At 37.8% G+C, this 261,757-nt stretch overlaps 6 protein-coding genes and 1 non-coding gene across 11 annotated transcripts; 2 read left to right on the forward strand and 5 right to left on the reverse strand.

Moving 5' to 3' along the window:
* Positions 1–750: 750 nt before the first annotated feature.
* Positions 751–15,849, reverse strand: LOC145771993 (uncharacterized). 3 transcript variants are annotated; one of them, XM_082583792.1, is made up of 19 exons: positions 15,748–15,849; positions 12,189–12,320; positions 11,294–11,419; positions 10,368–10,509; positions 9,896–9,939; positions 9,743–9,794; positions 9,319–9,449; positions 9,117–9,197; positions 8,222–8,349; positions 7,727–7,804; positions 6,946–7,334; positions 6,353–6,494; positions 6,177–6,265; positions 6,051–6,095; positions 5,517–5,558; positions 5,187–5,322; positions 3,852–3,956; positions 3,475–3,643; positions 751–2,717 (listed from the first exon to the last, which is right to left on the reverse strand). In XM_082583792.1, the coding sequence occupies exons 1-19, from the start codon at positions 15,757–15,759 to the stop codon at positions 2,589–2,591; spliced, it is 2,172 nt and encodes a 723-aa protein (XP_082439918.1). In that variant the 5' UTR covers positions 15,760–15,849; the 3' UTR covers positions 751–2,588. The 3 variants fall into 3 exon arrangements, with proteins under 3 accessions (XP_082439918.1, XP_082439917.1, XP_082439919.1); XM_082583791.1 differs by having other exon boundaries at positions 5,187–5,337; XM_082583793.1 differs by lacking the exon at positions 6,051–6,095 and having other exon boundaries at positions 5,187–5,337.
* A 38,747-nt stretch (positions 15,850–54,596) lies between these two features.
* Positions 54,597–67,069, reverse strand: LOC145772296 (migration and invasion-inhibitory protein-like). Its single transcript, XM_082584163.1, has 9 exons — positions 66,940–67,069; positions 66,485–66,662; positions 62,469–62,505; positions 60,681–60,836; positions 57,800–57,934; positions 56,453–56,663; positions 56,158–56,339; positions 55,720–55,834; positions 54,597–55,467 (listed from the first exon to the last, which is right to left on the reverse strand). The coding sequence occupies exons 1-9, from the start codon at positions 67,003–67,005 to the stop codon at positions 55,291–55,293; spliced, it is 1,257 nt and encodes a 418-aa protein (XP_082440289.1). The 5' UTR covers positions 67,006–67,069; the 3' UTR covers positions 54,597–55,290.
* Positions 67,070–73,632: 6,563 nt separating this feature from the next.
* LOC145772309 (uncharacterized) lies at positions 73,633–80,751 on the reverse strand. The gene is made up of 6 exons (XM_082584183.1): positions 80,600–80,751; positions 80,266–80,401; positions 78,217–78,777; positions 77,520–77,579; positions 75,534–75,627; positions 73,633–75,135 (listed from the first exon to the last, which is right to left on the reverse strand). Exons 2-6 carry the CDS (start codon positions 80,381–80,383, stop codon positions 74,901–74,903), a joined length of 1,068 nt encoding a protein of 355 aa, XP_082440309.1. The 5' UTR covers positions 80,384–80,401; positions 80,600–80,751; the 3' UTR covers positions 73,633–74,900.
* Positions 80,752–110,291: 29,540 nt separating this feature from the next.
* LOC145772254 (uncharacterized) lies at positions 110,292–131,245 on the forward strand. The gene is made up of 20 exons (XM_082584112.1): positions 110,292–110,361; positions 111,117–111,250; positions 118,822–118,910; positions 121,516–121,715; positions 122,620–122,775; positions 123,438–123,591; positions 123,994–124,067; positions 124,432–124,525; positions 124,824–125,188; positions 125,510–125,725; positions 125,910–126,018; positions 126,105–126,157; positions 126,668–126,727; positions 126,942–127,067; positions 127,483–127,610; positions 128,219–128,390; positions 128,743–128,913; positions 129,432–129,569; positions 130,074–130,139; positions 130,452–131,245. Exons 1-20 carry the CDS (start codon positions 110,305–110,307, stop codon positions 130,533–130,535), a joined length of 2,646 nt encoding a protein of 881 aa, XP_082440238.1. The 5' UTR covers positions 110,292–110,304; the 3' UTR covers positions 130,536–131,245.
* Positions 131,246–131,914: 669 nt separating this feature from the next.
* LOC145772660 (adenylate cyclase type 10-like) lies at positions 131,915–214,138 on the reverse strand. 3 transcript variants are annotated; one of them, XM_082584530.1, is made up of 32 exons: positions 213,080–214,138; positions 211,625–211,716; positions 208,810–208,929; positions 207,657–207,932; positions 193,554–193,634; positions 191,279–191,512; positions 183,390–183,623; positions 182,549–182,696; positions 182,163–182,243; positions 181,639–181,712; positions 181,175–181,259; positions 176,507–176,663; positions 173,252–173,465; positions 172,692–172,786; positions 171,042–171,165; positions 170,553–170,690; positions 165,710–165,841; positions 163,710–163,844; positions 163,435–163,510; positions 160,456–160,510; positions 155,186–155,307; positions 154,440–154,571; positions 153,964–154,112; positions 153,435–153,539; positions 152,656–152,762; positions 151,870–152,011; positions 149,588–149,713; positions 149,185–149,296; positions 146,763–146,981; positions 133,636–133,724; positions 132,541–132,678; positions 131,915–132,440 (listed from the first exon to the last, which is right to left on the reverse strand). In XM_082584530.1, the coding sequence occupies exons 1-32, from the start codon at positions 214,125–214,127 to the stop codon at positions 132,096–132,098; spliced, it is 5,385 nt and encodes a 1,794-aa protein (XP_082440656.1). In that variant the 5' UTR covers positions 214,128–214,138; the 3' UTR covers positions 131,915–132,095. The 3 variants fall into 3 exon arrangements, with proteins under 3 accessions (XP_082440656.1, XP_082440655.1, XP_082440657.1); XM_082584529.1 differs by having other exon boundaries at positions 149,588–149,782; XM_082584531.1 differs by lacking the exons at positions 131,915–132,440; positions 132,541–132,678; positions 133,636–133,724 and adding an exon at positions 145,577–146,275 and having other exon boundaries at positions 149,588–149,782.
* On the forward strand, positions 142,658–142,759 carry LOC145773085 (U6 spliceosomal RNA). Its single transcript, XR_014289496.1, has one exon. It is a non-coding gene; the product is annotated as a U6 spliceosomal RNA (small nuclear RNA).
* Positions 214,139–217,009: 2,871 nt separating the features above from the next.
* LOC145771614 (tyrosine-protein kinase CSK-like) lies at positions 217,010–241,793 on the reverse strand. Its single transcript, XM_082583328.1, has 13 exons — positions 241,651–241,793; positions 239,159–239,239; positions 234,904–235,005; positions 233,885–233,967; positions 233,632–233,653; positions 233,049–233,083; positions 230,715–230,934; positions 229,663–229,765; positions 227,809–227,977; positions 224,462–224,635; positions 223,791–223,986; positions 223,107–223,193; positions 217,010–221,090 (listed from the first exon to the last, which is right to left on the reverse strand). Exons 1-13 carry the CDS (start codon positions 241,660–241,662, stop codon positions 220,920–220,922), a joined length of 1,455 nt encoding a protein of 484 aa, XP_082439454.1. The 5' UTR covers positions 241,663–241,793; the 3' UTR covers positions 217,010–220,919.
* Positions 241,794–261,757: the final 19,964 nt, after the last annotated feature.

Consider the following 261,757-nt stretch of genomic DNA (forward strand, 5'->3'; position numbering starts at 1 on the left):
TCGGAAACTTCATTCTGTCAATCTCGGTAACCGGCCACCCGTCAAAAGCCTCTACAAGTATGCGAAACTACCAGGAATAACCTATCAAGGCTTTGTCAGTCCGAGGATAAAGATTTAAAACCAACCAAGGTAGCCTATATCATCCATGCCATCCTCAAAAAAGGAACCATATTGCATGCATGGTAGGCTACCGTACCTTTGAAAGAATTAACAAAAGCTTTATCATCATCTTTACCAGAGCTTTTACTATATAGCAGTTATAGGCCTACCGGTAGCCTACGGTAAAACAAGATGGTTGTTTTTTGGTTATGGATCCAACATATTGAACATAGGCTACTATTTTTAAACTTTTTACTGGTACAAGCAAACATTTGTTATGTTTTGGCATGTAGGCTATCTTTGCTGTTAGCTCGTAAATGCATGAATGGTAAATAAAATGGAAGATTTCTAAGATGGAATAGAAATGAAATGGAAGAAAATCTCAGGATCGAAGATGGAAAAAACGTCTCCCATTTCATTTCATACCCTGGTGGCAAGAAACAGAATGTCTGATTTCAAGCTGGATGCAAATGTTACCTACCCTCCTACAATCCTAAACTTACATGCATAAATCTGGATACATAAAAATAAAATCAACATCTTTGCAAATTCTCTGTGAAGCTTTCTGCTCATTCCACTCTTTGATACTAACCTGCTACGGCGCTATGGCAACTGCACGGTCTTTACAGACAAAGTCATTTTACTGTTGGTGAATAATTTATTCACCAAAATAAGATGCAAAGTAACAAAGTAACACAATTCTTTCGGAGGCAATTTTTAAGATCTTTTTCCTTTTCAGAAAAAAATCTTGAAAATGTCAAAAAACACATCCTCAAAGTATGAAGGGAGTAAAAATTATCCCACTCACTTCCTGGAGCAGTCACACTTTGTTGCAAGCCTGTTCCACAAGCGACGGATGTTTACGGCACCAGATGATTCCTAATACAGTGAAACTACCCGGTTAACAAAATTGGTAATTTTTATATCGATTTAACGTCGGCAGACGTTGGATCAATGTGAAGAAGCAATTTTGCAAGTTGGGGGTTTCCGATATTATAAACAAAAATAAAGCAACTGAGTGAAACTGTTCACGTTGAACACAAAAATTGCATAAACAAAATATTTTCTTCCGTTGGCTGTTTTTCAACGCGTGACACGATTGATAAGACAACTTGCATTCAAAATAGCTATAACTTTACTGTACAAAACAATTATATGTTCTGCTGGTAGCCTACATACCAAGATTTAAGCTCTTGTTTACTTAAAGACTTTTTAAAACCATATAAAAGTCCTGCTAGAGACAACGATTTGTAAATTTACTAAATTCATTGTTCAAGTAAAGTTACAAAAACGGCAAAAAAAATTCAAATCTAAATTCGACACTCCGTTGAAAAAGATTCTATATGACTCGCAACGCAATATATTTCAAACAAAACGTAACTTTAGCTCGCAAAATAATACTACAAAAATGACGTCAAACGATGACGCGAATGTTGCGAAGCGTCAGATCTAACGGAAAGTGTGCAGCTGTTTCACACGTTAAGTCTGAAATCAAAAGACGCGACTTGAGCTCTTTACGCTTTGCCACGATTTTTACGTTTATAAAAGAAACACGAAACAAAAAGGGAGTGGTTATTTTATATTCATGGCAAAGAAAACGAGATTACTATTCCAGCGATAAAAATGTGCTTGTGTTTTTTTGCCTGGAGAAACCAAACAATGTTGGCTTTATGTTTCTAGCAAAAAGCATATTGTTTAGACAAAAACCCCGTTGAAAACGTCGATAACGTACGAAAACATTGTCCGTCGTGTGAAAACGCTTTTCACTCATGGCGGGCCTAAGGAAGTTTATTAGCTAAGGTTTAAAGAAACGATACACAGCACAAAGTCGAGAAAAATATAATAATCAGTTGTTTAAAAGTAAAATATTGGCGCACCACTCATCAAAACTGTAGTAAGGATAAAACGATTCCAACAAATTCATTATTTGTTTTTATCATTCATTATTCAAATTCATTCTAACAAATCTAATCTCAAGCGGATAATAAGACACACGTGGTGCGGTCTATTTCATAGACCTGTTTCATACGGGATAAAGAGTTGCACATTTTGGCAAAGGCAATCTATTGTAGCAATCTGTTGTAGAATACCCATCTAGCAAAAGTTGCTTTTAAGCAGGGCCAGCATTGCCAAACTAATCAAGGTGAGAAAAAAATTTCTGTAAATTCATTGAAGCGTGAAAGAGAAACCAATGACAAATGAGTGCAATCGAAAAAATATATAACCGAATTGTAACACTGATAATTCCAAGGCTTCAAAAGCAGGAGTCACAGATGCTGGTGTAAAAGTTCCCATGTTGAACTTTTAAGTCGTCGGAGAATGCAACTCATGAAAGCATTCGATGCCAAGCATAAATAAAGGTAATGGCTCAAACAAGTTGACTGTCTGCGTTCCTGTACGTAGGAAACCTCCTTGGTCTGACAGCAATAGAGCGAGAGCACCTGCATCTGCAGCGTTGGACGTGAAGCAAGGTTGGCGATAAACTTCTATCATCTGGTGATGGCGATCAAGTGTTTCTTCAGCTTTCGAATCGTTTTTTTGTTGAGAGAGCACAGGTCAAAGTTCATGACGTCACCATCCATGTCGTAGCTGCCTGACTTTCGAACGATCGAAACAATCTGAGTGAAAAACGCTGATTTAGCAAAATGTAAAGAAATTTATTTTCACACGAGTCAGTTCAATCATAAATAGATAAAAATCGATTTCGATCAGCTAGCAGCTACATCATCTTCAGTTAAGCATATTCAAATAGAATCCATTCTGTTTGAATTCTATCTATTTGAATAAGCTTAACTGAAGATGAGCTAGCTGCTAGTTGATTGAAATCGATTTTTAGCTATTTATGATTGAAGTGACTCGTGTGAATCTTTTTGTGAGTGAGATATCGTGAGATATCTTCAATATAATAGATTGAGTTTCGCTTTTAGCAGCATGAGCGTTGCTTACTCAACAATGCAGATATTAACGACCTGTTTTAGCCTGATGGTACGAGTTCGCTGTGGTAACAGCGAATTGCACTAGCTAGAACACAGTTCCCTAATCATGTGCTATGATGTATCTACATCGAAACTATATTAAATCATATTTTTTAAATATGGTCAGTTTTCTTTTTTTTTGCAAAACGCGACAAATGTGCATCGTTTGACCACCCAGGGATCACCAAGCCAAATGAGAAAGGTACCCCCCGGGTAGCAAAATCCGTCCTTTTTACAATGATTCAACGTTTTCCAAACGTCAACTCAATGTAAAAAGGACAGATTTTGATACCTGGGTTACATCAATAAGAAAAACCTGTGATTAAAGTAAGAACATTTTTCAATAGTTCCCGGTCACGATAATGATGAAGACAGCGACACAACAAAGTAATCGTCATACCTTTTTCGTCGCATCGAAATCCGTAATGGTGGCCAGCATCATCTGAAGCTCTTGGAGCTCCTCGAATATTTCTTCGTTTACTTCCGGGTAGACATTTAGTGTTGTGCCTGTGCCCACCTCAACTAGAAGGGGGTGATCAACCTGTTCGTTATCAATAGCTTCATCTTGTCTGTAGAAAAATAGTAAATGGAGGTTTTTTCAACGAACGTTTTGGCAATATTTAGCCGACGATAACCTTTCAAAGTAAAACAAAATTAACTCTCGATGAACGAATATTGGTTTCGAAATGTTACATCTAATGCTTTAAAGAAAATTTTACACCAAAGCGCATCAGCGGGTACATATAGCAATTTAGGTGTTTCATGCAATCTTCTTACTCTGAATGCATCATGTGTTTGTTGTTGTCAATATTAGATTCTGCTGAAGTGTCAAGCTGGCCTTCGGAATGGTTCGGGCTTTCAAAAACCTTCGATTCGCCATCGCTGAACAAAAGGCCAAAATAATTGAATAGTTTGCTACAGCATGTGAGAAAACATCCGGAAAAAAATTTTCAGACTTGATCTACCACCTTAAACGGTTTGAATAACTGTTTTAAAATATTTTTTATAAACTGTTGCTTTTAATCGCCGCGTATTTCTTGATGCTTGTAGTCAGTTAGCCAGTTACCTTCGAAAAGGTGAAATTTATTGCAATTTTATAAATATTTTCAGATTCCTGATGAGGGCCTAAGTTAAGCCGAAAACGTTCGACTGTTAAAGGGCGGGGAAACCCAAATTAACTTTGCGAGTTTTTTGTTTCAGCGTGATGTCATTGTGTACAACATGCGTTTTAGCAATAAAAAAAATCCAAATTTTATTGCCCTCGTCTCGCTAAGGCCGCTTTTGTTTGATACCCGTTTGCGAGGTCTCGAGCGCATCAAGCTGTGATGCTGTTCGCTGTGACGTCACAAGGTACATATAGTTGTGGCCAAAAGTTTAAGACCACACTTGATTTATGACCATTTTTGCATTACTTTAAAATACTGCATCAGATATAAGATGATGCAACTGAAACAATATATGATGCAGTACTTTGAAGTAATGCAAAAATGGTCATAAATCAAGTCTGGTCTTAAACTTTTGGCCACAACTATATGTACCTTGTGACGTCACAGCGAAAAGCATCACAGCTTGATGCGCTCGAGACCTCGCAAACGGGTATCAAACAAAAGCGGTCTTAGCGAGACGAGGGCAACAAAATTTGGATTTTTTTTTGCTAAAACGCATGTTGTACACAATGACATCACGCTGAAACAAAAAAACTCGCAAAAAGTTAATTTGGGTTTCCCCGCCCTTTAAAACTAATTTGTACATATGCAAAATATAGTATTATAATGCTCAACCCTCTGTTGTGTCTTGACTGCCTTCAGTATGTTCTATATTGCGATAGCCTTGGAGTGGACGAAGTAGGCTGCCGTTTAGATAAGCAAAGTGTGTATTATATTACTTTGTCATGCGTGCTGCAGGGTTATTGCAGTACGTTTAAACTGAATAATTTTAACAGATATTAGACAAACAGCCTTGTTTTGTTGTCATACGGAAAGAAAAGTGGAGATTTGTATCCAACTGGCTTCTTGCTGTGCTGCGCAAAGCATGGCATCTGTGGCAAAAGCTATTGCTCCAACAGACAACAAAAACCTTCAGATAATGAATCAACACGGCGAAGTCTCTTACCTGTCATCAGCAGCAAAGTGGCCGGGTGACATGGGAAGGTCGTAATTCGCATGGTCGGCCTGCTCCTCGTCATCATGAGCGTTATCGAATTGGGGAACTTCCCTTATTGATGATGACGATGATGATCGACTGGAAACTGACATGGGAGAAACTGAAAAATTATTTGGAACATGTCACTGGTAAACTTCACTTTCACGTTTGAGTTTGACCAAAGGTCATGTTGTTATAAGAACAATGCAGCAATGCAGAAATAATCAATATTGAAGCATGAAGTATGCAACTGGTAGTCAGGCATAAATCTTATAACCATTCATGAGACGAAGAAATTACCTGGATTTTTGAACACGTCTTTTCGAGGTGAATGTTCTTCAACTGCAAAAGAACAAAAAAAAAATTCAAGTCACAGACGAACCTACAAAAAATGCAATCAAGAAAATGAAATATCTTCTGACAGGTGTCAAACCAACAACACTGCTTGATATGAACGACTCAGTTATAAACGAATTTATTTTCACACGTGTCAGTTCAATCAACAAAAAGTTCATGTTCTATTTGAATAAGTTTAACTGAACATGATCTAGCTGCCAGCTGATCGAAGTTGATTTTTAGCTGTTTATGATTGAACTGACTCGTGTGACAATAAATTCGTTTGTATTACAAAAAATGCAGCATTTTATAACCACGTTCACTCTGGACGTTTGGCAACTACTTGCTAGATCTGCAGCGAATGCAACATATTCAGCCTTGAAACGACACACATATTGCCTTCTATAACTTCATGCTCATTACCTTCATTTTACAGCAAAATATACTACAAGTAGTCATTTTGTTGATTGTGTTATTTAGAAACAAAAAATAACTTACTATCACTTTCATCACTGCTACCAGAGGAATCCATCATTTTCATATCTAAATATTAAAAGAAAAAATATCACGAATATATTGCTGCGGCTTAGCACAAATGAACAGTGCTAACTGTCTGTCACTTACCTTTTCTACCAGGCAACTGTTGCTGTAGTGGCTTAACAGCTTTCTTTTCAGAGCTAGGACCTCTTCCTTTGCTTGAGGGGGTTCCAGAGCTGCAAAATGTGAAAAAAAGTCAAGCCCACGTCACTTTATGAACCACAGTGTGATGAGCAAAAGCAAACCAAGGTTAATTCAAGTACCGGTAAGTGTCTCCCCCTCTCTCGTTCTTTGTTGGATGAAGAGGAGGAGGAGTCTCTTTCTTCACGTCCTTGATGTGAATTTTGATCCCAGATGGTGTCACTCTTGTTTTTTCACTCGGAGGTTTGGATTTTGATTTTTTGTCTGTCGAAATATATTCATTTTATTTATTATTTATTCATTATATTTATTTATTATTATTTATACTTATTTATTATATTATATATATTTTTTTTAAATGTTTTGTCTGTCGAAATAAAAAGTTATCACAGTTCATACAGCACGACAAGAACATAGTTTGAAGATAAAAACAAATAAGACTACAAAAAATAAGAGGTGTTGTTTAAGACGTTTTTTCAACGAAAGCGAAACGTTAGAAAACCAAACAAATAAAGATCTTCTAAAAGCGCCAATATTTTTCATTGCACAATTTATTTATCAGTAGAAGCCTATAATAATCAAAATTGCTGATCAAATTGTTAGGATACGGTTTAAAATAATCTCCAACAGCCAAATCAGGACCGTCAGTTTTGGAATTCAACCACCTCCGATTAAAATTAAATAATAATACTACTGAAAACCATAAGGCACTGACCCTTTGAAGACACTTCTAGAGAATTGTTGTGTTTTCCTTTCGCAGTTTGATTGATAGAGTGATCACCGGGTGAGGTATGGGTGGCATCCACGGCCGTTACCATTGAACGGTGGTCGCGAGAAGGCACGTCCGGTGCAGATCGTTTTTCGGGCTTTTTAGGTTGCTTTTTTTCTTTTTTTACCCACTTTTGTGATTTGATTCGTTCAAATTTTTCAAGTTTTCTTTTCTTCTTTGCCTGCTCAACGTCTGAATCGCTGTCAGAGAGGATGGCAGGCTGCCTCTTGGTGATGACGTCACTGCCGCTGTCGGAAGATGACGACACAGGACGGGGTCGCCTTTTAGGTTTGGATTCTTCAACTGTTTTTTGCTTCGGCAAATCCGGAGATTTCCTAGAAACAAAACTGTGATAAAAATATTTTTAATTATAAAGAGTTATTCAAGTCGAGGTATTTCTAGTGTCAACATTGTTTTCCGTCATATGTTAATATCGATCGGTTTGATATCAGCCTTTTGAGCAGAACAATCGTGTTTAGAAGAAAACAGCCTACCAAGCAAAACCATCATTTTAGCATCAATTTAAAACTAAAAACATCATTTTAAGAATTGTGATTCTTTGAGAGAAGTGAATTATATGATCTGCAAAAAATTTTAAAAAAATGTCGGGGATTTCCCTTCCTTTCACGATTAACTAGTAATTGCAAAAAGATGTGACAGAACATAAATATCATTGAAATACAGTAGGCTACTTGTAAACACGGAAATAGAGAACACGTAGACAGACCTTTCTTTTTTCTTTCTATCGGGTTTTTCTGACTTCACTGCTTCAGGTTTCTCTTGTTTAGGAAGTTTTACTTCAGACCTGAAATTTGCTGTGACGTTAAAAAACAGCAATTTTTCACAAAGTCTCACAACAGGCGTAGAGATGGAGCCGGCCTGACGCATTACAGCTTCGAAGTAAACTTGTAACTTGTCATGGGTTTAGTTCGAAGTAAACTTGTCATGGGTTTATCAAAGAACAATAGCTGAGTGAATGAGACTCTCACTGAGAATATTCGAGAAAAGAGAGTTGTACATGTACTTTAAAGCAACTTGCTATACATATGCTAATTGCTAATGCCATACAATCAACCCATATTATCGTGTGGTAAATCGATTTAAAAGAAAATCAAAACGTTGAAATGTTGAAAAATCCAAGATTGTTTTCGCTGGATGTTCCCCTTCAGTGTATATAAGTTTTTAACCTTAAAATGCTCAATGCGCAAAGCAATGAAAATACCTTCTTTCTTTTCCTTTTCTCTGATCATCTTTCTTGGACGAGGGAACTTCTTTTTTCTTCATCTTTTTAATGTCTATGCTATCCTCACGGGGGAACAGGCTCGCTGCAACGGAATCGTCCATTTTGATCTGGGGAAGCAAGAGAATTCATTCTACGAAGAACCTCCATCAACTGACCAGTTTATCTAACGTACAAGTAAACTCACTCGTCTAGTGTAGATTAATTATTATTAAATCAATCGTTAATGTGAATTACACATCACTACAGCGTTGTTGAATTGCTAAAAGAAAAAACGTGCTGGGTTTACACGAATTAATACAAACCTGAAAACCAATGCTTTTTCTTGCCCCTTACATTAACTCAGCACTCCACTAAGCAGCTACATGCGATGTCGGCGAATAAAACAATAAAAGGTGTAGCTTGTGAACCGAGAATAGATTATTTCTTTATAAAGATATGTCATACTTAACGCAGCGGTATATGACTTGAAATAAGAGAATAACGGAAGCAGCAAGCTGTTGAGGATGAATTAAAAAGCATTGTTCTCGCACAACCCCAGCAAGTTGCTATTGTGCGAGTACCAGATACAGATATTATCAAACAATCTGCACCGATGTTTTCCAAATAACAAGAATTTTGAAAACCAGGCTCCACTGTAAACGATTTGAATGCTGTTAGTGATCTCGGGTATGAAGATGACACCCTTGTAGCGAGGTTTAAACTCAAGACATACGAAGGTTGAAAAGCAGAAGTTTAAAATTGCAGATTTCTTGACCACCAGATTTCCTTAAGTTAATTCTGAATCTATTTGCCTAATCGTTGAAGAAAGGCCTCAGTCATGATCAGGATAGTAGATTTATAGAACGGGAAAAGAGCTGCTTTGCATATAACTTACCTTCAGCTTATTCGCTTTTTCTTTTTCCTTTACTTTCGAGTCTGCACTATTTGAGGGGTTTGACTGCCCAACAGATTTTTCCTGCACAAACATTAAACATATTTAGATATCAGTGACCAAAATGTGGAATCGTGCACATGCAATCCTCAGACTCCCAAGTTGGGTGCTACACTTCAACCAGTCTTCATATTATATTTCTTACCTCATTTTTCTTCCTTTTGGCAATTTCTCCATCCCCGACACTATTCCGTCTCTTCTCCTCACTCCTCCCGTGATGCTTGGAAGGTTTCACATCCGCACGATGAGGTTTCGATCTCGGTTTGTCGTGATCATCTGCAGAGATCACGGATTTTTAAGTTGGCAACTCTGATCATGTGTATCAGACCATGACGCCATCAATCTTAAGGTCACGACCTCTTTATGCTCAAAACTGTGAACGTTACAGTCAGACAACAAACAGGTTTTCAAATATGATAGTTAAATTATTGTATAGGCTATTCTTCAAGGCAAAAATATATACATAAAGTTGTCTGTTAATCAAACACAAACATTTTCTATTTAAAAGACTATTGTCAACTGCAAATTTTTTCTCATAAAGAAATAGACAGAAAATTTTGAGTACTTACTTTTTTCTTTGCTTGAACGACTTTGCTTGCTGATTTCCTTGCGATGCGATTTCTAAATATTTAAAATACATCGTCACTTGTCAATACAGAAAAGATTGGTAGCCTACTCACAACAGAAAATGATTTTTTGTTAAAAGAGCAATAAAAAGTTACCTTTGAAGGCTTCTTTTCCTTAACATCCACAGCTTTCAATTCACCTGTAAAGTAAAAAAAACGTGTAAAAGCGTTGCATATTCTTTCATATTCAAGCTAAATCACAATAATTAGGTAGTATTAAAGCAAGGCTGTCCAAATAACTAAAACCTTCTAAGTGGCCAGCCGAGGTTTAAAACTAGTTACACTTTATCCTCCTGCAAAGGTACCATGTCGAGCAATTGGCTTTTAAAACTTTATTTTTGCATTTACGTCTGTTTTTGGTTGGTTGGAATTTGGATGGGAATAGAAACATGTTTGTCTACTGGCAAGTTCTATTGATCTGAGTTGCTATACTGCATAACAGGTCAAAACGAATGAAATTTGCAGCCGCAGTCCTGGACTTGGTAACACTGAGTGAGAATACATCCAGTCGTTTCATAAATCTTGTCTAACTAGTTGATATTTTAATATAAAAACTTATCAACATTACCTCCTGCTTTTAAAAGTCTTCTTTTGAACTCCTCCACTGGGTTGTTAAAAGTTAACATTTCCACTCTTGTGTGGTTCACGGGAGGCATGTTTTCATTGTTCAAAAACAGGTCGTAATGAAATCGTACATACTTGGGATCAGACTGATGAAAAAACAGAAAACGTTTAGACACATGGAAACAGTTAATCACAATGCGCGTCTTTGCTCTGGATATACAGTATTGGCAACAATACAAGTCAATATTAAGATCAATAGTTATTGGTAGTAATGGAAGAACTTCCAGCTCCGTCCCAGAGGTGTGTGTGCCAACTGTGTGTGTGGCTGTGGTCAGCTCATGACCTTGAATTAGTCTAATTTTATGTATCATTGAGGTATTGTAATGATGCATAAATATATGCAGTATATACAGAATTACACAGGTTGGTTGTAACATTGGTCTTAAACGACATACGTAAGCATGAAAATGGGTTCAAGGAAGTGAATCAAAAATTTCCAATAGCCTATAATTCCTGAATGAACCATTTTAAAGGACCGTAAGCATTACCATAAAGCACCGCCAAAACGTTGCCTCCGGTGCATCACTCACTAGGCCTAGTTATGGGATCAATTAGTTTGAGAATAGTTTTGTAAAAGAGCTCGTTACCGATAGTAAAAATATGGATGCAAGAATAAATACAACGACATTTACGGCATACGACAACACACTTCTGCAAATAAAATTTGTAGACCTTCTTCTGAAAACAAGTACAGTTTAAACCGCAGAAAATCATACCACAACTTAAGTCACTCCACAAAGAGACTATAATTTAGCACTGCGTATGACTATGATACTCACACTCCTGAATAAATGTTTATACAAATACTCTTTAGTGTCAGTCATCAGACAACAAATATTATTGTATTGAACACAAAAAAATAAAACAAACCGTGATTTTGAAGTGAATGTCAATGAGGAGGTTAAATCCGGCGTAACCAGTCTGTCTCACTTGGTATGGGGGATACCTTGCAACAAACTTGGGAGGGTCATATGAATCATGTAACCAAAACACAACCTAAACAATGGAAGAAAAGTTTTACAGAAGTCAAAAACCAAAATTCATGAACAGCAAGTCAGCAACAACATTCAAAAGTTGCATGAATTATCCTGCAAAAGAAAATTGCAAACATCAAGGAAAACACCGATGATCTTTTCCAATGCTGCTTTTATATGAAATGAAAAGGAACAGCCTACACAACACATTGTAAAAAATACAATCAACGGCACTATTTTTCTTACCTAGCTTAGGCTTGGTAAAGTGAAGGACATTATAAATATGTCAAAGATGCTGAATTTGGAAATACAGTAGTGCAAGATGTATTAATAATTTCTGTCTTAGTGCTGCATAACGTAGTTCTACTTATTCTCGATGGCAATTCCAATTATTTCAAGAAATTCATGGTTATTTGTTTTCTATCAATGCACATTTATATCCAAACTTTTACTTCAGCTTTGGCGTGATTATGAATTAATCTGCAGTGAGAAATCAGTACTTTCACTGAACTGCTGTCAATCCAATCGCTGTTTTGGTATGCTTACAATAAAGGAAATATATATTCATGTTTCGCGTTTAATACTTTTACTCATTCAATTTCAAGTCTGATATTAAATGAGTGGCCAACTGATACTGTGTTTTGGCTATGACATCAAAAGAAACTGAAAACATATGTGTAATAAAAGTTAAACAAAACTTGTACACACAATCATCCGAAAAAAGATTGCAAGAAATAGTGTTTCACAAATCAACAATTGAATAAACATAATAAAAAAATCAAATACTGTACCTTATCAACAAAATGTTCAATATTCATTCCATCTGCTCCTTTAACAAATACCATCCAATCATGAGTATGTCCAGAAGGCAGGGGCACATCTTTTATTTGAGCAATGTGACCCAATTCCAACTTGATAACAATCTATCAAATCATCTTGTTTAAAATACAGGTCAAAATGGATTTTTTTTAAACCACTACTGGTACTAAAAATGGTAATTTATTACATCATGTATATTAGGGTGGCTCTTAAAATTGAGTTTTTGAATTTTGCTTGGGACACCCTTTCAAATGGTGAGGTTGCCAGAAAAAATAACTTTTGCAAAATTTTTTTTAATTTGAAGTTGATTTAGAGGTGGCCCTCCCCCCCTAAAGTTCTGTGCTCTCCCTCGAAATACCAAATCTGCGTATCTCGAAAACCACTTGAGCTAGAGATACAGTTATTGTGTTAAAAGATGCAGAAAACATGGTTTTCTATCTGCTTTCTGAACATTGAATGCATCTATCTTGAGTAGAAAAGCAGTTATTTAGAAAAAACGCATTTGACCAAATCTTGATTTTACAACCTTTTTTGTGACCACGAAACCGTCTACAAAATTTGTTTTTTTTGTCTTAATTTTTGCACCTTAGAGGGAACACTGGTAACGATATTCATTTCAAAATGTAATTCTGGTCAGTACTGGAAGAAGCAATATTATCGACAATATTTTACATATTGCCTTGCGTATCGTGACAGGATGTCTGCGACCTACACCATCGGACAATTTCCCTGTCCTTGCAGGCAACCAACCAGCTGAGTTTCGTCGCAAAGAACCATCCTGTCTCTTTCTCGTCGCACTACGAACCCCAACCACTTGCTCCACTCAAGTCTCTACGAGTCTGTGAGTGAGCAATCGAGCATCCTCGGCAACTGAAATCGAGACACCCATTTGTATGTAACGCACAACTCCTGATGAAAACCGCTGAAGACCAATCTATCAGCGCGGCTACCTGGGAGGACAACAAATGGAGCTCAGAGTAGAAGAAGAACTCCTCAAGACTCTAAGGTTGTATCTCCGACACCAGCCCCCATCCAACCGGAATGTATAATTTGCCAAGGAAGGCCTGGGTGCATCTCAACCGCCTACGTACTGGAGTCAGACTATTCCGCTCCAACATGCACAAATGGGGGATGGCTCCATCCGCATTCCGCAATCTGTGAGTGTGGCAAAGAGGAACAAACCACAGATCACACCATCTGTAACTGCGCCAAATGGTGTGTGACTGTGCGTGGTCTGCTTGAACTGGACGACGAATCAAAGGATTGCTGCTCGACACCTGCTCAAGCATCTAAACGGCATCACCACTGCCCAAGAGTGGTAAAAGACAGAGCCCTTGACCCCTGGAGTAACAAAGAAGGTTTAAATGAAGAAGAATCGACATTCGACAATATTGTTCTTGTTGGAATTTGGAAACAGTTTCCTGTGTTCAGTAACAACTTGCAAAAGAAACTGAAGTTGGTACTCATCTTCAGTTAAGATTTTGTTAAAATCCTGGATTAGACTTAGAGCAACTCCTCTCTCTGCTCTGTCATTCACTACTGAAAGTCTCTTCGCCATGTGTAAAGCTTGAATAAATGCACCATCTTCAGTCCAATGAGCAGGATGACAGGATCCTTTGAAAGTATAATTATTACTTCATCTTCACCCAACAGCCGAAGAAGCCATTTTGAATTAGAGGTGCAATACTGTTCTAGACCCTTATTGCTAAGAAACGCAGCTACTTTGATGCTTGGTCTCCTTGGTGGACGTTCTCCTGTTTCATCTAACATGGTTGCCACCATTAGCTTTTTACTTTCCACAGACAATCGAGAATCAAACAAGGCTAGTCCAACTATTTCTTCGGACAGATACCATAAATGCAGACCAAGCTTTTTGCATAAATCGCCTTCGCCATCCAACAAGTGCGATGCATAGCACCTGAAGCTTGAAAGCGGATTCCACGCTCAGGAGTTTCTCCAAGGAATGTGATAAAAAACGGGCATTTTAGCTATTCATGAATGCATAAAAGTTTAGGAATACTTATTTTGTTTATTGATTTACCAGTTTTACAGGTTAGTTTATGAACTTTGTTTATTAAATAGCTTGGGCCACAATACTTGTTTAGCACTGTTTTGTGCTAGAATACCGAAAACAGGTTTTTTCTAAATAACTGCTTTTCTACTCAAGATAGACGCAATCACTGTTCAGAAAGCAGATAGGAAATCATGCTTTCTGCATCTTTTGACACAAAAACCGTATCTCTAGCTCAAGCAGTTTTTGAGATATGCAGATTTGGTATTTTCGAGGAGGGCGCATCACTTTAGGGGGGGAGGGCCACCTCTAAATCAATTTCAAATTCAAAAATTTTTTGCAGGAGTTATTTTTTCTGACAATCTCACCTTTTAAAAGGGTGTCCCACACAAAATTCAAATTTTTTTCATTTTTTGCCAAATAAGAGCCACCCTAATGTATATATATTAGGTAGTGCAGTATATATATAATTATTGTTTCAAAGTTTGTGAAGGAGCTGAAGAATAAAAGGAACATTTTGAGGAGTATGATCTGTTTTTTTTTTCGCTGAGGGTTTTCGGTCATTTGTCCAAAATGACTTGAAAAAAATCGGCCATTTTTTATTTATTTCGGTCATTTTTAGTCGATTGACTATTTTTTTTTTTTGGACATTTTGACCAAATTGACTATATTTTTTTCGGACATTTTGCTAAAAAATCGGTCAATGACCGATAAATGACCAAAAAAAAAACAGAGTATGATAGGCATCTTCAGCAAACACTTAGAGTTTAACATGTTAAGTTTGCAATAGGAGAATGAGAAAGGACTGAAAAGAATTTGCAGAGATAGTGAAAACGAAAAGAAACTTGAGGATGACGAAAATAGGAAGCAGGGAAGTTGACTGCAGCTTCTTTGTTCAAAGCAAAATGAAGATAAAGAAACAGAGTTTGTGAAGTATCCAATATAAACATCTTAAGGTGGTTAAATTTAAGTTAATCAAAGGCATCATTAGTATTAAGGAACTGGGTATATATTCACTCTTTGATAGAGCCACTGCTAATAATTAAACAAAGTGAAAGTCTAACTCTAGCAGCACAGCGATATTTCCAGTTTATGACAAAGTCAATGTTTGTTGGCTGCGTGGCCGAATGGTGAGAACACCTGTGTGAAAGGACGTGGCTTCAACACCATTCCAAAGCACATGGCTGTGTGTCGACAAAGACACTGAATGGCATGCCAAAATATTGGGAGCAGCTGACTCAAAGACCATTATGTCACTTTGCTGCTTCCTGTTGTATTGCATCTGTGATTGCAGCGTACTGTATGTTGTCACAATGGGTGCAAAATTAAACATGATTATTATCATATTATTATGTTTGGAACAGAACTAGTTCAAAACTGATTTATGGAGGCAGATGAAAGTTTGCTTCAAGCGGAGATGGTAACTAAATATATAATACCCGGGTATATCATATGTTTGGAATAACACACATATACTAGAAAATTTACAGAAATAAATACAATAATAAAATAATACTCACCGCAGTTGCCATGCTTTTACTTTACAATGCGTATGGAGGCAAACAGTTTTTCAAACCACAGTTTCAAATTGATATATCACGCAAAGACAAAGGTTTCAGTCTAAACATATAACAGCACAAGGAATAATTTTGCTCAGGGGTGTGCAACGTGCGGCCCGCGAAGATGTGCCAATTTTGAATTGTGTGCGGCCCGCGAAACATGTTTATACGGTAATTTAGTTTAGTCTGGTATGTTTGAACAATTCATTGTGGAGTGGAGTATTGTAGATTTCGCACCTTCTGTTAACCATTTTAGAAGTCTCCCACCGGCCACCGCCAATCCATTGTATTTAATTTTCTATTCTGATGTCTCTGGATTTATTTATATTCAATTGAACACTGAGATTGTGTCCTTATAATGTATTGTATTGAGTTTAAAGTTAACCGTTGTTATTGCGTTCATGAACGTAGTTGCACTGATGAGAATTTAATACTCGAAAACGCGTTCTGCAACACTGTTTTTTGGACTCTGTAATGCCAGATGCAGATTTATCTGTAGCTTTCCATCACGCGTTGATCTGATCATGAAATTTTCTACGGTTTGAGAAAAAGTTTTCTCTGCCTATAAAACGTTGAATGGTAGTTTAATCAATTATTTCTAAAAATGTATGGTCACATAAAAGGCATTATGAACAAAGTACGACTTTGGAAAGCTCACATACAGACAGGACATCTTTTCCACTTTCCAACTTTGAGAGACTATGGAATGCATCCGGAGAAGAAAACTAAATTTGAAAAATTGTTGTATGAATTTTTGGCTCGTTTCAAGGACTTCAAATCTCATGAACATTTGTTTGATATATTCTCTTCGCCATTCAACACGGACATTGACAAAGCACCAGCTGATATCCAACTTGAACTGATTGATCTTCAAGAGAAAAAGGATTTGAAAGCAAAAAGTATTTAAAAATGAATCTTGGCGATTTTTACCGAAAACATTTCAACTAAGATGACTTTCCACATTTCAAAAATGGCACTTTTTGGCTCAACGTATTTGTGCGATCATTTTTTTCTAAAACGGGCGTCATGAAATCTCCCTATTGATCGGTTCTGACAGACGGCCGTCTTTAAATGTAGCAAACCTAGCAAACCTCGCAAACCTAGCAAACCTCGCAAACGTCGCAAACCTAGCAAACGTAGCAAACCTCGCAAACCACAAGGTTGCCAGATGGTATTTTTTATTGTATTCTTTTAAATTTCTTGGCTTTTTATTTATCGGGTGCATGTTTTTTAAAACCCTTTTGAACAAGTTACTTGTTTAGTGTTGATGTTGCAGAAGTTCTATTCTCATCTATAAAAAGATATAAAAATCTCTGCTTTGTTGGATATGGTTAGTTTTGATATAAATACATTTAAAGCAATGCCTTTGCGATCAACATTTGTGAGATAGCCTATTGCAAGTTAATATTAACGCAATATTTGGTAGTCAGACATTCGGGAATCAGTACTCCATCCCTTAGTTAGACCATGGTTGGGTGAGTTCACTAATTACTGGTTTTCTAAAAACCGGGCTGCAGACGATAAATAAAACTTAACTTTTGCAGACGACCGTACTTCCAGCCCTGGGCTACGCAGTGTGACACAAAACGAATAAGTGCCTAATGACAAGTTTTTGTGTGTGTTTAGAAAGTAAAGGATATTTTGTGAACGAAACCGGTTTTTCCAAGGTTTGGTCATTTGAAGTGTGTTTAAAATACCTATATGCTTTGGCTCTTTTTTGGGCTACTTGCAAAAAAATGGTTTGTTTTTGGGATTGGTTTGAAACGTGTTTTGGTTGGGTAATTTTGTGGAATCTGGCAACTCTGCAAGGTTTGCTTCTTTAATCACTATCAATCACTGGTTTATTTTTTTCTCAAATTATCACGACAAATACATTGGTACATTACATAGAAGTGAGAGAGGAAGGAAGCGAAAGACCTTATGAGGTCACCAAGTCAGCTTCCACCCCGGCGGCAGTACCGTATTTTACAAAAAAATACTACCAATGAAAATTATACTGAAAACACTTAGAGAAAATAATGAAACGTTGAATAAGGTTACAATCGCAATGTGGGGGTTAGTAAATGCAAGCCAAAACATGAGAAGATTGTATATGAACATAACATAAAAAAACAAAAACAGAGAAATCAAACAAAACACAAATTAGATCCCAAAAGTTGTCAGACATGTCAGATCAATTTCACTGAAAAATACACAACCTTTTAAATGTAGCAAACCTAGCAAACCTCACAAGGTTTGTACATTTGTACAATTACGGGAAAATATTTTTTGTGTTATGAGGTTTTCTCAGCGGGCGTCTTTAAATGTCGCGAACTCCGAATTCCTCGCAAAGCTTGAGAAGGTTTCTGCATTTGAAAGCCTACCGCAATAGGTTTTCATAGTCTCCCTAAAGATGATAGATTTAGACTAGCAGCAAGTAATGATAAGGTTGTCTGTAGTCTAGGCCTATCTATTTGGTGCAAACTATGAACAGTTGAAAACCTCATCGGCCATCAATTGTAGAAACCTTTCTCAAGATTTGCGAGGTTTGCTAGGTTTGCTATATTTAAAGAAGCAAACTTTGTAAAGTTGCCAGATTCCACAAAATTACCCAGCTAAAAACACGTTTCAAACCAATTTTTTTTGCAAGTATCGTAGCCCAAAAAGGAGCCAAAGCATATAGGCATTTTAAACACACTTCAAATGACCAAAACTTTTGGAAAAACCGGTTTCGTTTACAAAATATTCCTTACATTCTAAACACACACAAAAACTTGTCATTAGGAACTTCTTCCTTTTGTGTCACACGGCGTAGCCCAGGAACTACGGTCACCTGCAAAAGTTAAGTTTTATTTATCGTCTGCAGCCCGGTTTTTAGAGAACCACTGATTAGTGAACTCACCCAACCATGGTCTAAGGGATTAAGTACTGATTCTCGAAGTTGACGTGTATTGTTTTGATATGATGGTTAGAAATAAAAACAACTGAACTGAAAAAACTGAAAAATATAAATTGCGTTAATATTACCTTTCAAGTTTCAACATCTCACAAATGTTGATCGCAAAGGCATTGCTTTAAACGTATTTATATCAAAACTAACCATAACCAACAAAGCAGAGATTTTGATATCTTTTTACTGATAAAAATAAGACATCAACACTAAACAAATAACATAATCAAAAGGGTTTTAAAAAAAATGCACTCGATAAATAAAACGCCAAGAAATAAAAAAAATACAATTAAAAAAAATACCATCTGGCAACCTTGTGATTTGCGAGGTTTGCTACGTTTGCTAGGTTTGCGAGGTTTGCTAGGTTTGCTACATTTAAAGATAGCCTGACAGGCCAACACTTGAAAAATGGACTTCGAATTGCGATCACTTCCATTAAAGTAAATTTGAAAAAAGCCGTCAGGAAAAGAAGCCAGCTGCAAACTTCTCACTGAGCTCGTTTGAAGACAGTGTGACAATAAATTTGAATAGCAGTTTTCTTCAGAAATTTATGCGTCCTAACTTATTATTTCTGGAAGGAGATAACCCCTAATATAAGAATAACATGAATAACAAAAAAAACTACTCTTTTGTGCCTGCAACTACTAGAAATAATATGTTAATTAAACATGCGGCCCGCGGTTTCACCCAATTATTTATATCTGGCCCTCCTGTAACAAAGGTTGCACACCCCTGATTTTGCTAATTAAAGCCACCTAAGATTTATCTAAACAACAGAAGATAGAGATGTTTGAGTGGGGCTTGTAGGTTTTAAGACATCTCTAGTTGCATTGATGATAATAATAATAAAAAATGAAATGTTGCAAAGCAGAGTGCTTATTCATCTTTTAATTACAGGTATGCCACAGTAAATAAACCAATAAAGATAATAAGTACATTGAAGTTAACATTACCAATTGGGAGCTGGTATACATGCTCCCGCCCTGGTTAAACGGGCGATGACGTCACGGAGGAGGAATCCCTCAAAAAAATAGTGGAAAAGTAGGGTGAAATCAGTCAACCATGAAAATAAAAAGCATGCAAGTGTCCGCCTTTACTAAATTAGTGGTGATTTGCTTGTTTCTGTTTAGCTCCCTGAATGAGAACGCACTCGCAAAAATCAAAAGCACTTTGCGTGACAGCTAAAAACCTCGCTTAAACTATTTAACAGATGCTTAAACCATTGTTACGGCCAATCTCTGTACAAATCAAACGTCATATAAAACCGTTCAAGTCTACTGAATATTACGTCATGGAAGTTGCTAGAAAATGTGCCAAAATTGCACCATCGTTCATAGACTTGTGTCAAACTTGTTTGGACTTGTTTGGGCCTGTTTAAACAGGAAATATTACATCAGCTTTAAACACCTGTTGGAATGACTTCATAATTGTCTTTCATTTATTGCGTCACAGTTACTTTCTACGTGAATTTGAGATATTGATATCTATTCTGGTCATTCGTAAAATGATTGTTTGAAAGTTGGCCGCACATTTAACTGTTGGCTTAGTGCTTGCTAGCTGGACAAAGGTTCCGTCTTTTAACCAAGTAATTTGTATTGTAGTGACAGTTTTTAGGTGTACGGCGTTGCACCAGTCATTTCGATAGCCTCGGGCTAATTTTACTGGAATACACTTTTGAATAGACGTTTCGAAAGTGTGTTTATTTTTGGGTCATTGCATGCAGACGAACGGATTTGGGAATCTTACGTTACAATTTTCCCACGAAGAGATTATGGTTTACCGCTGTGACCATAAAAAATAAAAGACGATTCTCTGTCTAGTGTTTGGCACAGAAGCACTTAGAAGCAAAAAATAAAAGACGAAGTTAGTTAGTTGGTAGGCCAAGAAGCACTTAGAAGCAAAGAAATAATAAAAGAAGATCTTGTTGGTTGGTAGTCTAAAGAAGCAAAGAAAATTAAAGACATTTCTTCTCAGTTTGGTACAGAAAAAAAATAACTTTGACATTCATTGGCAAGAAAGAAGATTAAAGGCAATCCATCTGTGCTTGAAGATTCAAGTGGAAGAATCCAAGCAAGTTTTGTGGACGTTTGGACTTCACATACTCGTACAGCTACGGTATCGTGCATTTAAATTCTTTTTTGTATTTTTACGGTCTTTGCAGTTAAGTTTTTTATAACTACTGTAATTTTGTGTGTTTGTGTAACTTAATTTTTTAATTGTTAAATTTAGCCCTAACATTTAATATGTCTACACTCGGTGGTGACAGGGACTCGACCGCCGTCGACTCGACTGAGTTTAAGCCTGATGATGTTCTTTGCGGTCGGGCAGGCCATTCTGGGGAGGGACCCATTAACGATGAGGCTAAGTCAGTTCGAGAGGCCCGGCATCTTAGACGGGATATTTTGACTCAAATTGGGAAACTTTCTGTAGCCCTAGGTTCTTTGAGTGATAAGCAGGAACTGTTAATTTTTAGATCTAAGTTATTTACTTTAGAAGAGGAATTACGGCATTTCCATGCTCTTTTGAGTAAAATTGTTAACTCTGCAATCTTGGCAGAACTTCGTGATAGGGTAGATCCCGAATTTAACTCGTTAAAAAATAACTTCGAACAAAAAGAAAGTGAGTTCTCAGATAGGTTGGATGCTGACATACATCCTGAGGATAGCGCCTCAAATGTAAGCACTAGGATGTCTGAGAGCTCGTCACGGATAGTTGCACAAATTAACCTACAGTTAAGACGAGAGGAGCTCCAGATCCAAGCTGAGGCCGAAGCAAGAGCTGCTGAGGCCATCGCAAGAGCTGAAGCCATACGAGCTGAGGCTGCCGCGAGAGCTGAGGCCGACGCGAGAGCTGCTGAGGCCGCACGAGCAGAGGCTGCCGCGAGAGCTGAGGCCGAAGCGAGAGCTGCTGAGGCCGCACGAGCAGAGGCTGCCGCGAGAGCTGAGGCCGAAGCGAGAGCTGCTGAGGCCGCCGCGAGAGCCGAAGCTAGAGCTGCTGAGTTCGCACTCAAAGACGCTCAGTTGAGGGCCGAACAACGTAAAGAGGTAGTTTTAGCTGAATATCGTTCTGAGTTGGGCTCCCGGCGTAGCTCTAGGAAGGGCTTTTCTAGGCATTCCAGAAGTGAACATCAATCACAGTTTAATTTACCTAACCTTTTCCAGACGCCTGTTCAATCCGTAAGTGGACCTGTACAATCCACATGTTTTCCAGCTGTTTCAGGAGGTCTCGGGGCCGCGGCTAAGGGTCTTCCGAAGGCTGTAGAGCCAAGGTCTGCAAATTACAACCGAACTCCTCCCCCAGAGCGTACAGGTCACGGGGCCGCCATTAGCAGTAATGCTTTGCCCCCTTCACAGTTTTCAGCTCCGCTAGTTTTTGATCGCCCAGCTACACGTAATTTGGGTGGTTGTGAGAGGCGTATCGCGTCTCCTGATTTTAACGTGTGTGAGGATCGTGATCGGGCTGTGCATGTGACTGAGCCCACTCAGCCCCTTAAGGGATATAGCTTGTCTTCTCCCGCTAAATCGAGTTCTCAACAGCAGGATTGCTTTTTTGAATACCAAAATAGTAGGACGTTTTTCGATAAGGCGGCCTTGATTGGTTACGATGGTAATAATATGCCATTTGTCTTCTTTAAAAATCGTGTTATGGCCTTGATGGCAGCTTCGCCCTTTAAGGGAACTCGTTTGACTTTGTTGCAAGCAGCTTGTGTTAGAACAGCTGCACAAACGATTGCTAATTTGGTTTCTGACACTCCTGGCTTGTCAGAGGAAGACAGGATAGAAATGTCGTTAGCTCGCTTGTCCCAACGTTTTGGAGTTCGTGGAGGTCTTTTCGCAGAACCAGAAATTAGAAAGTATCGCTATGGTAGCAAATTGACTTCTATCTCTTCCAGTGATTTGAAAGAGTTTAAAGATGAATTGTCGCAGTGTTTGCTTTACGCGAAAGCTTATGGTCAGCGTGATAAATTAGAAGGACGTTTTGTTTTGGATTTGGCTAAGCGACTCCCGTTTGACGCTAAGCAGCGTTATCTTGACTTTTTAGGTGATCAGTATGGTAGCACTGAGGAACCTACCTTTCAGAGTTTGTTTGAATTTGTAGTACGAGAGGAAACGCGCAAGTCGACTGATTTTAGCATTATGCTAATGGGCGATTCTGGTGAGTCGCAGCATTTTAAAAAGTTTGGCAAAGGAAAATTGCCTTCATGTCCGGTTAGGCAGACGTCTGTAAAACCCCATGATAATGTCATGTCAGGAAGTTCGCAGTACTCGACTGCTGTTGGCGCACCGCGCGGTGGTGAGGCTAGACGAAAAGACCTGCCGGCATGTTTTTGTTGTTCATCACGTGGTCAAGTTGAATATCATTTTTTGTCTAATTGTAAAGAATTTTTGCGCTTGACACCTAAAGGTCGGAGAGATGTCATTGTGAAAGCTGGCAAATGCTTGAATTGTTTGCGCCAGCATATGGTTAGAGACTGTAATCATGCAAATAACTGTCGTAAGTGTGGACCTACCAACGATAGGAAACACTATTTTCTTCTGCATGATTTTTATGTGACGTCACGTGATTCTCTGGATTCGGTCGGTAAAGATGATGCTGGTGCCAGAGTTCCTGTGCGTAATGTTAAGATTGGAAATGTTAAAGCAGCCTTTAACCGCATTACTGCTGCTCGTGTTTTGAATCCAATGACTGGCAAATCGAAGTTGGTGTATTGTCAGCATGATCCTGGTTCGCAGTTGACCTTTGTTTCGAGTGACTTGGTGTGCGAACTTGGTCTTAAACCGTATGATAAAGCGTCGTTTAAAATGGATACTCTGGCTGGTCAGAAACCTACTTGTGCTGACCTTGTTAAACTCAACATCCAATCGTTAGAGACTGATGAACTGTTTTGTGATATAACCTCGGTGGTTAACCCAGCTTGGGCTGACGATGTTAAGACTTTACCACATAAGCAGGATTTAAGTAGTTTCCGTCATTTTCATGACGTGAATATGTTTCATTTGAATGATTGTAGTACTGTAGATGTACTGATTGGCAATGACAACGCTTATTTGATGTGGGCAAAAGAAGAACGTGTTGGTGAAAATCGCAGTGAACCGCATGCTTTACTCACTCCTCTCGGTTGGTTGGCTTGTGGTGGTAAGTCACCCTTAGTTGAAAGCGTTGCTAAAGTGTGCAGAGTGCAGACGTCTTCAGAGTCGGATGTCATCTCTGGCTTTCAGCGTAAAATTGAGTCTCGCGATATGGAAATAGCAGACCTGAATAAAGTCATTCAGGATTTGACTTTGCAAAATGAAACCTGTGAATTGTCTCGCAATGATAATTTGGCTAGAGAACTTGTCGAACCGAATATTGAGTTGAAAGATGGTCGATTTGAGATACCTGTTCCGTTGAAGGAAGATATTGATCTACCTAACAATTTTGTGTTGGCGTCAGATAGAGCTGCTGCTTTAAGGAACAAGGCTTTAAAACAATCTGAATTTCGAGGAACTTGTGTTAATGATGTAATGTTTTCGGGTCCTGATTTGTTAAACTCTCTGGCAGATCTCTTGGCTAGATTGCGGCTTGGCAGATTTGGTTTCGTGGCCGATATGACCAAGTACTTTTTTCACATTTTGGACTCTTCAATTCGTAAGCCCAATTTTATTGAACTGCTTACGTACACAGGCAGTGCCGTTCGGATCGTGAACGAACGCCCTTTGGTACCTTTGAGTGACGACCCTAGGGATTTTACTGTCATCACCCCTGCCTCACTTTTGACCCCATACTTAGACCCATACTGTGCTGTTGGGCAACCACATGATCGTGACCAATTAAGAAGGGATTATCGGTTCAATTTGTCACTTTCTCATCAGTTTTGGAGTAAATGGATCGATTTTTACTTGCCAGGTCTTCAAGGCCGGAAAAAATGGCTAAAAATGGCCGAGAATTTGGAGCCTGGTCAACTTGTAGTGGTAGGTTCTCTCCAAGACATTGGTAAACGTGGGAAGTATCAACTTGGGAGGGTGCATGAGGTAGTTCCACAAATTAGGAAAGGGAAGCCTGTGGTTCGTAGAGCCAAAGTTGCCGTCTGCAACTATGATGAGAGTACGGGGAAAGTGAAAGTAGACTACGTGTTGAGGGATATTTCGTGCCTCGCCCCCGTAAAGAACACCTAAGTGTTAGGGTTTGAGCCTGGTTTTGTCTGCGGTGGCCGATACTTGTCTGAGCCCGGAACAGTCGGTTATTATCGCAACTATTGTATATAGCGTCATTTAGCGTGTACCTATGGTACCAATTTCATGTATCGTCGTGTTTATTCTTATTGCTGTTCATTCTTTGCATGCCCTTTGTATTTGCGTATTAACTTAAACGTGAGTGATTCAAAAAATTTGTGTATCGTGTGTTTTATTCATTGGCTCACGATTGTCCTTCAATTCTTTTTTAGTTATGCCATGTTAGACTGTCATAACTAGGGGCCGCTATGTTACGGCCAATCTCTGTACAAATCAAACGTCATATAAAACCGTTCAAGTCTACTGAATATTACGTCATGGAAGTTGCTAGAAAATGTGCCAAAATTGCACCATCGTTCATAGACTTGTGTCAAACTTGTTTGGACTTGTTTGGGCCTGTTTAAACAGGAAATATTACATCAGCTTTAAACACCTGTTGGAATGACTTCATAATTGTCTTTCATTTATTGCGTCACAGTTACTTTCTACGTGAATTTGAGATATTGATATCTATTCTGGTCATTCGTAAAATGATTGTTTGAAAGTTGGCCGCACATTTAACTGTTGGCTTAGTGCTTGCTAGCTGGACAAAGGTTCCGTTTTTTAACCAAGTAATTTGTATTGTAGTGACAGTTTTTAGGTGTACGGCGTTGCACCAGTCATTTCGATAGCCTCGGGCTAATTTTACTGGAATACACTTTTGAATAGACGTTTCGAAAGTGTGTTTATTTTTGGGTCATTGCATGCAGACGAACGGATTTGGGAATCTTACGTTACAATTTTCCCACGAAGAGATTATGGTTTACCGCTGTGACCAACCATCCGCCTCCAGTTTTCGTCTGAATGCGCGCAGTGTCATCCTGGCTGGCCTGTTACAAGATCGTCTTGGCTGATATTAAGAATTGTCTTGCCGGCCGGCACCGGCAAGGCCGGCACCGCTAAATGTTTATTATCAGGTGTAGCTTCTGCGGCTTTTTCTTTGCGGCATTATTGTTTCCTTGTGTCGTAGCCTATTGATGTCGTGAAAACCTGAAAGCCTCTTCCCCTGCAGTCTCGTAAGTCAAGTGCAATGCTGCCACTCTCTTGTTATGGAAAAAATGTCCTTGAAAGTAAGAGCACTGAAGTGGATACAAATTTCAGATGTGTGACATGTCTGTAATAGCTAATAGAGTCAGTGTGGAGAGGTTGCAGTGAGCAAAATAAAATAAACTGGTGCCTCGTCTTCTACCATTATAATCCACAGCTGAAATGTGAGCGACTAAGCGTAGCCTACCGTAAGGTGGGACTAATTTGAATACTTTTCACAGTTATTTGCGTGTAGGCTATTTTTTAAAGTATTTATGGTAAATAGTGTCAGTGATTCAAAGCCTCTACAAGTATGCGAAACTGCCAGGATTAAGCTCTGCAAGAAGCTTTCCCAGTCCGAGGATAAAGATTCAATCAATCAATCAATATCTCAAATTTGGTCATCATTGGGTGTAACCGGACAAAAACCTTGCTGTAAACTTTGAAAAGCACTACAAACACATTGATGCAGCCAAGCAAAACAATAGGTCGGCCTACTTTGAACCAGTGCCGGTCTTTGGGGTGTGCAAACCGTGCAATCGCACAGGGCCCGCAATTAGCTCAGAAAATGCAGTAATTTTGTCATTTCCAATGGAAAAATTCAACAAAGAAATTAGCAACAAGAAAACATAGAGACTCAACGGGTGCAACCTATTTTGTCTCCTGAACATTTCTTACCTTGAAAAGATCGAGAAAAAAAAACAGAGCCGAAGTCGCCGATCGGAGTTTCCGCAAACATTTTAAAATTTCTCTCGATCTTTTCAGGGGTCGAAATTTGATTTTGTTACTCCGATTTCAGGGTTTGAATTTTTCAAGGGACAAAATAGGTTGCATCCAGACTCAACATAGAGACATAGCTTTATTTCCGAAAAATGCTGAAGAAAGCATATGATCTTATCCTTTTGTTATGCCACCGGACAGCACCATTTTACAGTGATATTCATACCCAAAGTTTTGTTCAACATGCTCTCAGAATGCCCCAAATTCAAAGGAATTTTTCAAAAACTTCTGGGGGAGCGCCCCCACACCCCCCGCCGCTTTGCCCTCCGACCGTCAAACCACTCCCCTCCCCTTTCAAAATCCCTAGCTACGCTACTGAATTGGTTCATTGTCATTGGGGCCCGCAAAGCATATTCCGCACAGGGCCCGAAATACCCTAAGACCGGCATTGCTTTGAACACTGCCTACTGGTGCCTAGACTAAAGTTATGCACACCAACATAGCGATAAATCGTTAAAAAACACTAGTATCAAAGAAAAACACTAGAACACTAGATGCAATCCAAAAACACTACTTAGATCTAGTGGAAAAACACTAGTAGTGGCATCATTGGTTAACTGTGTCATGATTAGGAATTTGAAACGCTAGCTCGGTATTTTAGGCGAGTAAGAAGTGACATTGGACCCGGACATTTTTGATAACAACCATTTTTTGGTTGCAGCCTGCAGGAGGCTTGTATGGTAGTCAGACCGACGATTCCCAAATTCGGCAAATATCGGACCTGGGTTAGGCCCTGCCCCACAATCGCATTTTAAATTTATATGGCGCGCGTTCTAGCGGTTGTAAATAATTTCTCTAAGTAAAATGCAACTTACGACGCACATAGCCTACACGTGATTAACACTCACAAAAAAATAAGTGTATTAAAACTATTTAAAAAGGTTGTGATTATGGTTTCGGCGGTGAAGGGGCACTTACTCCCCCTCCTCTGGATTATGATTTTACATGTAATTGACTCGTGAGGGTGCAATTTTCAAAAGTTGGATTAGCGTTTCACGCAAACACTTTCTCATCAGCTTCAGTTTTTTGATTTCTTTAAATATTTTTGCGCTCTGGGCGCAACATTAACCACTTAGCCTACATCAGACGTTAATAGTGATTTTTTTCACAATTTCCGCACCTTTTACCACTCAAATGTTACCGTAGTTTAAATTTAGAACTTTTCTTACCTAACTTATGTTGCAGCTTACAAAATGAATTTGGCTTCAAAAATTTTGCCCTCCCAGTGACGTATTAGATCATTTATTACAGTTTAATGATTTTCACACAATTATAATCGCCTACGAGTGTAATTCAATGTAGACTATAGGCTATGACACTTTAACAACATTAGCAACTGGAACAAATTGTGATACAACGTTGGCAGATGTAGAATCAACGTAGGCTATAATAAAATCATTATTTAAAATCATCATTATTTGACAGCGTTTTCTATTGATTTAAGCTGAAATTACCCTTAGAATGCGTAATTTCAAGGCTCTTTTTCAAATTTCTTAGGTTTCCCTCTAGACCCCCCTTACGGCTACTCATTTTCTCTTCCCAGGATTCTGTGCTGCTTACGCTGTACATTGCCAGTCAAAAAAAAAGCCTTCTAAAGTTAAGCTTTTAACGTCCATTAAAATTTAACCTCGAGCTCAATTTTAAAGCAATTTATATCACCTTAGTTTATGACGTCATTGAAAATACTGCCCCTCCTGGAAAAAGCCTTGCCCCTTCTTTGTCTCTCTAGCAAAAATAACTGGTTACGTCAATGTGAGTGATATCTACTGACTCAAAAGACAAGTGTTTAAGAGGTGCTCCTAATAAAATCCGCTGTTCAGTTTTAAAGTTGTAAAAACTAGAGATGTGTAGGAGGGGGCTACTATCTCTCAGTTGGTTCAATTTGCAAATTCTTTTCAAAACTCGCCTTCTGATTCTTTACGAGAGAACTTGCGATGAGTTGTGAAAAACATGGTCTGCTGATTGAAGACTGAAAACAGTGTTTTCATTATCTTGATTGAAGATGAAGATTATTTCTGATTTTATTTCTTCACCGCAAATCAAACAATGGGTTTTATAGTCGTAGCTTATACGTAGTTCTCCTTAATCGCGAAGCCGTTGATTGCGGTTTGTGCGCATCTGCTTGTGCTTGAGCGAATTTCTGTAGCAAATATTATGCACTGCAATTTCCTGTTGGCCGCCAATATTGTCATTTATTTGATTACAGACAACTGGGTTCTAGTGATAATACTGCTTTTGAACCTAGCGTCCCGCCATCATTTCCGCAGACAACCACTTTCTGAAAAAATTCGCAGATTCTACTTACATTGCTTTCCATATTGGCTCAAAAACTCAACATTTTATACTACTTGCTTTCACGCGTATTAGAACTGAAGAATTGGTAACCTACTGTCCCATAGCTCCGGCCACCTGTCAAAATGAGAGCAAGTTGGCAACCTGCTGAGAAAAATGCTCCATTTTACCTAAATTTAACGTCTGACTACGTTGCATCGACGTAAGAATGGCTACCTATGTAACGACCTAATTCTTCAGATTAGACTTTTGTGTTGCTTTGGTAATGATACAATCGATTTCATGACCTGGCTGGTCTGATGTTATAATTGTTATCCAACTTCTTAATTATGCTTTTTTTGAAATGTTTTTTTTTTGTGAAAGTTCAAGGTATAAATTATTACCAAATTTTATGTGCGCGTAATTTTCATGTTTGTCAGATAGGCTACGTAGGCCTACTTGTAACAGACGAAATTACATTTTTCGAAATCAATTTTAGTTAAATAATTACCGGTAGCATTTTGTAGAGTTGTAAAACCACTGTACTATCATTGGAGCTTAGTTTCTGCTGTGCAATTTTTCCAATGACTTCAGGTTCTATTTGTAATTCTTCCATTAACTCAATCAAAAGCTTATTCAGGTTTCTTCAAGCATTTGATAACATACATCAATAACTGCATTAAGAATAGCCTACCTGGCGTAAAACATCTTCGAAAAGACCAAACATAAACAAAAAAATAAAAAATAGACCAAAAAAAATAAACTAGCCTATGATCATCACCATTATAATTATGTTCCTTCCTCGTATTGAGGGCTGGATGCGATGCGCCATTGTTCTCGACCATGAGCTGTTCGTACTGCACCTTCATAACTTAATTTTGTCCATTTAGTGATGCTTGTTGTCCAAATCATTCTTGGTCTGCCTTTGTTTCTTTTACTATTTCCGTAGGCTATTTCTTTAACTTTTTTCTATAAACCAAAATGAAAAAAAAATTAAACCAAACGGTTTAAAAATTACCTAGATTTGTTTTAAATAGACTAAAATGGTAACATTGATTTTAACTGGTTTTAAGTTAGTTTCATTTATCAATCCATTAAAACTAAAAAATTAAAGTAGCCTCTTAATTCAGATTCCATTTTTTCAAAAACATCAAAAATCCTGATCCGCTCCGGTTTGTGCTCAACTCTAAACTGCAAACACCAATAACGGAGAGAGTATTTGTAATCTGCAGGTCGCTGCAGCAGATTAGATTTATTGACCAATCACAAGACAGGAACAAACCTAGCTGAAAAAAATTGGCGGGAAAAGAATTAGTAGACCACGTTTTTTACAGCTCGCAACATTTTGGCTGAAAACCTTTCAGATTCAGACTTGTCAAAAACAAACTTGGGAAAATTCAACAGGTGAGTTTTGAAAAGAATTTGCAACAAAAGTTTGATTAATAAGATTTGCGTACAATTTTCTAATGCAAACTTTTCAGGAAGCCTAACTGTCAGATTTATCAAAATGGTTGCTGGCATGCTTACGAAAATTGCCTGAAACATGACATTTCATCAAGTAGGCTATTGAGTGAACTAAACTGATGAGTGAAGACCTCAGCTGTTATACTTACAGTGAAAATGTCTCTGTACACAGAATATATCCCTGTTGTCTCAAAACCGGCAGCAATATTTTTGTGGCAAAAAGCATTTTCATAGGCTTGGTTTGTAGTGCCAGCCACATCATATATACCACAAACCTTTCCAGGATTATTTATTTGCCAGGAACTCAATGCTCTGTTGTAGTAGGCCTTAAACGGGCCATACACAGCCTTGTCCAAAGGCTGTAATTAATGAGATGTGTAAGGGTGTAAAACTAAACAGAAAAGTAGGCCTAATGGATAATTTTAATCAAATAATAGCTCATTTTGTCCAAGTAACTGATTTAATAATGCACGTTAAGCAATTCAAATTCAGAAGTAAGATTTCAGCAGCCTGCAACTTGAGGTAGGGTTAGTTGAGTCACTGCCTCAACTAGCCCTGCAGCTATTGACTCAACCAACCCCAATCCTTCCTCGTGACAATTATTGAACATATTATCTATAGGCGGGTCAATATATGAAAAATATGGGGGTAACCCCAAAAAAATTTATACAAAAGGTTTTTTTGTTCCAAGTGTATGATTAGGTTGTACTATACCCCAGAAAAAAAGTCTACAAAAATCTGACCCAGGGAAAGTGGTCAATTTACATAATTTGAAAATGGTGACCCCCAAATTTTTCAATGTACACAAAATTTTTTTTAGTTCAATTAACACACTATAAATGTATTAAACACATATAAACATGTTATCTATGCACCAAATGAACATATCAGAAACCGTCTGTGATGTCATTATGATGTCATGGAAGACATAGGCGTCGATTTTTTAACATTTAAGAAAAAATCTGAGGGGGCAAGATGATAAAAAGTGTAAAATATGTACCCAAATTTCAACAGTTCCATAAAATTACACTGTCAAAGCTACAAAAAAGAACAGAAAAGCAGGGAGGCGCGCCCCCCAAACAATTTCTACTGGGGGGCGCGCCCCCTGCCTCCCGGGAATCGACGCCTATGATGGAAGAGTATATGCACTAAACGTCAGAGAATGTCAGAGATGAAGTACCATTTTTCAAGTTATGATTGTTACATACTAGTAGTCATCACAATTATAATCGGTACTGTCTGTGTCGTCTTGATCCAATGGAAGGACATTGTTTGGGTTTTCACAGGACACAAGTTGGCATTGTCCACAAGGGTCAGGTCTGATGGACATTCTCGAAACTGTTTATGGGGACAATGCAGTAAAGCATATGATGGGCGGCAAAGCTGTGCAGAGAGCTTTGCGGGGCCACCTCTTGATAGAAAAATGCTTGAATGGATGCTGGTCTCTGAAATGATGGATAGTGATCCCGAGTTAGCTGGTTCAGTGAAGTCGTGTGAGGACATGTACACCTTGTTGATAGAAGGAAAGACCACATTGGAAACAGTAGCTACTTTGGAGACAAATGCTAAACTTCGGCAAGCACTTGACAAGAAGAAACTTGGCTTGTTTGATAAATCCAGGACAAGTAAGCTTTGGATTTCTTACATGAACATGGTCAAATGTACACGAATGCTGCTGATGGCAGATCGAATTGGTTCCTGGGATAGACATCTTAGTGCTGTTGCCGAGTGCTTACCAATATTTGCTGCTGCAGGGCACCACAACTACTTGAAATCAGCATACTTGTACTTGCAAAACATGCAAAACCTCAAAATGAAGGACCCTGCTGTCTTTAAGAAATTTCAGGATGGATTCGGCAGCAATGGCGAGTCGGCAGCAATGGCCGAGTGGTTAGCGCGCTGGGCTCACAGTCGAAAGCCTGCATGTTCGACTCCAGCCACCCGCACTTGCTGTTGTTTCTCTGGGCAAGAAACTTTACGATAATTGCCTCTACCCAGTGATCGATTTGGAGTAATGGGTAGTACCAAATTTAAGTCATAATTATAGTAAAGTAGACAACCGGAAACAGACATTGCCGTCGGCTGCAGCGTGGGTCAGGTGTACGTCGGAAGGCGTACACCGATGCATAGCGCTCAAGTCCGCTTTCCCGCAATGCAGGATAAAGATAAACAAACAAACAAACAAAAATGTCATCAGGCGAACCAACCAAGTCTGGGCTGGCCTTGGTTCGGACCTTGTAATTGAACAGACATTGATGAGATCGCTGAAGACAACCGGTGGCTTGACAAGGGGTAGTGGAATGAGCGAGGAGCAGCGAGCCTTGTGGGTGTTATCCTCACCAGCTTGTTCAGAGTACAATCATGCGATGGAGGACTTCAACAAGCGTAGCATTTACAACGAGTGCATAGCATAAGGAAATGAGTGGGGCAAGGATGAAGAGAGATCAGGCCGACCTCGCGAAAATCAAAGAAAAGCTCCAATCATTCAGTCCATTTTGTGCGGATCCAACGCTGAGGAACATCATCACTGGAGTGATTGCGAAAGATAATGTAAATGTTGATGACTATCGAACAGTCGGGAGGAAAATCTTAGAAAAAATGGAAGGTTAGACAGTTTTTACATATGCAAGTAAACGGAAGGACAAAGTGAAAACTTTACGTGATTCATGTTGCATCAAAGTTTTCCAAGATAGATCCATCGATCCCGCCCTACTTTTTCAGAGACTTTTGGTCATATCGAATGCAGGTGACTTTTCTCTAGAGGAGGTTCTAGAATACGAACTGAGCCCATTCCCACCTGTCCTGTTTGAGACAAGCAACATTATGAGGAAGCCAGAGAAAACACAGCTTGCTAAAGCAATCGATGAGTACGCAAGCAGCCTATCTGATGAGGCTGTTACCAACGAAGTACCACAGACCGAGAAGTATGTCCTTGATGGTGGTTCCCTCATGCATCGCGTACAATGGACGAAGGGAAGCACATACGGCGCCATTGCGGATGGCTATGTCGACTTTACCCTACGCAATTACGGGATGGCGACAGTCGTTTTCGACGGTTATCGTGATCAACCATCAGTGAAGGACTGCACCCACCAACGCCGTCAGCAGAAAAATCATCCAAAAGTGAGCTTCACTCCAGCAACAGTCTTCACTGGAAACAAGGAGGAATTCCTGTCACAGGGCTGCAATAAGCAAGGGCTGATCAACATGATAAGCAACAAACGACGAGAGAAAGGCTCCACAGTTATAAACGCTGAAGGAGATGCCGACTATGATATTGTTCAGGCAGCAATTGCAGCTTCTGAATTCCACACTACAACCCTGGTTGGAGAAGACACAGATCTCTTGATCCTTCTCCTCTATCATATGGACAGTCGGAAGAAGACAATGTATTTTCGTTTGGACAAGAGGTCAAAAGATCAGAGGGTGTACAATATTAATACCCTAAAGGAATGTCTCGGACAACAGCTATGTTCTCAGTTACTCTTCATCCATGCGTTTACAGGATGCAATACCACCTCACGAAATCTTCGAAATAGGGAAGAGAACACTCTTTCAGAAAGCCACCAAAGACGACAAAGAGCTAGAATCCTTGGCACTTGCATTTACACAACCTGGCCAGAGGGTGGATGCTATTGAAGAGTATAGCAAACAGTTAATGGTTCTACTCTATGCTGGAAAGCAAAGCGATTCGCTGGCATCTTTGCGACATTCTGTGTTGAAAAAGAAAGTAGTTTCAGTGTCATCCTTCGTTGCGCCAGCCCGACTCCCACCAACTGCATCTTCTACAATATTCCATTTCCTGCGTGCTGATCGATCGATCTGATCTGTCTGATCTGTTTGATCTGATTGATCTGAATCGATCTGATCTGATCGATGCACGATCGCTTGCACAACACGGCGATGTACATGTAGGAGGTACGGATTTCCGTGTACCTCTGCTTGTGGACAATGCCAACTTGTGTCCTGTGAAAACCCAAACAATGTCCTTCCATTGGATCAAGACGACACAGACAGTACCGATTATAATTGTGATGACTACTAGTATGTAACAATCATAACTTGAAAAATGGTACTTCATCTCTGACATTCTCTGACGTTTAGTGCATATACTCTTCCATCATAGGCGTCGATTCCCGGGAGGCAGGGAGGCGCGCCCCCCAGTAGAAATTGTTTGGGGGGGCAGCCACCCTGCTTTTCTGTTCTTTTTTGTAGCCTTGACAGTGTAATTTTATGGAACTGTTCAAATTTGGGTACATCTTGCCCCCTCAGATTTTTTCTTAAATGTTAAAAAATCGACGCCTATGTCTTCCATGACATCATAATGACATCACAGACGGTTTCTGATATGTTCATTTGGTGCATAGATACCATGTTTATATGTGTTTAATACATTTATAGTGTGTTAATTGAACTAAAAAAAATTTTGTGTACATTGAAAAATTTGGGGGTCACCATTTTCAAATTATGTAAATTGACCACTTTTCCTGGGTCAGATTTTTGTAGACTTTTTTTCTGGGGTACAGTACAACCTAATCATACACTTAGAACAAAAAAACCTTTTGTATAAATTTTTTTGGGGTCAAACCTTATATTGACCCGCCTAAAGCTTTATCGGTCTTACACAAATGTACTGTGCTTAAGATAGCTATAAACTATATGAAACTTTGACGCTATCTTCGCTTTCGCCTAACATAGCTTCAGCATCCCAATCAACTTTGAGCTGAAAATATTTACTTTTTAGTCCAAAAAATGGCATTTTGCTGACTGTATAACCTGTATAACTTGCATGGCTGCTAAAGCAAGATGGACACAGTTACCCATAATGCTTATTGTTTCTAGCAATTAATCTTCACGAAGTCATGCTTGGTTAGTCAGAAAACAATGGTGACTCAACTAACCCACTGACTCAACTAACACCACCTTCCCCTACATCATTATTCGACAATGTTTTCTATTGATTTAAGCTGAAATTACCCTTAGAATACGTAATTTCAAGGCACTTTTTTTTTATAAATTTCTTGGGGGTTTTCCCTTCGTCCCCCCTTACGACTGCTCATTTTTTCTTCCCAGGATTCTGTGCTGCTTACGCTGTGCATTGCCAATCAAAAAAGCCTTCTTAAGTTAAGCTTTCAACGTCCATTGAAATTCAACTCAATTTTAAAGCAATTTATATCACCTTAGTTTATGACGTCATTGAAAATATTGACCCTCCTGGAAAAAGCCTTGCCCCTCCTTGTCTCCCCAGCAAAAATAACTGGTTACGTCAATGTGAGTGATATCTACTGACTCAAAAGACAAGTGTTTGAGAGGTGCTCCTAATAAAATCCGCTGTTCAGTTTAGTTCAGGTTTGTTTAGTTGTGATGGTCAGAAATAAAAACAAACTGAGTTGAACTGAAAGTCAAAATTTGATAAAAATAAAGTCAAATTTTTTTTATTTTAGGTCGAAATAAAATGGCCCTACAGATTACAAATAGCCTACGCTGACGACAATACTGTTGTAGTGATTTAGTGACGCAGCGCTTACACATTTCTGACTTAAACTTCTCTTTCAAGTCATTATTTGCTTGCAAGTCCAGCAGTTTCAGTTGTAAATCCTTAGGAGCCGAATAAACTTCTGTAGTGAATGGAGAGCTGAGCATATTAAACTGCGGTTCCAGGTTCTTTAAGTCTTGGAACCTTCTGCCGAATTCGATAGCCAAGCAGGCCCGTAACTAGGAGAGGCGCAGGGGGGGGCGCAGCCCCCCATACAAAAATGTTGGCACCCCCTGGAAAAAAATGATGTTAATTAGCTCTGTTCGCTGACTTTTCAGTTTTATATGCGATTTTCTTGTGTTGTTTAATTGTAAACATTGTGTGTTTAATGATGTGGTCGAATGTTGTGTTAGACAGACTCGAGATTTAATGTTGGTTAGATCCAGAGTAGCCTACACCACTTTCCAACTGAGCAAAGCAGTGTGATAGCCGATAAGTCTCCAGAATACTGTGCAGAAAGTTGACTGCCAACTACACGCCTTACTGATTTGTGATTTCCTGGTGATGGAAGAGTTAGCCTAGCCTACTAGTTGCTGTAGGAATAGAAGAGGAAAGGGATCTGAAAAAGTTACTGATGTATGCTGTGATAGACGACATTGTTTTGGAGATGAAACTCAGATTTGCTGACAATTTATGGTTTTACACATCTGTTCGTGCCCTTTCAAGAAAAAATGAAAACTTCTTGGAGCGTGAATCTCTCATTCCATTAGGCCTATATACGCAACTGAAGATAGATATTCCATCAGAGGCGGAATTGCAAGTCGCAAAACAGTTCCTACATGACCATGTAGAAGTTGCAAAATTCCAATATATTAGCCTACTGAAAGAACTGTACAATCAACGACTGGCATTCCCGAATGTATATAAACTTGCTGCTACTATATGGCATCATTCGGGTCCAGTAGTGCGGTTTGTGAGAGTGGCTTCTCGGTCTTATCTCAGATAGACAAGCCTACGCCCAGGTTTATGTTCCAGACGAGACAGGCGAACTTGGCCCTGTTGGGGTTTCAAACGAAAATGACCGAGAAAATAGAGGTGGACGTTTTTGTTAATAGACTCAGTGAAGTCCACCAACGCCTTCTGTTAAGGTAGGACCTAACCTATCTATGGCGAGGATATATTTCACTGATGGTGTGAAATACATTCTCCATATTATCCTTAAAAGATTGATCTTGACGAGATGATTATTGATTCTGCACTAGGGAAAAAAAGGTGCAATGTAGGTTACACATTGTACAATTATTTACAAAACGATGAGTGACAGGTGCAGCGGCTGCAGCCCTATTTGATCATAGTCGAACGCCTATTTTCTGTGTATATTTTGTGTGATTTATACAGCGCATTAGAGGAAAATGCAACTAAACTAAAACGAACTCGAAGTTCATGAAAGGATTAACTAACAAAAGAGTCAACTACAAAATCATAAATTTTTATTTCACTGCGGTTTCTATGCCTATTTTTAACCATTTTATCGCTAGTTGATGGTCGGATCCGGATCAGATGTTTTAAAAATGATTTTGTTTCTCAATTTCTATACTATCGTCATTATAACTGCTTGCTACAGTATATGTAATTGACTCTATGTTGACTCTAATTGAATAATGCCAGTTTACGCTGCTGTTTCTATGATAATCTATGCTAATGTAAAAGCTGCTATATACGATTAATGTTTTGGCGTAGATATACCACATTGTGTACAAACGTCGTTTTCGTACATGATACGGAAGGTAAAAGTTGGGCCCCCTCTGGAATACTTTTTGCCCCCCCTGGTGCTCCAAGCTAGTTACGGGCCTGTAGCCAAGGTATCCAACTGAACTTTATACTTTGCTGCAAGTTCACCGGAAATGTTTGCTTCTTCCAGCAAAGAAAAGTGACAAAACCTGTTGTTACCAGCTTGTCTGAGGAACAATGACAGCTTTATTTGGAATGATTTAACGTGGACGTAGGCTGCATCTCGTGTGCAAATAAACCATTGCCCTGAAGTTTTACATTCAATTCGTTCAACTTTTCCAGGATATAAATGGCAAACCTAAAGTCCAACCTCCACTCTTCATCAACTATGTTGGTACTAAAATCACATTGAATGCTTTTCATTTCCAGGAACATCACGATTTCTTCTCTTAGCTCCCCACACTGGTAGGCCTATGGTAGCCGCAACCGTAGTTGTATTTTATGATCAAACAATTGAATCAAACAATGCGTGAGAGCATGTTGCAATACATGCGCGACTGATGTGTGTGTGTTTACGCACTGAAAGTGAAGAGAAAAACACACTCGTAAAGGGAATAATATTTTGTCATGTAAGCTGTTTAATTAAAACAATAAGTGATGAGTAGGAGTTTCTGCAAGTGCCGGCAGGCCGCATAAAATGGTCTCGCGGGCCGTAGTTTGCCCACCCCTGATGTAGAGGCTTTCGACACGGTGTCAGTTACCGAGATTGATGGAGTGAAGTTTTCGATTGTTACCGGGAAATTATTCCAGCCATTTGGTGCCGCTGAATGGAAAGCAGCCCTTAGAATGCGTAACTCAAGCGCACACCCCGAGAGTGGAACAAGCGCTGCTTGATCTTGAAGCTTCTTTGTTCACGAAGTCACGCATTAACCAACCGATCTATCGGGGTGGACAATTCAGTCTTTTCTTTCCTTCTGGTTTTTACTCCACACATTTCTCTCACTATTGCCCTTTCCGACTTTCAGTTCTTCTCAGAATTGCAAGTTCACTGTCTCTTAGGGCCCATGTCTCACTTCTTTTATTTGACAACGTTTTGTTCACTGACTTTTACATTGTAGCACAAGGAATGATGAACTCGTTTTGTGTTATTGAGGTCAAACCAGACAATGGAAAACTAGGCGATGCGCCTCGCTTCTTACGCACGTTGATGCGCAAAGCAATTACCGTATGAGCTTATCGCTTACAAGGGCAATAGAACCGATTTCACGCCTTGCCAGAATATGGCTAAAAACTCTGGTCCTTCCCCAACCTTTTTCCAGATCCGCTACTGCATTGTCGGCTTGCCAATCTCTGTGCATATGGTAGACTATGTGTAAACTGTAAATATACTTAATTTTTCTTCGGTTGCGTGAACAAGTGATAAAAGCGCCAGCGGGACGCTGAAAAGCACGTTCGTTCGACAAAGCTCCAGAGCACGCACGCGGCTGTCTCTCGACAAGGTGAAACTACGAAGGAGCCTCTAATCCGAGGATAAACATTCGCATAACCAATCTTTAAATTACACAATACTTTCTCCCAATTTTTTTTTTAAAAAAAAGCCTAAAATTAAAATCTATATGCTGTAGAACTTAATATAAAACAAACGGGGCCGCGCGTCCTTTAGGCGAACCAAACAACCGCATAAGGCGCAGCCTTCCAGGGGGCACAGAAATTACCTTTTAATTTATTAGTTTAGTAACTTTTTTGAAATTATTTTTCTTTAAACAAAAAGTTTTTTTCGAATATTGTCGCACAAACAATCCACTGTTAGAGTCATTGTGTTTCCGGGTTCGACATGACCAAATTGATAACGAAACAAAAGTAAATTTGGTGATAAAAGTGTAAATTTTGACTAGCTTTTTAATTTTGAACTGCTATTCTCCACCGTAAACTAAAGCAATGGGGTTGTGCGATCCACTCGGTGGCGCTACAACTGGGTCCTAGCAACACGCTCGCAGTGATTGCTTCAAGCTTTAGCACGCTTTGCGTAACGCGCGTGCAGCTGATATGGGTTGGATGGGAGTGCAGTGTTGTGTTGATGTGAGGGTAAGAAGGTGCATATTACCAAGTTTGATACATTTTAGGCTTGATTTAACGTTGCTGTGGCTATAAAAGCAAATAAGTAAACAGGTTTTTTGAACACATTGCATGACAAGGTATCGACTTGTGGTGACAGGCAGAGAGGGAAACAAAGCAGTTTTTGTAGCTATAATCCTTTAATAATGCCCTTGAAGTCTATGATTGTGCTGTCTCTTCCTTGTAATAATAAATTGAGATGATTTAACTCCGTAAACATGTCAGTTAAATAAGCAAGATTTTCTTCAAAATTATCAGCATTCATCTCATCAATCAATTTTTTTTCAATCATGCCATTTTGTTTTTGAATTTGTTTGGCAGTTTGCTTCTTTTGCATTTCACTATCAATTTTATTCTGCATAAATGCCTTTACTTCTCTTCTTAGCTGAAATAATCGATTCAAAGCATTGCCTTTTGATTCAAAGCATTTGCCTTTTGATGACATTAAATAAAAACTCTTCTTTAATGTCATCTTTTATTTTGTAATGGACGTAAACTAGCATCTGTACACAAGATCGAACTCCAGTGGACTCATCCACTGCAATGCTGAACAAGCCAGATTCTTTAATTTCCTTCACAACAATCTCCTTAACATTTTCTGCCATTTCAAAAATTTGTCTCTGCACTTTTGTTGGGTAGAGAAACTTGCATACCCTGCCATCACCTTTTATATAGGCTACCAAGTACTTATAGGCTACTTGCATATCATGCCTTAACCATTTATATAGGTTACCAAGTAGCCTACTTGCATGTTTAACTGTATGATGATTGATTAATCAACCATGTTTGATGGGTGTGCGGAGCACACACTCTGAATATACGCCACTGCAATATCCAGGGTTGCCATCGACATGGACCCCAAAATAAGGACAACAGAAAAATTAAATTTTCATACAAAATAAAACAAACGTTTTTGAACAAATCTCAGCATTTATACGAGCCATTATATATCACATGCCATATTGTTTGCCAGAAACAATGTGTTCCAGCAACTCATTGTTCGTAAAAAATACTTTGTGCATCTCACGACAACTCAGGTCTAGGTTTACTTTTACTGTAGTAGGGATTTGGCTGTCATTCTACTAAGTTTATTCACTAATTGTTGAAAATAAGACAAAATTAGGACTCAAATCAAAAAGAAGGACATTTCCTAGCAATAAGGACAGTAATATTTTCTAAGATAGAGTTCTTCAAAATAAGGACAAATCTTAGAAATAAGGACGATATGGCAACCTTTGCAATATCCCTGGAATGGGGTAATTTACCGATTAGGTCCGTGTTGTGCACCGTCTTCCTGGCGTTCAATTAAAAAATGGTTTTCGATTTCGCCATTTACTCGACAAACCTTCTAAGAAACTCGAGTTGCTAAGCGATCTGTTTCCGACGGTCCTCCCTACTGTACACTTAGTTAATTACAAGCACTTTTGCAACTTTATGAGAATTCTGTAACTTTATGAGATGTTTTTCTTATTTTTGTATCATTCTGCGTTCCAACCTTCTAAAAATAAACATGTTTTGATAACTACAATGCATATCCGAATCATATTTTAAGTTATTCTTTCGCCCACGCATAACCAAGCGCTGTACAACGCATCAATCAATCAATGTTTTATTTGTCAGTAACAGGAACATAGGTACATGTTTGAAATATGCAATATACACAGTACAAAAGTTACACAAGTTCCCATACCGACAGGGAGACAACGAAAAGACCATACGGTCTACTAGTCAATTGCCACCCTACGGAAATTACGATTTTGCCATTTAAAATAAGCTTACAAGAGAAAAATAATAATTGAAACGTTCCCGCGCTTCAACAACAGCATACGCACAAAAAAAAACATATTGATGATAACGTAGGCCAAAACACAAAATTCCATGAAGCAAGCAGAGAATAATAAAATTTCCGAAGCAACTGACAAGTTGGTTTCCATAACATATCACTTACGATGCACTGTAGCTTTGTAAAATTAACGTTTTGATCTCTTTTTTGAAACAATGAAATGATAAGTTTTTTAGCCTACTTGGAACCTCTGACCAGAGCATTGGTCCCAATACCTGCATGGACTTCTTGCCAAATTCTGTGTTTGATCTGTTTATAAAATAATTGTTGCCTGTTTGATATCTTGTATTATGCTGATGAATAGATGAAGCATTTGTAAATAAATCACAATACGTAGACGGATACTCATTCATATGAACTTTGTACATATGTTTTTTTATTTCAATGTTATGTATGTCTTTTAGTTTCAAGATGTTCATTTTGAAAAATAAAAAATTAGTGTGAGCATAGTAATTTTGTTTCGTAATTATTCTTATAACCTTTTTTTGTAATTTTATTAATGGATCCAGTGCACTGTCACAGGCCTTTCCCCAGCTTGAAATACAATATTGCAAATGACAGTAAATCAAAGCGTGATACACATCTTAAGTGTCTGTGTTGACATAATTTCTGAGTTTAAGCAACGCCCATGAACCTTTTGCTACTTTTCCGCAAATTTTATCTATGTGATATTTCCATGTTAATTTGTTATCTAGCCTATGTAAACGCCAAGGTATTTTATTTGATCTTTTTGTTGAATGCTTGTGTTACCAATGTTAATGTTAAAATTTTTTATGTGTTTTTTATTTGTTATTAGCATGTATTCAGTTTTTGAGAAATTTAATGATAATCTATTAAGCTTCAACCAGTTGTAAACTTTTTGCATTTTGGCATTCACATTGTTCTGCAAATTTATTTCACATTTGTCGCTCATCGTAAGATTGGTGTCGTCAGCAAATAGTTTAACATTCATGTTTGTTGAATTTGGTAAGTCATTTATATAGAGTAAGAAAAGAAGGGGTCCCAATGTCGATCCTTGGGGCACACCGCAGGTAACCTGTCTTGAGTTTGAAGAGATTCCATTGACGACCGTGTGCTGTAGACGATTGCTGATATAGCTTTTTAACAATTCTAATGGAAGGCCCCGAAAACCGTATGTTTGCAGTTTCTGTATGAGAATAGTGTGATCAACTGTGTCGAAGGCTTTAGCTAAATCAAGAAATACAGAGCAAGTTGTATCTTTATTATTTAGGTTAGTTAAGATGTTATCACAAACGTTTGACACAGCTAACGAAGTGGAATATTGTGGTCTAAATCCATACTGATGTGGTGTGATCAGGTCTTTTTTTGTTAGATAATTGTACATTTGTTCATACAGGCATTTTTCGAATATTTTGGTGAAGGGGGACAATAGTGATATGGGCCTATAGTTGGAACAATTTTTCCTGGAGCCACTTTTGAAGATTGGGGTAACTTGAGCGACCTTTAGTACATCAGGATATACACCTTTATCGATACACTCATTGAATAAGTTGGTGAGGAAAGGGGCGATTATTGGTGAGGATAGTTTGACAAATCTCATAGGTATTCCATCATGTCCTGTACTTTTAGAGACAGAAAGATTATTAAGATGTTTTAATACTTCTTCTTGATTGACAGGTTTTAGGAAAAAGGAGAATGGGACACTTTGCAATTTCAATAATGAGCCAGGAGACGGTAGAGGGATTTTAGATGCCATAGAATGACCAATTTCTGTGAAATAATCATTAAAACAGTTACTTATTTGTGCAGGGTCAGATATTTTTTCATTGTCAGTGCTAATTATTTCTTCTGGTATGTGAGCTGTGTGCTTATGTTTGTACTTGATGATGTCATTTATGGTTTTCCATATTTTTCCAGTGTTGTGCTTGCTTTGCGTAATAAGAAAACTGTAATGCATTTGTTTTGCTTGCTCTTTGGTATGAGTAAGTACATTTCTGTACTTTTTGTATGTTGCTTGTGCAGAAGTGTTTGTTGGGTCTTTTATTTTTAAGTGATATAGTCTGTTTTTAGTTTTGATGGAGTTCAAAATTCCTTTTGTTAGCCATGGTTTGGTCTTGAGTTTTCTTTCTCTTCGAGACAACAATCGTAAAGGTGCATGCTTGTTTAAAGTGTCATTAAAAGTGTCGATGAAATGATTAAATTTGCTATGAACTGAATCATTCCTTTCTGTGTATTGGTTGGTCAAGCTATTTTCCAGATCACAAACGAATTCATCAGCAACAAAGTTTTTCATGTTCCTTACTTTTTGTGTATATTTTTCTTGTTTTGGTTTTACAGAGTTTATCACAACTACAATAGGAAAGTGGTCAGAAACATCGTGAATAAGAACATGGCATTGAATTTTATTTGATTGGTCGTTGCTGTATACATGATCGATTAAAGTTGAACTTGTGGAAGTTACACGGGTTGGGGATTGTACTAATTGATTGCAGCCTAAAGAGAGAAACGCATCACAGTAATTTTTTACAGCAGAATTTTTTGTCTTTGCTAACATATCAATATTAAAATCACCACAAATGTAGTATTGTTTTTTGAAATTATTTAACGAATCAATGCACTCACAGAATTTGGTTTGAAACTCAATTAACTTATTTTTGGGATGCCTGTATACTACACCAACTGTGCACTGTCTATTGTTTGATAAAGTAATATCCACCCAGAGATCTTCACATTCCTGTAAGTTTAGACTTAAATTATTAATTTGATTATACTTTATTGAACTGCTTACGTATAGCCCGACACCACCTGCTTGTATTTTAGCATCAGTTTGTTTGTTATTAAAGTGGACAAAATTATAGCCTTGCAAGCTAACAAAATGCAATCGATTTTCATTCAGCCAGGTTTCTGACACAGCAATAAGGTCCGGTGCTTCTTGCATTTCGACAAGCAGTGATTCTAATTTTTCAAAGTTGCCAACTAGGCTTCTCATGTTTACATGTAAAATCGATAGCTGGTTCCTATTAATATTGTTAGTTAAAGAGAAGGAGTTTTTTGAATAAAAATTTTTACAATCCGCAGACATTGCCACAAACAAAGTATGACCAACAGATGAATACAAAACCAATAACGCAAGACACGAAAGATTACAAAATGACTTTGCAACAAAACAGATTAAAAGCAAAATCACCAACACCTGCATTTATAACTTGTAGTCAGGATAATCAAAGAATTCACTTATGTGTGACGAAATAGGACGGTGACCAACAAGCACCGAAAAAGAACAAATAACAAGTCTGGTTTAAGTGGTGTAAGAAACACTTTAGAAAATAAACAAAACACTATTATTGCGTTATGAAATATTTAATTTAGCAAGGATTTTGGAAATTGACTAAGTAATAATTTTAATTTGAAACTAAATTAAATTACGGTACTTTAGTTGATGAGAGGTAACTCAGGGCAAAATTCCGTCAAGCAGTGATATAGAATCAAATGAAATGTGTTAAAATGACCTGATTAAAATATGCAGCTTAAAAAGAGAATTAAGACTGGCGAGGATAATGGATATACTAACGTACACGTAGCCTAAGTTAGTCGGTTTATGATATCGATCAATGTCGGAATACGAATTGTAAAATACAGTACGAGAAAAAAAAATACGAGTTCGGAAGGTGAAGATTTCAAAAATATTATTATTACGTCACAAAGGATGAAACTTAGGGGAAAAATATTAGTCAGTCTTGACCTAGCTGAATCTGATTACTGTACTTCAAAATTGTGTAGAACTACAAATTAATAGAATAACAAACTAAAATTAAACAAAAAATGGAGTGGTAGCGTACAATAAACTGTCCAGATTTGATCTTTTTTTTCTTCTGAAATTTGATTTGTTTCCAATAGGTTTCTCTCTCTTCCCTCTCTTGTAAGCTTAGTTTAAATGGCAAAATCGTCATTTCCGTAGGGTGGCAATTGACTTGTAGACCGTATGGTCGTTTCGTTGTCTCTCAGTCGGTATGGGAACTTGTGTAACTTTGCATTGTGTACATTAATTGCATATTTCAAACATCTACCTATGTTCCTGTTACTGACAAATAAAACATTGATTGATTGAATAGATTAACCTCTTTGGTGTTGATGGTTGAGCTTGTGCTGAAATTGGTCTTGGTTGGGTTGAAGGTTATTAGTAACGGTTGGGTGAAAAATAATGGCTGGGTTTAGAAAATGTAAGAAAGTCAAAAATGAGTCCTTTTAACTTACTTTGTCTTCTAAACTTGAGGATTTTACTGGCAGCTGTGATTATCTTCGTAAATGCAAAAAAACAAACAAACAATGACTGCTGACTTCTTAGCTAGCCTAACTGAAGGTCTTTTCAAGTTTAATTATCTCTGCAACTTCCTGGTTGATTTTGATAGTTTTGGTGTTGATATGACTACAATCAAATTTTCTTCTTGGTTTTTCTAGAATTAGCTTTTCTCCAGGCCTTAATTATTTTTATGAGTCCATTTTTTGATTTGGGCCTGGAGAGAGAAATTTTTGCTGCTTGCTTTGAAAAGCGCGGGAACTTTTTTCGATCGTTTATATGCTGCGCAAGGCTAGTTCTCGTCTAGAAGGACCCAGTTGTACCGCCGCTAGTGGTTTCGTGGTATCCTGTCGCACAACCCCATTTCATCCACAGCAATTTGAGACACTGAAAGCGGAAAAATTTACATCTTTTATTGTTTACTTATTACCAGGGATTCCTAGACACTAACGGGATGCGAAACTCAAAATCCGTCCGTCCAACTGGAGGGCTAACCATGTTGTCTACAATGAATTGCACAATGCGGTGTTACTACACGAGAAAATGTTTGTTTTGCACTGGCTGTTGGGCTATATTCGTCGTTTCAAAAAAGTTGTATCTGTACATTATTGTCAATCCTATGTTGATGACAAAATTATTATTATTATTTATTTGCGTCAGACAAAGCTGTCCATATCCAAAACAAACCAACGAAATAATACACAAACAGCAAATGCACAAAGGTCACATCAGAGAGCCACTTTGGATGCCGTCGGTTTAAAAGCTCACTAAATGGGCTATCTACTGTAACAAATTTACATACAATGAGCGTTGGAAGAATTAAAAGTATTCAGAACGATAAAAACAATCAGATGACATCAGGTCTGACATAAAGCGATTTGAGGAGTGAATGCAACGGTTGATAAACGAAAACATGTTTTTCCTCAATAAAGCATCAAACGTTGTTAAATTATTCATTACTTGATATTCAAGGGCACTGACATAACGAGGCAAATTGTGCAACATTCTGAAAGAGTCATTGTAAGCAACACGTAATCGTTTTATACTAGAACACCTAAACTTGTTCCACAACTGGGATGAGTAAAACGACATACAAGAAGAACGAAATACAATGTTTTTCACAGTGGGTGAGCATTTAGAAAAATTAAATTTTGCATTATTTGCAGCACAGTACTGAGAGCGTACTTGCCTTGAAATATCATGTTCATCAGAGAGAGAACTCTCAATAAATACACCCAGGTATTTTACAGAGTCTGTGAACACAACTTCAGATTTACCTAGATGTAGCAAAGGAGCACGTGAAATATAAAAGTTTTTTGGGGAGAATAACATACCAAATGACTTTTTAGAAGTGAAAGTAATTGAAAGTAAATGTTCAACAGCATACTTGTGACAAACATCTAACATATTTTGTAAGCCACACAAACTAGGCGAGATGCAGCAAATGTCGTCAGCAAACATATTCATATTGTATAACCAATTCATTAGGCTACATAAAAACGTTAGGCTACATGTAGAATCCACAAAAGAAAAAACGACTAATGGCTTATTATTCATAAACTTGGCTAGTAGGCTATGTACACAAACAAAAATAATACCCATAAATATCACTGGACAATCAGATATCATAATTTCACACTGTAACCACAATCAGGCAATGACACAAATTCAAGTATTTGCAGTCTTGCGTGAACCACCACTCGTAAGCTTGCGTACTGTTCGAGCCATCTTCGCGGGTTCCTTGCGCCTGGGAGCGTTCAAACGTTTTAATTGATTTTTGGCAAAACAATTAAACGAAGTTTTTCCAATCAACTCGAAATTGCAGTGGTCTTTTGAACAAGCCACATCAGCCTGTAAACCGAATGACGTCTCTGCTGCATTTTTAACGGCTCGAATAAAAGCGGAGCGTAAGTTTGGTAGGGTGAGCATTTTCTTTTCAGCAGAAGGATTGCTGAGTACGACATCGTAATACTGAACAGCCATTGTCGTTACAGCGAAGCACAACTCTGTTGGCACTGACAGACCACCGCGATCTGCAATTTCAAACAGTTTAGCATGCTTGGAGGACTCGCATTCAGGCATAGGAGGAGCGTCATCGCACTTAATCAGAAGTGTTTTACAAGACAAACAATGTCGACGGCGAGAAATACTGCGTCCAATGTATCCACTAACATAAAAGGCTACATTAGCATCATTTTCTTCCAGATCGTCAAGAGTAACTTCGGAAAAAAGTTGAATCAGCCATGCAATTTCCGAGATGGCTGATGAAGTACCAGTGTTCACACTGTCAACTGAAACAGAGTCGAGATTGCTTAATTTGGATGCAGCTTGTAAGCCATCTTGTTGCAGTAAGCTGAGCTTTCGAATTTTCTTCTCAGCTTCCAATAGCTGTTTGATGGACACACTTGGCGATACCAGCCAAAGCGACCTTCAATGGGATCGGAGGTGAATTTTCCTGGAAGGATGTACATCAATCCCAAATTGTCATGCAAATCCTGAGCAAGTTCGGGCACTGCTGTCATCGTTTGGATGCATGCCAAGAATGTTTGCTCAGTGAGACCAGCATTTCCAGATTGTTGCCACTTGACAAATATGTCAACTGCAGCTGCAAGGTAGCACATGTTGGCAGGTTGATCCTCTCCTTCTTTAGGAAATGTCATCGGCATGCACATGTCATCCTTTTTTGCTACACCTTTAAAACACACAGTGCAGTGAGTTAAGTGAGCATTTCACAAACAAAAAAGAAAAAAACGTAATCAATAACATTGCATTAATACGTAATCGTTTATAAGAGAGTCTAACGACTGGAAAGCAGTTTTTAACTTCTTCCACTGACTTCTGTTTCGCAGAAAAGCTGTTGTTGTTGGTTTTTACGTAGTCTGTTTATATATATGTAAAATTTGCGATATCAGTATTCAGTACAGTGACATACCCAGGGGCGCCGGAACGATTTTTGACTGGGGGGGCAAGATTACGAAAAAAGGGCACTTTTGTTTACTAAAAGGCCAATTTTTTTTCAAGTTTTAAGATAAGACATAGCGATAATGCTAATCTATCAGCTCACTATGTATTGAGTAATGATAGCCTACAAGTGTGCGGTATACAAAGAAGGGCATCATGCTATTTTATAATGATGTAACCTACTGTCAAGCCTTAAAGCAGCCTGCGGCCATGGCCGCTAAGTAGTGCTTGAATGAACCGCTAGTGCTACCTCCTCAATCGGCCAAGTTTGGCCGCCGGTCTCTCCTAGCCAATTATTTAATTTCGCAATACAATGATCGTGGATTAACTGTCGAAAACCTGCAGTATCAAAGAGTGACGCAAAGTTAGATCAGCGCGTCATGATCGCCGCTGTTGCATTGTGTGGGGATATTTGTTATTGATGGAATATCCATCTGCGATCGCCAGCGCTGTAAGTCTTGTTTGTAATTCCCGACGTTTATTTTAACAAAGTCTTAATCCGAATTGCTAATTTACATCGGCTGGCAATATTGTCGTTTTTATGTCGATTCGATGTTGTCGGACATTGAACCGTTGTTAAAAAGGAGAACAAAGTTAGTTGACATCAATGGGAAAACATTTTTTGATCATATTTTGCAAAAAGTATGCTTCTTTTAGTAATGTCTTTTAGTAATGTACATCATTGAAATAGCTAAAACCTCAATTGCTAAGGCAACAGGATCAGATGTCAGTAGATTTAAAAGAAAAAATATTTCGCACTTGCTAGTGCATCGTCAGTTCTGATAAAGGGCAGTTAAAGCCTACAAGTAATGTTTTAATCATTGAAATACTTATTTTATTACCTTGCCGTCATCGTCAACACATGTCGAACGTTGTTTTTCGTTGCTAAAAAGAATTCTAGGGGAGTTTTATAAAATCAGCCACATTGGAGACACTCGTGCGAGTGTCGTTTGAATAGTACTGGATTACAATCCCGATAAAGCAGTTATTGCGTGGTGCAGCGAATCTATTGTAGGACGTCGCCCAGGCCCAGACTTCAACAACGCTAAGTGATCATTTTAGCATTGTTGCAAGTTTAATTCTATTTACTTGTGCTATCGTTATTTTTATTTTGTATTTTGGCTTCCAAGCACGCAGATTTGGCCGCCGAGAAGGAGCTCCCGTTAGGCCACGATGGCTGTTGAAAAAAAAACGAGTTTTAAGGCCTGTACTGTGTTGCAAAATTTTGTGCCGTAAATATTATCTTGAGGCAAAAATGAAAGAATATAATTAGGCTAAAAGCGAATAGCAGAAATTGTTATTTTGCAAAATGTGCAGTAGCTTACATGACTTTAAAAGGGCACCATTGCCCCCCCTGCCCCTCCATCTGCAGAAAATTTGAGGGCAGGGGGGGCATTCGCCCCCCCTGCCCCCCCGCTTCCGGCGCCCCTGGACATACCCATGGTGATTTAACGGACATGATTTTCCAAATGTTAGATATAAATTTCACAAATCTCGATGTTTCCAGGAACCCAGAATTGCTTTCAGCATACAACTCCAAGGCATGCGCAGTTGATTCACAGAACACACCTGAAATTAGCAAAGGCCATCTTTAGCTGGCAAAAATAGTCTTATTCAGTATTTTTTATTCTATGACTTTACGCATAATAATTTCCTACACAGTTTCCAGTAATAGTGCTAACCTAAATTACCAGCAGGAATAGTAAAGCTGTGGGAAAGTAATGATTCATGTTTACGAATGGAAGTCTTCCTTTTACATCATGTATATGTCTTTGTGATGTCATATCCGACCAATTTCAAATGCTATTTTATATTGTTGTTGCGCTCAATGCTCATATCATCCGAACAAACCCTTTCTGCATACAAGACAGAAACTTCACCAGTTGAGCACGATTTATGTGTATGCATTACAAGGTAGTGAGTTCTTTACTCAATTCACAGATGGGTCTGTGTCATTAATACCATAATTACAACTTTACTTACTTAAAGCGTGTTGGGGTGATGTACGCGCTAAGTTGCTGGGATTTAGCGATGCTTTCCACAGTGCAAATGCAGCCTTCAGAGGCTTGTGTTCCTCAAGAGCATACAAGCGTTTTATATGCTCAAAATGAGCAGTGCATTTTTCACCAAGGATGTGTCTATGATCTTCACCAACAGGAGGAAAGTGTATTCTCTTTCTATTCAGAAAGTTATTAAAAATATTTTTAAAATTGTGGGTGAAGTCAAATAGAAGATATAAGTGCTTTTCTTTTCTTGTAGGATGCACAATGCAACTTGATAATTTGTTGCTCCCGCACATATCCATGAACATTTTTCTAAATAAAAGAGTACATTGTTAGTTAATTGAACTATGTGAAGTATAATATTACCACCAATAAAATTACACCGTTTGTCCAATAAATTTGTACATTCAAACTGCGTAAAAGTACACCCAACTTACAAACGATTAGTGTTTTTTGAATTGTTGAATTAAGTTTGCTTTAGCCTTTCAGAAAGGAACACTTGAAGCATGTTTTGCCAAAAGCATTGAAGTGCATTTTGGTGAAAAAGTGTATTCCTGCCGAAAGTAAAATTTTTGACCATGAAGACTGGAACTATCAGTGCTGTGTTAAGCATAGAGATCATTCCATGTCAAATAAGCCAGAGCTTATACCCCACAGCGAAAGCTAGTACTGAAATTGGGCATCTTTATGTAGAAGTCATCACATTGAGTTTTATTCCAATAATTCCAAAATTACCACAATCATTAAAAATTTCACCGGCTTACTACTTCTAAATGCATAGACATAAGAGAGCAAAAACACTTCAGCGGTGATAAAAAATGTTGGCTTCACAAGTACTTTGATGAATATAACATTTTTACACTTCAAAAAGGTTATGATGTTTTAACTTGCAAGATCAAACCATTACCCTTTACCGGCCCTGGGTCTAGTGACAAATTAAAGCATGTCAAAAATATTATTACCCAGCTCTCATCACAACCAATTCATGCAGACATAAATACCTGTTGCAAACATGATTGTCAACGGAGACAGCAACAACAAAGAAGATTTCATCTAGTGCACTCATCACTTTTTCAAACCAAGATTGAAGGAGTTGAGTATCCAGCTTTTGAACAGGCACAAGGCACACAACATCTTTAAAGCTGTTACAAACAGATTGAACCATAAAGGTTAAAACTGTTTTTGCTGGTGCACCTTCTTCCGTCAAACCGATGAAAGCACCATTGCTATACTCAACCCTTTGTGCTGTATAAACCTCGTCTATGAGTAAAGTGACTGTCCTTTCACCTTCTGATAAATTTGCAGTTCTTTGTTGCAAATATTGCATGTCAATGCAACGACTTTCCACATTGCAATCTGTGGATAACTGCTGAAGTCTTCGTACAGTTGGCAACACAAAAATTTCGCTCAATTTTTTATATAAAGAAGGACTTGTTAGTCTCCACAGAAACGACACTGTCAGCAAATCGGAAGAATAGTGCCGGGCATTTTTATCAACTAGAATCAACTGAAGTTGCTCTATGACAAGCCCAATGTTCGGCAACAAGCATTTTGGTCTGGGTTTGCTACCTGAATAGCAATGCATTGTTGCAACGAAGCAATAGCCAGTTTAATGTAATCGTAAGTGTTTTTATCATTGCCACCATCAAACTCATTTGATAAATTCTTGCAATATGCAAGTATTACAAACCTCCGTCATTGTGAAAATTGAAACATTGCTGATAAGATGCTTGTACAACTCTTTTGGAACTTCTACTGGGGCTACGAAAGCCTTTACTTCCAAATTGTGTTCAACCACTACAGAAGCAATTATCTTTGGAGCCAGGCGCGGATTTATGGGGGGGGCCCGGGCCCCCCCCGAAATTTTGTGAAAAATTGTATGTTTCCGCATCAAATGGTTTGATATGCTTCTAAACAGCTGATATTAGTCCCTCGGCATCACAATTGATGAAAATGGTTGTTTTAATGTCTATTTTCTAGCATATCGTATATGTCGTAGTATCATTGTTCATATCTGTTTAGCTTTTTCTTTCTTTTTAATTGATTTTCAAATTTTCTGGCCCCCCCCGAAAAAAACTCTTAGATTCGCGCCTGTTTGGAGCAAAGTTGCTACCATCATTGTATGAGATGTAATGGAACTCTATTGACCGTTGATTTACTACTGTGGTATACCCAGAAGGTAAACTAGCCTCACCTACTTTAATTTTCAAAGTATTCAAATCATTAAATGAGTCTTGAATTGTAAATTGTTCTGTTAGTTGTTCAAGCAAATCATTTTCCTTTTTCAGTCTTGCAGAGGCTGTCGAGGTTGATCTTTTAGGTGGCTGTTGCTTTGTCAGATAACCAGGAAATATTCTTGGTAGGCTACAGCTTGTTTGTTTGTTTATCTTTATCCTGCATTGCGGGAAAGCGGACTTGAGCGCTATGCATCGGTGTACGCCTTCCGACGTACACCTGACCCACGCTGCAGCCGACGGCAATGTCTGTTTCCGGTTGTCTACTCCACTTATGACTTAAATTTGGTACTACCCATTACTCGAAATCGATCACTAGGTAGAGGCAATTATCGTAAAGTTTCTTGCCTAGAGAAACAACAGCAAGTGCGGGTGGCTGCAGTCGAACATGCAGGCTCTCGACTGCGAGCCCAACGCGCTAACCACTCGGCCACGGCTGCCACAACGCGCTAACCACTCGGCTACAGCTGACGGCTTTAAGCGAAGTTTTTTCAGTTGCAACAATTCTCTTTTTGCAACTCTTCTTTCTCGGACATCGGTAGTACTTGTTATAAAGTCTGAATCATATAGAAATGTTTTGCACAAACTCTACTGGAAGTGACTTCATACTGTTCTCTAGGGATAGCTTTAATCCAAGATTGAATTGCATCTTGATTGCGAGGAAATCGAAAAAGTGATACTTTTGCTCTGTTACCGGTACTTTGAGATAAACGATAACCAGTATTACAATTCGGAACGCAACAGGTAAACCCCATATTGCAAAACAATTTGAATGACCTATAACATTCAAGCACAAGTATTTAGTTTCAGGTATATGCACAATGAGATATGAAAGACTTGGAAGCATTATACATTGGCACGAGTAGAAATGATGTGTAATTGTGTATTGTTAGCCTTAGCCTACCTACCAGTGTTAGCCTACTAATCTCATTGGTTATTATTCCAGCTGATTAGTACTAAACTCAAGTATGTTTTTATTATGAATAAACTTGGACTAGTGTATACTGAAATTAACTCTTTCTCTCCAACATACTGGTACCCTAAGGCCTAGTAATGCACGAGAGACCACTCCAGGCGACAGCAGATTGACACTTCACCCAATTAACAGAATTTTGAAAATTAAAAATCCGCTCGTAGCCTATCTGACACGAATCACAACTTTGTCTTCTATATTCATAACCTACCAGCTTAAACCAAACCAAACTCGAAACGAGCGCACCTCGAGGCATGCCCTTCAGTTGGACGGAATAAATGAAAAAACGGATAAGCTTCGGATCCCCTTAGTCCAATATCCCTACTTATTACACTAAAATGTTGATCAATGGGGCGCCGAAATTGAAACTTGCCTAGGATGCGAAATAACCTTGCGCCGGCCCTGAACACAACACATTACAGTGTTTGTTTGGTGATACATTGAAGTAAATGTCGCACGTGGTGATACACATAAAATGCAATGTAGCCTACCGAATCTGAACCAACGCATGCAAGGTTTTCAAATTGTGAAGATCGCAAAATACACAATCAATTAGTCAGCTCAGTGGTTACGCGCCCGGCTCAAGATCACGCGGCGCAAGTTCGACTCTCGGGATCTGCGTTTGAGCAACGCATTTCACGACTGCTCTCCATTCAGCGGCACCTAGTAAATGGAATAATTCCCCGGCAACAACACTTCAACAATCGGAAAACTTCACTCTGCCAATCTCGGTAACCGGTCTTGCGTCAAGAGTTTCTACAAGTATGCGAAACTACCAGGAATAACCAATTAAGGCTTTGTCAGTCCGAGGATAAAGATTCAAAACCAACCAACTAACAATCAATTAGTTACCGAACGCTTTATAAATGAGCACGTTGTACAATCTGTCACCGAAAGACCGACCACTCACTTGAGTCTTCGTCCCCAGACTATAATATCAAAATATGACCAGGAAGAAACTGACATGTGCTTATTGTGGTAGAAGTAAAGTTCACTACAATTTATTTGTATGGCAAAAACTACACAAATGCAACCAACCATTACCAGACTACTACGTGTTCAATGCTTAGTGATAGCTTCACACGACTGTGACAAAAGATCTCAAAGAATTCTTTCAATGATCGTTTCAGTGATTCACAAGACAGCTGCGTAAACGTAAAACCAAATTGACAAAAGTTTTGCACAACCATTATCTGCGGCTTCTTGACTGTAGAAGTTTATACCGGATAGCATACGACTCGTCGAGTATGCTTTCTTCCAATACATTCTGTTGAACCGGCATCGACAACTGTCCAGACTTCAACTGTAAGCCAACCAAGCTCTCCTTAGGTCTCATGGAAGATCGTAAATCTAAACCCGTGGAATGCTGAAAATAAAACACAAGATTTATTTGAGAACGTGTAGCTGATAATTTATAAAATGAAATTGACGAATTATTGTTCGATGCTCCATGGCAATAATAACATGCGAAAACGTTCAAACCGTAGACCCCATGATACTGACGTGCATGCGTGGGCTACGAAAATCGTAGGCACATACGTCACATAAAACTTGGTAAACATTTTCAGAAAATATAAAGTTTTTAAACTTAACCGAGAGAATAACAACAGCTCCTTACATGGTTTTGTTCTGGTCGCTTGGGAACAGTATTCTGCCATCCCATCATGCAATGATCGGGCAACGACAAGCTTTCGGCGCCCTCTGTGAAGTTTCCTTTGTGAAGAGCCTTATATCTGAAAAATATGTTCGTATTAATTGTACGGTATCAACACCACCTTAGGGATTTCAGAGTGAAATTAGAGCAGAATTCAACAGAACTGCGTAAAGTCTGTGAAGGAAGGTAAAACGGTATTTAAGTGCTTCATGACAGTTGATGCAGCCTACAGATCCTCGACTTATAGTATGTGTCATATATGGTCAATGATCTCAGAAATCAAAACAATGCCTCATAACACAGACCGTGTAGTATCAGTAGTGAGTACCATTACAACAAATATGGGCCTGATTGTATTGGCAAAAAACTGATGTGGTGCTTACTCCTTACAATACTACTTACCTGTATGGGGACAGCAAGGAAGATTTAGGGATGCTGACTCGAATGTATCGTGGTGAAGTGGTGCTTCCAGGACACACTTCCTCATTAGGATCAACCGGGACAGGGAAGAGACGTTTGTTGATGGTATAATTGATGATGCGCGGATCCCTGGTGTCACTGGGATCAGGGCTCTTTTGAGCAGTCTAAGGTAGCACAAAAAAAATTTGACAAGTTGTTTAAAAAAAAACGAAGTGAAAGCGAAAACTGCTCGAAGGGTACAAGGCCAAAGTAAAAATTACTATTTCAATCAGTTCACCTTGATACGGCGATATGGTGACAAGACTTCAATTGGAGTCTTTGGCGTTCTAAGCATCTCATCCCAATATTTCTTGCTGTGACATTCTGAACGATTGAGTTTTCGAAATTCCTTCATTTCTTCAAGGAATGATCTTGAATGCTTTGGAGTAGCCACGTCAGAATTGTCAACCACTCCTGCTATCCAGTCATATCCCAGGAGTGGAGGAGTTCTGAAAAATTAAGATACAAACAAATGTAACACATTGAATCTATCAAACTCTATGAAAAATGGTTCATTATTAGATAGTTCTAAATAAGATGTTTCTTTGTATTATTTTGGCAGTTTTTCTAATTCAAGCTAGTTAGTTCAAGCTGGTCTAGATTGGCCCTAACACAGGTCAACATCAACACATTGTTGAAAATAGGTTATTAATTTGTACCGTACAAGTATCTTGGGAGCAAAAGTTAAAAAATACACACAGGTTCAGTTTGAAAAAGATAAGGCAGTTGTTTTCTAACTTCTTTACACAGTTATCTAAAAAAATCACTAGCCCAGGGTGGTACAAACCCTGGCACGCGTGTAGCATGCGGCCTACGTGCAGCCTTTGTGCGGCCGGTGAACACTTCCTGCATGCTGGATTTTCCAGTGCAAAATCCGCATGGGACACCTACCTGCGTTTTACATAAATGCATTGCATTAGCCACAACCCTAAATAATTCGCACATCATCAAAGTGCAGCTTAATAGGTTTCTTTTTGGTGTTTGTGACGATACAAACTTGCCTTGATTTTGCTTTTTGTGGCTAACACAGACTCTCGAATCCTTGAAAAGAGTTTAATATAAAAGACTTTGCACTGAAGATGTGCTCCATGTTTGGTATCACACACGGTACCGTACATTTGCGAAAGGTTAAAAAGCGACACACCGAACACAATGGCTGATGAAACTCTGGATGCCTTCTAACGTCGGTCGAACACCGAATTTAAAGCAGAGATTGACACAAAAACCAAAAGCAAGAAACCATAAATTGTTTTCGTTTGCTATTTTGTTGATGTGTTATGTAAATTGCATCTTCTTTACTAGCTAAAAATCACTTTTTGAGTCGCACAACAAGCTGAAAACCATTTTTATGCAGCCAACAAAGTTTTCCTCAAACCTTAATAGGGTCTTTCATGCATGCAGTCTTGGACTGTAGTTCAGTCGTGGACCACCCTGACTCCCTGAGTCTGCACTAGCCATATTAGGTAGCTGAGATAAAGCGTCGTGTTTTGTAAATAACGCATTCGAGACAAAATGCACCAGCTAAAATACGTAAAGTGCAGGCACGTCAATAGTTAAATTTGTAATACTGTAGTGTAAAGTATACCTTCTTGCTCCTTCCGCATTGTCACTGTGGTATGTATTGTCCGGAGTTCTAAACGTCACCTGAAGCGGTTTGTCTGGGTTGGGATGAGCAAGCCTGGTCTTCAAAGGAGTTGAATTTCCATTCCTTTTAACAGGCCTTAATACAAAATGCATCACAATTAGAGTGATAAAATATGAACTTAAAACAAGAATCGATGATGAATATTTGCTCTGTGCATTTTTGTGGTACATGTTAAGCTGCCATGACCAACATCAGGATTCATTATTTCTGATACCTTGGCTGTGAAGTGAAGTCATCTGAGCAATGAGCATATACAATATTAGAAGTTTCTTATCTCAATAAAATAGATAAAAAAAAGTTGATTCCTAATTAAAAGGTTTTATCTGAACAGAACATTATGATGATCTTACTGTAGCGAGTAAAAGGCTGTCAAGATTGCTTAAATAATATTGATATTAGGCCATTTGCCACCTCAAATTGTTCTACTCATCTTTTCATTACCGGTACTGAGCAATCTTTTGGTAATTTTTGTTGTATTACATACCGTACTTATATTGAACAGGGATAAACATCATCATCATAATCCATCGTCGGTTTGTTCCCCACTAGTGGGGGTGGCCGATTGTTTCCGCGCAGCAATTGTTTTTAAACCAAAAGTGAAAATCAAATACCGGTATATAAATACATAGGCGTCGAAATAGGGTGGGCCGGGTGGGCGGCTCCCACTCTGCCGTGAAACGAGGGTGGGCAAAATATGTTTCGCCCACCCTGTTTTCATGACACCTATGAAGTGTTCGTTACAATTATTTTCGTTTTTGTTAAACGCTGAATTATCCAACCAACTGCAGCGCAACTATGTCTCTCGCTAGGTATCCGACAGAACAAAGTAATTCCGCAACAACGCTGCGTTGAAAAAAAGGATTTTGGGCACGATTTGATATCAAGCCAATACGCTGTAAAACCGCCGAACTCATCTCTCTCTCTTGGGACGTCGCACGTTGAAAACCTGTCTAGAGCAGAAAGCCAAGACAATTAGAATCCGGGTGGCCTAGCTTTTCGTGGTAATCGAAATTGCGCTGACCAGTGTGTCTGTACTTGAAACGCTAAATCGGATGCGCGCATTTACCACACTCCTCTCTTCTAAAAGAACCTGTCGTACGTTTCCTCTATTTACATATTGAATATCGTCGCGGTTAGAAATAAAAGTCAGCATCTGCAAACCATTTTCGGTACTCACTGCATTGTTGTTGTGTTGTTGCTACGGCAACTGCCACACGCTGGCAATTCCTGGTGAGAGAAAGCCACGTTTGATCTTTTCTCCGAATGGTTTCACTTTCGTTACGTCACAATCAAACTTCAGTTCCGGCCGGGTCAGCGTAAGGGAATATGAATATGACATCATAATGAACATGACAATAAAATAATCGATACAAACTAAAGACGTACTGAAACAATCGCTTTTTACAAATCTTTCCTCACAAACTTGTTGCTGGGTATAAATTGGGGCGCCGCGCGATGTTGTCACTTTATTATTGAAAAGTTAAACATGAAGCAAAGTCAAACATCTATTCGTGCATTCTTAAACCCAGCTTCCAAAAGGCGTCGAGATGATAACGCTGAAGAAGCCACGTCCAACACGAATGAACGTAGAGATGACATTGATGAAGAAAGCAGTGCTATTAAAGCTGAATTGCTGCAGCGACGCTAAACGCAGTCTTTGTGAGAAAGACTAACCATTGCGAATTTGCGAACATAGGCCTACACATTCAATGAAATCTGTTTGAAAACTCTCGCCCACCCAAAATTCCTCTCTTCTAAGAAAAAATCGACGCCTATGTATAAATATATAGCAGTCATGACCTTACTTTGCAATCACTAGCACAGAATACCAAATACAAATATGATGCTGTGACAGCAGCTGGGGGGCGAGGGCTGACACTTTGCGTATAGCAGCCTTAGCCATTGTCTACTCTTCAGCAGAGTACTGCACACCTGTTTGGTGCCGCAGTGCTCACTGCCACAACATCGACACTGCCATAAACAGCGCCCTGCGCATAGTGACTGGATGCCTGCGTCCCACACCATTGGACAATCTCCCCATTCTCGCTGGCATCCAACCCGCTGAGCTTTGTCGCAAAGAAGCCACTCTGTCCCTCGGTCGACAGGCACTGGAGCCTAACCACCTTCTCCACCACAAGATCTCTGCTCTCCCAAACGAGCACCCTCGTCGACTGAAATCAAGACACCCATTTGTGCCAGCCGTTCAACTTCTTATCAACGAAGCTGATGTACAAGACATCTCTGTGGCTACTTGGGCGGACTATAAATGGAGTTCTATATGGAAGTCAAGCGCCACCAGACTCCATTCGTTCATCCCCGACGCCGACACACGCCCCATCGACCTAACACTCCCTAGACAGGCATGGGTGCGCCTCATTCGCCTCAACCATCTTCGTACGGGCGTCAGGTTTTTCCGCTCAACCATGCACCAATGGGGAATGGCCTCTTCCTCCTCCTGTGAATGTGGTGCCAAGGAACAGACCGCAGACCACATCATCAATGACTGTTCCATCTTCAAGTCACCTAACGGAGTGGAAGGTCTGCGTGTCATGGACGATGAAACCAAAGACTGGCTGCTCTCTAGTAGCCTTCCAGTGTTGTCCGAGAACATCATGAATCAGGGGTGGTAAAAGATAGACCCTTGGCCCCAGAGGCTCACACGACGACGACGAGCAGACGTAAACAAATGGTTTGATGTTGGAAGTGAGAAATGGATTTGTTGAATGTGATAAAAGGTTTCAGTAATCACAAAAATTATATTTTTAAATTAAAAAGGTATTGACTTACTTTATAAGCCACTAAGATAGACCTTTTCAATTACCTGCTGTTGCCCTTCGCTGTTAACAAAGGTTGATCATTAGGAATATGTGTAAAAGTTAGATCATGTCCTTCATCATGTTTCTGTTGAAGAAATTTTGAAATAACGTGATAGTTTGATGGGGTCTTTCCAGGCGTTGTGGTTTTAGGAATTGGTAGCCTACAGAAAAATATAATCCATTTGTTTTAAATAATAATAATATGGTACGGTACTTTTCAGTAGGTATTTTTCGATAGATTGTTTTTAACTATTTTGTGTTGCTTTGTATTGAAACCACATTTCAATAAAACAAGTTTTTCCAAGACGAGCTTTTATAGCATTTTTACAGTGGGAAAAACGTTTTAAAATTAAATAATAAACTCAGAGATAACATACAAATTTAAACTAAGCGAATTTAACACATAAAAAACTAACCAAAAATTTAAGACCCTTGCAACTTACACTGAGCCATTTGAATAAGTTTCGAACATGTAACTGTTAAATTTAGTCACCAGTATTAGCGGTTCAGTGTTAGCCACCAGTTATAAATGGTTTGCGGTGCTAACATAATAAGTGGTTAACTGGTTATAAGCAGTTATAAATGGTTCAGAAGTTACAAAGGTTGCAAAATAATTTATTTGCAGATGTACTTTCAACAAACTAAAAGGCCAAATCAAAATTATAACTTGCTTCTACTTAACCTGAAAATGTCTGATGTTTATTCTGAAAATCAAACATAAAGTTCTAAAGCTTTGTTTCTACAGTCTACGATCTGATGCAGTGTTTTTAAAGTGTAATTGCAAATCTGATACTTTTTTGCCGTCATACTTTCTGCCCTTGTTATTAATTTATAAAACAATTAAAAACTCTGGCAACTTCCGGACAGCAGAAACACTTGGACCATTAAAGTTAATTTAGATAACTTTCAAAAACCTCTTTGGTTGTAACATAGGGGATGTGACTTATGTACCAGTGATAACACACCATCATTTAAGATTCATGGCACCTTGCAAAACAGCACCCTGCCTCAATCTAGTTTAGTAAAGCACAAACGAATGCGAATTAAAGTTACTCCAAATCTACCATATGATATAAACATGAAAAATGGAATTTTTAGCAGTCTTTAAGCATGACATGGAATCTGATTAAACTTGAATTAGTGTGGAGTGTGGACTCAAAAAGTCATGAAGTTTTGCTCCCTGTTTGCTGTCAGGTTTTTTGTTTACATTGTAAAATCTCTCCGAAGTAGAATAACTGCTTCTAAATTGGAAGGTGTTATCATTAATGTAGGCAGAGATGACTGCTTCTAACAATTGAACTCGCATAAAAATCAGAAGCACGTTAGCAGTGTTGCCAACTTTGCGGTTTTCCCGCAAGTTTGGGCTTGTTTTTTTCGAGTGCGCGTATTTTTTTTGAGTTTGCGGGTTGCTTGTTTTTGGGCTTGTTTTTTGGCCTGTCAAATTTTTTTAAACTTGTTTTTGACACTGAAATTGAGAGGTTTTTATTGTAGACAACATTGTATCCCTTCTTTTCAAGATAATTATTGCTTGGAATGGCTTAAACAAATGTCATTCTTGAAAGAAACGTGATGTATGGACTTCAAAGTTTGTATTGAAAATTTTAAACTGCTAAACCGCGTGCTTTATGCTAATTTGTATTGGTTGCAAACTATTGGGCTTGTTTTTGTGTTGATTTTCCTGTTTTGGGCTTGTTTTTTTAGATTCACTTGCTTGTTTTCAAAACACAACCTGGCATCCCTGCACGTTAGTTTAAACTATTTTCCTGTATAGGCCTAGTGTTTTCATCACTCACCTAACTTTGGTAGAAGTGGACTTGCGTTTCAGTATGCCTGAACAGTTGCATAGTATATTTAGAATTGAGCATTAGCATGTGCTTAAATTAATTCATATCATATTATATATATAGTTTGTCATTCTAATTGAAACACATAAGAAAGTTGACTCTATTATGTAAGAAAGGCTACTGTATCAAACCAAATAAAATTTTGTCGGTCCACGACATTAAGGCGCGAACAAAACGGCGCGAGACAAAAAGGCGCAGAAAAAACGGCGCAGAGACAAAATGGCGCAGAGGCAAAACGGCGCAGACAAAACGGCGCCAAAGTCAACGTAACAATTTTTTTTTCTTTTGAAAATACTTAACTCAAGCGCTATAGTTGATCAATAATAGTTTTGATTCAAACGCGTTGCTCATTTCAAGTTCATTTGGGAAGCACGAAATAACATTATTGTAAAGAGAAACTACCGTGCAATAGTATCTAATTTGTGATAATTAAATGAGTTCAATAACACTCAATGACATTCTTAATTCAAATGCGTTGCTCCTTATATTCGAAGTCAAGTTCAGTCGAGAAGTAAAGACCACATTTGGTCGGGGAGCAATTTGAAACAGCGTACATTTGTTTGCAATAAGTTCAAAGATTATGTCGCATCATTTTCAAGACAAAATACGGCGCGATTAATATTCCCGCATCACACTTTGCGTTCTGTCTCTCACACTAACAACCGTGACGGCTTATCAACTGCCAAGAAACTATTTATTCTGTAATTATCCAGCTGGCAAAAGTGCGACCTCGGAAACAACTGAGTGCATCAATAATAGTTTTGATTCAAACGCGTTGCTCACTTCAAGTTCATTTGGGAAGCACGAAATAACATTATTGTAAAGAGAAACTACCGTGCAATAATATCTAATTTGTGATAATTAAATGAGTTCAATAACACTCAATGACATTCTTAATTCAAATGCGTTGTTCCTTAAAGAAGTTTAAATGCTTTTGATGTCATCCGTCCGCCACTGGCCTTCCAAGAAATGGACACGGACAAATTATTTCGGCTTGAGAGGGGAGTGTTGGAAAGCATGTCCAAAAGTTTAAACCAGAAAACTTTGGAGAATTTTTTTTAAAATTGCTGAAAAAAAGTAGCCTACTGTTGTGAAATGCAGTGCGTAATTTCATTTGTGCAGTTTCGTTCAGTTGAGGAACATTGCAAATTAATTATTTTACCAGACAGCGCAAAAGATTTGAAAAAAAAAACCTTGGCGATTTCAAAACAAACAATGAGTGGGAACCGTGTTTTTCTACCATACAACTATTTTCGTAGGCCACATTCCATTCTCAAAACTACACAGCTGGTAAGGAGCTAAAAATAGCACGCTTGAATCAAAAACTTCAACAGTCAAAGTTCGCGTTGTGACATCACAGAGGTCGGTGAGATGAAAACAAGTCCGATTGCCCCAGTTTGCAGAAAAATGCTTTGATCGTACCTGCTCTCCCAGTCAACAAAGATGGTCTTTTTTACATTGTTTCAATGTCTGCTGACCATAAATCAATGTGAAAAGGACCAGTTTTGCTGGCTGGAGCATATATACATCATAGTGATAATGTAACACAGAACTAGTAAACTCTGTAAAGTTTAACCAGAATTGTAAACAGTTGTATCTATGAAGTATCAGTTGTACTGTGCGTTGCTGCCTAGTCAGCACAGACACCTTCTCAACAATTACGCCCATTCACAATAACCTTTTTTTAGTAAATTGGTTTAAACCAAGGGTCTCAAACTCAAATTGCTTTGAGGGCCGAAAAGACACTTGTAAATTAAACCGAGGGCCGCAGTATACAACGAGAACGAGAAGTCAATAAACAACATAACACAGTTAAAATGCAATAAAAAAGAGAGTAAGAACGCTCCAAGAAATTGAGATCGCAAGAAAAAGTAGTAAAAATAAAGAGATGGAAAAACACTGTGAGAACACAAGAATGGAAACGCAAAAAAAAAAGAGCGCAAACAAAACGACGGACCTGGAAAGCAAAAATCTTGCAATCTACTTTCAAAAAAAGCGGAAAGAACTAACCCTTGAAGAACTTTTTATCAGCAAATACCAAGGTTACTGTTGCAATGACAACACAATAAGGGAACGTTCAAATATTATGTAACGCTTTTTTTCCGAATTTTTGACCCCCCCTCCCCCATGTAACGCCAACGTAACGCTTTTTTCAATCCCCCCCTCCCCCATGTAACGCTTTTTCACTACAAATTCAGCACAAAAAACTACCATTCCGTACTCGAAAGCGTTACGTAACGTTTTGCTTGAAGCCCCTCCCCCCCGATGTGACGCTAACGTATTGCTTTGCATAACCCCCCCTCCCCCTCGAAGGCGTTACGTAATATTTGAACGTTCCCTAAGGCTCAAGTTGTCAACCTCCACGTGGTGAGCCCTGGATTCGACTAATGACAACAAACCGACAAGTAGCAAAGTCAAACGAGAGAAGAAAAATAAGTGAATAGGCAATGTGATTGTGATTTAACAATACGAGTTTCTCGCACGCAATAAAATGGCGCGACAGTGCTAAAAAGTCATGTGAAGTTTGATGGGCATTTTCAGATTTTTTGAGCAGCTTCAGAGTGCATTTTATTTAATTCTGTAGAACAAATATGTACCGTAATGTAATAGTTAGTTATTTCAAAGATTAAAAGTGCATCGCGGGCCGCACCAAAAGTCCTCGAGGGCCGCATGCGGCCCGCGTGTTTGAGACCCTTGCTTTAAACGAATCAATCGTATCAAAACGTCTGGCAAATAGGTGGTTCGATTAACCGATTTCGTCTGTATAAGGAATGTATTTTGAAAACGAATTCGCATATGTATATGAAGGAATCAACGTTAGACGAATTTGATTTATCATAAAATTGACTGCCTCCAATGATTGCACAAGTGGACATCGTTTGTTGTTACGTTTCAAAAGATAAGTGCTGTTAGAATAGAACATTGTTGTTTTAGCTTTGATTTATTATCATCATGGTTGAATCAATGTAAAATGACGTAACTCGTGAGTATAGACTGCGAAAAGTCTGTAACTATATATTTTTGCACTACGTTTTGTTTTGCATCTGTTTCTGCAGAAACGTGGTAAATAAACAATTCCTGATTTCGCTAATTGAATCGTTCTAAACTTCGGCAAACCGTTGCAATTTGTACCCAGCTCGAAAAGTAAAAATAAAACCCGTCTGGTAAAACAATGGAATTGTTAGCTGTGTAAGAATATATTTTTTGCGGCTTGTAGCCAAATCTGCCTACATCACAAGCAAACAGTTGTTTCCGATCTTCGCACCTTTCAAAACAAACAATTTTTACGTCTAAGCACTGTGGTCGCACTTTTGCCAGCTGGATAATTACAGAATAAATAGTTTCTTGGCAGTTGATAAGCCGTCACGGTTGTTAATGTGAGAGACAGAACGCAAAGTGTGATGCGGGAATATTAATCGCGCCGTATTTTGTCTTGAAAATGATGCGACATAATCTTTGAACTTATTGCAAACAAATGTACGCTGTTTCAAATTGCTCCCCGACCAAATGTGGTCTTTACTTCCCGACTGAACTTGACTTCGAATATAAGGAGCAACGCATTTGAATTAAGAATGTCATTGAGTGTTATTGAACTCATTTAATTATCACAAATTAGATATTATTGCACGGTAGTTTCTCTTTACAATAATGTTATTTCGTGCTTCCCAAATGAACTTGAAATGAGCAACGCGTTTGAATCAAAACTATTATTGATCAACTATAGCGCTTGAGTTAAGTATTTTCAAAAGAAAAAAAAATTGTTACGTTGACTTTGGCGCCGTTTTGCCTCTGCGCCATTTTGTCTCTGCGCCGTTTTTTCTGCGCCTTTTTGTCTCGCGCCGTTTTGTTCGCGCCTTAATGTCCTGCTTCGAAATTTTGTGTATTACACTTTAAACTTTAATTATTTAGTTTTACAACCATAAAAGAAAGGTACACAATTCATGACATAAAGCTTATAATACAACCTGGAGATTTGTGGAGAGACTTTTTTATGTCAAATGTGGCCCGGGCAGATGGACGCAAAGATTGGATTGGGCTTCTGTTGCAAACTGTTGATGTTAGCGGAGGTTTACTCGATGCTTGAAATGAAAGGACACAGGGATCGGAGTGCTTTGCTGCAACAATCAGCTGAGAGATTTCTTCCTAAAAATTGAATTTGTAGATAAGTTACAGGGATTACTAATTTTTGTTACTCACTTACTCTGTTCACTCACTCACAAAGTTCTTCACTAACTGTTAATCTCAGTGGCCGGGCCTGCGTCAGTGATTCAAAGCCTCTGCAAGTATGCAAAACTGCCAGGATTAAGCTCTGCAAGAAGCTTTCCCAGTCCGAGGATAAAAATTCTATCAATCAATCAACACAGTTTAAATACCAAAGAAAAAACAGAAAAATTTCAAGCTCAAAGCAACACTGATATACCTGGGACTTTTTCAATCGTCTTAGCAACATTTTATTGGCATTTCTTAATTCTTCATTGAGAGTCATCTTTGCACTAAAAATCGAGTAAGCTTAAAACGCTTTAGTTTCAAACATTAAAAAACCATAACCTGGTCAAATAAAAAGATGGTGGGTACGGTAATTTTTAGGCTGTTAACTTAAATTTTGTGTTTTTTTTCTCAAAACAAATTCTTCCTCTGTTTTCTCTACTCCAAATAAACACATCAAAAATACTTTTGAATCTTTTCAGTAATTGTAGTTTCAATTTTGAAGGGATACGATCAGTCGATCACTCGCTCACCACTCAAAGCCAAACAACTAAAATTTCACCAAGAAAATTTTGAACAAACCGCTGAAGTGATAATGAGGAATTTTGTCTAGAGTTGCCATTTTTTCTCCCAGTTTGTACCAAATTCTAGCCATATCTAACTACCGTTGTTTGTACAGCCTAGTTTTACATAATTATATTCGCAAGTGATTTATGGTTTATTTAAATTTATGTTAATTAATATGTTTTCAACATGCATTGCATGATTTATAGCTGTCATTTTTTGTTGCTTAAAAAAAGGAATAACTTTTGTGTTTTTTATTGATCGAAAGAGAAAAGTTGTTGCATAGCCTATGCCGCTAATGTTTTGCAAACATGCCAGATGATTTGATTTGAGATTCTCCAGCCCCAAATCAAGACACTTCTAGGAAACAAACGCACTGCATCCAAATAGTATGAGGTGGTTTCCTCACATTACCAAGGCCCCTTGGAAAGGTTACGGAAAGAAAGAAGGTTTCAATGACCAATTCTTGGATGAAGCTTTGAGAAGTGTAGGCTACAATTTGGTCATATTTTTCGTACATTCATGTCAGGGATTGTATGTATATATATGTATTCATATCAGGGATAGTATAGTATATACTATGAATCCCTGATTCATGTGTTTATTAATATTTCAAATTGCCATCCTTTATTAGCCTATTCAGTTGAACTCGCTGGTCGCGCGTGATCAACTAATCTGATAGAGATTTTTGCGAGCGTTCCTTATAAAACTTTTTATTGAAGTAGAAATTGCCTCGTGATCATAGGCGTAGCCAGGAGGAGACGAAAGGGGTCATGGCCCCCCCAAATTTTCAAAGTTTGGATTCCGAAGTTGAACCCTTTGTTAAAAATATAATATAATTTGTACCGGTATAGCTTAAATTTATATCGTTTTTTAAGACATCTGGCTATTAACACCCCCCAGGACTTGTTTTAGACACACAGAAAGACACCAATAAATTTTGCAAATCGTAAATCGCGCAAACTTTAAGCGATTTACGCTTCTTTTAACTAATCTGTGGAAGCAATTTCAGAATCGCTTACTCTGTTGGGTTTTTGTCTAGCTGAGTTTTTTGTGTTCTCTAATTTTAGCCGCAGTTTTTGCCCGTTCGTGTGTAAGAGCTACCTTTAATAAGTTAATAACTGTTTATCTGCTAATAAGTTTCATACAAATATTACCATGAAAGTGTTTCCAGAAAGCGCTATAATCCATTACTTGAGTGTAATTTTGCAAAAATTTTCCGGGGGAGCATGCCCCCGGACCCCCCTAGAATACGCGTGCCTTCGGCACGCTCTAACCCTCCACCAGCTTTATTGTTTCCCTTGCTTAACCTACCAGGATACGCCACTGCACATCAGGTGGCGATTTCTCAAATTAAACACTTTGTCGTTCTCTTCAATTCATCAAATATTTGCCCCCCCTCCAAACTTTTTTTCTGGCTATGCCACTGCTCGTGGTAGCCTATTTTTATTAGCTTACTCAGACTGTTGGGTGTAGGCTACGCTTGTTTTGCCAAGATTATTCGGATGGAAGCGAGCTATAGGCCTACTGAGTGGACGTGTGTCTCGTAGGCTACTGTTATGTTGTGTTTAAACATCATCTTTTGTATTCAGTTCAGTTCCAAATGATTCTTTGAGCAAACGCCTCATATTGTCTGTGTCATACTTTAAATATCATGATCATTTCAACAGGTTCTTTGCAAGTAAACAAATCTCGTGTGATTTATCAATAACTGAGCGAGGTAGGTATTTTACCCCGATAGTCTCTCGCAAAGAAGATACACTTTCCCGAAGAAGTGATTGGGCCGTTGCTGGAGTCTTACAACCAAGTCAGATAGCTTTTCCAACCACTACAGAAGCCTATATCCCATATTAAGGTAGGACCCATTGTCAAAAAGTCAAATTGTGCATTCATTCTTGTTACTAAAAAGATGGATGGAGAACAAATAATAATAATAAAAGAAATTTTCGAGTGCTTTTATTGTTAGCCTACCTAGTGGTAAAACGCTAACATTTTTTAAACACTGATATCTCACCAACGACTCACCTAATTTTATCAGATTGTTTCTAAGCAATTAAAATAAAGTTTCAAGTCAAGATATTTTGATACTGTTACCGTAAAAAAAAGTTTTTGTATTTTAGCCTATACTAATTTTTTCAGAGTTTGGTTGAAAAATGGCTAATAGGCCTACATCTTTGTCTAAAAGTTGAGAAGCTAAAAATTCACGTTTTGTAGGCTAAAAGCTAATAAGCAATCCAAATTGCTATGGGGGCTCCCTTATGTAACACGTTTTTAAACCACTAAAAACGGCTAACCTTTACCCCAAAACTAGGCAGGACTGTTTTAGCATGAGTGAACACGAAATCGCCACAAAAATATTTTTAAATTTTGTTATGTTTTTACATAGGCGTCCTACCTTAATTAGTGGAACGTATCAGTTTAATGAGGACAGTTCTTACAAATATCTTTCCATTTTGTTCACATTATGTTTTTCCTCGTGATCTTATTTGCAAGCATGCTTAAGCCTACACAGGACCAAATTCAGCCTCCTTTCTTTAAATCACAAGTGATTTATGCCATCGATTAGCTTGTAGGCTAATAATTGAGCAAAGCCAACGTAAGAACAACGTTATTTTTTTTATCTGGATCAACTTCCGGCTTCATCAAAAGATCTCATTGAAAGCATATGTTCGTGACTTGACTGATATCGACAAAAATCGATACAAACGTTCTCGGCCACATAACGGAAACCTTTAAAGGCCAGTAAAATATGCGAATATTTTTATCACACCGGATCAGAATGCAATGCGACTAAAAGCCTCTCGATTCAAAAACATGTTCTGAAGACATCGCAATCGAAAATTGTCGACAGGTTTGTTAAATAGCCTACTGACCGCTCAATAGTAACGCCACTTCTGCAAAAATTTTGGATTGATGTGTTTTTATTTAATAGGCAACACCAAATCATGTCACGTTTAAACGGTGGTTAGTCAACAAAGAACCACGAGCTGGTAGGCTATATTCACCAGCCAGGCACAAACCCACAATAGGAGGGAGGAAAACATATCTACTTCAAAAATACCAATCAATTTTCAATATCAAGTCATAGCCTATTATCTGGGGTCGTTAACACTTTATCTAGTCGCTAATTGAAAATTTACAAACAATACACGTCACAATTATGGGAAACCACACTCAAACAAATTTTTATCGGTTGCCTGAACGTCAACAATAAAAAACAAAACGTTTCATAGTTCAGCAACTACGTTTTCAGTTTTCGAGTGCGAAACAACAAAACAACAACAAAAAGATTCCAAGTTATTTCCAGTTTCAAAGCAAACCATAGTGAGTATCGGATGAAAAATAACATGGAAAGCTAAACAAAACTGTTCGCTACTCTGTATCGTCAGCAATCCAGTAGATAGTTTCAAAGGCGCCACGTTCTATATAGATAGCATAAAAAACAGGGCAGAACATTTGGTGTATTATCGGTATGCATCATTCAACACTTCTTAATTGTTGTAATCATTCAAATGTAATAATAATTTCAACTTTTTTCAAGATTAGACATCAGAATGTAGACTAATCAAAATGGTGTTTTTAAAACGATAAACAGAGACACTGCAGGCCACAAAGCAGCAGTTATTCCGAGAAATCTCTGTTTTTATATCATTTCTTTTAGGATTCAACGTTTACATGGCAATTATTAACGCAACTCAAGCAGCCACAATAATTTTTTAAGAGACGGCAAAAAATACGTAGAGAGTGTAGCAATGAAACAATGTGATACATCCGCATCAACACAATATTCATTTCATGCTGAAAAGGTGATCGTAGTTTCAACAATGACTTAATACCCATCTTTTCATTTTACTTCACAATGTATCAAAACAACATCAAGAGAATGTTTGTGAAATTTCAGTCGATGCTGAAGCTGATTCAAAGTAAAAAAAGGACTAATATGTTTAATGAAAGCGGACATGAACATCTTGAACGACAAGGTTGAAAACTGAACACAAATATTTTCATATTTAACCTGAACTTTCCAAATGTTTCAAACTTTTGCACGTTCATTAAAATAGATTCACTTGTGATATTAATGTAAAAAAAAAAATTTTTACATTAAATTGACACAAATTATGATCATTTATAAAGGAATTGTGAATAAAGTATGTTGTAGCTAGGTCTAAAACGGTCTGGATCTATTTGATTAAATACTCAACTCAACAACGGAAAGTCAACACCCAACCAGAAAATCAGCTATTAATTTGCGTACAGACGTTGAATCAATGTAAAAAATGGCTGATGTTTGGCCGAGCCATAACAAAAGCTTGCAACGTATATAAGAATATAAAAACCCGCCAACAGAGGAGCAACGAATGAAAGGCTACCAAACTGAACAGGAAATTGTTTAGCGTTATACATTTACAGGATTTGTAACACAACACAAAATATTTTCAAATCACTATAATTTTGTACCCTTTGCACGACAAAGTGTTCTTTGAGTTAGACTCCACTTCGTTTGTAACAATCAGCTTTCAAACAATTATTTTGAAATAAATAAAAGCGATGTGAATTGAGATGAAATACGTTGTGATCAAGAATATCTGTTTGATACATATCTCAGTAGCAAGGTTTAAAACTGTCATGGAGCAAACAAATGAAAATAGTCTCATGAGGATTCTATCTGATTACAAAAATATAAAGTTACAAGTGAAAAGCAACAACTCAAAACACACACAGATGAAAAACCAGTAAAACCAAAATGAAAAATGAACGGGGTCACCTAACAACAATAACCCAAAAAGTAGTGTGAATATTTTCTGAAGTAACATCCAAGAGATGACCAGACTTGGATCAGCCACTTCAACGTGGTTCACGCATTTCTTACACAAACTTCTATCGATCGTCGCACACATCGAGGCGACTTAAAACATGACAGTCCCACCCAACGTCACAGGATTACAGCAACAAATTGCTCTCTTGCTATAGTTTGTTACTTTGCCCTCGCAGAGTTAAGGCGTATGTGAAATTTATCAAAATTTGCTACTCTGGCCTGCTATGTGGTTGGCAGACACAAACATGGTCCACGAGTAACTTTGCAAATAAAAAAAATGTTGATGTGAAAACGATAAAAAAATCGATAATTATTTTGTAAATGGGAGATTTCCAGAGAAGAAAAAGCACGAGCTTGAAGTGTCATCGTTTTACACACAAAATCTACGTTGACAAAATGTTTTGTCTCCAAAAAAACTTTACTGTCAAGCAGCGAAGGAAAAATTAAAGTGTTTATCCAGCTAACAGAACCTTTTTTTGCATAATAGTTTGCCGGTATGCCGGAAATGACGTAATAATAGTTTGCCGGATACTACTTAACGCAATTTCAGAGAGGAAATTTTTTTATAAAATAACTCAAGGCAAGATCAATTGTGTAGCCTACACAAACAGAAATTTGAAAATTGAACTGTATGCAACAAAACTAATTGTTTCGCTTGGTTTAATCGAAAAATAATTTGATGAGGTAAAATAGAAAACTAATATGGCAGCATAGTACATTTTGTGTAGCGAGTGACATGTGTTTTACAGCACAAGAAAAAAACAATTTATTGACAGCAACTGGACAGTTGCCTTATGCCGTTGCTTCAACATCCACAAGAATCAATTTATTTTGAAAGCTGCACATGAGATGAATTTATTTTGAACGCTATTTATATACACAAATTAATTTACCTAAAACGTATTGACATCAATTTCAAGAATTTTTTACAAATTGTTTAAAAATAGGGGTTCTAAAAAAATATCCCCTGTAAATTTGTCCTTTAAGTGGATATGAGACATGCGATTCGGTCAGTGTAGTTTGTGTCTTACACCATTTTTTTTCCTTTAAAGGAAACAGAACGAATTGCAGTTCTACATACCTAAAGCAATACTGCAACCAACTTGGCTCCATTTTGGCGCGACAGTGTATTATAACAAATAGCTTAGCTCTCCACTGCTTTTAATAAAAAAATATGTTTGTATCGTATCTGATGTGTGGTTGATGGTTGATGTTTCTAATTTGTGAACAAGGTATAAAATTGTAAACAAGGTATAAATCAGTAACGTGACACATTTCAATTAAAAAAGAAAATTCAAAAACTATGCAATGTATCGGCAATTTAAAAATCTTATTGCAAAAGATTCGAAGCTTCGCAGTTGCTGCAATTCTTTTTATTGTTTATACATTTTGTCCTTACAATTTTGTCGTTTTAATTATCTTGAAATGTTTAAAATTCTGACGTGTTCCCATTCCCAGTTTTGAAACCTTTATTGTTGTGAAGCTGAAGTAAAATTTTACGAAGATTGTCCCTATCTCCCCCTCTCCTCCCAGTTGCAGGAATGTGCAACTAATTTTTCAAATCAGATTCCGGGCTGACACGATCAATTCTCGCTGGACATGTAAGCCACAGGATCTCTCCAGCCTGGCGCGATAAATGGTTGTGAATGCTCAACCGGTAGTGAAGTTTGCAAAAACAACAATGATGACAAGTTTGTTATGGTTCGCTTGAACATTACGAATAAACACAGTGGACTTGGATGACAAGCGTCTTCAGATTAGGATCTGAAATCATCTTCACGAACAAAAAAACTCTCGACGGACCAAACCAAAAAGAAAATTGATAAACGTAGTTGGTTGTCCTGCAGCTTAATAAAAAAGTGTAAGTTCCTTGTAACTTTATCTAATTTCTAAAATAAGTCTTATCAGAAAGCGCGTATGTCAAATAATAATTCGGTTTGACTCCTCAGTTTTCACGGGTCCTTAATACTACGGAAATTTTTTTCAAAGTTATTAAAGTTTAATTTCTTTTTAAATTTGTAAGACAAAAGAAAAATGAAATCTTTCACATAGAAGCATGGAATAACCGGTGTCAATGACGTTGACAACGTCATTTTTGTAAAGTACGTTGAGGTATGTTGAAAAACGTTTCTTGTGTAAATGAACAAAATCGAGAAAAAGTTGTGTTAGTAGCTTTTGTTTGTGCCACAGAAAAATTAAGGTAGTAAAAGTTGAATTAAGCGAAAAAGACTGACATCTGCATATTATACAATTTTGGTAAAGAGGTCACTTTCTTCCACCACAGACATATACAACCAAGCAACCACACGGCATTTAACATAATCGATTAAAATTGAACAAAACTATAAGCTACAAACGTTTTCGGCCATACACACGTTAGCCCTTATCAAGTACTTGATAAGCTAACATTAAAATTTATCAATTTAATGGTTAACTATTTGAGTGAGCAATGTGTTTACTTTTGAATAATGCATTGCTTTCTTATTTTTATAGCCTACTGTTGGTCATAAAAATGTTTACTCTTTAAACCCACGTCTGAACCTTATCATGTGGTCAATATTAAATGTTAGCCCTTAACCCTTATCAAGTACTTGATAAGGGCTAACGTGTGTATGGCCGAAAACGTTTGTAGCTTATAGTTTTGTTCAAATTTAATCGATTATGTTAAATGCCGTGTGGTTGCTTGGTTGTATATATCTGCATATTACGTCAAGAAGCGTTTCTAAACAACAAATTTGTGCGTTTTACTGAACTAGGCAGATGAACTTATCAACAAATAAATAGAAAATAATAATTTAAAAGTCGTATGCGGAAGATAGACCACACTTTTCTTCTGTGCAGTTCGAACAATCTTGATCCGTCCGGTTTGAACAGCCTAAATCCAGTTCTTCTTTTTGTAACAACTGCCGCACTTGGCAAGGTCTCTGACAGGTCTCGGGGTCGTTTAGCAGACCTTGGATTGACGAGTCCATCGCGACATAACACACGCAATCATTGACTTGCGCCCTCCTGCGGCAGCGGTTTCTTCGACTGAAAAAGACATTGCACACTAATTTGAGAAAATGGGCGATATGTTGTTTTGGAAATTTTTATGCATGGTTGTGCTATCACACAGGGCACATTATAAAACTTACACCTTTTGTCAAAATGTTCATTCACAAGTTACGCATTTTTTCCGATAGTAATCGTACAATCATGCATCAATAGTGCAGCAATGGATGCAGGTAAAGAGTACAACAGAAATTGTTGTTTCATTAATCCAAACACTCTCAGTATTAGTGGGCTACAAATGCCTTGCATAAAGAATAACATAAAATATCAAATTACAGATGTATGGTAGCTGGAATGAGTTTTTCCAATTATCTTTGCCAAAAATAACCACACAATACCATAGCAAGCTAAACCTTTATTGGTTAATCGGAACTTACCATAACCAGGAGATACGGTTGGTACGCCGTGCCAAAACAAGTCCTATAATCACACAACCAAAAACAAGCACAAGACCGACCAGAATGTAGACAACTGGAAATTCAAAAATAACATGTTAACACAACAAATGACCTTCCCTATTACGCTTCCTATAGCATAGCGACATAGTCCAACCAAGTCACATTTAAAGGTAATTTCACATACTATGACACCTCGATGGGTTAACTATCTCAGGATTTGATTTGCATGGATGAGCTTCAATACCAAAAGCATACTTAACAAAATCCTAAGCAGTTCAAATATGGCGGCTGACATTATTAACAACTGGCGTTAATTTTGAAATTAACTTAAGCTATGTTAATTACTTAATGTTAACTCAACAGTGTTAGATTTCATTAAAAATAAGAAACAAGTGATATCGGTGTGGTAACCGACCAGGTACGGACACAGTGCATGTGTGGCTACCAAACTAACATAAACACTAAACAGGTCTTCTGCTTCTCTACGAACCCAAGGCTCTACAAATCTTAGAACCTACAACCCGAAATCATTGCATGAAAAAATAGTCCGATTTACGTTGAAGTGAGGCTGGGCACAGAGAAAGCGTGATCAAAAACACTTAGATTAATACAAAACTAAATTAGCCATAGCCAGTGTATCCACCATATTTGAAACAAGTGAACGATTTTGCTGACTTGTTTTGTGGGGAATTATTTTTGAAACGCTTTCAAATGAAACCAATTGTATCAAATACTGCGAGATACGACTTTTGAAGCTTTTTCACCATAAATACAAAGACATTCATAAAATAAAACAACAATTATATAGGTAATTAGACATGTACTACTACTAAAGCTGACCAAAAAGTGGTAACTAAAACGTGGATAAATAAAAAAGTCTTATGGTATCAAATACACCTATAAAGCGTAATGAAAGACGTAAACATGTTATCAATCTCTGCTCAGGACCACTACCAAATGGGGTCTGCTACTATTCGGTGAGTCCGATTCGGTGAGTCTGATTCGGTGAGTTCCTAACCTCTAACCCTAACTCCTAACCCCTAACCCTAAAACGGCAATGATAATTAGGCCACGGTACCCGATAATTAAAAAAAAAAAATTGAAAAAATCCCCCGTTAAGGGATCGGACTCACCGAATCGGACTCACCGAATCGGACTCACCGAATCGGGCCATTCCGACCAAATGTGTGATAAAATCGAACCAGGCCTGTAGCTGCTTAATAGGCTACGCCGCATAACTAATTAACTTCCACCGAACGAGGTCGTGTGGCTTCTTAGAACCGTACTCCTATCAATTCTTAGCGAAGAATTCACTTTTGTTACGCTGGTTTAATGTCATCAATCGTTGAAGCAACGTAAAAATCGAAAGTTTTTCTGCTTGAATGGAAGCTAAGGGATGCAGTATTCAAATTTTGTAGACGCGCGCTAGAATGCGTGGGAATTATATTTTCACAACAATCGTTCGACGTTCGTACTACGCAATGACGATTTGTATCGCTAGTGCTTGTGTTATTTCTCCGCGGACAAATATGACCGATCTAGATGGTACTTCTCGCGGACATCACATGCTGTGACGGCTGATTTAAGTTACGGCTGATTTAAGTTACGGCTGATTAGATGGATAAACGTTAAAGTATGACGCAGTTTGCGTTTCAGTATGCTTTCCACTAATATTGCCAACATTGCTGTGACGTAAGAGTTAAGATTTCCTATGCAATGTATACTGTACATTGCAAACATATGAATCCAGCAAGCAATAAGCGCAAGTTTTGTTACAGGTTTGAATTTGAATTATTATTAATTACGTATAAAATCAACTTTTTGTATCAACTTATCAACTTTTTATATCAACGTATAAAATCAACTTAGTATATTATATATAATATATTTATATATAATATACTATTTAACAGACATTACAACGCAGCAAGAAATAAATATGTTGAGAAGTTATTAAAACACCACCTTGCAGAGTATTGTTCTCTTTTATCCTGGATACCAAGTCACTTGGAACACCCACGGTTGCTGAAAAAAAAAACGCTGATTTATTTTATTTCTTGACATACTATGACAGTGAGGCAAAGTGAAAAAAAGAAACAGAATACGCATAACCCCGATTACGAAAGAAAAAAACCAAGGGCCGACAAACAGAAATGCGCAAGCTGCATCAATGTGTCATGGATACGAGATGAAATCTTGTTCTTTGGCATAATAATCATCACAATGTTAAGAAATTTTCTGCTTTTTTTTTTTTAAGCATATTTTTAATCATTGTTGCAAGGTTGCAACAAAACCAGCACATTTTTCACCATTCTTATCTATTAAAATTACGATCAGCGATGATCACAATAACAGCTTGACAAAAATTATTTCATGAGATGCAATATAAATCAGCATGTTTCCGCAATTTTTTGGCACAAAATTAATACTAAAAGACCTACTTCAGGACCTACAACGAGTTTGTAATGCCCAAAAACTAATATATAGATTATTGACAACAGAAATATTCAGACACAAACCAACTAAATAAATTCACTAATACAGCACTACTGCAAGTAATAAGTATCGTAAGACGTATAAATAAATCGTGACACTACCTATTCTTAACTTGATAAAAAACTGAAAAGTTTAGATTATATATATATATGCCCGGACTACTTACTTGTAGCTGAACTTTTGCTGTTGTTTCCACAAAGTTTGCTTTTCATGAAGGTAGTAGTCTGTACTTTGAATGATTCATTCAATTTGATATGATGCACATATAGGTTGTTCAGATGGGTTTTGGCCTGAAGCGTGCGAGTGGTAGCTGTGGTTGTGGACATGGTATTGTTGATTCTCATTGTTTGAGGTGATTTTATTGTTGTTAAAAATAGTTTGAGAGTTGTTGATGGAACTGACTTTAATATTTGTGCCGAGGTTCTGTCTGACAGAGTTGATCGTGTTGTTGAAGTTGTAGCTGTTGTTTGTGTGGACGTTGCTGTTTGCATAGGTACTGCTGTTGGTGTTGATTCTGTTGCTTGTGTAGACGTTTTTGTTTGTGTTGATTTTGTTGAACTTGTTGCTTGTGTAGATGTTGTTTGTGTTGATTTTGTTGAACTTGTTGCTTGTGTAGATGTTGTTTGTGTTGATTTTGCTGCCTTTGTTAAGTCTGTTGTTGTTACAGGTGTAACATTTCTATGAGTCGATACTTCTTGTTCAGTAGTTGGAGAACGATATGGTGTAGCTGAAAAAATACCACCTTTGTAATAAACAGAAATAAATACAGAATAGAATTGTGAAACAGCTGACCTGTCATAGAGACATCTCACTGCAAGAAAAATTGTGATGGGAAGCAGGGTTGAGAAAAACCCGGGTTTTTTTTTGGGTTTTATTGTTTTTTTTTGAAAAAGACGCAAAAAAAGATAGATTCATGCTTATTTCACCTCAAAACTACTTTTTACGAATGAAGTGCCTTTCACTCACAGTGCATGCTTGCATAACTCAATAAAATAATGCACTAGGGTTGTTGTTGCTTGAATATTGCATCATCCATTAATTTCAAGATCAAGTTGGATGTTGCATCATCCACTAATTTCTATACCAAGTTGATGCTACCGTGGTAGAAATTACATTATTGCATCATTTGCTTTAGATATGAAGGCAAGGAGCATTTATGCCATCATGTTTAAATATTATTTATTTATTATATTTATATATATATATAGCAATGGATGAGCAATTGAGTGATTGCGTGGCCAATGGCCATTTAGGCAAATGCTCTGAAACAGCCATGCGTTGGAATCCAGAATCTGTAATTGGTAAATAGCCTCCTAAATTGCATTTCACATCATATATACAGACTACAGTAGAGTAGTACTTTCACCAGTTTAACTATAAGGCCTTCTTGCATAAATGAGTTTTAGTGTAGTATACACAAAGTGGCATTACTTGATTTTTGTGTACTGTACAATATCCACTGCGTTTTCAGTTTATTCTTGGAAATTTACTTCACAATCACATCCTTAAGTCCTAATTTAAAGTTTGTTTTAAGTACCTTGTAGTGTTTTTGTTCATTTTTGTAATTTTTTAATAAAAACTGGACAAATATGATGCTCTGGGTTTTTTTATGGGCTTTTTTGGTTTTTTTTAAGTGGGCTTTTTCAAAAAAACCCACCCGGTTTTTTTGGGTTGCGTAAAATAGCGACAGCCCTGATGGGAAGTCAACATTGGAAAACAAAACTATCTTCACAAGACAAGATTGCTCAATGGATAAAAATTAGCGCCAAATAGTCTGGCAGTGAGATGACCTTGCAACAGGTCAGTAGCAGTCAATTGTCTCTTGCCAGAATGTCTTGCATCCTTTTACTTATTAGGCTACACTTAATAAGTGCACAGCGCCATAGTTTTCATACATTCAAACTTGTGCTAACGTTGTGGTTCTCAATCTTTTCAATATTTCCTTTTATGCATTCCTTTCATCACAAGTCGTCAGAATGTGCAAAATTAGCGCACACTAAAAAAACTACTCTTCTACAACACAAATATTTTCTAACAATATTTTCTAACACAATTTTTCTAACATCACAAATCATCTTTAAGTTATAGCCAAAAAACCTACAAACTATCCAAGCAATAGAAATAAATGTGCATGGGGGACTAAAGAGCAACAACTAAGCAATGAAGCACCATCAAACTATCACATAATTCCAATAAAAAAGACAAGTACCGGTACCTCTTATAGATGTCAATGAGAAACTTAGTCCGTGGGAATGCATTGAACTAGATTGCACACCATGCCTTCTAGATTTTTCAAAGTAGTTTAGTCCTGTTCTGTGCACATGTACTTCCATAACGCTACCATTGTTGTTCTGAAATGCAGAGTTTGTTGTCAAAAAATAAAAGATTTAAAATGAGCCAGAAGGCAACAAGGTCAAGATTTGTAAACACTTTAAAACAGACCATTGCTCAATAGTGTTCACAGAGAGGTCAGTGGCAAAACACAGACATGTATTCGCAACAAAAGCATAAAGTGGTATACTGTATTAACAAAATCATTGAGTACTCACAATTTTTCCATCATGAACACCAGCACAACAGAGCCAACTTATGGGTGAGTATAAAGTTGTTCCATACACATAACAAGTACTGAGTCTGCATGGAGGGCATTCCACTACAAAGTTATCACTTGCATGTTTGCGCAACAAGTCTATCAAGTTGTTTTTACATGTTACCTGAACTGTAAAATATGATTTAAATTTTATGTAACTGATACATTGTACCATAAGCATATACGGTATGTAAAAACGGGTCTGCTACTATTCGGTGAGTCCGATTCGGTGAGTTCCTAACCTCTAACTCTAAACCCCTAACCCTAAAACGGCAATGATAATTAGGCTACGGTACCCAATAATTTAAAAAAAAAAATTGAAAAAATCCCCCGTTAAGGGATCGGACTCACCGAAACAGGCCATTCCAGTAAAAAAACATGGAAAAAAGATATCTATGGTCAGCCCTCGAAATTAGCTGCCATCTACGACGGCAAAAACATTGCCGTCGCCAAATCAACAAACCTTGGATTGCGGCGGCAATTGCCGTATGCTTTAATCAAACGAAATTTTATGCGCTTCTTCTTCATCGTCTGTCACACGGCGGTAGCCAAGAGCATCACGCAAGCTATTTTATGCGCTGACAATGCTCTTGTGAACTGTAAAAAGTTTGCAAGTTCCTTATAAATACTGGCTTAATTGTTACGCAAAAGTTATTCTTTCATCGAAGGGAATGCTTATTTTTGACCGGTGTCGTTGCGAATATAAAAAGTGGTACAAAATTGGATAAATGGTTCTTCGGCAGTAAAGAAAAGTAATGCTTCCGATCATGTGGCATCGCGCGTTTATGAACGGGCAGTTTTACGTCTTCAAGTATTCCAGTGACGACGCGATAACCTCATCCTCCGATGTTTCCGATTCTGACTAGTTTATCAAACAGACTTTGTGTTGCTCGCAGTATCCTAATTGTGCCGAAATTATGTTAGTGTACTGTATACGTAAATCGAGGCAATCTTCTCGCAGGGAGCTATTGATTTGTTATCGGTACCTGATTGAGCAATTAACGTTATTTCATAATAATTTAACGTCGCTAGATGTCGAATTAATGTAAAACAAACGTAAATTTCTTATTGGGCATTGTTGTTGCGCGATATAACTCGCTGGGAAAATTAAATCGATTTGTGCTGACTCGAACGTTGAATCAACCCAAAATTAACTTACTTTTTCCCCCCAATGAGTTATAACGTGAATCACCGTAACAGCGTGCGTATCGCGTTGATCGCTACTTTTGGTATTATTACATCACAACAAATCAAACAGTGCGGTCGTGATAGACTATTCGATTATTTTTTTTCTCTTCTCGTTTTACATGTTTTGGTACAATTTTTTCGTAATAAACGTTCACAGCAATTGCCGAGGCAATTTCAACTTTTGCCGTTTGGCCTCGTCAACGTTTTTGCGAAGTAGAAATATGCTAATTTTGAAGACTGTGTGAGTGTTCACAGCAAGTAAAATAGTCCGAGGTGAGGTCTTGGTGCGATGTTTCTGCTGATTAAACTCACGCTGCGAGTAAATCAAACAGGAAGAAATTTTGAACAATTTTTGTCCGAATTAAATGCTCATTTTGCGACGGCATTTGTATTGCCGTAGCAGAATGGCCATTATGACGTTTGCGACGGCATTTACCACGGCAATTGCCGTGTGCCGCCGCTAATTTCGAGGACTGTATGGTACATTGTAAGAAAACAGTGAAAGTTCTAGTTTCTTATTTTTACATGGCAAATCTATCAATGAAGATTGTCATCATGAAGAACCTGAATCAAGCCAGGTAATAATACTGTCTACGTTTTAACAGTCAATAGATTATAGCAGTGGTTCCCAACAGGGGTGCCGCGGCACAGTAGGGTGCCATTTACAATACTTTGGGGTGCTGCAAACTATTTCTCATATTCACTTTTATCCTTGATTTTTTAGTGTTTCTTTTAAACTATTTTTCTTATAGGCTTGAAAAGGGCTGCATGACTAGCCGAAAATGTTCGCTTATTGTTTTTATATAGTTAAATGTAGTGTTGTTGCTGAGTAAGTGATCTCTCCACCCAAATTGTATCATTTTTATCTGTCTTCAAATGGTTAGCTAGGATCATTGTTGCAAATAACAATTTTCATGCACGATTATTTTTGTTACATCATTAAGAGTAATTTTTTGTCATACCATATGCGTAGCTATACAATGTTTCGTGGTCACAAATTCTTAGTGTGGCACCCTTATAAAGTTATATTGTTGTGGCTTGAGATGTCAATGTCTGTACAAGCTGTGCTGATTGTCGACTGTACTACAAGTGAATGCTCTGCATAAAAAGGGTTTTGCCCATTTTGTCTACTATAGTACTAAGAGGAGCAACATATGAGGAGCAAAATAAGTTTCACATTGACTTTGAAAGGAAAACCTTATTTTACTTTTTATCAAAATGTTGTTTTAAAGTGGTATTCAGGTTTCAAGTAAACTTGAAGTGTTACGATTATTGCATTGATTTCTGAAAGTATTATTATTAGTTGCCTTTACCAGGGCCACAACAAGTGAACTTGCCTACTTTTCTTCACACTGCATTAAAACTGAAAGTCAAGCAGAGAAGCTACAGATACCATTTTTTAAAGTGTTAGGTGTGAAACTGTTCAGGTGTAAGCGAACAACCTGTTGCATTTGAGGTGAAAGATTGTTTGTCTGCCATGGGGTGCCCCAAGATGTTTTTATCTTTTGATGGGTGTTGTAAACCTAAAAAAGGTTGGAAACCACTGTATTACAGTATAAACTATGGAAATAAACAGTATCTCAACAGAGCCAAAATTATTTCCATGTTTGAATAATTATATGAATCATTAGCTCAATCTTATACAAGCAAAATAAACCATAGAAAAAAAGTCTGATTCATTTGCTTACACTTTAAACACTGACATTAATTGTAACATTTAATGATGGATGCATAATGACATCAATTACAATTTAAGCAAATGTTTTCGTCAAAATAAGTATGGTGCTCAAATCTTTTGCAGGATTATTTGCTTCATATACAGTAAGCTACTGCAATAGCACAAGAATATATCCAAACCATTAAACTAAAGTAAAATTGATTACAATGAAGCCACACTATAACCAAAGCATAAAAATTACTTACTAACACGTCTTGCATCAGAAAAAGTCAGTCTACCACATCCATTTTCAATAAGTAAATATAAAAAAGTTAAAATACCAACTTTTGAACCTATTGCCCGCATCATCTAATTCACCTAAAGAAATTATAAATATAGTACCACAATAATGAAATAACATTTCATTTTTGTTTGTTTCATGTGACGTAAATAATTGCACATCCCAATGCATGAAGAGACGACAAGTTTATGGAACATCGGTGCCACCTATTGTAGCCAAGTAACAACATGAAAAAGCACTACTGCGCATGATTTTATTCGAAGTGGCTATTTGTATACATTAGTTGCCATGGTTTTGATCAATAACCATTGTTTTGTAGCAGGGTTAGGATTAAGATTAGAATATGGAGTGGCTATTCTTACCATATATATATTGTGAATATAGCCTCAAAGGCTATATGCATTATGCACCCGCTCACTCAAGCATGAGGTATTTTTTCTCACCTTCTCTTCTCTCGACAAAAAGATGCATTTATAACCTCTAAACCTGACAAATTTTAGCATGAATGTCCGTGGCTCATAGCGACTGCATCGCTCTCAGATTCCAAAGAGCATCAGTTTGACACCGCCCAGGAGCGTTTTTTTTTTTTTTAAGAACTTTATCGATTATAAAGCTTTTTTGCTGCTTTCAGCTATCAAGTTTCTGTTAGAATGTTTTTAATTTTGCTGGAGTTGGAGAATTTCTTTTGGTAAATTTTTGTTTATCAAAAGAGGTTGACCTTGACCACGTTTGCCGAACACACTTGCACATGATCTTTACTGCACAACTGTATGCCCAGGGTCACTGAGTCAAATGTCTTTTCATGTTAATTGCTAGCCAAGTTTACGAAAATGATAAATTCTATGCATTCCATTTTTAATGCCAACTAGTAAGTTTGGTGGCTGCAAAAATTAACAATAGGCCTACTTATTACAAGAAAGTAGTTTTAAACGATATATTATTATTTAAGGATTTTAGTTTGCCATTTGTTTAAGACATAAGACACTGCCATCACTATAGGCCTATAGGAAATAGGTTGCATCCCATTTAAAGCCTCTGCGTATAAAATTACCGTAGATTAATTTGTAATATTCTGTCCAAACATTAGTCAAACCTGGAAACCGTGCTTTCAATAGCCATCTAGCTGTTGCAGATACTGAATGGCGTTGTGGCCTTTCAACCTGCTTATATGGCTACATAAAGGGTCCATATCATCTTGAAACTTGACAAACTCAAAACAGAAGGTTTACACTCACAGTCCTCGAAATTAGCGGCAGCACACGGCAATTGGTAAATGCCGCCGCAAACGTCATAATGGCCATTCTGCTACGGCAATAAAAATGTCGTCGCAAAATGAGCATTTAATTCGGACAAAAATTGTTCAAAATTTCTTCCTGTTTAATTTACTCGCAGCATGAGTTTAATCAGCAGAAACATCGCACCAAGACCTCACCTCGGACTATTTTACTTGCTGTGAACACTCACACAGTCTTCAAAATTAGCATATTTTTACTTCGCAAAAACGTTGACGAGGCCAAACGGCAAAAGTTGAAATTGCCTCGGCAATTGCTGTGAACGTTTATTACGAAAAAATTGTACCAAAACATGTAAAACGAGAAGAAAAAAAAATAATCGAATAGTCTATCACGACCGCACTGTTTGATTTGTTGTGATGTAATAATACCAAAAGTAGCGATAAAGCGATCAACGCAATACGCACGTTGTTATGGTAATTCACGTTATAACTCATTGGGGGGGAAAAAGTAAGTTAATTTTGGGTTGATTCAACGTTTGAGTCAGCACAAATCGATTTAATTTTCCCGGCGAGTTATATCGCGTAACAACAATGCCCAATAAGAAATTTACGTTTGTTTTACATTAATTCGACATCTAGCGACGTTCAATTATCATGAAATAACGTTAATTGCTCAATCAGGTACGGTACCGATAACAAATCAATAGCTCCCTGCAAGAAGATTGCCTCGATTTACGTATACAGTACACTCAGTGTTCCCTCTAAGGTGCGCAACTGAGCAAATGCGCAGTACCACCAGACTATTTGCGCAGTAAAATCTCATTCTTGCGCATTTGCAATTTCCAAATTTAAAAGTAAAATGATCTTTAACATTATTTTTGGACAGAACACTTCTGCGCTTATCGCATTTATACCGTGTGCTGATGCACATGAGCATACAGTACCCTTTTGTTACATCACAATCCTTTGTCTTTGCTTCACAAACACTCCGCACTCGTGGATGCAACTAACTTTATTACTTAGCTTGCAAAAGATAGCCTATTCTTTTTATTAAACTTCTTCTAGACCAGTGGTTCCCAAACTCGGTTCACAAAGTTGGTAATTCATTTTAACTCAGCATTAAAATGCTCATGCTTACTAAATCAAATATTTGCTCAGCGTAAAATTTTCTTAGAGGGAACACTGAGTACACTAACATAATTTCGGCACAATTAGGATACTGCGAGCAAAACAAAGTCTGTTGGATAAAGAACTAGTCAGAATCGGAATCATCGGAGGATGAGGTTGTCGCGTCGTCACTGGAATACTTGTCGGCTGCATAGCTGAGTGGTGAGAACCCTGGAACGGCAATCGAAAGGGCGCCGGTTCGACACCGCTAAAGAGCATGTGGCTGTGTCTTTGGCAGGACACTTAAAGGCATGCCTGAAGGTGGTTACGAAGATTGGCTTCCTTTCCTTCCCGTCCACTTAATCTAAATCTTCAACCACCAGGTGTAAGCCTGGATACGACAAACAAAACTGGAATACTTGAAGGCGCAAAACTGCCCGTTCATGAACGCGCGATAGCATATGATCGAAAGCATTACTTTTCTTTACTGCCGAAGAACCATTTATCCAATTTTGTACCACTTTTTATATTCGCAACGACACCGGTCAAAAATAAGCATTCGATGAAAGTATAACTTTTGCGTAACAATTAAGCCAGTATTTATAAGGTTGCAAACTTTTTAGTTTTTACAGTTCACAAGAGCATTGTCAGCGAATAAAATAGCGTGCATGATGCTCTGGGCTACCGCCGTGTGACACACGATGAAGAAGAAGCGCATAAAATTTCTTTTGATTAAAGCATACGGCAATTGCCGCCACAACCCAAGGTTTGTTGATTTGGCGACGGCAATGTTTTTGCCGTCGTAGATGGAAGCTAATTTCGAGGGCGGCACTCATCAGTTGGAAACTCACGACAAAGCAGACTAAAGCATCTGAAAAATGGTGTCCCAAAGGGATTCAAAAAAAGTGAAATTTTGAAATTTTAAAGTCTCACCCTTTCAAAACTTTCCATTTACTACAAAAACACCTTGTGTAAAATATTTTTGAAAAATATTAATGTTTAGGGGTAGCTCAAGGCTTTCGAAATTTGGGGGTATTTGACGAAATGGGTCAAACTTTAAATACCTGTATTTCGTAAACCCTTAAAGCAAACATACATCTGTTTGGGTTCATTTTCATCAAGTTGGAGAGTACTATAACTTGGTAAAGTCAAACAATGGTAAATATGTACTTTTGAAAAATTGCAGTTTTAAAATTTTTACAAAATGAATATAAAAACACTTAATACATTTTTTTTAACATTTAGTGGTAGCTGAAACAGGTTGAAATTTCAGTAAAATCTGGAAATTGTTGCAATTGATGTATAATATATGTGTGATGCACAGCACAATGCACATACAGTCATGCAAAGTCAAGTGCCAGACAATTGATAGCCATGAACCATTCAGACTTTCTCAGTGAGTGTCTTTTTGTTGTTGTCAGGCTAAGCTTTTCTGTGTTCGTACACACTGCACAGTGCACAACCTGTGACAGATACTGAAATTGTTCCTCATCACATGTTAGTAGGCCACTCAACTCCTGAATTAGAGCTACTCCTTGTTCTGCATGGTCGTTGACAACTCTTATGGCCTGCACAATGTCACACGCTGCTTGAAAATCTTCTCTCCCTTTCCATGTCTCTGGATCTGCTTTGAAAAAACCATCAGAAAGATTCTTTCTTTCAAAAAGCATTTGGGATCTTTGTGTGACAAAGTCGACCAAACAACTTCCTGGAATTTTTTTAGATTCACGTAAATTTGCTTCGGAGGATCTGCATTCTGCATGTCCCTTGTTTTTGCAACGCGAGAACCATTTTTTGTTTCACTGCTGCAGGCGCATTCTTGTCAAACAAGGCCAGTTCAATCAACTTTTTTCTGTAAAATACTACAGGTGGCCAACGAGCTTCACTGCTGCTGCTTTAGAAATGGCTGGGTTAATGTGATTGTACTGCACCAGGATGTACCAGGGACTGCAAAATCAGGAGGTCATTGTTGGGAGCACAGGCTGCGAGAGGAGCTGTCATCCAGGCTTTGAGATAAACCCAAATGGTAAAGATGGTTATATCTCGTAACACCTTTCTGTTCTTTGGTAATGAACTTAAACTGGCTTCTGAATAGCCACACCTTTATGCTATAGATAACTTTCAACACCCAACGGGCTTAGTGCACCGGTCCCGGAGCCCTGAACTTAACTTCGTTGGCAGGAACTCCACCAAAAAAATCATAGACAATTTCAGCATTTCTAGGTAATCATTTCTTGGGTGGTTTTGGCTAGCTGACTCTCAATCAAACTCAGGATATCATCCTTGACGTCAGAAAGGGATTCACTGACATATTCATCCGTGGATGCATCTTTAAAGTTTTCTAGATCTAGAAATTCCCAATGAGCGTGGAATTGTTTGAAAAGTAAGAGGGTCCCATGTCTGGTCCAGAAGAGGGTCCCATGCAGGTCATGAACACTGTTCCAATTACAATTTTCATAATGTGGTGACGACACGCAAGAAACAGAAGATCGGTACCAAGTTCTTGTTCAATTAGAACATGTGCCCCCCCAAGTCTACCTGTGTTAGCATTGTGTCACAACACAATGCTCGAACACTCTATTCAATACCCCATTCCTTTAAGGCATTGATGACGATATCTGCTTGTGCTTGCCCAGTTAAAGGTGTGGCTGTTCAGAAGCCAGTTTAAGCTCACTAGCAAAGAACAGAAAGGGTTACCATATAAGATATAACCTTCTTAACCATTCGGGTTTATCTCAAAGCCTGGATGACAGCTCCTCTCTCAGCCTGTGATGCCAACAATGACCTCCTGCTCTTGCAGTCCCTGGGATTTTGTACAAACACATTAACCCAGCCATTTCTAAGGTAGCAGCAGTGAAGCTCGTTGGTCACCTGTGGTATGTATCAGAAAAATTGATTGGACTGGCCTTGTTTGACAAGAATGCGCCTGCAGCAGTGAAACGAAAAATGGCTCTCGCATTGGCAAACGATGGACATGCGGATCCTCCAAAGCGAATTCATGTGAATTTAAAGAAAACTCTAGGATGTTGTATGGTCGACTTTGTCACACAAAGATCTCAAATGCTTTTTGAGAGACTTGAAATTTGGAAAGTGCGAGAAGATTTTCAAGCAGCGTGTGACATTATGCAGGCCATAAAAGTTGTCAACGACCACGCAGAACGAGGAGTAGCTCTAATTCAGGAGTTCAGTGGCCTACTAACATGGCTATCAATTGTTTGGCACTTGACTTTGTATGTGCAAATGTGCTGTGCATCACATACATCAATTGCAACATATCAAATGTATAAAACTTCACATTAAGTGTTTTTATATTCATTTTGTAAAACTTTTAAAATTGCAATTTTCCAAAAGTACATATTTACCATTGTTTGACTTTACCAAGTTATAGTACTCTCCAACCTGATGAAAATGAACCCAAACAGATGTATGTTTGCTTTAAGGGTTTACAAAATACAGGTATTTAAAGTTTGACCCATTTTGTCAAATACCCCCAAATTTCGAAAGCCTTGAGCTACCCCTAAACATTAATATTTTTCAAAAATATTTTACACAAGGTGTTTTTATAGTAAATGGAAAGTTTTGAAAGGGTGAGACTTTAAAATTTCAAAGTTTCACTTTTTTTGAACCACCCTACCCAACATAGGATGAAAAAATCTTTTTAATTTACCGTACCAGTATTATTATCTTTAAAAAAAAACAACTCTGTTCATCTAAAAATACACAAAATAGACCACAGCAAAGATATTGGTCACATCTTCTTTGAGCACTGTTGTGATACAAATACTGAATGGAGAACTGCCCTTTAGTCATAGTGCATTGTTCAAGCTCACACCACGAGAGTCGAACCAAGATCAAGCAGCATTGGTTCAACTCTTGGTCTTGAGCAACCCACGACAGCTCTTCATTCAGTGGCACCTAGTGGATGGAGTACCAACACAACATATCAACATGCCGAAACTTCACTCTGTCAATCTCGGTGACCTAGCCTGCGTCAGTGGTTCAAAGCCTCAACAAGTACCGTACTATGCGAAACTGCAATGATTAAGCTCAAAGAAGCTTTCTCAATAAAGATTTCCGCAATCAATCATATAGTCTGATATTTTGTGCGATGACTGTTAAAAATTTGAATTCTATGGACTTTATGTCTGATTGCAAATAAAATAAATAAATAAATACACATGCCTTTGAGTTGACCGGCTCGAGCTTCATTGACAGTTTGACACCAAGGAAAAATTTGACTGACCTCACGTATGCAATTTATTGAACCAGAACAGTCTTACGCAGCGTTGCCAGGTTATTTTGTGGTTTGGTGAAGTTTTACTTGCCTTTTTGCATTTATTGATTGATTGATTGAATCTTTATCCTCGGACTGGAAAAGCTTCTTGCAGAGCTTAATCCTGGCAGTTTCACATACTTGTAGAGACTTTCAATCACTGACGCAGGCCCGGTCACCGAGATTGACAGAGTGAAGTTTCCGATTGTTGAAGTCTTGTTGCCGGGCTCAAGCGCTCAAGCGCACACCCCGTGTCGAACCAGCGCCGATTGTTCTTGAAGCTTCTTCGTTAACGAAATCACGCGCTAACCAACTGAGCTATCGGAGCTTGGATTTAGAATAAATCAGTACGTGTATTGCTGAAGACTGCTGCGTTTTGGTCACCTCACCACCATTGTGCCCACTGCCCAGGTGTGTTTTCGTCGTGATGACGACTGTATATGAGCTGGCGTCTCACTATGCAACGCGCCACGCCCGCTACAAAGATCGATCATGGTGCGTTATCACGACTATTAATAAGTAGCGTTGGTGAAGCAGAATAAAGGATAAATTTATTTAGCTTTCAATAAAGCCATGATAAACAATAATAAAATATAAATATCAACTCAATGAGAGAGGAACAGAGCCTGAGACAGAACATGAGAGAGGAACAGTGGCTCTGAGAGGAAGTTTAATTCCCCTTAGGTACCATCAGTACATAGCCCCCACCCTCTGCGTATGCCCAGTTCTGTATTTGTAAAAAAAAACACAGGATATACTAGGGACAGTGGAATATCGGGACGACTCGCTTTGCTGATTTCTCTTGCAATATGGACAACTAGAGGGTCACTGCGAAATTTAAAAATTGGCAAAACTGCAAAGACTTTTCTTTGCTTTTACATAAATTCATTTTTATCAAATGAAATGCTATATTTTGCGTGAGATTTTGGGTGCTAGAACATCGGTGGAACCTTACTACAGCAGTGTGAGGCTAACTATTGTTACCACTGTAGCGTGAAATCTATCGCTGCATTATTATGACTAGAATAATATTAAATAAACATGATATCGCGTATTTTTATGCATATATTTTGGCAATACACACTTTGTACACACGCAGCCAGGTCACATACACTGCACCTTGGTAAGCGACATATGGCGGTAGACGTCAAGCTGTATTTGGACCAAATTTTGTCATAACACTATAACCCTCCAGTTGTCCACCTTCTTTTGGAGTGAGCAATCCCCTACTTCTACCATCCCTAGGATATACTCAGTGATGTTGGCGCAACCAAAAAATATTGTCTCTGTCAGCGTAAACGCAAACGTTCGAAAAACCATACGCCGTATGCGTCAACGTAACTTGTGAAAAAAGTTGGCGGCGTCAACGTCAGCGCATACACTAGCGTAAACTCATTTTGTTTGCTAGGTGCCAAACATTCACAAGGTAGGCTATACACCACTTGAAACAAACAAGTTTTATTTTGAATTTCCACGAAGATACACAAGCATCTGAAAGTGTTCGTCTGACATCTTGCTGCGTTTTGGTTTCAATATGTCTTTGCCCATTGAAAACATTCTTTCAACTTATTCAAAATTCGGAAAGTTTGATAAAAAAAAATGCAAACAACAACTAAGACATTAAAAAGTATGCATTGACGCTATGCGCTATAAAACCGCGAAAACTTTACGGCGTAGCCTCAAGCGACAACTATCCAAAAAAAATGTAACCTCAAGCGTTAGCGCAAACAAAAAGTCTACGCCGCAAGTTTGCGGCGTAGAATTTGCGGCGTATAGCCTACGTAGGCTACATCTCTGGGTATACTGTCCAGCAGTGGCGTAACTACCCATTGGATCTTGTGGATAAATCCAGGGGCGGCACGTTGCTAGAGGGCGGCAAAATGTGATAACGTTTTAAAGTTTAAACAAACAAAGACAGTCACGTTAATTTATTCTCGGAGAGACTCAGACTTAAACCACCTAAGTTTACATTGATCTAAGTCAGATCTAAGTGAAGCCAAAAAAGTAAACAAGTTAGGCTATGCCTATAAACTAATTTGCAACTTTTTTAGATTGTGCCTCACCATGCGGTATTTGTGACGGTTTAATGATATTCATGCTGTTGAAGTAATGGTAGAATGTCGGTTGTAACTTGTAAGCTATAACATTGCTCAGTCAATTTAGCTTTGGTAGGCCTACGGTAGTTAAGTTCAGATTAGTTTTAAGTTTATTTCACTTCTGCTTCTTCTTCTTTCGTATGAGAGGTTGGTTTTTTGGACTACATTTCATTGGGGTCAAATGAAATGTTTATTTCACTTTCGGGAGGAGACAGGAATAGACCGTGAGGTCATCGAGTCAACTGTCACCTTTACTATCTGTCTGTGGTAGATAGAGGGGATTCCTCCATTTTCATCTGTGAAGATGGGTTAGGTTTGTGAAAGGTATAAAGTTTCAGGTCTCAAATAGATCACTCAGCTTAATTCAGCAAATTTTCAACTATGGTTATTGTTTTTTAACTATTCTGCTGCAGATTACAGAACAAGATTTAAGTTGCAATTTTTTTAAGTTAATTTTTGCCTATGACGAGAGTAAAAGAAAGTGAAGATTTTTTTAGAAAGAAAAAGAAAGCTAGAGAAGAGGAACTAAAGAGAATGAAGGAGTCATTTTGAATTTCGTAAAAATTGCCTCTGCTAAAAGACAGAAGAGATTAGCACAGTAAATCTCTACGGTACCTCAAATTGAGACGGAAGAAGAAGTGTAGGCTACCTTGAGCAAAACAATAACAAAGTGGTCATTGAAAGCCTGTGAATGAAACACTGTCAGATAAAGATAAACAGATGCTATCTATTATTCTCATAACGATGTGACTACTTGGCCAGAAACATTAACTCATAACATGAGAGTTGAGATGATCAAACTAGGGCCGAAAGGTTTCAGAATATAGAAGGGCCATTCAAGCCAGCGATTAGAGTAATTAAAGGAGACAAAGAATCCTTCAGCTGTCTAAGTAAGAAGTGGTTTTATTTTCAACTTTCAATAAAATTAAACAAAACTGCTTTAATTCTTCTGTTGTGTGGAATTTTAATTAACTTTTACAACGGTGTCAGGGGGAGTAGGGGCGGCGTTTCGTGCAAAAATCCAAGGGCGGCATACTGCGTTGCTACGCCACTGCTGTCCAGTGGCGTATATTCAGGGTGTTCAAGGTGTGCACTGAACACCCCAAGAAATCCAGAAAAAAAGAAAACTTCCATCGGTTGTCGATGTTCTTTACTTTCATGATATTCTAACATCTTGCTGCATGCTGATTGCTTTCTTTTCAATAGCAAAACTCGTCCCCTTCTAATTTTAATACTCCAACGTTTGAGGTCTTGCCTTTAATTTTTTTCGGGTCATTAGGCTACCTTTAAGCTGGGTGTGCACTGACAGCTTGGCGAGTGCTATTCAAAATAAACAATTAAGAAAAGTGACGTCACAAGGCAGCGAAAACAGCAATGGTTTTAGGTCAGCCAGGCTGTGCACTCGCTGATCTGCACACCTTGGCGCGTCATTGGGGGAATCCCAGGCAATAGCAAGTTTTAGCATAGATATCTTATATATAGATATGCAACTCGGTGGTGCGTAACGATGTTTGAAGGCTAACAGCGTAGCTATGGCTGTATGCATTGACTTCAAACTTGGCACAGCAAAACAACTTTATTTTTAATATATTTTTTTGGTTTTTGTTTAAATAAAACTTTCTTCGTTTTCAAGTTGACGTATGGATTGCTTGTGATGACGTCACATTCTCGTTCCGCATGGACTGCTTTATGGAGATTCTGGCGATTGAAAACAAATCACAGTCACAGAGGGTACCTCTAAATACCCATTGTCTGGCATTGTAGGCATTGTCGGGCATTGTCAGGCATTGTCGGCTTTTTGGGGGGTTGTGGAGCATTTTCAGGGGTTGTCGAACATTTTCAGGGGTTTCAGGTATTGTAGAGTAGGCTAACTACTTTCAGGCATTGTTGGGAATTTCTAGGCATTGTGTAGGATTTCCAGGCATTGTCGATCATTATCAGTGGTTGACAGGCTTGTGAGGCATTGTCGAACATTTTCAGGCATTATCGAACATATTCAGGGGTTGTCGAGCATTTTCAGGGGTTGTCAGGCATTGTAGAGTAGCTACTTTCAGGCATTGTTGGGAATTTCCAAGCATTGTCTAGGATTTCCAGGCATTGTCGATCAATATCAGTGTTTGACAGGATTGGTAGTCATTATGGAACATTTTCAGGCATTGTCGAACATTTTCAGGGATTGTCGAGCATTTTCAGGGGTTGTCAGGCATTGTAGAGTAGCTACTTTCAGACATTTGTTTGGAATTTCCAGGCATTGTCTAGGATTTCCAGGCATTGTCGATCAATATCAGTGTTTGACAGGTTTGGTAGTCATTATGGAACATTTTCAGGGATTGTCGAACATTTTCAGGGGTTGTCAGGCGTTGTAGAGTAGCTACTTTCAGGCATTGTTGAGAATTTCCAGGCATTGTCTAGGATTTCCAGGCATTGTTGATCATTATTAGTGGTTGACAGGTTTGTCAGGCATTGTCGAACATTTTCAGGGGTTGTCTAGCATTTTCAGGGGTAGTCAGGCATTCTAGATTAAGCTACTTTCAGGCATTGTTGGGCATTTCTTAGCATTGTCTAGGATTTCCAGGCATTGTCGATCATCATTGGTTTTTGACACGTTTGTCAGGCATTGTCGAACATTTTCATGCATTTTTATTCTCAGCTCTGCATGCGCAGCAGAATGATCCCTTTCTATTTTGCGTAGGTTGTAAACGTATTTACAGTATACACAAACACAGCAGCGTTTAAATGATCTGGCTATCATAAGTATCGACAATGCCTGACAAACCTGTCAAAACCTGGTAATGATCGACAACCCAAGAAAACGTTCGACAATGCCTAACAAACCTATCTAACACTGAATATGTTCGACAATGCCTGGAAATCCTAGACAATGCCTGAAGATGTCCGACAATCAGTGGCGTAGCTAGGGGGGGAAGGAGGGGCGGACCGCCCCGGGCGGCACGTCTGGGGGCGGCACTTTCAGACTACGATTTTTGATTTTGATTATAATCTGATAAAAACGCATTTCATTTTCACACAGGGCCGGATTTAACTGATGGGGGGCCCGGGGGCACTTTTAGATCAGGGGCCCCGTGCAAAAAAATTCGCCTACGGCGCGAAACACCCCCTCGACGTCTACAGTAGCATCAATCCAGCACTGCACAGCATTTTGCAGAAACCACAAAAGCTAAAAGAAAAAACTAACACGAAATCACATTTTTTTCACGTAGGGGGCCCTTTAAAAGTCGGGGGTCCGGGGTACCTGCACCCTCTGCCCCCCCCTAAATCCTAGACAATGCCTTGAAATTACCAACAATGCCTGAAAGTAGCTACTCTACAATGCCTGACAACCCCTGAAAATGCTCGACAACCCCTGAAAATGTTCGACGATCGCTGAAAATGTTCGACAATGCCTGAAAATGTTCCATAATGACTACCAAACCTGTCAACCACTGATATTGAACAACAATGCCTGGAAATCCTTGACAATGCCTGAAACTAACTACTCTACAATGCCTGACAACCCCTGAAAATGTTTGGCAATGCCTGAAAATGTTCTATAATGCCTAACAAACCTGTCAACCACTGATAATGATCGACAATGCCTGGAAATCCTACACAATGCCTGAAAGTAGCTACTCTACAATGCCTGACAACCCCTGAAAATGCTTGAAAATTTCCGACAATGCCTAACAACAAGCCTGTCAACCATTGATAAGTAGGTAAAGACCTTTTTTGGAGCTGTAGTTTCAGGACAAGCTGAAGTTTTATTCAATTAATCTACTGAGTGTTACCAAAATGAAAGTTACTGCTGGCTACCGAAAGCTGTGCTATAGCATTTGGTAGCCTAGTTATGGTGTGTACCAAACATTAAAATTGTCTTGGTTTGGCGGTTGGATCCGTGATGCTAATGAAGCTGTCTCAGCAGGGGGGAGGATGCCCCCTGCCCTCAAATTTTCTCTGAATGGGGGGCAATGGTGCCCTTTTAAGGTCATGTAAGCTACTGCACATTTTGCAATATAGGCTAACAACTTCTGCTATTCGCTTTTAGTCAAATTATAGGGCCTATAGCCTACAGTAGGCCCACACAAATTATCCCGTGGACACATTTTATACTTTGCAGCAGATTGTGATGCTATGAATGGGAAATTTACCTTTCGTTTTTTGTTCAAGCTATTTCAATCATTCATCTGTCTCACATTTCGACTTTCATGGCTAATAACGGGAAAACGAACGAGTTGCCCAGCATTATCGCTACCGTATATTTCACTCTACAATCGTTCCGGCGCCCCTCTATCTCAGGTTTGTAAACTGCCTACAACAAGCTTTAATGAGTCACTGGAAATAAGCTTAAATGGTAGTTCCAACGATCATGAAACAGAAGTTGCATAACCTACGTGAAGAAAGATTATTGTCTTGATTTTTCATAGTAGGCTATTCTGTGAAAACTTGAAATATACGTCAAACAAAATATTCCAAAGGAGCTCAAAAGCCGCCACTCGCCAAGCCCAAACCGTACAATAATAGCCTACCATAGATACGCTAGCCAAGCTGGCAACCTTGATTGTTGATTGTGTCCATAAAGTCAGTCGAGCGTGACGATAATTCCACGATTGCTGAGTTGCATATCTATATATAAGATATCTATGGTTTTAGCTTGTTGGATTAGAGTTTGAGGTGATCAGAGTTGGAAACAAGATAAGATAAAATGTTTTTTATGCACCAAGTGCCAGTAAATTAGGACTAGCTTGTCTGAATCTGCAACAAAGCTTATGGCAACAGCCAATATCATTGATGCACCATTCTAAAACAACACATCTAATCGTTTTGTAATTAGAGTGTTTGTATGTTACTGGTATTGTACCTTATTGCTGAAACACCTTAATTATGTAGCAGGTGCCAGTTGACTCAAAGTCGCTTTCTGTGTCTCCTGGTTTGTCTCACATTAATTATTGCCTATGTTTGTTTCGTCTTGGGTGTACCACCGGTACGGTATATAATATATATATTAAAATGTGAAGCCAATGAACAAAATGATACCGGTACTGATAATAAAAAAATTGGCTAGTGGCTAAAGCTGCGTTTAGACTACATCCGTTTTTACTACATGTTTGTTTTTAATTCGCTTGTACATTTCTTAAGGTGTTGCGACCGTGCCTAATCCTTGCATGAAGTAAATCATTTCCATCTCGAGCACGCTTTAACTTTCGCGTTTTTTCAGACTCCTGCTGTGTTATGGCCAGTGTTTTTTTTAAGGCGTTTTGGAGGACCGAAACGGTCCCCCAAATTTCTCCAGCGGTTTCCCAAAGTTTGGGCTTGCAACTACAGTAGAAAAGTAATGGTTGTTTCTCGCTATGTCTTGTCGATAATACGAATATAGCCTACGATCAATAGTTCACGTCCGGAAAAAAGAATAAGTGGAGGTACAGCTAACAGCTGAATCAAAGAGTTATTCATAAAAGAAGTGCACCTTCGATACTCGTCAATGTTTATTTCTGATTTATGGCGCATAATGATAAGTTTTTACGTGTGGAAACATAAAAAGCAGAGGCCAACAAGCACACTTTGTTTGATTGTTTTTTTGCATGAGACATGGACTTCTAAATAGTAGCACCTGGACTGGACACGCAGTGGCCAACATGTGGCCAAACAGTTGGTACAACAATTGGCCAACAGTGGGCCAACAGGGTTAGTTACTTGGCTGTTGGCCCACTGTTGGTCAACCGTTGTACCAACTGTTTGGCCTCATGTTGGTCACTGCGTGTCCAGTCCAGGTGCTACTATTTAGAAGTCCATGCATGAGATAGAACCTGAAAAATTTGTTCTGTGATTGTGCACTGCCAGTAGCCTAATAAATAATTCGTTTAAGCAAATATGGCTATTTTTTGGTATTTAAATGAAACACTTGCGGTCTCTTAAAACTACTTAGCGGTCACCCAAACCAAACCTTAAAAAAAACCCTGGTTATGGCAAGTAATATTGTTCGTTTGATGGTCGGAAATAAAAACTGAACTGAAGTATGTGACTTTAGAGATGCAACTTAATGTTTGATATTATTAAGTCTTTCATTCAATAGGCGCTGTCAAATAAATATCTATTTTGCATTCTTCTCTATTCCGACAACATTATTTTTGTCAGTTCTGTTCATGTTCAGAATTTGTACTGAAAATGCTCTCAGAACGCACCAAATTCAATGTTAATTTTAAAAATTTTCTGGGGGAGGCCCCCCAGACCCCCCGCTGTTGCTTTGCCGTCACTGAACACCCTGTCAAAGTGGTCACGGTACGCCACTGATACTGTCAAATTTGCCAAAATGATAAATATAATTCCGGTAATGAGATGACTTTCTTCAACCATAAACAGATAAAACCAAGCAACCACACGGAATTTAACATAATATATTAAATTGAACATTAAACTATAAACTACCAGAGGTGGGCAGTTTGGGCACCCGCTACTTTTAAAGCAGCGCGCTACCTGCTACCGCTACTTGGACCAAAATAGCGCGCGCTACCGCTACCCGCTATCAATTTACAAAAGTAGCGCGCTACCCGCTACCACTACTCGGACCAATGTAGAGCGCGCTACCACTATTTCTTCCGCTACTGTGTAAAATGACACTAGGAAACACTGTTCAAGTCTAGGGATAGTAGATCATAGGGATGCGAAACTTCATCCGCTTTTGCCTTATCCGCAACACTAGAAGGGTTACGTTTTTTTCTAATTTACAAAATATTTTACTTTTTATGGGTTATATAAGAAGAGTTAAGTTGGTTTTAAAGTAATTTAAGGTTTTTAGTTGAAAGCAAGCCTGCAGTAAAGCGTAAAAAAAATGTCAAATTGGCAATTGACTCTTCTAATGTTGAAGGAACAACGGAGTTGCGCGTCTTCAAGTCCCTAGTGACGCAAAAATGACCTTGAAAACGAATGTTATCATTTGTTTGCACTTTTATTTTAACGTCGTTTTAGAGAACACATTCCAAGGAAATTTATTGTTACGCATCTTTCAAAAACACGAGCAATCGAGCATTTCAAAATGAGAGTCATTAAGTCTTGCCTGCTTTGGCTTAAGCACATCTTTTCCAACAGAGAAAAGTCTCTCCACCGCAGCACTGGCAGGAATGGGGGTGCTGCATTTAATGAACAGATGTTTTAACTCGGTATTCGAAAAGCTCAAGGACTTGCTCCTGTCTGTAAAAAAGGCGTCCACAATTGCTGTTTCCTTCTGCACCGACGTTTTACGGGATATAGCCAACACACCAAAAAATTCATCCTCGGAGTCGTGACTGGTGTTGGTGTCACTCTTCTCGGTATAAACTTGGCTTGATGTCTCCCGCAACAGTCGAATTACATCTCTCTTGACTTTTTCTCGCATTGCGTCAGCATCCTCCATGGAAACGTAGTGAAGAAATTGTAGCCACGACGTCTTGAAGGAGGGGTGAAGACATGATGCCATAACACATTTCATGTCGTTGAAGCACTTTTTGAATCGTTTTTTCATCCCTTCAAGGACTTTTACTCTCAACTCCTCACAGGTCACAAGATTACTGATCTCGGTCAACTTCTTCGGGCAAATTGTAATGATTGGAAGCAAGACTCCGTAATACGCCTTGGACTCGCCCTGGAGAATGTCTAAAGCCTGGCAGATAGGCTTCATCACACGGAGATATTCGCCGAAGAAGTTGACGTCAGCTAGAAATAAATGCGCTGTTTAGAAGCAAGATAAACTTTGTTATAACTTCTAAGTTGTAGCCTATGCAAAACAGATCACAAAAAATTGCCCTGCAATGATTTCTTTTAACAAAAACCATGGTGTAAGAAAATTTTATCAGCAACAAATTTCTTAGCTAACCATTTGTCAACAGTTTTACTTTAACCAATACAATAAAAAAACCTTATTTTTGGACACTTAGCATAGGTGATGACTAATGAGGTAATGCTCACTGCATGTAGTCTATACTCTATATCAGGAGTGTGCAACCTTTATTACAGGAGGGCCAGATATAAATAACTGGGGGAAACCGCGGGCCGCACGTTCATTTAACATATGATTTCTAGTAGGCCTAGTTACAGGCACAAAAAGTAGTTTTTAATTATTCATGTTATTCTTATGGCATTATTAGGGGTTATCTCTTTGCAGAAATAATAAGTCAAGACGCATAAATTTCTGAAGAAAACTGCTATTCAAATTTATTCACACCGACTTTATACAAGTTCAGTGAGAAACTTGCAGCTGGGTGCTTTTCCCGACTGCTTTTTCCCAATTTACTTTAATGGAAGTGCTCTCAATTCGAAGTCCATTTTCCAAGTGTTCGTCTGTCAGAACCGATCGATAGGGAGATTTCATGACGCCTATTTTAGAAAAAAATTGTTTGCACAATTACGTTGAGCCACAAAGAGCCATTTTTGAAGCCATGAGCTTTTTAAAATGTGGAAAGTTATCTTGGTTGAGATGTTTTCGGTAAAAATCGCCAAGATTCATTTCTAAATACTTTGTTTTCAAATCCGTTTTCTCTTGAAGATCAATCAGTCCAAGTTGGATATCAGCTGGTGCTTTGTCAATGTCTGTGTTGAATGGCAAAGCGAATAACAAATGAGATGAGATTTGAAGATGAGATTTGATTGAGATGAGAGATTTGATTTGAATCATGAGACTTGAAGTCCTTGAAACGAGCCAAAATTTATGCAACAATTTTTCAAGTTGGTTTGCAAATTCAGTTTTCTTTTCAGGATGCATTCCATAGTCTTTCAAAGTTGGAAAGTGGAAAAGATTTTCTGTCTGTATGTGAGCTTTCCAAAGTCGTAATTTGTTCATAAAGCCTTTTATGTGACCATACATTTTTCGTTCCAAATGATTAAATACAATGGATTTGCGGTGGCTGCTGGAAGATTTCTAAAATGGTTAACAGAAGGTGCTAAATCTACAGTACAATAATCCACTCCACAATGAATTGTTCACACGTAGGCCTGCCAGACTAAATTAAATTATAAACACATTTCGCGGCCGTGGACAATTCAAAATTGGCACATCTTGAGACGGCCGCACAATTTTTCTTCGCAGGCCACATTTGGCCCGCGGGCCGCACGTTGCACACCCCTGCTCTATATAAACCATATACAACTTTACTTCAGCTATTATTAAAATTAAAATGAACATTATCGATTTCATACCTTGATCGCAGGATCGCAGCTTCACACCAGAAAACAAGATTCCCAAAAGACCGAAACTTTGCAACCAAACCGATTATGTAGGCTATTTAATATAGCTGCTTGACCACTCCAGTGTTGCGAAAAAACGAGTATTTTTTTCACTTTAAATTAAAAAGTAGCGGGTAGCGGGAGTGCGACTGAAAAAAAGTAGCGCCTCTTCCGCTACCGCTACTTTGGAAAAAAAATAGCGCCGCTACTGCAGCCGCTACTCCCACTAAAATGTAGCGCCGCTACCGCTAGCGGCGCTAAAAAATAGCGCGCTACTGCCCACCTCTGTAAACTACAACGTGTTTGGCCATACACATGTTAGCTCTTTTTAAGTAACGAAAAAATAACTGATTTTACATCTACATTGAAATAAATAACTGATCTATACAATGAATTGAAAACGAAATGCATAAGAATGAAACGGCAAAGCAGAGGTGCTTCTTATTTGCTTAACGTCTTTTCTTAATTCATCATAGGCTATGATGCGTGTTTGCCTCGCGGAATTAACCGCCATGTGATGTGCCTTTCTCCTCTGCTTTGCCGTTTCATTCTTATGCATTTCGTTTTCAATTCATTGTAGGCTATAGATCAGTTATTTATTTCAATGTAGCCTAGATGTAAAATCAGTTATTTTTTCGTTACTTGAAAAGGGCTAACATGTGTATGGCCGAAAACGTTCGTAATTTATAGTTTAATGTTCAGTTTAATATAGCCTATATATTATGTTAAATGCCGTGTGGTTGCTTGGTTTTATCTGTTTATGGTGAAATGATAAATAATAGCCTACACAACTTGCAAAATACTAATCTTTATTCTACCATACCGGTAACCCCGGGGCTACAAAATTGTTTATTTTTTTATGGATACATTTTGAACAGCCTGCCGAGAGGAATCTACATTTTTATCCTCTTTATAAATTTTGAATCTAGTATCTTTAGCTGATCGGTGGTTTAACCAGAGCCACTATATAGGCTACACAGCCAGAATCTTACATATTTTTTAGAGGTAAATTGAGCCACAGGTGGTCCATGGCAATTAATTAATAAACATTAAACAGCTCACAAGTTTATATTTGAATAAAACCACAGGACTTTACTTAAGGATCGCAGCAGCACATGATTTTTTTTTTCTTTCATTAATATTACTGAACATCAGCCTATCTTGTTTCAACGTAATTTGCCGATGCTTGACATTTGTCACATTAAGAACTGGGAAGCAGCTGACTCGATGACTGATATAGTCTTTCGCTGCTTCCTGTCTGTTGTGGTATTTAGATAGCTATGGTACTATTTTATTCGTATTGTTTATAATTGTACCGTACTATTGTCGCAACAGACGAAATAAAAGGTTTCTCTCTCTCTCTCTCTCACATTACAATGAGCAAAATATTATTCATTAAACTGAAACCACGTTCACATTCTGCTGTTGAACAAGATAAAGTTAAAATAGCTGTCAAGAGAGGCTTCAAATTATTAGGCACAATTTCAAATTTGTCACTAAAGTCTCTTAATCTTTGAATTGACTGTATTTCATCAATGTCAAAGCGTTAACTAATTCTTTCACCACTGCATTTCCATGTCGCAAATTTCCTTCTATCATCTTTTTCAGGTTGCAAGTTAGCAATATCAACCATGACCATTGTCAGTGTCGGCATTAGCGCAAAGTTTCATTTGCATTCTGTTAACAATGCTTCGAATGATTTGATTCGCGTTAATTGGCAACGCTTTAGAGTTCTGTATCAGAGGAGTAGGCTATTTCTGAACAATAAATTATCCTTCGCTGCTAAAGGCAATTGTGTTTTTTTTCCCGAATTTTTCTTGAAACTCTCAATATAATTCGTATAGTCCATTTCAAGCCAAAGGGTATACGATAGTTTTTCGAAAAAGCGGAGAGTATACTGCGTATACCTTCGAATACAGCACTGCGTACTGCGTAGTGCGTATGCCACTCTCCTAGACCACGGTTGAGTGAGTTCACTGTTCCCTATAGTTTTCTAAACCCGAGCTTCAAAAAACAAATATAACTTTACTTTTGCAGGTTACCATAATTCTAAATCAAAAGTTTGCAAAAGGTTTTGGGAAATTTTTGATTTTCATTTTCATAAGAAAACCTGCTTTTCTGAGTGTTGTGGTAATTTTAAATGTGTGTCTACCCGGTATATCAGCGTTTCTCAATCTGGGGGTCGCAAAGAATTTCGAAAAAATGATAAATCTTTGCAGCAATCAATTTGTATACAGTAATGTCGTAGCAAGGTACTAATTGGTTGTAGCCTACTGTTACGAAAGAGAACGCGTAGCTCGGTTATAGGCCAATTTATTATCGTTTGTTCAAGTAAGAACGAATAAACTGAGTCAGCCTATTTGACAGTCTCAAAACGTTAGTTGTCGAAGAAAAACCGGTGCTGGTTTAGCATCGGCCGCCTTGGTCAGTGACGTCATTAAAATGTGTGACGTCATGCAAAAAAACACAACTACTTTTAAAAAGGGTGCAAAAACGCGGAACATAAGTAAAAGCGGAAAGGCTATTGATTTTTTAATATTTGTAGTGAATAGTGCCTCCTAGCTTTCTCCTACCGTTGGAAAGCATAATGCCTCATCTACCAGAATGGATTAATTGTCAGTCTAAAGTAGGCATTACATTTATGTAGCGCTAACTTAAACTTTGCTATTTTGTACCAATTCTCCGCAATTCATTTTTTACAATAAAAATACCACACCAACACAAATTAAAAGATTATGTCTTGGTTTATTCATATGTTAACTTTCACATTTATACCTAATCCACAAAACGAGAAATCGTTGTTCAAACGTAACCGCTCGACGAAGCTTTTTTCCAATGCATTTTTCAAGGCGATTCGATCGTGGTTCAGTATGAACCGCCCACAGTTTGCTGTGATCGATGAATACTGCCTCCACCAAATATGCTGTAGCTTTCTTATTTCTGCTCGGATTCTAACAATTTTACTATCGTTGGATGGCATTATGCTTCATCTACCCGAATGGATTGGTTGCCAATCTAAAGTAGGCATTACATTTATGTAGCGTTAACTTAAACTTTACTATTTTGTACCAATTCTTAGCAATTCATTTTTTACAATAAAAATACCAAACCAACACAAATTAAAAGAGTATGTCTTGGTTTATTCATATGTTAACTTTCACATTTATATCTAATCAACAAAACGAGCAATCGTTGTTCAAACGTAACCGCTCGACGAAGCTTTTTTCCAATGCATTTTTCAAGGCGATTCGATCGTGGTTCAGTGTAAGCCGCCCACAGTTTGATGTGATCGATGAATACTGCCTCCACCAAATATGCTGTAGCTTTCTCATTTCTGCTCGGATTTTAACAATTTTACTATCGTTGGATGGTATTATGCTTCATCTACCCGAATGGATTAATTGCCAATCCAAAGTAGGCATTATATGTATGTAGCGTTAACTTAAACTTTACTATTTTGTACCAATTCTCCGCAATTCATTTTTTACAATAAAAATACCAAACCAACACAAATTAAAAGAGTATGTCTTGGTTTATTCGTATGTTAACTTTCACATTTACATCTAATCCACAAAACGAGCAATCGTTGTTCAAACGTAACCGCTCGACGAAGCTTTTTTCCAATGCATTTTTCAAGGCGATTCGATCGTGGTTCAGTATGAGCCGCCCACAGTTTGCTGTGATCGATGAATACTGCCTCCACCAAATATGCTGTAGCTTTCTCATTTCTGCTCGGACTTTAACAGTTTTACTATCGTTGGAAAGCACGATACTGCATCTATCCGAATTAATTGGTTGCAAGTTTAAAGTAGGCATTGCATTGATCTAGCGCTAACTTAAACTTTACTATTTTGTACCAATTCTTAGCAATTCAATTTTTTAAATAAAAGTATCAAACCAACACAAATTAAAAGAGTATGTCTTGGTTTATTCATATGTTAACTTTCACATTTATATCTAATCAACAAAACGAGCAATCGTTGTTCAAACGTAACCGCTCGACGAAGCTTTTTTCCAATGCATTTTTCAAGGCGATTCGATCGTGGTTCAGTATAAGCCGCCCACAGTTTGCTGTGATCGATGAATACTGCCTCCACCAAATATGCTGTAGCTTTCTCATTTCTGCTCGGATTCTAACAATTTTACTATCGTTGGATGGAATTATGCTTCATCTACCCGAATGGATTAATTGCCAATCTAAAGTATTCATTATATTTATGTAGCGTTAACTTAAACTTTACTATTTTGTTCCAATTCTCAGCAATTTATTTTCTACAATAAAAATACCACACCAACACAAATTAAAGGAGTATGTCTTGGTTTATTCATATGTTAACTTTCACATTTACATCTAATCAACACAACGAGCAATCGTTGTTCAAACGTAACCGCTCGACGAAGCTTTTTTCCAATGCATTTTTCAAGGCGATTCGATCGTGGTTCAGTATGAGCCGCCCACAGTTTGCTGTGAACGATGAATACTGCCTCCACCAAATATGCTGTAGCTTTCTCATTTCTGCTCGGACTTTAACAGTTTTACTATCGTTGCAAAGCACGATACTGCATCTATCCGAATTAATTGGTTGCAAGTTTAAAGTAGGCATTGCATTGATCTAGCGCTAACTTAAACTTTACTATTTTGTACCATTTCTTAGCAATTCAATTTTTTAAATAAAAGTACCAAACCAACACAAATTAAAAGAGTATGTCTTGGTTTATTCATATGTTAACTTTCACATTTATACCTAATCCACAAAACGAGCAATCGTTGTTCAAACGTAACCGCTCGACGAAGCTTTTTTCCAATGCATTTTTCAAGGCGATTCGATCGTGGTTCAGTATAAGCCGCCCACAGTTTGCTGTGATCGATGAATACTGCCTCCACCAAATATGCTGTAGCTTTCTCATTTCTGCTCGGATTCTAACAATTTTACTATCGTTGGATGGAATTATGCTTCATCTACCCGAATGGATTAATTGCCAATCTAAAGTATTCATTATATTTATGTAGCGTTAACTTAAACTTTACTATTTTGTTCCAATTCTCAGCAATTTATTTTCTACAATAAAAATACCAAACCAACACAAATTAAAAGAGTATGTCTTGGTTTATTCATATGTTAACTTTCACATTTACATCTAATCAACACAACGAGCAATCGTTGTTCAAACGTAACCGCTCGACGAAGCTTTTTTCCAATGCATTTTTCAAGGCGATTCGATCGTGGTTCAGTATGAGCCGCCCACAGTTTGCTGTGAACGATGAATACTGCCTCCACCAAATATGCTGTAGCTTTCTCATTTCTGCTCGGACTTTAACAGTTTTACTATCGTTGCAAAGCACGATACTGCATCTATCCGAATTAATTGGTTGCAAGTTTAAAGTAGGCATTGCATTGATCTAGCGCTAACTTAAACTTTACTATTTTGTACCATTTCTTAGCAATTCAATTTTTACAATAAAAATACCAAACCAACACAAATTAAAAGACTATGTCTTGGTTTATTCATATGTTAACTTTCACATTTATATCTAATCAACAAAACAAGCAATCGTTGTTCAAACGTAACCGCTCGACGAAGCTTTTTTCCAATGCATTTTTCAAGGCGATTCGATCGTGGTTCAGTATAAGCCGCCCACAGTTTGCTGTGATCGATGAATACTGCCTCCACCAAATATGCTGTAGCTTTCTCATTTCTGCTCGGATTTTAACAATTCTTCTATCGTTGGATGGCATTATGCTTCATCTACCCGAATGGATTAATTGCCAATCTAAAGTAGGCATTATATTTATGTAGCGGGTAACTTAAACTTTACTATTTTGTACCAATTCTCAGCAATTCATTTTTTACAATAAAAATACCAAACCAACACAAATTAAAAGAGTATGTCTTGTTTTATTAACCTAACAACTTTCACGTTTATATGTTATCTACAAAACGAGAAATCGTTGTTCAAACGTAACCGCTCGACGAAGCTTTTTTCCAATGCATTTTTCAAGGCGATTCGATCGTGGTTCAGTATAAGCCGCCCACAGTTTGCTGTGATCGATGAATACTGCCTCCACCAAATATGCTGTAGCTTTCTCATTTCTGCTCGGATTTTGACAATATTTCTATCGTTGGAAAGCATGATGCCTCACCTACCCGAATATATTGGATGCCAGTCTAAAGTAGGCATTACATTTATGTAGCGCTAACTTAAACTTTACTATTTTGTACCAATTCTCAGCAATTCATTTTTTAAATAAAAGTACCAAACCAACACAAATTAAAAGAGTATGTCTTGGTTTATTTACCTAACAACTTTCACGTTTATATGTTATTTAAAAAACGAGAAATCGTTGTTCAAACGTAACCGCTCGACGAAGCTTTTTACCAAAACAATGCAGACACAAAGCGATCAATTTCGAGTGTTCATTGTAAGCCGCCCACAGTTTCATGTGATCGATGAATACTGCCTCCACCAAGTATGCTGTAGCTTTCTCATTTCTGCTCGGATTTTAACAATATTCCTATCGATGGAAAGCATGATGCCTCATCTACCCGAGTGCATTAATTGCCAGTCTAAAGTAGGCATTACATTTATGTAGCGCTATGTAGCGGTTACGTTTGAACAACGATTGCTCGTTTTGTGGATTAGATATAAATGTGAAAGTTAACATTTGAATAAACCAAGACATACTCTTTTAATTTGTGTTAGTTTGGTATTTTTATTGTAATAAATGAATTGCTGAGAATTGGTATAAAATAGTAAAGTTTAAGTTAGCGCTACATAAATGTAATGCCTACTTTAGATTGGCAATTAATCCATTCGAGTAGATGAAGCATAATGCCATCCAACGATAGTAAAATTGTTAGAATCCGAGCAGAAATGAGAAAGCTACAGCATATTTGGTGGAGGCAGTATTCATCGATCACAGCAAACTGTGGGCGGCTTATACTGAACCACGATCGAATCGCCTTGAAAAATGCATTGGAAAAAAGCTTCGTCGAGCGGTTACGTTTGAACAACGATTGCTCGTTTTGTAGATAACATATAAACGTGAAAGTTGTTAGGTTAATAAAACAAGACATACTCTTTTAATTTGTGTTGGTTTGGTATTTTTATTGTAAAAATTGAATTGCTGAGAATTGTTACAAAATAGTAAAGTTTAAGTTAGCGCTACATAAATATAGTGCCTACTTTAGATTGGCAATTAATCCATTCGGGTAGATGAAGCATAATGCCACCCAACGATAGTAAAATTGTTAAAATCCGAGCAGAAATGAGAAAGCTACAGCATATTTGGTGGAGGCAGTATTCATCGATCACAGCAAACTGTGGGCGGCTTATACTGAACCACGATTGCTCGTATTGTAGATAACAAATGAATTGCTGAGAATTGGTACAAAATAGCCTACAAATATTTAAAAATCAATAGGCATTCCGCTTTTACTTCTATTCCGCGTTTTGCACCCTTCCTAAAAGTAGTTGCGTTTTTTTGCATGACGTCACAGATTTTTGTGACGTCACTAACCAAGGCGGCCGATCCTAAACCAGCACCGAAAAACCTTGGTCGGCAAAGTGAAGAAAATTGCGGTAAAAGTGAAGAACAAAGTTGTTAAAAAACATTTGTTTAAATCAGATTTTAATTATTGTGCAGTTGCGTTTTGTGAGTCAGGACTATTTCAGTGTTTATAAATATTTCAGTTCTATAGGCTAGCCTACTTACCAGGGACAAGAAACGAAAATTTTTTGAAGAGTATTCAAAGTTTGGCATTACGCCTACTTCTATAGTTAGCAACAACATCGAGATGCCACAGTGTGTTTTGTGCAATGTACCGGTAGTTTGCAGTGCTGAATCTATGAAGCCATCAAAGTTAAAACGGCATTTAAAAACAAAGCATTCCAATCACATCAGCAAGCATTTAGATTTTTTCAACGCCATGAGACCAGTTTGAAACGCCAAACATTAAAAGTTGTGACATTCAGCAGTTCTTTGAAATTAAATGTTATTGAAATGTATTTTTGTGCTAATTTATATAGCTTATCTAATTATCTATACAAAAGAGATCAGGAAGGGGGTCGCAGGCTGTATTAAACACCTAAAAGGGGTCGTGAACCACAAAAAGTTGAGAAACACGGCGGTATATGCTTTAGCCCTGTAAAAATTTGGCTTGTTTTTGACCTGGTCTGGCAATTGATTCTCATTTCTCACCGTTGGTTTTGTCTTTTGCATGTTTACTGTAGCATACCGGTACTGTATATGTTGAACATTTTTAATGTTTAGAGAGATAAACAGTAAACAGACTACATGCATGAGTTGCAATGTAGTCTACGAGGGAACCTACTAGGCAGGCCTCGAAACTGAAGGCGGGCATGGCCGCGATTAACCTACAAAAATCGATATTTCATCCTCCGGGTCTCGTCCTTCTGTTGGCCGCATTTGTCCGTCATGAAATTCCAAGAAAATTTTACGCAAGCCGTCTTGTGAATAAAGTACTTTGCCACGTATAATTACTAAGGATTAAAAAGCAGTCAATAATGCCATCTCTGACTATATTTATACTAAACAGCTGTTCTTATCAGCCTAATATTTTTCATCTTTGCTTGATTTAGGTGTTAAAATAGTTGATATGAGAAGCATTAAAGCTAAATTAAAGAAGCCACCTTTAAGCTCTGTCAGCAATAAGGTATTATAACTTAGCTGCAGTAACATTAGCTACCGTACCACTTTTTTTTTTTTTTTTTATACATTACATAATTATCAGATTGACACAATCTGCAGATGGTCTCATATAGGGTTTTTAGTGATTATGAGTTGTTTAGTGAAAAAAATTGTTCAATTTTATAAAAAAAATATTTTATTGTTATAAAATTTTGTTTGTTTTACGTTGTTGTTCCATTGTAGCTTTTTGAAAGTAGGAGTTGCAGTTATTTTTGTGATGCATGTATTGAAGCATTTAACAAGTTGTGTGCCCACTATGGCAATATTTTCTTCAATTAATCATAAGCAATCTTTGCAAACGAAAATGCCTATGCACGCCGTGTATTACACGGTAGCCTAGTCTATTTCCCAAATATGCTAGCATTAAGTATCGTATTGTAATATATATATAAAAGTATATTATCAAGCTATTGGACATGTTTAAAATAAAATGTATATAGCCTACTGTATATACAAACAACAGATAGTAAATGGCAGTGTGACATCTGTAGCCTATTTTTTATTAACTTATGTTAACATTGAAACATCAGTTTTATGTAATTATATAGGTTTTTTTTCATAAAGATGTAGGCTGCATACTAAGATTGTTTAATATACAGTATAAGGCTGCAATTTGAAAAATTAGTAGTGCTTCTTATTGTGGACAATATTTTTCTTCCATATATATATCAAATCATTTTTTGTGTAGCAATAAACGTTTTACTTTTTGGTATTTTTTAGGATGATTGGTCGAAGATAGATCAACAAATATGGCATTCTGTTTCAGTCAATCAACCAGCTAAACTTGCAACAAAGTTGAGCAAATATGATCACATTAATGTTAATAAGCTTTGTCCAAGTGTTGGATACTCTGTGTAAGTTTAGTTTTCAGGCATTATACATTAAGCTTAGATGTTAACTTGGTACCGTATTTCAAAGGTTTTTATTGATTTCAGGTTATCAATTGTTGTATTTAATGATCTTGAACTGCTGTAATAAAATATGCGATTTGCAATATGCTCATATTTTTTTAACTGCAGACGAAATCGGTTAATCAATCACCTATTTGCCAGACGTTTTGATACGATTGATTTGTTTAACCAATTTACTAAAAAAAAGGTTTATTGTGAATGGGCGTAATTGTTGAGAAGATGTCTGCTGACTAGGCTGCAACGCACATTACAACTGATACTTTCTACAACTGTTTACAATTCTGGTTAAACTTTAAAGAGTTTACTAGTTCTGTGTTACATAACGCTATGCTGTATGACTATGTTCCAGCCAGCAAAACTGGTCCTTTTTACATTGATTTATTATCTGCAGACGTTGAAACAATGTAAAAAAGACCAGCTTTGCTGATTGAGAGAGCATGTGCGATCAAAGCATTTTTCTGCATACTGCAACAATCGGACTTCTTTTAATCTCACCGATCTTTGTGACGTCACAACGCAAACTTTGACGTTGCCGTTTTTGATTTAAGCGTGATATTTTTAGCTCCATACCAGCTGTGTAGTTTTGAGTATGGAAGGTGGCCTACGAAAATAGTGGCATGGTAGAAAAACATGGCTCACACTCATTGTTTGTTTTGAAATTGCAAAGGTTTTTTTTCAAGTCTTTTGCGCTGTCTGGTAAAATAATTACTTTGCAATGCTCTTCAACTGAACGAAACTGCACAAATGAAATCATGCACTGCATTTCACAACAGTAGGCTACTGTACTTTTTTCAGCAATTTAAAAAAACATTCTCTAAAGTTTTCTGGTTTAAACTTTTGGACATGCTTTCCAACACTTCCCTCTCAAGCCGAAATAATTTGTCCATGTTCATTCCTTGGAAGGCCAGTCGCTGACAGATGACATTAAAAGCATTTAAACTTCTTTATTGGGAAGTGTGATTAACTCATTGTTCCTTTTGTGTGCTCTTCTGTTTTAATCAAGCCCAGCTGTGCGAAAATTGGTTCTTTGTAGTGCGATGTCTAGCACATAAGATTATGGCCTGGGATTACGGGTCTGCTACTATTCGGTGAGTCTGATTCGGTGAGTTCCTAACCTCTAACCCCTAACCCTAAAACAGCAATGATAATTAGGCTACGGTACTCGATAATTTAAAAAAAAAAATTGAAAAAATCCCCCGTTAAGGGATCGGACTAACCGAATCGGACTCACCGAAACGGGCCATTCCGTGGGATTACATACACTTGTCTTTGTTTTGATCGCATGCGTCTGCCTCACCTTTCCGTCATTTCGCCTTTGAACATAGCAGACAATTATGCGAAGCAAAAAAGAGACATTCTCTTTTCGCTAACGGGTACAATCATACGCGCCGACTTCCGGGGGGCGGCGCCCCCAATAAATTTATGGTTGAGGGGCAACAAAAATGGCTATTACAAGTGGTGTTTCAAAGATGAAGTACTTCGCGAAAGAGATTTAGATCATTTAAACGGACTTATAGAATGCCAAAAGCGAAAAATAGCCTGCATTGCTCTTGCCCGCAAAACAGCAGCTGATCGCATGGCTTTCTCTGGAACGTGAATTACTAGTTACTACTGAGATGCGCACAGCACATACGATCACAGTCACACACTGCTTATCTTCCCGCGCGTAAGGAGCAACTTCAAAGTCAAAACGCGTGGTAGCAAAAAAGCGAATGCGAGGTTGAATGTTTATTTTCATTTCACGAGTTATCGAAACGTTCGTTAGATTTTCTGTGACTTCAAACATGAAATCGATTTTAGCAAACTTGATCGAGTTGAAACTACGACACAACGAACAATTACGTGAATACAGCTTGGAAATCATACCGTATGGAAATTTCAAAGTAGAGCGGAGAGTAACTTATGCTGCTGGAATAGTCACGTAACTATTCATGGTAATATTAAGTAAACCAGCTAAATTAGACGACCTATTTTCAACGAGGTCTTCCCGCTGTGAGATCAATTATGATTCAACAGCATTGTTTTGTTCGCAATGTGTGAGAATTAAATCGAAAACCGATAAAAGAAAAGGTGTTTAATGGTCTTGGTCGCTTCGCAAATATTGCCGCATTAACGACGTCTCTTACTGCTATTATCATCTAGCCAACTTGACATCATTGTTTTATGCGGCCTCATCTATACTCGAGTATATATGGTACGGTATTCGATAAAAGACTATAAAGACTTTCGATAAAAAACAGAAGAGAAAACACTTCGCCGTTGTTAACGCTTTGAAGGTTAGTAATTAACAAAACGAGCGAAACGAAGCTAATAAAACTGATAGCGGGTTTCCACTCTGCTTGAAATCATGATTTTTTGCGTTTTATTTCGATAACTTCACTGTCTTGATCGTTGTTATTCACTTGCAGGAAAAGAAAATGAATCAGCTTGTTTTCCAACTGTTCCAATTATGAGCTAACAATATCAAAATTTTTATGGCTAGGCGTACTGTATGCGTAAAACTAATCGTTTCAAGCAGCGGTTCTAATAAATTCGGTTTGCGACCTAGGTGTCAATATAAACAAGACAGTAAGCTTATCAAAGACCATATTAATTGAGTAAAATAGCGTTGTGTTTATAACGTCATCGCCTTTCTCGCCCCCCAAGGTTTTTTGAAAAGTCGGTGCCTATGGGTACAATTATACGATTAAATGAATGAAGTATGCAAACAAGAAGCAAATCCTGATGCTTTTATCCGACTTATTCTTGTTAAAAGCGATATACGCTTAACCGATGTTTTTACTTAACATTAGATTGGATTTGGTTTGGGATTTCAGGTTTTGATTCAAATAAACGATTGATACGTTTAAGCAGTATACTATTAACCGATTTCGTTGGTATTAAAAGCCCTTGTATCTTTCTAAGTACTTTCTAAATAAATAAAAGGTAGACACTGGACAACAGTTTGTAGGCTACTGTGTCAATAATTTTTGAAGTAATATATTCTACATGTATTATGTGTGATTAGAGATGTACCCATACATCGGTATTGGCGATGTCGGCCATTTTTTGAGTATCGGTATCGGCAAAATTTGGCCGATACTAAACATGTAAAAAAAGGGGTTTGTTGCAGATTTTCTACAGAAGTAAAGATATAGATTTTTTAAAGTAGCCTAGTAACTAACTAATGTCATATTGATGTAGAAAAATAACAACCTGTTCAAATTTTTGATACCTCACACTCCCATGAATTCTTGCGCACATTTTGGCATTGGTGGCTTGCAGTGATTCTAGTCAAACAAAACGTTTTGTTTCAGCAGTTTTGCGTTGTTCGATTCTTAAGTTGTGTAAGGACTCAATTTCTCCAATATTTATCATTTGTGTTTCTTTTTTACTCTCAGCAGAGTATAAAGTTTGTAAAAGTTTTTCATCCATAGGACGTCATGAATGAAATTATATCTCAAATTCCAGATCACAAAATTTGTAATTCGCATATTGACTCAACGTCTGCAGACGTTAAATCAATATAAAAATGACGAATTTTACAGTCTGGGATCAATGACGTGACATCATCTAAACACTTTATTGAATATACAATAAATTAGCAAATTCGATCATCACAAGTGGTTTGGTGGTGGTAAACAAATACGTGTTCGTGGCAATGTGTATTCGATTCTGTTGAGAATGTGAGTGCGTGATGTAACACAACAGAAATAGCGAAGAGCAAGCATCACTATAAAAAAACACAAAAATGTGACGCAATCGGCAACATCAAAAGACAAAGATGTTCTTTGACTTGTCAGCAGCAAGCGGTGATAACTGTGGGAGTTTGTTGCGCGCGCAGCCTACTTTGGGAGTTTGTTGCGCGCGCAGCCTACTTTGCCATGACATTGTTTAAGTTTGATGAGTTTATTGCAACGAAAGGTGGAAGTTAAATCACAAACTGATAAAACTAGCTTACTAAAAACAACCAAGTTACATGTTTTTTTTAAACGTTTAGCAATGTAAAAACGATGCAAAATTTTTCATTTTTGCTACCTGGGTAGTCTTGGCCTGGCAAAAGCTTCTCAACCAAACGACAAGCGCCTTTAGGTTGCACATTACTTGTGGAATAGTTTTTGTACGACTACACAAATGACTTGGTTTACTTTTTACATCTTATTAGCAATTATTATAATAGCCTATTTGGAGAGTTTGCGCAAACCCTTTATTAAATCTCAATTATGATGTACCGTAATGTTTCGTCAATTTGTCCCTCATACCCCAGTCCTCAATCATGGTGGCCTTTCATTACTAAAACCTACCATTATGACACAACAATGCGGTTGAGATTGGATTCTCGAATGTTTAATAAATTATGCCAAATCAAAGCTTTTTTTTAATAGTTTTATGCAAATAAGGTAAAACTTAGCATTTGATATAATTCCTTGTAAATACCAAAAAAATTGTTTCTTTTTGTAACACTAAAATATCGGCCAAAATATCGGTATTGGCCTAAACAAAAGATATCGGTATCGGCCAAAATATTGGTATCGGTACATCTCTATGTGTGATATATTGCAAATGCATTATGTTGATAAATTTTATTGCTTTGCTTTAGCATCTTCACAACAAATTCATTTTCAACTGAAGTTATGTATGTCTAAAGCTTTTTTAAATGTGGTATTTTTTTTCTTTAGTTACAATAATAAGGGTCTGCTACTATTCGGCGAGTCCGATTCGGCGAGTCCGATTCGGCGAGTCCGATTCGGCGAGTCCGATTCGGCGAGTCCGATTCGGCGAGTCCGATTCGGCTAATCCGATTCGGCGAGTTCCCTATTCGGCGAGAGCCTTTTTCGGCGAGTGCCTTATTCGGCGAGTTTTTGAAATTTTATTTTTGAAAGGGAATTATCGGGTACCGTAGCCTAATTATAATTGCCGTTTTTACATCGTTAAACGTTGCAGTCGTGCAGAAAGGAATAAAAATAAAACGTTTTAACTATTAAATTAAAATTCATTACGTCAGTTGAGTTGTTTTTATTTCTGACTATCATGTGAAAAACAATACACGTCAACATAGCAAAGGTAGAAGCGACAAAATGCGAACGTTAAAACGTGCTTGAATTCGTCATGTCAGTTCAGTTGTTATCAAAAACAATTTACGTCAACATAGCAAAGGTGTAGAAAAAGGTAGAAGCGACAAAACGCGAACGTTAAAACGTGCTTGTGACCGAAGTAAGTTATTGAGTTGAAAAAAATTTGGCACGGTCGCAACACCTTCAGAAAAATTTACAAAATGAAGGGAAAATAAAAAAAGAAAATGTTACAAAAAAAAATCATGTTTAATGTCTATAAGTTAGTACTTTTGAATAGTTAAAATGATTAGTTTGGATCAACAAAAGCTTGGATTGAAAGGAAATTATCGGGTACCGTAGCCTAGTTATCCCAACCAGCAGAAATTGTCGTTTTAACATCGTTTTAACGACGCTAAACGTTGAAATCGTGTAGAAAAGAGAACTTTGCTGACTAGGATACGTTGAAACTGGGAAACATTCACAGAAGCCCTTCGATTTGTTCCAAGAACCCATTTAACCTAACAGTTCATTTGTACATTGATTCAACGTCTAAATACATTATCTTAAAAATGCATAATCTTAAAAATGCAACGTATCGAAGGGCTACTGTGAATGTTTCTCAGTTTCAACGCAGGCCTTAAAACTCGTGTTTTTTTCCGGCAGCCATCGTGGCCTACCGAGAGCTTCTTCTCGGCGGCCAAATCTGCGTGCTTGGAGGCCAAAATACAATAACGATAGCACAAGTAAATAGCATTAAACTTGCAACAATGTTAACATAATCACTTAGCGTTGTTGAAGTCTGGGCGACGTCCTGCAATAGAATCGTTGTACCACGCATTAAATGCTCTATCGGGATTGTAATCCGGTATTGCGGGACCATCTAACGACCCTAAATTGTTTTAACTGCTCGCAGCTCAGTAAATTGTTTCAACTGCATACCGCCTTTCATAAAACCTGACCATTTATATCGTTATGATGTCACCATTGAGGGTGTGAAGTTACTAACCCACAGCGGGGACATTTCTCAATTATGAAGGCACGTGTTTTACCCAGGGATATCAACTAACAAAGTTCTCCTTTTTAACAACGATTTAATGTCCGACAACATTGAATCGATATAAAAACGACAATATCGCCAGCCGATGTAAATTAGCACTTCGGATTAACACTTCGTTAAAATAAACATTCGGGAATTGCAAACAAGACTTCCAGCGCTGGTGCTCGCAGCTGAATATATTCAATACAACAGTAGTGATTCTGACGCGCTGACCTAATTCTGCGTCACTCTTTGATACTACATATTTTCGACATTTAATCCACGAACATTCTATTGCGAAATTAAATAATTGAGAAACCGGCGGCCGAACTTGGCCGACGGAGGAGGTAGCACAGGCGGTCATTCAAGCACTACTTAGCGGCCATGGCCGCCGGCTGCTTTAAGGCTTGCAACGTATCCTAGTCATCAAAGTTCTCTTTTCTACACGATTTCAACGTTTAGCGACGTTAAAACGATAGGCCACACATTTGGTTAGCCTTTTCATTCTGTTACTACAATGTAAAAATAAACTGTTAGGCTAACTGGGTTCTTGGAACAAATTTTTGCTGGTAGGGATAACTAGGCTACGGTGCCCGATAATTTCCTTTCAATCCAAGCTGTAGGCCACACATTTGTTGATCCAAACTAATCATTTCAACTATTCAAAAGTACTAACTTATAGATATAAACATGAATTTTTTTTTTGTAACATTTTCTTTTTTTTATTTTCCCTTCACATCTTAAATTTTTCTGAAGGTGTTGCGACCGTGTCAAATTTCTTTCAACTCAATAACTTACTTCGGTCACAAGCACGTTTTAACGTTCGCGTTTTGTCGCTTCTACCTTAAAAACAACTGAACGGACATGACGAATTCAAGCACGTTTTAGCGTTCACGTTTTGTCGCTTCTACCTTAGCTATGTTGACGTGTATTGTTTTTAATATGATGGTCAGAAATAAAAACAACTGAACTGATCTGACATGACGAATTTTAATTTAATAGTTTAAACATTTTATTTCTATTCCTTTCTGCACGTTCAGCGACGCTAAAACGATGTGAAAACAGTTAGGCTACGGTACCCGATAATTCCCTTTCAAAAATAAAATTTCAAAAACTCGCCAAATAGGGCACTCACCGAAAAAGGCTCTCGCCGAATAGGGAACTCGCCGAATCGGACTCGCCGAATCGGATTAGCCGAATCGGACTCGCCGAAACGGGCCATTCCGCAATAATAAATACCCTATCTGAAAGACCTTGGTTAAGAAATATGACAACTTTTGAATTAAACAAAGTGTATTGTGAAATACAAAATAATAGGACAAACAATGTGTGATTCCTTTTCCGAAAACATCAAAATGCTTTTGCTATATCACCTGAGTTCAGCGTTCTGCAAATAATTATGGGGTTTGATTAAAAACGTCTCTATATATATTTGTTTTATTTAGGGTCCACTATGCTGCTGCTAAAGGATTGGATGATTGTTTGAATGTGCTGTTGGCTCACAAAGCAGATGTTAGCACACGTGATGTGACAGGTATATACCGCACATATATGAAAAATTCAGACATTTTAATACTTCAGTGAGAAAGAGTAAATTGTCGTAAAATTGCAAGAGTTCTGCTGTATCATAGGCTACTTAAATTAAATCAACCATGTGTATTGTGTGGTCAATGTTTTAATAATAATGATATAGTTCACTAGGCTGATTGTGAGTGTTTTACAGGCATTTTTGTACTACCGTACGTTTGTAGCCTGATAAAGCAACATTTGTGAATTTAAACTGTTGATCATATTCGAAACGAAATAGTGCACATTCTTAGGCAATAAACATTCATTGTGTTTTCAGTAGCCTACTATTGCTTAGGTTCTCCGCATCGTCTGTTTCAGAACTTGCTTGCTTTTTTTTTTCAATTCTGTGCAAATCAGTGGTTGTCTTCCTGATGGCATAAACCTTTGTTAAGTTGGCATTTTAATTTTCGAAAATAACCAGGCTTACTTTTTGTTAACAGGTACAGGGGCTCAACAGGTAGTTGTTTGTCTTTTGGAGCCTCTTATTTGTTAACTGTTTAATTGTGGTCACATATTGTGACTTTATTTGTTTTGTAATGTAGTCTTTTCACGTAAATATAACTATGAATCTCAAATTTGGTAGACATTATGACTACAGTACCGTGCATTATTTTACATTTTTTTCTTAAAATTTAACGCTTGAGGTGAAAAAACAAACAAATGCCTTCAATTTATAAATTTGCAGACAAAATTGCAATGCCAAACATAACTTAAAAGTTTAATACCAAACTTAGTTCAAAATATAGTTTAAACTTCATCCTGAGGTATTTCTTTCCACTATGTGCTTAGTTCTTTAAAAGCAGCAGTCCTTCATGTGTAAACTTTCTCTAAAAGCGGTTTCCAAACAGTTTAATCTAATGGATCGCAATCCGGAGGTTGGAAGAGTCGTTTATATTTTTTCATTTAACTTTAAAGCATGGCAGGCGTGTGAAAGTAGCTCTCACTTGATACTAGTCATTACTGCAGACAATTAATCACAGTATGATTGTGTTATTTTGAGCCATCCCCAATGAAAATAACTTTCAGCACTGCATTTTGTTGAGACTTTTGAAAAAGTTAGTAGCCTACCGGTATACTGTGTTTGTTTTTCCATTCAACACGTTGCAATTCTTTAACAAATACCGTTAGTCAAATTACATAGTGTTTATATTGTAATTTGCTAAATTTGACAACCATACTCTTTCTAATTTTTGAAAAATTAAAAATGTAAAGTGTTGTTTTTTGTTTTTTGCGTTTTTTTGCTTTTTGTTTTTTGTTTTTTGCGGAATGGCCCGTTTCGGTGAGTCCGATTCGGTGAGTCCGATCCCTTAACGGGGGATTTTTTCAATTTTTTTTTTTAAATTATCGGGTACCGTAGCCTAATTATCATTGCCGTTTTAGGGTTAGGGGTTAGAGGTTAGGAACTCACCGAATCGGACTCACCGAATAGTAGCAGACCCGTTTTTTGCCCCGTGCAGTTTATAAATATATAATATAAAATATTTAATCCGAAGAGAATTTGAGAATTTTTACTACAAATCAACTTGTGCACATTTGATGCAATGCAATGAATTTAATTTTGCTTTTGCTATGAGCTAATAGAGCTACATCCTGTTCTGCTGGCTTTTTATTTCATGTATGTCTTGGGGTGGCATACCTCAAAATGTGAATTTCACTTTGAGCAGCTCGATTTCTTTTGTTGAATTGCATTTGCATGGTGATGTTGCAGCAATAACGAGAATAGATTGGCCAATTTCTTTCTTTCGGCCGCCTTCTACCTCCACTCAATTACACTCTGGGATAGGGATCAGGACATTCTGTCACGACCAACTCAACTCGAGACAATTGATTGCGGGAGATATCTCACCAAAAGACTATTTAACGCGCTTTCTATTCGATTTTGCACTGTGCAGATATTTTTACTGATCAGTGTTGAATTCTCATCACAATTTTTTTCGCTAGACACCTGTTGTGACTTAAAAATCATCTCATTTTTTTAAACAAGGCAACACTAACTGCAAACAAACATAAAATAGAATGTTTTGATGGTGTAGCTTTTTTGTGTGTTTTTGTTTCGAATATATGTTAGATATCTTTTGCCTCTCAGTAAGTGTCTGGGGAAAAATTGCGATGGAAATAAAACAAACTGGTGTACAAAACTATATGTACAAGGCAAGATATGATAGAATTTGCATCAAATAGTCTTGCAATGACATGTCTCTGCGACAGGTCAGCCGTGATCAAGTGTCTCGTGTCAGGCCGGCCGCGTCAGAATGTCCTGTACCCTGTACCCCTCTGAGTAGAGGTGAGCGGCGTTTTTCAACAAGCTTCAGCTGGGAATCGAACCAGGATCACATGATTGGAATTGTAAAGCGAACGTCTCATCTGCTGCACCATTTCAATTATTCATAGGACACCTAAGCTTTCGAGAATTGTTACATTGTGCGAATCTATCATTTAATTTGAAAATTAATGTCAAACTTTTCATATAGTAGGCCTAGCCAAAAATGCACATCTGCCCGGATACCTGCGTCCACCATAAATATGGCTTGATCAATTTAGGCAGTTTTTTTTTTCTTTTGCTATACCAGGCGCAACAGCCCTGCATGCAAGTGCACGGTACGGCCACAAAGGGACGACCACAAAATTGTTGGCATCTCGTACAGTTGACGTGAATGCGTGCGACTATAACCAGTGCACGGCCTTGCACTTCGCCTCGTTTGAAGGTCACGTAGAATGCGTCAAGCTGATATCAAGTGAAAGACATTGCAACATCCATTGTGTTGACAAAGTAAGTGGAAAAAATATTGACTGCGAAATAACATTATGAGTGACAATGTTACTAGCACTTTTGAAATTCCTTGTTCATAGGAGTGTTCTACCGCTTTGTGGCTGCAAACACAGATCAATATATTTAATGTTCAAAGTGAATGTATGACAATTGACAAAGTCCGCGATAATTTAGAATTGGACTTTGTCATTCATTCACTTTGAACATTGAATTTCCAGGCATTGCATCTTTTAGATGCGTAATCGGGCTTCCCTCTTGCACCGGCTCAACATATTTGAGTTACAAATTTGGTACAATCTTTGAAGTAAAATATTTTCAAGAGAGTTTTACGTTCAGTTTCAAAAGGAAACTCACAGCACATTGCTACTTGCACAAAAATAAACACGAAGGGCTCTCCGAAAGTGAAGGAAAGAAATTGTTTGCCTTGATGATAACACCGACTACAAATGTAGAAACAGAAGGATTGAGCAATAGCATTTCAATTGTCGGTGTTTGTGTGTGTGTGCAGTCTACTTGAAGGACAGTTCACTTCAGCGACACTTAATGGATTAACAAGTATCCAAAGCTGCCAGGGCTGAACAATCAAAAATTAAACAACGATGCAAGCAATCTTTTTGGATTGGCAAGAAATGGATGTAAAATGATAATGCAGAATTTTCCTAGTTTACACAGAACGCTTGATCGCTTGAACGTACGCAGAACCATTGATAATGGCATAAGATCGCCAAAGGTATTGTATTCAAAAAATTAACCCAATGCGACGCTTTTGCGCGTTGTAAAGTTTCACGAGTTAGGATCAATCTCATTCTTTGCCACGTGCGAATTGGCTGAAACATTCGTGCTTCAGTTATTAGTCACTATGTCCGATTGATCTGCTTCATAATCGTCAACGCTTTGTTCCCAGGAAGGACGAACGGCTTTGATGGTGGCCGCAGCGATGGGACGGCTCTCTGTCTGCCAGGCTTTAATTCATCGTGGCATAAATGTGAACCATAAAGACTCAAGTGCTCTTCAACATACCGCTCTATCTCTCTCAGCCGAGGCCGGACACGCTGAAGTGGTTGGTGGATTTAACTTTTAAAATGCCTTTTGTCTACCTTGAAATAGTAAAGTTTCTAATCTAATAGAGTCGTTAAAGCAATTCCTAAAGCGTGCTTTAACTCCAACGTAAAGTCGGGTACAAGCCTTCACAACTAGTATATAAATGCTGATCAGTTATAAACTAGAGGATTTAGCTGACTTCAGCGTGATGTTTATTGAAACTAGGCTGAATGTTTGTTTGCAATGAGAATGAACGACAACGCCCTTCACACTTGAAAAAAAAACAACATGTGCATAAAATTGTTTATTTTAATGGCTAATATTTAACTGGAACAACGTCCGACAACTTATCCAGCCCTAAAATCCAAAGACTTCATGTGGTCTTCACCGCAACTGGCGATAATTAAATTTGTTTATCTTTAATAAATTACGATTATAGTTTCACGTGTTTCATCAGGCCACTGTGTTCGTGCAGTTGTGCACAATGTAGTTTTACGATGTCTGTCTTAAGCGACATGCATTGGAAATCTGGTAAGGTCTAGGTTTAATTTCTGCACAGAAATATTGATTAAGTCTGCTTCGGTATTTGATTATCTTTAATCAATACCGTCAGGCAGTTATTTGTCAAAGTTTATGAGAATATGTTGACGTCATCACAATCCTTACGACGATTTTTTTCAGGTGAAGCTGCTGTGTGAGAATGGTGCTGACTATGATGCTAAGTTAAATGACGGCAAAACCGCCCTAGATCTAGCCAAAGGCAGGGGAAGAAGAAGTGTGGTGGATGCCCTGCACATCATACAACTTACTGAAGCAGCGAAGAAAACCGACAGAGGTACTCACTATTGTTAGCCGGGTTTTTTGTTTGTAGTTTAGGTGGCGAAAATAAGAGAATTGGCCTCTGATATTTTGTACAAAAGAAAATCGACCATTATGATTCTTGATCTGGAGTTTACACATGACGTCACTTTGAAATCACAGTTTTAACAGTTTATTTTTTAACTTTATCTTCAAAGCAGTGATTTCCAACGTTTTCATCCCGTAACCCACGCAGCAGTTGTTGCTTAGTAGCCTCCTTGCAACAATCTCGATACACACGCACACCAGCTTCTACTAAATCTTACGACCGCTTCCTCACTGAGGTCTCTGCGACAGTGGCCGAAATTTGCTGCTTTATTGCAAATCTATTGTGAATCGTTGATTAGACATTAGTGTAACGTGAAATTTACGTATTTAGCTTCGCGTCTGAGTTTATCCAGTAAGCCGCACAGTGAAGATTTGGAGAAAGACCAAGCAGGACCGCCTCGTAAGGTAATGACAGACTTGATAGCCAGAATTTTTTTTGCTTTAACATGCTGTCAATTCATAACCATGTCTCGTACCCAACTACCCAGTACCCATACGTTAAAATCGTTTTTTTTTTTTTTTTTTTATGAAATTTTTTAAGAGTATTCACTATTCAACCACGTCTGCAAGACACTTGACAACATACTTGAAGATGAATAGTAGACAGGGAGATCTCTAATCACGTAGCCCAAGCGTGATGAAAAGTATAAAACAAAATCACCGCACGTGTTGTTAGTCAATGTGAATACACCTTTCATAGCCAACGAAGAATCTTTCATTAAATGAAACGTCTGCAGAGGATAGTGCGTTATCATGCTTATACTTTTAGGTACTTCCATCTCTACCATATAAGGACGTCGGCAGTTCCACTTCACTGCACACGTCTCCTACTAAGTCTGAGGAGAGAAAAGGACGTGATAGTTGTAAGTCACAACCGAAGACACTCTAGCAAAGAGCTCGTAGCTCTAGTAAAATTCTGAAGTGTTGTGTGCTTTTTATGCAACTAAATTTAAAGTTTTTTGTGTTGTGTTTCTTGGAGGCAAATATTGATTATAATTGTATATTCGATGTTAAAATTCTATAATTAACGATAAAGATGGAATATGTTAACTTTTGTTAATTTTCTCTCTGAAAAGCTTAATATTCACGAGCTTTCCTTTTGGAAAAAGCTTCCGACTATAACCCTAAACAAATTTTCTAAAAGTTTAACCGTTCTTACAGCTTCGTCCAGCATGCAGCGCACCGGTTCTACAGTTATTTCGTTATACAATAATCCGAAACATGGTAAGCTGTACGATCGGGATGCCGGATTGTACGACAGCAAAAGCACTTTGGCTTCTGTGTCGTCAGCTGATGCTTCCACAAACACAGAGCCGAGTAAAGTAAAGCTCAACGAATACTCCTTGAACACGAAAGTCGAGCCTTCTGAAGCTGCAGACGAGATCTTAAAATTAGCCCAAGAGCTTGCGATGAAAGAAAGTCAGATCGCACAGTTGAACTCGCAGCTGGCTCAGATCAAAATCAATTTCAAAAAGGAAGTTGAGGCTCTCAAGAAATCCAACAACACGCTTGAAAGTTCTGTTCAAGTTAGTGTGTTTCATTGACGTTAAATTTGTCACTTTAAACTGAATTTGAACGTTAAATTCGGTCAGTATAACGCTTCATCAGCTGTCTCACAAGTGTAGCTTATCGCATTGACAATCTTATTTAAATTTATTATGTCATTCACACCTGAAACGGTGAAACATTTCTATTATTGACTTATTACCGTATTTTTTACCCAACTAAAAATGTTTTTTTTACATCAATTTAACGTCTGGAGATGTTGAATCAATGTGAAAACGACATAACTTGCAGACTGGCTACGAGCTTTTCCCAACTCATTGGTGAATGTTTTATTTGAAAAGGATCTGGAGAAGACCAATGATTTACTGCTGAATGACTACCAGACTTTGCAAGACGCAAATCATACCACTTTACAAGAAGTTGCAAATCTGCAAAACGTTGCAGACGACCGCTTGTTGAAAGCAGAAACAAATGAGAAGAAACTCCAAGTGAAAGTCACGCAGTTGGAAAAGGAACTCTGTATGGCAACGTCGCAAATACATGACTTGACCAGCGAGGCAAGTTTAAAGAATAACAATTTTTCTCTTTTTTGTAACTGCTGTAGTTTTGATTCATTGAGGAGACAACTCTTGAGTTAATTCTGTTGTTCCAGATCAATAAATATAGTGTGTTGTAAGATGTCTAAGTAAGTCGGGCAATGGTTGGTTATGTAGTTTCAAAAATGTATTGTTTTTATTACAGAACCAAGAAGCAAATGATCAATACACTCAAGAACAAAGTAAAAATGAAACAGTTAAAACCGCTTTAAACCACCTCTTGTTGGATATTGGAAAGCCAAGTGACAATACAGGTTATTGACATTACCATTTCATGCAAGTTTGTTAGCTTGCCTTGCAGAAGTGTAGACGTTATTCAAAATCCTCTGATGCGTTTCAGATCCAGAAGAATGTCTTCGTTTATTGAAGTGTGAACTTCTCCAAGCCATAGAGGTGAACAGCGATTTTAGTTGCAAATTCAATCATTTTTGTCAATATGTTTTTGATAATGTCAAAGCGCAAGAGACAAAAGAAGTTATGTTGCTCCAACAAGGCTTCGCACATCATGTTAATGTTAGGAAAACTACTTGGAAAATGCTAATGTTTCCACAATATCATTTAGTGTCAAGTTAGTGTTTAATTTAGTGTTATCGTCAGTCAAGCAAAGTGAATAGTCTCAAAAAACAGCCAAGTGTTTTTTTTTTCTTTGTTGCAGTAATTAACTCTTTCGGTTAACTGTGAAGATGAAAGCATCCATTCATAGATTTTAATAAATTGACTCAAAAACTACCGTCCCAAAAAGTAATGGACTTTCGCAACGTGTCCTGCAATGAATTTTTTTTACACAAGATGCGTTCACAAGTGAAAGTAAGGAATGCTCTTTGTGCTGCGGGATAAATTTGTCTGTGAACGTGTAGTTGATTGCTATTTTGGAAAGTTGTTCAACTTCTTTTTGGTTTGCAGACAAACAGCAAAGATTTGGAGTTGTTTCGAAAAAAGAAAACCGAACTTCAAAAACTTGAGGTTTGTGACTCTGTGACGTAACTTTCAAAAATTCAACTTTCTGTGACACGTATTGGGGAACGAGGGGCTTCCTCATTTACGGTAGTAACCTGTGCCAGACATTGGAAGTGTTCTTATGTCAACGACTTTGTGCTGTACGAAACTAATGCCTTTTATTTTTAACCTTGCGATACATTGGATTTGCTGTCAATCATCTGGTATCACTTTTGGATAGGATAAAGTGTTGGAACAAGACGATGAAATACAAGACTTGAAATTGAAGCTCAACCAGTCAGAAAAGCTCTTGAAGAAGCAAAAAGGCGACAATCAAACCTCTCTTCTTCATCAGCAAGATTTTGAAGTAAGCATGGCCGTTGATATAGATCAGTTTCCTACAACTTATGTGAAAAGGCGACATGTATGATCATGATCACTCTGAAACTGCATACTTGAACCTCCAAGCTATGTAGTTTCAGAGTGTCTGAACTGTATCCACTTATCCTTCTGCAGGTTTCACATGAATTGGAGATATCAGTCACTCAACAGTCATGTTTATTTATTTATTTTTGACAAGGTTTAACTTTTAACATTTCGTTAAGTTTATATTGTTCAAATTGTTAAGTTTGAAATTTAATACCAGCTAATGTGTCGTCATTTGTCTCAACATTGGTTCACGACGTTTGTGGTGAAATTCTAGTACTGTGCTTAGAAATGTATAGTTGGTAAAAGTTAAGCTATTGTGCGCTGTCAATAGACGCTTGTTTGTTTTTGGTCAGAAAAAGCTTCAGCAAGCTGAGTCTGTGAGCGCACAGCATTTGGGCGCTATCAACCTTTTAAATGAAGAAATTGTCAAACTTAAAAGCGAGTTGTCATCTGAAAAGGAAAGCAACGTTTTGGAAACAACGTAAGTTGCTCCATATCTTCAATGTGGCGAACATATCAAACATTTTGTGTATTGGTTGTGTTGTGCTCAGCTCTGTTGGAGATGTAACAGGGTAACGATAAAAATAATTAGTAATACACTCTTGGCTTATGCCGATTGAGCACTTACTGGAGGCACCTCACTGCTTGCAGTTTGAGCTCTTTGGCAAGGTTGGCGGTAGTGCCATTTTTTGGAGCTTGGGTTCCCCAAATAGGAAAACGTCACATGGAGGTATATATCTCCATGACCATATGCAGTGCACCTACTGCACTGAGGAGGCTGGAAAGCCGAAACGGTGTGCACTGTCTGCAGTTATTAATAATAATTATGTGTATAATGTATAATTGTATATATTTCAAATGCCAACAAATTCTGTGTTAGTGCTACTGTATATCCAAGTTGTCTCGTTTGTTGTTCCGACATTTTTTCTTATCTCTGTAATCGTAGCGTGCATTCTAAAATGAAAAAAAAGCATCAAATTGTATAAACATCCAATAGACATCTTTGTATTAATGAACTTTGAAGATCTTCGTTAGTGTCTGCAAGCCACAATAACCAAAAGCTATTAAAATGCAACCCTCTTTGTTTAGAAACTTGAAAGAAAAGCTAAACGCGGCTTTATCAGCAAGCGAAAAAGTTTCCCAAGACTTCATTGCTAGGAAGTCGTTATGGCAACAAACCGAAGCTAAACTTCAACAAGAATCTAAAGAGATGAAAGAAAAATACAATGATGCAAAGCAAAAAGTTTCGGAAAACATACAAGTATGCATTTCTACTGAAATCACTAGTATTTTATGTCTTTCGAAAACCTTTTAAAGTACCGGCATTGTATTTCAGTACGCATGAAAAGGTCTTTCTGTTGTCAATCACGAAGTTGCCGTGAAAATGTCTTTAATGCAGCAGAATCCCATTCAGTCGTCAATAACTCAACTCGTCAATGAATGATGACGTTCTCGTTTTTTGTGTATATGAGTTTTAAACCACATATATATAATATGTTGTTTTTCTTATCAGTTCTTGTTCTGCAAGTTTTAGTCTTGTGCCTTTCCTTTGAAATCCTTTCCCGCAACAGCCAACTTCTGAACCGTTTGTTGTTAATTCTGCCCAATTGCAGGTCATTAGTTTACTTCGTGAAGAGAAAAATAAGAAAGATTCAGAGATCAACGCATTGTTAAAGGAAGTTGAAGCAGCGCAACACAAGCGACAAGCAATTGATGCTCGGAATAAGAAATCAGAACAGGAACTCGCTGAAACAAATCTTAAATGTTCAACACTACAAAGTGAAGTAAGTTTACTCAATACTGATATCAGCGTGTATTGACTGGGGTGCGTGGTTACTGATATCACGACTTTATATTGTTTTTAATTTATTTCTTAGTTGTGCGGATTTGATATTTAAGTAGTTTTTGAAAAAGACATTGCTTGCAAGCATGAGCGTTAATTTTTTACTTTTGCATGACATCAACTCCATACAAAGTTCTCGTTGTCTAAGTATTGTGATCTTTTCAGAAGGCACAAGCTTGCTAATAGATTTCGTTGGGGTATATTTTGATATTGCAATCAAATTCGATAGTTTTTAGTAAATCTTTGTTTTTGAGGTCGACCCAAGCATAAACATTAGAAATCACCATTACGTATTGCTGCGATACATTTTTGCACGAAGACAAAATATCAAGCTTTGAGTAAAGTATCCTATATAATCTCAGTTACTATAATTTTGCTTAATAAGTTAACCAGGATATTCGAAGTTGTTTCGAGTTTGAAGTCTTTCATGTTTCATTAAAATTGTACTCCTACTTTAAGGTGAAAAGTCTACAAAAGTCTAAGGAAGATTTGCTCCTCAAATTGAATGCAATGAAGATGTACCAATGCACTGATGTGGAACGGAAGAAGATAGACTCCATGAAGACACAGTTGGAACAGCTTTGCCAACACATTCAAGTAAATTTTACAGTTGATGATTTTTGTTAATTGTCACATATATTTTATTGTTTAGAATTGAAATCGTCGTATTTATTGGGAAGACATTCAGTTGTGCAGTTTAGCACAGCTGAATGTAGAATGAATGTAGCATCAGAAACTAAATATTAGGTTGTTTTTATTTTCACCGTTTTTGATGTTCAAAATATCTGGAGTCTAAGGTGAAGAAATTTTTTTGTGCAAACCAGGAAGCAAAGATTTTAGATTATCATGATGCCACAAGGATGCAAAGGCCGGCCATCGACATTTTGAATACTGGAATTTGACGTGTTGTGGCATCTACCTGCTTTCTAGGCCAGAGTTTTCTAAAGTGAAAAAACACTGTTCTAGGCATCAAAGGTTTGGTTACAGAGCCACCGCTGCATCTATCTGGCGCGCATGCGAAATGTAAGTCATGCTGCCCTGCTACCAAACGATGTTTGTACTGTTCCCGATGACAATTAACCTTCCTTTCCTTTTTTCTAGGAATCAGAAAAGAAGTATGAGGAAACCATATCAGTGTACAGAAGCCATTTGCTTATGGCTGTAAAGGTAACCGATTTTGTTTGGCCTTGATGTCCAGTAGTCACCGCTTATTAATCTCTATTTGGCCCATTTCGAAATTATCATCCGGTTAATAAGCCCGAAATCTTCCGATTCTGAGATAGGGTTATTTTTTGTAAACTGTTAGATTCTGTGGTGCTTGCTGACTGCGGTTTAGTTCGCTTTTTGTAAGAGGGTAAAAGAAAACAAGCGTTTGGGATGCATTGTATAGTCACGATCAAAAAGTTAAAAATTGCTCATACACTATTGAAACAAGTCCGCTTCTTTGCACGACCACCTTAACTTGTGGTATATTTTCAGGGCAAGCTCAACCCAGATGTTCTCACACCGTTGAATGAAATTCTTAAGCTTCGAGAAGAATCAAATTCTTCCCACAACTTGTGATGGTCTATTTCAGGGCTACTCAACTGGCGGACCGCGGTCTGAATCCGGACCTTCTGGGTGTTGAAGGTGGACCTCGGGCTTCTGGAAGAATAACTTCATTGCCACATTTTAGGGCCTCTTTAAACAGATTTCCATTAGAAAAAAACATTTTTTGTGATTATCCAAGGAGCTGGGGGCTTCGCCCCCAGACCCCCCAACGCTTTGCCGTCTTCTCTAATATGCTATCCACACAGCTACAGTACAAAGAAACACAAATACATTTTTTTTCTTTTTTGATTTCTTTGTTCGTGTCAGACAAAAATATTAGTCGTGTTACATACTACCTGAAAAGTGTTTCGGTGCTCGTAGGCTACTGGTTGTTTAATTTTCGTGGTTGCATATGAAATATTCACCGGACGGCAAAAATACTCAACTTGTCAAAATAGACCTTTGCTAACATTAGTTGAGTAGCCCTGGTCTATTTATTCTCCAAGGTGCTATTTTCTATTGCAATTTTATTGTGCTGCTTTTGTATGACTTTTTAATGCGTTTTATAACATTGTGATTTTAAATCATGGTTAATAAACTATTCGTTTGCTCTATTACGTTACTGTACAATAATTAGCTGTGATCTCCGCTTCTTTTCCCTATTAAAAATGTGTAATGATGACTGTTTTGAACATTATTAGTACATCATTGTTTTGAAAGCCAAATTGTTAATAAATTATAAAAACTCTCGACAGACGGTTTTTCTACTTCATGGATCCTGTTGCAGATTGTTTAGGTAGGCTACTTAACGACCAAACGCGAATTCACAAACCACATTAGCTTCAAACTCAACTTCTTCCAGAGCAGAAAATATCATGTTTAATTGTTTATTCATTGGAATGATTAAGCCGGCTGCATTGCCGAGTGGTGAGAACCCTGGAACGGCAATCGAAAGGGCGCCGGATCGACACCGCTCAAGAGCGTGTGTCTTTGGCAGGACACTTAAAGGCATGCCTGAAGGTGGTCACGAAGATTGGCTTCTTCGCCTTCCTGTCCGCTTAATCTAAATCTTCAACCACCGGGCGTAAGCCTGGATATGACAAACAAACAAATTAAGCCAATTTGTTGTAGCATTCAAATAGAATGTCGTTCTCACGAGGACTAAGTAACTTCTGTACCGGCAATGGGAGGACACGATTTTGGTTTATGTTTACCTAAAAGTAATAATGGCATGTGAAATATGTTCAAGTGTCTAACCCCGCGGTAGCGCATAGTTGTGCAAACGTTTGAAAGTGCTTTCAGACATTGTTTCTTGTGGAAAGACTTTTCACCTCTATTGTTACTTTTACGCAAAGATCGCGAGGTGTCGATGAGTGGACAAGCTACAAACATCCATTTTATATTAGTGTTTGTATTAACAAAGACCTCAAGCATCGCAGTTGAAAAATCCGTATTTAGAACGGTACTGTAGCATACAAGAAATTTTTTTGCAATTCACGTCCCAAAAGAAGAACCGTCGTGATGTTGAAGATTGAATTTCAACGTGATATTATCGTTGAATTTTAGGCTCCATGCATATTTAACTTCAGAAGCTCAAAACGGAAATACGTAGACTCTATCGCTGGGCTTCACTTTTATGGCGGTTTCCCAATTTGGCATGGCCTCGTGGTTTGTAAGCCAGTAGGAGGGAGACTCATGTTCGTTTGCAACTTTGTTTTGATAAGCAAGGCGGTTCTGATGAGCCCATTGATGATCAACTAAATTGCCGGAACTTACAGCATATTTCATTGCTTTCTCTATCTGCTCAAAAAAAATGTTGGGATTTCCTATTGTTAGTTGAAAGACGGCATTGAGAATGGCTGTTCTCGATTTGAAGACAGGAAACATTTTGCTCAACTTATTGAGCTCCTTCATAGCGTTGCGGTATTGCATCTCCTCCTGCATAAATAAGTTACTTGTAACGTAAAGATATTTCTTTTTTTTACAACAACGATTCTTTTAGAAAAAAACTGAAATAAAACAGGCATGAAGTTCTCACCACTTTTATTTCTTTGTCGTCTGTGTCGAGACTATTTTTGGTTGTCATGAAAGAAAGAAGTGCTGCTTCCACCAGCCTCGCATAAGCTCGAATGACAAAAAAGTTATCCAAGTTTGCAGGAATTTCATCGATAGCAAGCTGCAATAAAGTTAACAAGATTTCAAGATCAGCAATAGCCTATCTGCAAATTATTATTAGCTTGATTGAATTGGTCATTTGCGTTTTTCTTCCTTGTAAAAGCAGTCCTGTCATGTTTTGTTGCCTTTTATAGTTTATTATCCTTCTTAGTCCTGAAATTAATTTCTAATGATTTTTGATTTTTTTGATTTTCAGAGATTTATAAGCATTTCTATTTAAGCCTACGATCCAAACATGTGCAATCAGTGGTCCGCGGGCAGCACTGCGGCCCGCCAGGTTGTTCCGTGCGGCCCGCGTGGTGCTCAGCAAAATCTTAGAAGTTGGTTCGACTCCCGGCCTATGCTGGTTGTTGACAAACACCGCTCACCTCTACCCAGGGTGTAATAAATTGGGTGGGCGTAATTGCTGAAGTAAAGGCGGCCGAGAGAAAGGAACTGGCCACTCTACCCTCGTTAGTGTCGAAGGCTTAGTATAATGAGAACCTTATCTTCTCATCCCCCAATGCTTGGATTCAAGTATGGGACTCACCTTTTTTTTACATCAAAGCAATGGAAATTTTTGCACGCTGTGTTATGTGTAGCCTACAGAAAGATTGCGGTTTGTGATGCAAGAATGCTGCGTTGCATAATTTCACAATGGCATTGTACAGTACCGTAGTTGATACTTGATGGAGTTGTTGGTGCTACATAGATAGGCTACTACTACTAGATAGTCCATTGTTGAAAACGATTTGGTGAACTTTTATATAAACTATGTTAGGGGGAAGCATCAGAATCTTGTCGACCATGCCTTAAAAACCATTTCGCTTTTTGGAAGCACATGTTGCTGCGAGCAATTTTTCTCTAAGATGAAATATTGCAAAGGAAAGCAAAGAGGCCAACTATCTGACCAACATTTGAAAAGTCAAGTTCGAGTTGCTTGTAGTTCTGTGAAAGCAAATATTCTTGTTAATCTCACTTTTAACCATTCTTTCCCAGCATATTCATCTTTCGTCCTGAAGTACCAAACTGCCAAACTTGTACGTGCGTAAAAGTGTTGGGAATCGCCTGAAAAACAAGTTTCCTTTATTGTAGTGGTTCCCAACCGGGGAGAAATTCTTCCCCAGGAAAGAATTTCAGGGGAGAAATTTAATTGTAGAATTTTTATTGTCAAGTTGGTATCAAATTTATGAACTAATTGTATCACTAGCAGATAGCCTACAATCCTACATGCCAGTGGCGTATCCTGGTTGGTTGAGCAAGGGAAGCAATAAAACTCGTGGGGGAATAAAGCGTGCCGAAGGCACGTGTTTTCTAGGGGGGTCCGGGGGCATGCTCCCCAGGAAAATTTTTGCAAAATTACACTCAAATAATGAATTATACTGCTTTCTGGAAACACTTTTAGGGTAATTTTTGTATGAAATTTATTAGCAGATAAACAGCTATTAACTTATTAAAGGTAGCTCTTACACACGAACGGGCAAAGGGCAAAAATGCGACTATATTTAGAGAACACCAAAAACTCAGCTACAAAGTCAAGTCTAGCTTAGACCTCACATATCCTGTCTTATTCCAAAGTCTATCCAGCCAGGATAACAGTGTAAAGTCAACATTTGGCTCAAACTTTTGCTTACAAGGCCGATATTATAACCATAACAGTGTCCTAGATTTTCTTATTACATAGCTCACTGGCACAACATCCAACAGAGCAGAGTTGCCAGACTATGAAAAAGTCTTAAAGCCAAAATAATACAAAGAAAAGGCCAAAACAAGGAAAATATTAGACAAAAAAGACCAAATGGATATATTTACCTGTTTCTATCAAAAATAATAAAATTTACATATATATTTTATAACTTGTAGTGGATTTTAATAAATTGTAGCAAAAATAATTCTGAAAGTAGCCCAAAAAATAGCAAGTTAGCCTATAAAAGTAGCGGATGAGTTTTGATCCGCCACATTACGAGTATTAAACAAGTATAGAACATGTATTGAACAATGTTGAATATGGTTTCATCTGGTAAGGTTACAATATTAGAGAAATATTGATTATTATGCATTTTGAAAAGTTATTTAAAAAAAAACTAATTCGCGGAATTTGGCTAATCTGGCAACCCCGCGACTGGAAGCAATTTTTAAATCGCTTCCAGCAATTAGTTAAAAGAAACGTAAATTGCGAAAACTTTGCGCTGCTTTTTTCCTTTCTTTCAAACTTGTTTCTTCTTATTGCAAAAACGAGAGCAACGGATGCAATACGAATCTTCGCTTCCGTTAGCTTCCAACTTTTTTAAAATTAAAACCGAGTTCAAAATCATACGGGGGGGCATGAGTTAAAAACCGTTCTAAATCGCATTTAGGTAAAGAAATTACGAAATCGTTTTACTGAAAAATATCAGCTTCTCTTTTTTCAATTTTGACAGGGGAAGCAATGCTTCCCTTGCTTCCATTGAGGATACGCCCCTGCTACATGCAGTGTTGTACGCGTCAATGAAATAAATTGACGAAGTCAGCGTCAGCGCGAATTGCCTAAAAACTTCACGGCGTAAAGTAGGCCTACTGCGTCAGCTCTTAAAGAAATTGACGGCGTCAGCGCTATTTAAGCCAGAATCTCACAAAACCAGGGCCGGATTTAGCTGATGGGGGCCCGAGGCACTTTTAGATCGGGGGGTCCCCCTGCAAAAATTTTTTTCAAGCCTACGGCGCGAAAAACCACCTCTGCGTCTACAGTAGCATCAATCCAGCACTGCACAGCATTTTGCAGAAACTTCAAAGGTTAAAAGGAAGAAAAAATAACACAAAATCACATTTTTCCACGTAGGGGGCCCTTCAAAAGTCGGGGGGCCCGGGGCACCTGCCCCCTCTAAATTCGGGCCTGCACAAAACAGAAGTATTTTAACCAAGTTTAGGCTAAAAATAACTATAAATAAAGAGCAGGTATTATGTTTTGAGACTGTAGGCTATTGTAAATAGCTGCTTAGCCTATTAGTTATTTCCTTGTAGAAACACAAGTATAGGGCCTATTTCAAAACGTTTGTCTGACAATCTGCTGCGTTTGGGACGCATATTGTCCTTTCCAAGTGAAAACATGCGTTCCACCAGCGCAGGGTGGTATTGGTGTGTTGTAGCCTATTTGAAAAACAGGTCTTGAAAACGTATAGCCTACTCGGAAAGGTATCACTGTTCCAAGTGTGGCTGTAATGGCTTAGCAGTGGCGTAGCTAGGGGAGGGGCGGACCGCCCCGGGCGGCACTTTCAGACAGGACGTTTTTTTGTTGTTGACAATGCAAATGTACACGAAAAATAAAAGCAATTCTGTGCTTTTCTCTGTTTATGGAGCGCTGTTCTTCCTGAAATCAACGACGCACAAGCCACAAGGATAGCCTACCTGCAGACCAAAGGGCTAAGCCTAAATTAGTGTGCACTGAAACTGTCGGCTTTAAAGAATGGTGTTGTTAAAAGTCGGAGTATTTTAGTAGACGATGCTTTAGCAACTTCAAAGAGTTTATGTAAGGATCTGGGAATCGACACGGACCGTAGAATTCGGAAGAAAAAGAAAATGCCTGGAGAAGTATCGAGTGGCATACAGCAGAGTATTGAGAGTGAGCTCAAGCAAGAAATGCTCTGCATCCTTGATCAAATAATTGTTGAATTAACAGAAAGATTTGACCAAGCGTTTAAGCTGGCAAGCAAGTTTGACTTTCTGATTCCTTCAAACTTGCTGAATGAAAATTATCATTGTGAATTGGATCATGTGGATGAAGATGTGCAGATGCACGATTTTCTAATTGAGAGAAAGAGGCTGCAACAATTTGTTACTGCTGCTGGTGGATTGACCAAGGCAAAGTTGGAAGATCCTTTCCGAATTCTGAAATTTATTCAAACGTATAAGCTTGCTGATTCTCTTCCCAGTGTTGTCTTCTCACTTGCGCCCTAAGTGTAGCAAGCTGTGAACGATCATTTTCTAAGCTGAAGTTGATCAAGAATTATCTCAGAGAAGGCATGAGGTGGGCCAGTTTAGATTGACTGATTTATCAATACTCTCCATTGAGCGTGATCTTGCAGATGCGATTAATTTTGATTTGGTAATTGACGACTTTGCACAACGCAAGAGCAGAAAAATTAGCTTTTGAAGTGGCTCATGCACAGTCTCACTTATGTTACAGAAACTGCTTTAAAATATAAAACAATTACATTTGCAACATAAGCTACTATTTGACTCTTTAAATAAGCTACTCCACAGTATAACTATTAGGCTAACCAACGTTTGCGTTTACAAAATATTTTACCAGAAACATTGACCAAAGGATATAGAATGAATTAATTTTAATATGAGAAAATAAATAAGGCGGCCGTGCATTTTCGTTACAGCTGTAGAGGAAAAATTTGAAAGGGAAAACACTTGCAACAAAATATTAGAGCCGAAGGGATATGTAGCTGTTGTTGAATGAATAAGTGAATGAAGTTTACTGTAATTGCACATTATGTTTGTAAAGTTGTCCATTGGTAATTGATAATGGAATGTTGCCAACAATTTAGGTGAAATCGATTTACTCTGATAATTCAAAAAAGTATAAAGCTGATTTTGATTATAATCTTGATGTTGCCATTGGTAATTGGGCATCACTAATATTAGCTGATAATATTTCTTGATTTTCAGTGAAATAGATATTTTCGTTTTACCTTAAGTTACCTTTTACACATCGTTGTTGAATACTGATTAACCATAGTAATCTACTGCTGCTGCACTATACAGTACAAACTTTTCAGTAAATTACTTCACAGTGTAGATTTTAACGATCTGTTTAAGCCTGATGCTGCGAATTAGTTGTGGTAATATCGAATTACATTACATTCGCAGCATCAGGCTTAAACAGATCGTTAGAATCTACACTGTGAAGTAAGCAACGATCATGCTGCTAAAAGCGAAACTCAATCAATTGCATAACCTCCGACTGAGCCACGAAACCCTCGCTTCATCAAAGAAAATGATGAGAATCAGTGAAAAGTTCGGCCGCACCCGTGCTCAAATCTGGTACTCAAAAAGCTGCAAGTTCAGAAGCACCTATCCAAAGACGATCAAAAATTTGAAACTACCAGGAATGTTCACGCACCCGTACGGCAAGATGCAATCAGCAAGGCGGCAAATAAAAGACCTTATCATCTCCTAAATGATCCGTCACTTATACCTGATATCAGCCAACCAAGTAAAAGAGCTATACATACATTCGCAGCATCAGGCTTAAACAGATCGTTAAAATCTACACTGTGAAGTAAGCAACGATCATGCTGCTAAAAGCGAAACTCAATCAATTGCATTTCAGTAAATGATTTTACCGTATAGCGCAATAAGGCAGTGTCTATGGAGTCTACAGACGCTTCATGTTTGAAATCGATTTCACACGATCCACCCTTAACCCCCCACAAAAACAAGTCAGAAAATCTTTGAATTCTACTTATGCGAAACTATAATCCTATCGCTGTGTAAGTTAGACTGGTTTTGCAGAGCTCCGCAGTGCATTTTCTCAGATTTAGATTTTTTATTAATTGCTGTAACAATATACTACCTACTGTCAGAGATGTACGTATGCGTCGCAAATTCTACGCCGCATACATGCGGCGTAGACTTTTTGTTTGCGCTAACGCTTGCGGCCACATTTTTTTGGATAGTTTGCGCTTGAGGATGCGCCGTAAAGTTTTCGCGGTTTTTTAGCGCATAGCGTCAACGCATACTTTTTAATGTCTTAGTTGTTGTTTGCAATTTTTTTTTGTCAAACTGCAAAATGTTAACGTCTTGCAATTGCCCATTGTTCTAGTGTTGTGTCACAGTGTCATCTATTGTTCAGTCAGCTGGAGTTTGTTTGTATATCGCACTACTGCCTTTGACGCTAGAGTCCCACGTGGAGACTGAAGTCTTGCAGAAAAAAAGAAAGAATTAGTTAAAACAACTTAGGCCTACTGAGAAATTACGGGTCAAAACAGGAATGTAATGTAAGCAAGCAAGTAGGTAGGTTGGTAATGCCGCTCCATGTAAAATGTAAACAATGACTTGGCTTCGTAGTGTGAAGTTTTTTTAGGCAAGCAGTGTTGAAGGCGTTTGTAAGCAATTGTGAGCACTTTAATTTATATTAGTTAAGTCTTGCATTTTGGGGCAAATCAGAAACTTCTCAGGCAATGAGCAGTGCAGCCTATGTATCTAAACAAACTCAAATATTTGGTCTCCGACCGTGATTGCTTGCATGATGTTGTACTCTGTATGTTATATGTAGTACATTACTTTGCCGATTATTCTTGTTGTAGGCTAGGCTATGTAGCGTAGACTGCGTAGTAATGTGTAGGCCTACATACAGTAGGCTATCAAGCTAAGGTAATTTTTACTTGACAATTTATACATTCTGTTGCGTAAGTATGTAATTATATATGTTTTGTAACTTGATGAGCAGTTTAGCAAAACATGCATCCAGGGGCCAATTGTGAGAGGCTTTTGAGTAGCCTACTGCTAATAATACTAGTAATGCTAACTATCCCTGAATGCTAATAACAAAGAGTTGTGCAGTTCAGAATCTAAACTTGCTTGTGTCTGGCAGTTTTGTCTTCCATTAACCCACTTTTTAAAAATCTTATCAGAAAAAAGCATAGAGCTTACTGAGAGAATTATGGCATTAAAAGCAATATTAGTCTTATTCAAACGGAATTATTTTAAAAAGAGTGTTTTTTATAATGGATTTTTAGGGAGCGACAGTTAGTATATTACTAGGAGCGACAGTTAGTATAATACTAGAATTTTCTTGATGGGCATATGCTACAGTTTCTTACACTACACTATTGTATTCAGGGAATAACTTACGGTAATACTAATCTCCAAGTGAAATGGAGCATGATAATACAAATCCATGGCCCTACATGGAAAAGTATTTTAAGCTCTTCTTCGAAAGGCAAAAACTTATATTTTCAATGCCAGATGTGCCTTCCGGCCAAAAAGATAATTTCCTGTAACGAGAAATCGCGAAGTGGCTTGAAAAGTGTGTTGTTTCGAGTGGTTTATACCGTGTGAATGTTTGGCACCTAGCAAACAAAATGAGTATGCGCTAGAGTATGCGCTAACGCTGACGCCGCCAACTTTTTTTACAAGTTGCGTTGACGCATGCGGCGTATAGTTTTTCGAACGTTTGCGTTTGCGCTGACGGCGTCAATATTTTTTGTATGCGCGTACATCACTGCCTACTGTACTATTGTTACTGATGCCATGCCGCACTGGATTTCACTTTTGGCCACATAAACCCGCCTTGTATCCTGAATTATATATTTTAAATACAGGGAGAGGGGGAGCACAACACTATGTTTATTAACTGTTGTAATAAATAACTTTGCTACTGTCACTAGAATGTGGCTGTTAGATTGCGAAAAGTGAAAACATTGCGCAGAAGCATGGCTAAAGTCTACGATTTTGCTGCATTTGCAACCTTGTAATTTGTGCGCTTGCTCATTTTGTATTCGTTTTACAATTGATAGGAATAAACTTCTATATGATTCTATCCATATTTTATTTTAAAGTATTGTAGGTTTAAGTATATAAAAATTAATGGAAAAATTATAAAACTTACGTTGCGTATAAGTAAAGAAAGTTCAATGAGCAAAATAGAAAAACGTCTATATCATTACATTGGTAAGCAACTATTCATATTACACAGTCTGGTAGAAATGAATTAAATAAATTTTTCTGAAGCTATGGTTTTAATACGTTACAAAATTCCTACTAGCCTTTATTAAGCAGAGACAAAAACATGCTCTTCAAATTTGGGTAGCCTTGTAAAAGGTTACAAATTGATTATCTTAATTCTGCAGCAGTTTTGTGCTTTTGCATTCAGTATATTACTAAATTATATTGGTACGTTCGTCTGACTTTACACCGCAAATTGAAAAAAGCACCTTGCATATTGCAGTGCTGATAAAAAAACGCATTTAATTTTCACATGCTTTTTCTTGAAGGGGCGGCAAAATCTGAATCCGCCCCGGGCGGCACATTCCCTTGCTACGCCACTGTGGCTTAGCCTATAAAAAGCTTTTAACGAGGTCCACTGCACCAACATCGCTCTTTTCAGGTTCATAGAGCTCTTAAAATAAAGTATCTTCAACCCCCCCAATGACATTCATTGATTTTTTGCTTTCTCTCTCTGATCCCTCGTTCTCGATACTGTTCACGATATGAGTGATCACCATTTTGCGAACTTCTTCCGCTTGTACTCCAGGTAGCCATTCCAACCAACGCGAAAGCCGGTAATTCGGTTAAGTCGCGTTGGCCAAAATACATTGTGAAACGAGATTTTCTATGAAAACAAAAAATGACGCGTAGCGCGTGACAAATAGACGCTTAAAATTGGCAAAATAGTTGACGGCGCTATCACTTCCGTCAACTAAAAAATAAATTGGCGGCGCTAGCCTCAGCGTCAACAAAAAGTTGACGCTGTCAACATACAACACTGCTACATTGTAAGGATTGGGGACATTTTAGAATAGCCGTTTTTGGAGGTTATTCCGGTATTAAATTGACGTTTTTGCGTCGTAGCCTACAGGGCTACAGGCGCTCTGTACTCTTTGTTGCACGGCTAAACTACCAACTTAATTATTTCGTTTTTTGTTTTTCAGACAGTTCTATTCGGACTTGTTTTTTTGGGTAGGTTGCAACAATGTCTGACACTACTCACACATTTTTATGGCAAACAAGGCAATTTATTTTCGGTTCGGAAGAAGAGACAATTCAAAATTGCTCGAAGGTTATTTCTGTTTTAAACAAGCTTAGACATTGTTCTCAACACTCTGTGCCAACGCATTGGTGGCTTGTAAAAACGTACAACCATTTGACTACAATGATAGTTCAGCGCAGAATGTGCAAATTGAGCGATTAACACTAGAACAGGGGTCACCAACTTTTTTTGCATGCGGGCCACTTTGGCACTAAGGAGAGCTGTGGCGGGCCGCACTAATAAAATGTTAGGTAGGTTGACTCTTATGCAAGAAAAGAACGCATTTCGTACCCAGTATGCAGCGTTACATGTTGTTCATATTTATATTAGAATACCGTAGCAACAAAATTAATCGAACAACGCTACTGCAAGGCCAAGCTCCTTTTACAACACTTTTGACTTTTTTAACAATGCCCAATAAATAGAGGCCACTTGTTTTGTGCACTTATAGCGAGGAGAGCGGTTTCATCAGAATATTCATCGCCAAGCAAGAGTGGTGTTGTTACTTCGCTTCACAAAAGATATCTTGCAATTAACAGTTTCAGTAAACAAGGAAATGTTTGACACATCGCAATACAGGCAACAATAGTGACCTGCAAACATATCAGCGAAAAATGGCTCCAATAACAGCGAAAAAGAAACCAGGTACCATCTTCTCTCGTGTTGTCGCTATATGTCAGGGCATCCGTTGGTTAACCACTGCCTGGTGTCGTCATCGATGGAAACTAGGCCTTCCATACCATGAGGAGGTTTGTGTAGCCGGCAATCCTTGATAATGTGTGCTGCCGTCTGCATTTCACCACACTCACAACCAGCACTCTCTGCCGACGAAAGCAAGTACCTCCACGTGGCCTCCCCCGCAAGTACCGACTTTGGGAAACTAAACTTGCTACAACTGTGGCTATAAACTTATGCGGAAGAACAATCATCAGAATGGCACCCCCAGACCAAGCACAGCGCCCTTGTCAGGGCGAACAGCACCAGCTGTTGTAGGTCAAGGAGTGACCATTTTGCAACTAAATGTTGAAGGCACCACCAACGCTAAACTAGACATCATCACACCAGGTACAATGAAACAAACGCTTGTGGAAATCACCAAAAAATTGTAATTTATGAACAGTCTTCCCTCTAAAAAAGCAATGAGTTGGTTTTTCATCCTTTTTGTGAGAATCTATAAAACCGTCTTTCTTTTATTATAGACAACTGTCACTTGCGGTGCTCATCAGCGTGGCAAGAATTTGTTGATTAACAACATTTTGCAGTACTTGCTTCGGCAGTACATATACTATAATTGGAACGATACAGATTAGCATGGCTCCTGCGCAAGGATGACACGCAAAATCGTGAAGCGTTCCATATTTCTTTAAAAAAAAACATTTTGCAGTAGGCCTACTAAGCTAAATATTTTCATAATACAATCAGAAAAAGTCTTTAAATTTATATGTAATATATTGCCAATTTATTATAAATTGAGTTGGCACACCGACCAGTAGCGCACCCAGAAAAAAATTTAGGGGGGGGCTAATTCAGAAATGTCGGCCGAGTGATTTGCGATAATAGTGACAGTAGGCCAATGCCCATCAGTGCCGGTCTTTGGGGTGTGCAAACCGTGCGATCGCACAGGGTCCGCAAATTAGGGGGCCCGCAATCTACTCAGAAAATGCAGTAATTTTGTTATTTCCAATGGAAAAGTTCAACAAATGAATTCAACAAAGGAATTAACAACAAGAAAACATAGAGACTCAACGGGTGCAACCTATTTCATCCCCTGAACATTTCGTATCCTGAAAAGATCGAGAAAAAAAACAACAGAGCCGAAGTCGCTGATCGGAGTTGCCGCAAACATTTCAAAACTTCTCTTGATCTTTTCAAGGGACGAATTAAGTCGAAATTTGATTTTGTTACTCCGATTTCAGGGTACGGAATCGGGGTAAGAATTTTTTAGGGGACGAAATAGGTTGCATCCAAATCAACATAGAGACATAGCTTTATATTTCCGAAAAATGCTGAGGAAAGCATGATCTTATCCTTTTGCTATGCCACCGGACAGCACCATTTTACAGTAATATTCATACCCAAATTTTTGTTGAACATGCTCTCAGAATGCCCCAAATTCGAAGTAATTTTTCAAAAATTTCTAGGGGAGGACCCCCAGACCCCCCGCCACAGGGTGGCCTTCGGCGATGACGCCGTCAGGATTCGCCCGCCGACCGTAAGACCACCCCCCTCCCTTTTCAAAATATCTAGCTTCGCTACTGAATTGGATCATTGTCATTGGGGCCAGCAAAGTATATTCCGCACAGGGCCCGAAATACCCAAGACCGGCACTGTGCCCATCCCTTTGATTAATATTTAAAGGCACTCACGGCCCACTACCCACAGGTTTGCCGATACATCAGGATTCGTTCTCTCAAATCAGATTAGAAGTTGGCCTAGTGAACCCCACGCTATTAGAACCATCAACACTCTCATCCCTACGTCCACTCTCGCAATCTTCTATAGATCTCGACTTTTCGTCATCTAGGCCTATGACAAGATAAAATTAGCTTTCCGTTTGCCAACACAGATAAGTGCGAAACCAACAACTAGCACGAAAACAGTTTGAAACAAAACACTAATTTTGTAGACAGTAAATTTGATGTGGACGTTTTTCCTATTTACAAAACATTCAAAATTAGTTCGTATTTTCAATTAAAGTCCCAGACGCCTTCGTCTCTCTGCTCAAATGTCGTAGGCCTATACAGTTTTATATGTCCGTGTGATTCGGCATTGACGTATGACGCTATGGTACATCGGTATGTCCAGTTGTCCACCAGACATTTGACCACGAGAGTACGGGAGCATCTGAGCTTTAGGGAGTTAAAGAAAGGTGCCATCAAAGACCATATCATGGAGTGTTCTTTTTGCACAGATCAAAAATTCTCTGCTGACTTATTTATAATTTTACGCAAAGGAAAATCCCAATTTGACACCAAAATTCAGGAAGCACTGTTAACGCTATACGCTACAACCCAAATTTAAACAAACAATTATTTGCTGGAGGCGCGTCCATTCTCCTCAACATTTACTTGATATATCACGTTCCCTGTGGTGCACATGTTTTTGTAGTTAGCTATTTATGTAGTTGCCTTTTCCTAATGTAAATTTAAATTCAAGAAGTTGAAATTTATTGCATTATTAATTATTTTCTGATTCTTGATTAGGGCTTAAAATTAAGCCGAAAACGTTCGACTGTTAAAACCATTTGTACGGTAATTATGTAAAATATATTGTTATAATGCTCGGGCCTGTTGTATTGTTGTGTCTTATTCATATCTAACCTGTAAGCAAAAGGTATAGCCTAGCCTACATAGGGAACATACAAAAACTCTATTTTTTGTGGCGAGTTTGGGGGGGGCTTGAGCCCCCTTAGCCCCATGCTGGGTGCGCTACTGCGTCACCGACCCATTTTGCCAACAAAAACTTGCATAAAGAGAACACTGCTCGTGAAACACAATAACGGTGAAACTCGCACTAGTGTTTACATGACATTTGCAAACTTAAAATAAGCAACCCTATGCTCACAGACAATTTCAAAATTCAAAAACAGACGTTTTAATCAACCACTGGGACAGTGTGGCTGGACATCGCATTGGAATAACTTTAAGCAACCCCCACCTAGAACTATAATCTGATTGGTCGGTCTGTGGAATCGTATGCAATGCGAAAATATGCTTCCAGGAAAGTATTTTTTGCCTTCGTGCTCTTTAAACTCCCTCAAGAAAAGTATTTTTGGTTATACTTGTACGCTGATACCTTCCGCGGGCCGCAGCGATACAGCGTGGCGGGCCGCCATTTGGTGACCCCTGCACTAGAATGTTGCGCTTTTCGGTTGAAACTTCCTGACAATTATTTTTTTCCTGTAGTCAACCTTACGTGTGATTTTTATTACTCGTCTATTACAAATAAAAAAGTTACACTTGAAACTACCTAGAACGACGAAGTGGATTTTTTGACGCAGCATTATTTGGTAATGACGTAACAAGCACAAAGACAATGGAACTAACATAGGCTACATCTTTGCACTTTGCTTTGTGTGTGCGTTGCAACTAACTTTAACTCTGGTTTTGACACAGTAGGCTTCAGCAACGTCGTCAGTCAGTCACATGTGCTGTATTTTTCAAAAGCAAAAAATAGCAGAACATATTTCAATACAGATTATTTTTTCAACCGACCATTAAGTGAGATGCTTGCTCCTGAACATTATTAACCAACATATCAATTTTGGGAAGGTTTGAAAATAGCTCACACACCATCTTCCACTTCAAGTCGGTTCCGAGCCTTCGTTTTTACCTGCACTAAAGTGGAAAACCCTGCTTCACATAAATACGTAGGCCTACTGCTGAAAGGCAGCAGCACTTTTATGTATTCTTTACCAATACCCTGATAAGAAACACACACCCTTTCTCAAAACTCGCAGATTGATAAGGTCTCAAACATGTCTTTACAAATAGAGTCGTTTCTCAAGTCAATGAGCTCATCTTGTGAGTCATCAGAAACTTTTTCTATTGGTATTGCAAAAGGGTTTTTCACCAGCTCTAAACACTAAACAGCAGATATTTCAGGAAAGTAGTTTAAAAATTCTTTCCGGAGATTGACAAGATGTTGCAATATTTCAGACAATAAATTTATGTCCAAGTTATCTTCAATCACAGATGGAAGGGTCAAACATTGCAAAATTTCCCTTTTCAGCTTTTCGTTTCCAGTTTTCAAGCTTTTGCAAAAACGCATTTAGAGCGTCGATAAAGTCAAGTAGTCTACAGCTTGACATTTAAGTGGTTCAATCGGTCAAATATATCAAGCTAGTATCTCTAAAGCAAGATTCCAATTCGTTCTTTCCCTGCATGTTCAGAAATTCTTTTAATTCTTCCCGTAGTTCAAAAACTCTTGCTAAAATATTGCCCCTTTGACAGCCAACGAACCCTATGAGTAGGCTATATTAAAATAAATTTAGGTGTTGAGCATTCATATCTGAGCATAATTTTCTGAACAACCGTGTGTTTAATGCTCCATTCTTTACAAAGTTTACGGTCTTGATAATTGTGTTCAGAACCAATGATAACTGCCACTTTGTAACTATAAACAGCAGCATGATTCATTGTTACTACAATCAAAACTACTAAACAAACACACAAGTGTAAAACTAACTAGCCTATAATAGTGACAAAAATGAAACAAAATATTTAATAAATCTTTCAATTTTTTAAATATGTCTGTGGTCCACCATAAAATGCCTCTAGTCTATGGCCCGCTTGGCTGAGTAGCCGCTGGACTAGACATACCATAACCTGTGCTTTTAACACAAAGCAAACTATACTAGAACTCACCAATATCAAATATTTCAGTATTTTTCAAATATTCAACGCAACGTTGGACCTTTTCTAAAGAAAAGCCACTTTCAAGAATCATGTCTAAGCATGTGGTAAAGTATGACAGCATCCCGATGTCGTCGTTCACATTGGAAAGCCGAACAAGTATTTTCAACGCATCGATGCTTGGGCGTCCTCTGCCGCTGATTAAGTGTGTCTGAGCCAAGAGCGGAAGAACTGGAAATTGTTTCAATCAAAAGTGTGAAAAATTAAATTAAAAAAAAGTCAAATAACATTAAAAAAGTAAATGGGACTGGTACATAAAGTAGTATTGTTAATTGTTACCGTGATGTAATCTTAACAAGAAAACAAAATAATGTAAAATTAAACAAATTTTGAATTACACTGAAGCAACGGTATATTTATGCATAGGCTAATAGCTAGACAATTAACCTAAGTTACTTCTACAGTATATCATGGGCAGAGGTAGGCATCCGTTACTTTAAATGCAGCGTCGTTATAGAGAACAGGTTCAGTGCCGGTCTTGGGGTATTTCGGGCCCTGTGCGCAATATGCTTTGCGGGCCCCAATGACAATGATCCAATTCAGTAGCGTAGCTAGGTCTTTTGAAAGGGGAGGGGGTGATTTGACAGTCGGCGGGCGAAGCCTGACGGCGTGATCCGAAGGCGACATCCAGTAGCGGGGGGCCTCCCCCAGAAAATTTTGAAAAATTACTTTGAATTTGAGGCATTCTGAGAGCATGTTCAACAAAAATTTGGGTATGAATATTACTGCAAAATGGTGCTGTCCGGTGGCATAGCAAAAGGATAGGATCATGCTTTCTTCAGCATTTTTCGGAAATAAAGTTATGTCTCTATGTTGAGTCTGGATGCAACCTATTTCGTTCCCCCCCCCCTTTTTTTTCTTTTTTGTCCCCTGAACCTTTTTCGTCCCCTGAAATGATCGAGAGAAATTTTGAAATATTTGCGGCAACTCCAATCAGCGACTTCGGCTCTGTTGTTTTTTTTTCTCTATCTTTTCAGGGTACGAAGTATTCAAGGGACAAAATAGGTTGCACCCGTTGAGTCTCTATGTTTTCTTGTTGCTAATTCCTTTGTTAGTATTTTTATAATGTTAGTTAGTATTCACTTGTTGAATTTTTCCATTGGAAATGACAAAATTACTGCATTTTCTGAGTAAATTTTGGGCCCCCTAATTTGCGGGCCCTGTGCGATCGCACGGTTTGCACACCCCAAAGACCGGCACTGACAGGTTCTTGGTGAAATTTATTGTTACAAATCTCTCAAAAACACGAGCATTTCAAAATACTATTCCTGCCCACCATAGCATCTTTTCACATGAATACAAACTAGATCCTTTGCTTGCCCCACTAGCCCTTTCTTTGCCCCCCTAGTTTGAAACTAGGTGGGCAATTTTTAAGACTTAATTTTTGTTTAAGTTAGATCCAAGTTAAAGAATGAACAGCTGAAAGCTTCAGCATACATTTAGAACTTATGAGCCTACCTTTGACCTTACGGTATTTATAATATCCTTCATGTTCCATTCAAGCAGATTAATTAGCAATTTGTGTTGTGAGTACCTCAAATTTTGTGTTTGATTCTAAATTAAGTTTCTTTCCTGATTTTCATCAAAATAAAATACCAGCTCTTTAGAATCATCTAATTCTGCGAAGATTTAACTTATTGTAATATCTTAGCAGTTGTGTTTCATAGATTATATAGTAGTTGTTTCTTTTTACTTTAGTACAAGAGACCTCTGCAACTAAAAGTTGCTAGATTAAATTTTATTACATTATTATTTATAAAATATTGTTGGCGAAGATGAATATAGGAATCAATTATGGATCTCAATAGTTTAACCTAGGTCAGGGGCGGGCAACTTCTTTAGTCGGCGGGCCTGATACGGGAAAATAAAGTACTTGGCGGGCCGGATTCATGAATCGCTACATTAATTGCAAAACGGTTTACTATGCTTAGAAATGTTGTATGCCACAACAAAGCTGGCATGAGTAGGGCTGTTTTGGTTTTACAAATACATTCTGCGGGTTAACAAGTCTTCTGTCCACAGCTTTGTTGCTCTTGTTTGCCGTTCCGTTGCTGATAATTAAGTACTGCCACAACCTGCGTGTTTTGTCGCATAATGGCGTCAAATTGACGTCGTCAACGTACAACACTGCCAAGTGGTTTTCTAACCGAGATATCAGAGCTGGCAACTTACTCACAATCAAAGTGCTGCATGTCGTTACTTGCTGTTTGTTGTAAATCTGAATTTCTAAGCATAATTTCTATTATTGTATAACTTATCTTGTTTTTCATAAGCCTACAAAATGATTGATTGGCAAGGCTTGTTAAAGCATCTACGAAGTAGTCTAACGGCTATATGAGCTATAGCCAACTAGCTGCTTAATCACATAGCCTACCAATTAGTTTTATATCCAAATCTCCAAGAAAATCGGCAATGTTGTAAGCTCTGTGACCTGATTTCAAGGCCATCTCCAACTTTCCGTGACAAATCTTCAATGAACAGCAAACCTTGAATGAAATCATTATTAAAAATAGTCTTGTAAAACATGGCAGCTGAGCTTTCATGCAGCCTATTTAGCCTCGACTTGCAAGATTTATCTTTACTGGAAAATGTGGTCGCCTACAACAAACTTTCTGCTGTCACCTTTGACGGGCCTGAAATCAAATAAAATACTAAGAACGACAATTCAATAGCAGATTTCAATGACAAAAAATTAGGCAGTAGGCTATGTCGTTATACAATATCCATAAGATGTTTCAGGTATCACATATAAAGAAAAAAACAGGTGCGAAACTCACCAAATGCAAATGAGCAATGGTAAACAACTGCGAAGTCGTCAAGTTGTATGGAAGTTTCGTACACTTCATTATTGCTTTGTTCTCATATGTTGCACTTTTCACCAAGTCCCCAGTCAGGAGCTTGACCTGCATCATGTAGGTGTAGGAGGTTATCTGATCCTGGAGATCAAAATTTGCAACTTCGGCTCTGTTCAACTATGGAGAAAATAAATCATAATAAATCATACGTTTCCATGAAAATTCACAGCGGCGCTTGGCTTATTGTTTTGTTGGGATCTTCACATTAATTTTTCTTGATAAAAAACAACAACTGTTTGTCATTGTATTTGAAGTAGCCTTATTTGATTTTTCATTTTTGGATCTTTTTTAACTAAGATGAAGTTTGATGAAATTACAAAGTTGGCGTGTTTAAATGAAAATGGGACTGATACTTTGGCCCAACAAAAAAACAAAAATTGTGACAAAAGTTATGATTAAGCCGACAACAATCCCACATGAAAGTTATTCAGCTTTGTGTATTACGAACTACAATCTATGTGGTATTCGCATGCCGTCGTCATATTGTAAGTTTTTAACGTTGTAATAGGTAACTGATTAAGATCGATTGAGATGTCTTGTCATGTTATAACATGCATACAGGCTAACCTACTGTATGCCTACATTTATTTATTTTTTTTATTTATTTGCGCCAGACTCAAGATGGTCCATATTACAGTCAAACATAAAAAGTTGAACATAAATTATACGCTACAAACGTTTTCGGCCATACACACGTTAGCCCTTATCAAGTAAAAAAAATATAACTGCTTATCATATCTACAATGAAAGTGAATAACTGATCTAAACACTGAATTGAAAAACGAAATGCATAAAATGAAACGGCAGAGCAAAGGAAAAAGGCATATTACATGGCGTTTAAATTACGCGAGGCAAAGACGCATCATATGACGCATCAAGAAAAGACGTTGAACAACTAAGAAGCGCCTGAGGCAAACACCTGTGTATTGAGGCGAGGATTGTATGATTTTATTAGCAAAGCCTCGTGGATTTTAGTGTCGAATTCGATGGAACATTTACGCATAACTTTAAACGACTCCAAGGATGGTTTCCGACTCCGAATTCGACACTAAAATCCACGAGGCTTTGCTAATAAAATCATACAATCCTCGCCTCAATACACAGTTGTTTGCCTCAGGCGCTTCTTAATTACTCTACGTCTTTTCTTGATGCGTCATATGATGCGTCTTTGCCTCGCGTAATTTAAACGTCATGTGATGTGCCTTTCTCCTTTGCTCTGCCGTTTCATTTTATGCATTTCGTTTTTCAATTCAGTGTTTTGATCAGTTATTCACTTTCATAGTAGATATGATAAGCAGTTATTTTTTTTGCTTGATAAGGGCTAACGTGTGTATGGCCGAAAACGTTTGTAGCTTATACTTTATGTTCAATTTTAATGGATTATGTTAAATGCCGTGTGGTTGCTTGGTTGTATATGTCTGTGGTTGAAGAAAGTGACCTCTTTACCAAAATTGCAACATAAAAAGTAGAAACAAAACAGATACTCAACTCCGAAGAACTGAGTCGTAATGTTCCAAATACAAAGATTAGTAGTAACATTGAATGACACAAGAAACTTTTAATATATTTTTACTGTAGGCCTACTTTGTCATATTCTAATTAAAGATACTGCAGCTAAAGCCTTATAGAGAAAACGTGGTAGTTTATCACATTTGGGTTTAATAAAATAATTAATAGTTGTGGTTCAACTAACCCTGGCTATGGTAATGGTCTTAGCAATTCAACTAAAGATTTTTAAGCGCTTGGAAACCTGTTCCCGTCGTTCTATAAAATGCTACTGTAGGCCTAGTTCTTGCAAATACTTTTTAATGTGAGATAATTTAATTGCTCTGTAATTAGAGGCCTAAAAAGAAACACGGTCATCCATTAGTGCCTTTTTTAGCAGATGAGATCTGGTGTTTGTCCCCGCTAGTAAAAGTCCGCCGGTTTTTGCTTCCCCTTATGCCATGTTTCCTGGTTGTTGGTGTTGCTATTTGCAATCTTCCCTCACCAACTCTAGCCACTTTATTATTATTTTTTTTTTTTAAAAGAAACGATATAAAAAATATGGGAAAAAATTGAAAAGTATTTCCACTGACCTGACCTTCTCTTACCATATCATACTAAGGAAAACAGCTAGTAGGCCTAATTTTATTCTGGAAAAAAGTGTTAAATTTGCTTTTCACTCATATCCTAAATAGAGAAGAGGATGAATAAAAGTTTACCTGCATTACAGCGATTAACTTGATCAATTTCCAACGATTGGGTATTTCTTTAACTTTCATTAAAATCTGCCACAAGTATGATAAGCATTGCACCTGCTCTGTGTAGCTTTGAGCTAAATCACAAGGGGCACTTCCAATAAACCTAATTACAAAAACAACGTTATATTTTTAATTAGATTCCATCAATTTGAGATTTCAGTTTCATGGAAAAATACACTGATGAGAACCAAAGAATCGAAACTTTGCAAAGGATTGTTGTTATTTTTGTTCTGTAATAAGTAGATTGCGGTAACTCAGAGTGAATGCAATGATGAGGTACTACGTAATTACAGTACTTGCAGCTACCGTGATATTTTCTACCACTATACCGTGATGAATAGCCAACAATCTTTTCATTATAGCCTGCTATTAAAAATAAGAGTTTTTCCAACAATTCGTTAGGTCCTATATAATCCTATCAATCAATCGTTTGAAATCATGGAATTTCTTCACTGCTTTGCAAATGGTATAAAAAAAGTTTGAAATCGCCACGTAGCTATTGTGGCGCACCCGACTGCGCTAAAATTAAACAATTTTTTATAATGTGAAGAATTTTATGTTAATTTTAGCAGCTTTCGTTATGTTGCCACTTTACAACGACGAAAGCATTGAATAGACTATACCTGGGCTGGATATCTTTTGTTGTTGTCGTGACAGTAGAACTAAACTTGTTCAAGTAGGCTGATTGCGTTATTTATGACAAAACAACTTCAGCTTACACTAGCAAACAAAAGATCAATATCGTACTTTTGTGGTTTCTTCAAATGCTTCCTTTGACATTGATTTTCAAGCCATGTTTGAATATTTATAAAAAGGTAACGTCTTGGAAGAGAACAGTGAAGTATCTTAAGAGCCTAGAATCAAAGATTTCGTGATGAAATTTCTTATCTATTAAGAATTACAAAAGCACTTGCTATTTATTCTTTACAACCAACTGTTGTGGAAAAGGGGATCAATGAAACGCATCCACAACTGGAAAGCTGGGCTAATGCAACTATCGAACTTGGGTTACACTGAAGCGTTTCTTCAATTCAATTTCCATTTTTAGCTAGAATGCAAGATGTTTTATTTCTTTTGCTTGCCTTTTGTGTTTGTAGGCTTATGATTTTGCCCAGAACTTATTTTACTTAAGTCGTGTTAACCGCCCCTCATGCCCCCTGGCCGAGAAAGGGGAACGGCTGTTTAGGGGCATAATGATTTTAGTCTGTCTAATGTTTTTTGAACGATTATATTCAATAACCATACAATGAAAGAGTTTGCGGCCATAACCTGACGCTTTCTTGTCTTATCTTTAAGAGCCATTCTTAAACATAGGGGTCTACTAGTAGACTTTTTTTGGCGGGAGAGATGGTGCTCACACGGCCCTGCTTCTTCAAATTGGTGACAGAAAATAAATTTGAAAAGATTTGAGCATAAATCGAAGTAAAATAAAGCTTGCGCATACGACATCGGATAAGTTAAAAATCGTAAGCTAGTTGATTGGAAAAAATAATTGTTGCCTAATCAGTTCAGTATCTAAATCTTACTTTGAGGAGATGAGAAAACGACGCTGTCAAATGACCTTGTCGAAATAATACTTGACCCATAAGTTTGTGAATGCGAGCCTTGCTTAATCTGCTAACTGCTAACACCTGTGTAGAAAAAGCCATAAACCGACAAAAAAGACTAAAGACATTTAACGAAAAATTACATACACCCTTAATCACTAAGTTCATTTAAAACTCGAATTCACGACTTTAAACCCAACTTCGTTTTAAAATGGCCTGCTCAAATAGCAACAATACCTTAACAAGAAATTTCAACGAAACTGAAAGCGGCTTGACTGAGTTTTTCTGTCAAGAATAATGAAATACAACTTAAACAAAATGTCTAACCAGAGTGATATTTAAAACTTCGTCACAGTATTAACTTGACAGTTGATTCAGGATAAAATCCAATGACTGTAGCCTCTAGGAGCTTATCGTTTGACAGTTTGTGCATGCCCCCGATGTTTCTTGTGTTTGCAAGCATTATAAGTTCGGACCAAATTAATTTTTGAATCGTCCCCTATCTCACCTTCACATCTTCCAGTCTGTGATGACCATATGTGGACTGGTTAGAAACGATGTCTTGCCCTTTTTCTAAATTTTCAACGATCTGATTTGCCATTTGAAGGTAACAGAACCCGATGCTTAGGTTTAAGATGGCGATAGAAGACTCGGCCGCTGCAAAAACGTAAGACGTTAAAAAATGAAAATTTTGCTTAATATAGGGTTTATTTTATTTGGCATTTTCTCGACAAACACGATAATAACATGAGCTAATGAGCTTGCTTAGAAAGAATTTAAAACATGAAATTTTTTTTGTATGGGAATAAATTTACGCAAACTGAAAAATTATGAAGGTCAGGGAAACAAAATCTCAGATCACCAAATTTTTCTTTTAGAAGTTTTGTAACTTGTGCGATCACTTTGTTATGACAAAAGCAGGTTTATAAAAAAAAAACAACAATGAAACATTAATTTCCTTAAAAAATAGAAATTGCCCTTTACCTTTCAATAAGTACAAAAGAGTCTTTTCTGTATGAGCAGCGTTTCTCCAATGATGAATCAGTTGTTGGTACAAAAGCGCAAGATTTTCGTGGATCTCAAATGGTGTTTGAGGAAGCCTTTTTTTTGTGATAGCTGCAATGCATATTTAATTTATTTATTTGGATGTTTTGCTTGAAAAATGCCATCATTACTACTGTAGCTTTGTAAATATTTCTACTTGGTTTGTTCAAATAATTGTCCACTTATGAATCTTGCATAATTATATAGTAGCCTACCTGCAAAAAATTTATAAACTTTTCAAAATTAACTCAAAAAGCAGTCAGTTAATTTTTTTTTCAGAAACTTTAACAAATTTTATCATATTTTGTACCCCTTCTTTATGTATAGTATCAAAATGAGTAATTAAAACCAATCTTTAGTGTGGTAACTCTTGTTTGTGATCACATTTAACCACCTTTCCACTTATCTCAAATTAGGACTGGTCCGACTTAAATATTAACTAGCAAGGTCGTTGAGAGGATGTTTTGGGCCCGGTACCAATGAGATTCTCGGGCCTTAAATCAAGACACATCTAAGAAAAGCACCATACTAATTCCAAATACGCGCTGGTTTCTTCAAGTTCCCTGGCCCCTTGGAATGGTTCCGGGCTTCTGAAATCATCTCGGCCCCGGATCCAAAAGTACTTCCTGGACCTAGAACCTGGGTCAAAGCTACTTTTGAGTAGCATACATGGCAAACTTTCTCACCTGGCAATAACTTAGCTTGTTCCTCCGTATTGTTGATCAGAGTTTCATAAGCCGGTAACAATTGCTTTGGCAACCACAGTGAACTTCTAAGTGATGGCGAGGATTCCCCGTTTTCGCTGATACTGAGAAGTGGGCAAGAAATAAAATTAAACCTTCTTTTTTTCTGCTTGTAGTGTCAGTCTTTTTGAGATGCGCGGCTGATTGTAGGCTGAGCAGTTTCGTAAAACTTTTGCACATTCACACAATTGAGCTTTCACACATTCACACAGTTGATTTTTGCACATTCACACAGTTGAGCTTTGCACATTCACACAATTGAGTTTCGCACATTTACACAGTTGAATTTTGCACATTCACACAGTTGAGTTTCGCACATTCACACAGTTGAATTTTGCACATTCACACAATTGAATTTTGCACATTCACACAATTGAATTTTGCACATTCACACAGTTGAGTTTTCACACATTCACACAGTTGAGTTTCGCACATTCACACAGTTGAGTTTTGCAGATTCACACAATTGAGTTTTGCACATTCACACAGTTGAATTTTGCACATTCGCACAATTGAGTTTTGCACATTCACACTGTTGGGTTTTGCACATTCACACAATTAAGTTTTGCACATTCGCACAATAGAGTTTTGCACATTCACACAATTGAGTTTTGAGTTAAAGCAAATTGCGAAGTGCAAGATAGAGGAAAAAACAGCATGGTTCACTGGTTCAGTCACAGACAAAGTGGGTCATTTATAATTCAGTTAGGCCTATTCAAACTGAGCAGGGGTTCTTAACCAAAGTTGCTCACACTCCCTAGAGGTGGCCGGTGAGACGTCTTCCTAAAAAGGGTATGGATTATGACTGATTGATTACGGTTGTTTACAAAATGGGGTTAGAAGATGTGACTTGTTTTCTGGAGTTTTGAATCGAGATTATGGACTTTGGGTGATTATTGTTTTTTAGCCATTTTGGAAGAAAGTGTCAGAAATGGCTGCTGATTTGAAAGTGGTGTCAACACTGGCACAAGTTAACAATAACTGAAATAGAACTATTGCGGCTATCATTATCAAACAAAACCTAACAACAAACTGCAATACCATGACGTCGGCACCACGAAAAGAAAACGAAGGCTGTGTGAGTGTGTGTGCTTAAAACTTATTTTTATAGATTATCCACGATTTTATATTTAACATGAATAACAGTTGCAACAAAACAAACACTTAAATGTGATACTCGTCGGCAGCAGTGGCCGAGTGGTTAGCGCGTTGGGCTCGCAGTCGAGAGCCTGCATGTTCGACTCCAGCCACCCGCACTTGCTGTTGTTTCTCTAGGCAAGAAACTTTACGATAATTGCCTCTACCCAGTGATCGATTTCGAGTAATGGGTAGTACCAAATTTAAGTCATGAGTAAAGTAGATAACCGGCAACAGACATTGCAGTCGGCTGCACCGTGGGTCAGGTGTACGTCGTAAAGCGTACACCGATGCATAGCGCTCAAGTCCGCTTTACCGCAATGCAGGATAAAGATAATAAAAACAAACAAACAGAAATACTCAAATTTAAATTATGTCGCTGTATTGCTCAGGCATACGCTTATGCACAAGGTTCTCCAAATGCCGTATTGCTGTTAGAAATGCGTGGTTTCGTTTTAACTGCATGTTTTTATATGCCTGTTGTAGCAGTCCATTATTAAGTCAAAAGATAGTTTATTAAGATTTTTAAATGTTAATTGACCGTCTAATGAATTTCTATCTGCCTGATGAATATTCTAGTTAATCTGGCTAGGTGACTACATTAAACTCTTTCCACATAATTGTTGCTCGAATCATAATTTTAAAGCTATCAGAAGATGTTCGTATAATTTTGAAGGTCTAATTAAAATGAAATTAAACATTACGGAATAATGAAACAAATTTATCATTAGATTTAGTCGTCCAAATTGTTACGTAAAAACTATACATTTTACTAAGTGTTTTTTCTCTCTCTGGCCTTTTGAGTCCAAATGCAAACTGTTTTTATTGTCTGCTCCCTTTTTTCTATTTAAGGCGGCAGCTGAGATGGAAAAAATACAAAATCTTTAGAAAATGACGCAAAAATGGATTGCTACACTGTCACCTATGGTGTAACTATCTTTCGTCTAGCAGTAATTCTATACGTGTAAGTTAGAACAACTGTTAAAAAATGTTGTTTCACCTGTAAAGAAGGTGCAGCATCAGTTCTACTTTTATTTTTTAAGCTCTTATCCGTAAAAATTGGTATCAGTCAATTCAGTTTATGCACGTTGTTTCCGATAAGTTTTACTTGTCTGCCAATCAATGAACTTATCAACTATTATTGGGAAAGAACTGTCAAGATCAGTCGATGAATTTGGTACACTATAACTCATGTCTTCGGAGTTAAGCGCCTATTTTTTTTCTTTTTCCTACGATTGATCGTGATAAGACCATTGTGGATACATGATACAACTGATACAAAAACGAATGAATACTGTAAAGGTATACACAATACACAATTACACATCCTACGTGGACAGGTGTCTCGCCTTCCTTCGTTAAGATCAATTTTGATAATAAAGTTTTTGCTAAGACTAGATAAAAAATAAAAAAATGTTTTCAATGTTTATTGGGATCGATTGCAAAGTAATTATAGAATTTTCAATTGGAATATTAACACAAACAGGTTAGTGGTTCCGGCTTACAACAATATAGCAGGTAATTATTCCAAAAGACTAATCAGAACATAGAGACAGGCACTGTCTATACGTAGGGGAAGGTGAGGTAAGTTGTGCCAGTGGGTAAGTTGAGCCACCCCCCGTAACTCGAAAAATAAAAATCGCATCAACTTTCTACTGCCACCTACCTGACTGTTTATCTTATATGGAGCTATTCTGTAAAGATTATAGGTCTTTGTCTTGTAGAAAGACAGAAAAACTGTTTTTAGTGATTTTGGGAAGTTTTTTGAACTTTTTGAAAAAAAAGATTTTTTGTGTTTTACAAAATGTATGTGGCATTCACCAGTATTGATATGTCTAACAGTAATAACTAATGTTAGCTTATTCAGAAACTATTAAAGTGAGGTTGCTAGCTCATATATGACTGGAGAAATTCCCGTTTGACTTTTAATGGCGGCCTTGAGGTAAGTTGAGCCAGTGATGTACAGGTAAGTTGAGCCGGTGTCTCAACTTACCTCACTTCAGCTGCCAGTGTTAAGTGATGATACATGTAGTCATTAAATAGATAACAAAGTGTAGCCTATTTTACTTTTTAATAGTCTAAATCTCTGGAAAAATAATTTGTCCATTGGTCTATTGAACTTTAAATTTATTTGTTATTGTTGGGGGGGGCAAATATTTGATGAATTAAAGAGAACGACAAAGTGTTTGATTTAAGCCATCGCCACCTGACGTGCAGTGACGTATCCTGGTGGCTTGAGCAAGGGAAGCAATGAAACTGGGGGTTATAGCCTGCCGAAGGCACTCGTATTCTAGGGGGTCCAGAGGCATGCTCCCCCGGAAAATTTTTTGCAAAATTACACTTAAATAATGGATTATAGCCCTTTCTGGAAACACTTTTAGGGTAATATTTGTATAAAATTTATTAGCAGATAAACAGCTATTAACTTAGTAGCTCTTACACACGAACGGACAAAATCTGCGGCTAAAATTAGAGAACACAAAAAACTCAGCTACACAAAACCCCAACAGAGTAAGCCATTCTGAAATTGCTTCCACAAATTTGGTAAAAGAAACGTAAATTGCGTAAATTTTGCGCGATTTTTGTCTTTCTGTGTGTCTAAAACAAGTCCTTGGAAGTGTTAATAGCCAGATCTCTTGGAAAACGTTATAAATTTCTACAAGTTTTATTATATTTTCAACAAAGGGCTCAACTTCGGAATCCAAACTTTGAAAATTGGGGGGGGGGGGCATTGCCCTTTTTGCCCCCCTGGCTACGCCTATGAAAGTTGTCCTTTGTCTTTAAAGCAGACGATGAATGTTCTTTTCTTAAAGGGGATATCGTTAAAGCTTCCTCACACGACCACTTGGAGAAACTTTCTGCCGTCAGCAGAAATTCCGGTTTCCATGCTCTCTTGATCAGAGGCATATGGAATAAGTTTAGATCAGACAGACAACGGAAATTGATTTTGCAAATTCACATTTTGGAGGTTTATTTAATCAGGATTGTGTATTGATTCATCGTTTTGTTTTCTGTTCTTTAGCTCAGTTAACACGATCTGCTAGTACTACATTGATTCAACGTCTGTTGACGTTTAATCAACGAAAAAGTGGCAGATTTGTCGGCTGGGAAGTGCGCAATTTCACAGTCGAACAGTCACAACAAAATAAATTTATCCTTTCACATGTTGTTCTTTCTTCCTGGTAGCAGCTACGTATTAACTGCTACCCAACCTGTCTTCTTTCTAACTTTTGACTCAAGATCCACATGTGTTGAGTGAAGATTACATATTGTCAACAAGAGACTGGATCAATTGTGAAGTGGAATAGTCACTGCACGAGTGTAGCATGGAGGAACAAACCGTAGACCACACCATCTGTAACTGCGCCATCTACTATGCACCAAATGGTGTGCGTGATCTGCGCGAATTGGATGACGAATCAATTCAATGGCTGCTCGACACCTGCCCAAACATCTAGACCGCGTCGCCGCCACTGCCCAAGGGTGGTAAAAGACAGAGCCCCTCGACCCCTGGAGTGGCGAAGAAGGTTCAAAAGAAGAAGAAGATCACATCGTAAAAGGCCGAGCCACGTTTTCGTTAAGCAGCGAAAACACGAGTTAGTGAATAGAGAAAAAATAATGAGAGATTGTCGCTCAAGCATGACAGTGCATCGCAATGATGACGTCACCATTGCGTCACAGTCCATGTTACAATTCGGGACAAATAGCTGGGCAATAATTTCGTGAACACATGTAGGCCTATTGCATAGCATTTTATATGTAGGCTACCATCGCTACAGCTTTTGTTATAGAACTTAAACGAGTGGCTCAACTTTCCTCACACCCCGGCTCAACTTACCACGTGGGGTAGGTAAGTTGAGCCAAAATGACGTAATATTTAAAACATGTTTTTTTTCAATATTCTTATGAGTTATGAAAAATTTTTTTTTGTTAAATTAAGGCCAAAGCATCAACCATTATGCTGCCACTTTCACTTTTATTGTAAATCTAGCGGTTTTCTTAGTAGAATCGTTTAAGTAAAAAGTGGCTCAACTTACCTCATCTTCCCCTACTATAGACATGAACAAGGATCTTACCTTTCATTGTGGCTATTCTGGGAAAAAGAAAACCTTCTGGAACTCAAAAAGAAAGCTGAAATTAAATGTAGAGCGTGAGTTACCAGTTATCACCCTCTGTTGCAGGGTTACTCAACTAGTGTTAACAAAGATCCAGTTTGAAAAGTTGAATATTTTTAGCGGTCCAGTAAACAGGTTATTTTACACGCAATCACGAAAGTGAAAATATCTGTACCAAACCACTTTTTTAGGTAAAATGTAACTCGACTTTGATTTTTGAGAAAGTGTTGGGGAGTCTGGGGGGCGAAGCCCCCCAGCAAATAATATAATCACATTAAAGATTGCTTCCTCCCAGTAAAACTCTGTTTAAAGAAGCCCTGACACCTGGCAATGAGGTTGTTCTTCCAAAAGCTCACGGTCCACCATCAACACTCAGAAGGTCCGGATTCGGACCCCTGTCCGCCAGTTGAATAGCCCTGCTCTATTGTATGTGTAGACAAGGCCTTAGCCACATTGGTTTGCTAGCAATCTGAATCTGATACCGCTACATTGTAAGGTGAAGTTTTTTTGTATTGACTCGTTTGATTATTGTCTCATGCAATAAACACAAAAAAATCAGCCACATTTCAAGACAATTTTAATGATGGTTGGTTGAATTTTTTTGGTAAGGGTGTTGAAATTTTTTATGTTTTCAGGTTTAGATTAAGTGGACAGTAAGGCAGTTTGTGTGTCTATCTTCAAGCATGCTTTTGAGTGTCTTCTCAACACTTCTCAGCGTTCCCATTGGACTAACTGTAATTTTAATGGGCATTCGAATATAAATTGTCAAGTCAATTTTTGTTGTATTAATTATGATTAATTGATTGCAACCTGCAATTTGTTATTAAATGAAATATGGGCGAAAATTAAAGTCTATCAGGTACTTCTCAGAAGAGCCAAAAACATTGAAAAGGTTAAGAGCCACTAGTCTACAGTTTGCGTGGCTAACAAAATATTTTTTAATAAAAGATCTTTTTAATTGTACAACTGTCAGCTATGTTTCATAACGTTTGCTATGCCCTTTGAAAAACACATTATAAAAATTTAACATGAAAATAATATTTCACGTACCGTACCTACATTTTTCCCATTGCAGTCCAATTGCAATAAATACATTCATTTATATCTAATAGCTAAAATGCTTTGAAGTTTTGAGGAATGTTTATTATAATTGCAAAACAAACCAGCAAGTCGATTGCCACTTACTTACAAGTCCATTACAAGTTTACTTAATGGTAGCCTACTCATGACTGTAGAATGTGCAAGTAATCATAATCGAACATTTTGAAATTTTTCGTAGTTGTAATTAATTACAGTATATCTCCATTGTGATCTTCCCATCCCTTCTTCTTCTTTCGTACGAGAGGTTGGTTTTGCATCACGTTTCATTGGGGTCAAATGTCCGGCATTCTTGGAGCAGCCACTTGATTTTAGAGTCCTCTAGCGTTGACAGACCAATTTGACCAAGTTGACCAGACCAAGTTGACAGACGTTAACCGTTGCTGCCCTCGGATGTGCAAACGTCTGGCAGTGGTAGAGGATGTGGTCTGCTGTCTGTTCCTCTGCATCACAGTTGCACGCCGCAGATGTTGATGGGCCCCATTTGTGCAGGGGCCCAGTACTCCGCTGTGGAATGGACAAGAGCCAGGGTAGTGGTGCGCAGAGTTGTTGCTGTCGCACCCCAGCTCGTACCTGCCAGTCGACGAATAAGGGCAACGCGTGATGTTACTTTCTTGCGGAGTGATTCCAAGTGGTGTCGGTACTGTCCTGTCCAAACTACATGTAACACCAAGGTGGCCTGGTGTGGGGTTAAAGGGCAGGATGTTTCCATCGATATTGATGTTCAGCTCACGCTTTGCTTCCTTGTTGTTTAGATGGAAAGCGGTCGACACCGTTTTAGATTTACTGAGCTTGAGTCTCCACTTGTGGATGTAGTTTGATATCTTAGCTATATCTTGAGTTAGGGTCCTTTTCAGTGGAGACCATTTCGAAGCGTTATGCACCATAGCCAGGCCATCGGAATAGGCATACAGCTTAGATGTTATTGGTGGAAGGTCATGGATGTAAACATTAAAAAAGAGTGGAGCCAGAACGGATTCCTGGGAAATACCATTCTTGGGGCGTCTTGGCCTGCTGCTTCGTCCCTGTCTGGTGGTGAGGGTGAAACTGCAGTTGTAGACAAGCTCCATAATCATTCTGACCATGTGCCGGTCGGGAAGAAGGTGAAGAAGTTTGCAGGCGAGGCCGCGGTGCCACACTGTGTCATATGCTGCAGTGAGATCAATGAACACGGCACCAGCCTTTTTCTCTTCCTCAAAACAATCCTCAATGTCTCGGCTCATGCGAGTGACCTGTTGTATAGTTGATCGGCACGGCAAAAACCTGCTTGCGCTGGTAGTAAGAGTGGGTCGATGATTGAATCGACTCTTGTGTGGATAAGCCGTTTGAGGATTTTATAGAGGATGCAAAGGAGTGAGATAGGACGGTAGTTCTTAGCGTCATCCAGGGGCTTGTTGGGCTTTGGTATGGCTATGACGTCATCTCGTTTCCAGGTTTTGAATATTTTTAGGTGGTGCAGGCAGGAGGAGAGGAAAGCGTGCAGCCAAGATTTCAGTGCTTTGCCGGCGTGGAGGATGAACTCTGGGCGGTGCTTTGCCTGGCTTTACGAGGTTTAGAGCATGCTGGAATTCTTCGAGGGTGAAGCCTCAGGATATATTTTGCTCAGACGGTGCTGGACTCTTCCACAGTTCAAACACTTCCTTAGCCACTTGGCGAGCCGTACTTTTATCCCCTAAGGAGTATACCGGTACCCCATTATTCACAAGTTGTGATGCAATGGAGTTGGCTGCAATGGGGCGTTCTCTAAGCGGTTGTCTGGACCAGCCAGTTAGCCTGTAAATTAACATTTTTTTTTACATCATCCCTGAGTGTATGTAAGAGAACACTCGTTATTATACTCACATAGTAATTGACTATCTTTGCTCTCTTTGTACTTGTGGTTTGGTGGTGCGATAAGTTCCAATGGAGCAACTACTTCCTGACAACAACAAAAAAACAGCTAAAAAAAGTAAGTGACATGACAATTGCATTGCAAAATTATTTGACGAAATGACTACATTTGAACGATTCAATTTACTTTGAAGTAAAAATCATCACAGCAAAGACGGACACAGAAGAGCTGCTGAAGCTAAATTAAATTCAACTTGTTGCAAAAAAAGTTCAACGTCGTTTTTTACCACCATGCTGAAAGGAATCGCAAGCGATTTTCTGATGCAGACTCCATCTATACAGATCTTTCCGGGAGTAGAAAGAAAGGAAAAACGGCGCTGGTAGGCTTCTTGGACTACTCGTAGAACTGTTGGTGATGTCCTCTGCAAAAAGCAAGGCTGTGTTGAACACAGTGACGTAGCTAAAAATGAAATTTAAGGGGGGCAAAACAACTGTTGGGGAGAGAGAAAATATTTCAATATTTGACACAAAAAGTTTATTTTAAAATGCATCTACTGAATGCAGCCAAACATTTAGAAAACATCATTCAACATGTAATACAATGTCATTAAAACTTTATAATAGCATCAAAACCCACTTGTTTGAGGGGCACGACAATTGCCCCTTAATTGCAAAGCGATTGCTCCCCGTAGCAACGTCCCCGGTTGAACAACGGGAATACAGTATACATAACCTCTCGATTGGCGACCTAGCAGGTCTGGAGTTAGGGGGGCAGAGGGTGCAGGTGCTCCGGGCCCCCAGACTTTTAAAGGGCCCCCCTACGTGGAAAAATGTGATTTTGTGTTATTTTTTTTTTCATTCAGCCTTTGAAGTTTCTGCAAAATGCTGTGCAGTGCTGGATTAATGGTTCTGTAGATGTAGAGGTGTTTTTTTGCACGGGCCCCCCGATCTAAAAGTGCTCCGGGCCCCCATCAGCTAAATCCGGCCCTGCGACTTAGAGATACGACCTGAGTTACAATTTCAATCGGACAGTTAACCACTTGCTAACAGACTGATTGAAACTTTTTAAAATATGTTTTACTGCGTTCCCAAGATAGCGCATTTAAACAGCTACATGTTATACAGTTACGAGTAGTAGCAAAAAAGGATAAAAATCTTAATTTTAGAAAATTTCAGTCAGACGGCAACAGTGGTAAAATTTTGCGAAATGTGACAAATCAACCTCATCTCAAGATAGCTATGCCATTCTTATTGCAGTGTTCAATTTGTTGAGAGACTACTAAACACTTTTTAAAATCTTTTCATTTTTCATTTTCTTTGTCTAAAATTCTCTAGAATTACAGAAGGTTCATATTAATTATTAAACTGGTTTCTTAAACTTCAATTTTTTATCCGTTTAAGAATGAACTTCCACGTTTGTTCACAAGTTTGGGTTGTTTTTGGCAAGCTCCATACATCAAAGTAAACTAAAAATATTAACTAATCGCTTGCATATGCATTCCAATAGTCTACGACGAGTTGGTGCAGCAAGTTGGAATAGCTACTTTTACCAATTTGTGCAAACAGACCTGCTGGTGTTGCCTCGTTTTTCTAGTTTTGAAAAAGTTTGATATTTGAAAAAATTCTGATCGGGTACAAGAAATTTTTGAGCATTAGGATATTGAAGTAAATTTTGTAAAATAAACATTGTTGTCTTTTACACAGTTGTAGAGCTATCTTGTCACTTAAATTGGCTAACTGGTTAGAGCATAAATTTTCCTATTTAAAATTGGTTGCTGTGAAATTTAAGCATTAACCTTAACCTACATATACATGGTGCAATAGCTGCAGACAGGACGTCACTGTTTCGACCTTAAGATCTCCTCAGTGCAGTAAATCGTACACTTATTACTATATAAGTAATGCAGCGTGGGATTTTTCCATTTGTGGTACGCAAGGAACCACATTTGGATACGTTCACCCATCTTGCCAGAGTGCTCAAACTGCCGGAGCAGTGAGCTATGCGCAATGCAACAGCAAGATGTCTGCCAGCAAAGTGCTCAATTGGCGAACCGAGAGCATTACTTAACTGCAGACAGGACGTCACTGTTTCGAAGGTCTCCTCCGTGCAGTAAATCGTACACCACGCGTGAACGCCTCATAAGTAATGCAGCGTGGGATTTTTCCATTTGTGGTACGCAAGGAACCACATTTGGATACTTTCACCCATCTTGCCAAAGTGCTCAAACTGCCGGAGCAGTGAGCTATGCGCAATGCAAAATTCAAATATCATAGATTGAATTCTTACTATGTTGACATGTGACTCCTTGTTCCTTGTGGTATGCGTAGTTGTTGTGGAGGCAGTTGAGGAAGAAACCTCAAAGGGTAAAACCTCCGAAAGTTTCTTTTTCAATACGCTCTCTCTGATCCCGAAAGGTTTCTGTTAAAATAGGTTGAAGAAAATTCTCGATCTGCTTTTGTACAAAATCAGTATTGATATAGCCATGGGTACCTAAAGACATAGGTGGGCAAAGTTACTTTCAAAAGTAACTGAGTTACAGTTAAAGTTACTTGGCCAAAATAGTAACTGAGTTACCGTTACAGTTACCGATTTTAAAAAGTAACTAGTTACCGTTACTAGTTACAGTTACTAGTTACTTTCAGTTGCTCACAAATCTAAACATAAAATTCTGCACCTGGCCAGCTCTGCATGCAAGTCCAGTTTAACCGCAATGTTTGATATATAGTGTTAGAGCCATCCATGCTAACATAACAGCACAAGTACAAAACCAACAAGGTTTTATTTAAAAAAAATACTCAGTGGCTTATGTGTTTATTTCCTTTGAGAAATACGAGCATTTCAAAGTGCTCGTCACTCAGGCCTGCCCTTTTAGGTTTTAAAATGTCCTTGCCCAATCTTCGTCGTCGTGTGAGCCTCTGGGGCCGAGAGTCTATTTTTTTACGCCCCAGATTCACGATGTTCCCGGACTATACACTGAAAGGCTACTAGAGAGCAGCCAGTCTTTGGTTTCATCATTCATGACAGACCTTCCACTCCGTTAGGTGGCTTGAAGATGTTACAGTCATTGATGATGTCCGCCCCGATAGTTCAATTGGTTAGCGCTTCACTTCTGGAACGAAGAAGCTTCAAGATCAAGCGGCACTGGTTCGACTCTCAGGGCATGCGCTTGAGCAACGCACGTTAAGGACTGCTCTCCATTTAGCGGCATCTAATAGATGGAACAATTTCCCGGCAACGAGACTTCAACAATCGGAAACTTTACTCTGTCAATCTCGGTGAGCGGGCCTGCGTCAGTGATTTAAAGTCTTTAGTCTACAAGTATGCGAAACTGCCAGGATTAAGTTCTGCAAGAAGCTTTCCCAGTCCGAGGATAAAGATTTAATCAATCAATCAAACAATGATGTGGTCTGCGTCTGTTCCTCGGCACCACATTTACAGGAGGAGGAAGAGGCCATTTCCCATTGGTGCATGGTTGAGCGGAAAAGCCCGACGCCCGCACGGAGACGGTTGAGGCGCACCCATGCCTGTCTTGGTAGTGTCAGGTCGATTGAGCATGTGTCGGCGTCGGGGATGAACGAATAAAGTCTGGTGATGAACAAGTGCTGCAATGAAAACAATATTTCTACTGCAGCACTTGACGGAATGGGAGTGTTATGTTTTTAAAACAGTTTTTTCATCGGTCCAATTGTGAATCTGGATCCGCTTAACTTGTCCTCAGCAGGGTCCGCTTCCAAATACTCTTGTAACAGATTCAACGCGCATTGCTTTCTTTTCTTGGTTTTTGCGTAAAGTGATGCAAAAAGTCCTCCGTGGCTCTACCTACCACCATCCACTTCAGTGTCGCTGCTACTCCCCTCTTCAGCAGAGCAGTTTGCTTCTTCAATTGCTTGAAGCATGTTCTGTTTTATTTTGGTCTTCAATTCAGCAGTGTCGCTTAATGATCAGGCATTAAACACAGATAAGTCTAAATTGTGGGTGGAATGCAGTCGCAAGCTGAAAGTCGCTGTCATCGAACCAATGACCAAATCTGGTTTGTCTTGCTTCCACAAGAACGTCCACCAACGGCAAGCAAACAGCAATGCTGTTGCTGGTTTTAACGTCAGAAAATCTTTTTAGAGCAGGGGTCGGCAACCTACGGCCCGCGGGCCGGATCCGGCCCGCCAAGCAAAATTATCCGGCCCGCAGCATTTTTGCAAATTGTAGTTGGCTGGCCAAAACGAACATCCCATTATTTTATGCTGCCATTTGGTTTTACATAACAGAATTAAGATTACTAAATGTTATGTAAAACTTTCGCAATTTTTACTTTTCCATATTTATCTGTAACGCTCACTTGTAATCACGTAGCCTGTGTACTTATGCCGCAACAATGCTTAGTTAGGGCATTGTCGCCATTTTGAATTTCCTTGATATTCTTTCTCTGCGAACTGCATTTTAGAGAGAGCGACGTTGCAGGCCTGACAGATAGTTTGATAGATTTGAAGTTTTAAGAATTAGTTTGTTTGAAGGTTGATAATTTAGAAATATGTGTAGCTTAGGAAGCAGGAATTGGCCTTTTTAGTGACAGCCGGTCCAGACTTTTAAATTACTTTATTTTTTAGAGTTATAATTTACTCCCAGTTCCATTTTTCCGTTTTTTTCAACAAGTGATTCTTGTCTTTGAAGAATTTGCTGCTTGTTAGAATCCACCAAGCATAGGAAATTATCACAAAGCGCCTTTGTACCCGCGACCTATCGATCACGGGTCGCTTTGTTATAGTAAACTAGGTTTGGGGCAAAATTTTGCTTAAGCTTGCAGAAGGTAGCATCAAGGTACTTGGCAGTTTCACCTTGAAGTCCGGTTATATTAGCCTATTTACTGCATGCTAGTTGCAGGCTACATGAGTTGCGTTAGTAATAGTCAATTAACCGTATATTTAACGGCAAGTTGAGAACACAACTTACTGATGACCACTTGCAAGATGTTATGATTCTTGCCTCATCCAACCTATCACCTGACCTTCAGAAACTTTCTAGCAGGAAACAACATCAAATATCACATTAATGTTGTGCTGTCAATAAATAAAGTACTTGGTGTTTTTCGTTACCAATTGTTACTAATTTTCTTTATATTAATCTATATAAGCCTATAGTAGCTAAATATGGAGATACTCTGATAAGAACGCCAATTTTAACAATATTATGAAAAGTAAAGAAAACGGAAGTGCAAATGGAAAACTTGTACGGCCCGTTGACATCTGCGCAGTTTTGTTTTGGCCCGCGACTGAAGAAAGGTTGCCGACCCCTGTTTTAGAGGCATTGCAAGCGTTACACTAAATGCAATAAATTTCAACTTCTTGAAGGTAACTAACTAACTGACTACTGTATAAGCATCAACAAATTGCTTTTAATCGCTGCGTGTTTCTTGATGCTTATAGTCAGTTAGTTAGTTACCTTCAAGAAGTTGAAATTTACTGCATTTTTATAAATATTTTCAGGTTCCTGATGAGGGCTTAAGTTAAACCGAAAACGTTTGACTGTTAAACTCATTTGTAAATATGTAAAATATATTATTATAATAATGCTCAACCCTGTTGTATTGTTGTGTCTTGCCCGTCTTTGGTACATATCGATTAATCGCCAAAAACAATTAATTTAGCCAAATCAGTTATCAAAAATCGCCAAAAAAGAGCCAAATCATAAATATGAAGCTAAACGTCTTAAAAAATCGCCAGATTTCTGGACTTTGACGATAAATTCGCCAATATGGCCACCCTTTTCCATCAGACCACAAAACAAAAGTAGAACTGCGCATGCGCAGTGCTGCGCCGATACAGCTGCGAGAAAAATGCATTATTGCGCAAAACGCAGCAAACACGCACTAAGCAAGACACAAACACGTGCAGAGAAATAAACGGCAATTAAAAACTGAAATTTCAATACAAAAGTAACTTGTAACTGTAACTGTTAAAAAAGTGCTAAAATAGGAACTAGTTACCGCGTTTCGTTACTTTTGAAAAATTGTAACGAAGTTACCGTTACAGTTACTCAAAAAGTAACTAGTTACAGTAACTAGTTACTTTTGTAACTAGTTACTGCCCACCTCTGCCTAAAGATACGGCCTGATTTGTCACATTTTTCAGAAATTTCCAGATTTTGCTAACTTTGGGCGAATGTTTAAATAAATTTTTCTAAAAATTCTATTTTTACGCTTTCTTTACTGTTTTCCCCAGATGACACAATAAGTTTTAACATCCTCACATGCTAAAAAACAACGAAAATTTGATTTCGAAGATTTTAATCAGACTGTTAATGTTCCAATAACAGTCTGATTCAGCGTTTTTCAACTTACCTTTTCTCATTTGCTATTGCTTCCCCAAGACAACAAAAAGCTTTTATATCATTAGGAGACAGCAAAAAATAAAAAAACTCTCAGAAAATGTCAGTCAAACACTAGCAGTAGCTGTAACCAAAATCTGCAAAATGTGACAAATCAGGCCGCATCTCAAGGTGGCCGTGATATAGCCTGATTTTTATTCAACAGACTAAAGCAAGAGGCTATAGCGCTATAGCAGGGCTACTCAACTGGCGGACCGCGGTCCGAATCTGGACCTTCTGGGTGTTGATGGTGGACTTTAAGTTTTTGGAAGAACAACCTCATTGCCACGTTTCAAGGCTTCTTTAAACAGATTTTTACTTGGAGGAGAAAGCAATTTTTACTGTGATTATCCTAGTTGCTGGGGGGCTTCGACTCCCAGACTCCCCAACACTTTCTCAGAAATCCAATTCGACTTACATTTTACCTAAAAAATGGTTTGGTACAGATAGTTTAACTTTCGTGGTTGAGTATGAAATAACTTATTCACCGGACCGCAGAAATATACAACTTGTCAAACTGGACCTTCGTTAAGATTACTGAGTAAGCCTGCTATAGTGGTATAGCCTTTGTCTAAACCTCATTGGATTACAAAAACTATTTAGAACAGTCAATAATATCTATAAAACTACAGTACCCATATAGCACTTAACCTGTTATATTAAAGCGTTCTACCCTGGATAGTTGGATTAGGCTACTATGCCACTCCCAAAATCTTTAATCAAACGTATTTGAGTTATTCATTGGCTAGGTACTACCAAAGCAAGCTTTAACCTGATGGATCAAATTGTCATTTGAAGTCGTTTCGTTTTGAGACTGGTCTTTAGAGAGAGCAAGTTGCTCCGCCATGCTGTTCTTTGAATAATGATATTGCTGAGTAATGGCTTCGTCAGTTGTTCCGTGTAGCAAAATCTACAAAAATTTTTACTGACAATTAAATTTTATTGTTGAACATACACTGTGCGTGAAATACCGAACTAGATTTTACATGTCAAAGCTGCTTTTTATAACTGATGTGTTGGTTTGCTGAGTTGACACGTAGGTTCTAAGCCCCGATATCCGCAACCAATGTAGTCTACTGTGGCATATTTTTTGAAACATTACTGTCGAGTGTTAATTTCGTCCACTAAAAATGCTTTTTGGAGAATTATTCTTGAAAATTGTATCCCACGATAGAACAGCAAAACGTTATAATCATGCGCAAATTAGCAAGTAGGCCTATGTATTGAACTAATAGCCCAGTAGCCTACAATGCCAACCAACTTCGTTGAGTTTTTCTTCAATGTAACAAGCGCATGTTTCGTGAAGCGATTTTCTTTGCTCTTCAAGCCACAGTTTGTAAGCAGTCTCTTGTACCATTGAGTTGTGAAAACGAAACTGTTCACACCTGGAAAGAAATTAGACATTTTTCTGTGAATGTCCTACATTTTAGCAACGTAAAATAGACGTGGAGTAACGCAATTACCTTATTTTGTTACTCTGATCATTAGAAGATTTGTCTTCATAATCAACATGAAAAGAAAGCATTTGAGAAGGTGGTCTGGGTATTGCTATAAATGCTATAAAGGGACGATAAGAAATAAAGATGCATTTTGATGGACGTAAATTGAGTTTTACGGTAATTTTTTGAGAAATGTTGTGATTGATTCGGAAAAATGCCAAAGAGAAAGAAGAAACTGGTGCATTAAAGCAAACAAAGACCATGTTCAACGGGAAGGAAAGCCTCAAAGTGAAATCGACCAGACTTTACGTTAGTAGGAAACAAACCGCACCGTAACCGAGAAAAAATTACAAGTAGGGGAAGGTCGGGACCCATGATCATGGTGGGAGCCATAATCCACCCCCGTTTTTTTAATATAAAGTACTTTTTTTGCATTTTTTGACGTTATTATATTTTTTATGCCTGGATAACTTTCCCACAAACCTTTGGTCAAAATTGTGCTAAAAATGGAGGTGCAAAGAGGATTTATAGGTTTTGGGTTAAAAAAGTAAATTTTTTTGGCTGATTGTGTTTTAAAATAACTCATTTGTTATGCAAGAAATGTTCATGAACTTTTTTGTAGTGGTAGGTGATGTATTTATGATGAGATTAAGCTGAAAGTTTTTTAGATAGCAATGTTAGTTTTTTTTCAGCTGTTGTTTCATTTCTGAACGATCAGGTAGGGAGCCTTGAGTCATCTTGTGTTGGGACCTACGAGCCATGACAAGTGCCTGTGATAGTAGATGTTAAAGTGTCATATGACATCATTTTTTTGCTTTCACACCTTTCCATTAGGATATATCACAATTCTGACTTTTGTTTCGTTTGCAACTATTAATTATGCTATTTCACATGAAAATTCTGACAACTCATCCCAAGGAATCATTTGAAAATTCTCCATCGCTTATTTCAAAATTTAAAGCTTGGAAGCTGGCTTGAAGATTGATTTCACACATAAATAATACAACTATGTTTTAGAATTGTATTTTTGATATGGCGAAGTGATTTCTTTGCTAAAATACTACATTTTTTGGCTTATCGCAATTGTGGCTTATCGCTCCCCACATGTGGGGTGCGATAAGCCGCTTGGCGCGTGTTTATGTTTTTAAGCGTAAATTAAACATTTGCTGAAATAATAACTTGTGCTTTTGCTGTAGAGTAGGTAGCACTACAAGGCATTGCAAAACCAAATTTTAGAGAAAAATGTTGAGAAACGTAGAAGATATGCATCTAAAAGAAAAAAGTGGCTCGCAGGTCCCGACCTTCCCTTACCTGTAGGTTAGGCTAGTCTACTTCATGACGCACCGATAAAAAATAAAAAATTAATACAAAAGAATGAGCAAATCTTTTAAATGTTTCAAAAATTCTGTTTCATGTTTATTGGACAAATGCCATTATCTACATAATTTGAGTTCATGCGTTTCAAATATTACCTGGCCGCAATTTCTTCTTCTTGTTCCTCTTTTTGAATTATGGAAGAAGATTTGCAAAAGCAGACAATTCTGTTGGATCGATCAAAAAACTGAGACTAAATGTGAAAAATTTGTTATGTTTAAAGCATTGATAGGAATATAAAAATACATAGCCTACCATACCTTATTGGAGAAATAAAATGTGTAAAAAAACGCTTGTGACTTGAAGTTCTATTGTTATCGAAAAAGAAAAGCATTAAATTTATTCCTAAAAGTAGCCTAGTATCATCTTCAAGCCGTTCTAGTGTTAGTTTGCTATCATTATTGTGAACTACGTCACCTGTTATTTCAGTAGATTTAAATTTTGCAATGAAGAAATATAATTAACAGTGAATTTATTCTTTTGTTGGAAGTTTGTTGACTTCTTTACTTTATCAACCTATCTCTTGAGATGCAGTCCAAGTAGTCCAACAATCATGCGGGAATAATGGTTTTCAATAAGTACATTGGCTGAAAAGTTTTGAAAACTATTCAAGATGTTTAGATAATTAGTTCTTACTAAAAACTGTTATTTAACATACGCTTTGCTTTTTCCCATCTTCTTGACGCTTTAGGGCTTTATTAACGGACGCGCATTCAAAGACACGCGACAGCATCAATTGAAAGATTGCCCTCTTGAACTTGTCCTCAGTGAACCCTGGAACAACCGACTTCAACATCTGTCTTGAAGTATTGTTTCCAATCACTGCTGCAGACTTCACAACTATCTGCTCAAACGGCTTCATTCTATCCAATCTGTGGCAATAAATACAGTAAAAAAGCTTTTCAGAGATCACACATCGTTCTTTTAAATCAGTGGTTCCCAAAGTGGGCGCCAGCGCCCCCCTGGGGGCGTTTGCAACCATAAAGGGGGCGCTGGCTATAAAGTGGGCGATTGGGGGGCGCTGAGAGTAAATCGGGGCATTTACAAGAGGATCGCAAAGCATTTTGTTATCATGCAATTATGTTGGCAACGTCGCTTCGCAGTACCTTACAAGTTTGTTGGGTCGTAACGCATGACTTACTTTGAAGCACTGCGATTACGCAAATCCAATCTTTTGAGTGCTTACTACTCCACACCGAAGTAGACTACGATGGCTTTTCAAGGAAAATTGCCTTGCACGATTTTATTCGCTGTTTGAAACTCTCGTGGAATTTCTACAGAGTTGTCACCCTGATCTTGCTAATGGCCTTCTGGTTGTGATAAATGATATCGCCTGCTTGTCAGACATATTTACGGGAGAGGGTGACTATAGTCCTCACGACCTTTGGTCGACTTTGCCTTACATGCGAGAGTGGGAGCTCCTTATACGTTGGGTTTCTCAGCGAAGGCAAGTCGACCCTTGTCTACCAGAAACAACTTAGGTTTGTGGTACCGAAATAGAGCTAAATCCCGAAAGCGGATTAAGCTGTTTCATAACACCCCACTAGTGTCTGAGGGCTGGGTTTGCCCGAGACACGCAAAGGTAGAGTGTCTTGCGTTGTTCTGAACGTCGGGGGTTACCAGTGCGGGGGAGAGTGACTAGTCCTCAGGCCCTTTAATCGACGTTGAAGGCAACATGCAAGAGTGGGAGCTCCCGATGTTTGGTTGCTCAGCGAAGGAAAGTCGACCATTGTGTTCTACCAGAAACAACTTAGGTTTGTGGTACCGAAATAGAGCAAAATCCTGAAAGCGTATTTAAGCTGTTTCGTGCCACATTATTTTCCAAATTTCATGAATTAAATGTATCCCTTCTGGGTAACGAAGTAAATCTAATCAAAGTAAAATCGGCACTGTCTGGTTTCAGTAATTAGCTCGTGTTGTATCAGAGAAATTTAGATAGACGAAACTTTTTCCAAATCTCAAGCTTGCATCAACTTGATACCAGTGACAAAGGCATATCTGATGTTAATGTAGAGACGTAAAGCAATCATCTTCAAGAAGTACACAAAGACATGGGAGTTCGATTCCAGGATGTATTCCATTTAGAAATCCCTGACTGGATAATCGACCCATTCTGTGATATTTCTGAACATGGAATTCTTGAGAAGGAACTGATAACACTGCAAAGCGATTTTGCACTCAAACCGAAGTTCAATATCTCGCATCAATCGTTATGGCTGCAGAACCAAATCAAAGAGAAATACCCTCACGTGTGGAATCGGGTCAAAGTGTTTATCATAGCCTTTCTCAGCCTATACTTGGTGGAGCGTGCTTGCAGTGCCATGACAATGCTTCTGGATAACAAAAGAAACCGTCTTGACAAAGTTAGACGGGGAGACTTAAGATTGTTCCTATCCAAACTGGAACCCGATATCAAGAGGCTAATGACATTGCACCAACCTCATCTGTCTCATTAGAGTTGGACTTTAAGTTGTAATGAATGGAAAACAACTTTGGTTTTACTTTTTTTTTGTCGAGGGGGCGTTTGATACTCTGTTCGTTGTCCAGGGGGGCGCTGTTAAAAAAAGCTTGGGAAACACTGTTTTAAATGATTGCAATCAGAGGTGCATTTTCAATTTTATTAGTGCCATATGCCTACAGCTCTGCACCGTTAGGTAAAATCTTCTGTTTTTTTACGATTGTTTGCATATTTTGCTGCTTGAACTCCAGAAGTTGTCTGGCAAATGATAACAGTCGGCTACTTGGCCAGTGGTGAGAACATCTGCGTGACGTTCGAAAGGACGTGAGTTCGACACCGCTCCACAACACTCGACTGTGTCTATGCAAAAACAATTAATGGCCTGCCAAAAAGATGTAGATAATCTGTCACTTCGCTGCTTTCTCTTGTATTGTATTTGTGATCGCAGTGTATTGTATGTTGTCGCAATGAGCGCAAAATAAAACATGGTTATTGATTATTATATAAAAGCACTTTCCTGGATATGACGACTTTCATGAAGGCAAAACGATGGCTACCTATAGATGCTCTTAATTTGTTACATTTTGCAGATTTTGCCAATTTAATTTAACAATTTTCAGTATGAATCAGCTGACTGCAGTCATTGTAACTCTTCCAACACCCAGCCAGACAGTTGATTCTTGCTTTGAACTTTGTTTGGTAATTACAGAAGAAAAAAGAGTAATGGCAAGGCTGGAAATCCAACCTACGCCATTGAAATTACTATTTTCTAGCCCTAACCCCTTAGGCCACGGCGAATCTAATTAAAGTTTTTAAACATCACATTTTCTCATTTTTCAATGTATTTTACAAAATCTATTAGCCAATAACATTACCAGACAGTAACAGATGAGAAAATCTGATTATTATTAGACAGTTACCAGACAGTAACAGACGAGAAAATCTGATTATTATCAGACAATTACCAGACAGTAACAGACGCCAAAATCTCATTATTATAATCAGACAATCTCGGTCAGACTGGAAGCCGCAGTCGGTAACATCAGCAAAAGTATGAAATAAGTGACAAATCAAAAGGCATTTCTAAATAGCAAACATTAGAATCGTTAAATAAAGAGTAGCATTTTAGAAAAAAGCAAATTTTATAAGCAGTGGGTTGCTGAGTTATTTTCTGAGTAGATTAGTTGGATCCGCCTGCAAACAACTGGTTGGAGCCCTGAATTAGGCTACAACATTTCATAAGCAAGGCTTTGTAGAGTTTTGAGCATTTATAACTTATATTTGGTTTATTGCACAAAAATTTACAAGCATTGCTTGCTATCAAAGCTTCTAATCCAGGACTCAACAGGCAGATGTTTGCCAGGAATCTCTCACGTTTGTTAACTGTCTTTAATTAGAATTAGACACACTAAATAGCTAAAAAAGATGCCATGATGGTGCTAGGCTGGTTATAACCTTGCAAGAGCCATGCCTCTGATAGAGGCTGGCACGGGAAATTTTCTGAGATCAAAGTTTGGTTTCACAACACACTCCATTGTAATTTCGTTAGAGACCTCCTTACTACTTCTCTTTGGGTAAAAGCTGTCGGCACCTTCGCTTGTTGGTTGTGACTCTGTAAATATCAAAATATTTCATCACATATAGTTAAAAGCCATAGGCTACCTATTTTTTTTTGAAGTATAGACATACTTCTGTGTGATACATGAAATAGCTTATGGAGGTAAGTGATCTTTACCTATTTCTTTATTTACAAAAAAATCAAAACTGTTGACTTTTTGAGAAATCCCCATTTATAGACTGATTTACACTGTGCATGTAAATAGCCTAGAAGCAGTGTTGGGCGCGATAACTCATTTTTCAGTTAAGCCAGGGGTGTGCAACGTGCGGCCCGCGGGCCAAATGCGGCCCGCGAAAAAACATTGTGCGGCCCGCGAAGATGTTCCAATTTTAAATTGTGTGCGGCCCGTGAAACGTGTTTATAGTTTAGTTTAGTCTGGTACGTGTGAACAATTCATTGTGGAGTGGATTATTGTAGATTTCGCCCTTCTGTTAACCATTTTAGAAATCTCCCACCGGCCACCGCTAATCCATTGTATTTAATTATTTGGAATGTAAAAATGTATGGTCACATAAAAGGCATTATGAACAAATTACGACTTATAATAATAATAATAAGATTCGTGTTTTTATTTGCGCCCATATCATTAACATACCGTACACTGCGATCACAGATGCGATACAACAGACGATAAGAAGCAGCGAAGTTACATATAGTCTTCGAGTCAGCTGCTCCCCTTATTTTGACTTGTCATTAGAATAAGTGTCTTTGCCGAGACACAGCCGCGTGCTCTGAAGCGGTGTCGAACCCACGTCCTTTCGAAAGCTCTGGAAAGCTCACGCACAGACAGGAAATCCATTCCACTTTCCAACTTTGAGAGACTATGGAATGCATCCTGAGAAGAAAACTGAATTTGCAGACCAACTTGAAAATTTGTTGTATGAATTTTTGGCTCGTTTCAAAGACTTCAAATCTCATGAACATTTATTTGGTATATTCGCTTCGCCATTCAACACAGACATTGATAAAGCACCAGCAAATATAACTTGAACTGATTGATTTTCAAGAAAAAACAGATTTGAAAGCAAAGTAAGTTATTTAAAAATGAATCTTGGCGATTTTTACCGAAAACATCTCAACTAAGATGACTTTCCACATTTAAAAAAATCCATGGCTTCAAAAATGGCTCTTTTTGGCTCAACGTAGGCTATTTGTGCAAACAATTTTTTCTAAAATGGGCGTCATGAAATCTCCCTATCGGACGATTCTGACAGACGAACACTTGGAAAATGGACTTGAATTGCGAGCACTTCCATTAAAGAAATTTGGAAAAAAGCCGTCGGGAAAAGAAGCCAGCAGCAAACTTCTCACTGAACTCGTTTAAAGACGGTGTGACAATAAATTTGAATAACAGTTTTCTTCAAAAATTTATGCGTCTTAACTTGTAATTTCTGCAAGGAGATAATTCCTAATAATACCATAAGAGTAACATGAATAACAAAAAAATTACTTTTTTGTGCCTGCCACTGCTAGAAATCATATGTTAAATAAACGTGCGGCACGCGGTTTCCCCCCATTATTTATATCTGGCCCTCCTGTAATAAAGGTTGCACACCCCTGAGTTAAGCGATAACGATAATCGATAAACGAAAAATACCTAAAGCGATAACGATAAACGATAAATCAAAAAAAAAGTTAAGCGATAACGATAAACGATAAATTATCGCCGATAATGTCCGATAACAATAATTTTTTTTTCTTGACTAGTGCTGCCCCATCCCATGCAGCACGAACTGTTTTCATCAACATGACGAAAAATCGAACATAATATACTGTAAAGGGACAAAACTTTTTGTAAGTTATGCATGAATAGCATCGGAACAGCGGCAGTGGGTATCGAATCTTCAACCTCTTGATCCAGAATCAAATCATTGAGGTAACCGCCGTGCTTATAATTATACCTTCAGATACCAGTTGGATGCTTTTATCAATTGAGTTACACTGCCGCTTACGTGCAGTAGGCAAAATAATTAAATCAAATGAAAATACCATAAAAAATTCCAAACTTTGTATTTTGCTTTCAGCTTAAAGGGCTATTAACAGCAAAGTCAGCAATAATTGAAAAAATCCCAAAAAACACAAAATGCTTGAAAATTTATCAGTAATCTTAAGCGTTATTGGTGGTAAAAATGTGCAATGTGCATACTGTGAAATCCATCAAGCTTGTCAAATTAGTCGTGTTTGTTTTAGAACAATAACATAATTATCGTAATTACTGATTTCAGATAATTTTTTTTGTTTTTTTTGTGAACACTAACATTAAAGCAATGGCAGAACGCTGAGTTGTTGAGATAAGAATTACAATATAGGCACTGTATTAGCGGGAATAAAAATATTTGATTGAGGTAGGCTATGTCGCATAGGTGAATGAGAAAGGTTATACTGTATTTAGCATAATTTTACCACGCAACTCGATGGGCCTATTGTCATGCAAAAACTACTACAAAATGCAAAAAATGTGATGTCGGTCTGCATGTCAAGTGCTTCAAGCAATATCATATTCCGCAATGACTTGTTTCAGTGATGTTGTGTTACTTTGAATTGTTGCATGCATTTCATTGCATTGCAATTAGCAACTCTAAAAATTATTGTGTTGTCAGGGCCGTCGCTGCAGGGGGGCGTGCCCCCGGGAGGGGCACGCCCGGGGAGGGGGCAACGACTTGTGCACACACACTTCAGGCACTGAAGAAGAACTGGTTTCAATTTTAGTTTCATTAACTAGGTGGCTAGTAAAAACATTACTTTTGATGGTCTTTCCATTTGTGTGTTGATCCAAAATAAAATTTATCGGCGATAATTAAATATTGCCTTTGGCGATAACGATAAACGATAACTGAAAAAATAATTAAGCGATAACGATAAGCGATAACAATTTATCGCCGATAGTTATCGCCGATAAATTATCGCCGATAATGCCCATCACTGCCTAAAAGACACCTTGAGCCAGGATGTAGCGCCGAAAACTCTCTCTGACGTCAATAGCGAAGATCATCGTGTCCTGATCACTTGTCGCCATAACCATGCCCAGAAGTGTTGTCGTCACATCGACGACTGTATGTGAGCGGGCATGCTAACAAGCAACGTGCCGCTACATAGGACATAAAAACCCTGTCAGCTTATCTCCAGAAATGGCGACTGAATCTCAGCGAAACCAAAACTGTGGCAAGCAGCTTTTTATCTACATAACCAGGAAGTTGATTGTGAGCTAAATTTCCAGAACAATGAAAATCTCTGTCCTTCTGCCCCGAACTAAAATACCTTGGGATAACGTAAAACAGATCGCTTACGTACCGCCACCACTTGCTGATGTCACTGTGCAAGAAGCAAACATCGTGCTCTGCATTATTCAAGCGCTGGCAGGCTCTAACTGGGGGGCGAGGGCTGACAATTTTCCCTTGCCCTTGTCTACTCTTCAGCAGAGTGCAGTGCACCTGTTAAGTGCCGCAGTGCTCACTGCCACAACATCGACACTGCCATAAACAGCGCCCTGCGCACAGTGACCGAATGCCTGCGTCCAACACCATTGGGCAATCTCCCCATTCTTGCGGCATCTAACTCGCTGAGCTTCGTCGCAAAGAAGCCACTCGGTCGACGGCATTGGAGCCCAACCATCTTCTTTACTCTAAGGTCTCTGCTGCAGACTATTTAAATGGAATGCCGAATAGAAGTCAAGTACCACAAAACTCCATTCGTTTATCTTCGACTCGACCCATGCTCCATTGGCCTGACACTACAAAGAAGTGGTGGGTGCGCCTCAACCGTCTCTTCACGTGCGTCAGACTTTTCCGCTCAACCATGCACCGATGGAGAATGGCCTCTTTCTCCACCTGTGAATGTGATGCCGAGGAACAGACCGCAGACCACATCATTAAGACTGTACTATCTTCAAGTCACCTAACGGAGTGGAAAGTCTGTGCATGTTGGATAATGAAACTAAAGACTGTCTGCTCTCTAGTAGCTTTTCACTGTAGCTCAGAAACATTGTGAATCTGGGGTGGTAAAGAATAAACCCTCGAGGCCTCGACCCCAGAGGCTCACACGACGAAGAAAAAGATTGTGGATGATCACAACTTCATGTTCTTGTGTAAAACACCAAAAGTACTATCAGGTCCGTTGAAAGAATAACCTGGGCCCGGTACCAATGAGAAGACCAATGAGGTACCAATGAGTACCAATGATAACCTGGGTCCGGTACCAATGAGATCATCTGGATCTAAATCAAAACATTTCCACGAAAAACGCACTTTATCCAAAGAATACGCGATGGTTTTTTCAAGTTCCTGGGCGCCTTGAAAAGATTACGGAAGATTTCTAAAATGATCCCAGGCCGAGTCCAAAAGTTCCCCTTGTCTTCCCTATCAACTGGATACTATTGTAGCGTGGTTTTATTAAAGCTTTCCAGATGCTAACGTAAAAAAACTTCTACAGTCTAGTTGAATACGGTATCTTAAAACCAAAAATTTTAATTCTCATAATATGAGCTATTTATAGGATATCTTTTTTACCTGTTCTGGCTTTGGGAACTGGTTTGATTGTGCGATTTCTATTGGACCAGATGGAAAGAACAGAACTATTTCTTGCTCGATTTGTCTTGTGTATGAAAGATAACAGTTTTTATAAAAATTGTAAAAAGTAGTAAAACATTGAAAAAGCACATTATAAACAGATATTTATAGTTTTGCAATAGCAGTCGGATTTATTTCTACGCTTTATTAATTGTGTCTACAAAAACAGAATTAAAAATTCCGTTTACAACATAGTTGTTAATTTTTTGTATTTGCATTAAACTTCGAGGTGGAAAAGGATAGACCCTCGGTCCTAACCAGCACATATACTTCTGTCAAAGCGCATATCAGCTATGTAATGGCAGTAACGCCTTTGTGAGCGTAACTTTAACACTTCCAACGCCAGCACCAGCGGGCTTTGCTGTAAGAAATTGGCCACTAGACCTACATGACATGGGCATTACCTTTGGTGCGACGACAGGAGAAATGGATTTTGCTCTGGCGTCAATATTCGCTTCCTTTTGAAAAACTTGTTGAACTACAAAAAAAAAATTGACAAAAATTATAAACATAAAAAGACTTCGTCAAAATAGTCCGAACAAAGCAAAATGTAGAGAGGCTTAGAAAGGAGTAATTTAGTAGTCCTTGTAAAGGCAGATGCTGTCGCAGAATTTATTTATAATTGACGCACAAACTCCTCTAGAGCCAGACAGTTTGAGTAATGTTTGTTGTGACGTGTCAAAGCATCAAAACAAGATAGGGCAACTTAGGTTGACAGCAATGCAAACCCGACTGATTGTTATGTGATTTCAAGTTCACAATGTATCTCTATGGAGCCTATGCCCGAAATTGCTGTGCCCCTTTGATTTACTGTGCAGTAGAAAAAAAGATATAAAAGGCACACACAAAGGATCTACTTGTTTCCTTTTTCAAGCTACATTCTTTTCATCACATCCAGCTAAATTATAAGTTAGCCAAAAATACTTGCCAGGTAGCTGTTTGTCTGAGCACTTTTCAATCAGCAAAACTTGTGCATTCTGCATTTCTCTCAAAAGCTGCTCGCACCACACTGTCATAAAGAAACTAAGTTGACTGGATATGATGTAGTTTCATGATTGTAAAACATATAACAATATCAGAAAATCCTATTTTTGTTTTAATTAAAATTTGTAGTGAGCACACAAAGACAGCCCAACATGTTCGATAACATTTTTTTCCTTTGTAAATTGGGTAGCCTATTTAAATGAAAATACTGTAGGCATATAGTAAACCCTGTGGTGTTGTTGCTATGCTGTATATTCCTATGTGAAAACTTTCAATCACCTGTGTTGTGAATTAGCACAAGTCAAATATTTTTAAATTTCCAACGCTTACATGGAACACCGTGGCTCCGCTCAATCAGGAGAGTCCTCAGCGAATTTGGAATGCGCTCCACACGGAGAAGTTGACAGGCCAACGGCGTTAAGTCTTCATTCAATAATATGCTGAGCTTGACGTACAACGTTTTAGGATGATAAATAATCTGTGAAATAAAAAAATGATATATACTGTAGTGTCACAAAGAGCAGTGTAATTGATTGGTAGCTTATATATGCGTCAAAGGAAATCAAAACTGGCTTGAATGCAGTAAAGTGGTTTGAAAAAAAAAGGCTTCTGGACTGTAAATTGGTTACAATAGTAGCTGTTGGTAATTAGACCTATGGCTTACAGTACTATGGTTGCTGAAATAGTAATTTTAGCTTGTTTTATGTTTAACAACTGTAACAGGTTTGCAAATCACTTTTTAAATTGGACAGCAATGAAAAGTCAAGATAGTTTCATGTACTTAGCTATATTAACCGGCAGATAGGATAGCCTACTTCAATTGAATTGTTTTGCGCTCAGCAAAATTTTAAAAGGATGCTAATATCTATCAATTTATATCTATCAACTTATTATTTGCCAAACCAAACCAACCAAATCATTGCTAAATAAGTAGTATTGTGATTAGTGATAAGGTTAAGTAAGCGACAAAACAGCACTAAGCCGTGATTTTATATGCTGGTTGGTTGGTTTTGAATCTTCATCCTCGACTGACAAAGCTTTGATAGGTTATTTATGGTAGTTTCGCACACTTGAAGAGCCTTTGACAAGGCTTTACTCGAAGTACACAAATCGTTTGAATCAGTGTTCTATCACTAGAGGTCGCCATGGTCTCAACACAAAGTATTCTCACCGTATTTGCAGGTTCACAAGAAGGTCTGTCAGGACTGAACGGGCGCATAGCAAGCACTGTGAGAGCTCGCGCATCCTTGCTTAAGGTTGACAAAAGTGTCCAAGAGTAATAGTCAACATTCTGAGCGTCATCCAGAGCGAACATCACAAACTTTTCTGATGCAATTGTGTGAACAATATGGTACAAAAGAGTTCGCACTACTAAGTCTTTTGTTGTCTCATCTATATGCGAGACCTGCATGAGAAAGCAACAGTGACGACAACAATAATGATCAATGTCGACAAAAATAGTGCTCAATGTCAGGAATGATGCTGAGAAAAGGAATTTTAAATGAATAAAATCCTTATTTCTCGAAGCAAACTTGACAGTTTGTCCGCCTATAATTAAATAAAACTAAAGCAAATAGGTACGTAACGTGTACGTAACGTGACGTGACGTAACGTAACGTGACGTAACGTAACGTGTGCAGTACGTAACGTATGTGTAGGTACGCCGATACAATTACAGTTGTAAACATAGGCTAATACGTTGTACCATGGCCACCTGGAGATGCGGCCTGATTTGTCACATTTTGCAGATTTTGATTACAGCTACTGCTAGTGTTTGACTGACATTTTTTGAGATATTATTACTTTTTGCTGTTTCCTAATTGTTACGGCCAATCTCTGTACAAATCAAACGTCATATAAAACCGTTCAAGTCTACTGAATATTACGTCATGGAAATTCCTAAAGCATGTGCCAAAATTGCACCATCGTTCATAAGACCTGTTTGGACTTGTTTGGGCCTGTTTAAACAGGAAATATTACATCAGCTTGAACACCTGTTGGAATGACTTCATAATTGTCTTTCATTTATTGCGTCACAGTTACTTTCTACGTGAATTTGAGATATTGTTATCTATTCTGGTCATTCGTAAAATGATTGTTTGAAAGTTGGCCGCACATTTAACTGTTGGCTTAGTGCTTGCTAGCTGGACAAAAGTTCCGTCTTTTATCCAAGTAATTTGTATTGTAGTGACAGTTTTTAGGTGTACGGCGTTGCACCAGTCATTTCGATAGCCTCGGGCTAATTTTACTGGAATACACTTTTGAATAGACGTTTCGAAAGTGTGTTTATTTTTGGGTCATTGCATGCAGACGAACGGATTTGGGAATCTTACGTTACAATTTTCCCACGAAGAGATTATGGTTTACCGCTGTGACCATAAAAAATAAAAGACGAGTTCTTGTTAGCTGGTGGGCCAAGAAATTAAAGCAAAAAAATAAAAGACGATTCTCTGGCTAGTGTTTGTACGGAAGCACAGGCAGCATAAAAAATAAAAGACGAAGTTGTTGGTTGGTAGGCTACAAAAGCAAAGAAATAATAAAAGAAGATCTTGTTGGTTGGTAGTCTAAAGAAGCAAAGAAAATTAAAGACATTTCTTTTCGGTAGGCAACTGAAGAACTTTAAGCTAAAAAGTAAAGACATTTCTTCTCAGTTTGGTACAGAAGAAAAAATAACTTTGACATTCATTGGCAAGAAAGAAGATTAAAGGCAATCCATCTGTGCTTGAAGATTCAAGTGGAAGAATCCAAGCAAGTTTTGTGGACGTTTGGACTTCACATACTCGTACAGCTACGGTATCGTGCATTTAAATTCTTTTTTGTATTTTTACGGTCTTGGCAGTTAAGTTTTTTATAACTACTGTAATTTGTGTGTTTGTGTAACTTAATTTTTTAATTGTTAAATTTAGCCCTAACATTTAATATGTCTACACTCGGTGGTGACAAGGACTCGACCGCCGTAGACTCGACTGAGTTTAAGCCTGATGATGTTCTTTGCGGTCGGGCAGGCCATTCTGGGGAGGGACCCATTAACGATGAGGCTAAGTCAGTTCGAGAGGCCCGGCATCTTAGACGGGATATTTTGACTCAAATTGGGGAACTTTCTGTAGCCCTAGGTTCTTTGAGTGATAAGCAGGAACTGTTAATTTTTCGATCTAACTTATCTACTTTAGAAGAGGAATTAAGGCATTTCCATGCTCTTTTGAGTAAAATTGTTAACTCTGCAATCTTGGCAGAACTTCGTGATAGGGTAGATCCCGAATTTAACTCGTTAAAAAATAACTTCGAACAAAAAGAAAGTGAGTTCTCAGATAGGTTGGATGCTGACATACATCCTGAGGATAGCGCCTCAAATGTAAGCACTAGGATGTCTGAGAGCTCGTCACGGATAGTTGCACAAATTAACCTACAGTTAAGACGAGAGGAGCTCCAGATCCAAGCTGAGGCCGAAGCAAGAGCTGCTGAGGCCATCGCAAGAGCAGAGGCCATACGAGCTGAGGCCGCACGAGCAGAGGCTGCCGCAAGAGTTGAGGCCGAAGCTAGAGCTGCTGAGTTCGCACTCAAAGACGCTCAGTTGAGGGCCGAACAACGTAAAGAGGCAGTTTTAGCTGAATATCGTTCTGAGTTGGGCTCCCGGCGTAGCTCTAGGAAGGGCTCTTCTAGGCATTCCAGAAGTGAACATCAATCGCAGTTTAATTTACCTAACCTTTTCCAGACGCCTGTTCAATCTGTAAGTGGACCAGTGCGATCCACACGTTTTCCAGCTGTTTCAGGAGGTCTCGGGGCCGCGGCTAAGGGTCTTCCGAAGGACCTAGTGCCAAGGCCTGCGAATTTTAGCCGAACTCTTCCCCCAGAGCGTACAGGTCACGGGGCCGCCATTAGCAGTAATGCTTTGCCCCCTTCAAAGTTTTCTGCGCCGCTAGTTGTTGATCGCCCAGCTACACGTAATTTGGGTGGTTGTGAGAGGCGTATCGTGTCTCCTGATTTTAACGTGTTTGAGGATCGTGATCGGGCTGTGCATGGGACTGAGCCCACTCAGCCCCTTAAGGGATATAGCTTGTCTTCTCCCGCTAAATCGAGTTCTCAACAGCAGGATTGCTTTTTTGAATACCAAAATAGTAGGACGTTCTTCGATAAGGCGGCCTTGATTGGTTACGATGGTAATAATATGCCATTTGTCTTCTTTAAAAATCGTGTTATGGCCTTGATGGCAGCTTCGCCCTTTAAGGGAACTCGTTTGACTTTGTTGCAAGCAGCTTGTGTTAGAACAGCTGCACAAACGATTGCTAATTTGGTTTCTGACACTCCTGGCTTGTCAGAGGAAGACAGGATAGAAATGTCGTTAGCTCGCTTGTCCCAACGTTTTGGGGTTCGTGGAGGTCTTTTCGCAGAACCAGAAATTAGAAAGTATCGCTATGGTAGCAAATTGACTTCTATCTCTTCCAGTGATTTGAAAGAGTTTAAAGATGAATTGTCGCAGTGTTTGCTTTACGCGAAAGCTTATGGTCAGCGTGATAAATTAGAAGGACGTTTTGTTTTGGATTTGGCTAAGCGACTCCCGTTTGACGCTAAGCAGCGTTATCTTGACTTTTTAGGTGATCAGTATGGTGGCACTGATGAGCCTACTTTTCAGAGTTTGTTTGAATTCGTAGTACGGGAGGAAACGCGTAAGTCGACTGATTTTAGCATTATGCTAATGGGCGATTCTGGTGAGTCGCAGCAATTTAAAAAGTTTGGCAAAGGAAAATTGCCTTCATGTCCGGTTAGGCAGACGTCGGTAAAACCCCATGATAATGTGATTTCAGGGAGTTCGCAGTACTCGACTGCTGTTGGCGCACCGCGCGGCGGTGTGGCCAGACGTAGTGACATACCGGCATGTTTTTGTTGTTCATCACGTGGTCAAGTGGAATATCATTTTTTGTCTAATTGTAAAGAATTTTTGCGCTTGACACCTAAAGATCGGAGAGATGTCATTGTGAAAGCTGGCAAATGCTTGAATTGTTTGCGCCAGCATATGGTTAGAGACTGTAATCATGCAAATAACTGTCGTAAGTGTGGACCTACCAACGATAGTAAACACTATTTTCTTCTGCATGATTTTTATGTGACGTCACGTGATTCTCTGGATTTGGTCGGTAAAGATGAGGCTGGTGCTAGAGTTCCTGTGCGTAATGTTAAGATTGGAAATGTTAAAGCAGCCTTTAACCGCGTTACTGCTGCTCGTGTTTTGAATCCAATGACGGGCAAATCGAAGTTGGTGTATTGTCAGCATGATCCTGGTTCGCAGTTGACCTTTGTTTCGAGTGACTTGGTGTGCGAACTTGGTCTTAAACCGTATGATAAAGCGTCGTTTACAATGGATACTCTGGCTGGTCAGAAACCTACTTGTGCTGACCTTGTTAAACTCAACATCCAGTCGTTAGAGACTGATGAACTGTTTTGTGATATAACCTCGGTGGTTAACCCAGCTTGGGCTGACGATGTTAAAACTTTACCTCATAAACAAGATTTAAGTGGTTTCCGTCATTTTCATGACGTGAATATGTTTCATTTGAATGATTGTAGTACTGTAGATGTACTGATTGGCAACGACAACGCTTATTTGATGTGTGCAAAAGAAGAGCGTGTTGGTGACAATCGTAGTGAACCGCATGCTTTGCTCACTCCTCTCGGTTGGTTGGCTTGTGGTGGTAAGTCACCCTTAGTTGAAAGCGTTGCTAAAGTGTGCAGAGTGCAGACGTCTTCAGAGTCGGATGTCATCTCTGGCTTTCAGCGTAAAATTGAGTCTCGTGATATGGAAATAGCAGACCTGAATAAAGTCATTCAGGATTTGACTTTGCAAAATGAAACCTGTGAATTGTCTCGCAATGATATTTTGGCTAGAGAACTTGTCGAACCGAATATTGAGTTGAAAGATGGTCGATTTGAGATACCTGTTCCGTTGAAGGAAGTTATTGATTTACCTAACAATTTTGTGTTGGCGTCAGATAGAGCTGCTGATTTAAAGAAGAAGGCTTTAAAACAATCTGAATTCCGAGGAACTTGTGTAAATGATGTAATGTCTTCTTGTCCTGAATTGTCTGACTTGTTAAACCCTCTGGCAGATGTCTTGGCTAGATTTCGGCTTGAAAGATTTGGTTTCATGGCTGATGTGACCAAATACTTTTTTCACATTTTGGACTCTTCAATTCGTAAGCCCAATTTTATTGAACTGCTTACGTACACAGGCAGTGCCGTTCGGATCGTGAACGAACGCCCTTTGGTACCTTTGAGTGACGACCCTAGGGATTTTACTGTCATCACCCCTGCCTCACTTTTGACCCCATACTTAGACCCATACTGTGCTGTTGGGCAACCACATGATCGTGACCAATTAAGAAGGGATTATCGGTTCAATTTGTCACTTTCTCAGCAGTTTTGGAATAAATGGATCGATTTTTACTTGCCAGGTCTTCAGGGCCGGAAAAAATGGCTAAAAATGGCCGAGAATTTGGAGCCTGGTCAACTTGTAGTGGTAGGTTCTCTCCAAGACATTGGTAAACGTGGGAAGTATCAACTTGGGAGGGTGCATGAGGTAGTTCCACAAATTAGGAAAGGGAAGCCTGTGGTTCGTAGAGCCAAAGTTGCCGTCTGCAACTATGATGAGAGTACGGGGAAAGTGAAAGTAGACTACGTGTTGAGGGATATTTCGTGCCTCGCCCCCGTAAAGAACACCTAAGTGTTAGGGTTTGAGCCTGGTTTTGTCTGCGGTGGCCGATACTTGTCTGAGCCCAGAACAGTCGGTTATTATCGCAATAATTTATTGTATATAGCGTCATTTTAGCGTGTATCTATGGTACCAATTTCATGTATCGTCGCGTATTCTTATTGCTGTTCATTCTTTGCATGCCCTTTGTATTTGCGTATTAACTTAACGTGAGTGACTCAAACAATTTGTGTATCATGTGTTTTATTCATTGGCTCACGATTGTCCTTCAATTCTTTTTTAGTTATGCCATGTTAGACTGTCATAACTAGGGGCCGCTATGTTACGGCCAATCTCTGTACAAATCAAACGTCATATAAAACCGTTCAAGTCTACTGAATATTACGTCATGGAAATTCCTAAAGCATGTGCCAAAATTGCACCATCGTTCATAAGACCTGTTTGGACTTGTTTGGGCCTGTTTAAACAGGAAATATTACATCAGCTTGAACACCTGTTGGAATGACTTCATAATTGTCTTTCATTTATTGCGTCACAGTTACTTTCTACGTGAATTTGAGATATTGATATCTATTCTGGTCATTCGTAAAATGATTGTTTGAAAGTTGGCCGCACATTTAACTGTTGGCTTAGTGCTTGCTAGCTGGACAAAAGTTCCGTCTTTTATCCAAGTAATTTGTATTGTAGTGACAGTTTTTAGGTGTACGGCGTTGCACCAGTCATTTCGATAGCCTCGGGCTAATTTTACTGGAATACACTTTTGAATAGACGTTTCGAAAGTGTGTTTATTTTTGGGTCATTGCATGCAGACGAACGGATTTGGGAATCTTACGTTACAATTTTCCCACGAAGAGATTATGGTTTACCGCTGTGACCACTAATGACATAAAACTTTTTTGTTGCCTTGGGGAAGCAGTAGCAAATGAGAAAAAGTAAGTTGAAAAACGCAAAATCAGACTGTTATTGAAAATTAACAGTCTGACTAAAATCTTCGAAATCAAATTTTCTTTGTTTTTCAACATGTGAGAATGTTAAAACCTATTGTGTCATTTGGGGAAAAGAGAAAAGAAGGCGTAAAAACCTAATTTTTAGAAAAATTTATTTAAACGTTCGCCCAAAGTTAGAAAAACCTGGAAGTTTCTGCAAAATGTGACAAATCAGGCCATATCTTTAGGTGGCCATGGTTGTACAAATTGTAGCCTTACGTTTAGTGTGAAAGCTGCATCGATATGGTTAAGGTAACTATAAGAAGCTACTGCTCCTTTTCACCCATATAATAAATACACTTTCTACAATTTTCTACAATTCGGCTACCGGTAGGCCTACCACTTAAAAATAAATAAAAAACGGGGTTTCAAAACCTTGTTGTTCTAACTGCGTTTGACACAAAAGCCAAATACTTTAATCGTATTAAGATTCAAAGAAAATAAAGGGGTGTACCACTACCAGCAAACATCTATAGGATTGGCCCATGATACCAGAGAAGGATCCACAGAGGATACAAACTGATATGCATAAGTCAACAAGTGAATAAAAAAATAACAGCTACCTCTCAAGTACATGTAGCTCCATGCAAAGTGAAATTTACATGACTTTTGACTCTTTTTTTTATTTCTTTACAGATACTGTCTAAAAAGACATTATTAAAAGTAACTACGGACAGTGGCCAGTGTTTCGATCTTCCGATCTCTTCAGCGTAGTAAACTGAAAGTAGAATGTTGTCTTAAAGTTTTGAGATGATGGATCTTAAGAGTGATTTTAATAAGCCAATGAGAATTGATTTAGTTTTTAATTTCAGACTCCACCGAAACGTAATTTTACAGCCATTTACCGAATGGTGAGAGCCCTGGAACGGCGATCGAAAGGGCGCCGCTTCGACACGAGATCGGAAGATCGAAACACTGCATGGCCACTGTCCGTAGTTACTTTTAATAATGTTATTTTAGACATTCACTGGTCTACAAAAAAAAGATTTTTTTTGCGCTATAAACTTTGAAAACTGATTTTGAGTAATTTTGGGGTGCTGGATCCGAAGCTGGCCTCAGATTTATCCTATCACGTCAGTTTTGTGAGATATGATAACAACAAATTGTTATTTTTGTTAAAAGTGGAAGATTTGACGTTGCGTTTACCACCAACATATGCAGTGCTATAACGAAAGGTTAGAGTTGGACAGGCCAACACAGCCTAAATAAGGTTACTGGACAAGCATTGCCATAAGCCTGATTACATCTTGAAATGAAAAAAAGCTAAAAGTCATGTGATTTTCACTTTGTGTGGAGCTGCATGTACTTGAGAAGTTACTGTTATCTTTTATTCACTTCAACTGTAGTTGTTTTTCTTGATATAGTAATTACCTTAGCTGAAAGTGGAAAGGTGATATTTAATACATCATTTAACAAGCAGAAGTAATCAGCATTTGCAAGTCCTAAAATTTCTGTCAAAATTTCTTCTTTGCTGTCAGAATTTGTGACATTCCAGGATTTTAAAAGCAAGCCAATGAGTACTCTGATGGCATAGTAGGGAGTATTTAAATCGTTGATAGAGAGAGTGTAGGCAATGACTTCCACATTTTCGCAGGAGGCCAGCCACTGCAAGAAAAAAACGAGAAGACTTACAAATATACTAATAGCCTAATAGTACCAGGAAATCGGATAGTATGATATCTACAATGAAGGTGTGGTTCTATTTTAATCATAAACAATTGCCGTTTGAAGATTATACATAGAGGTTGTTGGGGTAAACTTCAAAAGTGGCTCTTCCTGTCTGAAGTTAGTGTTTATAAAGTTAAACAGGTTACGTTTTTACAAGAATGTAAGGATCTTCAACTTGTGGCAATACGTCATCAGTGTCTTTCCCGGTAGAAACTTATCTTAATGAAGCCAATCAAACAGTCTAGAGCAGTGGTTCCCAACCTGGGGTTCGCGAACCCCTTGGGGGTCCGTGAGAAAGCATTTGGGGGTCCGTGATTACCTTGATGAATTTTGGAAAAAAAAAAACGAAAAGCGATCTTTTTACTTTCATTTTTCTCTTTAAATGCAAGAAATTGTTTGGTAAAAATTTGTTTTTTTGCGTTATGTTCATGGTGAAAGAATGAAAGAAGAGTTTTTGCTTTGTGAGCCTCTTTTGGAAATTACCAAGGGCAAGTGATATATTTGACAAGATGAAAGAATTTTTTGTCAAATAAAATTTTGATTGGAAAAAGAAACTTTGTTCTATATGCACGGATGGAGCACCAGCTTTGCTCGGGAACAAATCCGGATTTGCTGCTCTAGTAACAAAGAAAGCTCCTCGCGTGGTTGTTACGCATTGCTTCTTGCACAGGTACGCCTTGGCAGCAAAAACTTTACCAGCAAGTCTCAAAGAAATTCTGACAAATTGCGTGAAAGTTAATTTCATCAAAAACAGACCTGTAAACCACTGTACTTTTTAAAGCGCTCTGTCAAGAAGTAGGGTCAGATTACGAAGTACGTTTGTATCAATGTGAGGTACGTTAGTTATCTAGAGGAGAAGTTTTAAAACGACTGCAGCAGCTAAAAAATGAGGTATCAACTCTTTTGAAAGCAAAAAGAAGTCCCCTCTCAAAATCGTGGCATTCAAGGACCAGGTGTGACAATAATTGATGCAGCTGAAAAACTGAAAGCGTTTTTAGCCAAGTTTACGGTTTGGAAACGCAGATTGGAAGCAGGTAATTACGCTAACTTTCCAATGTTAGAAGATCTTATCTTGATGAATGAAACTCAAAGAGAATGTACTCTTTTGATCTCTATGAGAGAAAAATTTTGCGCACACTTGGAAACCCTGCAAATCTCATTTCGACGTTATTTTAATTTAGAACATCTGCCGAACGAAGTTGCAACTTGGATTCGAAATCCTTTTCTTTTTGACTTGAACAACATTAGCGATGACGATCTCAGTAAAGACTAAAGATGACCTAATTGATTTGAGATCAAAAGAGTTATTACGCATTGAATTTCATTGAAAAACTGTGGAAGAATTTTGGTGCTCACAACTGGAAACCTACCCATTCTTGGCAAAGCAAGCGATTATTGTTTTGTTACCATTCATAACCACTATCTTTTGCGAGGCAGGATTCTCAGCTCTTGGTCTTGTTACAATTAAAACTAAACATCGAAATCGCCTGGACGTTGAAGATGACATGCGTGTTGCATTGTCAAAAACTCAACCACAGTTCACTCGTTTAGTTCAGGAAAGGCAACAACAGCCCTCTCATTAAATTTGCTTACGTTAAAAAAGTTTCGGCCTGGCACTTTGGGTCTCCTTAATATTCAAATACTGCCGACATTTCTTGAACAATTCATTCATTTTCTTATTTGAGCAACTGTTTAACCTGATATTTGCCGCAGGAGTCATAGCGGCAATGCAATATGGCACAGTACAGTAGTTGAGGAGCATAATTATTACAATAGTCAATAGTATGTTAATTGAGCTTCAGGCAAAATTTAGGTAGGGGTCCGCAGAATTAATAATTTGTCTAAAGGGGTCCGCGACAATAAAAAGGTTGGGAACCACTGGTCTAGAGTCAATTTCCAAGATTTATTTGTTATTGTTAACTTCAAGCTTTCTATATTTTTACTCAAATATACCGATGACGATAAAGTAAGTGAATACCTCAATTTCTTGCATCAGTCGTGTTTTCCCGTATCCAGCTTCGCCTTCAAAAATAATTATTCGTCTTTCTCCTCCCAATTTCTGTAGAAACAATAAAAGTATTTTTAAAAATTTAACCCCATTCGGACTAAACTATTTTTGGCAGCTAAAGGCCTGACGTGTGGACTTATTCCATCCACACTTTCATTTGCTAATAACTTTTGATATAAAAACGTTACAAGGTTGCTTTTTTCGCAAAGCTAGAGCAAAATTGTTGACAAACTGGCTGAAATTTTAAGTAGACACACATACTCTACCAGGTTTTGCTATTGCTTTTTTGCTAAAAGTTTTTTTTGCTAAAGGTATGGACGGAACTCGTCCACCCTTCAGTCCGAATAGGGTTGTGGAGACAACTCAAAGCAAGCAAGTTTGCTGGTCAAGCATCAAGTACAAGGATAATAACACTGATCAACAAAACTTTTTTTCTCGCATGGACTTTGAGAACTGATTTAGGATAGTTTTGGGGTGCTGAATTGGAATCTACGCTTAAATTTCCTCTATCACATCAAGTTCTTTTGCAATATGCAAGTTCCATATTGATGAATTACGTAAAAGCTGCTCATTCACTCACGAGTTTGACACCACACAATCACGCACAAAAGCAGCTTTCAGACTACAGGAGAAACTTCTTCTCAAAACCGGTACAAGCGCTTCATTTTATCGGGACAAAGAGGCCAAATTGAGAAAGCACTTCACTTGAACGGCCAACTTGTTTACTGCGCTGATGTTGAGGGGCTTCTTCTTTCTATAGGTATACCTGCATATCATTCAGGTGACTGAAGGCTTTTTATTAATAGCTCGAAAAGAAGCCTAGAATTAGTTTTTCTACACAATGGGAACAAACATGGATCCATACTTATGGGACACTCTGTCTTCTTGAAACAGAATTATGCAAACATCAAAGTCGTGCTAAAAAGATTAACATGCCGTAGTTGATCTGAGTGGATCTTAAAATGGTGAATTTCCTATTGGGACAAGAAGGTCACACCAAGTATCCTTGCTGTTTATACTACCGGGATAGTAGAGCCGACGAACAACATTGGGTAAGAAAAGAATGGATAAAAATATCATAAACAATCCGCTGGTTAATCGAACAAAGATCACTTTGCCACCACTGCACATCAAACTTGGACTAATAAAACAATTTTTCAAAAAACTTGATTGGTCCGGGAACTGTTGTGACTACATAAGTTGAAACTTTCTTAGCCTTAGCCATAAAAAGAAAAAAGCAGGGATATTTGAAGGGCTTAAGAGTAGAACGTTGCTTAAGGACCAGCACTTCGTGACTACCATGTCTACCATTGAGGCTCGAGCTTGGAATGCATTTGCTGATGTGGTGTATAACTTCCTTAGGAATAAGAAAGCTGAAAATTACAGAGAGATGGTGTAGTAGCTTCTCATCAGCCTGCATGAACTTGGGAGTAGGATGAGCATGAAAGTTCACCACATGCACAGCTGCCTGAGCGAGTTTCCAGACAACCTTGGCGGCATACATGAGGTGCAGGGCAAGCGTTTCCATCAGGCCATCAAAGTGATGATGGCAAATTACAGCTGGGGTTCGATGATAGATGTCCCTTAGGTAGTTCATAAGAGATCAGCTACAAAATAAAAAACTTTGGTATCTTAGCGTGACTCTATTTGTTTGTACCAAGATATGCTTTGGGTTTTTACAGCACTGCACAAATCGTTTTAAGGTGACAAAATTACTTTTTCTTGCATTTATTCAGTTTAAATCTGCAAATTGAATTCTATTAAAAATACACATAACTAAAAAAAATCAGCTTTTCAGTGATGGTGCCTTACCAGTGATGAGAAAAATGCTCCAAATTGTACTTTTTCAAATATCATTCATTTATTTAGTGCTTGTATACTGCAGTCAATAATGACCGAAATGGATGCAATCGCAAAAGTAGTTTTGGAAAAGCATTCTTAAGGTAATAGCTGCCTGCCATTGCAAACATTATGCCATACATGGGTGCTTAAACGCAACATAAATTTTATATCCTGAATCGGTAAAAATATCAATTAAAAAAAGTTTTTATATATCCCAAAAACGAGATGTGATGAACAAAAACCAACACCAGATTCGGATTCAGCGCTCCTAAATTACCCTAAATCCATTGAAAAATTCCATGCAAGAAAAATTGTGTTGATCAGTGTAATCAATTAGCTTGACAATTAGGCTTGACTTAATCAATTAGCTTGACAAGTAATTGCTTGTGCCAATTATAAATTATATACATTATAGCCTAACAGTGGAATGAATAATTTTTTTTTAAAGAGCAACGAAACCGAGCAACCCAAATATAACTCCAAAGTTTTCAGCTGCAGAGATTCTATTCTTTTTTTTTTATATCTAGATGTTTAGTTAAACCCTGGTAACAGCAGACCACTGCTGAACGTTGCGCTGCTTTAATGACGTAGAAGTAGCTCATGAGTCTCAAGGATTTCTTTTATTATCGCATATTTGAATTACAGAGTTTAGAATTGCAATACAACATTGGCAAACAAATTTTAGAATGGCAAATTTTCAGAATGAATATACTGTATAAGAAATTGCAAATTTTAGAACTTAAAATTGTAAGTATGACTTTCATGAATGAAAAAAAAAACTTGTTTGTCTTGAAGTATTTAAAGCACCTATACAGATTAGAAAAAAAGCAGATAATTACATAGTTTAGAACTCCCAAAATTCAACAACAATTAACAATTCTTGAACAACAGGTTTGATGACCTTATTGGGAGAGCTTAGTCATAAGGTGAACTGAGAAAGTGCTAACTTAAAACCGACGTATTTTTACAAGTCGTAGATGATGAAACCATTTATCAGCCCATGAATCGTTATTAACATCGGAGAAAGTTACCCTGCTTCGAGAGGTAGCCACTTTAACATAACAACTTTTGTAAGAGCCAGTAAAGCTTTAAAGCATTCAACCACTCAGAAGTAGGCTACAGGTAGAACAGCGTTTCAACCAATCAGAAGTTAGAAGTGGAACAGAGCAAAAACGCAAACAGTTCTGATAGAAAGTAAATGAAGTGAACGTTCCGCCATAGTCATCGTGGCATAAAGGGTTAGGGCTGGGAAATACATTTCGATGGCGTTGGTTCGATTCTCACCAAAATAATAACTCTTTTTTCTTTTGTAATTACCAAGCTAAGTTCAAAGCACGGATCAACTCTCTGGCTGCGTACTAGAAGGGTCATCATTAGACGGTAGCCACTTAAACATGTTCTGATTGGTTGACAGTGTCACTGGATGTTACTGAGAATTGATATGTTACTGTAAAGTCTTTATTCACAAAATTGAAAAACGCAAATATTATGGAAAAAGATTTTATAAAAATTGAGAGCGATACAGTGCAATTGTGCTTCAACGAGGCCACTTTCATAAGCAGACCGACTGACAGAGTAGGCTACTACGTCACCTACTGAGATCTATTGATCAACTGATTCGACAAAATTTTAGAGCAATAACGCCTGACAACATATAAAGTCAACAGACAGCTTTCAAGACAGCTGCAGCCTCAAGCCAGACAAAACAACCGCATAAAACAGCGACACACTGACTTCAACACCATTCGTCAAAGCACATGACTAGGGAACTGTGTTCCGAAAGCTAGTGCGAATCGCTATTACCACAGTAAACTCGCAGCATCAGGCTAAAACAGGTCGTTAATATCTACATGGTGAAGTAATCTGTGTAAGGTATGCTGCTCAAAGTTTCCAAGATTGCTTAGAAAAGGAAAGTTTCTTTGATGATTTGGCGGTGGAGTGGGATTGAAACAAGCTAGTGTTTAGGTGAGGGGATTTTAATGGACATGTTGAAAGACAAGCAGACGGATTCGAAGATATTTACGAAGATTTTAGAATAAGCAAACTCGCAGCATCAGGTTAAAACAGGTCAATCAATCAATCAATGTTTTATTTGTCAGTAACAGGAACATAGGTACATGTTTGAAATATGCAATTAATATACACAATGCAAAGTTACACAAGTTCCCATACCGACAGGGAGACAACGAAACGACCATACGGTCTACTAGTCAATTGCCACCCTATACCGAAATGACGATTTTGCCATTTATTTGCGTACAAGAGAAAAATAAAACGTTAAAAAACGTTAAAACGTTCCCGCGCTTCAACTTACGCACCAAAAAAAAAAACATATTTAAGATAACGTAGGCCTAAACACAAAATTCCAAGGTCGTTACTATACATGGTGAAGTAATCTTATAAAAAGTTGTAAACAATACAAGTTTATCACAGGTTCCTACAATACTTCCTTGCAAATTATAATAGTGTGGGGTTGAAGAACCACGATCTTAAACTTATCAAAAAAGGAAAGTAGAAATGATAAGCTAATAAGATGCAAAGGAATTTATTTTCACAAGAGTCAGTTCAATCATAAATAGCTAAAAATCGATTTTGATCAGCTAGAAGCTAGATCATCTTCTGTTAAACTTATTTAAATAGAATCTTATTATATTTGAATATTGAATATTATTCTATAATCTTATTCAATCTAATATAGAATCTTATTCTATTTGAATAAGCTTAACTGAAGATGATCTAGTTTCTAGCTGATCGAAATCGATTTTTAGCTATTTATGATTGAACTGACTCTTGTGAAAATAAATTCCTTTGCATTACAAGACATGTAGGCTAACCGAGTCGTTCATATCAAGCATTGTTGTGGGTTTGACACCTGTCAGAAGATAGGCTAAGTCATTTTCTTGATAAGCCAACAAGACGATTGATTCAATTGCGAGAGTATGCAGAAAAAGAACTTAAATTGGGTTGAAGAGTACAGTAGGCATATATACAGAAAAAGTATGAAGAGTGGCGCATAGTGACAAAAACAAACGACACAAAAATATAAAAAAGCCTTAAAAATAATTCTAAATGATATCGAATGTTTATCGCGTTGTACGGCGTTAGCAAGCTTTGACCTGCTGGTTTTTTTTTTGTACATTATCATCATCTAAATTCGGTTTCCGTGGTCAATCCTTTCTTTGCAGCTGTTGGCTTCACTTCTATTTTCCATCTCATTCTGTCCATGGCACCTTCCTTCAGTCCAACTTTGTTTTCCTCAATCTTCACCTGTTTTTTCCATTTTCTTTTTAGACGGCCATAAGTGGTTCTGTCTTTTTTCCTTCCTGGTTTTTACTCTACACATTGCTCTCACCACTGCCCTTTCCGTTCTTCTCAGAATAACCAGTTCACTTTCTCTTAGTATCCATGTCTCACGGCTGTACAATATTGCAGGCCGCATACAACTCTAATAGACTTTCCCTTTTATTTTAAACGAACACCATTTTACCGATAACATTTCCCCACATTCTCTGAACTTTGTCAAAACAGCCTTGCCCTCCTTGTCACTACTCCTTCGCATCCACTGCTTATATTTATTTGATCACATAAATAACAGAAGTTTTTCACTGTTTCAATTCCATGACAGAAACTTTCTTCGCAATCCTCAACTAAACCTTTTCCTTTATCACATTTTCCACAAATAAAATAATTTGCCAGTCTTGCTGTAGTTCTTCTCGTATTGGCACTTCTTGCATTGCAACGAATTTCTTATCACTCTCTTGCCACATATTGCACATGGATCGATTTGCTCTTTACAAGTATACCTTCTGTTCCACTTACCATTACATGTGTTTTTTTTCTTGATTTACTTCCATACCTTTGTCTAAAATGCTTCCTTCCATTTTCAATTTTTTTTTCTAATTCTTTCATGCTTTAGCTGGTCAAGACCAGGTCATCCGCATACAACATTTCGCTTAACAAGTCCTCACTTACCCCTTCAGCCACAACATCAATCACGATAGAAAATGTCAGAGGTAGCAGTTCTGATCCATGTTCCATTTATTTTTTTCAAGAGAAATCATGTGAGCGTGGCATGTGTTCGTTTTTAAATCTGGTATGATTCGAATAATGTCTTTATACATTTGCTTTGTGGATTGGAGTTCGTTTTGGGGAGTCTTTGTAACTTAGGCCTTTCGTCTCTCAATCAGTGAGAGTCTTCCGCTGCTCTTTTCCCAATCGAACCAGGCTTTTTGCATCACTGCCAATTGACACGCTCTCATGATTTCTCCTGAAAATAATAAACAGTGTGTAATACGTTATCCGAAACGGTGATCCGACAAATGAAAAAAATTTGAACAAACACTGCAATTAGAAAAATCATAACATTGCAAGGCAAATTAATACACATTTAAGCAAAAAAAAAACATTGCAATTATATAACAAGAGCATTACGCGTCAAAGTAAAGACAGCACTCTACACGTGTAATTTCTTTAAAAAAATGTCAGAAACTATCGAATTGGCAGTGGAGATGAATTAGATGTGCGGTCAGGAAAGTAAAAAGAGGTGAAAAGTAAAACAACATAAAAATTTTGAAAAGTAACATTGAAAGAATGTAGAACAATGAAGCGATGAAAAAACGCACAATTTTGCTCCGGTGATTAATACGAAACAAAATGTCTGAGCACAACTGAAGGATGACAGTTTGCTGGAGTTGAATTTTGGTGTAAAATTATTAACGCTTCAGCTATGCTTTGGTCAAAATAAAATAATACAGCTAGCTGGCTGTTGGCTAGGTGGAGCTGCATCTGCTAGTTTCAATGCATCGTTAGTTGAGATGGATAACACTGGTCAACACACATTTTCGTGCCAAAAAAGTTTTAACGGTTTTGGGGTACTTGATGCCGCTGAATCTGAAAATGACCTTGGTTTTTACGAATTGGCTCTAATTTTTGAGATATTTTATGGTTTTGCTCTAAAAAGTGGGTCATTCCATATCTAAACAGAAAATATAATATGGTAGGCCTACCTCTCAGATGTTGCTGAAAAGTTGTCATACTATGCCTGAGTCTACCAAACGAAAGAATCCTAAGTTTCAGATCAATATCTTAAACGGCTTTTCCATGGCGGCCATTTGAATTTCGGGCGCTACCCTCGTTTTTGACTTGGGGGTGGGGGTAACGAATAGCAATTTCAGCCATTTTCAGAGCCTCATAACTTTTATTGTAATTGTGGTAGAAGACTAAAAATTGCTGTGCTAGTTGATTATAAAGTATACTACACAATTTAATAGTAAAAAAAACATTTCGTGATGCATAGGTGTTAAGTGGGTCATCAAAATCCTGTTTTTTTGGCCGTATAAGTGTTTTTTTTTTTCAATTTTCAAATGCTTCTACTACCCAAACCAATTTAACTATTTCTCTAAAACCTAATTATTTGTAATATTTGGAAATTTTTTTACTGCCAACTTGAATTTGGGAGTTGTGGTGCCGTTAACAGAGATCTTATGGGGGTCTGAGAACCCTATCAGGCAGAAATGGCCCATTTTTGCTTCTATGTTTAGAGTCCCCAAATGACCGCGTGGGCATTTTATGGTCACGCTAAAATTTATACCAGACAAACACATACATTTATTCTTTCATTTCATGAAATAAATCTTTGTTGGTCAAACTCTTTCACTATAAATTTTATGTCTTTAAAATGTAACATTTTGGTAATTTTTAGCAAATAATCTCAAGTCCGTAATGTAGGTCAGAGAAAATTCAACAATGATTTATCATAAAAACAGTGAAAATAGGTAGGTTCTATGCTTAGTGATCATAAACATTGAAATGCTGACACTGTTGACCATTAATCTATGTTCAAAATGATGCTTTCACCTCTTCACCTCAGATGACCTTACAGGTCTTTCGTTACCATCCTGTTGTGCCGATAGACCCTCAATTTGTATGCACTTTTTGTTTGTTTATCGCCAGCAAAACAATAAACTGAAGTGAACTCACCCATGAAAAAGTACCCACCTGCAATCAATGAGCTATGGTGTGGCGATAAAATTGTAGGAAAATGATCAAGTCGTGTTCAAAAATTAAATTGTTTTCAGTTTGTACTATAATTCTGCATTATGTAAAATGCATATAGCTCAAATCAGCTTATCTATCATCTATTGACTATAAGAAACTGTGTAAGTAGTGTCAGAACATTTTCATAATCCTTTTGGTTAAGTTTGTATTTTCGAGAACTCAATCGTAGGTTTTAGAGAAATATTTTGATTGGTTTGTGTGGTAGAAGCATTTGAAAATTGAAAAAAACACTTATACGGCCAAAAAAACAGGATTTTGATGACCCACTTAACACCTATGCATCACGAAATGTTTTTTTTTACTATTAAATTGTGTAGTATACTTTATAATCAACTAGCACAGCAATTTTTAGTCTTCTACCACAATTACAATAAAAGTTATGGGGCTCTGAAAATGGCTGAAATTGCTATTCGTTACCCCCACTCCCAAGTCAAAAACGAGGGTAGCGCCCGAAATTCAAATAGCCGCCATGGAAAAGCCGTTTAAGATATTGATCTGAAACTTAGGATTCTTTTGTTTGGTAGACTCAGGCATAGTATGACAACTTTTCAGCAACATCTGAGAGGTACCACATACAAGATATCTTCATATTGGCTGTTTTGATATGGAATGACCCACTTTTTAGAGCAAAACCATAAAATATCTAAAAAATTAGAGCCAATTCAAAGAAACCGATGTTATTTTCGGATTCAGTGGCCAAAAATCGCCCTGGAACCGTTAAAATATCTTCTACACTTCGACTTAAAATATCTTCGACGCTTTGATGGCCAGTGTAATAATTGTGGTATTTATGGGCCTAAGCAATAGGGTGGCTCGTTTTTGAACTTTTTTTTAAAATTCTCTCGGGGTAGTAGGGAAATGGTGCCAATGAGTGAGAAAACAATCATGACAAAATTTGAGATTCGAAACAAATTGTCTTCAGCCTCCTCATGGGGCCCAAAAATCCAAAAATGGGGTCAAAAACGCAATTTTTATCAAAAATATTTTTAGTTTGGGTAGATACAATATTTTTTAGATATATCTAATTAGCCTAAGAAAAAAAATTTGAGTCATTTGAACTATTCCTTCAGCTTCCTCACAGCTTCTGAAAATTTTAATTTTCCTGAAAATTTTGCATTTTTGTTTGTGGTTACATAACTACAAACTTCGTCAGTGACGTAAATTCAAATAAAAGACGTCACTTTTTCCTACCAAATTAACCCAATTTCATTAAAAAATGACGCAACAGCTTAGAGCAGGTCTATAAAGAGAAATACAATGACGTTTTATGGCTGGCAAAATGTCTAAAGCAATTATGTATCATGTAACCACCCACAAAAATGCGAAATTTTCAGCAAAATGGAAATTTTCAGAAGCTGTGAGGAAGCTGAAGGAATAGTTCAAATGACTCAAATTTTTTTTCTTAGGCTAATTAGATATATCTAAACAATATTGTATCTACCCAAACTAAAAATATATTTGCAAAAAAAATGCGTTTTTGACCCCATTTTTCGATTTTTGGGCCCCATGAGGAGGCTGAAGACAATTTTTTACGAATCTCAAATTTTGTCATGAGCTTAGTAAGCAATCTGTTATATAAATGAAACTACACTATAGCTGATCCTTGGGCTATGTCAAAACATGCTCTTACAACATGCCTGGTTGACCTCGGTAAAAGGCAAAAATAAGCAAAGACGTGGGAGCCTTGTCGGCACTTGAGCTACACTGCTTAGAGTAGATAAAACATGTTCAAGTATATAATTGCAATGCTTGCAAAAATAATCAGTAGGCTACTATCTGAAAATAGCGTTATTAGGCCTACGTCAGAAATTTGCCTCCGGTTAAGCAAACGGTTGACCGTAAATTTTTGTGCGTTTGGAAAAGATGGAGATTGATTTGTAATCCTACAGGAGGAACTTTGTCAAAATTTTATAGTAGAGAATGAATTTACATGAATGAAAATACGAGAGAATAAAATCCGTGCTAATCCATGATTTGTTCTGAAGGGCAGTCCACAAAAGTACTAGCGCGTCGACTTAACAAAGACATTTGTCTCTGCCGATTAATGTTGCATAACGTTGTTGGAGCAAAAGTGACAAAAGCGGTATTGAGTTTACAGTTGAAATAACAAAAAAGTTAGGAATGAGAGACAAATGCCAATTATATTAGTTATTTCAACGTGCACAAGCGTTTTAAATTTAGACAGGTTTTCTACATAAAAAAACAAACAAATTATAACACTTCCATTTGGGAAGTAAAGGCAATTAATAACTCAAAAATAAAACTATAAAACAATACTTGCCTTGAAAGTCTTTGATGGACTACTTTCCAAAAAGTGACTTTGACTTTCGGTCTTCAGTTTAAGCTTGGATGTAACACTCCGTTTTTCACCTTTTTTTCTTTTCTTCTTGATTTTTTCCTTACTCTCGGAGGCACCAAGTTTCTAGTTTTTATTTAGATGTTTAGTTAATCCCTGATAGCAGCAGACCACTGCTGAACGATACGTTACTTTTAATGATGCAAAAGTAGCTCATGAGTCTCAAGGCTTACTTTTATTAAGGGGGGAGGGGGAACTTAGAAAGGTATTTGGAGGAACGTCATGCTCTTATTGCTGAAAATATGTACTATGATATGACAATTCCAACAAGTTCAAATTTATGTCTCTGGGCCGCCGTTTACCCCCTTGAACATACCCCTTGAATATGACCACTTAGTGATTACAGATATTTTCGTGCAGTGTAGCGCCATATCAGTGACGTTCGGTGGCTTAAACCATTGGGAAAGCAACTTAGAAATATGCTGCAGCAAGGTAGTAGGCACGAAGGGCGTAACTGTCGGGCGAAGCCCGAAGGAGTGTTGCCTTCGGCAACATTTCCAGCGGGGGGTCTGGGGGGCCTCCCCAGAAATTTTTGAAAAACACTTCCAATTTGGTGCGCTCTGAGAGCATTTCCAAAACAAATCAAAAATAAAAATCTGTCAAATTGTGCTTCGCCTATGTCGTGATCATACATCCATTTAATGTTTAGAAGTCATGAACAATCTTAATTTTAACGTTGCAGGACCAAAATCCTGTGTTAGACATGGAATAATAGTTGTCTAAATGTTTAATTCGTCATGAATGTTCATTCTCAGATATTCAGTTAAGCCTACACTACAAAAACTAACACTTAGGCCTAAACATTACAACTGCAAGCAATTTGTACAAAAAGCTGGATAAGTTTGCCTCCTGCGTATAGAAGCTTAACAAACTAAATATTGCATCCGCACCTGAACGTTCATTGGCGAAGTAACGTTATATCAACGCTGTAAAAAGGGCAAAGGCATGACTATGAAAGCTAGTACAGTAGGCTAAAGTACATGGCGAGGAGACATCAAAAAACAGCAACAAGCTTTTTGGCATTATGATGCTGTGCGTTTACCGTGACGAGATACCATTCTGACGAGTTAGTCTAGTCGCTCTAGCGAATGTACGCATTGACGTCACTGGGAAAGCACAACTAACCTACCATAACCATAACACATCTGATTGGCTAAGCAGCGCTGGTGACGTTTTGCAAAACGGGTGAGGATTGGTTAAAACGAAGGCGTTTTTTGACATTTTTGAATCTGGGAAAGCAAGTTTGATAGTTGCTTACCTGGAGCCTCAGTGATTGTTTCTGACAGAAGCGTTTGCGTCAATTGGCATTTATAGGCAAGACATGCGGTTTGGTGAGGACTTGTACTACTCACAAGCGTTACGAGTAATTCTAGTCACGAATACAGTAATTTTCAAGTTAAAATAGACGTGATAAAAATAATAAGTTAAACCTAGAATTCAGTCATTATATTTTGCATAGTTTTTGCTAAGGTAAGCACTGCTTTCCTTGCTTTCCCTCACCGATCGTCACTGCGCCATATACAATAGCCTATAACAAAATATAACATACTGTATAACAGCATCATCCCTTTTAAACCTTTTCTGTCCTACAAAATTAATTAAACTTATTTAAAGAATTTTTTCTTAAATTATCCAGAACAGCGTGGTCCAACTTCTTTTCATCGCGGGCCAAAAACATTTTTTTTATCTTGCGGACCAATGTTTTTAAATAGCGATTCATAGGCTTAACGCTGGCAAATTATAAAAGCCTATAGCATATAGTTACTACTCTCTAAAACCTCTACTGATTGTTTTACCCTAAAAGTGGTTCATCTTTAACTTTATCAACTTGAAATTTTAGGCGATAGCGTTGGTATCCAACTATCCATGAGATTCGTAGTTGTGGACATGCGAAGGCAAGCGTAAAGAGACTAGTTTCCGAGTTGATTTCGATTTTTGGTTTTAATATTGTTCATTGCCGAAAACTTACATTCGCAAATGTATGTACTTCCAAACATAGAGTGGCTTACAGGTTCAGAACAGCATCTTTTAAAAGAGGAAACTTCTTTTTTGACACTAACTTCCAAAAACTTGTAGAAATTTTCCATTTTCCAAGTTCACATAATTGAAGTTGATGCTCTGGGGGCTGTGTACTAGCTCTCACGCCCATGGGAAAATTTTTTGAACAAAGTGGTATTGTTATGCATCACAAAGGATCATTCACAAAGTTTTTTTTTGTCAATTACAGTAACAAAGAAACAAAAATTGAAGTGATATTGCTAGATTAAAGCAAAGCTGACTATCAGTTCGAAGGCCAAAAAAAAAACGGAGCTCGCGTGCTAAGTTTGGCCCGCGAGCCTGCAGTTGGACCACGCTGATCCAGAACATAAAATTATGTTTGAGTTGTTGAAGGACAGTATTAAGCTTAAAATAAGTAGTCGTTTTTTTTAGAATGGCAACACCTATTCTGCTTTGGAAAATGCTACAATTGCAATGTTTCATTGTTTGTACAGTTTGGTGCGAGTGGTGATACAAACCAACTAGGTCATTTTGTTGCATGCGTGATAGTTCTTATAGTCTAAGCTCTTCTAATAGGCTATAGCTTTTTTGGTAAACTAACTTTTAGCCTATTCGAATCTAAAATAGTACCGCACTGTGGTTGCAATAAAGGTGTTACGGACAATCGTTCCCCAGATAAAACATAAAATCGTCATAATTTACCTGGGGTCTACGTCATGGAATATTTCTGTAAACGAGGAACTCTTGTATCATCTTGAATTAAGAAGTATTGCATCATTCAGATTTAACTCGTGTGAATTAGGAAATATTGCATCAGACAGATTCACCTCGTGTGAAATTACTCAACAAAGTATTTAAATGTTACGTCACAGAGGCGGGCTGTGTGCGTTTGAAATATAGCAATGAGTTTCGTCATTCTATAGATTGTCCGATTGTCGCTGAGAAAGCTGGTCAGATATTAAACTGTTCTGCTTTGCGTACTAGCTAGACGAAATTTCGGTTATTTATCCAGAAATATGTCTTGTTGATGACAAGTTGTTTTGTGCATTAGTGCGTGCCGTGTTGCGTGCTATTTTTAACAGCCCGTGTTGCTGTGCTCTCTTGAAATACACTTCGTGAAAGGACTTTTTCAGAAGAGTGTTTTCTTTCGGTCATCGCATACAGACGAAGGATTTGGGAATTTTATCCTACAACTTTTTATCCTACAATCCTACAAGTAAAAAACAGCCGTGACAAGCCCCCCTTTCCGATTGTTTGGACGTGTGGAACGTAGCCTATGTCCGATGACAAGGCTTTAATAATACCAAAAAAGATTTCTGTCCAGGGGTAAAAAATCAAACAAAACATGTTTAGAGTTGGTGAAAGAAGACATCATTGCAAAGAATCTGGATAGGTTTAACTCCAACAACCGGAAGGGCTGTGACCAACAACCGCATGACAAAAGGGCTGCAAAAACTGGAAGACCCTTACTATCGGGGACAAACGTCAGGTTTCCAAGGTTTTCAAGAAAAGACAAATGGATGATGATGATACCACGTAGGCTGGTTCTAATTTGACACCTGCATTCCATTTACCGCAAGGGTCTCAAACTCAAATTGGTGTAAGATCCAAATAAACACTTGTAAATGAACCTAATGACAAGATGCAGATGTCTTTCAGCCACACGCTTTTTACTTCATGTGTTAAGGGAAAAAAATAAAAAGTTTCAACATAAGCAAAAGGAGAAATGTATCAAAAATGCATGAATAACACTTCATAGTTAAGCGTTATTAATTGAGTAGGCCAGCCTACCATCATGAGTAAATCAATATCGTTTTTACCTCAGACTTCATGAGTCGCTTAAGCTCTTCCATGAACAATTCTATTTCTGCATCTCTTCCTATGATAGGCAATTCTGGTTTCTTCAAGACTAGAAAGTTAACCATTTTCCTTTCTCCCTCTTTGTATTGATACACGCGCACATCTCGTACGCCTTTCATTGCTTTTGTAGGCAGCTGAGAAAACATGTCGCTTGACAGCTTTGAGTCGTGATATGTGTCAAAGTCGCAAGATACCATGTTAGGATAATGCATCATCAATCTGGCTGCAAGATTCACCTGCAATTAAAGGAATGGTATTTAGACGATGCTGCAACGAAGAGATAAACTCTAACAAATTAACCCAGGGTGGAGAAGCAATAGAAGGTTATAGTCGCTTACTCGCTTCGTTAGCTCAGTGGTTGAGCGACCGACTTAGATTAAGCGGCATTGGTTTGGCTCTCGGGGTGTGCGCTTAAGCAACACATTTCAGGAAGGCTCTCCATTCAGCGGCACTTAGTGGATGTGCCGTGGAATGTGCCTCTCAGTTTGCGCTTTTCATTCCGGAGTGTCGTTACGGTTATAGTGCATAGTCAGATTTATCTTAAAATTTTCATTTTATATGACTGTGTTTTGCAGATTTAAGTAATTCCTGATGGGGACACACGTACCGTTACGTGTTAAAAACGTTTCAATTATTTTTTTTAAAATTATTATGTATAGGCTATCTCTGTGTAGGCTAATATACAATATGTTAAACCCGCTAAGGTTACTTTGTTTTGTTTGTCTATTTTATCTATGATCTCACAAGTAGAACTATTCGATCATTTATCTGACTGTTTAACGTTTGATATCCCAATAAACTGCGTCATCAATCTTTCCAAAATGTCTTTACGTCTAAGAACTAGAACGAATTATGCCAGTAGCTATGGTTGTGAAGGTAGACAGTCACACATGTTACTCATCAAAAAATAACAACCTATATGTGAAACTTTGAAGCATTTAAAATTAAAAAATGAGCAGAAAGCAACACCTGGCACAATACACTGAAAGTTATTAAAGATGCAGGTACTTGTAGCCTACGGTACATAAAATAAAACCAAAAAAATAAATAAACAAAAAACTTTGTTGTTTTCCTTTCTATATTTTTCACCATTTAAAATAAAAAGAAGCAAACCTTATGCCCAATCACAGTGTACTCATGACGTTCGTCATGTCCAATCACGCCACAAAAGACTGGGCCTGTTGTGACGCCAAATGAAACCATAGTGAGGGAAGGAAGATCCCGACGTAATTCCTAAAAATGACAACAGAAAAAATAGATAATTATGAGAAATACAAAATTTATTCTAAATGAAGATCGTTTGCACTACACATAAAAAGTGTTTGCGTTATTTAGGTTTATTTTCTCAAGAAAACAAAGAGTTACGGAAAAAGCATGATAGAAATTATAGGTAAATTCCTTTTGGTAAAGTCTACAAATTGCAAAATTTTGTTTCGTTTTGGATAACAGGTTTGAAAGATGATGATTTTGAACCAAGACTGCTCGAACTAAAGTGTTTTGTACAAAACAAAATTTAATAAGTTTCAATTTAAATATAGGATAGCAATCAGAAATGAAACGAATATAGTCCCAACAAAAAATGTTCTTTTATGGCTAGACCGTCAAGCACAAATGTCATAATTAGTCAAGGCGTGTTGTTCTGTTTTGTGAATCACTCAGTGTCCCATTGACTTGTCCCCACCAGTGCTTGTATTTAGTAGGGTGTTTCATGACTGTATGCAAAAAAAATAATTTTGGATTTTGATGATGCATACCCCCTCATTTTGTGAAGTTGAGGGAGAAAATAAAAACTGTAAAGGTTTTAGCCTGATTGGAGGTCATTTACTGACCTCTCAAGGACTTGATAATTTTAGCATTATGGGGACAGTGGCTAGGGTGGAGTAAAAAAAACTTTTTTTTATAATTAAAAAAAAAGGTAATCTTGATCCTTGACAAATTGGAAAAAAACAATAGCAAAACTGGTTTCGAGGAGTTGCACCCCCTATTGGCCGTGCTACCCCCCATTTTATGGGGAAATACCCCCAAAATTCTCAAATCGGCTGTAAATTTGGAACTGCTGGTGCTAGAAGCACGAGTTTGGTATCAAAAAATTTCACTAGAAAAAAAATTTTGACAAAAACGTATATTTGACCATGTTTTGGTCAAAAACGGTAGCGCAAGCACAAGATAATGGGAAAATGCACATGCTGTACTACATATGCAGGTTACAGATGACTTGGATACTTTCGCTTATTGTATTTGCAATTAATATACAGCATAGTATGCATAATATACGGTATACATGACGTAGAGAACACAAGGATTAATCGAGAGTATGTTGGCAGTGGCAACCATGGTCATTTGTCAAACAATACAGTAGTGTGACTGGTAATACAAGATAGTGCTCATGTCATGTACACACACAGTAGCAAGTAACAAGTTTACTGCACTGCTGCACAATATTATGTAGGTTACTACTGGGCACCTGTTCAAAGTGAAGGTGCATAATAACATGACATATACTGTAATTGGTGATGGGTAGACTGTGATCTGTCGTGAAATCATTGTCAAGGAAATACCAGCACACAGATTGATATGATTCATACTGCTGCATGTGCTCGGGCTAACCTACCGGGACTACATTGAGACTTCAGCTACCAGCACAAAAAGGTGAACATGTCAATCTAGTGGGAATTGCTTCTTGCTGTTAAATTCTTTCATAAATTTACGAGATTGCACCTTCTGACGAATCAGCCCATCCCTTCTTTCAAAACCTACAGCATAAGCTTGCTTCAGTCACAAGGTTGACATGACGCTCCACCTCTTGAATGTGGCAAGGATAATCCAGCTGCAGAGGTTAGTCGATGACATTTGTCAAGTTGTTGATCTGGTTAGCGATCTCATGATTGATAGGTGGCTTAGACTTATGAACTGTGTCAATCTTCACAAGTTGGTGACGATGATTTTGCTATTAAGCTGTGGCACAAGAAATCTGTGCATTGCAGGTGGCACAGCTGGTGAAATTTCCTTTCTCAGCTTTTGATTTCCATCTTCAGCTTGTTGTGAGGAACCAACATAATTCTTGCTTTGCTTTTCCTGTGCTTATGAACGTAAGGAATGGATTTGTTGGACTGCTGCTCTCTGCTCTAAGTCTTCATCAACATGCCCAAGCATAACAGCCCAACACATTCTGTAGCCATAATACTGGTCAGAACTAAGGTTATCGATCACACTGTTGGGCAACGCAGGAAATTTGGAATTGGGGATTGATTTGAATTGAACAACTTTACATTCACAATCGCTGCCTCCCAATTCCTTTCCAATGGTTCCAGAAAAAGATGAATGGCTGTTTGCTGTCCCACCTGAGTTTGTAAATATATCTCGTAGAGGGAGCTCATTGCAGTGCAGTACGCATATAACCCACTGCACTGGTCTTTTGAGTTGCCCTTCTTCATTTTGGTTTTGGTTATGGTCATATTTGTATGCAATAATAGGCGTGGGACAAACGCCAATGCATCAGCATAGGGTTATTCCATGCAATATCAATGGCCTTTGAGAGGTCTGTTAATGATATCCAATCAAGCTAAAAGTTTGGGAAACTTATTTTCTCACCAAGCCTCACGAAATGAGAGGGTATGCATACCCGAAATCCAAAATAATTTTTTTTGAAACACCCTGGTTCTATTCTATAGGCGTTGTCATAACAAATAAACTATGTAAAGTGTAAATCAGTAACATTTGTGCGTTTTCTTTAACAAAGCATTAACAAAAATGTGGTCACTCTACATTGAAAAAAACAAACACAGATTAGATAAACTTAGCAGTCACAAGGTAAGTAAAACCACAGTAAATTTACCATGCGATTATCATTGGGCTATAGTTTCTTGGCAAATTATAGTATGTTGTAGGCTACTATAAATTTAATCCAACATCACAATAATTGTATTACCTGACTGGTTTTCCAAGAAGCTTGCAAGGCGTGAGCTGGTTCTTGTTCGTGCTTATCCCCAGGAAGACCAAATATCACCAGGAATGTACAACCTTCAATAAATGCAGTTATAAGCCTTGATGTAGTAAACTCGGGATTCCTGTAATTTTTGAGGTGATAAGGTTGCAAAACTTATACACTATAGCATAATATTAAAGTCAGCAGGACTTAAAACGAAAAACTTTGGCCTGGTGTTTATTACAGCTATAATAAATCTAGCAGGTCATAGCTTTAAAGAAGGCCACAGGCAATTCTTTTCCGTGCAGATTTTTTGCACGATCTAGTCCACTTCTCCAATCGAGAACATTGTCGATCCACTAGTTCTTCTTCTTCCAATCTTCTTTTTCCACAAACCTCTCTAAGCCAAGCTAGGCTACTTCCACTTCTTTTCCAATGGCTATATTTGCGTAGATGTCTCTTATGTTCATCAGCATACCATCGCTTATCCGGATTCCGATCTTATTTCTCACTCGTTTGTTCGTGCGCATCTCAGGTACAGCTGACTCTTGCGACTCGTCTCCAAAACCATATTTATAAAGCATTGATTTTTGTTTTTTAATATAGTGTAATACAGCACGTACCGTAGCTTAAAGTTTCACATAATTAATAAGGCTATAAAGTTTTGATTAAGTTACTGTCACTGTTTCTTTCTATCTCTTACCAGGAAAAAGACTTGGAAAGGTTCAATGACGTAGTTTAATGGGTATATATAACCGAAAAGCAGTCAATTAAATGTTGAATAAGTTCTACTGGTGAAATGATAATGAAAATTCTTGAAGGACTTTAACGAACGGCTTCTCAAATAACTCTAATTTCGAACACAATTTATATCAGCATCAATTCTCATCTACTTGTATTCAATTACTTCAAATCTCAATCACCAATAGTCTCTGCACCTATTACCAATCCACAACTCATAACACAACTCTCATAATCAACTCATAATAATAATTCATCAATTTACACCACTATTTATAGAAGATTGTTCGGTCTAGTAACTTCGAGAAGGTTACGTAATGTTACATCATAAAGACCCATTGTTCTGTCAAGCTGCATTAAACGTGAACAAGAAAAACTTCTAGATTGTCACGTAGGGCAGAAGGTTCTAGAAAACACGCCACATAATAAAGATTTCGCAATCACAGATCCACTGGTAAACATCCTTATGACATCATGACAAACGACATTTGGCAATTATGAAAACAAAAGAACATTCCAGGTTTGTTCTGAATGAATGTTCTGGAAATACATTACATAATAGAGATCTCGCAATCAAAGGGTACTAGAGGACAATAACCGATGATAACCTATAGCATAAGAATTTTACAATCAAAACAGCACGATCGATCAAGATACAAAGCAGCCCGTCGCGAGACCTCGCACATTGATTGTGACAGTTACCATAATTTATCCTACCTTTATCAAACATGAAAATCTTGTTTAAAGATCCTTGCATGTCGTGGACATTCGTGTAGACGATATTGAATGCTGTTTGCATATCTATGCATTGCTTTTCATGAAAAAGTCTATCTTTTTCGTTGAGCTCAAACGCAAGATTTATGAAGAGAATGGAGCACTGACGCATTTCTGAAAGAAATTTTAGCAATTGACCGTCATCAAGCTTTCGCTGTACCACTGGCGTGACGTACTTTCTGATAGTGACTTCTCGATCAGGATCTGGTATCAAATTCAAAGACAGTCTAAGGCAGGTTTCATCCTTTTCTTCTTTGGCGTTTGTAAACGGAAGATCAATGTACTCTTTCCATTCTACTTTTGGACCTCGACGTAAATACTTGACTAAACCAAATCTGTTATCCAGTGCTTCTGTTATTATGTTACCTTTATCAGAAAGCTCCATCGCATTAGGTGATAAGACAACCAATCCAGCAGTGCAATATTTTTCGGCAGCATTTACCTCCTGAACAGGTCTACCCGCCATAACAAAATGGCGACTGTCTTTATTTCCGACAAAAGTAGCGTAAACTTTGCCAGCGCTGATCGCTATCTTCACACGAAGCTGAACTCCAACATCAGTCTCTTGGTTATCACATTTTTCTTGAATGACCAAACTGCATCTTGCAGCTTGAGATATAGCTTCTAACAAATCTGGTCTTTTCTTCACTTTCCAAACGGCTAGAATAGCATCGCCAGCAAACTTCAAAATATCGCTACCAGATTTCAAAAGACATTCAACAATTTTACCGATGTAGTTGTTGAGAGTCACTGTGAGCGCATCTGTTCCTTTCTCACTGGATACTGTATATCTTTCAGTTAAAGCGGTAAATCCAGAAACATCAGCAAACAGAAGAACTCCATTAAACTTTAAAATGTGAGGAATCTTTTCCGGATTTTCGTCAAACACCACCAAATCTGGAACATGGGCAGCTAATTTCCGTTCTACATCAGGTGTTTTAACTTTTTCACTGTCATTATCGATCGATGCACGAGATTTGTAAAAATTCATTGGAAAAAATACCGAAACAACGCTTTTTACAATGATCAAAGTCAACAAGTTTGAACATTTCTTTTTCAAGTTTTAAATGTTTCTCATTTTAATTGATTATTACGATACAAAGGCATTATTTAACAACAATTCAATTAACAAAGGAGTTTTCAGACCTTGGTTTTTCTAACAATTTTGCAATACAAGTATACAACAGCACGTTTTACCATGGTTTTACGTAGGCATTAGGCTAGAGAGGGAGAAAGAACCTCCTTCTTCGTCACTCGTTGAATACAATTACTGTTACTCTATGTGCGTGTTCGTACGTTTCAATAAATTATAGCCCATAATAGTTTAGAAAGATGAATAAATTGCATGCATCATCACCATCCGTTCAATCGATTTGGACTCTTGGTCGCTCTGCAAATATTCTCACTCCATAGCATTTCGATTCCTCACAACCTCTTTCAGTTCTTCCATGCCCATCCCGCTGTCATTCGTCACAGTATCGGACCACAGTAGAACTCGTCTGATTCGTAATCGCTTAAATCGTCAGTATTGCCTTATTCGTCACACTTTCGTCAGTCCCGGCAGAATTATCATATTTTGTGTACATTTCAGTTCGATTTAAAATGGTTTTGGTCTAATTTTTAGTGCAGAAATAGGGATAGCAATCTTCTTACCTGTGTCTTTTCAGTTTTTGAGTTTGAACAGATATTAGCCTGTTCATTTTGAAATTCGTGTTTCGGGTAATATTCGTGGTTAGGGAAATCGCTACAATAGACTAAATTCTTATTTTACTGTTTGGTGGCTGAAGTGGCTATTTTACTTCCAGAAAGCTAAAGCTGTTTTAACCTCTGATGGCAATTCCTTTAGATCTGATTATATTAAGATCTTGATAATGTTTGAAGTTGCGGGAAATTTTTTAAATCCGGCCCCCTTAAATATTCCGGGTCCAAAAGTACCACCTAGGCCCCCCTGTGTGGATGAGCCTCTACTAAAGTGGTTTTGTAGCGCAAGAGATGAAAATATACCGGTTACTGGAGAAATGCTTCTCTTAAAGGCTCAACAATTTGCTCGCATTTTTAGCCATGACAGTGTTGATAATCTGGACATACAGGGGAAAAACGCGAGAAGCAGTTGCAAGCAAAAAATTACATTCCGAAGCAGGGGTGGACGAATGGCGCAAAATCGTTTACCTATATTTTTTAAAAGAGTTCAAGAAAGAACAGACTTTTAATGCCGATGAAAGTTGACTTGTTTACAAATGCTTGCCTGACCGGACCCACATCTTTAAGAACGAAATTTCGCTGGAGGTATAAACTGTCAATAGACAGATTAAGTGTGCTAGTGGCGGCCAGTATTGCTGGAGAGAAGTAGCCCCTTCTCGTTATTAGTTAAGCTGCAAAACCAAGATGCCTTAAAAATGTAAAAACACTTTAACTTCCATATCAATCCAACTCGAAGGCCTGGATGACGTCAGCAACCATTATGACGTCAAACATTTTCGAAACCTCGGTTAGGAAACTTGACATAAAAATGAAAAACAGTAACAGAAAAATTGCGCTTGTTATTGACAGTAATTGTACACTCGTACAGGCAGCCCATCCTGTCGTACGTGGCCTGACGAATGTTAAGCTGGTGTTCTTGCCACCACACACTACCGCAAAAATCCAACCGATTGATGCTGGGGTCATTCGTTGTTTAAAAGCATACTACAGAAAGAATAGAGTCTAGCTGACATGCGCCTTCTGCTTTTAACGGGAAGAAAAAATCTAAAATTGACGTTTTAGAAGCTTCTTGATCAGGCTTGGAACTCTGTAACTGACACATCGATTCACTAAAAAGGTCTTTTTGTTCCTTTGGCATCAGAAAAAACCCAGAAATCGCCAGCGAGTCCAACAATAGCGCAGAAGGAATATGGAAAAGATTGCAAGCCGCCGGCTTAGTTCCAGGGGGCTTCAATTTCAGCAAATATGTTGAAGGTGAAGCAGACCTGATTACACGGGAGGCTCTTATAGAACAAAGCATAATAGACGATCTTAGAGCTAGGGAATATCTTGCAGATGATCAAGAGGACAATGATGACGAAAAGTCTCTGGATGAACTTGAACCTACTTCATTTTCCGCATTAGACGCTAGATCGTTACTTCAAAATGCAAAATAACAGCAATCTGATGTTACGTAACGTGTCCTAAATGCAGAAGGACATATTAACACGAGAAGCCTTTAAATCAAAACAAACAAAAATTTTTTAGGGTGTCAGCTATTTTGGTTACACCGACTTTGTGTACTGTATCATTTTCTGCGTATTGCATTATTTGTGTTTTGCGTAAGAGAGTTGAATTCAGCAACAAAGCTCACACACAGCGTAACAACAAATAAATGCTCCAAATACCAGAACTTGTTATGGTATACAGTAGTTTTGACCTGTTTGTAGCCCATAATTCGTCACTTTTTCTAATCCCCTTGAGGTGACGAATTAAGCAAATTCTACTGCATCTTGTTTTGGGAAGGCCCTTTCCTCTTCTGAGTTGCATGCAATAGCCCATACTAACTTATATGCAATAAGCTCGCCTATGTTGGACCTGGCCCACATTGGTACGGCAACGCGGTTTTTATAAAAAAACAAACTGAACTTGTTTCCGAATATATTTTGTAAAACTGGTAGGCCTAGTTTTTTTGCCTTAGGAAAATTTTTCATCAGCATACTGCAAGTTTGTAAGCTGATGGCAATTTTTACCAATATCCAAGGGCGACAGATGGTGCTGCCACTTCTACTGTATCTGGCGTTCCATCGCGAACACGCAGCGTAAAGCAAGGCTCAGGAACAGAACAGCCTTTCGGAAGGTTCGAAAGCTGATCATGATCGATCAAACAAACTATACTAGTCTCGATTCGGCCAAAGGTTATTATTGCAAAATCAGCATTTATAACATACGAGAAATGAGGCGGTAATGGGAAAGCATACGCACGTGCACGGTTTAATAGACAAGTATATGACTAGCAGGTTAGCCAGAAAAATGATGAGAAAATTTCGTTAAAGTCACAGACAACTGCATTGAACTGAAATAAACATGTAATTTACTATAACATTAACGTCAAATGAGTGTTGTATGGCTGTATGTTGCTATAGGCTAAGTACAAATCAAATAGTCCGACAACAACTTTGAAAAAATCTAATTAATCTGAATGGAAATACACTGAATCCAGCCCAAAATCGAGATGACTGAATTCCTTTCCGGGTTGTAGAAATTCGCTAGGTTAAAAGCTTTGATCAAAATGTTAATGCAAAAGATTTCTAAAAACATTGGATTTGAAGTGGTGTTGGATAAATGTGTCCCATTACTGCAGTTCGTAAATTGCACAAGAAAACTCCAGAAAAATATTCTCAAGAACATCATAAAACGTTTGATTGAAGACAGAGAACAATAAAACTAAGCGCATTTGCCTCAAAGTTTGAAATGAAAAGATCAAACAACACATTTGATTACCATAAATAAATCTGATGAAAGCGCAGAGCTTTACATTTCTCTCAATACAAGTCAGAAATCTATCAAGATTGAAAAAATGTATTCGTAAAATTGTAAGATACAAATTCTATTTCGAGTGACACGTCTATTGAAAGCATAAGTTACATTTGGTGAAAGTCGGGCACTAATTAGGCAGTAATAAACGTCTTTGTGTTTAAATAGTTAGCCTATGGTCCACATCGTCACAAAAGAGCTACTATTAAACACCTCATGTGGAGAATTTTTAATCTGAAAAATCATTGGTAAAAAATTGCAGTGATTTCCGTGAGCTAAGAAATCAACCAAGCAAGTGCAGAATTTGGGCGATAAATTGACCTTTTGTAACGTTTATATTGTAAAAACTGTAAATTTTATCGTTGAACAAATAGCCACTAGAACAAAAGTAAATATCATAGTCTTTCGGGCATCGAAAATTTTTATTGTTACAACAATTGTTATATATTACGTGCATCTGCTTTCTAATTGGTAAGGCACTTTGGATGAAGAAACAGTGCTGCCATGGGTTGTAAGATAATAAACGTTTCCGTCCCATACTTCAGTTTTTACTCGTGTTTGCAACTCACAACGGTTTGTGTTTGTAATCTGCAGGTCGCTGCAGCAGATGATGTTTATTGACCAATCAAAAGGCAAGGTTTAACCAGTGGAAAAGAATTTCGCGGAGAATAAGAGATCAGGTTTCTCACAATTCGCAACATTATTTGTCAAAATCGAACTTGGTTAGAATTAGAATACAAATTTTGAAAAAAATTGCAACAAAAGTTTAGTAAAAAGGTTTGCGTACAAATATTCGAACGCTAACTTTTCAGGTAGGCTATTTGTTAGATTTATCAAAGTGTGTTGCTGGCATGCTTATGGAAATTTCCGCATCATAGACAAATGTTACGACTTGTGAGGGACTTAATTTGCTTAAACATTTTCCTCGCGAAATTTCTTTCAGCCGCGTCAAATTCTGCCTTCTGATATATCAAAACACTCTATCTGCTGCAGCGACCGGCAGGATTACAAATACACCAACAGTTTTCCAAGATGATCACAAATCGATGAATCAATGCAAAATACGCCAAAACTTTCTGTAAGCTAATTTCATGTTAAGATATACATTGAAATTAATCGTTAACATATTTCATGAAGATAAATTGCTTAAATTCAATAAAGTGAAAGCTTCAATTGCACGATTGGCAGGGATGAGGAAAATGGTCCTTGCAGAAACTTGAAATTTATTGCAATCGGTCTAATATGAAGGTTTGTTCCATGTTTGGGAAATGAACCAATACCTGAAGACTGCTTCATATGAACAAAGCTTCAATCACAAAATTCTTTTTGAGAAACGCACGAGAATTTTGAGCTAGAAAAGGATTCTATATGAAGGTAACAACCCATATCATCTATCAAAAGGGTTGATTCAAACTATTTGGAATTTTGTGCGATTTGAATTATATCATGAAAGTTACTAAGATGCCATTTACAAAACCTAACAACTTCAGTTTTAGGTTTAATAAGATCGTATAAATTAAAATCGTTCTACTTTAGTAATAACAGTATATTATAGAAACAACTGCTGCATTGACAGGGAAGTTTACCAACTGATCACAAGCACCCAAGCATCTTCCCAACTCACAAAACCCGTCCTTTTTATATTGATTCAACGTCTGCCGAAGGCGATACTTTTTAAATTCTTCAAATTTTGATTTTTAAAATCTGAAAAAGGACTGATAGCTGACTGAGAGTGTAGCAGGTTTGTCATATGTGGTGTGGATGAGAGACATAAAGGCCACCCATAACTGTTTTAAGAAATTTATTGTTAACCCAACTGTTACAGAGTATTGTATTGTAAAGCTTAATCCACAAACGTTGGAATGAACTCACTAACTTAAATTAAACCAAATGTCAACAGGTAAAGTTGTCGCTTTTTTTTGCATTATTTAACGTTGCTGTATGATGAACCGTTGCAAAAACACAGGATTTGTTGCCTTGGAATGTCTCGCCATAAGCAGAAAAGATTTTTTCATAAATTTCTGTTGAAACAGCGTCGACCAACATTAATTAACTGGACATCGAAATAAGGAAATGAGAACCGTTTTAATCAAGACATGCGTAGTTGGCTTCTCATCTGCTGCTTGTTTCCTGATTGTCTCACACAGTCTCTCACGTTGCAAAAATGCAATTTTATGGTAAGCTGGTGAGCTTCCGTTAGTTTAACCTCATAAATGCAAGAAAATATTGCTTGATATAATCCCTGAATTTTTTTGATATACCGTTGTTAAGAAACGGTTTTTAATAAAGAAGTTTAGAGAAAACGAGTTTAATGAAGTATAATGGAAGGAACGGTTAAAAAAATGGTTTCCAATGATTAGTAAATTTTGTGGCAATATACCCATATCTGCAAAATTAGTAGCATTTGCACTTTTCAGACTAATTTTACACCGCCTGGACTTTAACTTATGCCAGAAAAGTTCCACTTTTAAAAGATAAATTGAGGGTTTTGAAAGTAAATCGTGCATTTTTGCATCGAATTGCCATTAAGGGGTTTTTTGTTTACATGTAACTTGAGAAAATAGACAAGATAGCAGTCAAGTCCGAATACAATTATACAACATCACATAACGTACATTCTGTAGCTAAGACGTCTAACAAAAAAGACTTTTCACTAATGCATTGATAAAACACTTAGACATCAAACAAAAGACAGTCAAAGTGTGTCGTCATAATGAGATCACAAAAAAAAAGAAAATTGGAAACTTGTTTAAGTTGCAAAAGCTGTATCACAAATATTTTAATGGAATAATTTCAGTGCAATTTTAAAATTTGATTGGCCAGCATATTATATTTTAAGATTGGCGTTAATCACTGATAAGCTATGTGCTCGATGTAATACTGATGCTAATAGTAATATGTAAAACTTCTCTTTCTAAAGAGGAATACTTAAAAATCAGATGGGAAAACTTGGCTGCTAAAGATTTATCGTATTCTTCTGCTTTGTCTGTGGTCGCTTTAAAGCTAATGAAGATGCCGACCACAATATTGTTTTCTTAAACGAAACAAAGGCTATAGTTAAAGTTAGTGAAAACCAACTATGGTAATAATTTCCCTTTTTGTTTTATCGTTTCAAGGTCTTCCGTGAATAGATCAACGTAGCATCAGTAGACTTTTGCAAAAAGAAATAAAACAAATAACAAAAGATGAGACAGGGGTGGTTAGACGTGCACGTCCAGCGCGCACGAGCGTTCGCCTTCGGAGTGAGCAGGGCATGCGCTGTCCGGTGGAAATATAACTGCTGTCATCAAGAGAGTTTAATTTTGTCTAGTTCCTGAACGACGTCTTTGAAGGCCAACCTCTCTGTCGGATTCTTTTGCCAGCATTTGAGCATCAGGTCGTAGATAGGCCTCTCACATCGCTCAGGACAATCCATTCGGTAGCCGTTCGAGACCTTGTTGAGGAGATCCTTTATAGGCTGTGAGACAAGTAGTTATTATAGTAGTAGTTATTAATAAACGTCTTTATAAACGTCTTTATAGTAGTTATTAATAAACGTCTTAAGATTAATTATAAATTGATGCTTGCAAATAAAAAGGCGGATAGGCCATAAATCCACTTTCTTGCAGGGGTGGGGGGGCATACTACCTTCATTCATCCTGATACTGTTTTTACATTCGTAAAGTTCCAACAACTATTCAATATATGCGATATTGCCAGAAACACAGATCTAGAAAAAATCTCAATGGCCACTTTACGCTTCCTAATTTTATATAATGCTTTGTAAAACGCCAGATGGAGAATCGTTGCTTGAAAAGGCTGCCTACCTACTACTAAGTTTACCACTTGTTGTGCGATCTTTGCTCTGATTTGACGTTAACCTCTTCAACTGGATGCAGAAGAAGCAGAACGTGTGCAGCACTGTATACTATAGTGTACACTGTACATTTGTACAACAATAACACTTACAAGTACAAATTTTCACAAAAACTAAATTAGCCCTTTCGGCGTGCAATCTGTTCGATTCGTTGCTGTAGGAAAATGTCCTCGACGTAGGTTTATAAAGCGGCAATTACATCGTCAGAGGGATAATATAATAGTATGAGCATGGCCTCGAATAAGAATAAGATGAGTTTTTAAGAAGACCAAGTTCAACACAAGTCAAATCAGCAACACAAGTGAAAAATTACAAAATATTTTCTAAAAATATTTTAAAACTATCAAAACAACAGTTACAACATTTCTGTACTTATTATTTCGTTATATGCTTTTAATGGAAATAATAAATATTTCAAATGTATTTAATTTTACACCGCTTGTAAAATTTAATTGGTCGAATAGGCTACTTCTCGCTGTCAGACTGTTCAATTTTAAACTCAAGCAATTCATAAAAAAGAGCAGCACCAAATGGCAAATATCGTCAATTGAAATCGAGCTGCACGAAACAAGGTTTGACAAACAAGCAGCAGAGCGAATTCCCGTAAAATACTTCGCTAGACAACAATCAATTTTAGTTTTTTCACCGACGCGATGTATATTTAATCTGACAACAGTCTTTATATCATCTGTTACCGTTCTATTGCGAAAAATATCCTTAAAAGATGTGCGAATAATAATGATAACAGACAGCTGCCACATGTGCTTGAAAACGTTTGTGTGCTCACAAAACAACGACACATTTAAGGGTTATTTACCCAATACAAGACTGGCACTAACAGAAATAACACAGGTCGTTAAAGAAGGTCGACAAAGATTAACTTGTATGCGGATGATCTGGCATCCGGTGAGGGCAATTATTCGGTGAGGATAACTATTCGGTGAGGAAACTATTCGAAAATGAAGGAGCGATATGCTAAGTGGAAGAATGCATTGAAATCGAAAAGTTTGAAGATAAATGTGAGCAAAATGAAAGCATTCCATACCGGCAAAAAGGCCGGGTTAAAGATATCAACCGGATGAAAATAAGGTAAATGAGAATGCTCTAAATGACGTATGGAAACATCTTGAAGGACACTATCAGAAAAGAAAGTATTCACGAGATGGTTTAAGCAGAAAACATTTGTGAGCTCTCCAGGGACCATTGTTTGCGTTGGATTGCTTCATTAACTGATGGCAAGGCTTTCTGCACAGGGGTAGAAAATTGGCAGTCCAACGCAAAGATAACTAGAGTTGGTGACAGAAGACATCAGTTAAGAAGTTGGATAGAATCAAACCAAACAACCGGAAAGCACGGCAAAGAGGCTGTATAAATTGGTGGAACCCTTTCAGCCGAGACAAATATCAGGTCTAACTCATTGAAGTCACGAAAATTGGATAATGATGATAAGATTTTCTTACAAGGTTATTTAGTCACTGTACAAACAATGCAAAAAGTTAAACTCAACTTTCTTGTCTTTTTTTTTTTTGAAACATTAGTTTATGCCTGGTGGTAATAAATCATTCTGATGGTCAAGAATCTTGACAAAAAACGACATTAGACGCAGTGAATACTTACCACTCGTGGATAGGGAACACGGCCGAACGACCACATCTCCCACAGTGTGATGCCATAGCTCCACACGTCAGATTTGTTTGAAAATTTCTGAACACATAGCAAAAATAATTAGAAACGCGGTTGGAGTGACGAGGAACAATAGAACAAGCGAGGTGACACGTCACCAATAATCATCTATTGAGATTTATTTTATTTTCAGACAAAACATTTGCTTGGTTTACTTGGAGACAATAAGCAGCTACAAATTTATAATAACTAAACAAGGCGGGATGTCTATCAATAAACGAACTCTGAGCTATGAATGAACTTCGCTAAACTAAAGCTGTTTTATCCAATATATATATATTTTTTTTGTTTTCCATATATTTATCCTGCATTGCGGGAAAGCGGACATAAGCGCTATGCATCGGTGTACGCCTTCCGACGTACACCTGACCCACGCTGCAGCCGACGGCAATGTCTGTTTCCAGTTGTCTACTCTACTTACGACTTAAATTTTGTACTACCCATTACTCGAAATCGATCCAAACATTTCAGTAAGCAAAGAATGTGTGTCTACACTTTCACATCTATTGAGATTTATTTGATTTTCAGACAAAACATTTTGAGTATCAAAATGAGTATGAGTAACCCGGGTAGCTACCCACTACAACCCAGATTAAGACAGAGTAGTCAGTTGCTTACGCTATCTTTCAGAGCTTCAGGAGCAGTCCACTTCACGGGAAACTTTCCGCCTTGGAGGTTGAAGGAGGCATCCCTGGCTAATCCGAAATCTGAAACTTTCGCTACACATTCTTCTGAGATCAAGATATTCCTTGCAGCCAAATCTCTATGGACCAGTTGTTTAGTTTCAAGATATTCCATGCCACAAGCAATGTCCCTGGTGGAAAAATAAGTTTTCATTATGAAATGTCACCGTAAGCTTTGCCTATGAAAGTTTATAATCTGCAGATATACTCCATTGTCCCTTTATTGCCAAATACAAGCAATAGAATCGATATCTTTTGCAAACTGTTAAATAACCTCTCAATACTCTAAATGAAATGCAAATTATAGAACAATATACAGCGCAAATGCACGCTGCACAGTCTTATTCGACTGTGTTCTAGCATACTTCAGTACACAAAATGCTTTTTCTACACTATTGTATGGCATTTCTACATCTAAAAAACGCCTGAAACTTAAAAGATAAAATTTTATGTTGTATCTGTAGTGTGCATACTGTTAAAATTTGAGATCGTATAAACAATACAGTAATTGGCAAAGTTACAAGGCTGTACATTTGTACAATGATGTCAAATTTTTGAAACACTCTGTATTATACTGTATTCTAAGCCTAATCTTATTGTGCTTACTTTGCAAACTTGAGCAGATCCTTACTTCTTACCAGCGCCCTCCCACGGGAGCGCAGGTATTCTAACAACGCCCCTTTCGTCATGAACTCGAGTATGACGTAAATAGGGTCGTTGGACATAGGGGTGGGTAAGACCACGCCACGTAGCTGGACAAGATTCTTGTGGTGTATAGATCTACACAAAAGATCATTAACTTAAAGAAAATATCCTTTGCAAAATAGAACATTCCTAATGAACTGGAAACATAACCGTGGGAGATAGGAAGTAGGAGGGGCGGTCGCACCCCTCTACACAAAAAAAACAATACGAATTTGGGTAAAATATAGGCTATTTACAAACACAAAATTTTCCCTTTGCACCCTTAAAATGTTTTGTTCTCCTACGGCTATGACTGGAAGCATCCATCTTTGAATATCATTAAAAAAATGACACTACCTTCAACAAACATTATGAATTAGAAGTATACGAGTCGGAATGGCCCGTTTCGGTGAGTCCGATCCCTTAAAAGGGGATTTTTTAATTTTTTTTTTAAATTATCGGGTACCGTAGCCTAATTATCATTGCCGTTTTAGGGTTTGGGGTTAGGGTTAGAGGTTAGGAACTCACCAAATCGGACTCACCGAATAGTAGCAGACCCTATACGAGTATACGCGTTGTAATGGCTCAAGAAAAAAGTAACGGGACAGCGTCGAAAGTGCCAAGATTATAATTCTTAGAAAAATGATAAAAAGATTAGATGCATTCATCGTCAACAGCCTCATTCACCATCCATAGTTTAACCAATCGCTCGGACGCACGGGAGAAATTACGATAAAAATACATATAATACATAAATTATTTTGACAAACATTTTTCAAAATAAAATTACATTCTCTGGGGCACAAAGGATAAGTGCTAGAGTTCCCGTCACTAGGTTGGTAACTTTGGGTTAAAATACCCAATTGTGTCATTCCTAAAGGCCTCATCATCATGTCATAAAATTTCGTCCCACTGAAGGGAATACAACGCTTCATAAAATACGTGCTTTGTTATTAAACATAATCTATGCTGATATGGCAAGAAGCGAAAGTATTTTCAACACCAAATCCAGTTATTTTTTTGCACTCATGTCATAGACAAATTGATTCATGGACTGAGTGAATGAAGCTTTAAGTGTATTGATTTGTTTACAGAGAAAAGTAAACACAAACAGACGTAGTTTCACTTTCGTTTCATAGCCGAAAAATCTTTTGTTTTCAGAAAATATTCTGAAGCAATAAAATCAACAAATAATACTGCGCTGCACTTCCGTAACGTTGAAGCAATGTTATATTATCCCACAATTCTATGTACAGCTTAAACCCAAGCAGCAAAATCCGTCATTTTTACATTGATTCAACGTCTGCAGACTGGGAAGTTATAAGCAGTGGTCGACTATTTGCAGAAAGCCACGCGACATCGACTTCTTAGGATGACTAACTAGTAACTAAGTTAAGTAGCATCATACATACGTCGGTCAGACGATCAGTGTGACTATGACAGTGTGACGTTGCAGTACTAATATCATACTAGCAATTGCTCCATTAAAAAAGATACAATTTCCTTTCAGACGGAGTTGGATAAACTGAATGATTTCAGTGAAATTACAATTTGCTCAGTCAAAATTGTCCACTACAATACAATTACTTTAAGACGTGTAATTAATTTCAATTACTTGTCACAAAATCGTCAATTTAAACACGTTGATTTATTTTTCAAAGTCATCAAATCGATATTACTAAAACAGAGCCATGTTGAACGCTCTTAGAAGAGACGAGTGGAAACTGCCTTTTGATTTTCATAAAAACCTGAAGCAAAGATATTTTGCCGAAGTAACGTAAAAAGTAACTGTGTAAAAATAAGCAAAATATGAAACTACAGTTGTTTGTCGTATCCAGGCTTACACCCGGTGGTTGAAGATTTAGATTAAGTGGACGGGAAGGCAAGGAAGCCAATCTTCGTGTCCACCTTCTGGCATACCTTTAAAGCCTTGTTCACACTGAGAGGCTTGTGCTGTGCCTTGTATTGAGCGGAGCTTTGAGCATTGTGAAAGTAGGTTTACATTGTATGTACCAGACAAGGCTCCAGGTCCTGACAAGCGGGTGTTGCTAGTGGAAACCGTCACGCTTGACTGATATACTCAAACATGCAGTATTGCAGTATACTACCAGTGTTTTATATAGCCGATATGCATTTCAAAATAACAAAACACATTCTTCATATCATACAGTTTTCTCATATGTTAAAATTTGCTTTACAATTGTAGTCTCCACAGCTTTGGTAGATGCAGGTTTAGTTGCCTAGTTTACAGAAGATGACACTGACATAGTATGTAGATACTAGGCTAGCGTAATCAACCAGTCACAAAACTTAGGAGTGCCGGTATATCATTTTTAATGATTAGCCTACATGTTTAAAGAAGCCTGCTGAAGAATTTAAAATTGCAAAGCAGCTTTTCTTCTACCATGTAAATGTACGGTACCGGTACATAAAATCTTAGTCACCCTACACTTAACTTGATTCTGTATTAGTAAAAGCCTAGGCCTATTTCATCTCTCCACTCTGCTGTTCTAAGCCTGATCATGCAGCTTGTATACCTATGGAGGGCAGACACGAGAAAAGCACTGCACTTGCAAGGAAGTTTAGATAAAATGACATATTTTGCCTCCTATCTCAAGTCAAAACCTTTTATGGGAGTAATTTTCATTTAAAGCAGTTTTTGTGATGTCACAGCACCCACAAAGGTCCTGCTTGCCTTTCAACCCTGTTTACAAATCTCGCGTTCTCGCTTGTGACTTGAGCTGAAATCGCTCCGTTGCAATTCTCGCTCAACCGTGCAAAGAACGTCTCAAGCGACCACGTCACAAGCCGCGCAGTGTGAACGGCCGCACTGAAAACCACTGGAGCGAAAACGTCTCAAAGAACAGCACGAGACATGGCACAACAGTGTGAACGACGCTTAAGTGTCCTGCCACAGACACAGCCGCATGCTCTTGAGCGGTGTCGAACCGGCGCCCTTTGGATTACCGTTCCAAGGTTCTCACCACTCGGCTATGCAGCTGGCAAACTACAGTTATTGTAGAAACTGTTAACAACAAACTACAGTTATTGTAGACAAAAATTGTGATTAATTACATTTAGCTCAAACACGATGTAATTGATCCAACTCTGCACTGGGACAGGCTAGAAGTTTTTTGTTTGCAGTGAGAGGTTCGTTCAGCATAAAAACGATTCAGTGGTTCAGAAGATAAAATCATTCATTAGTTGCTCTGGAATGCTATCGTTTCAAGTTGGCATTTTGAAACGAGGATCAACCGGCAATAACTTACGTCATTATTGAAGCTTCTGCAAGAAAAGCTTGAGCAGCTTTCGAGCGGTCTTTGACAGATTTGACAGCAACCTTCTGATCACGAAATGTTCCCTCGTATACGTCACCAAAATCTCCTTTTCCGAGAATTGCTCCCAACTTCAGTTCTTTGGAATTAACGGCCCAGCCAGCTGAAGAAGCCAAATAAGAAAATTGATATGAAATTAGAATTATAGAGCTTCGGTAGAGAGTTTTTCTTGTTGAACCATAGGCGTACGAAGCCGAGCAACGTGATCAAGTTTAACATATTCAAGTTTATTACAATTACATTTACAGAAACACGAAACTACGCAACAAATTAAATATCGAACGTTTTCGACATCACAAGATGTCCTCTGCAGGAAAAATAAACATACAATTTAACTACATCTGAATAAAATACAATGGTTTACTAAATCTATTAACAGGAAAAAACAAAAACTGCACAGTACTTCTAACTAGCTCATATCGTTGAGTTTGAGCTAGTCAGAAGTACTGTGCAGTTTTTGTTTTTTCCTGTTTATAGGTTTAGTAAACCATTGTATTTTATTCAGATGTAGTTAAATTGTGCATGTATGTTATTCCTGAAGAGGACATCTTGTGATGTCGAAAACGTTCGATATTTAATTTGTTGCGGAGTTTTGTATTTCTGTAAATGTAATAAACTTGAATATGTTAAACTTGAAATTAGCATTGCAAAATAAATCATGTTTCTTGTTTCGTGAAGACAAGGTAAATTTATAACAATGCCCAAAAAAAATTACGGATTACATTTGAATAAGTTTTGATAGCGGTTAAAGATCAATTGCTTTGTTAAATAATACTCGATCGTTGTTACTGTGAAGTCCCATTCAAAGCTCAGTCAGAGAGTCACTGCACGGATTTGTGACATCAGTCAGAAGTGACGCCCACGTGTGCAGGGAATCCGTTGCAAATGAGAGCTTATAAATGGTAAGCAAGCAACTTCGTAGCGTGTAATACATAGATCTTGAGACACTCCAACAAGTATTGCGTGATGCTGTGTTCATCTTGCATAAGGAGCAGCGAAGGATACATGATTGAAATGTATAATACTCAACTTTTTCATGCAATGGACACAGCGTGGCTGAGGCACAAACTATAATCTAAATCTATCATTCAACAAAGATAATTGTTGAAAAAATCTACATGAAAATAATAACAATACCATTTATTAAGTTATGTCCGCTACACAGCTACCACAATTCGGTTAAAATGCTAAGCACGTCGCCTTAAGTTTTATTTACCTAAAGCAGAAATGACTGACATAAGGCTGGTGGTAGAACACAACACACAATCGATAAAATACAGTACGTCACTAACTACAGATTGAAACCTGTCAAAACTCAATCTACCAAACAAAAAGATAAACTGACATCAAGCACAGATGAAATTTTGTTTCCCGGTGATAAAATTCTTTACAAGTAGCTGAAATTGCTAACAAGCTAAATTTGTAATTTTTCCTTAAGTTAGGCTAAAACAATACGTAAAATTGGGTGATTTATAATTCAAGTTGAGTGTAACGCAGTTTTATTTTTGACTTGTTTTAAAAAGTCTTTCAAAAAGAAAAAGTGACTAGCTCATTTAAACATGAATACGTACAAGGTACAACCATGGGTACACCATTGCTTGTTTCCCCCACAGCAGTGGAAAGAAAGCATATCATAATCGATTTATTCTCGATATACAGCTAGTTTGATTCTTTCACTGCAAATGCATCATGGCGGAAGCGATGGCAAACACTGCTTAGGCCGTTTCGGTGACTGAAGCCAAAACAGAAAATGCCACTTGTATAAAAAGCAGTTGATGTTTTACAAACCTTTCTTGAAGTCATCAGTGTCAACGGAAAATTCCAAACCCCCTTTCTTTTTCAGTGGCGTGGTTAGTGCACAAACTAATCCATCTGCATCTCGTTCGTAATGCTAAATATGTAAATCCTGTTAGTAAAATGAAACTTGACACAAATAAAAAAACGTTGCCTTGAACCATTTGCACTTAGCCAGCAAGACCATTCTGTCAGAGAAGGTTTACACGGCCAGTCATAGCTGCTAGTTGTCATTCCAAATAGTTAAAGTTCTAGACAATTACAAACTGCATTTGGCGCTCGACTTTGGAGAGAGCTCAGTGATAGTAGAGGACTCGCCAATCTAAACGAAAACTCATCACCTGATATTTTTCGATCAGATTCTATGCATTTTTACATACTGGGTACTTATTCTGTTTCCACATATTTGCTCCTTCATAAATCTATGAAAATTTACAGCCATTGCACTAGGAGAATAAAGTGTTAATGCTCTGATTGAATTCAAACTTTGTATTTATATACGGACTTCAAAACATTTCAAGTTTTCTGCATTTAAAGGATGGCATCTCCTATCAATTAATTATTATTAGCACATAAAAGACAACCCCCCCCCCAAAAAAAACAAGTTTTTTTCAACCGAAAAATTTCTTCAAGAGATGTTTGGAATGTCCATGATCCAACCGCAGTGAAGGTCTGTGGCAATCGTATTTTACACGTCGCTTTAACGTCGCTTTAACGTATTGCTTTAACGTCGTTGGACATTAAATGTTAAAAGAATAGGGCTTGTTTGTTTTCTTTTTTGTTGCATTTTGCCGGCAAACTCTAGGCAATATATGTCACATTAAACTCACAAACGTACACTTCTGTTAAAACAGTTGAAAATTAGCTAAAAAAATGACATTTTAACAGAAGTCACAGGACTCACAGGTCGTTGGAGTAAACAATGGAGTAGTTATATAGGGTAGTTACTAGAAAACTGGATATTTTTTCACTACAACAAAAACTGATTTCAAACAATAAAGTTTAACGCGCACATTAAAATGCTGCAGCAAAGAATTTGATCGTACCTCAACTAATTTCGTAAGGTTTTCAAAATATTCTTCTTCATCAATGGTGACTTTGTTTTCTTTGAAAATAATCCTATAGTGCTCAACCTCCCCTTCAAAGCTAACACACATTGTGTAATCGCCGGGATAGTTTGTTGATTCGCGAACTAGGAACAAACCATCTCGTCGTGGCTTTAATAAATCTTCAGCAACAGTTCTAGTGATTTTTCCATGAAACCAACTGCAAAAGAACAGCAGCTGCAGTAAACAGAATTATTACAAACAATACAACAGCCAGAAGCATCAGAAACAATATAATACAACAGCAACCACAGGCAGCATTGGCACAAAGGTAGTGGCACCAACCGACATTGTACATTTCTCACAAGTTGCAGGGCGCAGAGTGGTAGAACTGCAAGCAAGCATCATATCTAGCAAATTAAATCCGTCTTTTGCACATTGTTTCAACATTAGCAGAAGCTGAAACAATGTAAAGACAAAGACTTTTGTTAGTTCGGTAGTGATGCGAATTCAACTACTGTACTTCCTTTCTGACTTTTAAGTAACTACGGTAAGTGTTGTTTTTAATATAATAATAATAATGGTGTTGCAAGCACAGTGGTGCTTTTTCACTTAAAACTAATGTATCTATTACGCTCCAAAAAGTGTCAAATCTACAGTGAGAGACTCAGTGAGGACCAGTCTCCATGTGATCAGTGAGATTCACTAGTTAATCCCAGGCAGCAAAATCAGTCAATTTTACATTTTTTAATGTAATAATGACAGATTTTGCTGTCTGGAATCTCTCACTTAACAGTGAGATTGTTATCAAATACACGTTCAGCCAAAAAGTCAAGACCTTGCACACTGAAGATTGGTTTGAAGAAAAACAATTTGCGGTGTACGAATGCAGACACATTAAAGTAAAGTGAAAAGTAATAGTGTTGTGTAACTGTGTACAAGGTAGTGTACAACTATATAGTACGTTTGGTAAAGTTAAAGTGTAAGAATGTTACAATAACGTAATAGTGCGGACTTTACGATGAAAAAAGTGCAATGTAGGAAATGTGGTGAAGAAGCGCGTATTTGATTTCATTTGTCACGACGAAACAACAATATGCTTTGAACTAAGCAACATGAGTTTGAAACTATAACTTTATAACTTCCTGGAATTGTGTAAGAAACAAGAGCAGTTAAAAAGTAACAATACAAATCAAACAACCCAACTGATCGGTTGTAAGGCCATTGCGGCAAAGGAAATCATGGCTACACTACTTTTTTTCCGTTTACAGACACTTCGTGCAAATACAGCTTCAAGCGACATTGAAAACAAGCAAATAAAACGTTCCAAATGTACGATACCTTATTTTGCACACACAAATTCTTTATAAAAATTCCACAGAAGACAATTAGATGCTATTTAATAAGATTAATTTTGCTCATTTTGTAGAGGTGTTATTTTCTTTTTAATGTCGGCGGAACAACCGATGATGCAACAAATTTCACAAAACACATTCAGACTTGAAAAACATGATCTATATACTTGAGCACAAGCAGCAGTATATGAAAAAAACATGTATTTCTCAACTGATTGACCTCATGAATTAATTCGTTTCTGCGTGACCCAGAACCTAAATAGTCAGTAATTTGACGCAGAGCTCTATTACACATGCGTAGCAGTTGTCACAACGTAATGCGGAAGAATATGATCGAATAGGAAATGCGACCAACAGTGCGTAGGAGGAATCACGTTAACATAGCTCCAGCACAAAGGATGATTCATGACCATACCGAATTAACTCGCTTCGTATATGGAACAAGCATGGTTTGTGGTGACAACCTGAATCTGTTGAAGTGATATGCGAACGAAAATACCTTTAAAACGCCAGATCTTTCATCCAATAAACGAGATTACTTATTTCAGTAAACTGATTTTATGGATATTTTTTATATTTCTTAAAAACTTACAAAGTTTTTCACGTACAATGGATGGCAATGCAGACTGCTAACACATGGTAACAAAAAGACAGTTCATTCGTTATTGCTAAAAAATATGTATGTCATGATAAAAGAAGGCACAACGCAACTGCAAAAACATTTCCTTGCCAATATTGAGAACAAAATACATAACCAGGAATAGCAACATAGCCAATGACGGAAAGCTGTGAAGTGACCATACAATTACAAAGTTTTAAGTCAAACAGACTCCCTCAGATAGGAATTAAAACAACACATATATGGTCAAGGCAAGCACATAACAAAACCACTAAACAACCATTATATGAATTCTTTAACAAAGCTTCTTTGAATCTAAAAGAGTGCTTTCTACGTTACTGCAAAAAACACATTACTTACGGCATTGCGTGAAGTTTAACTTCTTTGTGGGAAGACTGAAAACAAAATATAAACGTTGATGCATTATATGCTTCTATAAGTATTTAATATCATTCAAAAGATATCCACACTTCCACTTGGGAATGCAGAAAAAGTATCAACAAAGGCGAAGTGTAAATAACTAAGTATATACAGTAGATAGACGAATCACTATAATCAGTTAATCACCATGGATTCTGGTTATAGTTCAATTTAACTTCTTGTAAATGTTAAAGTTAACTCAGATAATTAATATTGCAGCTAAACAGCTTATAAAAAATATTGGTCACTGTGAAAACATTGGCAACTCTCTTCAAAGCCAAAAAGGAAAAACCCTTTTGCACCTAAGTTGGACTATTATGTTCCACAGCAAAAAGAAGGATCTACACCTGCCGTTATAAAAAGACTTTTTAGCGTAAAAAGTCATGAAAACCAGGTTCTAGTGAATAAATACAGCAGTTTCTTTTCGGTGTCTATTCCAACCTTCTTTACACACTTAACGAGACGAGACAGGATAAACCATTGTACCTAAAATAAATTCAATTTTATATACATATTGTCTTACCTTAGATGAGGATTTGTCTGATCTGTGAAAAAACAAAAATACATTATATTATTAGTTTGAAACAAGAGCTTAATGACTCGGAAAAACTATCACATGTCTTTATTCTTTACAAATGATTCAGTACATTATTAGTTATAAACATGCATTGAATGTACAACATATTCATTCAACTGTAACGTTTAGAACTTTGTTCCAAATAGTCCCATTTATTTACAGTTTACAAGGTCAGTTATTTCAAAGCACTCCAACAAACCTTTGAGTGATGTAATTCGTGGGAACCATGCCTTGTTTTCCAAGAGCGTTTTCAGCTCTATACCAGTTAGGATCACGGGTTGACTGCAATAAAGATATAGAATGAGTTATATAAACAAGTCGTTATTCGTTGAGACTTTTCGGTCATTTGTCCGAAATGGCTTGAAAAATTCGGTCAATTTTATTTATTTCGGTCATTTTAGTCATTTTCGGTCATATAGTCAATTGAATAAACCAAATATAGTTATTACTATCTGATTCTGGATTCAGATAGTAATAACTATATTTGATTTAATTCGCTCTGCTTTGCTTTTTTGCTTAGCATTGAGCACTTTTTGTAGTATTAATAGTTTTTATTGTTTTTAGTCAATTGACTATACATTTTTTCGGACATTTTGCTAAAAAATCGGTCAATGACCGATAAATGACCAAAAAAACAAAAAACAACCTAGAATGCATCCAAAATCATTTGAGCCACACACATTTTGTGAACAGTTTCGTGGTCGTCGTTCGTATGAAGCAGAAAGTTTGTGATCAGTCGAAAGAACTTGGAGCCAATTTTTCGAAGTGAACAGTTTCATATTGAGATGTTATATATTGTTTGACAAACTAACTATCACAGCACACAACGAAACTAAGTCTAGGGCTGGTAAAAAATACATGTTAACGGAAGAGGCATCATTAGAATTTTACTAAAAAAAAACTCATTGTAAGAATCTAAATTGTCAGTATTGCTAAAAGATTCATATCAAGTGATAAAATAAAAATCAATTTTGGTAGAAAGATAATTTTGTTGTACTATAAGAGGATAAAACCAACCAACGACATAGTATTTAAAATAGTACACATAAACAGAAACAAACCAAAATTTGGATTTTTTCTGCTATATATTTTCGGCTATACAAATGCTTTTTGACAACCTTGGGCTAACATGATGTATAGCCAAAAACGTGCGCAATTTTTAGTTCAATCAGTTATGTTTATTAAACATAGATACCGCAATGTGCGTGCTAATTTTACCTGAAGAACTTTGATAAAATCTCCTTTCTTGAAGTTAAGATCTCCTTTGTTACCAGTTACGAAATCAAAAGCTCCCTCACAAATCGTACCTGGTGCAAATTGCTGAAAAATAAACTTTTATCAACAACTGTGTTCCATCACATGGTAAGTGTCACTTAAATTGGTGGTCGCTACATGGGAAACTAAATTTAAAAACAAGCATTGCCTTCTTTCCACTCATTAGCAGTTTGCAGACATAAAACGAAACATGTACAAAACGCAATTGAAAAGCAACAGCAACATGTAGCCTACTTTGAGTAGAGGAGTGATGATCTCGTTAAACCAAATACTTTACAATATTAAAAGCGTGATAGAGAGCCCAGATCGGTTCAATTACACTTTTGAGTGCAAAAGATTTGATAATTGGGATCAGTAGAATTTGGTGTTGTGATTAAGAAAAAGTAATTCTTAATTTTGCTGATAGCGTGTTTAGAAGAAAATTATTTCTAAAGTAATTATTGCAAATTAAGTTGAAATGTTTAGGTCATTAAAAAAAATTAGGCTCGACAAAAATTTTCATAACTTTGTAATAAATTGGCCATCAAAACAGTAAGAAAAACAAAAATCAAGCACAAAATATTAACTCTAAGTTTCCACATTTTACATTCGTAAAAAGTTAAAACTAATATTTGCTTTGGCGTCTTACTAAATAAAAAAAATTAAGATTTTGAAAAATTTGAAATCAATCTTTTACTCTAATTTTGTATCTAAAAATATTATTAAGAACTAAACCTTAAAATGCAGCCAACAGTCTTAGCCAAGGTAAGTTGCATAAAAATTAAAAAAAATATTAGCGCTTTGGTTCTATAAGGAGTTAAAAAGTCCAGTGGTGCATTGTGCGCTTACAGAATTTAACGATCAATAAATGTTGACAAAGCTGTTATTTTCTTTAAATTTTATATCGTGAATACAGCCTCTAATCAATAGTAGTGTTCACGAAATTATGGCCAAGTTATCTGTCTCCGTATTGTGACATAGATTGTCGCGCAATCGTGACGTCATCATTGCGATACACTGTCACGCTTGAGCGACAATCTCTCGTCATTCTTTCTCTATTTTTTCTAACTTGTGTTTTCCAAACGTGTTTCGTCTTTCTTTTACGATGTGTGAATCTAAAGGACGAACGTAATAAGAGTGTGAAGTGACTATTCCACATCACAATTGAACCCGTCTCTTATTAACAATATACAATCAATCTTCACTCAACAGTCAACACATGTGGAACTTGAGTCGAAAGTTAGGAAGAAGACAAGTTGGATAGCAGCTCATACATAGCGGTTATCAAAAAGAAAGAACAAGTAGCATAACAATCCTTTAGCTTAATTTTCTTATTGGCTTTTGTTAACAGTTAATAGAATCAAGTGACAGCTTTTGAAACTAGCTGCAATGCATGCAGAAGCAGCATATTTTCACTATTTATTGTTGAAGTAGACTTGTTTTGATTTCGATAGGCTATTGTGTTTAGCCTAAAAAATTTTAGCAATTTTTTTTCAATCTTCAAAATGCTAACTCAACCAAGTCGTGTAGGTTCGCGGTTGCATTCAAATAAAAAAATGAGTCATGACAAGAAATGGTTGAGAACCCTGCATTAGTCGATGCGCGAAGCAATAAACGCACTTGCCATGTAGTATGGTGGTCTGTTCAAAAAGTCATTCACTTTTTGGTATTACACAATAAATTCCATAAGTTCTGTAGCAACAATAAGTTTGAAGAACTTAACTGTTTTCAGCGTCAGTGCTACAAACCAAATAACTAAATCCTTGATGCCTTTAAACTCTAAATTTAGTCTCATTCAAATATGAACTGCGATAATGATTTCCTTGCAGGTGCACTGGTGCAGTGCTACTGACAAGCGTCCTTTTTGAAAACGCTTTCTAAATTCTTTTCAGCTTCATTTCTGCTTTGCTATAACACCTTCGAAACTAAAATACTAATTCTTTTACAGCAGTTTTTACCTTAAGCAACACTAAAATCAAATTTTCTGATGAAAAGCCAGATGCAGGAAAACTGTCATACAATCAACATATTGTATTTGGTGAGAAAAGCATCGGCTAATACCCAGGCAGAAACAACAAGCACATTAGTGTGGGGGAAATGAAAGTTCTTTGTTATGCCCAGCGGTTTTATTCACATGGCGTTATAGTGTATTGACAAAGTAAAACATCAAACTCATTCTCTTTATTGCTTGTTTTTGGTATTTCCTGCGTTTTGCAAATGTGTATTTCGAGCGCATCACGAAGCGAAATTATTTGAATGTTGAAACGAATCGAAACAAAAGTTCTGATTTCAAATACGGTACTTTTCTTTTGAACAGCCCTATCCATTACTTTTAAGACAGTTTTAAAATCATCCATTCTACGTTGCAAAGCAATGCTAGCGTGCTGTTGCGTCAACACACTGCGTTGTAGTTTATTTGACTTGTATTGTGACGGCCTAAATTTAGTTTCACTATTAGCCAGTTTAACTTACATTTCCTTGTTTTCAATGTTTACACAGTTAGTTAGTTAGTGCAAGGTTTTACGTCCTCTGTTCCCCGTATTGCGAAGGTTGGACGTCAGCAAACTTTGATCCGGCTTGATAGCGGCTTTCCAAGTACTTCTGTTTTTAACACTAACAGCCACAAGTTTCCTCTTTCGGTAGTCACTCCGCATTTTAACGCCCCAACTTTGCTTTGGTTGTCCACGTGGATTACGCCCTTCTACTTCCAGCGTCTGAACCTTCTTAGACCAGGAGTCCTTTTCCATTTGTTGTATGTGGCTTGTGGCCGTACCAAGGGAGTCTCCTCCACCGTGCGACCTCTTCCACTTGATGGATGTCAAGTCTTCTACTTAATTCTTCACTTGATACTCTGTCCGCCAGTCGCTTTGAACATATCCACCTCACCATATCGTTGTCATTATGGCTCAAACGCTTGATGGATTAGCATTACACTTCTGACACACCTGTTGAACAAATGTACTCGACCTACGAAAATAATACTGCTGCTCGGCAGAATGGGAGGACCTCTCCGAAATTTTCCCACGCGGATCTGATACTAGCTGTGATAGCGTCCCTACCCTACAATTTAAAAGGGGTGCAGCTTTAAATAAAATTCAAAATGCGCCAATATTACTAGCGCAATAAAATACAGGAAGTCAGAAACACATAACTCCATTCACTGTTACAATAAAAACGTCACAAATATAATTGCAAGGAGACTTTTATCGAATTGCTGACATTGAAATGCAAACGACTTGTGCGTTTTAATCTTTTTGTACAAATTGTCTTTTCAACAAGTTCAACCAATGTTTGGGCATCAAAAGTTTTGTGTCCTAAAAGGAATCGTTTCACCAAAACAAATTTTAAAAAGGTGTAGAAATGATTAGGATCCCAGATATATGTAGATTAAACGACTCGGGTAAGTGAAGAAAAAACTTTAAAAAATTTACATCGCATCAAACCTTTTTCGTTTTATTCGCACTGTGCCTTTCAATGGTAAAGATGCGTACTGCATACCCAGCCAACAAGTCAGTCCTTTTTTAAATTGATTCAACGTCTCCAGACCTAAATCTTACTCTTCAAACATATCTGTGATGCCATAATGAACGTCAGTTTTCTTGCATACTAAAGTATACTTCACCGGAAGCTATGCAAAGCGGATAGTTTGTTTTTTTAACTATACCTTTTTAGACTATTTAGGTAGGCCAAGCCTGGTCTAGTCATGCAGCCTACGCCTGCTTATGGCCGTGCTTGTGGTTAGCGATTCAAAAATAATTAATTGGACACCATAAGTCTTGGCGAATACCAAAACCTTTTAACTATATCATGACTACTGTTCGGTGATATTTCTATGTTGAGCTCCAGGAGCAGGAAGCTGATGGACAAGACATCTCTGCAATATGATCTGCAGCTGTGATAAGACTAAGCCAATGGTCTCAAACTCAAACTCAAGTTGCTCTGTGGTGGGCAAATAGAAACCAGTAATTAGAGCAAAGGCTGCTCTTGTATATAATAAGTCATAAAAAAACAATTATGAAAAAATATATATACCACACAAAAAGTATACTCAATGAAAAAAAATGAATAGAATCGGCGTTCCAGCCACTCTTTCTGGCCATTTAATTAGAAGCATTTTTCTAATTTCAATCAAAATTTTGTGTCAGACTTAGATATAATTGATATATGTACTTACACTGCAGTAGTAAAAACTTGATAAAAAGTAAAATATGTAACTTACTGCGGAACATACGTCATGATTCTCATATGAAGGTGCTTGTTGTTTATTATCACCTCCAATGTCAATCAATTTTCCTGTGGGCTAAAAGTAAAACAACCGATTACAAGTACACAATGGTTGCTTACAAATAGCAAGAATCAAAGTAATTATACATTTGTTGATTGTTACTTCAACAACACAATAATCTTTGCACAACTGAGAGTGATATCCAAAGCAGTCTCCACAAAAAGTTGCATTGCAACTTTTGAAAGACTAATTTCCGTGCAGCATGGCATAAAAACTAAGTGCAAATAAAGAAAATATTCTGTTTTGCAGCTGAAGCATAAATACAGTATATTACACCACACCTACATATGGTCAAACTTTAAGTACGGTAGGCCTACATACTATATAATATACGGTATATAATATTAATCCAGAAATTGATTGCAGCAGTTGCAAATAAAAGTGCTCAATGTTTAAAAGACAGAGCTAATGTAAACCATTAGCTCTGTAGCCTATGTTGTATTTCTATTTGAATAAGTATGCGCCTGATGATTGTACCTTGCAGTACATGAAACCAATGGTAGCGCAAACTTTTTGTAGTTGAACAAATAATGGTGTATATAATATTATATATACGGTATACATGAAATCACTAGAATCAAAGTAACCTTAATAGTGTTTCACCCTTTGTAGGATTGTCAGAAGGTACAGAAAAACATGTAAAAAGGGAAACCGGTAATATTAAGCAAACGTAGGCGGGAATTAATGTGACTCTGTCTTCAAATCTGTCAGAACACACTAAAGAATGACCACTAACGCACTCCATCAATTCTAAGCCGCCCTGCTGAATGAAAAAGCTATTATCAATGTTGTAATACATATTTACCGGTAGAAGCCCAATGCAAAAATGTGCATTGTGCATAGAACCTAATATCATACATTACATATCATATACCTAACAGCTGAGACTAGTCATTTTGTTTCATCACCTCAAGTTGAAATACCAAAATTTCCACAACTTTTCGTCTGCCACTATTATTATTTATCACAAAAACTCATTAAGAACAAATGTTGCTGTACTAGAAGTAGGCCTACATACCGTAATCACGGCTGTGAAGTGGGGCGGAAAATGTCCGACTTCTTGGTTTATAGTCGACTCCGACTTTAATGTTGCCAGATTTACTTCAATTTTTATCTTTTTAAAACTTACTTTCACTTTAAGTTGGGATCGAAATAGAAACAACAACTTTCACAAAAAGTAAGAACAAACATTTTCTATTTTCTGGTGAAGTTGTAGAGCTCAATATAAAGAACAAGAAACAATATTTTGAAAAAAGACTGCAAACAAAATTTTTATTGTTTATTGTTTTGAATCAAGCCGAAGCCTGTCTAATTTTTTTTAACAACATAGCAAGATATAAAGTAAAACATAACAACCCCGGACATAGCAAAATCCTTCACAGCCCTGACCTCTGACCATTTTCAGCAAGAATTATGCAAAAATTACGTATTATATACAATTTGTAAGAAAACCACATGTGATCACAATGCACAGAGAAGTTTGTTTTAATGCATACACAAGATTTTGTTTTGAATATATATACAGTACACAACAAAACTATGATCAAAATTTTAAAAGTATGCTTCAACGTTCTAAAATAAGCAAGAAAGACTACACACAAATCTACATTATGTCAACTTTTACCTCAACAATTAATCAGCCCCCTTACAAAGATATGTTATCACCATAATAAATTTGAGGTTGAATGGCACAGGTCTAGCAATGATCATCCACAAACTTAAAGAAGTTTGCTTGTTTGCTTCTCTTTAATACCGGCACTCTTTGCTTAAGTGTGGCTTTGTTTTTATTTTGTGCCGGGTAATGTTAGCCATATTTTTCTTTACCAGTAAAACAATGTGACTCTGCTTACTTTTGCATGTTTTCTGAAAATTCTGCAGACCACACTTCTGGCCTGGGACAAAAATCTCTATTCAGATTACTTTGATGATATAGTGATTTCACACATATTATATATTCCAGAGATAAAATGCAGCAGTTGCAAACAAAGGGCTCAATGCCACAAGCAGAGCCAAAACTTTTAAAAAGATTCTACTTGAATACGTTTTCCTCTGATGATTGTTATAGGCTATACAATTGTACAATATTTACATAAATATAACATATATATAGATTATAGAACATAATTCCAAAATCCAAGTTTCAATCACTCTTGCAATGTTTCATCTCTGCACAACAACTACCGGTATACAGCATTCGGTATGGCAGGCCTAGTAAACTATCATAGTGGTAGCATGTCAAGCATTACAAACTGAACGTTGTGCAAATGTGTTAATGTCAACAAATTGAAATGATATAACTTGATACTTGAAGCCTCATTCCAACTGAAATCAGTTAATTTCACAAGAAATGTTGAATAATAAATAATCTGAATAACTGTATCGCATGATTGTTGTTATGTTATGAGCAGCAAGAACAAAAAACTTACCACATTTGCCATGATATCAATGCATGAAACCACTTTGTGCTCTAATCAATTTTGCAGCCTTGAAGTTTGGCACATTTTTACAAAACAATTACCAGTTTAATTGACATTTTATATTATAATTCAATTCCCACCGTGTATCAAATAAACAGTTTTTAACTTGTCCTGGAAGAATTAAAAAAATTAACAAATATCTAATTTGTTAATGAATAAGTTATCTTTCGACAGTCAAACTATTCAGTTAATTCTGGACAACTAAGTTGAAACAATTACAAAGTTTCATCTGAAAAATGCGAGCTATGTCTAAGTCTAAATAAAACAAGTGCCTGAAATAACACAACAATCTTAGCTTAGGATGAATAGTTTGCAAAGCACTGAAAAATTTCAAAGCTCTAAACAAGATGTAGAAATAGATTAAAGCAGAATCATTTAATCATTATAAACTAAACTGGTTAGCAATAAAACAAAGAGGGGCTCCCAAAATGTTGAAGCTCAAAGAATTTTAAGCAGCCCTTTCATAACTACTCTGCACAATAAAGATGTGGCTGCACACATTAACTTTTTAGTTGAATACAAAAACATCTTAAAATGCAAGGTTTCTTTTTAAGAACATCTCAATATTCACTATTATCAACTCTGTGTCGTTTAGCATTTGTTTGTATACTTCTTGCCTAGTCACACAATGAGTATGCACAGAAATATCTTATAATTAATTAATAATGCTTCTCTTCTATTCAACTTAATGTATTATATACCTTTATTTTTTTTACAATTTACCATTTATAATTTTTGTTTGGAAGTTGAGTTTAATTTCCCATGTTTAGTTGATATCAGGGTTGGAAAAAATCATGATTTTTTTAAAAAAATCAAAAAAATCGGATTGTTTTGATTTAAATCGGATTTTTTTGATCTAAATCAGATTTTTTTGATTTTTTTTATATAAAAAAGCATCGAGTCTACTTGGGGGAAGAGATCATTTTAGTAAGGTAGCAGAATTATTTTTAACCCCTAGATTGATTGAAAGGCTTTGCTTTGCAAGTGTTTAATCATTTTTATTATCACATTGTAGGCTAGCCTGTCTAGTGTCTATTGCACGGTACTACGACAGTTTATCGAACGACAGTTCATCGAAACGACAGTTTATCAAACAACTAATCGAACGACAGTTTATCGAAGCGACAGTTAATCAAACAACAGTTTATCGAACGACAGTTTATCGAACGACAATTTACCGAACGACAATTTACCGAACAACAGTTAATCGAAAACCTAACCCCTACAGAATGGCCGGTTTCGGTGAGTCCGATCCCTTAACGGGGGATTTTTTCAATTTTTTTTTTAAATTATTGGGTACCGTAGCCTAATTATCATTGCCGTTTTAGGGTTAGAGGTTAGGAACTCACCGAATTGGACTCACCGAATAGTAACAGACCCAACCACTAAGCACTAACCAGTAACCCTAACCATTATCCCCTAACCCCTGAGTATTCCATTGCATATGTGCTTCGTCGTTCGATAAACTGTCGTTTCGATAAACAGTCGTTTCGATAAACAGTCGTTTGATGAACTGTCGTTTCGATAAACAGTCGTTTCGATGAACTGTCGTTGCGATGAATTGTCGTTCGATGAACTGTCTTTCGATGAACTGTCGTTCGATAAATTGTCTTTTGATAAATTGTCGCGTAACGCTATTGCACATATTTTTAAGTAGGTGTGATATGTTGCTTTATACTAAATCATAATGTGCATATCGAGATTGAGGTACGTCTCAGACTGTCATCTCACTACACTAAAATCTTTCCTTACGTTTGAGCACACATTACTTTGCTTTTTTGCTCAACTGATGCATAGCCTACTACCAGACTTTTTGCAAAGAAAGTTTAACTGTGTAATATAATTATGTTACCGACGTACCATACCAAAACAATAAAAGTTCAGATGACACAAAATTGCAGTTTATTTTGCATTGAGAAGTTTGTACATAAATACAAGCTCGCCAGCCTTTGCAGTGCCCAATAGATTTTGAACTGCTGATTGAACCAGACCAAAAGTGGAAAAACCTTGCTCAAAAACTATGTTTAGTGAACAACACTGTTTGTGAACTGCTAAGTAAATTAAGTTGCCTTTCAAAACATGCATAACCTATAGCCTTAAGTATTTAAATATAACTTTTGTATTACAGAGAAGCAGTGAAACGTTTGTTGATGTATTTATTTTTATTTTAGCAAATAAAAAATCATTTGATTTTTTTAATTGATTTTTTTGATTTTTATTGTTTGATTTAAATCATGATTTAAATCAATGATTTAAATCATTTGATTTAAATCAGCCAACCCTGGTTGATATAGCAACATAGTCGACGGCATAGGCGTCGATTTTTTCTTAAAAGAGAGGAATTCTGGGTGGGCGAGAGTAGAGCTCGACCGATATATCGGTCAGCCGATATGTATCGGCCGATATCAGGTGCAGCCGATATATTGTATCGGCTATTTTTCCAAAAGCACACTCAAAACCAGCCATACATGCCTTTAGAAGAAACACAAGTTTCTCAAACGTGCTTGCATAGCACGAACAATTGTTGCAAGAATATAATTTCCCGCCCATTCTAGTGCACGTATCTAGAAAATGTGAATACCGTATCCCTTAGCTTCCATTCAAGCAGGAAAACTTTCGAGTTTTACGTTGCTTCAACGATTGATGACATTGAATCATTGTAACAAAGGTGAATTTTTCGCTAAGAATCAATGGGAGTACCGGTGTACTTCCACACTAACCACGCGCAACTTATTTCAAGTCTTACGTCACAATGTCTGGCTTTGATCTCAGAGTGATATTGATAAGGCAAGATTTGTTACAAAATTAGATCATACGAGTAGGCTATGACAGCAAGATGCAGCAAAATTTGTCAAGTTTTGGTATTACAGTAAGAAAGAAAAGGCCCAGGGAAAATTAACGTTTGCTCACATGACATACAAAAATAAACCCAAAGAAAAAAGCCTAGTGAAACTTTGCACAGAAGAAAATAGTAGCGTCATTGTAAAAGTTTTCCGATTTGTGCCCAGAGCATTATGACGCAAGAAGCCACACGACCTCATCTCGTGGAAGTTAATCAGTTATGCGGCATATTAAGCAGCTACACGGCTATATATATATATCGGCCGATATAGGCTATATCGGTATCGGCCTAAAAATTTTATAAATATCGGTATCGGCCTGAAAAAGTGATATCGGTCGAGCTCTAGGCGAGAGTTTTCAAACAGATTTCGTTGAATGTGTATGTTCGCAAATCCGCAATGGTTAGTCTTTCTCACAAAGACTGCGTTTAGCGTCGCTGCAGCAATTAAGCTTTAATAGGTTTGATGTTTGCTTTCTTGCGCCTTATTATCTTATGAGTGCTGCTAAACTAAACAAACTTCTTTTATGTTTTCCTTTCCGACCTAAACAGCGTGTGACTCGTGACCTGTTATCTTATAAGTGGCGCCTTCGGATTTACCGCAAAATGTTCGGACAGGTGACTGCTGACGGAACCTTCCCGAGCCGGAAGCTGATCCGGCAGCATGCTAACGTCAAATGGAGCAGGTAGATTTCCATGGCTCATGCTGTCTTCTACAACTACCGGGGCATTGCCTGAGGCATTGACTTCACTACTGTCCATCCTTGAAGCACTGCTTTCTTCATCACTGTCATCTCTATGTTCATTCGTGCTGGACGTGGCTTCTTCAGCGTTATCATCTCGACGCCTTTTGAAAGCTGGTTTTAAGAATGCGCAAATAGATGTTTGACTTTGCTTTGAAATGACAACATTGCACGGTGCCCCAATTTATACCCAGCAACAAGTTTGTGAGGAAAGATTTGTATCAAACGATTGTTTCAGTAGGGTACGTCTTTAGTTTGTATCGGTTATTTTATTGTCATGTTCATTATGATGTCATATTCATATTCCCTTACGCTAACCCAGAACTGAAGTTTGATTGTGGCGTAACAAAAGTGAGACCATTCGGAAAAAAGATCAAACGTGGCTTTTTCTCACCAGGAATTGTCAGTGGCCCAGTGTGTGGTGGTTGCCGTAGCAACAACAATGCAGTGAGTACCGAAAATGGTTTGCAGATGCTGATTTTTGCCCCCTGAAGAAAACGGGTGTGTGCTACTATTCGGTGAGTCCGATTCGGTGAGTTCCTAACCTCTAACCCCAAACCCTAAAACGACAATGATATTTAGGCTACGGTACCCAATAATTTAAAAAAAAAATTAAAAAAATCCCCCTTTAAGGGATCGGACTCACCGAATCGGACTCACCGAATCAGACTCACCGAAACGGGCCATTCCGGAAGAAAACAGTTGTGTCTGATTATTGATTAATGAAATGTCAGAATAAAAAAAGATTATCACCTTGTACATCTTGTGATAGTTCGGCTTAGTTTATACCAATCAGATTATTTATATAACTTAAATATTAGGCTACATGTGATTTTTCTTGAAATAAGTATAATATTGTTAATTTTTACAGATCACAAATTTACTCGTTAACAGTAAAAATAGAGTGGGTAAAATCATTCAGTGAACCAAAGTTAAGAGTTGTGCGGCAAATAATATGTGCAAATTTGTTTGGCAAAGAAAAATTGGCCACCCCTTTACCTAAAGAAATTCTTCAATTTCAGCAAAATTAAACAATTAAACTTGGTAAATTATTCTGTAACACCTGGAATCAGCAAAAATGCACTATCAATCAAGTTCTAAAAAAAGTCTTGGCAGTGGCGAGTCGACATCCTACATGAAAGCTGAGCCCACGACAGACACAATGAGCTACCGACGATAAGTCGGTCATGCTAAAATCTCTCAAGTTTAGCGGCAATATACAAAGCTTTTTTCATTGTCTGCAGACAAGCCAAATAAATTGATAAAAAGGTGATAAGGTTATTAAAGCCAGCTGATTTTGTGGGGTGCAACCTAATTGGTACCATGAACATATCGTACCGTCAGATCGTACCTTGAAAAGATTAAGAGAAAAAATTAAAAAAAGCCAAAGTCGCTGATCGCAGTTTCCGCAAACATTTTAAAAGGGTTAGGGTATCGGAGTATCGGTTAGTGGTATTCGCAAACAAACAAACTGAAAAGATTCAGAAGAAAAAAATAGAACATTGCTGATCGCAGTTTCCGTTTTTCCGCAAACATTTTTAAATTTCCGATAATGATCCTTAAAGTTTGCCGAAGTCGCTGATCGCAGTTTCCGCAAACATTTTAAAAGGGTTAGGGTGTTTCCGCAAACAAACAAACTGAAAAGATTGAGAGAAAAAAATAGAACAAAGCCGAAGTCGCTGATCGCAGTTTCCGTTTTTCCAATAATGATCCTAAGAGTTTGCCGAAGTCACTGATCGCAGTTTCCGCAAACATTTTAAAAGGGTTAGGGTTGATTGGAGTTTTTGCAAACATTTTAAAAGGATTAGGGTTGATCGGAGTTTCCTCAAACATTTTAAAATTTCTGGTAATGATCCTAACAGTTTGTGTTTGAAAATTTTAAAATGTTTGCGGAAACTGCGATCAACGACTTCGGCTTTTTTTAATTTTTCTCTCGATCTTTTCAAGGTATGAACTGACGGTACGAATTGTTCATGGTACGAATTAGGTTGCATCCGATTTTGTGGCTGTGTGTTGGCTCAATAGTGTTGCCAGATAAGGAATTCTGCCCAAACTTGAGAAAAGTTTAAAGCTGTTGAAAACAAAAACTGGTATTATATTTTGGAATTTTTTTAGTCCTGGGCAAAGATTAAAACCCTAACCATATTCTTAACTCTAACCCTTGCCTTAACCCATGGATGCAATCTAATTCATACCATGAACAATTCGTACCATCAGTTCGTACCTTGAAAAGATCGAGAAAAAAAATTAAAAAAGCCGAAGTCGCTAATCGCAGTTTTCGCAAACAAACAAAAAGTCTTCATTATCAGAAATTTTAAAATGTCCGCGGAAACTCCGATCAACCTAACCCTTAACCCTTTTAAAATGTTTGCGGAAACTGCGATCAGTGACTTCGGCAAACTCTTAGGATCATTACCGGAAATTTTAAAATGTTTGCGGAAGCTGCGGAAAAACAGAAACTGCGCTCAGCGACTTCGGCTTTGTTCTATTTTTTTCTCTCGATTTTTTCAGTTTGTTTGTTTGCGGAAACACCCTAACCCTTTTAAAATGTTTGCGGAAACTCCAATCAACCCTAACCCTTCTAAAATGTTTGCGGAAACTGCGATCAGCTACTTCGGCAAGCTCTTAGGATCATTACCGGAAATTTTAAAATGTTTGCGGAAACTGCGGAAAAACGGAAACTGCGATCAGCGATGTTCTGTCAGTTTGTTTGTTTGCGGATACCGATACTCCGATACCCTAACCCTTTTAAAATGTTTGCGAAAACTGCGATTAGCGACTTCGACTTTTTTAAATTTTTTCTCTCGATCTTTTCAAGGTACGAACTGACGGTACAAATTGTTCATGGTACGAATTAGGTTGCACCCTTAACCCTTCCTAACTTTAAAATCCCAACTCTGGCAAGACCTGATTGTAACCATGGCAACAAGTGGGTTAAAATAGCCACTTCGCATTTTGTTATTGAAGAGTCAGTAGAAAAACAAAAAGCATCTTCATTCTTCATGCTCAAATGACCATGGGACCATAGCCTCAGAGGCTGTGGCTACCCTTTATGGGTACGGTATATAGGTTTATTGTAATCTTTCTTATTGGTGGGCTGTATGACTGAGTGGTGAAAACCTTGGTAGATCGCTACAAAGCACTCGAAGGAACAACAGTTGCACACCGCTCAAAAGCATGCTCAAAAGGCTGTGTCATTAGCAGGATACATAAAGGCATAAAGGTGGACAGGAAGATTGGCTCCCGTCCACTTACCCAAGCAACCTGCGTTAGCCTGGATATGACAAGCTACCGTACCTAAAATTAAGAAATGTAATGGCTTCTAAATAATAATAGGCAAATAAACTTTTTCTATCGTGCTAGCAAGTAAATTAAACTGAAATACGCGCGGTACCGGTACTTTGCGTACGGTAGGCCCACTGTTTTCCATTTGTGTCATGTACCTACCAATCAAATCAATCAATCAATCATTTTATTTTTCGTCATTAACGCGTCCGGGACGAAAAAGATACTAACTACAAAAATCGATATAAACCTACCAGCACGTTAACGAACGGGAAAAGGTGGCAAAACCTTGAAAGGTTTAAAACGTGCCTGAATGAAAAATTATGTAGTAGCCTAGGCTATATATCAATAGTTAGCACGGCCACAAAACCCAAAAAAAAACAAATAGCAAAAAATAAAACAAAAACAGAGAGAAGCACACATGTAGTAATGAATGACAGCCTAATGAAAAGTGTTGTGGATTGAATTTGCCAGTTCCAATATTGATGTGGATGAGCAGTCATAATAATAATAATAATAATAGAATGGAGAAAGAAAACCGGACATAAAAGAATCCCATTCTCAGGCAAAAGCCCGTTTCAATAAATTTCAATCTTAAGTCAAGTCAATTTATTTTGTTTCAACAGCGCCATATATTAACAAACAAGCAGAGTAAATGTAATTGTCAAAACAATGCATTGTACAACTGTTGGTGTTGGTAAGTACCGTAACTTCCATTGGCCTGTCTAACCTAAGGTTTGATCTACACTATTTCTCGACTACTTACAAACCTTGTAGATTGTCCTTTACAACTATTCGTAGCTGCCAGCATTAAATTTCCAAAGAGACTTTGCCAGTCTGTTTAAAAGATTCTTACAATCACACTCACACCATCAAACAAGCTGCAATCTCAGTCGGACTCGGCCCATAAGGAAGTTGAAGACTCCTTTGTCTAAAATCTGATTGGTTGAATAGTTTACGTCACAGGTAAATACCGGGTATTGAAAATAATTCATGGAACCGGATGGAACTTACAACTCAACTGGATACATTTGAAAACAAAAATCAATTTCAGCTCAGTTCAATTTTATTTTTGACCGTCAAAGCAATAACAATTCTTGCCATAGCAAAACAGGGCTTTAGAAAAAGTAGAAAGGACAAGATACAAATGTCGTGTCTGAAGCCACATACTGTAGCGGCAGTGTAGCCTACAAAGAATTTGTCATTGTCTCGACAGAAATTATATTAAATTAAAACAATCAGTGGGCTACAAGAACATGCGATGATCAGGGCCCCCTGCCTTAAATTTTTCTGTGGATGGAGGGGCAGGGGCCATTGGCGTGGCCAGGGGGACAAAAGGGGCCATGCCCCCCAAATTTTCAAGATTTGGATTCCGAAGTTGAGCTCTTTGTTGAAGATATAACAAAATTTGTAGAAATTTATATCGTTTTCCAAGACATCTGGAACACAACACCTCCCAGAACTTGTTTTATACACACAGAAAGACACCAATAAATTTTGCAAATCGGGAAATCGCGCAAAGTTTACGCGATTTATGCTTCTTTTAACTATTATTGTGGAAGCAATTTCAAAATTGTTTACTCTGTTGGGTTTTTGTGTAGTTTTTGAGTAGCTGAGTTTTTGATGTTTTCTAATTTTAGCCGCAGTTTTTGCCCGTTTGTGTGTAATAGCTACCTTTAATACGTTAATAGCTGTTTATCAGCTAATAAATTTCATACAAATATTACCCTAAAAGTGTTTCTAAAATGCGCTATAATCCAGTATTTGAGTGTAATTTTTCAAAAATTTTCCGGTGGAGCATGCCCCGGACCCCCCTAGAATACGCGTGTCTTCGGCACGCTCTAACCCCCTCACCACTTTTATTGCTTCCCTTGCTCAACCTACCAGGATACGCCACTGCTGCACATTAGGTGACGACGTCTTAAATCAAACACTTTGTCGTTCTCTTCAATTCATCAAATATTTGCCCCCCCCCATTTTTTTCTGACTACGCCACTGGCAGGGGGAGACAATGGTGTCCTTTTAAGGTCATGCAAGCTACTGCAAATTCTGCGATATAGGCTAACAATTTCCGTTATTTTTTTTTTAGCCTTTTAGCCTAATTATAATCTTTCATTTTCGCCTCAAAATAATATTCACAGCACAAAATTCTGCAACACAGTAGGTTACATCATTATAACATAGCATGATAGGCTACCCTTTTTTGCATACGGACACTTTGTAGGCTATTATTACTCGATAGCAAGCTGATAGATGAGCACTATCGCTATATCTTATCTTAAAAAATTGGCCTTTCAGCAACAAAAGTGCCCTTTCCCCCCAGTCAAAAGTCGTTCCGATGCCCTGGCGATGATCACCTAGCTAGGCTTACGTTTTTCTGGGGTAAACTGAGTTAAAATGTCGCAAAGTGTTTGAGGTGATAATCTGCGTTTATCCTGACGTTTCGTCAATAAGACACGACTGACGTCTTCAGCAAGGGACTGGGCTAGATCAGGTGATGACCACCCATTTGCAAGCCCGAAAAAAACAAGTCTATTGATATAACTATCTTAGATATTGACAGTTTACAGCAGTGATTCTTAAACTGGGGGGCGTGTGAGGCTCACAAAGGGGGTGCAAGAAATTGAAAAACTCTGCATGAATTATGACTAATGTCTTCACAACTACGCTGGACAGTCGATTGTTGAAGATGAAACTTTATGTTACAGCAGTAGACCTTACGCTTACAGTGTTTGTAGAGCGTGCTGTTGTCACATCTCAAAGTCTTTGTGATGTTTTAGACGTTGCTAAATATTTCTGCGACGCCTTAACTCTCGTAACACAACGGTTTTCTGGCACAGCAGCCTCGAGCTCTAATTGTAATAATAATAGTAACAACTGACTGACAAGTGACAGCGGCTCGAAGTGCAGCAGTATCCCGAATTCTACAACAGTAGCCTACCATGCGTAAACTTTTTTTTAAATGGATTTAATTGGGTTTATTTTTAATTAATCAATTCTATTGACATAAAATGAGTGGAAAAAAGAGAAAGCATAACGAAGATTATCTGAATTTTGACTTTATAGATGCCATACTACAGGGTTACTTAACTAATTTTAACAAAGTCCAGTTTTTCGCGGTCCGGTGAATAAGTTATTTCACACGCAACCACGAAAGTTAAACTATCTGCGAGTGACTATTAGCGCTGTTTGACGTTGTTTCAACGCTAAATGGGTTTTGCTCACTTGTGAATGCGCTTTTTGCGCCAGATCTGTTGCATTTTGAAATAGTGGCCTAGCCTACCTACCGTCTACGTTAACGAATAACTTACTAATGTAACAATAACGTTTTTATTTCTGTATCAAGAATAGACTTTTTTCTTACGTTAAGTAGCAAAACATAGCATTGTTTGTGGATTTAGCATGAATAGCTCAGCTATGCACAAACATTTCTTAGCGTCAGTTTTACACGAAATATTGCATTTGTTAAATGAGCTACCATACTGAAAAGAACTTTTGTTCGTAATTCGAGAAAGGTTATGTTGGCGGCCAGTTGGCCTAGATATTGCTGGAGTAATTGTCAATTATAATTGTTTGTATTAAGTCGTGATATAATGCTTAGGTAGCCTATTCCATCTTGTAAATGAATTCTGGAAGGGAGGGTTGTCAACAACTGGCATTGATAAATATAAATTTTATTTTTATTTATAGCTTGCCTAATTTGTTAACCAGCTGTGCATTTCCTGTGAAATTTCACATAGGGTACCAATACCATAATGCATGATGCCTATAGGCCTACTTGTTATTATACATTTTCGTAAATGCACGGTTATTTTTCAGAGAAAAACCGCGACCTGACGAGAACAATAAGCTAGCTTGTAAGCATAGCCGTATAAGGGACCAAACATTTTTGGGGGCAGAATAAAAATTTTCCCAAATCTGCCTGGTTTTATTGAAATTGCCCAAATATACGCATTAAAGCAGCAATCTGTGTTCAGCTTCAAAAAATGCATTCATAACTGCAAAACGGATCTCTGTTTCAATCCGTCAAACAAGATAAAACGGTTTTAAGGAATAGTTCAGTTTGGTAATTATCTCTTATGGTAGGTCTACGTAGCCTACGTAATGACCACAATGGGTAGCGAAGGGCATTACACAAGTGCAGACAGCTGGTTACTATTTTGACCTAGGCCTACCGAATCTACTCAAGTATAAGACGCAGAATTTCAATTCAATTTAGGCCTAATTTTTTATTGCTGGCGCGAACATGTAGAGAACGATAAAGTCAACACACGAATGTGGCACCAACAAAAAGAAAAAATTACAAAACTAAAAGATTTGAAATAAGCATCGATAAATCAGGGTTTGAAAAATGCCATCTTAAAAATGCACAGCCACCAAACCTAGAAAAGACAGAGAAAAAAGAAAACTTTAATTTCATCCGTTGTAAAAATAGTCCTACAATTCAAACCTTTTCAAGTGCAATATGGGCTTAAGGGCGATTTAAATTATATAACAGCCGCAATTTCACCATGCTCTTTTCTAAACCTAATGGAGGCTTAAGCTGTAGCCTAAAAGTGACTGAGTAATGTTTAAGGCGATCAGTAAACGGTGTAACTTTTGTAGTTGTGCGCATGACTACACACAACACCAAAAATTTCATCACATAGAAAAAAAATTTGCCTCGAGAGCTTAATCCTACTTGTAGAGGGTTTGAGCCACTCACGCAGGTCCGGTCACCGAGACTGACAAAGTGAAGTTTCCGATTGTTGAAATCTTGATGCCGGGAAATTGTTCCATCCATTAGATGCCGCTGAATAGAGAACAGTCCTTAACGTGCGTTGCTCAAACGCACACCCCCAGAGTCGAACCAGCGCCGCTTGATCTTGAAGCTTCTTCGTTCAGGAAGTCACGCGCTAACCAACTGAGCTATCGGGGCGACCGACCGTAGGATGGTACGCACTTGTGCGATAAAAAAAAAAAGAAGTAATGCGGATGACAAACATGGTGCGCATGAAGGGCATGGAAATTTCCCATGATTATTACTTTTTGTTTTCCAAACGCTGTTTTATCGATGTACGGTATATTTTAACTTTTTGGTTTGTCATCTTTTTCTTTAGTTTGTGCCAAATTTGTGTGTTTACTTGATCGTTTTCTGCATATTTGCGCCAGCAATGAAAAATAAAATTGAATTGTTATGCGCAATAATTTAAATCAGCCGTAGTGTCTTCTTCTTCTTCTTCTTCTTCAGGTTTTATTCCCACTTTAAGGTTCAGATTGTCGTCATTCACATCATCTTATTAATTGTTCGCAGCACCTTTCACCTTCACTCCTACTATTTTCATACCTTCTGTCACACAGTTTAATTAGCAATAGGCCTATTGTGTCTTTGATTTCCTCACGCCAGCAATTCAGTCTGTTTAGCTGCTAGTTGACTTTGCTGAAAGTTTGGCAGTTCAGTAGTTTTTCTAACAAATTGGGCTAGTTTTGATTCAGAAACATGGGAAAAGTTCAGCAGTTGCGGGTTTTTGATTAGTGTTTCTTTTTAGTTTTCATTATCATCATCCAAATTCGATCCCACTAGTGGGAGTGGCCTATTCTTTCCTTGCAGCAATTGCATTCACTTCTCTATCTCATCTTCTTCCTTGTCTACCTTATTCTTTACCAGTTCTTTTTAGACGTCCCCGTTTCCTCTTCCCATCTACCTATGGTTTATAATTGGGAAGTCTGCTATTTGTTCAAGTTTACACTAAAAAAGCTTGTGGCTGTTTTGCAACACTTGCGAGTTTGGTGCAAGTGACTATTGGCGTGTTTAATAGGCTACCTGGCAGTTCAAGCACTCAAAGTTATTATTAGGGCACGTTTTTATTGCATTGAAATCGTGAGAAATTTGCACTTACTTTTAACAAAACTTGCATTTATGCACAAGTATTTTAAAATTATTAGGATATGAGATACTCGAAACACCATGCATACATTTTTATGTTCTTGAGATTTGAAACCTACATCACAGCATTTCGCTGTCAGTTCCTGCAGAGCTGTCAAATTTAAACGACAGTGATTTATTCAAGCGATCTATTTACATAGAACGCCATATATTTCTTTGTTATGTAAATCAAAGAGAATGGAACCATTGGAAACAGTTTTATAGCATGTTTTTTAAATCACACCTTTACATTTTGCGCAATACTTGATAAAAGTTGCATATAAAATAGAAATAAGTTGCAATATAAAATTCCATAAAAAATTTACTTTGAAGTTTTTGTAAATGGAAGTGCCAGTTATAAGGGTTAACTTAACCTTAAAACTACTTCCTACCAAGTCGTTGTTAAATCAACTAAAACCAAAGAAACCTGACCACTCCAGACCTGTAGGTATGTGCTACATCAAGAATTAAAAAGTGCTCTTTTCGACGCCATGCTTGAACTACAAAAAATTGTGCCATCAAACGACATTGCTGACCAGTAGGTAGGCTATCTCCAGGGGCCACAAGAGGGGGGACAACCGGTGCATTGCACCGGGGCCCGGTGAGTTCAAGGGGGCCCGACAAAATGTTTAAATTCACGCGATAAAAAGATTGATTTCAACGATTTTGCATAAAATATTGTTTTTATATTAGTTCCGTATGTCAAATGGGGCCCCTTTATGGGTAGCCTATAGGCTATGCCCTTTTTTAAAATTACAGAATTTTCAATTTTTTGAGTTTAGGGGGGGCCGACAAAATGTTTAAATTTGCGTGCTCAGGTCGATTTTGCATAAAATATTGTTTTTTATATGAATATTAGTTTTGTATTTTGAATGGGCCCCCTCATGGGTATGCCCTTGTTTAGAACAACAATATTTTCATTTTTTTGCGTTCAGGGGGCCAATAAAATGTTTAAATTTGCGTGATAAGGTCAATTTTGCATAAATTTTTTTAATATTATGAAGTTGGTATTTCTTAATGTCATGAACAATAGCAATGCATTCATCCTAAGTTTGCTGCCCTAGTCTCTGCAGATTTCAAGGTCAGAAATGGTATTGTATGTTAATGTAAAGCTGTGAGCACACATATGCAATGCTATGTCAGCCATGGCGGATAGTATTGCAATTTTTATTTTCAAAATGGCTGATTTTACCCACTTGTTGCCATGGTTACAATCAGGTGTTTCCAGAGTTAGGAAGGGTTAGAGCAGGGGTGGGAAACCTTTTTAGTATTACGGGCCACATAAAATGAGAAATAACACAGGCGGGCCACTAAAGATTTCGAAATTTTATTTACAGATAAAAAAATGCAGCGAAGTAGACAATGATTTATTTCACTTTCACAGCTAGTGGGATGGCTGAAAGTTTTTATTTTTGGTGAGTCGTGTGATGTCTGCTGACACGGAAGATGTTGCAACTCTTAACCGCATCTCCACGTTTTTATCAGTCAGTCTGGAGCGAAGCCGACGTTTTGTTAGATTCAATTTGGAAAAAAAACTGCTCGCAACGGTAGGTGCTTCCAAACCGAGACACATATTTCAAAGCATGTTTCCGCATGACTGGAAAATCATCAGCATTTATGTAGCGTTGATAAAAGTTGAGCAGTGGAATGTTTTGGTACATCGCTTTCAACGTACCGTCACTCTGGAGCTCTACTATTTCATGTTGGAAGTTACTTTTAGGAACTTCAGTTGCAACCACATTGAAAGGAGAGGCAAAAATATCTAACTCCATTTCTTTACTCTTTATGTCCAAAAATCTTGCATTAAATGTCTCCATAAGATTGACACATACATGGGCATATTTGGCTGTTGTAGAAAGCTTTTGCTCTTGCAAGGTAGGGAAATGTGCGGTGTTATTGTTTTCAAGTTGTATTTTCCACAGATGTAATTTAGCTTCAAATGATTTCACTTTTGCAAAGGAAAAAAAAGAAATTTTGACGCGGGCCACAAAGAACAGTTACGCGGGCCGCATTCAGCCCGCGGGCCGCAGGTTCCCCGCCCCTGGGTTAGAGTTAGGAAAGATTAGGGTTTTGATCTTTGCCCAGGACTAAAAACATATCCAAAATACAAGTTTTTGTTTTCAACAGCTATAAACTTTTCCTCAAATTAGGCAGAATTCCATATCTGACAACGCTATTGAGGCTATATTTACACTATGTAGTGTTTTAGCATTTTATCTTTGTGTATTACTAGTGTGTATCTGTGAATTTAAAGTTATAATTACAATAGTGCATTGTTTGTGAAATAATGGAAGGCTATATACTTTATCCTAATTTATCCTTTGTAAGAACGCGCACCGCAAATTTTGCTTGTGACTGGAGAGATATCACGCGACATGTCGCGCTGGGGGGCCCGGCAGCAACATCTGCACCGGGGCCCGGCAGGGTTCTTGGAGGCCCTGGGTATCTCACTTGCATGGGCAAAATTTCGATTTACCAATATTCAAGAAAACAGTTGTGTCTTCCCGGTCACTGACCTCCCCTAACGTTGTTTCAGAGATTAGGCGACACATGACCAAGCTGGGTTTATTAGACTTTTATTTTCTGGTAACCTACGATTAAAAGATTGGAACATTTTTTGGCTGATACTATCTAAAATCCCGCCTAATTGTTCGCTTAAACTTTTATTTTGTCCAGTCGGTTACGCTCATAACTTTGTCAACAATAAAGAAACATTAAAATGAGCAACGCATTTCAAGGAGTCTTTTATTCAGCAGCACCATCTAAGTCCTAAATGGACACATCAGAAAACCATACTTCAACCATGGCTTTGGAGCCGTGCATTTTGTCGGCAGCATTGTGCGAGTGGTAAGCGCGTTGGGCTCGCAGTCGAGAGCCTGCATGTTCGACTCCAGCCACTCGCACTTGCTGTTGTTTCTCTAGGCAAGAAACTTTACGATAATTGCCTTTACCCAGTGTTCGATTTCGAGTAATGGGTAGTACCAAATTTAAGTCATAAGTAGAGTAGACAACCGGAAACAGACATTGCCGTTGGCTGCAGCATGGGTCAGGTGTACGTCGAAAAGCGTTCAAGTCCGCTCCCGCAATGCAGGATAAAGATATTACAAACAAACAAACATTTTCAACGGAGCTCTACGTGAAATTTAAGTGAAGTTGGAGCCAGTTGTTTGAAAAAGTAGCTGCGGCTCCGATGTATTTCTTAAGATGGCTGAATTAACATAATTTAACAGGTGACCCTTAACAAAATTGAGAAATGATTTGCGTAATCAGAGGTCGAATATGTTTTAAAGTTGTGCCATTTTTAGCAAGTTAACTGCAGGCAATTTTAAGCTTTAGAAATTAAATTGACATGTCGTCAGTATTTTAATGAAAGCACTTTTCGGAGGCTGGAGCCGTGGTATCAATAAGCTCCGGAGCAGGAGTTAATTTATGATAAAAAAAGCTCCGGAGCTGGAGCAACTTAACATTTACGCCTGCTCCAAAGCCCTGACTTCAACAAGCGGAAAATTTATCCTATTAATCTCGGTGACTGCTGAGCCTGTGTTTAAATAAGCATGCGAAACTCCCAGAATTATCTAAGCTGTCAAAGAAACTTTTTTAGTCCAAAGATAAATCATAATCTATCGTTTAAGAAAAATGTCAAGAGGGGGGGGTGATCCAATGTTCTCTCCCATTGCGTCGCCACTGCATAACTGTTTGCTTTGCAGTGGACTTAAAAGCAATTCTGCGGTTTCAACTTCTGTTCTCTCTTCTCAAAAAAAGCAGCCACATCAATATATCAAAGTCTCTTTCACGCAATATGGACATAACTTAACTAGCATTTTATATCAAACTGAAACACACTACTTTGCATAGTCAGTAGGTCTAAACCAGTACTTGACCAACAACGGTAGCTTACAAACACGGCAAAGTTGCTTTTTTTTATCATCTTCAAACGTTTTAACATGTCAATCCAATTTTATATTTGAAGATATAAATGCCAGCGAGGTATCAAATACTATGACATAGAAAGGGCAAGAGGAAGCAACACGGAACCGACTCTCGAGGTGTGCGCTTGGGTAACACATTTCAAGAGCTGCTCTCCATTCAGCGGCAACAAGTGGATAGAATAATACATGGAAAACAATCTTCAACAATCGGAAACTTTAGTTTGTCAATCTTGGTGACCGGCCAGCGATTCAAACCTTCCACAAGTATGCGAAACTGCCAAGATTAAGCTCTCAAAATTTTTTCTTGGCACAAGGATAGAGATTCCCGCAATCAATCATCGAGATTGTAAAAACAAAAACATCACATGAGCTGGTTGGATACATGATACTCTGATTAAACTTGCAAAATCAAACTGTGGTCTACTTTGTCCAGTGTCCACTTTTTACTCAGTTATGTGACGGTTGCTTTGCTCAAGACACATAATGGAGCAAGAAAATCTTCCGAAATCGTTCCAATACAAAAAGTGTCCAATGCTATCGTTTAAACAGTGGCCCAGTGGTTAGCGCGTTGGGCTCGCAGTCGAGAGCCTGTGTAACATGTACCATGTTTTTAACTAACAAAATTATATTTTAACATTTAACCGAAAATTATCAGTATTGCAAAATGCATTTCAATGCTGCAAATTCAAAACCTAGCGTTCTCACAGAACATAAGTCAAGCTTCCTGTAACAAATGCCACTCACACAGAATCTAGCTCAACACATCTGTATTTCTAAAGCGACATAACTATGAAACCGGTATAGCTTTTCCCTTGATTCTTACGATAGCTGTTATTGATGAAAAGGCTCTACCGGTATATTATGAAGTAAGCGGGGAATTGAAAACGACAGGCATTCGAAATTAGACTGGCAAAACGAACGGACTAAATTTTAGAACGAGAAGGTTAAATTCACGCCGGGAGAATGTCACTCATCCGACACCCGTCTCAATAAACTAGATTAGTTAGTCAATTTTCTCAACTCCCCGAATACTAAAACTTGTAACATTGATAAACAATAAAATGTATGATTCTATTTAATTCGTTTGCTTTTTTGTAGGAAGTCATACCCCTAGACTAGACAGCCAGAAGCCTAAATTATCCTTCTAAATTATCCTTTTTTAATTAGAGACTTAGAGTCTCTCAATATTCTTTTTATTTTCCTTTTATAACCAAATTACGACAGTAAGTTAGGCAAAACCCTACACTGGGGGCTCGTCCGGGATGACGAAGTGTAGGCCTGACAGGTTTTAAAAGATTGATGAGTTCGTGCATTTTTAAGTTAGAAATAGAAATTGTGGCAGAGCTTACATGCCAAATCTTTCATGGGTGATCTTTCTGCTTTTTCTCCAAATCTTTCTGCTTTGGGAAGAATTTTCTTGTAAGTAGCCTAAGTAGCCTACCGGTAACTAATTGTGTATGAAACAAAGACGTAGAAAAGAGGAGCAAAAAGAACGGTAATGTATTAATATTTATATTGAGGCTATTTTATCCAATGTCCAATTTTCTAAAAGCGACTGGCAAATTTTTTCCATTCGTCCGCCAAAGAACGAGACACCAGTCTGACCCAGTGACGGTAGTAGAAAACACATCAATTTTACCTCGAACGCCTGAAAATTCGACATCTTTTTCCTCAGAAAGCGCAACTACATCTTTTTTAAATTCACCTATTAATTTGCCTACGACCGCTGTTGTACTAAGCGCCCAACCGCGTAACTCGGCCGCAAACACGGATATGAACAACGAAAACGCGACAACCAGCTCACCGGAATCAGGCCGGGAAAATCACGATCCGCCACCGATGTCGCAGACCGCGATTCAACCCCCAAACGCCACGCCTAACAACGCATTTTTTAATACAGAAAACGAAACATTTGCTACTTCTAGAAATGACCCGTCGCTGTATTTGGCTAATGCAAGACAAAAAATAACTCTCCCAAAATTTTACACTAATCAACCGGAACTGTGGTTCAAAATGCTGGAGGCAAAAGCGGCAGCGAACCATATAGCCAATGAAGAACATCTGTTCACTAACGCCCTAGAATTTCTTGACGAGGACCAGGTTGCGTTGGTGCACCACATCTTTGATGATGGAGATGCACATCCCTATACGAAACTAAAAAAAACACTGATTAAACACTACGAACAGACTACAGCGTCAAAGCTGCAGTTGCTGCTGACCGACCTGAAATTAGAAAATAAAAACCTTCCACCCTCCTAGGCGAGATGAAAACGCTCGTTAGGCAGATTGGATACTTCGGTAGGGATTGCGAAAATTTACTTTTAAATCTTTTCATTCAAAAAATGCCTAGTCACGTGCGCGTCGCCTTGGCAGGGCATTTACAAGAAAAAACAGTCGATCAACTGGCGGAAATCGCAGATAGTATATTTCTAATTAAACAAAACAACGACGCCTGTGGTCAAGACAACCTGTCGAACGCGGAAAACCTTCGTCAAGGTCTGATAAATGATCATCTCCAGCAACAACTTTTAACTTTGACAAAAAATTTGGAGACAATGGGAAATTTTCAAGAGCGCACAACTCATACCCCTCCGTACCACAACGTTGCAAACAGTAAACCGCGCGCTTCTCCCTCTCATTGGTCTCCGAGACAACCGTTCCAACCCCCTTACCGAAATACGCCTTCCCAACCTAAACCTAGGATTTGGAATCGGCACTTTTTTTCGCAACAGAACGGGAATCGACCTAACTTTTCGCCAAATCAAAGCGGTTTTAGGCCGCAATTTAATCCGAGACAACCGTGCTTTTACCACGCTCGCTTCGGTCACAGAGCACGAAAATGCGAAGGCAACTGTTCCTTTCCAAAAAACGCGCAATTTACCCAACAATAAGTAGGGTTGTTGGGAAGGAAAATTGTGAAAACCACACAAACCTACTCCATGTTATCGACAAAAATACAGGGTCTACGTTTTTAATCGACACCGGTTCGGAAGTGTCAATTCTGCCAGCCAACAGCCGTCAAACTAAACGTAAACCAATTATGCACTTTAGCGACGTAACTGGTAGACCAAGCGTCAAATGTTATGGATTGATTGAAGCAAAAATAGATATCGGACTGCAGAAAACTTTCAACCAAACCTTCTACTTGTGCAACATTAATAAAGGAATTTTAGGTTGCGATTTTCTAAAGGCGAACGAAATAACCGTTGACATCGCCAACAAAAAATTAGCACGTAACTCTATCAAAACCTTTTCAGTAAATCACGTTTCACGCAACGCAAACCCTTCACACGCAGATACTTACAACACCCTATTAGCAGAATTTCCTGCGCTAACAGCCGAATTCGATTGTACG

Source organism: Aplidium turbinatum, chromosome 6 (genome assembly GCF_918807975.1).
Source record: "Aplidium turbinatum chromosome 6, kaAplTurb1.1, whole genome shotgun sequence".
Classification (NCBI taxonomy): domain Eukaryota; kingdom Metazoa; phylum Chordata; class Ascidiacea; order Aplousobranchia; family Polyclinidae; genus Aplidium; species Aplidium turbinatum.

What these genes read in the sequence shown, in the direction of transcription:
- LOC145771993 (XM_082583791.1), bottom strand. An exon ending in AAAAAGCGAATAAGCTGAAG is followed by an intron (nt 8,350 to 9,116) that starts GTAAGTTATATG and finishes TTGCTTCCCCAG; the next exon opens with ATCAAAATGGACGATTCCGT. An exon ending in ATTTCGATGCGACGAAAAAG is followed by an intron (nt 2,718 to 3,474) that starts GTATGACGATTA and finishes TTTTTCACTCAG; the next exon opens with ATTGTTTCGATCGTTCGAAA.
- LOC145772296 (XM_082584163.1), bottom strand. Translation starts at nt 67,005, where the DNA reads ATGACTCTCAATGAAGAATTAAGAAATGCCAATAAAATGTTGCTAAGA. An exon ending in GACGATTGAAAAAGTCCCAG is followed by an intron (nt 66,663 to 66,939) that starts GTATATCAGTGT and finishes TTCAATTTTTAG; the next exon opens with GAAGAAATCTCTCAGCTGAT. An exon ending in AATGCGGAAGGAGCAAGAAG is followed by an intron (nt 56,664 to 57,799) that starts GTATACTTTACA and finishes TTAATTTTTCAG; the next exon opens with AACTCCTCCACTCCTGGGAT.
- LOC145772309 (XM_082584183.1), bottom strand. Translation starts at nt 80,383, where the DNA reads ATGGAAGTACATGTGCACAGAACAGGACTAAACTACTTTGAAAAATCT. An exon ending in CTCATTGACATCTATAAGAG is followed by an intron (nt 78,778 to 80,265) that starts GTACCGGTACTT and finishes GTATTTTTTCAG; the next exon opens with CTACACCATATCGTTCTCCA. An exon ending in AACCGTATCTCCTGGTTATG is followed by an intron (nt 75,136 to 75,533) that starts GTAAGTTCCGAT and finishes TGTCTTTTTCAG; the next exon opens with TCGAAGAAACCGCTGCCGCA.
- LOC145772254 (XM_082584112.1), top strand. Translation starts at nt 110,305, where the DNA reads ATGAGAAGCATTAAAGCTAAATTAAAGAAGCCACCTTTAAGCTCTGTC. An exon ending in AGCGAAGAAAACCGACAGAG is followed by an intron (nt 123,592 to 123,993) that starts GTACTCACTATT and finishes TTACGTATTTAG; the next exon opens with CTTCGCGTCTGAGTTTATCC. An exon ending in GAGAAAAGGACGTGATAGTT is followed by an intron (nt 124,526 to 124,823) that starts GTAAGTCACAAC and finishes CCGTTCTTACAG; the next exon opens with CTTCGTCCAGCATGCAGCGC.
- LOC145772660 (XM_082584529.1), bottom strand. Translation starts at nt 214,127, where the DNA reads ATGAATTTTTACAAATCTCGTGCATCGATCGATAATGACAGTGAAAAA. An exon ending in AGTTAATCGCTGTAATGCAG is followed by an intron (nt 149,783 to 151,869) that starts GTAAACTTTTAT and finishes TTTTCTCCATAG; the next exon opens with TTGAACAGAGCCGAAGTTGC. An exon ending in TTTGGATATAAAACTAATTG is followed by an intron (nt 146,982 to 149,184) that starts GTAGGCTATGTG and finishes AACAATTTCCAG; the next exon opens with TTCTTCCGCTCTTGGCTCAG.
- LOC145771614 (XM_082583328.1), bottom strand. An exon ending in ATCATGACGTATGTTCCGCA is followed by an intron (nt 235,006 to 239,158) that starts GTAAGTTACATA and finishes TTTATTTTTCAG; the next exon opens with CAATTTGCACCAGGTACGAT. An exon ending in GTGTTCCCTATCCACGAGTG is followed by an intron (nt 221,091 to 223,106) that starts GTAAGTATTCAC and finishes CTTGTCTCACAG; the next exon opens with CCTATAAAGGATCTCCTCAA.